At 38.3% G+C, this 288,358-nt stretch overlaps 1 pseudogene across 1 annotated transcript; it reads right to left on the reverse strand.

The window, feature by feature from the left end:
• Positions 1-76,891: 76,891 nt before the first annotated feature.
• On the reverse strand, positions 76,892-77,587 carry LOC308236291 (N-acylneuraminate cytidylyltransferase-like; annotated as a pseudogene). Its single transcript has one exon. The product of its transcript is annotated as an N-acylneuraminate cytidylyltransferase-like (transcript).
• Positions 77,588-288,358: the final 210,771 nt, after the last annotated feature.

Consider the following 288,358-nt stretch of genomic DNA (forward strand, 5'->3'; position numbering starts at 1 on the left):
TAAAATTTAAAAATGCAATTTAAAATAGTAAAAGGACAAAATAATTAAGAATAAATATAGCAAAAGATGTTCAAGAGCTCTGTGAAAGCACAAAACAGAATACAACACTGCTGAGAAAACTCACAGAAGATTCAATATTAAATGAAGAGATGTTCATGTTAAAATGTCAGTTCTCCCCACATTGGTCTACGGATTCAATGCAATGAAAAAAATCTGTTTTACAGAAATAGCTTAGTTGCTTCTAAAGTATATATGAAACCAAACAAGAACAGCCAACACAATCCTAAAAAAGGAAAATGTATTTGGAGGACTTGCACTATATTACTTGAAGATTACTCCAAAGCTACAGTAATCAGAATGTATTATTCCTCTTTAACTCCGTATCCTGAATACTGCAGCATATACAAAAGACCTGAATAACATAACAGTATAATGCTCATGTGCCCACCTCCCAGTTTTAACAATTATCTGTTATGGCAACTATTGTTCTTTCTACACTCTCCAATTAACCTCCATTGATTATTTCTTCTTAATTTATTGTCTTAACACATCTTAAAAGAGAGATTTTCCCTTGATCACATATTTGGTTACTCTGAAATACAGTTCATATAAGATAATCATAATCAATTATTATTTTTTCCCTTTATCAGTTTTTAAATAACAAATTGGTACTCTAGGATGCTGCAGAGATGACCAATTTTTATTTAAGCATTATCAAGGATGCCTTTATTTAAACATATTTAATGTCTTCCAATACATTTCAGATACTATATTTATTTATGCTCAATTGTTCTATATTTGGCAAAGGAGGGCTTATTCAAGTGGATTCCTGAGGCAGGTTGATAGCTTTTTTGCTTATGCCAGGATAATCCTATATGCAGGGGTGGGAAAAAGTAGATTTACAGTTGTTCATATAGGAAAAGACAAGAAGGTTATGATTAACACAATAGCTTTATTAACTGTGTGTTTCGTGTACTCACAACTGTAAACCTATTTTTGCCCACACCCATAGTTCCTGCCCCAGATCTGCAATTAGCAATTTCTTAAAGAATCTCCTTTTCCTTTTAATAGGAAGCTAGAGGCCCAGCACATGAAATTTGTGCACAGGTACAGTCCCTAGGCCTGGCCTATGATCAGAGCCATCTTTCCCAGCTGCCTGCAGCTGGCCCCGCCCCCTGCCACCACCCACCCCCAGTTCCCCGTTCGCCGTTGGGTCATCGGTGCCTGATGGCCGGGGAAAGGGACCAAGAGGTGGTCAGTGTGTCTCATAGTGACTGGTCCAGTAGTTTTTCTGGTCATTCTGCTGCTAAGGTCAATTTGCATATTACCCTTTTATTATATAGGATAGAGGCCTGGTGCATGGCTGGGGGCCAGCTGGCCTGCCCTGAAGGGGGCCCCGGATCAAGGTGGGGGGGTCCCTGCTGGGGGGCGGGGCTGCTGGGGGTTTGCAGGCCAGCCACGCCCCCAATCAGGTGAGGGTCCCCGCTGGGACGGGCCGGCCTGAGCAAGGGGCCGTCAGCAGTTTGCAGGCCGACCACACCCCTGATTGGGTTGGGGGACCCCCTGGGGGGTGGTGCCAGCCTGGGCGAGGGGCCTGGGGTGGTTTGCAGGCCAACCATGCCCCTGGCTTTGTCAGGAAGGATGTCCAGAAGATGTCCGGTCTAATTAGCATATTACCCTTTTATTAGTATATAGATGGTATTAGGGGAGAAAACTCTGAGTACTAGGGGTGCTCAATGCTAGTGGGTTGGCCATAGGCCTCTGCAGGGGAGGAAATGTTTGTATGTTGTCCTTAACAGTTGTTGTTTACTTGCCTTTTCCCCCACTAGACTGTTAGGCCAGACTCTATGGCTTTTCCTCCCTTGTGACTAGTATGATTTTATGATTTGTTGTAAAATTTTGTTGAATGAGGGAACAGGCAAATAATTACCAAATAAGATTTTAAGATTTCCCAAAGAGTTTTACACTTTATGAAAAATGGCAATGGAAATGTGGTGTGTGTGTGTGTGTGTGTGTGTGTGTGTATTACTGGGTGAGTGGTGGTAGAATCTGTTCAAACCATTAAACAGACTCAAATACAGGTAAATTGGGATGTTTTGGATTGGATATGAATTTTTCTATAATTGAAATACTTTCAAACTTTGACATTAATAAATGAACACTTGCCATTTTTATATATTTCTTAGGTAGCATGTCTTGGGTAGAAAAAACATATCTGGGATGCTTAATAGACTAAACGCCAAACAATTCATGCAGTTGAGGTACCCATTATTGTCTTGTGCTTTACAATGGGTTACATTATCCCACAGATGTTCTCAGCTGGTTATGCTGAAAATGCTGGGTTGATTTACTGAGAATTTATTATATCGGTGGTTCCTTCTGCTCCTTGAGAATATCAGCATGCCTCACAATTTGAAGAGGTGTTAGCCCTGGCAGCAGGCTTACCCAGTAGTTTTCTATGGAAAATAAATATTCTTCACCTTACTTAAGCCACTGTACAAACACTGCTTTAAAACAAACCTCACATCTCTTCAACATTCCTAACACATTTCCCCGATCCCCAGAAACTCCTATAAAGAAATTCTGTAGCTGCCACTGTTGGGTGATATTAATTAAATGGGAAAAAAATAAGTTAATGACAACACAATAGGAAAGCAGCATATCTATGTTCCATGGTCAATGCTAAGTACTTTCATGTGAAATAATAACAATAATACTAATACTTGAGCAGACTTAGGCTTACTAGACTCCAGCATTATTTCAAGTACTCTTCACACACACCTCACCCCATAACTATTACTATTTCCATTTACAGATAAAGAAACAGAAGCAAAGAGGTAAAGTAAGTCACCTGGCTCAGGTTCTATATACTCTTAACTACTGTCTTGAACTGCCTCTCAGAATGTTATCTAATCTTATTGGCTACTTAAGATAACTTTTTGATACAGATATTGATATTGATATTTTATGGATAATTAAACTGTGGCTCAGGGAGACTAAATAGCTTGGTAAACTCCATACTACTTGTAAATTAGACCTAAGATTCCTGATTAAAAGCCTGTGCTCTCTTTTTTAGATAGAGGTAAACAGAATAATTAACTTATCAACACGATATCATTTGTCTCCCTAGTTTGCATTTTATGTGTAACAAAATATTAAAATGTTATAAATTAGAGAACTATAAAACACACAGTTGTATATTCAATTTTATTTAACAACTAGCTTCATTAAAGAGATAAATAGAGGCAAGGGCTTGGATTTCGGTGGTTCGTTTTCCTGCAGGTCACTGTAACCACTGTGGGATGATAACGCTTTGCGCACCTTTTTTTTTTTTTTTCTGAAGTAAGCTAGATATGGCACACAAAATGCTACACTTTGTGTGCCATATCTAGCTTTTTGCCAGCAAGTTAGTTTAAAAATTTGATATAGAAGAAAAATGGTAGTAGTGAAATAGTTCATATTTACACAAAGAAAAAACAAAACTTCTCCTGGCATAATGACTTCCCAGGGATAACTATCCTACAATTATCCCAATGGAAATATTCGCCCTTGGAAATGAACTAAAATGGAAAAGTTGAAAGCCATTTGGGGTTGTATGATCACATTAGATGTGATAGAAATCAAATTTGAAGTGTCATATACAGGTATTAACCCTTTGTGGCCTTGGCTCTGCCAAATGCATCCCTAATCTGGAGAGTCAGTCCTTCAAGACAGTCATGACATGCTGACTGTTATATGGCTCACTTATTGATATAGTTTCATATGTGCTGAATTACTTTATGAAGTACAATGTTCAATATATTTATATTTAATATCTGCGGTCTTTGTTGCTTGGCTTTATTGTCTTTCTCTTTTCTTCAAACTTAGTAATAACTAATTAGGAGGGAAAATTATAGAACCAACTTTCTCTCCCAGCTATTTTTCATAGTAAATAAAACAGAGAGATATACTTAAGGACCTATAAAGTAAAACGTGTAATTGAATTGCAATTTAAGAGGATACTATAATAAATACAAACTGTAAAATATGAGATGCTTTTAGAATTCTAACTGGAGTCACCCAATCTCTGAGAACAAAAGGATGAATCAAACCACAGGAAGAGTCTGAAGCATGGAGAGTGAGAGTGTGGAGAATTATAGATGACTGGAGGCCAGCTCCCTGACCTCCTGCTGCCCCCACTGCTGCAGCCACTGGTGGGGGAAGCAAAACTGACACTAGCTGTTTATCATGCTTTAAGACCAGAATGTAAAATGAAAACCATTACTACCTCTCAGGATGCAAGGAATGCAGAAGAAAGGATTAAATCAATTGAAGATGTTATCTCAATGGGAAAAGGAATTCTAATTAAATTGAAGTCTTAAAAAAAAAAGACTGCCTGTTTCAAAAGACTGATAGAGACATATATCTGATGAGTCAACTTGGTCTTTTTAAGGCCCTACCCAGGCCCCTCTTCTATTTATGTTTATGATTAGAGGGATAAATAGCCCATGAATGCTTGCTATCTACCAAATCCAGCCATATGGTCTTAAAAATCATTTTCCGAGTTTACAGATAATTCTTGTATCAAATTAGTTGATTCAAGACTCTGCGAGTTGGGGGGATTAGACTAGAGTCAAATCCACTGCATTCATCAAAACTTTACCAGACTGTGTCCAGCATGTGTTGGGGTTTAAGAGACACCTAGAAATATATGGCAAAATCATCCCCCCCATCAGGGAACTGACAGGGTGTCCTGGCAAGAGGCAAATACAGCAAAGGAGGACAACATCATTAATTGAAAGGCAGTGGTGGAGGGCAGTGATTCTTGAGTCAGACAGGTTTTGGTTGCCTATGACTGACTTTGAACTAGTTATTTAACTAGAACTTGAGTTTTCATTTCTGCAGGGTAGAAATAAGATCATCAACTTTATGTTTGAATTGATAAACATCAATATCCTGGCAGAGAGCCTAGTATGCATGAGGCACTGAATACACTAGAGCTGTGATAATAATGATGATATAATAATGTTCTACGTGAGAGGCAGAAACTAACTAGATTAATAGAAACACCCGTTTGAAGAAGGCACCTTCGAGTTCAGGGATCAGAATCAAGTGGGCCCTTAAGTATCAGCAAAGGTGAGGAAGGCAAAAGTGTGACATGGTTAAAGGTTGCTAAGGGAGCCATCCTCGGGCCCTTAGAGTTGCAGGCAGTTTGTACTTTGGCCTTGGGGACAAGTGATGATACTTAAATTAACACATTTGTCCACATTCTCCAAATGACTGGGCCATGAGCCTCAGTGCTTATGATTACTGTGGAACCTGTGCCAGCTTTGCCTCATCAAGAATGCCAGATGTAATGTAATTTTAATGACTTCCATTGTGTTTGAGGCTTCCTTGCGAAGATCCAGCATCTCCTTGCACATTTAAACTGACCTGAGTATACTAATGAAGATTAACTGTTCATTGATTAAGGAAAGATGAATCACCCTATTACTGATGTGAACTTTCTGTCCTAAAGTAAAAGTGTATTGAGCTTCAAAAATACTGGCTCAGAGATAGTGGGAGCCTCCATTTAATTGTCTTTCCTTTTATGTTATCCTGATAATAATGGCAACAAAATGTTTGTTCCTTTTAAAAAGAAAAAATTGAAGTTTTCTTCGTTCTCTTTATAAAAAGTCCGCACACAGTGAATCTGTATAGTAAACATTATTAACACCCTTTAATTACTGTTTTTTCAAACTGAATGAACTTCCTGTGAATCAAAGTCCAATACTAAATTTTATCCTTTAGGATTGCATTAAGCTGCATGGAAGCAGAGGCCTAAAAATAATTGCTTAACCAGGGGTTCATTCTTCTCATGTAACAGGGAAACGGGGGAAGCCAGGGAGCCAGTGTTTTTCTCCTTCCCATCCCGTTGATCTGAGTGCGTAATATTTGGCCTCATGATTGAAAGGTGGCTGCACTGCTGGGTAGTAACCTACAAGGCCTTCTGTCTGGGCATGTCATTTATCTTTTTAGATGGACATAAAACTCCCTGAGTTTGGGCACTGAATTTTCTGCTTCTCTGTATATGCAGGGCCTAGCTTAGGTGTCCTGCATTTGATAGATACTCAGTACATATTTATCGATAACTATGACAGGAAATTGAACTAATTAAAACATCATTGTGGATTGCAGTAATCCACGAAAGATTTCATGAATTATGAAAGCTATAACCTAAAATAAATTTTAAGAATTCATTTAGCAGCAAAGGTCCTCCTGGCAGAGATGGTTGGAGCAGGGTATGAAGTGCTGCATGAGAAAGGCAATGGCAAAGTGGTGCATCGTGAGGGACTGGCTTGGTTGACCTTGGACATGATGGAGGAGTGAGAAGCTGGTTTTACCTGTTGGTTGAAGACTTTAAATATCTGCTGAATACATAAGGATATCAAATTTGATCTGAGAAAGAGTAAAGAACAATTTCAGATTCTTTCACAGGAAAACATGAAGAATATTGTATTTTAAGATTAGTTAAGCAAAGGAATGCATAATTAATAAAACTTGAGAAAGAAAAACTAGAGTAAAAAGCCCTACTAGGAGATGATTGAAGTCCAGAGGGGAGGTCTAAAGGAAGGCAGCTTTTCTTCAAAGGCCTGAGATTAGTACAGTCCCAACTCCTTTTGAGGGTATAATGGCCGCTTCAAAAGGCATCCTAGTGGCCTCCTAAATTCCCTAAGGAATTCTAAGCATTTTTCTAAGTATTCGAATTCATGTAAGAAAGAATTACTCTTACTAAATATAGAAAAATAAATTGCAAAGTAGGAAAAATAATTTGCTGGAGTACAATAAATTTTCAAACAATTTATTTTTAATGTATTTACTTGCCAGATTTTTTTTTAGTGATAGCATATTTATTTGAATTTTACTTTACAAAGCTGCATTATTTTGTTACATGAAAATTCTTGAAAAGATTTTATATTCTTTTTTTTAATGTTTTATTTTTCCAACTAATCTGTCTCTTGAAGTAAGATAATTGCAGTGTATCTACACTGTGACAGTGATGACTTTAATTAATACAATAATAATTCAGTGGAACCTATCTGCACAGACTCTTCCTAATTCTCTTATAAGGTACTGACAATTCAATAAATATTTATTGATTGGCTTATATTTGCTGAGCATTCTGCTATTCACTGGTTACATAGTGATGAATGAAATAGATATAACCCATGTCTGCATGGAATTAACTATCTATAACAGGTAAATAACAAAAATGCTAATGAGTTATAAGGAAATAAAACAAAATGGTGAGAAGTGTGGGAATGTGATGAAGTGTCAGAGGAGCTGGACCTACTTTGACAGAGTAGTCACATCTAAGAAAGTGATATTGAAATTGTGGCTGCAAAGATAAACAAGAGCCAGCCTTGTAAAGATTTGGATGAAAAAGAACTGGATTGAACATTTAATGATAGGACAGTTTTCAAAGGCATGGACAGAATCAGGAATAGTCAAGAAGGAAAGGTAAAATACCCCAGTTAAACAACAGTAATTAATTGTTACAGCCTTTTGACCTGAAAGGGCAAGAGCCGGAGGACTGACCCTAATCCAGAGAATGTAGCTGTAGATATAAGAGATGATTGACCAAATGGGACTGTGGCTTTGAGAAGAGGAAAGCATCACCTTCAAACTACAGCCTGGCAGGAAACTAGCTGAGAAAGTAAACTCTGCAATCTCTATATCTTCTAAAATATATGGAAATTTCACTTAAAGTGTTTATAAGAAGCAAAATCATTTTTAAAAAGAACAAAGTTGAAAGATGTACCCTATTTTATTTCTACTGTCTATCCTATCTAATAAAAGAGTAATATGCAAATTGACCATCACTCCAAGACACAAGATGGCTGCCCCCATGTGGACACAAGATGGCCACCACAAGATGGCCTGCAGGGGAGGGCAGTTGTGGGCAGTTAGGGTTGACCAGGCCAGCAGAGGAGGGCAGTTGGGGGTGACCAGACCGGCAAAGGAGGGCAGTTGGGGGTGACTAGAGCGGCAGAGGAGGGCAGTTGGGGGTGACCAGACCGGCAAAGGAGGGCAGTTGGGGGTGACTAGAGCGGCAGAGGAGGGCAGTTGGGGCAGACCAGGCCAGCAAGGGAGGGCATTTGGGGGGGACCTAGGCCTGCAGGGGAGGGTCGTTGGGCGGGACTAGGCCTACAGGGGAGGACAGTTAGGGGGACCAGGCCAGCAGGGGAGGGCAGTTGGGGGGAACCAGACCAGCAGGGGAGGGCAGTTGGGGGGGACCAGGCCTGCAGGGAAGGGCAGTTGGGGGGGACCCAGGCCTGCAGGGGAGGGCAGTTGGGGGGGCCAGGCCTGCAGGGGAGGGAAGTTAAGGGTGACCGGGTATCCGTGCCAGGTGAACCGGACTGAGGTAGGGGGGTGGGAATTTAAAAAAGAAAGACATGAAAGTGGGATCGGGAGGACTGCAAGCCATTGACAGACTGCAGCAGCTTTATTAACTGCGCAATACCTTTTATACACAAACACTGACTGGGAGGTCAGTTCAAAAGGAACGTACTCTCCGTTCCTCTTAATCTCTAAGGGAGATAAAGCAGGAAGCCAAATTCTCGGTACAGCAAATATCAGTAAATAGTTACAGACTTCTGGTAAGCCATGAAAGGTCACTCTCATTCTGCTGACAATTGGAAATTGATGTCCAAACAAGTCAGGGGACACTGTGTGGGCAGGGGACTGAATCATATCAGTCCCTTCGGGTGCAAGGACTCTGTCAGCTTACACCCGATCTCCAACAACCGGGCAAGCAGGGGAGGGCAGTTGGGGGCAACCTGGCCTGAGGGGAGGACAGTTAGGGGTGACCAGACTGACAGGGGAGGGCAGTTAGGGGTACCAGGCTGGCAGGGGAGGGCAGTTAGGGGCAATCGGGCCTGCCGGGGAATGGTTAGGCATCAAGCAGGCTGGCAGGGGAGTGGTTAGGGGGTGATCAGGCTGGTAGGCAGAAGCAGTTAGGGGCAATTAGGCAGAGGCAGGTGAGTGGTTGGGAGCCAGGAGTCCTGAATTATGAGAGGGATGTCCAACCCCCCGTTTAGGACTGATTCCAGTGGGATCAGACCTAAACAGGCGGTTGGACAACCCTCAAGGGGTCCCAGAGTGGAGAGGGTGCAGGCTGGGCTGAGGGACAAGCCACCCCCCTCCCCGTGCATGAATTTTGTGCACCGGGCCTCTAGTAAAGCTATATTAGCCCTAGCTGGTTTGGATCAGTGGATAAAGCTTCAGCCTGTGGATCAAAGGGTCCCGGGTTTGATTCTGGTCAAGGGCATGTACCTTGGTTGCAGGCTCCTCCTGGGCCTGGGCCTTGGTAGGGCTCATGCAGGAGGCAATCAATTGATGTGTTTCTCTCGCATCAATAATTCTCTCTGTCTTTCCCTCTCTCTTCCAATCTCCCTAAAATAAATAAATAAATAAATAAATAAATAAATAAATAAATAAATAGTTATATTAAGACAGTGAGTGTTAATAAAGGGGTAGACATATAGATAAATGCAACAAACTAGAAAGTGAAGGGAAAAATTCAGATATGGTCAATTGATTTTTAACAATGGGGCTGACAATATGTGGAAAAAATAATATTTTTCATCAAATGACCATGGAGTGACTATATATAGTTTTTCCAGAATCATATCTATCTATCTATCTATCTATCTATCTATCTATCTATCTATCATCTAGAAAGTGGGATAGAGAGACACAGAGATATACCAATCTCTATCCTTATCCCTCACTAAACATAATAAATTATTTGAGTTGGATCATGGACTTAAACATAAAAACTCAAGAAATAAACTTCTGAAGGCCAATATTAAATAGAAATCTTTGGGTCTTGCTGACAGGTAAATCTCTGTATGTACAAAACACAATAATCATTTTTAAAAAGTTAGACTTAATCAAAATTAAAAACTTCTGCTTATTAAAAGTAATCATGAAGAAAACTAATAGGCCAGCCAAAGACTGGGAAAAATATTTCAAAAACATATGACTGATGAAGAATTTCTCTTTTCAGTATATACAGAACTCCTATAACTCAATAGTAAAAATACAATCAAACCAGTTAAAACACAGGCACAAAATTTGAATAGATCCTGCACAAAAAAAGATATATGAAACCAGTAAAAGCATAAAAAAGTGCTATCGTTAGGCACTGGGAAAGTGCAAATGAAGTCACAGTGAAATGCCCATTATATCTCCACCAGGATGGCTGAAAATTGAAAAGGAGTAACTAGTGTTCTCATATACTTGGTGGGAATTTAAAATGGTACAATGACTCTGGAAAAATTGCTAGCAGCTGAATATAAAACTAAACATATGCCCACACTATGACCCAGAAACTACACTCCTAAGTAGTCACCCTACATAAATAAAAACATGTATCAACAAAAGTGTTGTGCAAAAATGTTTATTACAGCTTTATTTATAATTGAAAAAAATGAAAACAATCTAATACTCATCAACAAGAGGATGGAAAACTGAACTGCGATATATTTATACAATGGAAATACTACTCAGCATTAAAAAGAATGAACAACCAATTCAAACAAGGAAATGGGCAAATCCTTCTTAAAAACGTTATGTTGTGTAAAGGAAAATTTATACAAAGAGCACATATCATGTAATTCATTTATGTAAAATTTTAGAATAGGCAGAACAAGTACATGGTGTTAAAGCAAAGCGGTTGCCTCTGAACGTGTTAGCAGGGGAGACTGACTGGAAAGGATGTGAGGGAATTTTCTGCAGTTATGTTAATTTTCTATATCTTGGTAGTGGTTTGGGTTTTCCAAATGTATAAAATTTCAAAATGTACAAAATGACATACTTAATATTTTTGCAATTCAAAGTATGTAAATTTCACCTAAAAACAAAACTTACATATTAAACTCTAATTAATGACATGCATGCTGAAATGTTTAAGGGCAATGCATACTGTGTCTGCATCTAACTTTGAATTATATCAAGAGTTAAACATTGACAGAAGAATAGATGAATTGGAGAGATATGTAATGCATCAAATAGCAAAAATGTTAATTATAGAATATCAGTGGTCGATATATGGGTGATAGCTGTACAATTATTTCAACTGCTCTGTATGTTTGAAAATTTGTATAATTAATTTTGGAAAAAATTACAGAGGGTATTTGGAAAATCCTAGATGCATTCTTCCCTTCAGCTCCAACGCCACTTCCTACCCTGCTTTACAATGGCATATCAAAGCTAGAATTATGAGAATAGCAACCTCCCAGAATAATCCTATATAATAAAAGGCTAATATGCAAATTGACCGAACGGTGGAAAGATCAGTCGCTATGACGCACACTGACCGGCAGGGGGCAGATGCTCATGCAGGAGCTTCCCCTGGTGGTCAGTACGCTCCCACAGGGGGAGTACCTCTCAGCCAGAAGCCGGGCTCATGGCTAGCGAGCACAGCGGTGGTGGTAGGAGCCTCTCCTGCCTCCACAGCAGCGCTAAGGCTATCTGACTGCTGGCTTAGGCCAGCTCCCCCCAGGCCTAAGCCATCAGTCAGACATCCCCTGAGGGCTCCCAGACTGCAAGAGGTTGCAGGCCAGGCTGAGGGACTCCCCCCCCTCCCCAGCCCCCGCCGAGTGCACAAATTTCATGCACCGGGCCTCTAGTATTTAATAATTGTTTAGTGAAACATGCAGATGACTCTCCCATTCCATGACTAACTTGCCCAGTTACTATATTTAACCTGTGGAATTGGTAATGGTAAAGTGGTCCAATTGTATTTGAGCCAAATAGTAAGCAGACTCTGAATCTGAGCAAAATCTGTCTGTGGTATTTAGAACTAGAGCTAGAGACTGAAACTCCTAAGATTAACCCTATGAACTGCTCCAAATTAACAGCACTGGAGGCAGGGTGACTCATCGGGTATAGAAATATAGTTAATAGATAGTTACTGAGCCCATGTCTCCACTCTTTTTGGTTTTATATGTCGCCCTGCCTATTGGAAGTGATTGTTCTAAGGTTGGACTGTTTAAAGTCTACATTTAGTTTATAATGAATCTAGTAGCACTTGACATAATTGCCTGGAATACCTGAAGTGTTCTTACTAGAAAAAAACACATTTTTAATTAAAAAGTGTTATGAGATACCACATTTGTTTTAACATTCAGACTCAGGTCGGCTCAGAGCTGGTTTCCTAGTCTACCCTTGACACATCTTAGTTGGTGTATCTATTTGCAGTGGCAATAGACCATATCTCAGCTATTGTTTTCTGGGAATTTTTTTTTCTTCTTCTAAAATGTGGGTTTTGAAATGAAGCACATAATTTTACTAAAAATATTATATTTGAGAGGTTATTTCATTAAATGTTTTTATACTCTCACACCATTTCTTTAAAATTAAAGCTATTGTTCTCTTAGGGAATGGGCCAAGGGCAGTCAGAGGGTGGGGGCAGAAACATAGAAACATAGAAAGACAAAACCAACCCAGGCACTATCACCAGTACCGGAACACACAGCATTTTCTGGAACTTTGTAAGGTGCCCTTTCCCTCTATTTTGCAGGTGGTTAAAGTCATAATTAAAGCCTAAAAAAATGTTGTGGCTGGAGATCAAAAGTTTAAAAGACAGTTAATTATTGATAGGCCTGGATTCTGACAAGGGGATCCTTTGGGTCAGAGATGAGTTCAGAAGCACTGAACAAATAAGCAACCCAGCAGATTCGTTTTGCAGTTCTTGATGGAATTGAAGAAATAAAAGGAGATGGAATTTTATTATCTAGATATATTTTATTCGCACAATTATTACTACATTAGATAAAGCACTGCCTCATGACCAAGCATTTAAAAAAATATGACCTCTTCCTCGGGCATAGAGGGGATAAATGGTGATGGAAAAAATAAAAATTAAAAAAAAAAGATGACCACATAAAGAGAGATGGTCATTTGAAGCCAAGCGTGACATTCACATATTAAGAAAAAAAGGTTTTTTTATTCATCTTACCCAGTATTCCTGTTGGCTACTACATTGAGAAAAAGCATTTTTGTTTTTCTCAACCTGTATTCCTCTTGGCCATTGTAGACAAATCTGAATTTCTCCTAAGTAGGTCACAAATAAGTTATGACGCTGCCCGTTTCTATTTTAACAGCAGCACAGGAACAGACAAGCAGGTCTTAAGGGGAGAGACTTCTGGGTACCAGTTAGAGCAACTGTGAGAATCCAGGCTCTAGGCGTCCTTGCTGTGTTCACTGCCCCCCACATGAAAAGTTCTTCGCCCCCAGCTTTGCCTCAGGCCAAAGCCATGAGGCCATAGCCTACAGCTCTTGATGAATCCTTGTAGACCTCTGTGGTCAGAGTTTCTCCAGCAAAATCAGCACAGAACAAATGCTTTCTACTTGATGTCTGCCTCTTGAAAGCTTAGGGCAAAGCTATCTCTTTACAAAAATAGAGAAAGAAATAAATCTGAAATTATGCTTATATGGCCATTCTTTATTTCTTCCTGTTTACATAGGCAGCCCACACTAAATATTGTATTGCCTAGCAGGAACTCAAACACAAGTGCCCGATGTGTCTTAAATAAAATAAGAAGCATGTTCATTTAGAGATTGTGAGCGATAATTCAACATGAAAATCTGGGAGCAAGAAATGATCTTGGAAGCCCGTGGGCAATCCTGGAGAACTGGCACATGGGCGGCCAGCAACCTGGCTCGCCTTCATTACCAGTGGGATGTACATTGCCTTTTTTCTCCTGTCTTTATTCATTTTTCAACAGCCTGCCACATGCAATATGCCAAATCTCAGATAAACAAGCCCTACACACACACACACACACACACACACACACACACACACACACACACACACACACAGGAACTGAAGAACCTTCAGCAGACCCCAGCATAGACAGTGAAAACAGCCATCTGTACTGAAGCTCAGGATTTATTCAGTCACACTGGCCTGGGTTATTTATTTGGTTTTGCAATGTAAAGAGTTCTGTTTTATTGTTGGAACTATTCATGCTGTCAAATAGTTTTCAAAACTCTTCCCCTAATGCATGGGGCACTTACCACTGGTGAGCAAGCACCAGTGGTGGAACACAGAAATGTACGTGCACTCTGGCTGACACATTTAGCACAATATTAAGCCCAGCAGGTGTGAATCAGTGGTTGAGTGTCAACCCATGAACCAAGAGGTTACTGGTTCAATTCCCAGTCAGGGCACATGCCCAGGTTGCGGGCTTGGTCCCCAGTGGGGGGTGTGCAGGAGACAGCCAATCGATGTTTGTCTCTCTTTGATGTCTCTGTCTCTCTATCCCTCTCCCCTTCTCTCTCTAAAATAATATATATATTAATATATATAAGTATATATATATTGTTATATATATTAATATATATAAACATGTACATATACATATGTGTGTGTGTGTGTGTATATATATATATATATATATATATATATATATATATATCAGTATTAAATAACAAATACAAAATACTGTCCCATGTCATATTGCTGACTTCACAGGGAATTCTCTTAATTTAGCATGATTCTTAATTTTGGGGAATATGTATGTCCTTTCTCAAAAAGTAAGCTTTTTATTTTTTGAAGTAGGAAGCACATTTGAATTTTATCAAATGCTTTTGACAGTTTTCATGGTAATCATATTTTTTCCTTTGACCTATTTATATAATGACTTTTATTAATGGGGTTTTAAGATTGAAACACTTTTGAATTCTTGCAATAAATCAATTTGCATAATGTACTGTGGATTTTCATTGTCAACATTTTATTTAGGGTTTTTTTTTACATTAATATTTTTAAAGTTAAATTGGTTTGCAAGTTTTTTATCTTTGTCATATTTTAGCATGAAAAATTTAATTCTTAATGGATTTCTAATAGTCTGTCATGTGGCTATGCCACAATGGATTCTTTTATATAGACATTTATGTTGTTCACCATTTCCAGCATTATAAATAAAGCAACAGTGAATATTCTTGGTAAAAAAATGTGTGTGCATCTAATGGGCATTAAAATCTTTGCCCAGGTCACGGCCAGACTCAGACTGCAATCCTGGTATTTAATGGAGAGGTTAAAAAAAAGTTTACAGGTTGAATGCCTGTGGCACACTGATCATTTTTCAAGGTTTTGAAGATTAAAGTGTATGAGATTCTTTCCAGCAAGTTTGAACAGGGTGTTAGGAAGCATGAATGGCAGGTGGCTGATCTACAAAATGTCATCCAGGTTCAAGCTTCTGAACTTGATGTTATCAACAGACAACTCAGATTTCATGAGAGTCTGAGGATTCTCACACTGCTGTAACCAAGTCATGAAGTGCAGAAAACTATTTTTATTTCAAGTAAGGCTCTTTAGTACTATGTATGCTTTCTATTAAACTACATAATTGTTCTCATTTACTCACATTTGTGAATGTAGCTATTGTCCCCAAATGATCATTAACATTCATGACAAAAAGGATAAAATATAATAATCATTGATATTCTCTGTTGCAAAGCCTCTATCCTATCTACAGCCATAAATAATACTGATAGACGTTAGATCAAAATGGGAAGATTTCATGTTCTATCTCAGAACACTGTACTATATATCACAGTAAGTCTATCACATGCAATCTTAAATTTCATGCACAAAGTACATAAAAAGTCACAAATTTTGCACTGTTCATGACCAGAGTTGAACCTAGTATTTTGTGTGTGAGCTTTGTTTGATGTACACTTACTGTAAATGTTTCCTACATAAACACAGATGGAGATGTAGGTGCATATATGTTTCAACAGCTATCTGTCTCTGTATCTCACTTGGAAAGTTGATCACCTTAGTAGCAGCTGGGCATATTTCACCCTGGCTCTAGCTTAGAGTAATTATGGAAAGTAGTTTTCCCCCAGGTACTTATTTGATCTTAAACATTTTAAACATCCTTTAATTTGTTCCTGTTGGAAACATTTTACCATACAAAAGAATCAAGCAGAAGACTACTTATAGTTTCTCTAAGAAGAGTTAAAAATTTATAAAAGATCTTCTCTCTCCCTCTTTCCCTTCCTTTCTTCCTTCCTTGTGTCATTTATTGGCTAGGATTGGAGAGTAAACTATCTTCTCTCTGTTTCCAAAAGAAATGCAAATTAAAGTTTAAAAGGCATCGCATAAAAGCATATCAAAGTAAAATACTGTATGAGGCACACAATCATAAAAATGAATGTTTCTAACTGTAAAGTCAGGCAAAATACCACACTGTTATGTGCAATCATATGGTTAACTACTGAGGTTTACTCTCTTGGTGATTTTCCTTACTGAGGCATAGCCCATGTCTCAGATTCAGATAAGAAAGGGATTCTGTACCTTTCACTTGTAAGTTGTGCCTGCTTGTAAATTGTATACACTATTGATGATTTTACTTCCTTGTTTCCCCTCAATACCAGCCAGAGGACAACCACTTCTGTTGAGAGAACTGCCAAGTTGTTTTCTTGAAGAATTCTGAGAGGGTTGATCTGATACAAAGCTTACTATAGGCTCAGATAGAGGCTCTTTCGTTTGGGGGAAGGAAGTGAGGAAAGAACAATCAACAACAAGTCTTAGTTCCATATGGTATTCCTGGGTGCCTCTCTGTTTCCCGCACTCTCTATTTCTTTTCCAGTATGAATCTGAAATGTGATGGGCTGTGTCTTGCCTTTCAGGAGTTTCTTACTAGGTAGGTGAGTATTTGGTATCAATAGGTGCCTGGAGCTGAGCAGCCAGAACTTCTTCAGCCATGACTTTGGAGCCCTGGCACAGTGCTGCAAACATTCAGTCTTAGGGCTTAGATTGAAGGGAGGCTAGGAAGTGCTCCATATCTATCAATGAATGCATGGCTTTGCCTCTGTTCAGCTTTGCTTTCCCACGAGTGAGACAATGAGCCTTGCTAATAATGTATGTTTTCTGAAAATATTACTCTGTTGGGCATAAAATGTAATTTCTTTGGGTCATAACACTGCTGCCAGACAGATATATAGTTTGCATGTATCCATGTAATATTTAAACCAAGAAACAGTGAATTAATTGTTTTAGATACGATTTAAATCAAGGGAACTGAAGCTAAAAAAATGGCTATTTGGAAGGCAAAACGGCTTTGTCTTGTTGTTGTTTAATTGGTTTGCTGTTTAATGTCCACTTGAGCATCTACTTTTTAGTTGATGACATTTATTCTCTCAAAAACAAGTACTAGATGTCTACTATGGACTAGGCACTAAGTTAGATGTTTGAGTTATGATGCTATATGTTCAGGGTGTCACCCCAAAAATGTATACAGATTTTAACAGCTAATAGCGCAATTGATGTTTCTTTCTTTTCAGATTTAACCCATTGGAATTAATAATTATTCAAAGTGTGTTTATATTTTTTGGGGACACCCTATACATTGTAAGACAAAGGTAGAAATACAAAGAACATTCTGGGGAGGAACCTGAAAAAAAAAGATTAGGAAATTGGCCTTTCACTGTACTAATAAATATGAAGAGACCTGGAATTATTTGACAAAGAGAGCATGCTAAACATTGACTTTATACGTTTCTCCAAGTGTCCGAAGTGTGTTTATCCAGGGCACTTCATGTTTACAGACAATGGTGTGAGGCTAAGGGAGTCATTTAAATTAAGAATTGGGGTTCACATAACAGATTTCTTTTTTTTTCTTTTTAACAAGAACCTCTTTTTTAAAATCTATTTTATTGTTTTTTTTATAGAGAGCAAGGGAGAGGGATAGAGAGTTAGAAACATCGATGAGAGAAAAAACATCTATCAGCTGCCTCCTGCACACCCCCTCCTGGGGATGTGCCCGCAACCGAGGTACATGCCCTTGTCTGGATTCAAACCTGGGACCCTTCAATCCGCAGGCCAACGCTCTCTCCACTGAGCCAAACTGATTAGGGCCACATAACAGATTTCTTGACTTTAAAGCCAGCACAGAGTTTCTAAGGGAAGATGTGAATTCCCCTCATTCATTGAAGAAGTAAACTTTGGGCTACCTTCTTACTCTGATTTTGATGACTTGGGCTTTATCTGCAGAGAGAGAAACAGAGGTTGGATCACATGGCCTCTCTTGGTCCTTTCCAGCTTCTCTGATTCTCTGATACACATGTAGGAAAACAGCTTTTGCCAGAAAAAAAAGTGACTTGCCATTGCTTGGTTCATTGTGACCTTTCTTTTCTACTTGGTCCAGAGCAAAGTGAAGCTTAGTTAGAAAGGAAGGGGTTGAAGGTGACAGTGAATTTCATAAAGGGCACACAACAGGCTGCGGCAAGTGAGGACTTGAATCATCGCACTGCTCTCTTTTTGAGTTATTAGGCCACATCTCACTCAAAGATTAAGCATTTCATCTCAGGGGTAGTTCCTTTTTATTACAGTGTTGCCCTTTGCAATACCATAATTAAGGTTCTGTCACTGTTTCCCTTATAAACTCTTATTTTCTGGAATTTATAACTTAAGGCTAAAAATTCCCTCTAGGCTGAAACTTAGAAAGTACATTCTGATCTTTTTACCTGTTGGCTTTTTTCCCCCTTGCTTGCTTTTTTTTTCTGAAAAAAAAAAAAAAAAAAAAAAAAAAAAAAAAAAAAAGAAGAAGCCCAGCTGAGCTTAAAGAGGACCTGACATGAAGAATTAGACTGAGGATTTTCCCTCTAGTCTCAACTCAGTTTTGCTTAACAAACTTTTAGCTTATAGAATTTGAGCCTTTAACTCTCAGATATATGCCCTTAGAGGACTGTCCAGAAATAAATGAGGTCTTGGAGGTTCTGAGTGTCTTATCTTTACCATAATGTTTCACCAAGTTCACTCTAAGGAAAGGCTATGGGATTAATAATAACAAGAAGTGTTTTCCTGAAATTACCGAGTTTTTAAAATGAATTCTGAGCCATTTCTGAGTTTCCATACCCATATACTTTTATGGCACTTTCCTAGTGGTCTGGTCCAAAGAACAACTATTAATGATGGTAAACAAATAGACCTGAAAAATATCAACAAATAGCAACAGAGAGTCAATTTAGACCTGTTTCAGTTTTGATGGAAGGAAACACTGAGTTCATAGAATATTACATTTCAAAAGCTAGCAACAGGCTAAGTAGAAATGCTACCTTTGCACTATTGATCTTTGGGTCTGGAAAGCAAAATTGGAATCGCTTGAATTCTACTTGATTTAAAATAAATGATATGATGAATCTCTCAGAAAATCTTATTTTCCTAGGCATACAAGTCTAGGTATAAGAGAAGTGAAGAAAATATACAAAGGTATGCAAACCTGAAAGGAAAAACATTAATTCTTGTCTCTTGCAATCATGCCCAGACTCAAAAAAAAAAACAAACAAAAAAAACACAACAAAACACGCCCCCCCCCCCCCCAAAAAAAAATACCAGTTCTTATACTTTTCTGTTTTTCACCCTATGGAGAGATCCTCAGAATTAAATGTGAATATTCTTGCTTCTGAAGCTTTCAATTCTATTCTTTTAGATAAAACATATTATTAAAAAGTATGTTTGATTTTTTAAAATGCATTTTTAATGCCAGAGGGGAGATGTTTTGTGGTTCTTTTATGTTCTCTTCTTTTCACTCCACATGAATAGGCTTACCAGTTTTACTTTTTATCCTCAGACCAACACAATTTCATGTTAAGTTGGACAAATTTATTCAACTCTAGTGCAAGCACTGATTTAAAAAAATAAATAAGGCAAGGTCAGGCTAGCTTTGCTTTTTTATATTTTCTTTTATAATAAATTCTCTCTCAAATGATGCCTATGTGTATATTTTGACATAATCATGGGTACAAATGTGCAATGCTTGAAATCTAAAATGACACTGGAATATCTTTTCTTGCATTAGCATTATTTTAGCATTCCTACTACAGGGCATGGTTGGGAGGAATGCAGAGGTTTTCAGTTTATATATACACCTCTGATTATTATTCCTGTTCCTGGAGCTACAGATCCAATCTCATATCATGATGGATGCATCTCTCAGAGTTCAAAGGAAGTGTTGGCAAAAAAAAGAAGGGCTTTAAATAAGGCAACCACGAGAGCCCAAGATGTGAAACTCAAAATTGAATGCCATGGTGTTAAATGATGATCTAGTTTCCCTTTTGATTTCTGTTGCAATAACTGAGGTACATTTGGGGTCCTCAAGTGTAGTGTCATGTATACTAGCAGTCCTAGGAACCCAGAACCATGGCTGTACCAATCATATTCCATCTTATCTTGAAGTCTCTTTTAATCGGTGGCCTTCCAGAGCCAAGTCCTGGGAGGTCAGAGGTGTCACCACTTTAGGGAAAATACATAAATCATCATATGCTAAAGAGGTAGAAGAATTAGGCAAAATGTTTTTTAAAAAGGAAGAAAATATTGTTCCCATTTTATTTTAGGTATTGTACGACATTTGAGGCACAGTCAGAAAGTTGCTCATGATTTCAGCATCCTGGATATTTGGGGGTGGGTGTTGGTATCTGGTTTGTAGAACTTTCTCAATGTGTAATTTCATCAGAGTAACCAAAGACACTGTTAATAGCTGAGGATGATTCTGCGCCATGCTTAAGGAAACATAGTGGAAGTGTTTGTAATAGAAATGTTAACTGAAGTGAGTAGACTATTTTGGTGTCATCCCTGGTTAAAAACAAAAAGAAAATAACAAAATAAGGAAGGATAAAAAAAGAGAAAGGAAGGATTCAATCCTTTGAGATACAATACTATGCTTTCAAGATTCCAAGTTTAAAAAGTGAATACTCCTCACTAAGGTAAAATGTGATTATTAACATTAATAATTTAATACATTAGATTATTAAAAATTAGGAGGAAATGAAGATAGTTGTGGCTCAAGATAGGGGGCACTCATGGGGACAAGGGACAATGCATGGAAGAGTAGCCACATGGGAGAGGAAAGAGGGAACAGAAAACTAATTTTCATTTTATTCTTTGATTTGTCTAAAGCTGGGCTTGAACAGAGTTCTGGAAAGTTCTAGCAAATAGTCATTAAGATAAACAGTCCTTCTTTCAAAAATTTTGTTATTTTTATTTTTTAGATAATTATACTAGTTAGTGGACCACTGGTGGATCCAGGGACTGGAGATTAGAGATTGGCCTATCATATGAGCTGTCAGCATCTTTGCACCTATTTTATTAAATGACTAGAGGCCTGGTGCACAAAATTCGTGCACGGGTAGGGTCCTTAGGTCTGGCCAGCAATCAGGGCTGATTTGACCAGTGGGGTGATTGGGGCCCCAACTCTCACTTGCCTTGGCTGGCCTGGTGCCACCTGCTTGCCGGCCCTGCCCCCCACCACTGGTCTGGGCCTGCAGGCTGGGGGCAGCTCCTGCGTTGAGCATCTACCCCCTGGTGGTCAGTGTGTGTCATAGCAACTGGTCATTCCACTGGTCGTTCCACTGTTCAGTCAATTTGCTTATTATGGTTTTATATAGATAGATGGCATTGAATACTAGCTAATGTCTTTCTACCTTCTAAAATACATTGTACCAAAGAATAAAACCTATCACTTCATTTCTATGAAGTATAAGTTAAATTGGACCCCACCAGATTTATCTCTCTCACTGTCAACATGCACAAATTGATAATCATTTTATAATACTAATTGGTATATTTCCTTTTGTCAAAATCATGAGTCAAGTTAAAATCACTTGCAAATGCTACTGTCACCTACAGGCTCCTTTAGGATGGGTCACTAAATTTCTTCAAAATGTGATAGGTATAGTGTTCGGGGAAATCTGGTTAAGGAGAGCTGAAGAGGACTATTTTCCTTGAAAATAAATATTTTTATTTATAGTGTACCTGAGCAATTCTCAGGGGCAAAACACAAAATTCTGGGATAAAAACTACAAAGCTTTTGTATTCTCTCTCTCTTTCTTATATATATATATATATATTCTTTTATATGTAGGCTTTTATATATATATATATATATACACATATAGGCTTATATATATAAAGGATTTTGTAATATATATCCATTTTCTCCCCTTATAGCTTTTGTTGTTATATACTGAGAAAAAAATTAGAATCTACCATCTTTTTTCTCCTACATTCTCCTTGTCTCTAACCTAAGAACTTATTTTCTCTTTCAAAATATTCATTAAAACACAAATGACTTTCTCCCTCTTGATGTTGCCAGAGAAACTTGAGTACTATATAATTAAGCTTCTGTTTTAAAGTATTTCTCTCAACAAACACAGGCTTTCTAGGACTAAGACTGCATAATAGATATTATTAACTGTACGTATAAATAGGAAATGTGCCTTGCAAAGTATTATATTTGCTGAATGAGTTTGCCTCATTTCAAAGTCATCTCTTTACTAATGACTCATGAGTTTCCTTTCAATTATTTAAAAATAATGTAATCATGGGCTCTTCTGTAATAATTTGTCATTCTTATATTCATATCTGAACCTATTAATTAGAGACAACATATGTATTTATAATGTGCCTTTATTATCCAAGTTGATCCCTTTAATCCTATTTGAATAGCCAGATAAAAATTAATCCCTTCAAACATCTTTACACACAAACATTTAAATTCTCGTATTTTTATCTTCTCAGCACCTATAGTTAAAGCTTTCATTATTGAGGTTGATGTAGGAGCAGTAAACAAGCAATCTGGGAAGAATAATATGCAAATTCTTTTTCTTTGCAAAGAAGAGATATGTATTTACAAAAGAGTTCTTCTAGTCCACAGGGTCTAAGTTCACAGAGAATTATTTTAAAGAGTTTAATAACATCCTTAGAATCTAATTAATGATACAATCATTCTCAGGTCATAGTGTAGTTGTAGGAGGCCTTGACGCCTATTATGAAACTGTCTGTCTCATAAAATAAGCGGTTGTCTATTTGAAGACTTTTAGCCCAAGTGAACCAGGGCAGTGCAAGGCCTTGAGGGTCCTTTGGACTAGGTATTTACTGATGTAAAAATAACAGAGGGAAGCCATGTTGAAGGCAGTTTTGGATACTTTTTCTGACACTGTGATCCACACACAGCTAGGTCACTGGAAACAGGAGAGGAAGCAATTGTTTTTCCCTGCTGTGAGCAGTGGATTTGAACATGCCTCACACTGTTCTCATGCTGTTTTCTTTCCCTCTCCTTTTCCCATAACACAAGTGTAAACTGAGCTCATGAAAGTCCTTTGGGCACTAGAAATAACAAAGCCTATACACTGATGAACTGATAATCTTACTTCATTTCTTTCCCTAGAATTATGTAGGGTGTATCAATTATATAATGATAACGTTTTTTAGAAAAGAGGTAACTAAAAGAAAAAGCTTATATATATATATATATATATATATATATATATATATATATATATGTGTGTGTGTGTGTGTGTGTGTGTGTGTGTATATATATATTCACATATATATATGTAAACTTTTGATATAAAGTAGAAAATTTGAGAAATACTTCAAATAGTAAAATAAAAAGAATAAGATTAAAAATTGGTAATTTTAAAAATAACTTCCAAGCTTCATAGGGTTTAATAATTGGTATCATATAACAGCTATAGTATTATCTTTATCAAGTTATTAAATTGTCTTTGAAAGCATATTTTTAATTAACTATATAGCATCCCATCTCAAACAATTCTCCTTCTCACTTTCTGTGAATTGCCTACCCTAACCCCACCATCTTTCTTTTGTCTTTGGCTGAAGATGGTATTTAAGATTATGGCTTTGCCATTTCCAAGAGTTTAGCTTTACTGGGTATCTCCCATGTGTACATGGGGTATACCTGTTGATAAACTTCTGTTTGTTTTTCTCTTGTTAATATGCCTTTTTACTGCAGGAAATTTCAATCTAGAACTAGGAAGGGTAGAGGGAAAATTAATTTTCCTCCCTTACAAAACCTTTACCTGTTAGTAAAAGATCATAGTAGAAAAGTAAAAACTTCACATTTCCCCTTACTTATTTCTCTTTACCAGGAGGAAATGGAGCATTAAGGTAAAATATTCATAATCTCACAGAGTTTATTCTCCAAAAAGAGGCTCAATAGTACTGATGGTCAAAATCTAAAATGAATGATTCAAAAACCTCTGAGAGAAAAGGAAAACACGGGGAGAGTAGTAATAACTCAGGAGGTTCCTAATATTGCTCATATAAAAATTCTTGATCCAAAAATAAATACTGGCTCAAACTAAAAATTCTTGAAGTAGTGAGTTGGCTTCATCTGTCCAAATGAAACTGGGAAGATAATGTAAAACTCAAGGATAACCTCTCAGTAGTGTGAAAGAATACATTCTAATTTGGAGACACGGGGCATTTAACAAATTTGGTGAAGTTAACACAAAGCCAAGATTCATCCACCAAAGATGCAGCCACATTCTTACATTACTGTTATCTTAGTCTTTCTTTACCATTCAATATTGGGTTGGAGTTGGGAGTTACCTGACTTTGCGGAAGCATATCTGAACCTGTTGGAGAGACCTAAGCATTGCCCAGGAGTCTAAGACTTTTAGAGGGATGTCATATGTGTCAAATGGAAGACTGTGACAGAGACTGTAGGTTTCTCACCAATACCCATTTCTTCTTCTTCCAGTTACATACCTAGCCTGTTTCTCAGTCTTCCTTACAGTTCAGTGAGGCCCTGTGACTGTTAGTCAGTGGGATATGAACGGAAATGATATGAGACACTTCTAGGCCTACATCCTGAAAACCTAAACTTTTCTCCTTCATGCCCAGTAATCCCTGAAAGCCTGTTGCTGAAGACAGCAGGACCTCTGACAACCTCAATCCTTGAACTGCTGTTTGGATCAGACTTCTCCCACCTCTCTCTCCAAACTGGAGTTATCTTCAACTTTTATGTGAACAACAAATACATTTCTATTTAGTTGGAGCCAGTATTTATTTTTGGATGTATTTATTATGGCATTAGCCTGCTCTGAATAATATAGCAAAGGTCTTGACAAATGGCAGAAAAGATGACCAACAGCTTTAGGCTTCCTTAGACCTTAATTACTCACAATCTCCGGTGAAGAGTGAGGCCTCTTTTTTAGCAGTCTTAAATATCATGGAGGAAAGCTGTTGCTTTTTTTTTTTTTTACTTTTATGTTCACTCTTGAGATATGGAAGAAGGCATGGCCAGTTTCTCCTTTCCCTTTGAAACCGCATGGGACTTGTACATTGGGAAAAACAAATGTGTTACCAGGAGTGACAAGGAATGCGGATACACTGAAACAGCTTTTGGACAGTATAATCTGGATATACCAAAAGAGATAATTCTCCAGTACACATATAATGAGCTCTTTAATGTAAACATTTTTTAAAGGCTGTATGTGTGTATGGTGGGTCCTACTTCAACATTTTAAGAATAAAAATTATTCTTTTTTCCAAAATTGAATTTGGAAAAGACTGTCTAGTTTTAACATGTATTTCCTTAATTCCAAAGGGGAGAGTTTGAGCAATTTTCATAAATTTTTTTCTTCACTCCTCCCTGTATCTTCATCCTCTGCATTCTTTAATTTTTATAAGTTTTTAATCCATTGTTTTTGTTCATGTTTATTATGTTCATATTTCCTATTAATTTGTAAATTTTTATGAAATAAAATGCAGTAGTTTTTATGTTTGCTACTCTGTAATTTACTAAAAACAAACTTACTCCAAGATTATTTTTTAAAATAGATATTTTGTTCTAGTACTAAGTAGAATAAATCAACCTGAAATTTATTTTAGTATAAAGAATTAGATATAGATTTAGCTTTATGTTTTTTTATAATAGTAAACTGGACATTCCAACATCATTTTATTAACTAATCACTCTTCCCCCACTGTCCTGATTTAAAATATGATATAAATTATAAACTAACTAGAGGCTCGGTGCACAAAATTTGTGCACGAGGGGAGGTCCCCTCAGCCCAGCCTGAACCCTCTTCAATCTGGGACTCCTTGGGAGATGTCCGACTAGTGGTTTAAACTGGCAGTCAGACATCCCTCTCATAATCCTGGACCACTGGCTCCTAATCGCTCACCTGCCTGCCTGTCTGGTCATCCCTAACTGCCCCCCCTGCCGTCCAGGTCACCCCCAACTGCCCCCTCCTTGATGGTCTGGTTGCTCCTAACTACACCTCCCCCCCTGCCGGCCTGGTCACCCCTTACTGCCCCCCCCCCCCCCACGACCAGCCTGGTCGTCCCCAACTGCCCTTCTCTGCTGGCCTGATTGCCCCTAACTGCCCCCCCCTGCTGCTGGCCTGGTTACCCCCAACTGTCCCCCTCTGCTGGCCTAGTTGCACCTAACTGCGCCCCCCCCCACTGGCATGGTCGCCCTCAACTGCCCCCCCTGCTGACTTGGTCACCCCCAATTGCCCCCCTTGCCAGCCTGGTCGCCCCATGCAGCCTGCTTGTTCAGTCGTTTGGTCGTCCCTCACTAACCCCCCTGCCAGCCTGTTTGCCCCATGCAGCCTGCTTGTTCAGTCATTTGGTCATCCCTCACTAACCCCTCTGCTGGCCTGGTTGTAGGCAGCCATCTTGTGAGGGCGTGAGGATCAATTTGCATATTACCTCTTTATTATATAGGATATTGAATAATGTATTTATTTCTATTTCCAAATTCTGTTCTCTTCAGTTGATATGCTATATATTTCTGGCTAAGTATCAGTTTTAATTTCTGTAGCTTTGAGGTATGTTTTATTATTTGTATGAATGCTCCACTTAGATTCTCTTCCCCCATCCCCAGAACTTTCATGACTGCTACCAGGTCCCCCTTTTTCCTCCAATGATCATGTTGTTATTTACACTGAAATTACATTTGATTTCTTGGTTAATATATGGAGCATTTTATTCATGTAGTATTAATCTACTTAAAAACAAGTTTTATCTTTCTGGTTTCCACCTCTTTTAGGTTCTTTAATAGTTTAAATCACTATTTTTTTCAAATAAGGCATACATCTTCTTGTTATATTTGCTTCTAGTTATTTTGGCTTTCTTTGGTAGTTCTTAAAATGTGGTAAGTTCTTTCCTTATACTTTCTAACTTATGTGTGTGTGGGAAAGCTATTGATTTTTGTATATACCACCTTGCTGAATTGTTATCATGCTTTACTTGTTTTTTTAGTTGATTCTCTTGCAGTTTCCATCTATAATAATAAAAGGGTAATTAGACTGGAAGTCTTCCGGATGTCATTCCGAACGTCCTTCCTGATGAAGCCGGGCTGGGGGGAAGCCAGCCCGGGTCCTGGGTGCCTGCGGGTGGTCTGGGGGAAGCCAGCCCAGGTGCTGGGTGCCTGCAGGTGGTCCAGGGGAAGCCAGCCCAGTCCTGGGTGCATGCTGCTGGCCAGAGGAGGGAAGCCTGGGTCCCGGGTGCCAGAGGGAAGCCAGTGCCGGCAGCTGGGGGAAGGAAGGCCTACTCTTGCATGAATTTTCGTGCATCGGGCCTCTAGTGTGTATAATAATACCCTTGGCATAAAGAAATAATTTCCCCTCTTTTTTCCAATATGCATATTTCATACATTTCCTTTGGTTCTGATTGGTTGGTATATAAGCTGCAGAGTTTTAAAAATATTTTGCATAGCACTCCTTCTTATAGAACAGTTTTCTACTCTTCATCAGATTAGAAGATATAAGTGGTTCATAATGAAACCTTATCATTGTAATGTACTTTATGTCATAAGTTAGCATATTTGTTTCATTTTCATTAGCTGGCTCCCAGTCGGTTGCTCCTTTACCTTGATATCCTCTCCACCTGCTCTTCCAGAGATGGCTCATATGAAAGCTTTCCCTGGACTTTGCTTCACCTCACACTTCATGATGTACCAATGTGTGTGTTGCCTACACCATCAGATCTAACTGTTCTTTCTAACTCTGAGACTGCTGGTAGGACCTTTTATTCATTTAGCATCTAGAACCTTTAAGAAACACTACATTCTTTAGAGGACTGTAGAATTTTGTGCATGCTTTCAGGGCTCTTATTCAATTTCCGAAATTCAATGTATTTGGCAGCTATTTTTTATAACTTGAGACCTGGGGTTGTGACTGTGTCCTGGTTTCATAAGGATGGAGATTATTGTTTTCATCTTTTTATTATTTTTTTAATGTGAGTGATAGAAGTGAAGGAAAGCTGAACTAATGCCACAATCTTCATTCCTAATGCAGCTGGTTTGCTTTATACTTTATCTTTTAATAAAGCTCTCTTTCATCTTATCTTATTTGATAAAGTTTATGCTTTCTTATATTTTATTGAGAACACAAAGTAATGCATTCTAAAATAGATGTATTCTTAATTTTTCTTATTTATTTTACTTTTAAAATAATTTTTATAGGTTTCATTTCCTCCATCTCATTAGACCAATGTTTCCTTCCTTTTATGGAATAGATTTTAAAAATATATAATCCTTATCTAGTTTGTATGCTTTGCTTATACTTGAAAGTGGAGAGAATTTGCCAGGTCTTGCCAAACAACAGACTGTGTATAATCTCTTTGATATTTTTTATGGTTAATGTGGGGATGGGGTAGAGTGTTAGAAAACACTGTTCAGGTTTTTGCTGGAGAATAACAGGATGTTCATAGCCCACAGCTGAACGTGTAATCTGGCAGGCATTTATCTAATGCAGTGTGGCTGGTTTGAGGTGAGATTAACTTTGTCATTGAATGGTATGTGCCCTTCCCTTTACTAGATGTTTCTGTAGCTATTTACGTACCAAAATTCTATAGCAATTTATACGTTTTAATTTTCAGAGACAGGCATTTGACTATTGTGAGGGTTGTTGTTTCAGAGAGTAGTTTAGCCCCAGGTAAGCCAAGTCACCATTTAACATCTGCATCATAAAAGATCTTTATGGTTCATTGTACTCCAAACAAAGTAAGGCCACTGAAGTGCAAAATAACTGCCAATATCTTTTTGTGGTTGTTTTTGGTATAAATGGCTAGCCTTAAAAAGGAATCCTGCTGCTTTATAAATTATTTTAATCCTGCATTTATAGAATTATTAAAGGTTTTGAAAGGCTTACAGTACTTTATTAAATTTCATGGGGGAAATTATGGGCTAGCTTGCTGTTATATAATGTGACTATTTAAAGATTTGGATTTTTTCTTTTTGTTTTCTCCTGTGTATCATGAATTTTCCTTAAAAGCTTCTTGAAGAAGTTCTACTTATTCAGAAATGAATTACCTGGCTTATTTCTTGGCTCAGTTTTCGGCCTCTTGACTTTGTAAATACTCCTCTAACTATTTTACTGGTCTATAATTTGGATTACATCTGGGTTGAGCAAAGGAAGCTAGAAGAGAGGAATTTGTAGTCATTGCTTGCACATGTTGATTTACAGTCTAGAATCAGTCTCACTAACAACACTGAAATGTTTAGACCCATTTCTCTTCTACTAAGAAGAAAAGAATCCTCTTATGCTTGCTAGTGATATTTCTATTGCGCAGCAATTATAATACTTTCATCTGGGCTTTGAGATGTTGAAATCATTTACAGCAGTGTCACACAAATATATTCAACACAACTCTCCTTTTAAATGGAAATTTTCAGAACAGTTGAGTTGGTGCCTAATTTGATTCTCTGTCAAATGTCTTAGGGTAATCCATGCCAGGCTTTTACCTCTGTTTTCATAAGTAATCAAAAATTGTTTGAATGTGCAAGTTAGTCTAATTCTATATTAATTCACTGAACTATAATGTCTTTCCAAGAAACTAATGTAAACGATGGCCTCCCAACACCTCCCTATCTCAGGGAATTAGATCAGAATGTGACATTCAACCTCTATCCACACAGACAAAATGAAGAGCAGAACTGAATTAATTAGCCGGATATTTCAATAAAAGCAATCTACAATTGAGGAGAAAGTAGGAGTTTGAGGATAGATTTTTCCCCAAAAAATTGGCTAAATTCAGCAGATAACTAACTGCTCGACTCACCAGATAATTGGCAGCTCCCTTTTGTAGATGTAGGTGTCTAGTCTTAGTCTTTTAAGTACTCAAATTCCTGGAATGAAATTCTGTTAGAACTAGAGTTATTCTTTCCAAAAACTCTATTCTCGCTGAATTTAAACTTTTTCCCCTCTGACAAGTCAATCCTTTTTCCTTTCAGCATTACCTAATTCAGCAGAAAGGGCTAAGTTGATATTTAAAGCCGCTCTCCCTAAAATGCCTCTCATAATAAAATAAATTGTTTTTAGAAAAAAAAAGTAAAAGGGGAGTTCTTTTTCATTTTAAAACCTACCTCTTCTCCTTTCCTAGGTGGGTAATACCAACATCTATGGTCTTCATCATTGGTAAGGTTTCTAGAGGAAAATCATTCTCTTTTCTAAGTAAACCAGAAAAAATAAATTCTTTTTGAGGTTAAAAATGATTATGTGAAAAATTTTTAAACATTCCTACAGTTAGTCACTGAGAATATAAAGAAAATATAATAGTGGTTGATAATAAATGGATGTCCCATATTTTCAAAGTATTTACCATTTATGTGGGGTTCAAACCCTAGTGATATAAAACAAAGAATATGCTCATGAATACCGTATTAGCCAGACTGATTGGAGAAAGAACACCTGGAAAATGGGTGAAATGAATCAGTCTGGTGGAGAAGCAAGAAAGCCTTTGGAATTGGTATTTAACAGGGCAAGTTTGTAGTTTCTCTGACAAAAGACAAGAGCCAATCCTTCATGCCAGAGTGTCAAATAGAAAATTTCCAAAAGGATGAGCACAGCCAGGCTATGTGAACTCATAAAGAACAGCTAGTCTGAAACAGTAGGTTTACCCCTGGGAACTGAAGGAATTGGACGAAGAGGTCAGGAGGAGAGACTGCCCTGGCTCTTTGACTCCCACGGTTTTCTGAGGTGTCCACTGAGCGGCACAGCCTTGCCACTTCCAACATGCTGACATAGAAAGAACAGCAGTTGCTAAAGTAAAATTTACACGGAGCTGATCATAAATGCCTAAATGACAATTCCTTGGGGTTCATGTCTTCTTCCTCTCTTGAGTCAACTTGAAACTAAGACAGTTTATTTTAATTTCTTTATGGTGTAAAGCTCTCCAGAAATGAATATCTTGGGAACCTTTTTAAGCCAATAGCCAACAGAGCAGCAAATCTGTTCAAAGATACATTTCCTATGTGATGCGCGCGTAGCATGAAATACCCTGAGAAAGACCATGAAAATCAGTGTAGCTTTTGAGAGGAAATGATCTGCTAACATTTTTGTAGAGATGGTATTCAAAAGAGAAAAACTTCATTTTCTGTAATAGAAGCTGTAAAACAAGTAAAGAGAAAACATTTCCATTTATTTTAATATACAAATGCAAGCCAAAATGGCATGGAATATCTGAACAGTAGCAAAGTTAATTTTTTTTCTTGACAAAATAAAAGCACACTGCCATATCCATAGAGGACCCAAAGCTTAGTGAGGAGGTGTTTCTAAATCATTGTACCATTAAATGTGGGGCTCCAGAAATGCTGACAGAAATTGGCTGTATTCATTTCTTCCATGTGCAACTAATACGATGACGGTGCTGGAAGGAAACGAAGAGGAATCACATACAAATCCTGCTCTCAGGAGACTTACATACTAGTAGACAAGTGAAGGCAAAAAATAAACAGGAGGTAACTAAGTGCTATAAGAAAGTCCCTAAGACTGAGGTAGTGATTTCTTTCAGCTGGGTAGATACCAGGCAATATAATGAAGTGAAACTTGAATTACACCTTAAAGATGTAGCTTTTAAACAAACAAATGGAACAAGTATCATCTTCTTGACTGAGGGAACAAGCCTGGTCTATTGGCTTCTCTCCTATTCACCATCATAAGTCCAGTACTTGGCACATAGTAGGTGCATAATAAATATTTTTCAGACTGAATAAAGTAAATAGCCTACTTAGCAAGAGCATCAGTAAGGGGAAATATTAAAAACATAAGGTGCGGAAGACAGGTCTCCCATGATATCCCAACATTGATATTTGGATTTCATTTTCCAGGTAACAGAGAGCCATTACATATATATTTTTTAATTATGTCATTTAAGTAAGAGGAGATCAACAACTGTGGCTTTAAAACTGTCTGCTTTACTAGGTGGGAGTATGTGTGTAGATAAAGGGGAAAATTGATAGTAAGGGCAAGATTACTCTCTGAAGAATAAACTATAAAATAATCATACAGAGAATTACATCCAATCAATCACTTTCTTTAGAAGAAGGAGTCTTGGACAGCAAATGTTAAATATTCCTCTTGCACAGGCAAGCATTTTTCTATTACAGACTTGATGTAATATCTTTGAACATTCATCGTATAGACTTTCAACTATAGCCTATATTGTTATTAAACTTGCGTTTATATGTCTGTGTCTGCCTAGGAGACTACACATTTCTTGAGGTCAGGGAATATATCTTGATTGACTTGGTATCTTGTATGTCTTTACATGCTTGATGTTCAAAATTTGTGGAGCAACTAAGACTCCCCATATTCCAATGTTCTGAAGCCCTGTGTACACAGGAGCAGAGATGATAAGTTAGCTTAAGGATTAGTGATGTCATCAAGAAAAGAAGCCAGTTCTATGTTAGTCTCAGTGAACTTTGTTGATTATATCTTCCCATGACTAGTAATTCCATTCTCCCCTTGCTGAGAAAATCAGGTTTCTAAGCTTATACAAGTCAGAGGACCAGACTCGGGAATATAACAAATTTGCAAGGTAAATGACATCTTGTGTGAGAGAATAGTCCTTTGCCAGGGACATCCTGACCTTGTCATATCTGACCTTCAACAGGTTCAAATTAGAAGCAGTGATTACGTTAAACAAGAACAGAATAAAGGTCCAGAAGGAACATTTAGGCTAATGGAAAGAACTTTCCAACAATTGGCATGCACTTTTATCATCTTCTGAGTTTCATTTTTGAGGTGTTAAGAAACTATCTTTGGGTAGGTATGGATTTGAATAACCTACATGACCTGGGGGAAGCATGGTCCATGCTTGCTCTTTAATCTATGACATGGAAATTTTTTTCCACCTAATTTGTTTTTTGTGCCTTATTAAAGAATGAAGGCAAGCTTTACAAATGCATTAATGGCAAAACAGATGACAGCTTCTGTATAGTCCCCATTAGCTATGTCAGTATAAGCTCAGATGCTGAAAAAAGAGGGCATTTTATTAAATATCACCTGAAGACAGCAGAATAGAAAGCAGCAGAAAAGAAAAATGGTCACTGAAAAATTTAGTGCTGAGGAACACACTATATTTTTCACCATTTGCCATATTTACTGAAAAATCAATGGCAGATCTTTCGTAGTGTGACTGCGATGTGACAAACTCTTATTATGGGTTAACATCCTATTATGCCAGTTCGTTTGTGTAAAATTTTCTGCTGGATTGGCAAGTAGCATTACCAGATTGGAAACCAAAGCTAGAGTCTTCTGAGGAAGAGAGGGAATGAGAATAGTGATATTTAATTATTAGTTTTATTTTGTATAAATATTACACTCAACAGAAGATTTAGAATTACTTAAGAAAATGCATACAATTCAACAAGATAGAACTAATATTTAAAATAGATGAAGGAATGTAGTACAGAACAAGAATAGTAGTATTAAGATAATAAATTGGAACTGAGAGTAGTATATGCATGAAATATTGGGAGTTTTTCATTCTTGAGTGAATTGGGCCTTGGATATGGCTCTGAAGTTTTGAACAGCCAGCTTAAAGGAGACTTTATTATTCACAGCATTTAATGAGATTAAAAAACAAACCAGGTCATTGCTCATGAATATTCTATTTTTCCCCCATTCCATGCCTAGAGATTAATTTCTCTTGTGAATTCTGAGAGAGAGAGAGAGAGAGAGCGAGAGAGAGAGAAAGCGAGAGAGAAGAGAGAACTGGAACATGGGAGACAAAATTCTTACAGTACTTTCACAATGAGCTTCCTTGTAATCTTCTACTACGTAGCCTGATATAATTATACCCCAAAGCAACAAAGTAATAAATCTTTGGGGAGCTAATAGAAAGTGCTTGAGGGGTGATGCTTCCTGCTGGAATGGCATAATGAAAGACAGATTTTAAAGTATACTGAGGTCTGGATGGGCTCTGCATCCTCTTGAGACTCTTTCTCTCTCATTTATCTTTTTTCTTTTGCATTTGAGATTGAGATTTTTAAGTACATAGTCTAGGTAACTGGATAGCCTGGCTTCAACTGTTCAAACTGGGACAAGATTAACATGCTTTTATGAAAATCAAGGAACAATAAGAACATGTTTCCTCACAGAAGTGACCCCAGGATGTGCCAACATTTTGCTCAATAAGGACAGTCTCCTAAAGATATGGGGAAACATCTTCTTGGCCATGATGTTCAGAGAGAATCAAATTAATTTGGCAGCATCATGTCAGGGGGTAAATAAAAACTGATTTATGTTCTCATAAAATGTTCAGTGTGAATTAACAGAGACAAATCAAATAGAAATAACTCCAATTTCTGAAATTTGAGCCTAAAAACTGATACCACGAACTTATCTAAGAAATGTACAATTTCAGAAATTAAGTACCATCAGAATGAAAAGATCAAGGAAAGGAAACAATTCAATCCTCCATCACTGTCTGCTTGCTCTTCCTCGGTGAACCTGAAGCACACGCCTCCATTCCTCAGATTCTTCTTCCTTTACAACCCCCGCCCCCACTGCCTCAGAGGCCTACAATGGAATGATTTTACTTGACTTATGTCTTTATAGCGATTAGTATCAATTTTGCTTGGTAAGCAAGTCAATGTTGGTTCGATGAATTAATATTGCTGGGTTTTGTTTTGTTTTTTAGCCCCATTTACATAAGCCAAAATCATTTTGCTAGTTTAAGAATAACAAAAGTTTTTTTCATAAATTGGTTGACTAATGAAATATATGTGCATGATAGATCTAAGGTCTGGGATGAGGAAGGAAGAAATTGGGGGCATACTTGACTTGAGTTTTAAAAAAAAGAGCCTAAAAGTTGACAGAAAAATAACAACTAATAATACACTTTTCCTATTTGTACTCATCATTTTTCATATATTTAAAACAAAACCAAACAACAACTGAAGCCTCTTAGTGATGTTCCGTTACAATACTGGTTCAACATACGCCATCCAGCATTTCATTCCTATTCAGGAAGACAAGAACTTGGGATGCTTAGGCTGGGCCCCGGGTTGTCAGTGCCGGTGTGGTTTCCTGGAGAGAAGCCAGCGCTGCCCAGAGTGGAGCGGAGCGTTAGGCTCAATAGGTGACTTCTGAGTGGGGGCAGAGCTACCTTGGGAATTAGGCGCATTTGCCCTGATTCTCAGCCTGTAAATGGGTATCCTCCCGACAGTTTCAAAGTGGTTCTGGTCATGTTTAACTTCTCTCCCTGTGGGGGGCTAATCTCATAAAGATTTCAGCCACACAAGCAACAGTGTCTGGGGTGTAATGATTGCTTTGAAGTTTGTTTGCTCGCCAGTGCATTTAAAGCATTTAAATGTTCCAGGAATAGGATTAGATGCCCCAGTGAATTCGTTTCATTTACCCCCAGCAGTGGTTTCCCGATGCTAGGAGAGGTTTACATGGTATCAATTTAGAGGCATGCTGCTTTTGAAGATTTTCCCCTTCACCCTCTCAATTTTCTACTTCTCTCAAGGTCTTGCCTAGAAAAATATTAGGGGTCAGGGCTCAGTAGAAAGGGGCATTATTGTTATGCCTTTAGGCATGCTAAAGATAATTTTCTGAATCATCTTCTAAAGTGTTGTTAGCTCAATGAGGGGGAAGAAGAAAATGAGGACAAAATTAAGGCTACTTGAGACTCGTGCAAAGATTAAACATTCACGATGAATCCCTGCACAGTGCCGATCTCTGGCTCCATAATGCCTTTTACAAGCGGAGAATTTTGAACCCGGATTATTGCACCAGCTATGCAGACAGTTGGTTTCAGAGAACATTGTAAGGTGTTGCCCTTAGGAAGTCCAGCAAATGTATATCTCCTTTAAACATAACCCAAACATTGTATTTGAAAATAAATAGTTGACTGGTAGTGACCCTCAGTGCCTAGTACCTTTTTATGCTGAACTGTGGCACACTGATTCGCTATATCAAAATATAGATTTGGCCTCTTTATCTATGTAGGTGGAAGGAAAAAAGTTCTCCTAGGCTACTGAGTCCACTGAAAATGATTTCTGGGATGAAAAAGAATTAATGTGGAGGATATTTAATCTTCTACATGTGAAATATTTCCACAAATGTGGACAAATCTTCATGGTATAAGAATATATTATTATTTTTCAACATCTATACTCACTTATGTAGCTCAAATGATACATGTTAGCTAAATTTTGATTTCATGAAAAATCTTGGGATATTGCCAATAGATAGACATTTGCCAGAGAGATGTAATGATGTTTCCACTCTCATTAGAGGATTGATGAATTTCTTAGACCTTTCAGTTCTTGTTATTTTTTTTCTTAAAAACAAATTAGAAGCAAAACAGGCTCATTTTCGGAAACTTAGAAAAACACACAACAAGGTTATAAAGAAAAACAATAAAAATTACAGATATACTTCCACAATGTTGTTATAATCACTGTTAAAGTATTGAGATATTTCTTTTCTTTTTTCTACATATATTTTCCCATAATTATGATCATGCCTTAAATAAGTGCTTTCTTCACATGGACATTTTCTCATGCCATTAAAATTGTTACTCAGTAATTTTAATGGCAGGAGAATATTTTATATAAACGAACATATAACAGTATTTCAGTGTTTCTTTTTGTGTTAGACATTTAAAATTTTCCCAACCTCTGGAATTACTGAGCCAAAAATTCTGAATATTTTAAGGGTTTTGATATAAATTATCAAATTGTTTTTCAGAAATACTTTATAAAATTATGAGTTTTAATGTTTTAAAATATGCCTATTAACTTAGACATTTTTTTCCATATCCTTTGCTCATCACCCCATTTATTTGCCTATTTTTCTTTGAGGATATTTGTGTTATTCTTAGTGATATTTCTAAAGCTAATTATATTGGGGATATTACCTTTCTCTGTATTTGTTAAAATATCTTCCCCAGGGCTGAGAAGTCTTACTTTTTGCATCTCTATCTCTTATCTTGCTGCTATAACATCTGAATAATTTTGTTTAAATGACCTATTTTAGAATGATGTAGATTATTAAAATAAAAACAATTTTTTGCTCAGAAATTATGAGGAATTGCTTTAGTATTATGAAGAACTGATTACAAAATTACTAAAGGTCTGATAAAATACTTTCTAAAGGCTCTAGGAACATTTCAACTAATTTAGTCTTCACTGGATGATCATGCTTCTTCCATTTTCTCCACATGCCCCTCACCACCCATTACCACCTGCTTTCTGTTTCTCCCTAAAGGAGAAAACTTTTCTTTGTTTGAAGTAGAGTGAGCAATCAATTGATCTTCTCTTCCCACTGTCTGGTTAGATTACCTAGGGACCTGCAGCAGATCTCTTACAGTATGGTTTGCTTACCACACACAAAAGGCTCTGCATGCAGAAAATGCTAATATCTGCTTGATCCTCTTTTAAGGGACTTGCAGCATCCAGTACTTAGTGTTAAGATGCATAATCAGCTAAGCAATGTGGCTTGATACTCCTTATTCTGATCACACTTCATTTAGGTTGCCAATAGTGAATTGGCATAATCTCTTACTGCAGTTATTTTATAGTTATTATATGCTTAAGTTATATTCTAGATACTGACAAGTTATTTTTTTATTTTTTTATTTTTTTCTGGATGACCCAGAAGAAGTAGGTCCTGCTTCTGGCCTTGAGTAAATTTCACTTACCCATACTCAACACCAACTCAGATAAATTTTATCTTCATTTGAAAGCTGGACTTCGTGTTTTGTTAGGCATTTATGGAGAATTCACAATAGAAAGCCTAAAATATATGCTCAGCTACCAGGCAACTGGAAAGCTGTTTCATCCCCTGTGGTTATTAATTTTGAATGATTTAAAGAAATGATTATAATATGCTCATTTATACAATTACAGAAGTACTTTAAGTTTATGTTTTAGGGTAAAGAGGCTTGCTCTGTGGTGTGACCTATGGGAGAGATTATGGACATCTTCAACTGTACATGCTGAGGGAATAAACACCACTTAAGCTAGGCTCTGCTTCCTAAACAAGTATTTAATCTCCTCATTAAAGATATATGAAACTAAAAATCAATGAGCTCCGGTGGTTAGAGCTTTTTAGCGGAACTAATGGATACACCTTGTCTAACATTAGCAACTTCACTTGTGGTTTACAGCTGTACATGAGCAGAAAACATGAACCTAGAAGTAAGGTTTCTGGCCAGAGGAATGACTGGGCTGTGAGTTCTGAATAAGCAGGCCTCATAAATATATAACGGGTGGAATAATGTATTGCCAATTCACATTCTCTCGCATTAAATAGATATAGTGAACTCCTACTATAAAGCTCAAGATTAAAGTCGGCAGAATTCTGCTTGGATACATGCCCTATTGAGCCCCATTAGAAAGACTCTTAACTGTGTAAATTTAAACTTCTGACATACTGAAATCATAAACTATTTAAACTGAAAAAATATTCCACAAGACTTGTTTAGAAATATAAAAGACAGATTTCTTTTCACCAAGTAAAATAATGGATATTTCAGGTAAATAATTTAGCCATTTGGACAAACACCCAGAACCTGAAATGAATCTCAGGTAAACTATTTTATCAATAAAATAAGAGCATCTTAAAGAAAATCTTAGGGCATTCATTACCTACTCATTTTGTTGCTATATTTCAAAGGTTTTTCCTTTTGTGTGTGTGTTCATATGCTCTAAACAATGCAAGAAAATATGATAAAAACGTAAGATTGATCATAAGCTCTATGAGGCCAGGAACTGTGCCTGTCTTTTTCAAAACCTGAAGTGGGGCTGCATACTAGTAGACATGTTATTTAAATTGATGAATGGCGCATGATGAAAGTAACACATGGAGCTTGGCTAGATTGTGAGCTAATACAGCAGTCCACGTTGGGTCATAAGAATTAGCAAGACTGTTGCACATAATCACAATCCTGAAGCATTGATAAACCATTGTATGGACATACCTCGTTCATGCTTCGTATCTCTCACTTAGTAAGGAATGAAACAGCTACATGCAAAACTCTAAAAGTTGCAATCAGACCAAAGGGACTTGCTTCTAATTTTAAGCAGCCAGCCAGGTGGCCAATAAGAATTACAAAACAAATTCCTCTTGGGAGATGGAGAAGAGTATTCCACACAGCATTTTGGTCCAGATGACGTTTCCTTTCTCTAAACTCTAAGGAAACTTCTAACACTACAGGTGAAGAAAGCAATAACAGAAGATTTTGAGATGTACAAAAGGAAGAATGCAAGCTTTCCACAGCTCCAATGCTGCGCACACTATAGAAACACATACATAGAAGAAGGGAAAAGAAAGAAGAGGTGCGTCCCAATCACAGGAAGACATGTGACCCTTGGCCATACCAGTGAAGGCTTACACCAAAACTTAGTGCAGAGTTCACTCAAGTGTTCCATGCAGTTACCCATCTGTATTGTATCCACAATCACTTCTTGATTTTGCTCCTTCAGATACATATTTAGTAATCTGTCTACAGTTTCTTCAATAGCATAGGTTCAGTTCTTTTAAATAAATCCTTTTGTTGTTTTCACAAAAGCCCGACTTAAAAACAACAACACAAACACACACACACACACACAAACACACACACACCACCCTTTGACCCAGAGGACAGAACTGGTAGGCACAAATGATAGTTTTGCCATTATCCTCCTTTCTCAATGGGATAATACTGGTGAGCATACTGGTAATACAGTCCGCTCATAATGAGCTCACATAAAATTGCATGTAATGATGAAAACCATTCAGAATGATTCATTAAAGAAAAGCTATCCTGAGGATAATCAACTATCTGGGCACAGCTGCCTGAACTTTTTCAAAAAGTCACCATAAATGGCTAACACATGATTGGGTCATTTTTCAATTTTGCTGGGCAAAATTATACTTCTCTAGTAAAAAAGAGTCATAACTAGATGTTGACTATCCATGAGAGGAGTCTTGCATCTCAAATTAAGGAGCAAGAAAACTGTGCTGAGGTCTGGCTCAATAGAAACATCTAGGATTGAGATGGAGCTCTAATTTCTGATGGGCAGCTATTAAATAAATGTTTGTCTCTGAGATGCCAAGTTCCTCCTATTGCTTTTGTTTTGTGGAGTCTAAGGAGAGCAGAAAGCAGAATTTTCTTGTCAAGAACATGGCATCCCTACTAAAAAGATACCTCATCTTCTCCCAAACTTAATGAATCCTGTCTGGAAGATAACCTTTAGAAAAAGGGTGAAACCTGCTTTTTGGCTCCTACACTAATGGTTGTATTTTTTTAATGAGTTTATGTAATTTTATGCTGGTATTTTAAAATCATTATGCTTACTAATGACTGTTCTTTTTTTATGCATTATAACCTATTCAACTCTATGAATTTTATTGATAACTCACCCTAAGGCAATTCAAAGCCAAATACATAAACCAAATATATAAAGTAAATATTATCATTATGAGGGCATGCTTTTTGGTACTAAAAGAAGACACTGTCGAGTATGATAAATGATAGCCATATGGGATGGAAAGGAAAAACAATTGTCCATAATTTTTAAGAAAGGAGTCATGAAAAGGAGTGGGAATAGACACTGCTCACCATGAGGTATTGAAAGGGGGGAAAATAGCCTTTCAAGTTACTCAGAGTCTATAAACAGAGAGTGTCTGTAAAAATGCATAGAGTTGTCTCTCATCTAATTCCATTTTCACAGGAAAGTTCCTCCTTGTCTCTTGAGCCTTGGCATCTACCATATTCTGCACACTGATATCTGCATTCAGGGCTTATTTCAAATGTTATCTTATGAGAAGGCCTTTCCTGATAACCTTCTGTAAAATAGCAAGAATCCTTCCTATTTTGTATGCCTTCACACTGCTTCTTTATTTTTCCTCATAGCACTTAATTGTCAATTACACTAAATTACATATGTGTTTCTGTAGTGTCTGCCACCTCTCACTATAGTAAGTTGTGTGATTTCTTTTCTGTTATCTTTTTGGTGTATGAAACTGCCTGGTGCTTAGCAGGTGCTTAAAGTATTTTGCTGAATGAATGAAATATGGACAGATGGTAATAAAGGGCTATTAAGTAAAATTTCATTGTTTATGAAATAAATATGTATTGTAAATAATGCATTTACAATAAGCCAAGTCCCTGTCAACTCATATGTTTTGTTGATGGCTTAACACACAACCTTCAACAATAATAAGTCATGTCATGCAAAAGAAAGTGTGTAGACTAATAATAATTTGGAATTTTTTTCATTAGTAAAAATTTAGGCACTTTGTTTTCTGAAAAAGAAAGGAAATCACAACATGAATGTTATTAGTTGAATAAAAATTCCGAGTGCAATGTCTAGGCCTCTTTACAAAAATATAATTATTATGAATTTATTTTTATAAGGGGACTATATATATTAGGCATTTTAGAAAATATTAGAAATGCTAAGAAGAAAATATAAATTAAATTTTATTTAATCAGTAGAGATAATTAATATTAACTTGATATATACCTTATATGCCCTGTAGATGAGATTTACAAAGAACTGGTATTATATTTTACAAGGATTTTTAAACTTGCTTCTATTTAATAATATAGCAAAATATCTTCTCATTTGTTAAATGCTACTCTATGTAACATTTGAATATCTTAATAGTATTTCACTTTATTGATGAAAATTATTTATTTATGCAGTTCCTTATTGTGAAACATTTACATTATTTATAAGTTTTCACTGATACAAGCAATTTTTTTTTAAAAAAACAGCTATACAGTAAAACATTATACCCACCCATGATAATCTTCTTAGGATGAATTTCTATAAGTGGAAATTTTAGGACACAGGAGTATACATTTTTCATTCACTTTCTGCTTACCTCCAAATTATTCTCCAGAAAGATCATAGCAAATTATTCTCCCTACAGAGTATAAGTATATTAATTTTATACAATGAGGAGAAAATGTTAATATTTTGACAGTAACAGCAAAATTTATATATATATATATATATATATATATATATATATATATATTTGTTTATTTTGGAAAATTACTTTAATACATGCTTATGGTAGAAAGTAAGCTTCTTGAGTGCTTAGAAGTCAGTAGTTTCTTTGTAAAAAGCGAGGGGAAATTTTTCTTTTTACATGTAGAATTGGATAAGATGACAAGAGTCCTGGACTAGTTAAATGGCCAGTAAAACCTCCTTGAAAAGTCAGGAGTTTCAATGGTACGTGAATATAACTATTTAAAAACACACCAAAAATCCTATATAATAAAAGGTTAATATGCAAATCAACCAAACAGTGGAACAGCTGGTTGCTATGACATGCACTAACCACCAGGGGGCAGACGCTCAACACAGGAGCTGCCCCCTGGTGGTCAGTGTGTGAAGCTGGGCTCACGGCTGACAAGCGCAGCTGTGGTGACGGGAGCTTTTCCCGCCACCACCTCCACAGCAACGCTAAGGATGTCTGACTAATGGCTCCTGGACTGTGAGAGGGCACAGGCCAGGCTGAGGAACACCCTCTCCCCCCCTGCCCGAGTGCACGAATTTTGTGCACTGGGCCTCTAGTATTACTATATTACTATAAAGTTGTTTGCTTTGCTATTATAGGAACCCATCTTATGTAAAGTTAATGTGACTCATGAGAAGCTTGTGTGTATGGACCTTTTAGTAGAAATTGAAGGGAGATTGAGTATTATTTTGAGGTCACTGTGGGGTAGCATTTGAATTGATAAACTGGGAGATAGGAGCTCAAGGTGAGAGGGAGTCATGAAAGTCAAGCCCTCAAAAATGTGCTGAAATCTTGGCAAAGGAGCTTGTTTTCATGTATCATTGGGACAGTGGAGACATGGTGATCATTGAATCCAGTTCAGGCATTTCCTAGAGGCATGGAGATTCCACCTGACATCTGGCTTATATATTAGTAAACTCTAGGTATTATTTTCAAAGATCTTTTACCATAAATATTAAAGCTGTCACAGGAGACAACATTCAAAGCCAGTTCTGTCATTGTTGCCATTAGATTAAAAGTAGTGAGAACAATAGAGCCTCTTTATGTTTTTTAAACTTTCAATATTAGTTTTTATTGGTTTCAGATGTACTAATACAATATAGTGGTTGGACAATAATATGCTTTACAAAACATCCCCCCCCCCCAATATTTCCAGTACCCATTTACCCACTTAGCACCATACCTAGTTATTGCAATGTTACTGACTGAATTTCCTTTGCTGTACTTTGCACCCCCATGTCTATTTTGTAACTACCAATTTGTACTTCTTAATCTTTTACCTCTTACACACAGTCCCCTAACCTCCTTTCCCCTCTGGCACTACCTATCTTCTCTCTGTGTCTATGAGCCTGCTTCAATTTTATTTGTTTGTTCATTTTGTTCTTCAGGTTCCACATAAAAGTGAAAGCATATGGTATTTATCTTTCCCTGACTGACTTATTTCACTGAGCATAATACTCTCTAGTCCATCCATGCTGTTGCAAATGGTAAGATTTTATTAATGTTTCCTAGTGGTTATCATGATGAGATAGATAAAAACATATAGTAGTTATGAAGACAGATTAGCATGAGAAAGCTTAAATATGGATAGGGCTGCCAGATTTAACAAATAAAAATATTCCTTTTCTTTTTTTAACAAAAAAAAAATGGTTTATGTTTCTCTGGAGTTTGCATTTAACCGGTGTCCTGTATTTTACCTGGCAAACATAAGTTTAAATTTATTATAAGAATGAAGTCACCATCTAGGAGATGCATGAAATGATAACAGCGTGAATTCTATTTTAAAAATACAGAACATCGTAAATCAAAGTGGTGCATTCAAAGAGTAAGAGATGACATTTCTATGAGACTTGGGTTCAGTGTAACAGTTGTCTTTACTGACTAGTTACTTTATGAACCAAGCAAACTAGGATTTAAGACACTCTTTATTGGCCTGTGGCTAGTTCAGTACAGATATCCAAGACCCCAAGGCCAAGGGACAATGCTACTTTAAATGTAGACCTATACAACTTTGGTTGTATTGATTTCTTGAAATGTAAAATGCTGAATACTCATTGTTTCATTGCATCTGCCTGAAAGAGCCGATGCTCTATCCACTGAGCCAAACTGGTTAGGGCTGGTTTTGAAGTTAAAGAGGATTGGGCTTGGAACCCTAGTTTGCCTGGTTCATCTACTAAAGACCCAATAAATAATTTGACACTTAGCTTTATACCTAAGAAAAATGTATGTCTGTATTCCAAATGACATGTATAATAATGTTTATAGAACAATATGAATGTTTGTTGCAATATTGTAAAGTTTAGTAATGGACAACAACTAGAAACAGTTAAAATGTCATGCAGTAATAATAAATATAGATCAACAAAAATAAACAAATTAGAGCTATGTGTGACAACATGCATGAAACTCACAAAAACAATGTTGAGTGAAAGAATCCAGCCACAAAAAGAAGATATTGTATATAATTCCATTTATATAAAGCTAAAAAATAGGCATAAATGGTAGGGATGTATAATAGCATAATAAAACTGAATATTTTGAACTCTTATTTAGCAACTGAATTTTATAAAGGCACTCCCAACTTAGACTATTATTCAATACTGTTAGCAATATATAAGCCTGTGTTTTGTCGAACAAAATGTATTTCATGGTTTCATAAAGTAAGCTGTTAATTTTAGTAGATATGCTTAGAGACTTAAAATTATAAACACTGTTCCCTCTTTCTGATAATGTTAGTCAAACAGATGAAAGGCTACTAAAATCAACAAACACACTGGGTTCAAACTCTAGGTTTGTAAATGCTTCTATGAGTACATGTATGTGTAAGGGTTTTTTCTGTTTGTTTTTCCTCTCCTCCAGTCCTTGTGGCAGAAAAATGTCACCCACAGATTTGCTCAGGACTTTGGCATACCCACCACAGCTGAGATAGTGGTAGAGCCCTACCCAAGCACTTGGGCTGAGTGTGGAGGGTGGGAGGAGCCCAAACCAAATCCAGGCTATTGCCAGGAAAAGAGGCAATAGGTGACAGAGTCAAAGAAGCATGCTGACCACATGTTTATGAATCAGTCTTATTTTTTCTTTAATGTACTTTCTTCAGAGTGACAAAGGCCATAGGTCTCTTCTAGATTAGAATACTTTCTTTTGAATTATCCTATCTGATAAAAGAGTAATATTCAAATTAACCATTACTCTGCTATACCCACAAGCCATGCCCACCAGCCAATCAGGAGCAAGTATGCAAATTAACCCAACCAAGATGGCTGCAGTCACAGAGGGAGCAGAAGGCTTGTGTTACCCTGGCAATGGAGGAAACCAAGCTTTCTGCAAACCCTGGCAGGCCCAGGCCTCCACTCAAGGCTACAAAGTTTCAATTATAGAAGATAAATAAATCCCAACAAAAATAGCTGTGGCCATGGAGCAAGCAGGAGGCTACAAAGTTTCAATTATAGAAGATAAATAAATCCCAGATACCAGGGCCTCCACTTGGGTCACTGGGGGGCGTGGCCGGCCTGTAAACCACCACAGGCCCCTCGCCCAGGCCACCCACGCCCCAAGGGAACCCCCACCCTGATCCAGGACACCCTTTAGGGCAAACCAGCTGGCACCCACCCATGCAGTAGGCTTCTATCCTATCTAATAAAAGAGTAATATGCAGATTGACCATCACTCCAACACACAAGATGGCTGTTCCCATGTGGTCAAAGATCCTGCCCCCATGTGGACACAAGATGGCCACCACAAGATGGCCAGCAGGTGAGGGCAGTTGGGAGGGACCAGGCCTACAAGGGAGGGCAGTTGGGGGCAATCAAACCTGTAGGAGAGGGCAGTTAGGGGTGACTAGGCCAGCAGAGGAGGGAAGTTGGGGGTGACCAGGCCTGCAGCAAACAGGCTGGCAGGGGAGTGGTTAAGGGGTGATCAGGCTGGCAGGCAGAAGCAGTTAGGGGTAATCAGGAAGGCAGGCAGGTGAGCAGTTGGGAGCCAGCAGTCCTGGATTGTGAGAAAGATGTCCGACTGCCTGTTTAGGCCCGATCCTACCGGGATCGGGCCTAAACAGGCAGTCGGACATCCCTCGAAGGGTCCCATATTGGAGAGGATGCAGGCTGGGCTGAGGGACACCCCCCCACCCCCATGCACGAATTTCATGCACTGGGCCTCTAGTTTACATGTAAGTATATTCATGAACTAACAACACCATCTCCTTGTCTACTACCTCTTTGTGTAAACAAGCCCTGAGGCTGAGGTATTGTCATTAATCCCACTTGTACTGAAGTCCAACTGATACGCTTTGACCCAGGAGGACATAATAGATCAGTGGCTATACAGACTAGAGACCCTGACTTTGACCCACTGAGTCAGCTCTCCCTGCAGAAGGAATACTTAAATCCTGAATCCTTATTTCCATTTAGCTCCATGTGAATGGACATTAGATTATACATTTGGTCCCAGACTGGCCGGATGAGACAACACTGTTATCAGTGATTTCTAAAAACCATGTTTCTTCAATTCTTAGCCTGGCTGTATTGTGTTTGAGAGATATGAATGACAATGCAAAGGTCAAAAGGGCATTCCAGTTCCAGTGCATCAGACAATATGGACACAAACAAAGCTCCTTTTACTGGCTTCCATTGACGCATGAAGAAACCCATTATTGAGCCATTTGTATGTTTTCTTTAAAATGGCAGCCTTTGGCAGAGATGTCTTGGTAATGATATGTTACAATGCCTGCCAAGAGCTCATGCAGGAAAGGACTGTGGAAGTGCTGTCTCTCTCCTGTGATGGAGAAAGGTTAAACCCATGTCACTCTTGCTGACATGGTGTGAGGACTCATCTCTGCACTTCGTAATCAACCAGAAAAGAGTCAGAAATGGAATGGGCACATTGGACAGCTTGTTCAGGGTTCCTGACTGCACTAACTATAAATTAGTTCCGTCCTACACATGCACAAGCAGAAATCCCAGTTTAGACTTTCTTGCCTAAAGTACTGTAATAATAGTCCTAAGGCCTGTCATTACTTCTGAAATTACAGTCAAATGGCTCTGATTTGGCATCTACCAGAAGATAAAGTCTCTTTTGCAGGGCATTTCGGCTAGATCATTCTGCTCTGTTAGGATGCTGATGAAGACCACCTTAGAAAGACAGAAAAGAGGACAGAGAAGGGAAAACAAAACTGACTGGCAATGTTTTCAGAGCTGTTAAGCTGTTGAGCAATTAACAGTTATTGACTCAATACAAGAATAACTATGGGCATGTTTTAACTTAGGGTCACATGTATATGATGACTTTTTCTTTAATTTTAACTTGATTGTTCTTTTAAGAATGATATATAGTCATGGATAACTGAAGATGCTTGAGTTATCCTGTAAGAATTTTATTCTTGAGATAGGTCCACAACTTTAGACAGATGAGTTAAATTCTTTTCTATTTAAACTATGCTCTCAGGTTTTGTTTCCCTTTGTTACTTTTTAATTACAAAATATTCATACTACGATATCTATATGTTTTTATTATGCTTCAGGTTTTATTTTTTTCTACTTTGTAAAAGAAACAGCCAGCATTTTTCCTTTCTTACATTTCTGTTCTCAATTTTATTGCACATATTGTCTCTCTAAAGAAATCATTAAGAGTTTTCTGGAGGAGTATGGCTTTATATGGCTGTCCATTCTTGCAATTTATTCCTAAACCATTTTATTCCTAAAAATATTTAATGTTTTATTTTATTCTTTCATGTTTTGGGGGAACATTATTAATAGAGCAAAATACAGGATTTATTTTCTACTTTGCTTTCCTCTTAATTTATTTGTTTGTGTCCAAAACTAATTGGTTTCATATTGTGTAACCCTAGAAATCTGTTTCTGCATAACTTTCCTTGCTAACATACTTTAATCCTCCACCATAGTTTGAAATAAAATATTTTAGTCTCCATCATTATTATATCTGTATCACATAATGTTGAACCCTTATTTCAAAGCTTGGTTTAACATCCATAAATAAAACTAAACCTTAGAGTTTCTCAGGAAAGTAAAGTGTTAAGGGTGAGGTGTAGAAAAGGAGTAATTTAGTTCTTGGCCATTGTTGCTGAGTCCTACTGGTATACCCTAATGTAGGTATTTTTAAATGATTAATGTAGCCTCTTGAAAGAATCATAATTAAACCACAAGAAAAATCCTCGAGAGAGAGAGAGAGAGAGAGAGAAAGAGAGAGAGAGAGAGAGAGAGAGAGAGAGAGAGAGGTATGAATATATTCAACCCACTATTTGTCTTTTTCTTGTCACTTTTTGGTTCCTACTTGGTTTTATGGTACTAGATGGTGGCCAGCTTTTTCCCATCTGTGAAACAATAAAAACAAAACACACGCACACACACACACACACACACAAAAAAAAAAAACACCCAAAAAAAAACCTTTACAAAGCTTTAAGCTATTTCAGAAACTCGTGCTCTAGTACATTCAGTCTGGGAGGTACTTCAAGGAAGCTATGAGTATTTTGCTTTTTGCCCTCTGTCTTTCGGGGCAGTGTAATAAAATGGCTATAATAATAGGGAAAGGAAATGGGAAAGAAATCATGTGACCAAATGACTTATGGAGAAACATGTTTCCCTAGTGTTCCTATTCATTTATCTCTACTGTATAATGCATTTTTCTTGTTTTACTGGGTAATTAAACCTTCAACACTCCCAAGTTTGTGAGGAATCTGAATCCCATTATGGGGAGATGCCTGAGTTTGATTCCCTTGTATTATTATCAGGAGTTGGCCCCGTTCAAAGGGAATGCTTTTGATAATGTTTGGAGAGGTCTCTAAGGAGAGTCCCTACTCTGGGCAAGTTAAGCACTGTCACATGTCTTGGCAAGGTTTGCTGAACTTTTAGGTTAATTCCTACAGCTCTTTCTCCCCCTCCCACCTAAATTTTGTTTTAAACTTATTGCCTTGTCTGCTTCTTAACAGAGCAGGATCGTTTTTCAGAGGTAGAGCTATTCTTTTCTTTCAAGTTATGTGTTTATGAACAGGAAAAAAGAAGAATCCACATCAAAGCCCTTTTGGGAGAGACCACAGGTTTTCTGCATGTGTCTCCTCTAGTATAACAGTAGTCTGATACCAGTGCTCTAAGATGAATTACTCCAAAGTTACACTTTCCATTCTGACCCTTTCGGTTTAAAGCCAACATTGTGTCATGTGTCTTTAATCTGAAATGCACAGCAAGGATCATAATTTACATTTACTTGTTTTCTGATCTAGAGAAGAGGGAGCTACAAACTTCTGTTTTGAATGTTGGCTCTTTCTTTGGATACTTAGATCATGTATTTTTGTTCAACTTTATTTTGATCATAAATAAGTCAAATAAAGTAGTTTTAAAATTTAATTTTTTTTCTGGAAAAATTACCTAAATACTCAACTATATGCCTCACCTGCCTAAGAGTTTACTCTATTTGAAAACTGTAACACTAGGCAATTTCAAAATGTGACAGTTTTGGACAAGAACTTTGTCATATCTAGATGCATCAAGAAATGGATGTAATTTGAAAGACAGGATACTATTTTTGCTTCTTTAAAGAAAAATCAGGAGAAATTATATTCTAAAAACTCAGCAACTAAATGAAATAATGAAGAAAATAATGAAGAAAAATATTCAAATCTTGAAGTAAACTTTTTTCTTAAAATCTATTTACTAAGCTACCTGAGTTTTCAAAAATATACCGAGCTTGAAAAAAGCCAAGTATTTTAGCTAAAAGAAATAATGAAGCATTGTCATATGATGGAATTTTAAGCTATATGGGATTTTATTTGTGTTTAATGATTTTATAGGTAATAAAATGCTGAATGAAAAGTAACATTTACTTTTCTGATATATTTTAGTAAAAATTCCTTGTGCAGTATTTTAAGGTTCAATATATTTCTCTTTGGAAAAGAACAATTAAGACAACCTTAAATTATTAAGGAAACATAGATTACCTTAACAATAGGGTTTGTGATTGAATAGAAAAGATCAATTAACTCTAGGAGACCTGAATTGAGGTGGTAGGTGGCATTTCCATGAATTGTGATCATAGGTCAGACACTGGACTTCTATGGATCCCAGTGTTCTTCACTACAATATGTCCCTTTAGGTTCTATATGTTCCAACATGTTCTATAATTCTACCAGTAAGTTTTTTCTGAATAGATACTTTCACCCAAACCCACATTGACTTGGTTCATACTATCATTGTAATCCTGATTCCAAGTTCTTCCCCTTAAATCTGGGGTCCAAGTTACATATTTTGACACAAAAAAATAATTTCCCACCCTCCCCGCCAAAAAAAAAAAAAAAAGGGAATTTTTTTTCAAGAGCACTAAAAGCTCAGAAAGCAGATGTGGTTTGTATAAGTATTCCTTATGAATTTGCTGCAAATTATAATTATAGAGACAGCCAAAACCAAAGGCACGCTTTAAAACAGAGTAATAGGGACAGAGATTCAAGTGATGTGGAAGGAAAAGGCTTTTTAAATAAATATTTAAATGTCTTAATTATTTCAGCTTGGTGGAATAGAAATATAAATTAGGAAGAGTTCCCCTTATCCTTTACCTTAACAGGTACCTTTTCTGCCTAGCTTCTGGAGCCTTTGGTAGGGCACAAGGCTCACCCAGGGGCACAATGCATCATGGGTAGCAAGGTTCTGATTCCAAATGAGCTGGGATTGAATCTTGGCTGTGCTGTTTGCTGAAAATTTAACTTTGGAAAATTTAAACTTTCTGAGCTTCTTTCTCCTCCTTCAGTTATAAATGGGGATAATAATACCTACCTCATAGGACCATTGCTGGAACTGGAGATAATCTTCACCTGACACAAATGATGTGCTCAAGCCAGAGGGATGTTAATGATATCAGCGGAGTAGCTGAGTATGTGTTACCCTTTTGAGGGTAACAGAAAGTTCTGGAGGTTGTTGATTAGGAGAGGGTAAGCAGGGCAGTTGGAAACAGGAGGCACTATCTTTGTTGGGTATGGATGAGGAGCATACTTGTGCAGGAAGCTTTGGGGAAAGCTTGAATCATGAAAGGTAAGAGATGCATGAAGTCCAAATAACAGAGTAATTGTAATGACTCCACTGTCTTATTGATGGTGGCTGCAGGAGGCTGCCTGCTTTGTTCAAGTAGGGAATTGCTTTATGTTCTTCAGATCTAGATGGTATTGTAAGACAAAAATATACCTTTTAACATAGTAACTTTTATATTTCTAATATTATAAATATCCTATACATTTTCAGTGGCTGTTTAGGATTTTCTCCCAAGATCCTTTCCATCTCTTCAATGAGCATTACCCTAAACAACCTTTAGAAAATAAATTGCCCCCCTTCATAGGCTCAGCTAAGTGGTTTGCATGAGATTGATGTCACACTTAGCTTCTAGGGATGACCTTGAACAGCTTAACCATCAGCACATTCAATGACATCTTTTTAACAGGGAATAGGTTTGGAGTGGGCACTTGAAAACTTGTAAGTCTAGTGGGAGTTGCAAGACTTTGGCTTGGTATGTTGGGGTGTGGACTCTGTGTCCTCCTCTGGACTTGAAGAAAGAAGCATACATAGAGCCTTTAGGATTGCCAAGGCAGAAAATGCCAATAAAAGGATCAACAGCACACAAGTAGAGCACAGCAAAGAAAATGTAAAACAGATACTTACTTTTGAGTTAACCAGTTAACCATGCACACTGAAACATTTCACTACTGTTCACAATATTATTTTGTTGTGTACATACAAAAGCCCTCCATTTATAAGATGGGAACGTGCCTAGAGTCTTATCTGACTTTTGAGTTATCTGATCCTCCAAATGTATTTATTTTTTTGTATAAGCTAGTTTCAGTTGGGTTTTCTGAAACCATAAAGATACTAATGGTACACCTGTAAATAATAGAAAAATTAGATATGAGCAAAGAGAAGAAGATACATTCTATTTGTAATCCTAACACCCATACACCATCATATATCTATGTAGTATATTATATGTATAGTCATCTAATTATGTGTGTATATATATATATATATATATAAGTATATATTGAAATATTTAAAAATACATTTCTTGTAATGCTTTTGCTAAAATTATAGGCATGATTTTTGTATATAATTGTTGTATTATAATCACATTTTTAATAGTTTCATAATAATCTGTTGCATGGATATACCATAAGTTAACCAATTTCCTACACTGGAAAATTAAATTATAACTATATTTTCACTATTATAAGCAACTAGTGGCCTGGTGCACAAAATTCGTGCATGGGGGGTGTCCCTCAGCTCGGCCTGCACTGCACCCTCTCCAATCTGGGACTCCTCGGGGGATGTCCTACTGCCGGTTTAGGTCCCCAATCCGGGACTGCTGGCTCCTAACTGCTCACCCGCCTGCCTGCCTGCATGATCTCCCCTAACCACTCTGCCTGCTGGCCTGATCACCCCCAACTGCCTCCCCTCTGCTGGACTGCTTACCCCAACTGCCCCCCACCAGGCCTTATCACCCCCAACTCCCCTCCTCTCCTGGCCTGATCGCCCTTAACCACCTCTGCCTTGGCCCCACCACCATGGCTTTGTCCGGAAGGACATCCAGAAGGTCTTCTGGTCTAATTAGCATATTACCCTTTTATTAGTATAGATGTTGTAATGAACAATCTTATACATAAGGCCTGACACATATTCTTAAATATTTTCAATAGGAATAATTCTGAAAAGTGGGTTTGATGACTTATGTGTTTCATGTTTTTAAGTTATTGATACATTTATATACTTTACAGAACATGTATAACAATTTACACTCCTACTGAAAGCAACTGGAAATTCATGTACTCACAAAACATCCTTGTTACTGTTAGAACTTTGTCAATATGATGAATACAAAATGCTAGCTATAATGTACAGCCCATGTATAGATGTGTAGACATGAGGTAAAATTTTTGCTGGTACTAGTGAGCATAAAGGATTTTTCTCATAAAGCTGAAAGGATTTTGAACTATGAGCATGTTTATGTGAGTTACAGGATTAACTAAATTGGCACTCCATTTTAATTGAACAAATGGTTTTATTTTTACTGATTTATTGCTTATCTATGCTATTTTTAAATAGAATACTAAACTCATTGAGAAAGTGTAATTGAGATGAAAAAAATTCTTACTCTATACAGTTGGAGGTGATGGTTTGTTTATAAGTGAATGTGATATGGTTTACCTTGTGGAAATATAAGGTGTGTGGCTACTTTTATGAGCACATGGTTCTGTATAGCAGGCGACATAGTGGGTGTCACTGGAGCGATTTTCCACTATTGTTATTACTATTCAACTAAAGGTGTTTTTAAAGGTGATTTTCAAAAAGCTGACCCAGTTACCTTTCTACAGCCAGAGTAGATATGTTGTTAAAGATTTTTAGCAAGGGAATGGAAAGAAATATGGAGGAGGATAGGGAACATAAGGAAAGGCAGACTCAGAGTAGTATTGAATAATTTGATCCAGCAGTGCCCCTAAGTCACTCTGTTGGGTCAGAGAAAGTGTACAGGTCCTTGCTTTCCAGCCACCAAACTTACCTGCCTTGAAGGCTGAGTGATTGGGGTCACCACAATGTAACACTTCAAAATACTCATCTGGTTTGGTTGAAATATCCCCTTAGCAACTCACTGCTTCTCTCAGGTCAGGGTTAAGGTACATGTGACAGCACTGTTACTGACCAGAGAATTATCAGACCCCAAAGATGTAATTGCCAGCAATATGAGGGGGCTGCAGAAGATAGAGATGATTCTTTTTTAAAAAATCCCATTTCAGAAATGGATATACCTTTCTCACCTTGACAGGGAAAGTAGATCTTCTTGAAATGCTTCAACTAGCTTCTTTGTCTGGGTGACTGTGAACACTTGAAGACAAAGACCTTCCTGATCCTTACAGCTATTTCCGTTAACTCCTTGAAAACCAAATAATGTGTGCGCTCAGCTGCTGAACTGTTTTAATGAGGTGCCACTGATTTTAATGGGGCAAAAAGATGGATGATTTACACCAGATGTCCATAAGGGCCATTCGGGGATTGCTTTGCTGGACACATAGTACATCATGTTGCTCATTGAATTCTTAAGGGGTTAACTTGACCTTTCCCTTTAACACAGCACTAAAAATAATGTAATTTCCATTCTCTGTGTCTCTTTTATTTATATAGAAAAGCTTCATGACAAATCCACCAGGCCTTAGAGAGCAAGTTTCTCATTTATGTCTTTGCTATCCATAAACCCTAGTGGGTGATTTTGAACCTGAGAATAGACACTGGTGGATGCTTCACTCATGAGCAAGAACCAGGGTTTTATTATCAACACTTCTAGCACTGAATCATTTCAGGATGAAAGGTATTATTTTCTGAAGATTGTTGTTCAGTGTTGTATACCTCACTTCTAAGAAAGTTTATTTCAGCTCAGATAATTAATACTCTTGCCCCTTGGAGTAGAAAAACAAAATTAAAAATTAAAGAGAAAAAGTTTAAATCTTCTCTTAAACATAACACCTCAGGCATTATATTACAATATTATTTATTATTTTCCAGATTTTGGTGAAATACATGGCCCATTTATTAAAAGTTATCAAATAATAAAATATATAGAATTTATAAAATGAAAATGTCTGATATTTATTAAATGTTCTTAATTGAGAACATTTTATGGTTAAAAGCAGAGGACCAAAGTTCTGAGTGTTAACATTTTGCCTCTTAATGAGGCCCAACACCTGGATCTGACATTCTACTGAGGTCCTTATGCATGGATTTCAACTCATAGAAATGAATGAACTTATTTATTTGAGGGTTATCATGGCCTTTGTAGCATGTGAAACTTCATCTTTTGCTGTATATATCCTTTGAAAATCAGATATTATAATCAATTGAAAAAGAAATCCAGAAACTCAAAAGCCTAAAATTATCAACCAACAAGGGGGCACATTGTTGTATATAATCTAAAGGGTAACCATATCATAATTCATAATTTATTTCTTGTTTCTCCTGCTGCATTTTTAGAGTTCACTTAACACTTTGGACTCTAGAAGATAGCATAGCAACAGCCACATAGTAAAAAAAAAAATCCCCATGTTTTTTCTTGTATGTTGAAATTTTTAGGTCTATGTATTCTTTTGTGATGCCTTCATATTTTCCTAGATCACAGATTTTTGCTTGAAGAATAAAGAATTGTGATTTCTCTCTTTAGTCTTAATGTGATATTTACTTTCAATGTGAATTTTCCAGTTAATAAGGCACACTGAAATATTTCACTCTTGCTCATCATATTATTTCACTGTTTAGGTACAAAAACCTTTCATTACATGTTATATAGCAATTTTCATCTCACCAATTACTTGTTTTCACTCAGATGAAAAGGATGTGAGCTAAGCCACCAATTACCTTTACAGGCCTTAATCTAGTTTTCCTATCTTTGGTATCTCTTATATCTTATGTGTCTGACCTTTACAATGTTGTGATAATGCAAGCTAGGTTTGCAAAATTTTGCTTTATAGGCCTACATGTTTTTAAATTACATCTTTATTGTTGAAAGTATTACATATGTTCCCTCCCCCTCCCCCCATTAACCCTTCTAGCCTGCCTCTTCCCTTCCATCTGCCCTAGCCTCCACCAACCTATTGTCTGTGTCCATGTCTTATGCATATATACATACAAGACATACAAGTTCTTTGGTTGATCTCTTCCCTCCCACCCACCCACCTCCCACTTACTTCTGATATTCAATAGTCTGTTCTCTCTCTCTCTCTCTCTCTCTCTCTCTATATATATATATATATATATATATATATATATATATATGTATCTTTGTAAAATTTAGTATTATTATAAGTGTGTGGTGAGAATAAACACAAAAATGACCCCAAATGTCCACCTGTCCCTGAATATGCACTCATTAGATCCTATGAATGAAGACCAGCCTTGGTAAGCTTTGAATTCTATTGATCAATAGAATACAATAGATCTAGCAGAGTACCTAAGCCTCTTGAGGTCTTCTGCTCTTTCTCTTATCCCTCTGCCTTCACCAATAAAATACACCTGGATTAACCTGTTGGATGATGAGATACATATGGCCCAGTCACTGACATTATCCCATCATATGTATTAGTGAGCCTAGCCAAGACCAGAAGAACCACCTAGCTGAGTCCAACCTAATTTTTAACCCACAATATCATGATCCAAACAGATGATTATTTTTTAAAGCTTATTTATGGTGTGTTTTGCTCTACAGCTATAGCTTCAGATTCAAATAGATTTAGATGTAAATAGATTTTGACAGATTCAAAGGAAAAGACTAGATATGATTGTAGTCAACAATGAACTATCTATATGGTATGTGAAATTTTGGGCCCACCTGAGTTTGTTGTCTTTTGCTCTATAATCCTCTTTTTGGGGGGCTTACAATTTATTTGCCAAGTTCTCTCTTTTAAATGACTATGTACCATTTTCTCTTCTCCAGAGTCAGCTATTAGTGTCCAGAAAGGGTTGCTAAGGGCAGGGAAGAATTTCCTTCTAAGACCTCCGTCATGTTCTTCAATTTGAGTAGTAATTCCCTATATTTTATAATTAAAATAAATGCTTTTTTGGTTTTGCTGTGTTTTTATTTCCTCCATAGATGGCTGTATGTCCTTTCATAAAATTACAAGAACTAAAGTAAACTTATATTCTGGAAACATATTGAGACCATTTGGACTTTTTTTTTTTAATATCAAGGAAGAAACTTACTAGTTTCACAATCTTTTTTTAGGTAATTCTATTTTGATGGCTTATCTAGTCAGAGTTACTGGAGCAAACAACAGAAAAAAACAATTCAGTTAACTAAATAAAAAGTGAATTATAGCACTCCTCACACCTTGAATGTTTTTTCTACAAGATTTTAAATTTCTAGGTAAGGGCACCCCTGATTGTGTGAGAAAAGGAATATGTAACTGCTTTGTACTTTTATACAAGGCTTTTGTTCCTGTCTATTTTGAAATGTGCTGCAAATAAGAAGGGTTTTAAAATTATAAGCAACCAAGAAACCAATGTCTTTTCCCACTGCGTTTGCTATCTAACAGTCCCATGTACCATTCCCCCCCAAATATTTTTACATTAAAGATTAAAGTTTCAGTAACAATGACATCATTTCTGTGCAATAAAAATGTATTTACTTTCTTCCTAAAAGGAAAGTAAATAAAATCTTATAATTGACTGTATCCAGCTTCAAGTCAAAGTTTAAGAGCATTGGTCATTATCTCAGAATTTTTCACCATCTGATCTTAATCTTCTGCACCTTATGAACTGAAATATGTTTAACAACCAACATACCTTACATTTAATTATGAAGGAAAAAGAAAAGAAGGAAATATTTAGTTGAAATAACTATATATGTGAATAACAAGCAAATAAGTTTGTGTAGATGCTACAGACCTTATTTCTAGAGTTATTAGTGAGGCCCTAAGCAGTATGTAGGGCTTTCTTCCATGCTTCATGTTTCTTTTGCTTTCAGCCAATACCTGGTATTCTTATCCAGTGGGGTGTCCCAAATCTTTGTTCTTGAGAAACAAGGGCCCTTGGCGATACTGTCTCTATGCAATGCTGTCTAAGAGAGCTTTTTGTGATAAGGGAACTGTTCCACATGTGCAATCTAAAATAATGCAAGTAAACCCTGGCTGGGTAGCTCAGTTGGTTAGAGCACCTTCTTGATACATCAAGGTTTTGGGTTTGACCCCCAGTCAGGCCACATATAAGAATCAACCAATTGATGAATGTATAACTAAGTGGAACAGCAAATGGATATTTCTTGCTCCCTCCTTTCCCCTCTCTCTCTAAAATCAATCAATAAAATAAAATAAAATAAAATAAAAAGTAATGTAAGTAAAAGTTGTTCTCTCCTGTCATATTCTGCATCTATTCCTATACATAATCTCAAATATCAAACATCTCCAACTAAACTTTTCAGTATTGTAGCTACTAGCCACATGTGGCTATTTAACACTTGAAATGAGGCTAATGAGACACTGAAGGCTAATGAGAAACTGAATATTTAATTATATTTAATATTAATTAAATGCCAAATAGACATTTATTAGACAATACAGCTATATAGATTTAGTAGTCTTTCATTTATTTATTTTAAATATGTTTTTTATTGATTTTTTTAAAGAGAGAGAGGAAGGGAAAAGGAGAGAGAACCATCCATGAGAGAGAAACATTGATTAGCTGCCTCCTGCATGCCCACTACTGGGGATCGAGCTACAACCCAGGCCAGGCATGTGCTCTGATGGGAAATCAAACCAGTGACCTCTCTGTACATGGGACGACGCTCAACCAATTGAGTGAGTCACGCCGATCAGGACCTTTCATTTACTTTTATTCCCAGACATGGAAATACCTGGAGGTACCCCAAGGGATCACCTGGATTCTTTTTATATTTTCTATTGGTTTTGTTTTGTTTTTTTTTTAGTTTTCTAGATCCTCTGCGAGGATATAATTTGATACTACTGCAGCCACTGGGCACTCATGGCCATGTCACTGACTGCACCCCCTTTTAAAATAAACATTTTATTTTAGAACTAGAGGCCCAGTGCATGAAATTCGTGCAGGGGGGGGGGCCGTTGTCCCTCAGCCCAACTTGAACCCTCTCCAATCTGGGACCCCCATAGGGATCGGGCCTAAACCGGCAGTCGGACATCCCTCTCACAATCAGGGACTGTTGGCTCCCAACTGCTTGCTTGCCTGCCAGCCTGATCACCCCCTAACCACTCCCTTGCCAGCCTGATCAACGCCTAACTGCTCCGCTGCTGACTTAGTCATCCCTAAGTACCCTCCCCTGCCAGCCTGATTGCCCCTAATGGCCTCTGCCTTGGTCCCCACTACCGTGGCTTTGTCCAGAAGGACGTCCAGATGGATGTTCAAAAGATGTCTGGTCTAATTAGCATATTACCCTTTTATTAGTACAGATAACATATATGCTCCTAAAATGTTATATTATTTTACACGCTTTAAATTATACAGTACATTCAACCTCTTTTACCCTTTTTTTTCTTTTTCTTTTTCTAAATATATCTTATTGATTTTTTTCATGGAGATGGAAAGGAATAGAGAGTTAGAAACATCGATGAGAGAGAAACATCAATCAGCTGCCTCCTGCACACCCCCGAATGGGGATGTGCCTGCAACCAAGGTACATGCCTTTGACTGGAATCGAACCTGGGACCCTTCAGTCCACAGGCCGATGCTCTATCCACTGAGCCAAACTGGTTAGGGCACCCCCCCCCACTTCTTTTTTTTTCTTTTTAGATTATCCACATTTGTAGATATGGCATTAATTCATTTTCCATTGATTTTTTGAGAGAGTGGAAGGGAGAGGGATAGAGAGAGAGAGAAACATCAATGTAAGAAACATCCCTTCAATTGCCTTCCTTAGGAGCCCTGATCATGGATCCAACTTGAAACCCAGGTATATGCCAGGTATGTTCCCTGACCTGGAATCGAACCTGCAACCTTTCCGTGCACAGGACCACGTTCACGCTCAACCAACCTATCCACTTCAGCCTGGCTGTTATACAATTTCTGGAATTTTATTTCAATTAATTCTTGCAAAGTCTGTGGTTTAGGTAATATTCACATTTTGCTGATGAGAAAAAAAACAACCAACCTCTTTGTTTTGAGACATTATTCTTCCTTCATTGCTGCGTTTTCCTGCCAGCCCTAGAAAGGCTCTCAACAGCGGTTTCACTGGTATCTAGAGTCAGAAGCAGTCTCCTCACCACTACCCTCTCCAAAGCCTCCTCTGCACTGGTACTGAGGCTGTCCTGGAGGGCACAGAGGCTAGATAACAGAGACAACGACAGGATTTGGACCTCTGGAGCCACCGTATCCACCTTTCCTCTCCATGCTGGGGAAGGTGGGGCCAGCAACCTCCAGCAGCACCGAGCTTCCAGATAGGCCAAGGTTTGCAGAGCTAGCTTTTTGAACACCGTAAGTGCTTCAGTCTCTCCCTCTCAAGAGCTGCTGTCGCCCCTGAGGTTATAGGGCTGCCCTGGAAGTCCTCTGCGCGCCTCCCGTCCATGGCAAACATGGCGGTGGACTCAGCGATGGTACTGCTATTTTAGATACTTTTAAACACCCCAGCGCTGAGGTAAGACTTCACTTCTTGATTCTGACTCTGCTTCTCCACTGTGGGACATGTACAAAAAATCCTTAGGCATGCTTCGACTTTCCCTCCTGCTGGTGGCCTTAAACTCTGCACCTACACCCCCCCTCCCCCCAGCTGGGTGTGGGCACCACGTCTGCGGGAGAGCATCGGTGGCCAGGACATTTCTCTGCCTTATCTTAGGCTCCTGCGTCTTTGGTTGAGTTGGCTGTTCTGCTTGCTTTGCTCCCCTGCCCCGTTACCCCCGTCCCGTTACCCCCATCAACGTTGGGCCTTGAAAATATCTTGGTTCTCAGGTTTAGCTCAGGTGGTGTTTGGGAGGGTCTCAGACTGCCTGTGTTTGACAGCAGTTCCAGAGACCGAGCAGGTCACCATGGCTTCGTGATTCCTAAATCCCTCCTCCCAGGTCCTTTTTCTAACCGGAGTTAGGTTGCCCAGATGTGACACTCATTCGGTTTAGGATTCACCCACTAGGACATGACATATTTGCATGGAAGGCTTTTGCGTGGAGGATACCTGCGAGGAGGGGAATCAGCGGTGAAAGGAACCAATGGCGGATTTGGAACCTCCAGACAGGGAACCTCACTCACTCCCGGCATGTCTCCCCACTGCACACCCTGCATGTCTCCCTCAGCGGCTGCCTGGACGTGCAGGAGGCTTGGCTTCCTTCATTGCCCAGTGACAAAGGAAGCCAAGCCTCCCACCCGCTCTGCCGGCTCCATGGCTCGGGCCTACCGGCCATATTTGTGGCTATGGGCGTGGCCATCTTTTGTCCTAGAGTGATGGTTAATTTGCATATTATCCTTTTATTAGATAGGATAGTTTTATTTTGGGGGGAATCAAATATTATGCCCTAGTAGTGTCTAAATTCAGGGTGTTTTTTTTTTTGTTTTTTGTTTTTTTTGTTTTTTTTTTTTTTTTTGTGTGTGTGTGTGTGTGTGTATTTGGATGTTCTAGCACCACTTCTTGTAAAGACTATAATTTTTCATTGAACTGTCTTTGTTTCTTTGTCAAAGATAGTTGACTATAGTTTTGTGGGCCTACCTCTGGGCTCTTTATTCTGACTCATTGATCTATGTGTCTGTTTTTTAATCAATACCACACTCCCTTGATTATGTAGATTTATAGTAAATCTTGAAGTCCTGGAATGTCAGTTCTCCAATTTTGCTTTTCAGTATTATGTTGTCTATTCTTGGAATTTTGCTTTCCATATAAACTTTAGAGTCAGCTTGTTGATATATATAAAACAGCTCATTGGAATTTTGATTGGCATTGCATTAAATCTATAGATCAGGTTGGGAAGATGAATATCTTCACAATTTAGAGTTTTTCAGTGTTAGCAAAGAATATCTCTCCATTTACTAAGGTATTTTTTATTTATTTCTTCAGTTTTTTTTGTATTCTTTATTCATATATATATATATACACACACACACACACACACACACACACATATATATTTTTTTCAATTTAGACTTATAACTGAGTACTTCAATTTTTGGTGCTATTGTAAATGACATTTTAAAAATTTTGAAGTTTAATTGTTTATTGCTGATTTATAGAAAAGTAACTTTTGCAAGTTGTACAAGTCCACTGTAATTGTTATCCTTGCTCTTTCAAATAAGGTGTTTCTTTCTGCTGGCCCCCAATTTATTTCAAGTTTTCTCTTTGTCTTTGGTTTTCAGTAATTAGATATTATATGACTAGGGGTGTTGGTGTGTGTATTTGGTATATTTCCTGCTTTGTGTTCTCTGAACTTCCTGGAACTGGTTTGTGCCTGTCATTAATTTTGGAAAGTTCTCAGCCACTATTACTTCAAAATATTTCTTATGATCCATTCTCTCTCTTTTTTCCCCTTGTATTCCAATCATGCATATGTTATATCTTTTGATGTTGTCCCACAATTCTTGGATGTCTGTTCCTCCTGCTCCATTCTTTTTATCTTCAATTTAGTCTGGGAAATTTCTATTGATCTATCTTCATGTTCTTTGATTATTTCCTCAGCTATGTTAAGTCTACTGATGAACCTCTTGAAGACTTTCTTTATTTCTATTACACTGTTGTTGTTTTCTAAAGTTTCCTTTTGATTATTTCTTAGAGTCTCCATATCTCTTACATTACTCATCTATTTTTTAACATTCTCTACATTTTCCATTAGAGCACTTAATGTATTTATTATAGTCATTTTAAATTCTCTGTCTAATAATTCCAAAATCAGTGTCTTATTAGAGTCCAATTCTGGTACTTGCTTTTTCTCTTTAGACTGTCTTCTTTTGCCTTTTGACATACCTGTTATATTTTTGTTGTTGTTGAAAGCTAGACATATTGAATCTGGTAGTATGAACTGAAGTAAACAGGCTTTGAGGGTAGGATTTAAGTTAATCTGACTAGGACTTGGGTTGTGTTAATGTTTGCTATAGGAGCCAGAGGCTTCAGATTTCTTTTGTGTCCTTGTTTGTATCTTCTCTCTTATTTTAGGGTGTACTCCTCAGAGAGAGTGTCTTGCAGCTTTTCACGCTGTTATTTCATTGCTATTGGTGTGAATTGTGAGGAAGAGAGAACATTCTATATTCTTCCACTTAACTCTCAATCTTTTAGTGACACGTGTCCCAAGGCTGTGACTTTCACAAGTGTTTTTCTAGTGGTGTAGCTTTTATATCCTGTCCCTCACTCTCTTCTCTGGCTGTAGTATGCCCAATCTATTTCCTTAAAGACCTAGCCACTGTTGATGATGGTTTTTTTCTCCCTCTTAGGTGAAACTGGACATCTGGAGGGAGCGAGAGTGGGAGGAACCCCTTCTTCTATCTAAAAGGAGGTTCCAGCAAAGTATTTTCTTCTGGAAATTAGGTCTTTGTTACGGAGATGGCTAATGGAAAAGGTCCTGAAAATATTTCACAATGATTACCCTTCTCTCCTTTCCAGAGCCAAGAGGGAATCTTTCTCAGATCTTTACTCTGAGAACCTGGTAGTGTTCCTGAAGGTAAAGCCTACAAAAGTGTGAGAGTGCTCCTCAAACTATGGTCCCCAGAAATTTCTCATTTTCACACCATCCTCAAACAGCACCAGCAAAATTACCATTTACGTGTTCCTACCAGTTATGGCACAGACAGCTTCATCCCCAGGGGAGCAGATCTTGACTGGGATTGTCTGATGTGGCTTTTTGCCCCAAGACCTCAATTCTTTAATGTATCTGATATTCATTTGTTCAATTTTTTCTCATTGGAAGGACAGAATGAAAAGTCCAAGCTTTTTTCATGTTGGAACTGAATCCACTAGTTTCTCACTTAACACTTGGATCCATTAAAATAATTTCTCCCCAGCCAGCATGGCTTAGTGATTGAGCATTGACCTATGAACTAGGAGGTCATGGTTTTATTTCCAGAACCTGCGTTGCTGGCTCAATCCCCAGTATGGGGTGTGTAGGAGGCAGCTGATCAATGATTCTCATCATTGATGTTTCTATCTTTCTCCCTCTCCCTTCCTCTCTAAAATCAATAAAAATATATTTAAAAAAGAAATAATTTATAACAGTTCTTGAACTATTGTATCATTTTCTTAATTTTCATAGTTCTTCTTTTCAGTAGGCTTCTCTAACAAGAGACTGAGCTCTGCTTTTTTTATAAGATTCCTCTGAAAGAGCAAGAGTGCCTTGATTCTATGCAGCCAAACAGAAACTTGTCTACCAAATGTTTGATGGCAAAATTTGAAGCATGCTTTTTCCAACTGAGTATGTACCATTAAATTAATGTACTCAGAATTCTACATATCTTATAGATTCAAAGTGATCCTTTAAATACATTATGTCACACTTCAATGTAAATAATCATAATTTGCTTGTCTTTTTTTTAGGACACAGACAAAAAACCTTAATATGGTAAATGAGTTATTCCATGGTTAAGTCCTGCCTCTGGCCACAGCCTAATTGTATGCCACTGTTCCCCTCATTCAGTGTCTTTATGACAGTGGTTTCCTAAAGTTCCTCAAACGTTCTTTCCTACTGCATTACCTTCATACATGCAGTTACCTACAGCTGTATTATCATCCTCTCCCTTGGGAACTTCAGTTCATACTTAAAATTTCAGTTTGCCAGTTTTTCAGAAAAGTCTTCTCTGGTCCTTAGAATAAACTGTCTCCTTAAATATATATTTTCACATAGCCTTGTATATTTTGGGGAAGTATTACAACAATTATAAATTATTTAAATCATCATGTAATTCTTTCTTTATTATCTGTATCTCCTGTTGAATTTTAACTCCAGCAGGTCAGGGACTGCCTACTTGTTCACTGTTATATTCTTTGCACCAACAAAGTCCTGGAAAACATTTTTTTTGTATGCATGGATTATGAATAAATGAAGATTCAACCTTCATTTTCATATTGCAGCAAACCAAATCCTTGATTTGGGTTTAGGGACCACAGAAACATAAGGCAGAAATGACACAAGCAGAGGTTCTCAAGGAGAAAATCAGGAGCAGAAATTTAATTTGAGTAATGATAAGAAATTTCTCCCTTAGGGAAGTTCAGAAATATTTGTAAGAAGAGTAGATTTCTTGCAGTTATACAGATGTGGGATGACATAATTTCTTTGGATACCAAAGGGGAGGATGATCTCGAAATGCTCAAGGATTCAGGAGTACTCAGATTACAGCCACAGTTATAATATGATTATTGTTATTATCAACTAGCTAATCTTTTCTATTCAAGTTTCTCAGAGATTGGAATGAAACATGAGAAAATGCTCCAAAACCATTGATGACAGAATGATTTTCTGGGTGAGATTTGTGGTGATCTTGAGTCTCCTGAAGTGATCATAGGACTTCAAGTTTAAAGATGGCAATCAATGACTGCTTCCGATGAGTGTAACACTCTACTTAATTGTGGGGTGAGCTTATAGCTACATAACTGTATTATTAATAATGTTAAAGGCCCAGTGCATGGAATTCGTGCATGGGGGGTGGGGGTCCCTCAGCCCAGCCTACACCCTCTTGCAATCCAGGACCTCTCGGGGGATGTCTGACTGCCGGTTTAGGCCGGATCCCACAGGGATCCGGCCTAAACCAGCAGTTGGACATCCTTCTTGCAATCTGGGACTGCTGGCTCCTAACTGCTCCCCTGCCTGCCTGATTGCCCCGAACCACTCTGCCTGCCTGCTTGATCACCCCTAACCACTAGCTTGCCTGCCTGATCACCCCTAACTGCTCACCTGCCTGCCTGATCACCCCTAACTGCTCACCTGCCTTCCTGATCACCCCTCATTGCCTCTGCCTCAGCTTCTGCACCTGGGACCCAGGCTTCCCTCTCTCTGGCTGGCCGCAGACACTCGGGACCCCAGGCGGCCACAGGCACCAGGGACCTGGGTGGAGCTGCCTGGGCCCCGGCTTTGTCAGGAAGGACATCCGGAGTGATGTCTAGAAGAGGTCCGGTCTACCCGGTCTAAGTAGCATATTACCCTTTTATTAGTATAGATTATTATTAATACCATAAAGGGTTTATTATGCAAGTGTTTAAATCCAACAAACTGATCAAATAATTACATTGTACTAGGTATGTTCTCATGTATAATAATATTTAATTTCTAACAGAACTCCATTGGGTAGGCAACATCATTTTTTTTTGTTTTTTATTTTCTTTACAAATAACAAAACAGGTTCAGGATGAATAACTAATTTAGCCATGATCATATAGTTGATTTAGTGCCACACAGAAGATATGAACCTTAGTTTTCTAATTCCCTTGAGGTTATAAGCCTCATTTTGTGAACAGCTTTATAGTCATTATCTCTATCTGTGGCATTTTTGGAATGGACTTTCACATCTAATCACTTTAAACATTGATAACATTAACCTGTATATTTATTGGGCAGGTACACAGATTAATGCTATATTTTTGCGCCAAATTTTATAATTATTTTCCCAACCTTAATCCAAAGAAAGAATACCCTGCCCTCAAAAACAAAATTCTAAAAAAAGAAAAAAAGTGCACTTAAACAAGGAAAACATGGAAATGTGTAGAATATCAAGGTTTTTAAAGCAGCTGTTATGTGTGGAAAGTGAGCACACTTTATGGCAGTTTTTAGTATCTGTTCCAGCTGTGTAATATAATCTGAAAATTATACAGAGTAGTATTCATTTAAATGTGTAAACTTTATTGATAAGAAGACAGCTTCAAAAGAAATAGCAGAACCCATTTTGTCAATTTTGTTTGGAGGAATTTCTTGGTAAATAAGAACAGAATAGAGCATGATAACTTATATGACACTTTAAATTGCATTTCAGGGCATCCAGCCAATTTTTCAACTTGCATAGCATGAATAAGAAAGCAATTTTGTCTAATTAGAACACAAAATCATCTTGGTAAATGTGTTATGTGTTGATATTTATATATATGATGTACATGTGCATTATTATACACACTTGTTACACAGGCACACCCACAGTTGGTTTTTCTTATGAGTGACTCTTTAGAAGCGACTCTGGGCAAAACATAGCTGGAACATTTATTTTTGGGATTGTTTGGCATGTTGCAGGGCATCCGTTATCTCTGGCTTCTGCCTACTAAATGGCAATTATGGTGGCAACCAAAAATGAGCTCATAAATTTCCAAAATGCTTCTTCAGAAAATGCATTACTCCTGTTGAGAACAGCTTCTCTGAGAAGTGGCATAGAACTCAAACTAGGTCAGTTGGCATCCTTCCCCAGGGAATTTCAAACTGGTGCTGTCCAGTCTATGAGAATGACTGTGGAAACTGTCAGTGGGCATCTCCTTGGCTACATGGAAATGGTTGGTCTGCAATAAGAGAGAGTAAAACTGACATACAGAGCGGAGAGGCAGCAGACAGAGCTAGACTGTGCTGATGTCTGTCTGCCCGCCCCTAGATTCAGGGACATTCCTCCTTTTGCTATAGCTAGTTCTGGTTGGGTTTCTGTTGTTTGCTGTTAAGAATTCTAACATGACATAGGTCGTTTTTGAACATTATTATTTTATATTAGGTATAATCAGTAATCATCATCCCTTTAGTGTGATGAAAGGAACTGAATAAAGGAGATAGTCAATAAAGGCAAAGAATAAGAATGCCAGCAGAGAGTTATTTAAGGTTCTGATGGATTATATTATGAAAATAAATTTCCAGGAATACTTACTGGGTGAAATTGAAACTTTGTATATGTATTTTTAAAATGAAAAGAAATTAGATTATATAAAGAAAGTGTGTGCTGATTTTAAATATTCCTTTTTTGAAATGGTATGCTAGGGCACTGCTACTCACATAATCTTTACTAGGTGTCATTATGTGCTCTCTGGCAAGGCAAATGTTTTCATTGGAAATGGTTACCTTATTAATATAGTAGATGCTTTCAGGAAACCAGTATCCATCAAAATTTTGTCTTTGGTCCAGCTTTGGTATGGATGTTCTTTGGAAAGTCTACAGGAGAGATTTACATTACAATAAATGTTTAGTTACATAGAGATAAATTATAAAATATGTGCTAGGATATATAATGAAGCAGCAATTCAAAACAATGCAGTGTTAAAGATTGGTAAATACCACTAATTATGCCTAGTGTTGTTTTTGCAATAGAGTATGAAGCACATGCTCTCTGGCTGATAATCAACTGTAGTTAGAGATGAAGGACATAGATATTGTGTTTTAAGGAGAAACTCATTTAAGGGGAACTTTAATGAATAAATTCATGTCATATTCTCAGTTTATATTTTAAAAATATCTGATATTCAGACACATGCAAATATTGATTTGTGGAGACTGCAGAGTAAAAAATAAAGGCTAACATATGTTTACTTTTCAGCTAATTTCCATTTATCCTTGTTCCTCTTATTGAAATTGTTCTTTATTGTTATGAGAAACACCAGTCTCCCAGCTCTTCCCAGTTCTCCTGACTCATGACAATTCTCCTGAATTCATTATTCATTTGCTGGTCCACTTACCTGCACACCTATGTCAAAGCTTTTAAAATGGACACACCTGGGAGCAAAAGAAAAGTCACATAAATAATAGGTATTGGCTTGGGGACTCAAAATCAAGTATGCTAAAGCCTTTGTAACAGCTGCTATTACTACCATTTCCTTCCTTAATCCTACAATGTAGTATGGGCTCTCCAAAAATAGGAGCTTAATGATCATTTTTATCTTTTTTTATAGATCAGAACAAACACAAGACATATAGTAGGAAACAATATCTATATATTAATATAATATGTATTACATTAATGTAACACTAAATATTTTTAGTGCCAGGGAATGATATTGTCGTAAATGCACACTTCATTAAAATTTTTTATGCTAATTAATTAACTTCTAATTACACACACATTGATTTTTATCTACCTGGAAATTATTATTACTGTGAAATGAAAGCATTGGATGATAGGATAAAAAGTCTTTATTTAGATATTGATTATGAGAGATGAAAAGAATAACAATGATAATCCTAGTAGAAGTTGACAACCAAGCTTTTACAAGAGCCAATTAAAATGGAAGGAAAACAAAAATACCATAGGATCTATACACTCACAAACGAGAAAAAGGTTAGATGTTATCAAATTCTATGATTGGAAAACCAAACAAAAATAGTTTGAAATTATTTGCTTTGATGGAAATACTATGCTCTTTATCATTCACCAGTGTGTTTATTTCTCTATTTGATACAGTGAAACCAAGTAATCTTCTTTTTATTGTGTGTTGTACAGACATTCAGGTCTTGAAACACATTTGGAATTTTTGAATATAAGCTGTAAGTTATGGTCTAATTCTTAAACAAAGAATATTAAGTCCCATTATGTATTTAATTGTTTTGTTAATTAACTTTTGTAATTTTATTGCTGTTATTAAGAATAATATACAATTATTTATAATATGTTGTTATAACTCTAGTATTTGCTACTAATAGAAGGAAATGATATGGATCAATAAAACTTCTATATAATTTGCATCTAATATTTAGAATGTAATAAGTTAAGAAAAAAATCATAACAGTTAAATATATTTAGTGACACAGTCATTTCAGTTATTTTAGAAATCCTACTGTTTAAGTCAGTAAAATTAAACTAGAAAAACGTTTATAGGAATAAATGTTACGGAAAATTAAAGTGCCTGAATAGAATGTCAAAACGACCAACCCAACTGTTTTTCCATCTTTAAATTTAATGTGATCTTTTAAATGGATCACTATATCCAATGCAAGAGTTTTTAACTAGTTTCTTTTCACTTAAGCTACTGTTTAACATTTAACATTATATATGGAAACATAATCAGAATACTAGAAACAACATCTTTGGTGAAGCTCCTAATTTTGTAAAAATATTTCATATAATCCTATATAATAAAAGCCTAATATGCAAGTCGACCAAACTGCAGAACGACCAATGGAACGACCAGTCACTATGATGTGCACTGACCACCAGGGGGCAGACGCTCAATGAAGGAGCTGTCCCCAGCTGCAGGCCCCAGGCTAGCCAAGGTGGTGCCAGTGGGGGCCCCCCAATTGCCCCACCAGTCACCCCACAGATCGTCCCTGATCGCCAGCCTGGCCTAGGGACCCTACCCATGCACAAATTTTGTGCACTGGGCCTCTAGTCTATATATATAAAAGCCTAAGCGACCAGTATGACTGAATGACTGGAACGACCAGAATGACGGGTTGACCAGTCGCTATGATGTGCACTGACCACCAGGGGGCAGACGCTCAATGCAAGAGCTGCCCCAGCGCACTCCCACAGCCAACCTTCCATGGCCGGCCAGCCTCCCATGGTCCCTCCCCCCTAGCCCGGTGCTGGGGAAGGGGGTGTGGCCTGAGGTCCCCTGTCAAGCCCCGCTGGGTGGGGGGCACAGCCTGCGGTCCCTTGTCAAGCCCTGCCGGGTGGGGGATGCAGCCTGAGGTGGGGGGCACAGCCTGCGGTCCCTTGTCAAGCCCTGCCAGGTGGGGGACACAGCCTGAGGTCCCCTGTCAAGCCCTGCTGGGTGGGGGGCGCAGCCTGAGGTCCCCCAGCCTGGCACTGGGGTGGGGGGAGCAGCCTGAGGTCCCCTAGCCCAGCACCAGGATGGGAAGTGCACCTTGAGGTCCCCTGTCAAGCCCCGCAGGGGCGGGGGGAGGGCGTAGCCTCAGGTCCCTGCTGATTGCTCGTTAAGGCTCCTTATTGGAACTTGGCCTCAGCTGTGGGTGCAGCCATCTTTGTGATGGAGTGATGTCAATTAGCATATTCCCTCTTTATTAGATAGGATTAGAGGGTTTGGATGGTTATCTAGCTGATGCCAGAACACTGCAGGGAAAAATATGATTAAAGTTTAGGATTGAAAAATTCAGATTACTGGTCAATATTAGCCACATACTTCAGATAGATTTTCAACTCCATATTTCATGTTATTGAAATATATTCAACACTAGAGGCCTGAATGTGTGCATGGGTGGGATCCCTAGGCCTGGCCAGCAATCAGGACCAATCGGGGCCAAGCCGATTGGAGCCTGCCAGCCAGGGGGAGAGACAGGGTGAGAGACCAGCGGGGGAGAGAGACCATAGGAGGTTGGCCAGCTGTCTGGGGGGAGGGACCGTGGGAGGCTGGCCGGCCATGGAAGGTTGGCTGTGGGAGTGCACTGGGGCAGCTCTTGCATTGGGGACCTCAGGCTTGACAGGGGACCTCAGGCTGCGCCCCCCACCTGGCTGGGCTTGACAGGAGACCTCAGGCCGTGACCCCCACCCAGCGGGGCTTGACGAGGTACCTCAAAGTACACCCCCAGTGCTGGGTAGGGAGAACTCAGGCCACGCCCCCACCCAGTGGGCCTTGACGGAGGACCTGAGGCTGCGCTCCCCTGCTGGTGGGGCTTAATGGGGGACCTGAGGCTGCACCCCCCTCCTGGTGCTGGGCCAGGGGACCTAAGGCTGTGCCGCCCCCCCACCTGGCGGGGCTTGACAGGGGATCTCAGGCTGTGTCCCCCACCTGGTGGGGCTTGATGGAGGACCTCAAGCCATGCCCCCCCATCTTGGCACTTGGTTAGGGGAACTGAGGCTATATCCCCTGCCCAGCGGGGCTTGACAAGGGTGGGACTGGCCAGGTCTGGATCTAGCCCAAGCGGGGGGGGTGCAGCCGGGTCTGGGTCTCACGCGATTTTGAGGTGCATGTGGGTGGACGGGGACTTGACTCTGGGTCCCATGGTGAGCCCCAGACTCTGACAGGAGGAAGGTTTTCATATACATTTTACTATTTTTCTTTCATCTCTGACACTTCTATTATAGAGAAAGGGCAAATAGCAATATTAAATTATTTCCTCTAATTAATCCCCTTTTAATGTGCACGAATTTTGTGCACCAGGTCACTAGTTTGTTTATATAAGTTAAGAATGTTTCTTTTTTTGTTTCTGTTAATCCTTATCTGAGGATATTTTTTTCCCATTGATCTTTTTAGAGAGAGTGGAAAGGAGGGAGTGGGAGAAAGAGAGAGAAACATTGATGTGAGACAGACACATCGATTAATTGTCTTCTGCAGTCTCCCCGACCTGGGCTAGAGATTGAACCTGCAACCCAGGTATTTGCCCTTGACCTGGAATAGAGCTGCAATCCTTTGGTTCAGGGGATAAAGCTCTAACCACTGAGAAACACTGGCCAAGGCAAGAACATATCTTAATATGTTCATTTGTGTTTTTATCTTTTACCAAAAAGAAAGCTTCTTACAAATATTATTAGAAAACATATCCATCCCTTTCAAATATTCTTATATGATTCATTTTCCTCTTGGAAAATCATGAGATAGAATTACATTTCAATAGTATTTCTTTTGAAAAATTGGTCATAGCTATGGGAAAAACGTCTCAAAAAGATTTCAAAAGTCTTAATCTTTCCATCACCAAAATGATTTACATTTACACCTAATCTAGATTAGCCATTGGCTTCTTCTATGCCTCTATCACACCCCTCTTGTTTTACATATTCACAGTCATTATCTGCTTTCTGTATGTATGTATGTGCATGTGTTATGTGTTTTTATGTACTTACTGGCTTATAGGCTCTCATGTCTATTAGTCTAAGTGACATGAGGACATGGCTCTCTTTTTATCTTGCTCACTGCTGTGTTCCCAGTGTCTTGTATAGAGACTAGAATGTAAGACAGGGATTTTTGTCTGCTTTGCTCACTACTATATCCTCAGCACATAGAATCTATAATAATAAAAGTGTAATATGCTAATTAGATAGGACAACCTTCCTGATGAAGCTGGTGCCGTGAGGGAAGCCCGGATCCCGGGTGCCAGAGGGAAGCCCGTGCCGGCAGCCGGGGGAAGGAAGGCCTACTCTTGGACAAATTTCTTGCATCGGGCCTCTAGTAGTAAAAAAGAAAGAAAGAAAGAAAAAGAAAGAGAGAAAGAAAGAGAGAAAGAAAGAAAGAAAGAAAGAAAGAAAGAAAGAAAGAAAGAAAGAAAGAAAGAGAAAGAAAGAAAGGAGGGAGGGAGGGAGGGAGGGAGGGGAGGGAAGAAGGCAGGAAGGAAGGAAGGAAGGAAGGAAGGAAGGAAGGAAGGAAGGAAGGAAGGAAAATATAGTAGGCACTTGGTAAATATTTATTGAATGAATAAATTAAATTACTTTTGTGTTTTTCAAGATTTTGTTTCTGGACACCATTTTAAAGTGCAGATTGCATCTGGATTTTGGTTGTTTAGACAGTAGCAATAGGCCAGTTTTGCAAAGCTTTCTTGCCCATCTCTGGGCTTTTGCAAAGTATTGCATTCTGAATTCATAAATTATCATTTTTTGGATGCTTTAAATTGTGCTCTGTAGAGGTAGAAGATTATACAGAAGAAAACTTCTTTCCAGAAGAAAGTTGCCTATATTTTTTTTTTGGGGGGGGGGAAGGGAAGGTTGTCTATGGCCCTTAATGCACTAACTGAATTTAAGAAAACTAACTATATCCAATATACTCTGCTTACTAATAAGAGCCCTTATCTACCTAGTATTGTCCAACACCCTTGAGAGAATCTGAGGGAGGAGGTGGAGGAAAATAAGTCATGGATCTTTCCAGACCTAGAGTTTCTATGTAGTTACCTGGTATTGTCTCTATTTCCAGAAAAGTTATAAGCTGATATGATGAGCATAATTATGATAATTCGCCATTTAACAATTAAGTTTTCTGTAAGGAAAAACTCCTATTATTTGGTGATGATAGAAGATTTTCTCAGAATACACTAAGGAATAGTCATATTTTCTATTAATGCTAGGGAATAGATGATAACCTCACCACCATGAAGTTAAAATTAATCAGTTCTTTGAAATATGCCCATAGATGCTCTCCCTCTTCCTCCCCCTTCCAATCCCCCTAGGGGTGTCATCTTGACCTTCCTCACTCTAAGCTCCAAGGGCCCTTCCTTTGCCTCTATAACTTGTTTCCTAAGCCCATTTCTTCTATGAACTACTTCTTCTACCTCTGTGATTTTCTAAGTAAATGTAAAAAGAAAAAATGCCCATTATCAACAATTATTTGTGACAGTAATAACATGGCTTAAAATAGCAATTTGGGGAAACAAATACACTTCTGCCCTCTTTCCCCCTGCTATCTATATACTTCAATTCTTCAAAATATCCCCCATGCTATTTGCAACTTTAATGATTATTTTTTTATTAGCTCCAATGTGTCTAGAAGGGAGTAGGTGAATGGCTGGAAATGGGACAAAAGAAAATAAATGAGAATGGAGGAAAAAACAAATGTCTTTTCTAAAAAAAATGGCAGAATGAGTTTTTCCCCCCAATAAATTATGGGCTATTTGCCTACTTAACCCCAACCTTCCCCCAGCTCCCAATATGAACCTTTTAGGAAAATGAAAGAAAAATGCATGCTAAATATACTCCAAGTCAAATCATGTTGATGTTTTCCTTTCTTCATTTCTGTAACTGATTTTGGCACCTTAATACAAGGACCATAGCATGCAAATCTTTATACAATTAACCTAGTTAGGATTCCCACAATAAGTAACTCCCATATCCATCACTTTTAAAGCATCATTGCAAAGACTGGAGTGCAGCAATGTGCCCTTATATTTCTTATTTTCCAGATCAATTTGTTTTTCTTAATTTTAATTTATAATCAGCACAACTGAAGCTTCCTAATCATATCAGACATGCCAATCCTTTCAGAAGCAAATCTGATTTAACATCAAGGAGCCTGGCTCATGTTCATGGAGGAGTTTTATTCCCACTGCTCTCCAGAAGTTTTTGGCTGGGACTTAACACATTTATTCAGCTAAGATTCAAACTTGTTTCCTGATACGTGGTGGGCAAAAATCTCTCTCGTTTCAGCCAAGCAATCTCTTTGGTCAGCATAGCAGGGGGAGTGCCCAGGCAGGTGACACTGTAGTGTCTTGTTTGCAGTTTTGGTGTAGAGGAAGAGAGATAAAAATACACACAGAAGGGAATCGCTCTTGAAAAATTCTGGAATAAAATAAAAGCTGTTGCTTTGAAGGTGGAGGTGTGTTCACCTTACACTTTTAAAGGGATGTATGAGAGATAGAATATAGGCTTATCATCCTATTTTGTTTTGCATCTCAGAATAGTTTAACCTAACAGACAAATACCACTGATTCTATCTTAAGGGATACACAATTTTCCAAGAAGGCACTTTGTGGGTATTTTTGGCCTGCAGAACAGATAGCGCTGAGCTTTCCTTGCTAGCTGCAAGCTGGAGCTTGTGTCAGGCTTCACTAGGCACACAAGGCTCTGATTTTGTATCATTAAAGACTCATTATCTCTTTTAACTTCTGTTGAAAGCATTCATCCATAGCTCTAGCTACTACTGAAACAATAGAGGCTCCTAGCTCAGTAATAATGCCTTTTTTTTCTTTTGCCAGCTTAAAGAGCCTTTAAAGGATGGATTGGCTTTCACAATTCGAAACAAAAAGCTACTGCTCTGGAAAAATATAAAAGGTTATTGCAATAAGTAACTTCAATTTTAAAGAGTAGAGGAATATCATCTGATGTGAGTTTCTCAGAGCTGGGAGCCTGTGTATACCTGAATACTAAATTCCTATTGGGGAAATATTGCATTTTCCAAAGGAGAATGGCATGCCTTATGTATGCTTAGCCTCAAAGAGAGAAGTACTTTAATAAGAATGAAACAGGCTTGGTGTATTGATCTTGCCAATTTGTTTGGTATTAATATATATTTGGCAGGGAGCTAAACTCTCCATTGAATTCAACAGTGGATTATATGAACATTTCTACATTTACTGGCTTTGTTTACACTTTCATTATACCTCTACTGCATTATCTGATGCCTTCATATAGTTTTCAATCTTATAGCCACTTTAATCTCCTCCTGCACTCAGCATATCTGAGTGAGTTTGTTGGCATAAGGGAATTTTGAAGGTTATATTACAGTACATGAATCAACAGAAAATGAAACGCACTGGAGACATGATCAGCCAGTTTTAATTCATTGCAGAAAGTTATAGATACCAAAATGCATTTAATGTAATCTGATCTCTTTATTCAGTCCTGAATTTATGAGCAATTCACCAGGAGTCAAATGACAACTTTGTTTTAAAAATAGTAGTCTATATTGAATGCCATTTTAATATATCTCTGACATATTTACATTTAAAGAGTAGAGAAAAGTGGAATCTTTGAACATAAATTTCTCGGTTCATAGAAAAGAAAAGCCCGGGAAGGATGATACTTTTGTTCACTGAAACATTATCTGTCATTGTAACAGGTCAGGTTGGTGATAACAGTTAAATAAATCCCGCTCATCAGTACCGCTGGTAAACAGATTAGAAACCCCCTAGATTACTGAACATTTCATTTGAAGGAGGAGGCAAATAACGCCATTGCGCTCAGTGCTATAAAAAACATTCTGTGTCAGCAAGCCTGCTCTTTGCCAGAATGATCAAATGTTTTTGGTTCAGGCTGGTCAACAAGAAGATATGGACAGTGGCTTCCCAGACAATTTCCCTAACAGCAACACAAATAGATGTTAAACATCAATCAATTATTGTTTGTTTATAATACGTGATCCTTCACTCGGGATTCCAAGTTGTTTTGGTAAGGTTGACCCCATCAAAATCACTGGTCTTACCTGGGAAGAGATAAGATAACCCCTTCTCATTCATATTTGAGAAATCTTTTCTCACACACCATAGCATTGGAATTTAGGTTGGAGGGCAAATGTGGAAATACTAGTTGCTATTTTTATTTTAACATACAAAATTTATCCATTTCAAAGCAAACAAAATTTTCTTTTTGTGTCTTTGAGAATTTCTTTTTTTTCTGTGAAATATATTTTTTTAATTAATAGAAGAGCATGTCTTAATAAATAGAATATCAGCATCATCAAAAGCACACAAACACATAGTTTTACAGGGTACAATACAAAGTCAATTTTGATCATGTTCTTACTTGCATTTACTAAAAATGTGAGAAAGACTGTAAATCAATCTCTAAATAATTATCTTGCATCAAGAGAAAAGTACAGCACAATTATTTCACAGAAGGTTTTGGAGAGACAACTTGAGATGACTTTGCTTTTAAAGATATGAAGATATATCACAAATCAAGTCACATGTCTATAACATTAAAACATGGAATGGTACTTAATCAAAAATAAAAGTAATATAGCTGAAGAAGGCTGTATACTCTCTCCCCCCCCCCCCATTATACTAACTTCTATTTTTGGCAGAATGAACAACCTTTTCCATTAGTAGGAAAATGTGCTCTGCAAACTCTCAGAAGACACCACGGCCATCTATGCCCACAGTGTGCTCAGCGCGCATTTCATAGTAGGCCATTTTTCCACCCTGTAAGTAACCCATCTCTATCAAATGTCTCTTAGCAAAATAAAATGAGCCATTTTCATATAACTCTCCATCTCAATCTCATCGACGAGGTTGTTTAGCTGGATTCAAATTCAGAGGTTCAGCCACTTCACGAACTCCTTTCTGAATTTCACTCCATCGAAATTGATGGCGCCTCACAACAGTGAAAACAGAATCATATCCTTCTTCTGGAATCATTTCTGCAACTTTTTGAAGGTCAGTAGGATGTAAACATGGAGAAGTAGCTTGAATATTTCCTACAATGTCAACCTCATTGTGATAACTAAGAAATTCTACGATGGCATCTAAAGTAGTTGGGCTGTCTTTTGAAACTTCAGAACTTCTTCAATGAACTTGTGCACCAAATTGTTTGGCCACATTCTCAATTTCATCATGATTAGTTGAAACCCACACACTCTGGAAGGCCCCCAAGTCCAGGGCCACACGCAGGACCCAGCTAATGAGCGGGACCCCCACCAGATGCTTAATGTTCTTCAAAGGGATGCCCTTGCTGTCGCCCAGGCATGAATTAAGGCCGACCAGGGACAGCCGCCCCCACGGGTTGGAGACAGAGGTGGATGCCCCCTTCTCCACCACCAAGTCCATCTTCCTCCCATGCCTCCCCCCCAGCTTCTCCACATCTGGGAGCTCATCTCTTGAGAATTTCTTATTGTTTATGTAAAAAAGCTATGTAATTTTATTAAGCACAAGGAAATAACAATATGATAAGCATCTTAGCTTATTAAATGTGGGGATTATTATCATTATTATAAAACCATACTATACAAAGAACAATTACATTTACTAATTATGTTTATATTAGTTTTAAATATAATTGTATAAAATATATTTTATTAAGTATGTGAAATAAAATTGTAGGTTTCATAACCAATTTTTTTTGTAATAACTAGTGGCCTGGTACACGGATTCGTGCACATTAAAAGGAAATTAATTAGAAGAAATATTTTAATATCACTAATCGCCCTTTCTCTATAACAGAAGTGTCAGTCAAATTCATGATCAAAAATGACAGATCAAAACACACACGTGCAATTGGTCCCAGTGAGAGCTTGATATATATCATGTATGTGGGAGTCAATGTTTATTTTTAAATTGCCAGTGCGAGTCATATGTACTGGCCGGTTGGTCGGTCGGATGGTTAGACATATGGTCAGTCACTTAGCCTTTAATATGTATATATATATAGATAGCCTTCTGGTGGAGGTCATTCTGAGTGATTAGCTTAATTGATAATTTTGTAACTAGAATTGAATTCTGCATTACTTTAGAATTAGAACATTCATGGTAAACATTTTACTAACAACAATAAAATGACTATTCTCATTTAACAGATGTAAATTTCCATTCCAAAAATATTCCGAACCAAAAATTGACTACTTCTAAATAGTACTTTTATTATTTAGTTCATTTTACACTGGCAAAATAATGATATAGTACTGTATTTCCTTTAAATTTATTTTAAAAGTAGATCGTAATACCCTGTCTGGTGTTTCTAAGTGGTTCGAGCATTGGCTCACATGCCTAAGGGTCTTGGATTTGATTCCTGGTCAAGGGTACATACCTGGTCAGGACAGGGCTCAACCAATCAATGTGTTTCTCTCACATTGATGTTCCTCTCTCTCTCTCTTCCCCCCTCCCACCCTTCCACTCTCTCTTTAAAAAAAAAAAAGTTATTGGAAAAATATATTCTCAGGTGAGGATTAACAGCAAATAAATAAAAAAATAAAAGTAGATCATAAGGATGGTAGAAGAGAAAAAAAGTGTTGACATATTGGAAAAGAAAGAATTAATTTGCAGAAGCAATGGCCAGATATCCTAAATATTTTAGTTTAGAGATCAGTAGCAAAAACAATTTGTTAGAATCATACAACAACAGTCTGTCCAAATAAACCTATATCCCCAGAGAGAAAGCTCAATCCAATCTGGTTTAAACAAAGTGAAGGGTGATTTTTCCAGAGTCCAGCAAACATCATTATTAGAAACTACTTCTTAATGTACAGTCTGAGTATTCCCTTGCTCCATTTCATCTAATTGCTAAATTTCTTTTGTGTTCCTTTCAAAAATTGACTAGCCATACCCTCCCTCAGTTTCCACCCTTTCAAGTTACATTTAGTTCTTTATGTTTTCATTACAGTTCAATTCCTCTAATCAAAGTTATTTACATTTCTCATTTTTACCCTTTTTGGGGGGAGGGGATAAATCTGTGACACAATAGTGTTTTAATTATGCTCTTTTAAGTGGTGTAATGAAAGAGGCTTTTCTAGATTATAAACACTGAATTTGTAATACTGTAGCCCAACTTGTGATGCCTATGAAAATCATATCCCAGGGGCTTTACAATATTAAACATCTATTGTATTTCTTCCTTTTGAATATCCATATACTTTGAAATTTTTAGGATAAATCTCAAGTGATCTTTATTTTCTATACCTGTACAACTTTTCATGGTTATGCCAAGTTTGCCAAATAGAATGAGAATTATACATTGTAACTATGAGCAATCTTTTACAATTTTAATAACTACTTCAACTATATTTAAATTGCAAAAGTGAGCACAACAAAAATATAATATCTTTAACAGAAAATGGAAGCATTAACACCATCTTGGGTACACAGTCTTTAAGTAAAAATAACAAATGATTTAAATTGTCATTATTCTGTGTTAACCTTGGGATAAAATGCCCAAAGTTGTATTAGGCGTCAGAGTTGATTTTCTTTTACTTTTAGGCAAGAAGAATGGTGGTGCTGCTGGAATAAATGGCATAATTGAAAGCAGGTAAGGTTCACGGTGAGGAACCATGAGAATGGAGTCTTACACAACAGTTTGGAGGAGGATATGCCTTTAACTTAGGAGCGAGAGCTGAGAACATTAAAATCAGTATTTGTGGAGGATGAGAGTGCGTGTGGTCCACTTACACTCTCCCAAACCCCAAATCAACAATCTCTCATTCTTTTGCATCTTTCCCCATTCTGTTCTCCATCTCAGCACTTCTCCACACCTACCTTTAAGAGTTAGCTTTTAAGAGTTTGAGATTTTATCCATTCTAGGAAAGTTAACATTTTAACAAGATTTTGCAAGTAAAAAGACTTCAAGATTTCAGGTGTGTAGAAGACACTTTTATTTTTATTATTATTTTGTAATCATTATTATTGGAAGTGTTACATAGATTCCCCCTTTTTTCCCATTAACCTCTTCCAGCCCACTCCCGTGCCCCCCAATAGAAGATACTTTTAAACAAGATGCTGTTTGCATAAATAAGTCTAAGGTTCTTGAGTGTGGAGTCCATATACTTATTTCCTTCAAATTTCAATTGCATTATAAATGTTGCAAATCATTTAGATATAATAGTAAAAATTCTATATAATAAAAGGGTAATATGCAAATCCACCGAACAGTGGAACGACCAGTAGCTATGACATGCACTGACCACCAAGGGGCAGACCCTGGTGGTCAGTGCTCTCCCACAAGGGGAGTGCCACTCAGCCACAAGCCGGGCTGATGGCTGGCGAGTGCAGTGGTGGTGGCAGGAGCCTCTCCCACCTCCACGGCAGCACTAAGAATGTCCAGGCTGCTAAAGAAGTAGGCGGGGCTGAGGGCACCCCCCCCCCAGTCACAAATGTCATGCACCAGGCCTCTAGTATTTTATAATTATCAGAAATGTGATAGAACTGATCAAGTATATAAAACCAGTTATGCAAATTGGCTAGCATAAGTAAGAATTCTTTATTTGATGCTAACATTGAAACTTTTTCATTTTGGTAGAAAATACTAGCAAAAAAAATATGAGGGTCAACTTTTTTTGAAATATCAATCATTGTCTTGTCCTGATAACCTGTGCTGGCTCCACCAATTTCTGTTCAGTTACATCTCTGCAGTATGCTGTCTAGGACACCTCTTCAATTTGCTGCATAGGCAGTCATGTCTTCTTGAAAACCATGGGTCTGCTTACCAGAAATAATCTTAAGAACAGTTATGCTCTTGATAGTAACAAATGAAGCAATGGTTAATTGATGACATTCATAAAAGAATAAACATAGCAATATTACAAATATTAATACAATCCGTGGTCTTCATACCAAACTTTGAAATTTGTTTTTACCCACTGGTCAGTAATTGAATACGATTAAACATTGTTCCATTATATGTGCATTAATTTGAATATTTATAACTCTTTTGCATTTAGAAATTTGCTAACTATATTGCCAATGCTATCGCAGAGTGCAAAAATAAAAGAAAGCACTGATAGAGAAGTCAAAACAGAAAATAAAAACTCTGAGTGTAGTTGAACCCAAAGGTTAGGGGCAATGGTGTGGAAAGGAAAGCTGGGATACAAAATGACGCCTATTAATTCATATAACAACTGCATTTACCCATTTGAGGTAATGCAAATGCATGATAAAAGTAAAATGACCAAATCCAATTATATGCATCAATTCTATCTTCTTGAGCAATTATCATTCTTTCGTAAACTGTAATTTTGGCCACTTGTGTGTACCAACCCTTAATTGTCAGTAATTCTCTAGTTTTCTAGCATTTTGTAATGAGATATTTTAGCATACAACACTGCTGCTGCCAGCTATTTACATTGTAGAACTGAATTGCCAAATAGACATATAAAAAAACATGGGAGGCAGCCACTTGCAGCATTCTTAAATATTTTGCTTATTTACTCGATATTTAAAGACAGCAAATTATTGACAGAATCAGTGGTGTTCTTGAGGGTCCCAGGGCCATGGCTACGATTTTTCTTTCCATGTCATAATCTCATTAAGAATTGTAGAAATCTTTTTCCTGTTTTAAATGATACCATGTAGGCAAGAAAAATCACAACTGCTGCTGTTGGTTATTTAGGTGTTACTAAATTTTTCTATTTTTCTTGGAAATATAATTTTCAATAAACTCCAGAAATAGAAACTGGTCATCATATACAAACCAATTTTTCAAAAAATGTCTGTGTATTCCTGCAGGACTGGAGACTTGAATGTTTTCCATATAACCAAGTCAGTGGGTTGGTGGTATTGTCTAGGAATTAATGTTAGGTGGAGTTTAGGATGGTCATTGTTAGGAACACTCCCTAGATTGCTTCACTCTTTTTTTTTTTTTTTAAAAGGAAGCCAGTGGGAATCTTAAATGCATGTTACTAAGTGAAAGAAGCCAATTTGAAAAGGCTTCATACTGTATGATTCCAACTATATGGCAGCCTTGAAAAGGTAAAACTATAGAGATAATAAAAAGATCAGTGGTTGGTTATCAGACGTGGGGGTGTGGGGAGAGATGAACCAGGCAGAGCACAGAGGATTTTTAGGGCAATGAAAATCCTCTGGATGGTATAATGATAGATATGTATCATTGTATATATTTGTTTGTGCCCATAGAATGTACAACATCAAGACAGAATACTAAGGTAAACTATGAATTTAAGGTAATTATGATGTGCCAATGTAAGCTTACCTTTGGTAAAACATGTCCCATTCTGGTGAGTGGATGCTGATAATGGGAGAGATTAAGCAAGGGCACCAGCAAAGGGAACATGAGAAATACCAGTATCTCTGGTTTAATGTTGTTGTAAACTTAAAACTACTCTAAAAAAGATAGTCATTTTGTAAAAGGAAGCTATTGCACTGGTTCATCTCAAATGTGCCTCAGAGTTTCTAGTGGTGGCTTTTAGTGACATTTTAAATTGGTTGGTTAGGAGAGGGGATGCTGATGGCTGGTAGAAAAGGGTTGGCCAGGGACTCAGAGATTTGGATTCTCTGGAGCCTTTGTTCATCACTAGTTATTCAATGCATGAACACAGCCTGAAGGGTCTGAGTTCCTCATCAATCCAATGAAAACATTGACTTATATTTGTACTAGAGTCCTAGTGCATGAAATTTGTGAACGGGTAGGGTCCCTAGGCCTGGCTGGCGATCAGGGCCTCCCCTACTCCTCCTTCCCTCACTCCCTCAGCACCCGCTGCCACCACAGCTGGTTACCCGCTATGTTCCACGCTCCCCCCTGGTGGTCAGCACATGTCCTAGCAAGCGAGCAAACTCCCAGTCTCCTAGTTGAACTCCCAAGGGGACACTTTGCATATTAGCCTTTTACATAAGCTTAATATGCTAAGTGTCTGACCATTCAACTGTTCGACCAGTTGCTACAACGTGCACTGACCACCAGGAGGCAGATACTCAGACTGGTAGGTTAGCTTGCTTCTGGGGTCTGGCCCATTGGGACTGCTGGGCGAGATGGGCTGCACATGCCCTGGAGCCCTCCCGTGGTCCCTCCCCAGCCCCATTAGTGCACTGGTGGGGTCCCTCAGCATGGCCCTGTGCCTTCTTGCAATCTGGGACCCCTTGGGGGATGTCGGAGAGCCGGTTTCAGCCCAATCCCTGCAGGCCAGGCCAAGGGACCCCACCGGTGCACAAATCTGTGCCCTGGGCCTCTAGTATATAGATAATACCTTCATATCTCAATATTTCTTTTAACAGCCAGTTGTATATTTTCCCAAGTATTTCCTTGCTCATGATTATTCAAAGCTATTTCTATATATTTATTGTTCTTTGATTAATATCCTTGTATTTATTGCCTTTTTAAATGACTTTCAAAAATAGAGTTAGTATGAGTATTTTGAAATAAATAATTTATTATTATTTTTATTATTTGACCCAATTTTTTCCTATTATTTTTGGACTGCTCAATTAAGATTTTTAAAAAATTCTCCTCTTTCCAAATCTCCCTGTATAGATGCCTTACTTTTTTTTTTTTTTTTTTTTATATATATTTTATTGATATTTTACAGAGAGGAAGGGAGAGGGACAGAGAGTTAGAAACATCGATGAGAGAGAAACATCGATCAGCTGCCTCCTGCACAACCCCCACTGGGGATTTGCCCGCAACCAAGGTACATGCCCTTGACCGGAATCGAACCTGGGACCCTTCAGTCCGCAGGCCGATGCTCTATCCACTGAGCCAAACCGGTTTCGGCTAGATGCCTTACTTTTGAATTTAATCTTGTTTACCATTTCTTGTAATGTTTCCTTTGGTCTGTGAACATCCCAAGAATATCTTTCAGAAATCTTCTGCACACCCTATTCTTTTCAGGGTTTCTTCATTGATTATTCATCAAAGCCTAGATTCTCTATTTGAATTTGGAATCTCTTCCAACTTATACTGTAATTTTTGTTTATTTTTCAGTTTCAACTAACATTCTATCAAGTCCATTTATATTTGGATATCCATCATCTTATGTTGAAAACTGTATGTAGTACCTTCTCATGCCAAGATGTTCCTGAGTTCTCTTCTCTGAGAGAATGATGTCATTATCCACAAAGTCTCAACTGCTGGAAAAATTGGCGACATCCTCAGTCTCTCCTTTCTTATTCTTCATCTGATAGGTCACCATCCTTATTGACAGAGTATCACCTTATGTATCCTTATTCCATAAACCATCACTCTGGATATCTACACTAATAAAAGAGAAACATGCAAATTGACCATCACTCTGCTACACTCACCAGCCAATCAGGAGCGAGTATGCAAATTAACCCAACAAAGATGGTGGCAGCCATGGAGCTGGAGTGAGCAGGAGGCTTGGGTTGCCCCCAGTGGTGGAGGAAGCCAAGCTTCCCGCCTGCCCTGGCCGGCCCTGGCATCCACTCAAGGCTACAAAGTTTCAATTATAGAAGATAAATAAATCCCAGATACCTGCTTCCAGCCAGCCCTGGCCTCCGCTCAAGGAGGTGCTGAAAAAAAAAAAAAAAAGAAAAAAAGGAGGGGCTGGGAGCTTGGGTTGCCAGAGGGTGTGGCCAGCCTGCAAACAGCCATCAGCCCCTCACCCAGGCTGGCCAGGCACCCCAGTGGGGACACCCACCCTGAAGGGGCTGTGGCCAGACTGCAAACAGCCATCAGCCCCTCACCCAGGCTGGCCAGGCACCCCAGCGGGGACCCCCATCCTGAAGGGGGTGTGGCCAGCCTGAAAACAGCCCTCAGCCCCTCACCCAGGCTGGCCACACCCCCATGGCCCGATCCCTGTAAATGGGCAGTCGAACATCCCTCGAGGGGTTCCTGATTGGAGAGGGTGCAGGCTGTGCTGAGGGACACCCCCTCCCCGCCCATGAATTTCATGCACCGGGCCTCTAGTATATTTTATAATGCAACCTATGTGAGGGGAGTTCCAAAAAATTGAGGATGCTTGCAAGAAGAGAGATTGGCATCTCTTTACTCAGTTGGTCACTTGGCTGAGCCTCTGACTTGTTAGTTTTTCTCTACCTGGGCAGGACAAAAGTAACTAGAAAGAGATGACAGACCAGGGGAATAAAGGCAAAGCATCCTCACTCACACACAAAGGTGAGTGGGGTGGGTCCAAGAATTCACAAAGATGCCTTGAGGTATTTTAATGGGGGCAGGAGCTAGAAGATTTGGAAGAGATTGAGCTGGAGCTGCTCGATGGCTTGAGAAAGGAATGAATACACAAATGTGCGCAAATCAATGTTCAAAGCAGTGTGCAAAGGTAGATGTGAGGAACTCAAAAAGGAGAATTAGGCAAAAATAATATCTGCATTCCTGTGGTACAGATGCTATTTAAGTACAAAAACATGTATTTTTATCACTAAAATTGAAAGTCATAACAAGATGCATGTTTGTACTTCATCCTCTACCCCTTTCCATCTTGGCTCTCTTTTATCCCACCAAAGACACAGGATTGCTATTGCATTTTAAAATGCCTTTTGTGTTTTGTGGTCATAGTCTATTCACTGGCTAGTTCCATGTGTTAACTACCATTTAGTTACTGTGAAGACAATTATGCAAGGCCACTGTTTTTCTCCCGGGTCATCATTTTCCCTCTTCACGTTTCATAATGCAATATTCTCAAATCATCTGACATAGTTGCTTTAACAGGTTTTAAAGCCGCAAACACAATTTTTTTTCATGGTTTTAGACCCATGCCCATGTGATGCTCTTTCAGAAAATTGAATATATGCTACTTTTCTCCTTTAAAAAATAGTACTTTTCATTGCTTTCTGCTGTAGAGCTGCAAACCAATACTGCCATCCACTGTTCCTTTGGATAATCTTTTCCCCAGCAGTTCTTGCCAAGATGTTTTGAAGAAAAACCTGACAACAAAATGAAGTTCTTTGAAAAGATGGGGAGTTTGTTACTTCCAAGCAAGTGCTGCACTGAAGATCATAAAGGAATCAAACATCATGACTTATCTTCTTTTCCCAAATGCCTTGGTGGAGAAAATGCTCTCTCAAAATGTGAGCAAGTAAATGAGCAATCTATAGAGTCCACTTCTTCCCGGACATCACAGGACGGGAAAAATGACCTTGTTCTTCTTTGATCACTGTTTAACTTTGCTTCCTGTAGCTCCCCAGATTCAGGGCTATTTCTCATCCCAGTCAAAGTCTAATGTTTCAGGAAGAAAGCCAGTGTTCTCCTCCAAGCCAGCAAGCAGGGCATCTCTGTTAGTTTTATACTGCGGTCAGAGAAGCCCTCTAACTCTGAGAGGGCACTCCTAATGTCTAACACTTTTGATTTTGTTTCTTTTTTTCTGCTCTCACATATCTCATCTTTTTTATGTTACCTCTTTTTGTCTTATTTTTCCTATCTTCAGTTCGATTTCCAATGAATAAATCTGTAACTAAGATCAGGAGGAATTCCTTACTTTTCTCTCACATGAAATAGAACCGACCCTTTAGGTAATATAGGCAAAATCAAGAGGCCAGAATTTAGGGCAGGTAATGGCAGGTTGGAAGGCCTTGAGGTGACCTGGTCCAATTCCCTGGCTCTACAAGTGAAGAACGTGGAACCCAGAGAGGACCAGTAAAACACCTGGAGCCAGGGAGTCAATAAATGCTGGAGCCAGGGGCAAAACCCAGGTCTCTCCACCCTGGTCAAAGCCTTATTCCTGCAAATGCTCCTCTAGAAGCACAGTCCTCCTCTCTGCCAAAGGGTTACAGGACATCATAAATCGCTTAAAAAAATAGCATATATCTCTCTGAAGGCGTCTTTGTTTCTCCATGCCTCTCATACTCTTCTCTTGACGCCCACCTCCCGGAAAGGTAGCAGGATGTCTAGGTTGAGAAAGAGCTCACAACAGTAACAGCCTTCTTCCATTTCACCCAGGAGAGGAGAAGGTATGTGAGTGTGATGGCCTGGAAAGGGAAACGGAGGGGAGGACTGTCTGTCCTTCAGTCCTGTTTTATTAGGAGGACAATTGAATGTTATTTTACTTACGGAGATTTATAGCTTCTACATTAGGAGATCTCAGTTCCTTCATCCAGGCACCACTTATGTCTGAACTGCTCTTTGAATTTATGCAGGTCATATTTCCTTATTATCTCTTAAAATAGCCCTAAAGCAGCCACATGGTAATATTAGAAAGCTGGGAGTTGCTTCAATGTTCAATGCTATTCATTCAGCAACCACAACCTGCCTGAGAAAACACACAATCTCTGATTCCTGTTTTCATCAGATTTTAATCCAATGGGGTGCTGGCACTTTTTACTTTATGGATTGACATTGTGTGGGTGTGCATTTGAGCTGTACAAAGTTTTACTGTAGAAGAAGATGGTGCTGGAATGCTTTAAGGAAAATCATTCCTTTCTCTAATAACAGGGTTTTGTTCTATAAAATGATTATCAAAGATAAAATTGATTTAGAGAAGTTATTAGGGATGGGTGTTTATATAATACATTGTGAGAGAAGGCCCACAGTGGGCACAGAGGGAACTGATTAGTTTGGTTATAAGGTGAAAGGTAGTAAGAAAATGACTTTTTCCCCCAAATCATATCATGTACCAGGCATTGTTTGGAATTTTAAATATATTATTTTATTCCTTGCAAAGTTCTGGAAGTAATTGTGATCATACCCACTTTTCATGTGAATAGACCCAGACTGGGACAAAAGGGGTTTCCTTAAGATCACTTAGCAGATAAGGGCCAAGTGAGTTCAGGTGTATCCGAATAGAAAGCTTTAGGCACACACTGGCAACAGGAAGTTGATTGACTTGTGTGGAGTAGAAATCTCATAAGGATTATTGGGGCAGGGTCCTAGAAAGATAGGGACTCTAGGCCCGAAAATATGGCGGCTGGCAGGATGGAGGTGAGGGAGAGGAAGTGAGTGAGTGAGGGTATGAATGGAGAGTGTGTGGATGTGCGTGGTGTGTGTGTGAGTGAGTGAGGGAAAGTTAAATCTCGCAGGAGCAGCAGGGGCTGGCAGACCAGGCTCTCCTTGACAAGGAGAGACTACCACTGCTGCGGGCACTCCCCGGACTGCGGGACTCCAGCACAGAGCCCATGCCATCTTGAAGGGGAGAACGGCCTTTTTTAGGAACCCATCAACACCACCAACCAGACAGGCCTTGGAACTGCCCCATGACCCAGAAGCCACTCCAGCCAAAATCCTGCTGCCCCACCCGCAGACCCGCGGACCCTGGGATCTCCACCTCCAAAGGTGCACCGCTCGGCAGCAGTAAGTGCAACCTCCCCCGCCCCTCCCCAACTGCAGAACTCTGGATTCGCAAGTGTCCAGCCCCGCAGGCAGCCAGGGCACTCCACTCCTTAGGCAGTTGCTTGGGAGCCGCTGAGAGCCCCCAAGGGTGTGACTCTGCACAGACAAGGGCGCGCAGCCCCGCAGTAGAAATTCTGAATTCCCTCTTCCTGGATAACTGCCCACATTCACCCCAGCGGCTCAGCCGCGGTGCCAGGACCCCTCAGAGTGCATCAGAACTCTGCGCCCTGCAAACGCACCTCCACAGAGGTGAAGTTCCAATAGGCAGGCACCCTGAGCCCATCTACCCACAGGGCACTAGTGGGAGCCACTGTGAGCTCTCCCTGGGTGTGATCTTGAACAAGTGGGGGTGCACTACCCCTCAGCAGTAGAAGTTTTGAATTCACTCATCCTGGATACCAGCTCACAGGCGCCTCAATAGCGCATCTACACTGCCAGGGCCCTTCAGAGTCCTTCAGTGTGCCTCGCTGGCAAACGTAGCGCGGGTGCTCCTGTGAGCCGCCACTGGGAGTAAGTGCCTATCCACCACAGGTGCAACAGCAAAAGCTGGGTCTGCCCACCCCAATACTGCAGAACTCTGAGCACCACAGTCACGCCTTTCCAGAGAGCAGGCCCCCTGAGCCCCATCACCCCAACAGACGGTTCCTGGGTGCCACTGTGAGTCCCTGCTGGGCACACGTGATTTCAATTAAGGGTGCAAGACAGCAAAAATTGGTACACTCCCCTCCACAGCAGCTGACTTCTAGACACTGCAGTTGTGCCTCTCAAGCTCACAGGCCTACATCAAGGGAACCCAAATAGCTCAAGTAGGGAGCTACACTAGATTACCAAGCCCAGGAGACCTGAGAGATTACACCAGTAGCACCATTCCCAAAAGAACCTGGGTAGCAAAGCAATTGGATCTACAATTAAAACATTACGGGAAAGCATGGGAAGACAAAAAAGCAATCCCCAAAGGAAAGAAAAAGAGGAACCACCAGAAAGGGAGTTAAATGAATTCGAGGCTAGCAGCTTATCAGAGATAGAATTCAGAGTAATGGTTATAAGGATGTTTAAATGGATGGATGACAAATACACACAACTCAATGACAAATACACACAACTCAATGAGAACTATAAGGAACTGAATGAGAATGTCACCAACATGAAAAGAAACCAAGAGGAGATGAAGAACAACATAGCTGCAATAAAGAACACAATGGAAGGCTTAAACAGTAGACTAGAAGAGGCTGAGGACCACATCAGCGAGTTAGAAGACAAGGTAGGAAAAAACAGACAAACACAGCAGCAACTGGACAGAAGACTTAAAAAGCAAGAGGAGAGACTAAGGGAGCTTTGGGACAACACAAAACAAAACAATCCTATCTAATAAAAGAGTAATATGCAAATTAACCATCACTCCGCTACACCCACAAGCCACGCCCGCCAGCCAATCAGGAGCGAATATGCAAATAAACCCAACAAAGATGGCTATGGCCACAGAGAGCAGGAGGGAGGCTTGGGTTTCCTTGGCAATGGAGCAAGCCAAGCTTTCCGCCTGCCCTTGCCGGCCTAAGCCTCCACTCAAGGCTACAAAGTTTCAGTGATAGAAGATACATAAAACCAAAGAGAAATTGCCCATGGAGCTATAAAGAGCAGGAGGCTAGGGTTGCCCCCGGTGATGGAGGAAGCCAAGCTTTCCACACACCCTTGCAGGCCCAGGCTGCCGCTTAAGGCTACAAAGTTTCAATTATAGAAGATAAATCCAAAAAAAAAAAAAAAAAAAAAATGGCTGCCACCACGGAGCAAGCAGAAGGCTTGGCTCTGCTCCAGGCTACAAAGTTTCAATTGTAGAAGATAAATAAACCCCAGATACCAGGGCCTCCACTTGGGTTGCCAGGGAGCGTGGCCAGCCTGCAAACCACCACAGGCCCCTTGCCCAGGCCGCCCCACACCCCAAGGGAACCCCCACCCTGATCCAGGACACCCTTCACGGCAAACCAGCTGGCCCCCACCCGTGCACCAGGCCTCTATCCTATCTAATAAGAGACTAATATGCAGATTGACCATCACTCCAACACACAAGATGGCTGCCCCCATGTGGTCAAAGATCCTGCCCCCATGTGGACACAAGATGGCCACCACAAGATGGCCAGCAGGGGAGGGCAGTGGGGAGGGACCAGGCCTGCAAGGGAGGGCAGTTGGGAGGGACCAGGCCTGCAAGGGAGGGCAGTTGTGGGTGACCAGGCCAGCAGTGGAGGACAGTTGGGAGGGACCAGGCCTGCAAGGGAGGGCAGTTGTGGGCGATCAGGCCAGCAGGGAAGGGCAGTGGGGAGGGACCAGGCCTGCAAGGGAGGGCAGTTGGGAGGGACCAGGCCTGCAAGGGAGGGCAGTTGGGGGTGATCAAGCCTGCAGGGGAGGGCAGTTAGGGGTGACCAAGCCGGCAGAAGAGGGAAGTTGGGGGCGACCAGGCCTGCAGGGAAAGGCAGTTGGGAGGGACCCAGGCCTGCAGGGGAGAGCAGTTGGGGGGGACCAGGCCTGCAGGGGAGGGCAGTTAAGGGTGACCAGGCCTGCAGGGGAGGGCAGTTAGGGGTGACCAGTCCTGCAGGGAAGGGCAGTTAGGGTCAAACAGGCTGGCAGGGGAACAGTTAGGCATCAATCAGGCTGGCAGGGGAGTGGTAAGGGGGTGATCAGGCTGGCAGGCAGAAGTGGTTAGGGGCAATCGAGAAGGCAGGCAGGCGAGCAGTTGGGAGCCAGCAGTCCTGGATTGTGAGAGGGATGTCCTACTGACTGTTTAGGCCCAATCTCACCAGGATCGGGCTTAAACGGGCAGTTGGACATCCCTCGAGGGGTCCCAGATTGGAGAGGGTGCAGGCTGGGCTGAGGGACACCCCCTCATGCACGAATTTCGTGCACTGGGCCTCTAGTATTCAAATAATAGGGATACCAGAAGGAGAGGAAGAGAAGGAAGGAATAGAAAACCTGTTTGAAGAAATAATGACAGAATGCTTCCCTGATATTGGCAAGAAAAAATCTATGCAAGTCCAAGAAGTACATAGAGTCCCAAACAAGTTGAACCCCAAAAGACCGACATCAAGACACATCATAATTAGATTGGCGAACACCAATGACAAAGTAAGAATCTTAAAGGCTGCCAGAGAGAGACAGAAAGTTACTTACAAGGGATCTCCTATTAGAATATCAACTGATTTCTGAACAGAAACACACCAGGCCAGAAGGGAATGGAATGAAATATAAAAAGTGATGCAAAGCAAGGGACTGAATCCAAGAATACTATTCCCAGCAAGGCTATCATTCAAAATTGAAGGTGGAATCAGGAGCTTCACAGATAAAAAAGGGCTAAGAGAGTTTATCACTACCAAGCCAGCATGTAAGAAATGCTAAAGGGACTGCTGTAAAAAGAAGAAAGAGAAAGGCAAGAAGAAACCAAAACACTAAGGAAAAATATGACAACAAACATGTACTTGTCAATAACATTAAATGTTAATGGATTAAATGCACCAATCAAAAGACATAGGGTAGCTGAATGGATAAGAAAACATGACCCATATATTTGCTGTCTACAAGAGACCCACCTCAGAGCAAAGGATTCACACAGACTGAGAGCAAAGGGATGGAAAAACATTTTTCAGGCAAATGGAAATGAGAAAAACGCTGGGGTTGCGATACTTACATCTGATAAAATAGACCTCAAAGTAAAGGCCATAATAAGAGATAAGGAAGGCCACTACATAATACTAAAAGGAGCAATTCAACAAGAGGATATAACTCTCGTAAACATATATGCACCCAATGCAGGAGCACCCAAATACATAAAAAAATCTCCTGGAAGATATCAAAGGAGAGATCGACAATAATAGCATCATAGTAGGAGACTTTAATACACCACTGACATCACTGGATAAATCCTCTAGACAAAAAATCAGCAAAGAAACAGCAATTCTAAATGACACACTAGATCAGATGGACCTAATTGACATCTTCAGAGCATTTCACCCCAAAGCCACAGAATATATGTTCTTCTCAAGTGCACATGGGACATTTTCAAAAATAGACCACATATTGGGTCACAAGCAAAGTCTCCCCAAATTCAAAAAGATTGAAATCATATCAAGCATTTTCTCAGACCACAATGGCATAATATTAGAAATAAACTACAATAAAAACATTAAAAAAAATTCAAAAAAAAAACATTCCAAAAAACATTCCAAAAAATTCAAACACTTGGAAGCTAAATAGCTTGCTACTAAACAATGATTGGATTATCAATGAGGTCAAAGAAGAAATTAAAAACATCCTGGAGACTAATGACAATAAAAACACAACATTGCAAATCCTATGGAACACAATGAAAGCAGTCCTGAGAGGGAAGTTTATAGCTCTACAGGCCTACCTCAAAAAACAAGAAAAAATGCTAATAAATCATCTAACTCAACAACTCAAAGAATTAGAAAGAGAGCAACAAGAAAAGCCCACAGTGAGCAGAAGGAAGGAAATAATAAAGATCAGAACAGAAATGAATGACATAGAGACCAAAAAAACAATACAAAAGATCAGGGGTCCTCAAACTTTTTAAACAGGGGGCCAGTTCACTGTCCCTCAGACCGTTGGAGGGCCAGACTATAGTTTTAAAAAAAAACTATGAACAAATTCCTATGCACACTGCACATATCTTATTTTGAAGTAAAAAAAACAAAATGGGAACAAATACATATTTAAAATGAAGAACAAGTAAAGTTAAATCAACAAAGTTACCAGTATTTCAATGGGAACTATGGGCCTGCTTTTGGCTAATGAGATGGTCAATGTCTGGTTCCATATTTGTCACTGCTAGTCGTAACAAGTGATGCAAGTGTACATCAGTTAGTCTAGATCTGGTTGGAGATTTCAGATGTTTCATTGTGGAAGAAGTCTGTTCACAGACATAAGTGCTGCCAAAGATGGTTGCCATTTTGAGTGCATGTTTCCTGAGATTAGGATATGTCTCAGAGGGGAGAGATGCATAGAAATTAGGAAGGCTGCTTGACTTGAATGTGTCTTTCAGAAAGTCACAATTCTGCAGTTCAGCCAGTTCCATTTGGTAAATTGTATTCACATTTTCAATGTCAATAGGAAATGGGTTACGGAAAAGCTGTATGTCCTGTTCATGGAGATGAAGCTCTTTAAATCTAAATTGGAACTCCTTTTGCAACTTTTCCAGTGAATCCACACATGTTTTGTTTGGGAATGCAACCAATGGTTTTTCCGCTAACAGATTTTGAGTTGTGGGGAGATAGCAGAAATTTTCCTCCTTCACTTGTTTGATGAGGAGGCCTAATTTTACTTCAAATGCTTTCACATGTGATTGCATATCACAGATGAACTTCCCCTTTCCTTGAAATTGCACATTGAAACTGTTGAGTAGCTCTCTTACATCTGTCAGAAAGGCTAGGTGACATTTCCATTCTGCATCATTGAGCTCTGGTACTTCTTTGTTTTTTGAAAGCAGAAAAGCTGTAATCTGTGGAAGTAAGTCATAGAAATGTTTCAAAACTCTCCCTCGACTCAGCCAATGGACTTCTGTGTGGTACAGAACATCTTCATAGGCAACATTTAGCTCAGACAGAAATTCCTGAAATTGTCTGTGTTTTAGTGCATTAGCTCTAATGAAGTTAACACAAGATACCACAATTTTCATAACAGAGTCCCACTTCAGTGATTTACTACACAGCGCTTGTTGGTGGATGAGGCAGTGTATGGCTATTGGATGAGAATGGTTATGTTTGTCCATCTCTTGGTTAATGCGAGCAATTACTCCTTTCTTAGACCCCACCATGCTAGGAGCACCATCAGTTGTCACACTGGCTAGTTTAGCCCAGTCCAGCTCCAAACCATTCACAGTTTGGCAAACCTTTTCATAGATATCCTCTCCTGTAGTTGTTCCTTTGAAGCTTTGCAGTGCAGCAAGCTGTTCTGTGACTTCGAAATAGTCATTCGTCCCACGAATAAAAATTAGAAGTTGTGCAGAATCATGAACATCATTACTTTCGTCCAGTGCCAAGGAAAAATAGGAAAGTTTTTTTGCAGAGTTTTGCAAATGCTGATGCAAATTGTCTCCCATTTCTTCAATCCTTCGTGTAATTGTAGGTCCTGAAAGACTCACCGTACTAAATAAATCGGCCTTCTCTGGACACATCTCTTTGGCAACAGAAAGAAGGCATTCTTTAACAAATTCTCCCTCCACAAATGGTCTGCCAGAGCACGCTATTAGCTTGGCAACTTGAAAACTTGCTCGCAGTGATGAAATATTTAGCTGCTTCTGCTTCACAAAAGTATTTTGTTGAGTTGTCAATGTATTTTTCAGTTTTAATATTTTATCTTTTCTCACTTCTCTGACCAAACAATCATATTTATTTTTATGTTGAGTTTGATAGTGTCAATGCAAATTGTATTCTTTGAACACAGACACTCTAGTCTGGCATATCAAACACACAGCTCTTTCCTTGTACTGCATGAAAAAGTAACCATAAGTCCACTGTTCTTTGAATATCCTACACTCCGAGTCAATTTTTCTCTTTCTTGATATCATCGTTTCCTAAGGATTCCAAATTGCTATTAGTAAAACACATACATATATATATATATATATATATATATATATATAGTTACAAAAACAATATACCAGCAATAACTTTGCCCACACAGAGACATATAGATTGCACTGCCCATCCATGCAGTCTGATCAGTGCCCATCAATGCAGTCTGATCAGTGTCCATCAATGCAGCCTTGCCAGTACACATCATTTCAGCCTCACCAGTGCCCATATTGGTGGAACTCCGCTTTTACCTCAGGCTCACACTGGTGCGGTGCGGGAACCGGCACGATTACAGAGCCGGTTTCTCCACCACCTTTCCAGTTCACACTACCCTGTGTGAACTGCACTGTGATCTGTGAACTCGCACAGGAATCTGATCGCATGGGTGAGAAGACCCATGCGATCAGATTCCACTGCAGGAAAAAAGAAGGCACGTATGCCTTTTTTCTTCTGAATCTAATGCGAGTTCAGCCATACAAGCATATGGCTGAACTCGCACTGCTCAGAGATCGCAACAGTGTGAACCGGGGCTTACACAGCACACAACATACAACATCATACACAACTGAATAGCAATCAAAATATAAATGCACTTACTGTCAATTAAATTGGGTTTCCTACTCCTCGGCTGTTTTCAGAGCCAGATTAAGTTCCCATGGGGCCCTAGGCAGATTACCAGTTTGGGGCCCCCATGTGATAACACTGAGCACTGACCATTTGCATTAACACTGACCGCTGACCATTTGTGATAACACTGACCGCTGACAATTTGCATTAATACTGAGCGCTGACCATTTGCATTAACACTGAGCACTTACAATTATCATTACCACTGAGCACTGACTATTTGCATTACCTCTGAGCGCTGACCATTTGCATTACCTCTGAGCACTGACAATTTGCATTAGCACTGAGCGCTGACTATTTGCATTATCACTGTGATGCAACCCCCCTAAAAACCACCCCCAACCAACTAACCAACTTAAAAAAAAAGGCTCTCCTAACTTAAAAAAAGGCTCTCCTAACTTAAAAAAGGCGCCCCCTATCTGCAACAAAAAGGCCTCCTAACTTCAGAAAAAAAGGCCCCCCTTAACCGCAAAAAAAAAAGGCCCTACTAACTGCAAAATAAAAAAAAAATAGACCTCCTAACTTAAAAAAAAAAAAATAAATCCTAACTTGTTCTTACGTCAGTCCTCAGGCAGCAGCAGGCTCTGCACAAGCAAGCTCGTGACTCGTCCGATCACACCCGAGACTGAGAGGAGGTGTGGAGAGACAGAGAGAAGGAGGGGAGTCAGAGAGTGCGGTGCACATTCCACACATGCGCACTGTGGGCCTGGGACGATTCGGCTGCTAAGCAGGACAGGCAGCGGCGGCAAAAACACCCGGCGGGCCAGATAAATGTCTTCGGCGGGCTGCATGTGGCCCGCAGGCCATAGTTTGAGGACCCCTGCAAAAGATCAACAAAACCAAGATCTGGTTCTTCGAAAGGATAAACAAGATTGATGAACCTCTAGCCAGGCTCACCAAGAAGCAAAGAGAGAGGACCCAAATAAACAAATACAGAAATGAAAGAAGTGAAATAACAACAGACCCCACAGAAATACAAAGGATTATTAAAAAATACTATGAACAACTCTATTCTAAAAAAATTGACAACCTGGAGGAAATGGACAGATTCCTAGAAAAATACAACCTTCCAAAACTTAGGATGATTCTAAAAATCTCAATAGCCCTATAACTATGGAAGAAATTGAAGCAGTCATCAAAAAGCTTCCAGCAAACAAAAGCCCGGGGCCAGATGGCTTCACAGAGGAGTTTTACCAAACATTCTAGGAAGAACTAAAACCTATCATCCTCAGACTATTCCAGAAAATTCAAGAGGAAGGAACACTTCCAAGCTCCTTCTATGAAGCCAGCATCACCCTAATACCAAAACCAGATAAAGATAACACAATGAAAGAGAATCAGAGGCCAATATCCCTCATAAACATAGATGCCAAAATATCCTCAACCAAATTCTAGCAAATCAAATCCAACAGTACATCAGAAAGATCATACACCATGACCAAGTAGGATTTATCCCGGGGATGCAAGGATGGTACAATATTTGCAAATCAATAAATGTGATACATCACATAAACAAATTGAGAGATAAAAATCACATAGTCATATCAATTGATGCAGAAAAAGCATTTGACAAAATCCAACACCCTTTCTTGATAAAAACTCTCAACAAGGTGGGAATAGAAGGATCATAACTCAACATAATAAAAGCTATATATGATAAACCCACAGCTAACATCATACTCAATGGGAAAAAACTAAAACCATTTCCCCTAAGAACAGGAACAAGATAGGGATGCCCACTCTCACCACTCCTGTTTGACATAGTACTGGAAGTATTAGCCATTGCAATTAGACAAGAAGAAGAAATAAAAGGCATCCAAATTGGAAAAGAAGAAGTAAAGCTGTCCTTATTTGCACATGACATGATATTGTACATAAAAAACCTGAAAGACTCCATCAAAAAACTAACACTTAATAAATGAATTCAGCAATGTAGCAGGATACAAAATTAACGCCAAGAAATCTATGGCATTTCTATACACCAATAATGATCTTACAGAAAGAGAGACTAAAAAAGCAATCCCATTTACCATCGCACCAAAAAACTAAGATACCTAGGAATAAACTTAACTAAGGAGGTAAAAGACCTATACATGGAAAATTACACAACACTGAAAAAAGAGATAGAGGAAGACATAAACAGATGGAAGAACATACCATGTTCATGGATTGGTAGAATCAACATAATCAAAATGTCCATACTACCCAAAGCAATCTATAGATTCAATGCACTTCCCATTAAAATACCAACAGCATATTTCACAGACCTAGAAAGAACTCTCCAAAAATTTATCTGGAATAAAAAAAGACCCCGAATAGCCACAGAAATCCTGAGAAAGAAGAACAAAGCAGGTGGGATCTCAATACCAGATATCAAGCTGTATTACAAAGCCACTGTTCTTAAAACAGCCTGGTACTGGCACAAGAACAGACATATAGATCAATGGAATAGAATAGAGAACCCAGAAATCGACCCAAACCACTATGCCCAATTAATATTTGACAAAGGAGGCATGAACATACAATGGAGTCAAGACAGACTCTTCAACAAATGGTATTGGGAAAATTGGACAGATACATGCAAAAAGAATGAAACTAGATCACCAACTTTCACCAGACACAAAAATAAACTCAAAATGGATCAAGGACTTAAACATACGATGGGAAACCATAAAAATACTAGAGGAATCCACAAGCAGCAAAATCTCAGACATATGCCGAAGGAATTTCTTCACTGATACTGCTCCTAGGGCAATGGAAACTAAAGAGAAAACAAACAAATGGGACTACATCAAAATAAAAAGCTTTTGCACAGCAAAGGAATCCATCAATAAAAGAACAAGAAAACCCACTGCATGGGAGAACATATTTGCCAATGATATCAACGATAAGGGTTTAATCTCCAACATTTACAGAGAACTCATACAACTTAACAAAACGAAGATAAACAACCCAATTAAAAAATGGGCAACTGATCTAAATAGACACTTTTTGAAAGAAGACAGAAGGAAGGCCAAGAGACATATGAAAACCTGCTCAAAGTCACTAATCATCAGAGAGATGCAAATCAAAACAACAATGCAGTACCATCTCACACCTGTCAGAATGGCTATCATCAACAAATCAACAAACGACAAGTGTTGGCGAGGATGCGGAGAAAAAGGAACTCTTTTGCCCTGCTGGTGGGAATGCAGACTGGTGCAGTCACTGTGGAGAACAGTATGGAGTTTCCTCAAAAACTAAAAATGGAACTCCCATTTGACCCAGTGATCCCACTTCTAGGAATATATCTCAAGAAACTAGAAACAGGAATCAGAAAGGATATATGCACCCCTATGTTCATAGCAGCACAATTCACCATAGCTAAGATTTGGAAACAGCCTAAATGACCATCAGCAGATGAGTGGATTAAAAAACTGTGGTACATCTACACAGTGGAATACTATGCCGTGGTAAAAAAGAAGGAGTTCTTACCATTTGCAACAACATGGATGAGATGGAGAGCATTATGCTAAGTGAAATAAGCCAGGCAGAGAAAGATAAAATCACATGATCTCACTCATTTGTGGAATATAATGAACGGCATAGACTGATGAACAAGAACAAATCCAGAGACTGAGAAACGTTGATCAGAACCTCAAACCTCAGGGAAGGAGGGGGTTGGTGGGAGTAAGGGGGAGAGATCAACCAAGGGACTTGTGTGCATGCATATGAGCCTAATCAATGGACACAGAGAACAGGGGGGTGGGGCATGAGTGGGGGGTGGGGGGTAATGGTGGGATAAGGACACATATGTAAAAAAATAATAATAAAGGTAATTAAAAATAAAAATAAAAAAAATAGAAAAGAAATTGTGAGGTAACCAGAACCCCAAGAATGCCTGAAAACGTCTTTCTTGCCATGCTAGCAGTCATCAGCTGTATGGTAATATTACCTGGGGCAAATGGGGAAGTATTTTGGACTTATGTTCCTGACCCTTCATGGGTAAGAGCTCTCACGTGGGCTGATGCCCTGCCTAATGTAGTCACCAATAATACCAAACACCTTGGTCATCCAGGAGGACCATGGGTGGGGCAAGGAAGTATAATTACACAGGGGTCGCCACCCAGCTTCCCTTTTGTATGACACAAAATCAAACCACTGCTCCTTTGTGTGTAAAATTAAAGAGAGGTTTCTGGCTTGTGTGGACACCAAAGGAAGGGAGTATCACTACTTGCTTCTGGGAGAGGTGCAGAAAATGTAACTAAGACCTTGTCTATACATAAAGAAATTGACAGTTTGAAATGGAATTGCCATGGCCTAGAGCAAAGAATATCCTTACATGCTATTATTCTACAATGTCATTATAATCTTTCCCAGATTTGTATTACCCCCGTTACCTATAATAGTACCTTGCACCCTTGGGAATCAATAAAAAATCATCTTTTTGGTGCTTGGAGACAAAGGTAACACATCTCTTGATATTTTAGAATCACAACAGCACAGTGTACAATTATCCCAAACAAACTTACAAACTAATTCTTTGAATGTCTGGCAGCAATTTAAAAAGGACATGAAAGGGTTTAATCCCTTCCTCTGTGTAGAGGGCCCCCTGGGAAGGCACCTGAGCATTCTATATTGGCCCCTCTTGCCCTTTTGGCCAAGAGGGACCCTCTTCTCACAATCCAATTGCCCACAGCTGTTGCCTGAACTTTCTATTCATGCTGAGGTTAAAGCCTCGTGGTGGCTGGTACCATGGATCTGTCTCTCGCCCAGTGGGGTGAGCTGGGACCTCCCTGGAGAAGAAACCTGGGTTCCCCAAGATATGAGATCAGTGCCAGGACCCCGCCAGCAGGCGAGGGGATCCCAAGGCAGGTGCTGGGCGTGGAGGCCACGGGGGCATAGGCTACCAAGGAGACAGAACTAAACCTCACATCACCCTGCTTGGCCCCGAAGGATGGCTGGTTAGCCAGAGACGGGTAAGATTCCTCAGGGAAGGAACAACCTAAGACAGGCACAGTCGCAGAGGGGCCATCAGGAGAGAACTTGGGGGTCAACAGAGGTGGGGCACAGACCCTCACCCCCCCAACTTTGCAGGGGCCTGAACCCTCACCCCTTCTGAGGGAGGTCTCCTGCCCCCATGGCTGCTTCGCTTCCCATGTCCAGCTCAAATCGGGACCCAGGTAACAGACAGAGACTTGGCCGACAGCAGCTGCCCTCTCACTGCAACAAGACTTGTTTGAGTTGTCTTGTACCCATGGTGTGGGGAAGTGGGGTTTTTGATATCTAAATCCAGGCTAGCACCAGGAATGCTCAGGGCCTACTCAAGAAGGCAAATAATCCTTTCCACTAATATTTACAGGGTAAAATAAGATTGTTGTTAGAGTATTAAATTTGACAGTAAAATAGTAGTCAAGTTCTCAGACTAATTTAAATAGGCTAAGTGAAATAAGCGAATATTATAGAAAAATTAATGGTACTGGACAAAAAGCTGTTCCTAAAATGTTAACTAAAATTTTTATTGGTAGTTCATCTCATGGTAAAATTGCGTAACATGTAATGAACCTAAAGCAGTCATATTTTAGTGCAAAAAAATAAAATTTAAAAGCTATCAAGACTACATTATAAAATTTCCAAAAGCCTCCTAATATTTAAATCAAAAAAGGGGGGATAGTAGAAGAATATCATGTAAGGAAAAATATCCTGTAAGTAAATTACATCTAGAAACTTTTTACTTTAGAAAATTAACTTTCATTTGTAATGCTAACAGCAAGACACCCATGAAAAATACACATGGTGTCAAAACAAGCCAAAGGAAAATCGTTTGGACAAAAAATGAAAAAGGATCCCAAGTCAAATTTATAGAAAAGATTCCTTTATTAACTTTTGGTCGAGAATATGTTTGTATATTTTTAGAAAACAACTCCAAGACCATGTGAATTCCTGCAACAGAGAGGAATTGACAGGACTGCTCCAGCCATGAAGACAGAAGAGAAACAGTCCAGAGATAGAAGACGCTGAAGACGCCTTGCCATACTAGCAGTCAGCAGCTGTGAGTCGCTGCAGGTTGCCCAGGACCAAACCAGAGAGGGTCGGACCTGCATTACCACCATTTGTCCACCATCCAGAACTGAAATATCATTGCTGACATGTACACATAAGGAACTGTTTGACATTGAAATTGGGACTCAAAAGAACTGTTGGCCCAGAAAGAAACTCACTACAGACTGATTCATTTGCCTCTCAGCATAACCATTATTGCTTGTCTCATTTTTGGTTCTTATAAGTGTATTTCTAGTATCACATGATCTCACTCATCTAGGGGAAATGATGAGCAACATAAACTGATGAACAAAAACAGACCCAGAGACAGGGAAGCATCGATCAGACTGTCAAACCTCAGAGGGAAGGTAGGGGAGGGTGGGGGTAAAGGGGAGCGATCAACCAAAAGACTTGTGTGCATGTATATAAGCCTAACCAGTGGTCACGGACAACAGGGGTTGGGGGCATGCATGGGGAGGGGTTTGGGATGGGAATGGGGGGATAAGCACAAATATGTGATACCTTAATCAATAAAGAAATAAAAAAAAAGAAAGATAGGGACTCTAAGTGCCAGGATAAAGTTATTTAATTTTATTCTGCAGACAATGCTGGATCATTGGTACTTTTAAATATAGGGAGAGTGTTCAAAATTATATTTTAGAAAAAGAAATCTGGTAGTCATGTGCAAAGTGGATATTGAAAATAAGACCAATTTGCTATTCCAAGAGCTCATGAATAATATTAATGGGAAGAAGAGAAATAACATTTTGTGTTATACTTTAAGGTCATAGGGTGACCTTAAAGTATAACACAAAATGAACTGACAATGTCAATAATTTATTCATTCATTTCATTACTACTTATCCTGTGCTAAGTATTGGCATCGTATACTTCATTCAGGAACTTACATGTTTTTAATTTTTTTCTTTATTAATTAAGGTATTACATATGTGTCTTTATCCCCCCATCGCTCCCCCACCCCCATTCATGCCCTCACCCCCTGGTGTTTGTGTCCATTGGTTAGGCTTATATGCATGCATACAAGTCCTTTGGTTGATCTCTCCTCCTTACCCCCACCCTCCCTTACCTTCCCTCTGAGGTTTGATGGTCTGATCGATGCTTCTCTGTCTCTGGATCTGTTTTTGTTCATCAGTTTATGTTGTTCATTATATCTCACAAATGAGTGAGATCATGTGATAATTATCTTTTTCTGACTGGCTTATTTCGCTTAGCATAATGCTCTCCAGTTCCATCCATGCTGTTGCAAATGGTAGGAATTCCTTCTTTTTTACTGCAGCGTAGTATTCCATTGTGTAAATGTACCATAGTTTTCTAATCCACTCATCTGCTGATGGACACTTAGGCTGTTTCCAAATCTAGCTATGGTAAATTGTGCTGCTATGAACATAGGGGTGCATATATCTTTTCTGATTCGTGTTTCTAGTTTCTTGGGATATATTCCTAGAAGTGTGATCACTGGGTCAAATGGGAGTTCCATTTTTAGTTTTTGAGGAAACTCCATACTGCTCTCCACAGTGGCTGCACCAGTCTGCGTTCCCATCAGCAGTGCACGAGGGTTCCTTTTTCTCCGCATCCTTGCCAGCACTTGTTGTTTGTTGATTTGTTCATGATAACCATTCTGACAGGTGTGAGATGGTACCGCATTGTCATTTTGATTTGCATCTCTCAAATGATTAGTGGCTTTGAGTATGTTTTCATATGGGAAACTTATAGTTTTAATTGAACATATTATTTGGAAATAATTATAAATTAATATATAATTATAAGAAATAATGCAGAAAGGCTCTGGTTGGATAGCTCAGTTGGTTAGAGCATAGTCCCAACATGCCAAGGTTGTAGGTTTAATACCTGGTCAGGGCACATGCATGAATGAGCCAATGAATGCATAAAAGTTTGGAACAACAAACTGATCTCTCTCCTACTCTCTCCCCTCCTCTCTCTAAAATAAATAAATATAAATTTAAAAGTATGATGCAGAGATAGCTTGTGTACCCTTTACCCAGTTTCCCAATAGGGGATGTCTTGCAAAATTCTAGTGTAATATCATTGCCAGGATCTTGACATTGATACAACCCACTGATCTTATTCAGATACCTCGGATTTATTTGTACTCTATGGGTTTACAAAATATTAGTTATTCAATAGGCCTAGTACACTGTTACTATGCTCAGTTAATCAATGTCTATTATAAATCCTCACCAGTTCCCCAGCTCACCACAAGGAGAGTCTCAGAGTCTTGTTAAATGCACCTAGACCTGTCCTTCCTTTACTCAGGTTCCAAACTAACAGTCCTGAAACAGTGATTAAATGGTATTTCTTGTGGTTGAAATCTGCCTATGCTTTCCTTCATCTGGCTTTCATCTATCCTGAAAGTTATCCGGAATTTGTTAAGTATTTTTCTTCTATCATTGAATTAGACAGAGTCCGTTAATATACTGGAAAGGTCTTCATTCTTAGAAAGCTGGTTATTCTACGGCTGTCAGGATTCATATTCTTCTCTAACCTGCTTGAATCTGTCTGCATGAAAACCTCCACGTGGAATGTACCAGACCCACAGATGTTATTTCTGACTCAACATGAGCAGTGTGACTTGGGGTGATGTTTTTAACCTCTCTGGGCCTTAATAGTGCCTTTCACTTCAAAATGTCGTGATGCTGTGTGAAGATGATCTGCATTTTCCGCCTTTGTCATCCTTATTTTGTACCTGCTTTTATTCCTCTCAGGCCCCCAGGGATCTCATATTGCCTGCTGCTATCCCCCAAACCCTTCTCTTAGGAGAGGATCTGCGGACTTATTGTACACTGTGTACATGGCTTGTGCTGCTAACAAGGAGGAGCACATGTGGGATCGCACTTGGAGAAATCCAGGGTTGGCTGTCTGTGGGAAGCAGCATAAATGTTAGGAGCAGTGGACTTTGAAGGCAGACACTCTAGAACTGAACCCAGGCTCTGCAACTTACTGGTTATGTGATATTGGGAAATTATCATTTCTGAGCCTCAGTTTCTTCAATTGTATATGTGAATAGTAACAGTACCTTCTTCACAGCATTGGTTTCTTTATTTTTTAAACTTTTTTTTTCTTAAAAGGTATTACATATGTGTCCTTATCCCCCCATTGCCCACCCCCCACTCATGCCCTCACCCCCCAGGTGTCTGTGTCCATTGGTTAGGCTCATATGCATGCATACAAGTCCTTTGGTTGATCTCCCCCCCTTACCCCCATCCTCCCCTACCTTCCCTCTGAGGTTTGACTGTCTGATCGATGCTTCTCTGTCTCTGGATCTGTTTTTGTTCATGAGTTTATGTTGTTCATTATATTCCACAAATGAGTGATATTGTGTGATATTTATCTTTCTCTGACTGGCTTATTTCACTTAGCATAATGCTCTCCAGTTCCATCCATGCTGTTGCAAATGGTAAGAATTCCTTCTATTTTTTTTTTTTTAACCACAGCACAGCATTGGTTTCTAATATAAGTTAAGTATATTGCATAGTACTTGACACAGTATAAGCATTTAACTATTAGTGTTATAATTTAAAAAGTCATAGATATGAGTGGCGTATGGCATTCACGGAGTGCCTATAGTTCTCCTGATGGCTAGATTATTTTTAAAAACTGTCTTTTTATATTTCTTAAATCTCTCCTCCCCTACATAGTTGTTGTATGATTAGATATCTTAACATTTTAAAAATGTATTAATTTTGTATCTAAAGAGTAACCGAATTTTATGAGGGCTTTCTTGTATCTATGTCATGCTCCCAAGATATCTCTGTGTGTTTTGGAAAAGGGAAGAGGACCAGTGCATTGTACTAAGTGTAGTCCTGTGCTAAAACTTTAGACTTGTTAACTCAAATAATTATATATTCTTATTTATTTATTTTTGTTAATCCTCACCTGATGATTTTTTTCTATTGATTTTTGAAGAGAGTAGAAGGGAGGGAGGGAGAAAGAGAGAGACATAGATGTGAGAGGGACACATTGATTGGTTGACTCCTACACATGAGAACCTTCAATCCATGTACATGCCCTTGACTGGGAATGGGACTCATGACCCTTCAAGGATAGGGCCAACACTCCAACCACTGAGAACACTGGCCAGGGCAACTCAAATAATCTCTAAAATAATCTTTTGGAGGAGGTATCAGATTCTTCATTATTTACAAGAGGGATACTAAGACTCAGAAAGGTTAAATAATTTGTCCAAGGTCACAAGTCTAATCCCTGCCAGGTCAAAAGTAGAACACAGTGATCTTTACACTCTAATATATTTTCTCCTCTGTGTATCCTGTGTGTTCTTAGAGAAGCTATAATAAAGCGAAATGATGGGTTAATACATACCTTAATGCAATACAAAAATTCAAGAATTTGGTGACCATTTTATGGGAAAATAATTGTGTGTTTTTTTCTGTTAATCTTCACCCAAGGATATTTTTCCCATTAATTAATTAATTTATTTATTGTTTAGAGAGAGTGGGAGGGAGAGGGAGAGGGAGAGACAAAGAGAGTGAGAAATGTTGGTGTGAGAGAGACACATCGATTGGTTGCCTCCTGCCGCTGGGTATTGTAGTCGAACCCACAGCCTGCTTCAGTCCAGGGGCCCACACTCTAACCACTGAGCCAAACCAGCTAGGGCAGAAAATAGTTTTTAAAAGCCCATTTGAAGTGAGACTTCCAAGCCTATATTTTCATTGCCAAATTCCAGAGAAATCTCAATTAAAGACATTAAAATAAAAATTTAAAAACATTTTTACTTTTCAATTTTTTAAAGGGTGAGTTAAAATAATCTTAATAACTCAATGAAAGTGTTTCTTTCTCTAATGTCTTTGTGTTTCATGCTTTGCAACTTGTACCTATGTAACAGTCACAAAATACTTTAATATTTTAAGAGAGAAAATAAAAACAGTAGAACCAATGATTTGGTGTTATTTAAAAATGCCAAAATGTTTTTAACAAAATGTTGATTGTCACCATGTCTATTCCCCTTCCTTTTCTTCAGCCTTCTAGAATTCTCTACTAGCAATCATGCTAAGGTTAAGAAGTATACTGAACACACACAGCAAATGCTACCCTAAACCAAAAACTGAACTAATAGCTAGGCAAAATGCCCTCTGAATAAATGCTTGTAAGGTCAGTTCTAGGAGGGAAAAAGTCATTTGAAGAAAGGAAGGGTAGAGCAAGAAGTCCCTGGATTTATACCTCAAAAGGCCCTACCCCCATTTTCAATCACAGACAAATATAATTTATTTGCTTCTTGTCCAAGTCCTTACTAATTCTGGAAGTTTTCAGCTACTTTTTTTCTGATTATTGATGATTGGTCCTTATGGTCTGATATGTAATATATTTCCACTTGATTACTTAATCTTGATTTTTCCTATATGGCCTCTGCTTTTTTTTTTTATAAGTGACAGAAAATAAAATCTAATTCAATTGTGTAAAAGGAGGAGTTTATTGAATCATGCAATCCAAGAGAAAGTTGATCAACAGTTAAACTTGGATCTACAAAAAAAAAAAAATAAGTAAACTTGGGATCTAGTTGAGGATCTATTGGCTTCAACTGTAATATTTGTGTTATTCACTAAATCTTGAATGTCCAACTTACAGCCTTCATAATCTGCCTAAGAATTTTAGAATAATAAGTATACATTTTGTTTATTTATTTAGCAATTCTAACTTAGTATTCTCAGAAATTCTAATCAACTGCCAGATAGCACCATCATGTCATTGACTTGGTTTCTTGCCACATGATTTAAAACTCAAAATTTTTGCCACAGAGGTTGTATGTAATATGTTCAAAATCATAATATAAAATTATAAAAGAACATAAAAAATTAGGAACCTAAGCTCCACATGCACTTGAATTACGTTGAGCCATAACTGGTGTGTTTTAAAAATAATAAAAACTTTATTTAGTCCTACATCTTGACTTTTGATTACATTACTAATTCTGAAAAAATGTCTGTGTACTCATTCAATGATTACTTAAGAATGATGAATACACCAGACCCTACAGATTGTTAATACTTAGAACAGCTGAATTGTTAACATATATTCAGATATAAGATGGTCTTCCCATAAAATTATCATTTAACTCTACAGATGCTTTTGCTGGCATTGTATAAGTGGGTGACTAAGATAGGTTGAAATATTTGAGATATTGGCTTCATTAAATTCATGTTTACTATTCAATTTTAAAATTCATTTTTAAATTTTAAAAACAAAAATATTTTTGCTATCACTGTCTAGTCCATATCAACATTTTATTTTCATATGGGCTGATGTGATCTGCCAAATTTTCAAATAAAATTGTATATTTTAAAAATCTTTTCAACCAATCAAAAACATTATTGTATAGACTTTCATATGAAAGTAAGATGGAATAGTTGTTGCCATACCAAAGCTCCCACTGAGAACAACTAGAAAAGATAGATTAATAAAAAGATCATATGTTTAATACCATCAGAGAGCTGTTGAAGCAATGAGGAATAGGAAGGCTAAGGGTATGAAGAGGGGAGGACCATGGATTAGTAATCTGACATTTTACAGTGTCTTTTACTGTGGCTATATTTGAAAATTCTGGGTATGAGCAAGAACCCGAGTTCCTGGGCTTTGTCCAGGCAGAGAGTAGTCTGCTGCCAAACTTTGAAGTCAACAGAACATTTGGCAATCTTATAAGACTGCATTAACAAAATTGGAAGCTCAAGAGACCTCAAATTCATGGTCAGTTTTCTCCTTAAGACATTTGCTGAATTCTGAAATTTGGGGTGTGGGAAGATAATAGCTAAGTGGAAAATAGAAAAGTAGAACCGAGTTTCCTAAAATTTTATAGTAAGAAGACAAAGACCTTAAGTCCTGACAGGGAAAGAGACTTTGGTAACACATCAGGGTCTCATTGAAAGCCCTGGTGAACTGTGCCATATAAAGAAGAAGTGAACTAAAATTAGACTGAATTCAGCTTACTCCGTAATTGCATTATGTTGATAAGCCTCTGTGTTGCCTAGCTGAGGAAAGGTTAAATAACTCTGGAAGATGAGCTAACTCATAGACTCTACAATGTCTATATGCAAATTGATGGCACTAAATCTGGTTATTAGGCCTACCAAAAGACAAGACCATGATATTGGATCTCAAGAGAATAATCAGAATACAAAAATATAAAAAACAGACCCAAAGGTAATCCACCTATTCATGTTAGCAGACATGAACTTTAAAGTTGGCAAAGATGAATAGTTTTAAGACTAGATAAAAGATGAAGAAATATAAATGAAAAGATGGAGAATTTTACCAAATAATTTAAAATCTATAAAATGAAATAAATGGACATTCTAAATCTGAAATCACATATCTGAAATTAACTGATAACTATATTAATCTACATATTCAAAAAGGATCCCAAGTCAAATTTATAGAAAAGATGCCTTTATTAACTTTTGGTCGAGAATATGTTTGTATATTTTCAGAAAACAACTTCAAGACCATGTGGATTCCTGCAACAGAGAGGAATTGCTCCAGCCATGAAGACAGAAGAGAAATAGTCCAAGATGGAAGATGCTGATGACGCCTTGCCATACTAGCAGTCAGCAGCTGTGAGTCGCTGCAGGTTGCCCAGGACCAAACCAGGGCGGGTCAGACCTGCATTACCACCATTTGTCCACCATCCAGAACTGAAATATCATTGCTGACATGTACACATAAGGAACTATTTGACATTGAAATTGGGACTCAAAAGACCTGTTGGCCCAGAAAGAAACTCACTACAGACTGATTCATTTGCCTCTCAGCATAACCATTATTGCTTGTCTCATTTTTGGTTCTTATAAGTGTATTTCTAGTATCACATGATCTCGCTCATCTAGGGGAAATGATGAGCAACATAAACTGATGAACAAAAACAGACCTGGAGACAAGGAAGCATCGATCAGACTGTCAAACCTTAGAGGGAAGGTAGGGGAGGGTGGTGGTAAGGGGGAGAGATAAACCAAAGGACTTGTGTGCATGTATATAAGCCTAACCAGTGGTCACGGACAACAGCGGGGTGGGGTCATGCGTGGGGAGGGGTTTGGGATGGGAATGGGGGGATGAGGACAAATATGTGATATTTTAATCAATAAATTTAAAAAACAAACAAACAAAAAAACAACAACAAAAGACAGAATTTGAAAATATCAAAATTGAGTATAGAAAGAAAAAAATAACTGAGAATACAGAAAAGATTAAATATGCAGAACAATTTCTAAAGCCTCATCATGCATATAATTGGAATTCCTTATATTTGAAAAAGAATGGGTTAGAAGATGTATTAGAAGGTGAATAATTTTCTAAAACTGATGAAAGATAAAGACTCACCAATTTAAGAAGCTCAATGAACTAAAAACAAAAAGATACAAAAAAAACAAGACTTAGGAATTTTACAGTTACACTGTTAAAAACCAAAAACAATGAGAACAATCTTGAAAGTATCTAGAGTAAAAAGACACTGCATGTAAATAACAAGTTTACAGTTGACTTCTCAATACAAACTATGGAAGCTGATAGAAAATGAAAAGTGCTGAGAGAAAAGTGTCAAATTATCAATCAATAGTAAAAATAAAATGAATAGAATATACTATTCATCAGTAAGTGAAAATAGTAAAAATTAAGTAAAAAAAACACACCATCCTGTTCATTAATAAAAATGTTTTCTCAGGAAAACAGTAGCTGAGATATTTTGTCAACAGCAGGCCTTCACTAAAACAAATACGAAGGGGTTTTCTTTAACCAGGAAAAAATGTCCCAGAGGTAAACATAAAAATGCAAAAGGGGGAGATAAATGAAATTAAAGAATTCCTAAATTCAGCATTATTGGACAAGAGATAAAAATAATAATTTGTAGTAGTCTGTTCTAGGTGAAGAATGTATATTGCAATCTTTAATATCACAAAAAGGATAAGAAAGAGTGCATAACTAAGAAATTAACAGGGTGAATATTTTTTTTTATTAATCAAAAGGATGACAAGAGAAGAGAAAAACAAACAAACATAGAACAAGTGGGTCAAATAAAAAACAAAAGCAGGATGGTAGGTGTAATTAAATGCATCAGTGATTAGATTTCATAAAAAGAACCACTATAAATCTCTAAGAAAAGGAAGATGCCCCAGTGGAGAAATGGGCAAAATATTTGACTAGGTGCTTAATAAAAATGTATTACTAAATGACCAATAGACCTAAGAAGCAAGGGATTTTGTTAGTCATCATGAAAATATAAAGCACATTGAGATCCATTACAAATACTTCAGAATGGCTAAAATTAAAAACCAACAAACAAAACAGGTGACATTAAGGATTGTTGACAATGTGGAGAAATACCAGTTCTTAGTGCTGGTGGGAAGGAAAATTAAAATTGGCAAAGGCAACTTGAAAACCTGTTTGACTATTTCTTGTGAAACTAAACCTACTGAATTACATTACATAGTAAATATGTGCACAATAACTCAGTTATTTCCCTCCTATGTTGATACTCAGTACAAATGTATATAAGTTCACCCAAAGTCATGCCTAATATTCAAAACAGTGTGATTCATAATAACCTACATACTAGAGAATGGATAAAGGTGTGTTATGTGTGCTTGAGTTGGCTCTGATTCCTGACAACTCATGAAAGAGTACATATTGTATGACTTTATTTATGTAAAGTTTAGAAATTAAACGATGCTATAAGGAGTGAGGATACTGGTTATACTTGACAGGAGTAATGGATATGGACTTAAAGGTGCACAAGAGGGGCTTTTGGGTTCCTGGTAATATTTGGTAGCCTGATCTGGATGCTGGCTCCACAGGTGTGCCACTTTGTGACCACTCCTTTGGACTGTGCATTGGACATACTTGCATGCTTCAGTATGTATGTTATCTTTCAATAAAGAGTTTACTTATAAGTTATTAAGTACGTGCTAAATGCATATGACTGAGCTTTGTGAGTATCTCTTATAAATTGCTTTTCTATTACTCTGCTAGTAAATGCCTATTTTGACATGCCCTGAAATATTATAGAGTGGCAAAATAATAACGATGATGATACATTGTTTATTATATGTCATTTACCATACCATGAAAATTTACATATGTTTTTCCAAACCTCACAATAATTCTGATTTTGATAATATTACACAAAAAATAATTTATTTCTTCAAAGAATTATTGGAAATAAAAAGCCAAATAAAACAAACATTTCATAATAATAAACTGAACCACCAAAACTCATGTGATTATTCAAAAAATTGAAATCTGCTTGGCATCTAACACTTTGTGAATTGCATCTGTTTGCATGGCAGTTCAAAGAGTCAATTAGTATTTATTGAAAATTTACTATATGCCTAGCATTGCTAAATACCCTGGAAGTTACAAACAAACCATATATTGTGGTTCCATTCCTTGAGAACCAAATAAGTGATTCAGAGCTACAAGAGTTAAACTTGCAAAGCAATGGAAAGGACAACACAAAGAAATGTAGTTGAAACTACTAAATTATGTCAGGCATTCCATGATAGTCTAAAAATGAAAGATAGATGTAGAATGGACTGATGGGAAGACATATTGGAGGAAGTAGGCCGGAATGGACTTCAGGAAGGTGATTGACTAGCAAAGTTTCTTGGAGATCTAATTAACCCATGTATTGGACAGATGAAGATTACCTTTTTATAATAGTATGAATTGATATCATAAATGGTTCTGATGCCATTATGATGTATCATGTGTGAATAATTAATGCTTAGACTAATGGAGCTATACATAGAACTGCAGGGGTGTTACAAATTAGAATTTATGTGCTTTGACATAGCAGTGGGTAGATGCTGGTGTAGTGGTTGTCCCCTTCACTATTCACTATGCCTCACTTTTACCAGGGCTAGTGTGTGTGTGCGTGCGTGTGTGTGTGTGTGTGTGTGTGTGTGTGTATGCATATGTTTGATAATTAGGGCCACAAAATCCAGCTATGAACTGAATTAATAAAAATCTTTCTCAAAATAATTTGTACAAAGTTTTACAATGTCTGGCCGGAGAAAAATTGAAGGAAAGGGGTAAAATGATTTGCAATAGAGTTTTACAATTGGTCCGATCTTCTGAACATTGTTTTGAACTTATTTTCAGTTAAAATTTTAGTTGAGTATATAATTTGGTTAAATTATCTTGAAATGCTAAGTGTAATTAGAAAATTTACTGGGTAAGCCCACTTTTCATTTCATATGGATTTTTCTTTTTGCCTCTGACATTATCAAGGCTAGTATATTAATTTGGTAGCCTTCTTTGGGGAGAGGATCAGGGACATAATTTAACTCATAACAACTAATTACTCTATAACTAGTATTTATCGAGTTATGGTGTTTTATATCTTAGTTTCATTGCCACACCACTGGCATAGCAAAACACAGTGTTAAAGCTATGCCTTGCTCATGGTATAGCACAGTGGTCGGCAAACTGTGGCTCGCTGTTTACCGCTCTGTTGACTAATGAGTTTGCTGACCACTGGGATAGGGGCTTAATCACAAGGAAGAACAACAGCCTGTAATTATTGGAATCGAGAATCTAGGTCAGTGGTCGGCAAACTCATTAGTCAACAGAGCCGCAGTTTGCTGACCACTGGATAGCATATTGCCACTTGTATGTGAATGAAGTCATTTAGAATAATAAGTTCATAGGGCAGAGTATTTTGAAGGTGATTTTTACCTTTGTTAAAACTTTTCTCTGCAGAGACCAGAGGCCCAATTCACACTTTGGTGTTGTTACATTCACTGAGAATTGGAGGAGATTTTAAAGGTTCATTAAGTCCCAAATGATGACCCAGGAAGAGACTCATGCTAATCTATGACAAGGGTTTTACCATTCTGTACCAAAGTGAGAAAAAGAAGACCCATGCCATCTCTTGATTTAGCTAGCTAAATTTTTATATGATTAAGTTAGAAACTATCCTTTAAAAAATAAAATGGCATTTGTTTTTTTTTCAGGTTGCCTTTAATCTGAATATTATATCATCTTTGGTTTTTATTTAAAATATAGTTTATTTCATGAAATGATGCTGATCATTGGTTTTGGTTTGAAGTTCATTACTGGGCTATATATATATATATATATATATATATATATACATATATATATATATATATACATATACATATATATATATATTCCATGAAGTTTAATTTATATCTGGGAATCATTGATCTAATCAAATGATGCATCAGATTCTTGAATTCCCTCAAAAATATGCCCACCATACTATGGTTAAACATCTTTAAAAAGAAGAAATGCCACCACTTTCTATTCTCATACAACTTTCCTAGAAAACTAAACAGATTCAGTGGAGATTTTCTTGAAAATTTCTCTTGTTGGCTTTTACTTCTGAAATCACATTAAAGCAATGTAATCTATGCTAAATGCAGCCCTTCAAATATATATTAAAAAAAGGTATTGTTTTCATCCCAAGTTTTCTCTTGACTAAACAACCCCATTTTCTTTTTTCCTCAGAGAAAGTGATCACAGATCTGTTTTAGTTTGTCAATGATACTGAAACTCTTGGCATCTAGGACTGAATTTAACATCAACCAGATATGCATACCTATTTGAAAGGGACCATCACTTCCCAGTCCTAGATCCTATGTTTTAGTACTATGTTTACTATTTCATTAGCTGTTTTGTGAGTTGCAGCTCAATGTTTTTCTGCCTTTGGTTTACTGTTCTCACCCAGAAAACTAGAAAGCATCACAGTAAAAAAAATGGCAACTAAAAATTCACTTGTGGGCAAATCACATGTGGCAAAGTATAGAATTTTCCTTAAAAAAAATTAAAACAAACATGTTCCTCAGTGTTCAGTATCTCTTGGATAGCCACCTCCTTGTTAAATATCAGTTCTTGATAAAGAAAACAAAATTGATTGGTAATTAAATAAAACTCTCCCAAGAGTTTATTCCTTTTAGCAAAGTTCAGAGCCCTAAACTAAAGCAGGGGCCAACACACTACAGCCCAGGGGCCAAATCCACCTGTTTCTGCAAATAAAGCTTTATGTGAACACAGCCATCATTTTGTATCCTCTGAGGCTGCCTTTGCATTGCAATGGCACGGTTGAGTAGTTGCTACAGAAGCTTTAGTACCCATAAAGCCTAAATTATTGATTATCTGGTCCTTTTAAGAAAAAAATTGGTTCATTGTTAAGCTGCAGGAGCATTCCTACTATGGCATTTTTGCAATAAGAAACAGATCAAAGGAGCGAAGAGAATAATAATAGTAAAAGGTGAGAGAAGCATTCATGTTCACCTAGAATTAGAGCTAGTTCTCAATCTACCCGGAAAGAAGTCCATTCGGATCGGGAGAAGAAATGAACAGCTCTGACCTAATTGTTATAGATGTGACATTTGCTTGGGAAGAGATTAGTTCCAGGTAGTAAAGCTGACAGATTAGATGCCGCAGTGCTGGGCTGCTCTAGAGAAGACCAGACTGTGCTGGAGTAGGACTTGGAACTGTTATGTCATGAATCAGATAAAAGTTCCTTTTGTCATAATGCTCAGGTCTCCTTCAACTTGAAAAGAAGGTGAGCCAAACAGTTCTATGATTCCCTATGTAATGTTCACCACAAGGGATATTTTTAAGAGCTGACTAAACAGATCCCCAAAAAGTCAAATGCACCTTCATACACATACTGTACTGCTGTGGGGGATAGAGAACTAGCATCTCAGTGAAATCAGTTTCTGTCTTATCAAATGCTTAGCAACAGGAGGCTGATCCAGCAATTATAATTTACTAGAGGCTCAGTCCACAAAATTCGTGCACTTGGGGAGTAGGGGGGTGTCCCTCAGCCCAGCCTGCACCCTCTCCAATCTGGGACCTAAACTGGCAGTCAGACATCCCTCTCACAGTCCGGGACTGCTGGCTTCTAACCACTTGCCTGCCCGCCTGCCTGACTGCCCCTAACCACTTCTGCCTGCCAGCCTGATCACCCCCTAACCACTCCCCTGCTAGCCTGATTGTCACCTAACTGCTCCCCTGCCAGCTCTATCACCCCCAACTGCCCTTCCCTGCAGGCCTGATCGCCTCCAACTATGACCTATGCAAAATTCTGTTTAACACTCACCTTTTTCCCTCCAGCTTTGGTGCTACCCTCCCTCCCCTCACTAGGGATTTAATACTCTTGTGCTGATTAGGCTGGTTCAGGGCATCTGCAGTTCTGCTGATTAGGTATGATCTCCTTCATGGTCCTGATGTCTCCCTTTCATCAGAATGTGTTGTCCTGTATGCCATTCTCTCGGGGCCTCTGGATGCCGTCATGGATCCTGCCTAAGAGACCCCAGTAAATGCCCATCTCTGGCACCAGTGTTAGGAGAAAACTAAGAATGTCAGTCCCTACAGAATACAGGATGCCTCCATCAGGATGATGCCCCTTAATTCGACAGGTTACTGATCTACAGTGCCTTGCGGAGTCGCATGAGTGCCTGAGGCAAAGGAAAATGATGTGCTCCTATCCACATGTATCAAAATATCTTTCCACAATTTTAATCAAGTGCAAAAGTTAATAAAAACTCTGTAGTTATTTTTTTTAAAGACGATATCTAGAAACCTGCATTGCCCAACCTCTTTGCACACCATTATTAACCCATGACACCTGCCTGGAGAGGAGCGTGGTCACCATGGGGGTCAGGAACCCCACTGACTGGAAGTAGCTGTTTCCTTTGCTCCATAATACAAGATCTTGAAACAAACAAACAAAACAACTACTACCTGTCTTTATTTTAAATTTTGATATTTTGTTCACCACGATTTTGTGCATTCGTTTTTGTTTTTAAATATTATATGAAAATTATTTATTTTTGTTTACTGAGCTTTTTGTCTCTTTGAATCTTGCCCCTGAGAGGCGCATCTCAGTTGCCTCCTCCCAATTCTGACCTTGTTAGTCTGTTATTCAGATTTTGTCTGAGGTATTAAACTACTGTTTAAGAAGCAAAAAACTTCTGATATATATTACTAACCCAGTGTTTTTCAAATGTCCTGGGAACACCAGAGTTCTAGAGATATTATTAGTATTTGAACAAAACAAAACAGCCCTAACCGGTTTGGCTCAGTGGATAGAGCATCGGCCTGCGGACTGAAGGGTCCTGGGTTCGATTCCGGTCAAGGGCATGTACCTTGGTTGCGGGCACATCCCCAGTGGGGGGTGTGCAGGAGGCAGCTGATCGATGTTTCTCTCTCATCGATGTTTCTAACTCTCTATCCCTCTCTCTTCCTCTCTGTAAAAAAAATCAATAAAATATATTTAAAAAAACAAACAAACAAAAAAACAAAACAAAACAAAACAAAATAAAACAAAAAAACAGACAAACAAAAGGCATTTTATTGTTCAAGAATTTTGGGAGATCCCAACTATGTCTGTCTCTGTCTCTTTCTCTGGAAACTCACAGTCACATTAGCATATTAAGGTTCAGAGAAGTCCCAAAGCAAAGATAATGTTGACCATGTTTTACCACACTTATTTGACTTTTTGTTTCACAAAGCTTCTATTGTCATCTTAGTAGACACATATAATTTAACTATCGCTGCATAACAAATAGCCCCAAAACTTAGTGGTTTAAAATGACAATAAACATTTATTATTCTCACAGTTTCTGTGGGTCAGGATTTTGGAAGGAGTAGCTGGGTGATTCTAGCATGGGGTCTCTCTCAGGAGGTTTAGTCATGATGTCCACCAGAACCGCAGCCTCTGAAAGCTGGACTGGGGCTACTGACCAGCTTCCAAGGTGGCTGCCAAGGTGGTTGGCAAGTTTGGTGTTAACTACAGGCAGAGGCCTCAATGCAGGAAGGTTCACACATAGATCTTTCCACAGGATGCCCTAGACCTCGTCATATTCTGGTTGATGTCCCCCAGAGCAAGAGAGAGAGCCATGCACAAGCTATGCTTTTTATGACTTGGCCTCAGAAGTCTAATACCATCATGTTCATGTCTTCACAACGTTATTCATTAAAAGCAAGTCATGAAGTCCAGCCTGCACAGAAGAAGGTAGGTGTTACCTTTTGAGGGGAAGTGAATTAAGGAACTTGTGAACCTATTTTCAATGATCACAGAACATCATGTGAGAAATTTTGTCACAATCTTTCCTTCTGTTTTCTACCAAGATATTTGTACTCACTGAGGGCAGAAATCCACTTAAAACTGGACCCAAAGCTGGCTAGCTAGCTACTCTATTAAACAACAATAAACCTGGATGATTGTAAGAGACATCTGTTGTCTTTGCCTACCTTCCTCTCCGATTATGGAAATCCACTTTTCTTTTGGCTAACTTTCCCACGTGGGCTTGGTGGGAATGCCAGTCATGGTGCCACCAGCACCATTATTATCTCAGAAGTGGGCTCAGGACCAGGTGGCCAATCAGAGACCTCCAGTCCCCTGTTCTAATGATTGCATTAGTGATAGGCACATGGCTCAAGACAGAACCATAATATTGGATTTTTTTTTTGCTAGGAGACTAGCAGATACAGTGTTGCAAGGAAGAAACCATTGTAATCTAAAAGAGAAGAGAGGAGAGGGGAGGGAAGGGGAGGGGAGGAGAGGGGAGGGGAGGAGGTGAGAGGAGAGAAGAAGGAGAGGAGAGGAGAGAAGAAGGAGACAGCAATGACATGGGAGAGCAAGAGTCCTGATGATTCATTTGAATCCCTGGATCCAGTTCAGCATGAAGCCATTTCAGTTATGTGGACCATTCTCCTATTTTTAAATCTGGTGTGAATTGTATTTTTTTAAACTGAGGCATCCTAACAATTCAAGTATCATGACCCAGCATAGATAATAGGTGATTTTTCAATAGTGCCTTTTAAGCAGTAAGCAAAGCTAAGAAAAACATTACAACAAATTTGAGGAACAAACGGGTCTATTGGAGATCAAATTATTTTTTAAATGCTCCATTTTCTCTTCCTACATTATTCGTGGTTATGTTTATTCATTTTTTTCTACATTGGGTTATTTTTTGAATTTTTTTCTGGTCACTCTTAGCTATTAATAAACATTCAATTGTTTAGCCAATAGAAAGTATCTTCCAGCCTAATATTAAATACCTAAATTCTCATGCAAATTTAGAATTTTTAGCCCTGGCCAGGTACCTCAGCTGGTCAGAGCGTCATCCCCATCCACCAAGGTTGAGGGTTCCATCCCTTGTCAGGACACATACAAGAGTCAACTGATGAGTGCATGAATAAGGTGGACAACAAATCTCTCTCTCTCTCTCTCTCTCTCTCTCTCTCTCTCTCTCTCTCTCTCTCTCTCTCCCCCCTCTCTCTCTCCCCCTTCCTCTCTCTTTAAAATCAGCGAATTAATAAAAACATTTTTAAAATGTTAGAATTTTTACCTCCCGTCTTACCCAGCTCAGGCTAGACACAGTTCAGCTTTTAACTCTGTGCCACTCTAGTCAAAATTAGATAGTAGGAAAGGTCCCATTTGATTGTTCTTCACAACTCCAACTAGTTTTTAGAATAGGTTTTGGGCAGGGAGCTTTTCCCACCGGTACATCTCCCCCAGTGCATCTTTTTATTACAATAATCATCTGCTTATTACAAGTAGTGATGTGTATTGAGTCAGGAAAGTGTATTTTAAACATTTTTTTGTGGAAATGGAAAATAAACCAGACAGAATTTTTGTCTTTGATTTGTTTGTTGTAAGGTGGATGTGGTAGAGCTATCACAAATGGATTCCCAGTGACATGTTTGAGAGACATACATACAACCCCCTGTAGCTCACCTTAAAACATATTCTTGAGTTGAAAGAAAGGCGGACAGAGTCAGAAAGTCTGAGAAGATCTAAAAGACTTCTTAAATGAATAGAGTAAGTTCTCACTTAATGCTATTAATAGGTTCTGTGACTTTAAGGGAAATGACATATTTTTACAGTAGGTTAATTAGTATAAACAAGAATTAAGTTCCTATGGCATCTCATCAACATTATAACAAAACGACATCATTCAAGGACCCGCTGTATAATCCAACTCAAAATAGTCATTGTTAGCCTACTTTGTACAAGGAATATAGTATTGAATTTTGTGATGTTTGTAATACAGAGATCCTTCCCTTAAGGAGTTTACAATTTTATAGAAGTTATAAGATATGTGATAAAGTAAATATAATGAAAGGACATTATAATTCTCACATTAATTTACACATTTTGAACATAGCTCACCTCTTAACAAATATTGACTAGAGCAGATGACTAACACTTGATTTTAGACTCTGACCTTGTAGTTATTTGGTTCTTTTAAAACAGAAATGGAACAACCTGTTAGAGCAGATACTTCCAAACTCTGAACTGAATAAAATGGTTTTATCTAAGGTTCTTGAAAGCTACTTAGTAAAAATTGTTCTTTTATTGATTTTTAAAATGCTTTAATCAATAGTACTGATTAGGTCGCCAACCTTTCGGGCCTCACAGGTCACCAGTGGTCCGCGGACCACTGGTTGGTGACTGCTGGAAACCATTCATACCTAATTTTAAGTGCTCCCCTTATAACTTTTTCCTATTTATTATTTACTTCTTCCAAAATTCACATCTAATGTATTCATTTTTATCTGTGCTGGCAATTTTGGTTTCCCCCATGCAAGTTATTCAACAAGATAACTTTAGTGCAGCTAATGGTCAGTGTTATAACTCCACAAATGTTACCCTGAGAGACAGGTACCATTCTGTGATTGTATGGTTGTTTTATATATAAATATCTAATTCCAGTGTCTATAACTTGAAGTATTGGTCAGATAGCAGGTAGGATTGAGTCAGCAAATTCCCAAATCTGTACTGTATAAACTGTTCTTTAAAAAAACAAGATAATTTAACTTTTTTTTCCTTAGGATCTGGCTTTATGATGTAAGTACCAAGTTAAGGGTTCAGGAATTTCATGGGAATAATGTTCAAAATCTTCAATGTGGCAACGATATTGCAAAAAAGAACATAGTTTTTTTTGTGATAGCAAAAACAGGTCAGTGGTAAAGACACTCAAGAATCAGTCTAGATCAGTGGTCGGCAAGCTGCGGCTCGCGAGCCACATGCGGCTCTTTGGCCCCTTGAGTGTGGCTCTTCCACAAAATACCACGGCTTGGGCAAGTCTATTTTGAAGAAGTGGCATTAGAAGAAGTTTAAGTTTAAAAAATTTGGCTCTCAAAAGAAATTTCAATTGTTGTACTGTTGATATTTGGCTCTGTTGACTAATGAGTTTGCCGACCATTGGTCTAGATGAGAAAAGTCCCTCTCTTGTCTCAGAACCTTCAGTTAGGTAGAGTGCAGGGAACCTTACGGAAATGCCCAGGAGACCTGGAGCAGCATACAGTAGGAGGGTAAGGGGTAGGTCTAGGGATGGCAAAAACAAGGTTGGGGTTAGATTGTGCCAGTGTTCAAAGAAATGTGTGGGTGTTTGGTCTTTGTCCTGTGGCGGAAAGATGCCTTTAAAGAATTCTGAGCATGATCAAATTTGTTGCTGACCTCAATGTGGGAGAAAGATTTGAAAAGTGAAAAAGTTAGAGGCATAAAAGCTAATTAAGAGGTAGTTATAATGATCTCAGTCATGTATGGAATGTTGCCCTGACTGTTGGCATTAAAAATTAGTCTAAAATTTAAAATGCATATCAGAAAGTTTCACTGGTAATTGTTAGGTCAAGTGTATTTAGGGCATCAGAGAAATTTGTTACTAGCCGTGTGTTAATGGCCAATGATAATTCAGACTTGAGTCAAAGATTCTGATGCTAAATCTAAAGAATTTTGCTTCCAGCCAACCTTTCCCTGTGTCCTACCTTTGTCCTCCAAATTCCATCATCAGAGAAGTCTAGGCAAGGAGAAATCTGGGAGTTAGGACCTTTTAGAATTTAAAACATTATAGCTTTAGGTATTTCACCTAAAAGCTGGTAAATTTCATAGCAAGAGTTTCACCTAAGGAATACTTAGGGTTTCAAGTATTTCTTAGGGGTAAGAAAAATCTGAAAACCTGGATGATGAGACTTTGGTATTGATAGATGGACACAATGTTTAAGTGGAAAGAGTAGGGTCTCTGTGTGTGTGTGTGTGTGTGTGTGTGTGTGTGTGTGTAGTATTAGCTTTTACTTGGCAAAATACTGATCTTTGATGAGGGAAACCAAAAGGCCTACTGGGGCTTACAGTCCTTTCTACTTTAGTTATTTAGCGAATAAAGATCTACTTTTATTCAGTTTTATGCAATGATGACCCAAAGGAGTATTAAGAGAAACATGATTTAGAGAACAATAGAACAACGTTTTGGAACAGACGATGGATACAGCTTTGATATTGCAAAGATTATGGATCTAGATAAGGCACTTAAATAATAATGAAGGCTTTAGGTTCTCATGTTGAATGATTCAGTTAAGCACTATAAAATCCCAGGATATTCTGGCTCTTACCATTTGAAGTTAGTAGAAATAAAATTAGAAAGATCAGGCTTTACATTTATACTTAAAATCATTGATAGACTATCTTCCAAGAATAAAGAGATTTAGATTCAAATGTTTAGAAAGAGTAGGGTGTGTGTGTGTGTAGTATTAGCTTTTACTTGGCAAAATACTGATCTTTGATGAGGGAAACCAAAATTGTTTCAAATTATATGTCACAGACCTCAATTGCTCTGCAGAACTATTTTCCAGTTTGGTGAGTTGTTTTATTCCTTGACTCCTATTTATACTTTTCCAACTTAGCCCGGGAAAATGAAATGGATCCTAGTCAGCCAGAATTTTCTCCTGAAGTCTTAGGAACTCAGTGGCTTGTTAACAGTGCAAACCGGTCCAGTCTTTCTATTGGAAAATTTCTAAATAGGCTTCATCTCAACTCTGTTCTATTGAGGGGACCCACAGCATTTTCAGGGAGCATGGATTTTATGACTGCAGCTTGGATGCAGCTGTGTCTTTTCCAATCTAGGGCCAAGAGACAAAATGCAACATGAGATTTTTAAACATTCCAAGGCCCATCTGCCATGTAACCCACTTATCTTTGTGGCTGCAAGTTCTTTATTGATCCAAAATGGTAAAGAAAAAAAAAAGGCAACAAAGGGGGAAAATGTAGGGGGAGAGAAAAGCCATAAATCCATTCTTTTGTTGTTCTTCCAGCAGCATCTGTGAGCAATTGTCACAATTACTAGTCAAACTGGATTTGACTTGTTGCCAACATGAATTTTCCAAAAATCCAATGTAAACAAACTCTGCAAGTACTTCCTCATTTGCCAAGCCAGTAATTATTTACTTTGTTTGGGCCTAGCATTAATGTCAGTTCAGCTTTACAGCCTGTAATGTGTTTGTTAATGAAACCATGAGGTCTAAAGCTACATATTAACCTTGCCACCCTTCAATTTTGAGCTCAATAAAGTTGCACCATGGTTTTGTAAACTAGTGTTGGAGGATAGGCAAATGATTAATTATATTTTTCCCTTTTCCTTTATCCAAGCAAATTGTTAATCTTTAAACCTGCCTCTCATTTTAAAGTTAACAAAGCAAAATCCAGCCGCCGGGAGATATGATATCATTTAGACAAGTGGCTGTGGCTGTTTTGATGCCATATGTAGAGGTTGTCAGCTATGGTGCTTGCATTCGTGTTTAGTAACCTTGCAGGCACTGTGTGCTTCTTGAAAGGAAGGGAAATTCCTCAGGGAATCAGGGAATATCTATTTGGTAGGGAAGTGATGGAATGCATGGTTGGGACCCAGAATTCATTTTGTGGAGACTAAATGAAAGTCAGGTGGTTTGAGGATGTCTGAGCAATTCAGCTGGTAAAAGACGAAAATTCCTGATCTGCATGAAGAAGCAAAGAGGCTGGGGAAAGGAGAAATAGGAGCCCAAGAATATAATATTTTTCTCACAGACAAAACAGCATCTGCTTCTGTCTCCAGTTTATTGAACATGGATTGTGCACTGATGGTGACCTAGAAAATGACAGAGGACAGCCACAAGCCCAGTTCTCATAGAACTTATAGTCCAGTGGGCCATGAGGAGGCAGATAATAAACAAGGAAACAAATAGGCAACGTAGTTTCCGATCTTGATGAATATTACCAGGTCTATGAAACAAAGGGAGGTCACTTTGATGGGTGATCACTTTGAAGGCCTCTCTGGGAGGGGGACATTAAAGCTTAAACAATGTGATGAAGCCCTGATTAGAATGTAAGGAGACAAGCTTTTCAGGAAGAGGGAAGGACAGCAAGTGTCAAAGCTGTTTGAGGTGTACCCACGAAGGGAGGAAAGGCCATAGAGGTGTGCCCAGTGAAGCGGGTCTGTATTGAGGGGAATGGGAAGAGATGACTTGTGTATTGTTCCCCAAAGTGACTTAGGGTGGGAAAGAAAGAAGTGATAGGGTTTTAGGAAGGAGTACACCTTCTAAGAAGAGGAATTCTCCTGGAGATTAATTTGGCAGTCTCAGTTTGTTTTAGGGAAGGACAAACATGAAAGGGAAAACATTGGGCTAATACTAGAGAAACTACCCCTAGAAAAAACATTACTTTCTTTTTTTTGTTTTGTTAATCCTCACCCGAGAATATTTTTTCCATTGATTTTTAGAGAGAATGGAAAAGAGGGAAGGATAGAGGGAGAGAGAAGAGACAATGAGAGAGGGAGACAAACATTGATGTGAAAGAGACACATCAATTGGTTGCCTCCCTTATGCTGGAGATCAAGCCTGCAACCCAGGTATGTACCCTTGACTGGGAATTGAACCTGCAACCCTTTGGTGCCTGGGGCCCATGCTCTATCCACTGAGCCATACCAGCTAGGGCAAACATTGCTTTTTATAAGCTCCTTCATGACCACCTTCTTCTCTGAATATTTGAAGGCTTGAAAAAGCCTCAGGTACTGTCTAGAAATTTGACTTACAGATGAAATTTAGTCCTTTACTGTGGAGCTATGACTGTTTGATTTACCTGACATGGAAAATGACTCCAGATAGAGGTGTCTATTTTATCTAATGTAAAGCTATAATGTTTCAGGAAGTGTGATGATTATTTTTTTTTCTTTATCTCCAGAGAAGGTGTGAATAAATCCCCCCAAAGGGATAATTTTGTTTAGCATCAGAAACTGATGGTTGTGTTTGATTATGTAGTTCTCAGCTCAGAATAGGCATTTTATGCAAAAATCAATATGAATTATGGAAAGAATCTAGCATTTTAGTTACACAGTGTACGAATTTTATATTTAGCTACAGTGAGGAAGGAGACTACAGAAGGCAATTTCAAGAATCTTTTAGAAATGCTTTTTCTGGGGAAACACTTTACACTTAACAGAATAAATTGATGGAAAACGCACAAATTGGACATTCTCAGTCTAAATGGTGGGAAAGAATGTAAATAATCTTATTAATAATGCCAATTCCTTATGATAAAACATATTTTAACTTTCTTCTGTGCCAAATGTCCTTACAGCCATAGCTTGTGGATTTTGTTTAACACATTTATTTGGAGGTAATCTTAGCTTATGAGCTGACACTTTCAACTTATCATACCAAAAATATTTTTAGAACAACAACCCTCCAACCCTAGTGTACATAAATCAGAAACAGAACCTAAATTGGTGGATAATTGGATTGAGCTCTGAGCTTAAAGATGAAGGGGACAAAAGAACATCCCAAAGCTGTGCTCGATAGTCTTAGCCTTATCTGTGGGTGTTTTACACCAGGCGAGGAGGCAGTATTTGTTTACAGTGACGTGTGCTGTTTGTAGTGCCGTTTTATTTGAGCTGGTATTTTGTATCCAAGCGAAACCATCCATGGACGAGGGCTCGTTTTGCTCTCCCCTTGGGTTCAAATGTGATACTAAAGCAACATCACCGCTCCAGGTGGCCAGGTTGGCAAGGTGAGGAGGTGGTTTGAGATACAGGCACACGGGCAGCCAGGATGATAACAGGCGACGATGACATGTCACTGGAGCTTTGTGACAGCTGTAGCCTTCACAGGGACAGAATCAGTGCTGCCAGCATCCTTGGTAGATATAATGTACGGAACTCAATAAACTTAAACTCACTGGCTTTGAGACTAATTGCAAACTGACTACCTCACAGTTTATGTTTCTCAAGTAAATCTTGAAAAATCCCCAGTGATGTCTGAGTTTTTAAAAAGCATCATCTTTTGTTCTAATGATTCCTGGAAGATATGCAGAAAGTCTCCTACACACTGTTTTCGGCTGGAATCTTAAAGAGCCACTCACTGCTTTCTCGTTAATGACCCTACGAACCACACATGTTTTCATGCATATAATTGAGTCATGCTAGACAGATGGGCACTGAGTAATGCTCAAGGCATTGTCCACTTTTTTCTTGTTCATAGTCTTTCTTATCTTTTTGTCCTCCTTCTCCTCACTTGTAGCCATTGTTTCTGGAAAGTTCTCTTCTGAGTCAGTGATGACAATCAAGTTGAAACTAACTTCAGCAGACATTGTGAAGCTAAATGCTCAACAAATTGGTGTTTTAAAATTTTTAATTTATACTGATGGTAGCAAAACCTTTTTTGATTTATTTTTACAAATGTATTTTAAAATTTTCTGTCCATTTTTGCCAAGTTAGAAATGTGGAAAAGAGAGAAAAGTTCAAAAATGTGGAAAAGGGAAACCATGGTGAAAGATAAAATCTATTCAACAAAGATGCTTATTTGTTTTCAAAATGTACTTGTGGAAACCAATGATGGTACCCATACATAAAGTAGATTGAGAGTCGTCCCCGAATTATAACCGAATGTATGAAAGACAAAGGCTTGGTTTAATCAGTGCTGCAAATTTAAGAAACTCCTGGAGGCAACAAATATTTCAGGCTTGTTAGACCCCATTCTCTCTCTCTCACACCTATGGCTTTTACTAAGATACCCACATGTGGTTGAATTCATGTTTATTTTAATATCGAAGTGATGGGGCACTATATCTTCCTTGCCACACATACCAGTTGTATATTCATCCATCTATTCACTTGCTAAATTATTGATTCACTTTTAATAAGTGCCTACTATGAGAAAAGTACTGCGGATATAAAGAAAAATAAGACCCAGGCTCTGTCCTCAGGAACCTTAGGCACGTTTGCCTGTACTCACATACGTATGTGACGCCCCCCACAAACACACACTTGCACACATGTGTATATTGCTGATGTGTTTTATCTGCCAAATTATGGCCATGCTGAGTAATCTATCTGATGGCTGGAGTGTGAAGAAAAACTTATCAGCCTTAGGCTAGGAAGTAACTGAGATTTCTCTGACGGGGTACAAAACAGTCATGAGGATTTGAGAAAGACTTTCCTTTTCCCTTTAGAATAAATAGTATTGAACCTATTGAGTTTTCAAAAAGTATTAGATTTATGTATCTTCAACTATTCATGTCTCTAACTATACATTCATTATAGCTGTTAAATAGGTTGTAATGCCTCACTCTGAATGCAGACATGGCAGATATAATCCTTCCAAATTCTGCTTCTCTAAAACCTTAGAAATCCTGAAGGAATAAAGTATCTAAAATCCTACAAATATGCACATTGGTATTTGTGATTTTTCATCGTCATCTTATGTATATCTTCTGAATTGCCATTTTGAATGAAAAACCTAGCTGTTCTCAGTACTGGTGACCCAATATCATGGCTGAAAATTTATTTTGCTCTTTTGGGTGATACATTCATTTATGCTAAAATGTTTGATATGTGCATCTGTTTATACCTTGGATTTTTCCAAGTATTATTGAAGATGCTGGTCTAAATACTCATATCTATGCCTGTTTATATAGATACAAAGGCGTGTGTGTGTGTGTGTGTGTGTGTGTGTGTGTGTGTTTGAGAGTTCATTAGATTTTAAAAGCTTAAGCATCATCTCATATCTGTAAGATGAATAACTCTGTAATCACACTTCTTTTTTTAAAAAGAAATATTTAAAAACTGATTTTTAGAGAGAAAAGAAGGGAGAGAAACATTGATCGGCTGCCTTCTGCACACCCCCTACCAGTGATCGAGCTCACAACCCAGGAATTGAACCGGAAACCATGTGATGCTTAGGATATTGCCCAGTCCACTGAGCAACACTGGCTAGGGCTGTAACCATGTTTCTTATGCTGCATTATAACTCTTCTTTTGCCATTGACCTGACAGTGAGCCCACTGGGGGCAAAGATTGTCTGGTATTTAGCTCTATAGCTCCAGGACCCAACTCTGTGCTGAAACATAGGAAAGCATTAAATAAATTAGATATAAAACAGAGACATGGTAGGGTCAGTCAGGTATGTGGCAACAAAGTGTGATTCCCAAGTTAAAACATTTTTGAAATGCAAGCTCTTAGTTTGAATTACAGTCTGTGTGCCAGATGTCTTATATGTATTATCTCATTTAATCCTCTGAATAACATGAGAGATAAGTGGAGGCAATTACAGCACAACAAAGGAGATGTTGAGGTTACTGCATACAAACTCAATGCGAGCAAGGATGCTTTCTGTTTCTTCCTCTGTTGCTGGTTTGTATCTCTCTCTAGTCACCAGAAAGATGTCTGGCCCCAGAGGTGAATTTACCAAAAAGACTGTGCTTGGGGCTTTTGGGGAATGTAAATGTTTAAGAGAAGTTCTGTACCCTGGAGGCCTGGAAAGAGCTTTCGGAAAGTATTTGGCATTTAGAAGAGCATTTGTAAACTTGGTGACAAAAGGTGCTTCAGAACATTTGGGACTGAGGCCAGACTGCAAAGGGCTGAGAATGAATACAAGCTGTAGAAGTCAGCAGAACGCAGGGCACATTCTTCCAAGAAGTTTGATGGGAAGAACGAGAGAGGGGAATAATCTGAGGCAAGTCAGGGCTGAAAGATTTTCTTCCTATCGGTTTTCTCAGTGAGGAAACTGAATCCATCATTGTGAAAACTCGGGCAAATAAATGGCGGAGAATAGTAAAAATCCATGGGTGGAAGCCAGTTACAGGAAGAGCAAAAAGAGGTAAGAACAAGATCACTGATGTACAATTCTATCTAATTATATTTTTAAATTTAAATGAATCTTTTTATATGCTTATTTACACCCGATGCATATCCAGTGGAAGGCTTTGATTATATTGCTAATATTACTCTCATTAAGCTAATTATTTACTATGATTTCACTTAGCCAAGATAGTTAATATACTTTTAAATAATATTTTATTAAAAATAACAGTTGTTGATAGAAGTAATACCTGTCTCTTATGGAAAATATGGAAAATGCAAATGAGCCAAATAATTTTGTATTTTAATCTAAATCTATTCATTACCTTCCCATCAGTAAGAGTTATGATGATCATAATCACTACTAATTCAGTCTCTCACTACCACTTATCTATATTTTGAAAAGTTCTATTTCTTTTTCTAAAACAAAAATGGGGTCATATAACAAAAACTATTCTAAAATCTGCTTTTTAAAAATAATATTTTAGCAACTTTTCATGTCATTCCACATAATGCTATCTCAACATTTTGCTAGCTGAAGAAAATTAAATTATATGCATTTATTATAATGTATTGAGTAATCTCTTATTGCTAGGTATTCTAGTGCTTTTCGATTTTGATATGTAAACTCTCCCTAGGATACTAGGAGTGAATTGCTCGTGACAATATGCATCATTTTATAGCTTTTGTGCAGTTTTTCCTGCTTGTCCTTCATAGAGGTTGTATCAGTTTACACTATCACCGAGAAAATATGAGAGTGGGTGTTGCCCACATCCTGGATAATTCTAGGGATTAGCATTAAAAAATCCTTTCCAATATTAAATTTTATTTCATACATACTTCATTATGGTCCTACTTTGCACTTTCACTATAAGGTTGAAATTATTCCTACTGGCTCTTTCCCTGTCATTTCTTGCTTATTTACTTGTATAGTTATTTAATATATTTTGCATTATGGTTGAATTTCTCAGTGTACTGCAAGCACTTTTTAAATGTTATATGTTGAAGTAGGAACCATTTATAGGCATTTATAGTTGGTAAATATTTCTTCTTTTTGTCATTTGTTGTTTATATGATTTAGATCATGCATATGTTTCAAAAATTTGATGTATTAAGCCTTTTGCTTTATGGTGTCTACCTTTTCTGTGAGGCTATGTATAAATATTCACCTATTATGTGTATGATGTGTCACTTTTTATATTTGAATATTTAAACCATTTGGGATTAATTTCATTGTATGGTTTCAGATATGCAATTAGAATTTAAGATTATTTTTATTATGGCCAGTTATCTGAATACCACTTATTGATTAATCAATTCTCTTCCTCACTGATTTGAGGTGCCATTCTTACCACATTCTAAGTTTTTATTAATACTGCATTTTAGGTCTAAATATTATAATTTTTTCCATTGCTATGTTTGGCATTTCCTGTAATAATATTACATTATTTATTTTATTATAAATAGATAATTTCATTTGGATGATTCCTTCATCTGTTACAATTGTAAAAGAAGTTGGCTCTTTTAACATGGTAATCACAGTTATTTTGGTATCTATATTCATACAATGAAATATTATTCAGCGATTAAAAAGAATAAATTATTTGGCACTACTACATCGAGGATGACCCTCTACAACATACTCAGTGACAAGAGTCAGACTCATGACCTTATAATGTATGATTACAGTTATATGAAATGTCTAGATAAGGCAAATTTATAGACACAGAAAGTAGATTAGTGGCTACATGGAGGCTGAGGGGAGGGTTGAAAAGAGAATTAATTGAACAAGAACATGAGGAATAAATGAACTTGAGGAATCTTACTGGGGTAATGAAATGTTTTAAACTGACTTAGGTTCATGGCTTCACCATTCTGTAAGATTAACTAAAATCATTGGATTGTGCACTTGAAATGAGTAAATATGTAAAATATACTTTAGTAAAATTGTTATTAAAAAGAATTATTCTGGCTATTTAATAAAATATTATAACTGTCTTTTGTTTGGAATTGGACTATACTTATAAATTTCAGAATTGACATATGATGATATTGTTTTGTTGTTTAAACTATTATATTTATTTCCCAGGAAATATTTATAACTTTATTTCTATAAATCCACATTTTTTTATTCATTCTTTGGGCCATTAGGTTTTTTGGTTGTTTGTTTTATTTTTAGGTGGTTGCCGTTTTTGGTGATTTTCCTCATATTAAATGGAATAACTATTTACTGATAGTTTAACAGAGGACTGCTTGACTGTTATCTATTTATTTTATAAACAGTCCCATTAATGAAATCACTTATTACTTCAAACATTCTGCACCAAGAGGTGTGATTACATTAGCAATCTGACTGACCTCTGGCCCAGAGTTTTTAGAATGACAGGTTATAGACTGATCCACGAGTTCAATAATTTCCCTGTGAGTTTTTCCCAAAAGTTGTTAGACAGAGGTCACTGGATCCTGGTGATTTATCAACATCTAGTTTGTCAATTTGGTTTAATTTAGAATATCTACTACCAATATCAGACTTAAACTTATGACCCACTAACTTGAAAACAGAGTTTTAGAGCGGGGAATTTTATAACAGCATGCTCAGTAAATTAACTATCTAATGTATAACAATGATTAGAATTTCATCAAATTCAAGCATATGTCAAGAGATCATAATCAGAACACTGGCCATCAGGTAAATTAACAAACCATTTGGCTGGGAATAGAATGATTAGCACAGGGATAATCTACTCTGTCGCTGATGATTATTGGGCCTGAGACAGTTATCTGATGTCTGCATGTTTCAGTAAATACTGAGAAAACCTTTGCCTCTGAGGAAAAATAAAGATTTTAGTTGCTTACATTCGGTTGCTGACATATTTTCCACTTAAATAAACTATCACTTTGTAATGTACACTTTCATTATCAGATAATGATATGTAAGAAGAAGTTAGAAAGGTTAAGAAGTAGTAAATTTACAAAAAGTTTTTAAAAAAGAGAGAAAATATATTATTTTGGAATCCATTTAGGAATGTTAAGCAGTATGAGGATAGAAGTGACTTAGGACAAATTAGTAAAACTCTGGGGACTGTAACTCGATCAGGGGAAGTTATGTAAAACAGGGTCAAAATTGTGATCTTAACCTCAGCATTTCTGGCACATCTAGTATAGTTAACCTAAAGATTTTTGTTCTATAAATTAAGTAGGAAAAGTTTATCGTATTTTTACATTTTGAGCCCAGTGAGTCATTTTATTATCTTGTTAGTATACACAGTTCTGTCAAGATTTTTGTTTCAGGCAGCAAAAGGTGACCATGGAGTATGTGAGCAGCAACAGTATTTATTTAAAGGATATTGAAGCATGATAGTTCTGCTTGTTCAGCATTGTAGTAACTTCCACTAACTTTTTATCACTAGATGTCATCACATAAGGAGGTATTTCAGAAATCTGCTGGTTCCATCTAAACAATTCCCATTGTGTGTTAATTATAAAATGTTTCCCTTGACAATTAGGATTAGCCCCCTAGCCAGTATCACATCCTTTCTTTTCACCATCTGCCTTTTGGTACTACACTGTAATTGCTAGGTTCCACTCTTAGCTTATCATTGTTATCAGTGATCCATGATGGAAGCATACATCTCAGGGGTACTAAACTTCTAAATTGGTAGAATAAAGAGTTAGGAGGATGCATAAAAGGTTATTAATGAATCATTATGTGGACAAGCCAGAGCCAGCACTCTTATGTTCATTCATTGCTTGATTTCCAGATGCTTGGGATATGGTTATCAAAGAAGCAACATCATGTATTGGTTCTGGTTTGGAGCAAACATTTGCATTCTTTGTGAACACCTTCTGCATGATGAGGTGGATAGTCAAGTTAGGATGTTTGTGGAATTTAGCCCATTGTGCATCTTATTTTGCTGCAGTTTGTTCCTTGACAAGGAGCAGTATTGTATAGTATTTCCTGATGGAGTGTACGGTATTCAGAAACTCCACAGATTTTAGAGTTAGAAATAGCATGACAGGCAGAGGAAAAAACTTAAATCCGACTGTGTTTCATCTGTGTCAGATTGGCTTCAATGGGAAGCAGGTTCAGAGATGGGTTTGTACTTCGGGTGTTTACTGAGGAGTACTCTTGGGAATATCCCTTGTGGGAGAATGAAGGCACGAGGAGTTACACTGTGAGGGGGCCATAGCCAAGTCCTTAGCTTATCCCTGCTTGGCCTTCTGGAGGTGTGATTGGCCTCCAGCTTTGTCCACAAGTGGGGTATAAACTCTGAGGCTTTTATATAGCTCCCTCAAATGTAAAATCAATTAAATTCCAGGAGGATTTTTTTTGGACTTGACAGCTAATTCTAAAGTATATATGGAAATATAAAGGGCTAAGAGTAGCTAAGATGTTGAAGAAGGAAGACAAGGTAGGGGAGCCTGCTATTCTAGATATCAAGATTTAAAATAATTGGCAAGGAATAGAAAAAGAGAGGGCAGATAAAGGGATTAATGTATGGATGGACACTTGATATATGACAGATGTGACATGGCAGATCAGTGGAGAAATAAGGGCTTTCCATATATGGAACATTGGGAATTGGGCATCCATATAAGAAATAAAATTGGACTCTTCACATGTCATGTACAAAAATACATTCCCAATGGCTTAGAGAACGAAATATGGTTAGTAGAATTACACAACCTTTGCAAGGTGGTGTAAGAAAACAAATTGCACCCTTCAGATTCGTTAAAAATTTAAAAGTCTGACAATACCAATGTTGGTGAGCATTTGAACAATAGGAAATCTCAAGCTATGTCAGAATGTAAATTTGATTCATTCAATTTGAAATACAGTTTGGTAACATATATTAAAGTTGACTGTAAGCATGCACTATAATTCAACAATTCCACTCTTAGTAGCAATATTTGTAATAGTCAAACAGCTGGAGGCAACCCAACAGTAGGAAAGCTAAATAAATTATATTAAGTTCATACAATGAAATACTATACAGCAATGAAAATAAACAAACTAGAACTACATGCAACATCCTTGATTGGTTTTAAAAATATAATATTAAGCAAAGTAGCAAATGCAAAAGAAAACATACAGTATGATTCTTTTCAAAAGTCAGGGTTATGACCACTTCTAGAGGAATAAAGGGGTTTTGATTCTGAAGGGACACATGGAGGAGAGAGGTTGTTTCTATGGAGTTCATAATGTTCTATCTCAGCCTGAGTGGAGTTTATGGGTGCTGGAAGCCAATTCCAGCATGTCAGCAGGGCTGAATCATCTGGGATGGCTAAAAAGCATCTCCCCCAAACCTGAATAGGACATTTCCCCATACCTGAATAGGATGATTGTCTACTGCCAGACAGCTCAGGGCTTCTTAATCTGCATGCTGTTGCCTCCTGTTAGCCAAACACCTGAACAGCTGTAGGCTATTCCCCAATCTGACAATGCTTCTGTAAACCCTGCCCTTTGAAGTGTATTATCTCCACCTTGCCTTAAGACAAATTGTGTTAATAAATAGCATGGGGTCCTGAGTCAAGGGGTAGGCTTTAGCTCCTTTAGCAGAAGCTCCTCTGACCCCCAATGCCTTCCAAAATATCTTTCGTCTTTGGACTCCTTCTTGAATCTATGCATCAGCTCCTTTCTCCAGATTGCTGAACCCTTTGTAATGATGGGACAAGAACACCGGCATATGGGTGTTTGCTTTACAATTAGTTATTAACTTGTACAAATACTTTTGCACTTTTTCTCTATGTAGCTTATATTTCACACAAAAGGTTTGCACAGCAAAGCAGAAAAAAATGTGTGGGCACCTATCTCATGATCTACATGTACACTTGCACATTTTTCTGAGCTTTGATATGGAAGATGAAATGTATAGCATTGGCCCTTGACTATATAGAATCTCTCTGAGAAGTTGGCATCATGGGTAGTTACTCAGTCTGAGTAGGCAAAGCAGACACACACTGGCAATGGACTTGATGGTGCCATGACTATATTTATATCCCCAGTACCTAGCTCAGTGATTAGCTTGTAGAAACTGTTCAATGTGTGTTTTCTGAATAGATGGTTAAATGAATGAGTGAATGAATTAACAGTGCCTGTCACAGAAGCCTGCTAAATCATTGATGAGACCCATCACAGATTAATCTCTTATTACAAAACTATATATTTATATATTTTTTATACATTTCCCTAGTTAGACGTGGTATAAAGAATGCCGAGAAACCAAGTCTGCTAAACTCAAAATTACCTAACCTTACCTGAAAATTTGGGAATGTTTCTCCCCCTTTCATATATCTCTTCAGATCGATTTCTGTGAAATAGACCATATCAACCCACTCACTTCCCACCTTTTGTCAGGAACAGAAGCCAAATGGTGGTCCATGGTAAGCAAATATGTAATTAAGCTTTCGTTTGGTTCAGTGAAAATATGCCTTCTTTATAAAGACGGCCCCAGGCGAGGTTTAGAGTAGGCAGGTTTAGATATGGTGGATTTATCAGCAAATTTAGCCTAATTTAAGAGGCATGCCTTCAAACCTATTAAAGACGTTGCTTATGTGATGTTCTGTGATGTCAACGAATTTAGGCAATTCATGCAGGACTTCAGCCTTGAAAGCGGATTTATACGAGAGAAAAGAAGTGCTGAGAATTTTTTTTTTTTTTTTTTTTTTTTTTGGTCTGACATCCTCCCTTTGACCACATAATAATCCACAACTCACACAAGCAATTCCATATGGAGATGAGGAGTGTCTAGCCAAAACAAGTTGCTTAGCTTATTAGCCTTGGGCTACTCCATTTGAAAAGGAGGGGTGGGATGGCAATGCTTGCCTTTTCTTTCTCCCCACTCCCAGAGTTTCAGATGGAAAACAAATGGCCAGTGAGGCGGAGCTGCAGCCCAGAAGCTCTGTGCTCAGCTGTTTTCTCTGCACATTTGAAAAGCCTCACAAGTGCAACAGCATAGATTTCTTTGCACTTGACTGGCTGCGGAGAAGGGCACATTGCACCATTCTCATTGTTGTCTACTTTCGCATTCGATCCTTCTTGGGCAAGACTATCAAGTTGCTTTGGTGTGAATCTTGGCAGGAAAAACCTCTTCTCTCCAAGAATTTGAAATACTGTGAATGGCAAAATAAATTGGCTCCAATTGTAAGCTCCTTGTACAGGAGAATGGAAGACAGCAGAAGGAGAATTAGAATACATTTTATTTTTGAGATCTCCTGGAGACTAATTTTTTTTTTTTTTTTTTTTTTTTTTTGCTAAGTGTAGAGAGTATAAAATTGCATTCAAATTGTAATGCAATTTGAGATTTTTATTTTCTTTCCTAATCAGGTCAATTAGAAAACAAAGTTGACCCTTTTGTCTCTAGTTAAAGTATTAATTGCCACATCATGCAATTATTTTGCCTGCCCATTTTGGCATCACTCAGATTCACAAAATAAAGGACAAGTCACTTTAGAGTAAGTCACTTGAGAATTTTTTTGAAAAGTCCCAAGTCACTTTTTCCACCATCTCTTACTCATTGTGCACATATGTTCAATTTTTCTGTCTTTCTGGTTCTCTCTCTCTTTCTCTCTCACCCTTCTTCCCTCCTTTTTTTCTTTTAAAAAACCATATGCACTCACATTCAAATAGACTTTAAGGAGTTTTTTAAACTAATTCTGAAAAAAAATTAGCTGTGTATAATATAAAACTCCTTCATAAACATGATCATAAAAGAGTAAATTTAAAAAATTAGATTACCACAAATTTCCAGATTCCCTGCCCCTCCCCCCCCTTTTAAAGTTATTGATTGTCTTTTGAGGGAGACTCTTTAGTAAATAATTCTTGTTTCTGCAGCTTGTTAACTAGGCTAACTCGGCATGACACCCAGTGGAAGACCCTGCTGGAAGAGCATGAACAGGTAAACTACACATTCACTAGGCCTGCCGTGTAATTTTATGTCCCATCAGACCAACTCAACAAAACCCGAGACTCAGAGAAACTTCCAGCCAGGGCAGCTGTGGCAGCCACTCACAACAGGCCTCCTTTGAGTGGTTGCAAAGCATTTGCATGGTGTACAATTTGCCAATAATTACTGATGGGCCTAACTTGCATTTTTGTAAATGTTTGGGATTATTAAGTTACCAGATTATTTCTTTGAGTTTGTGTACAATGTCATTTTGTGGCGAAAAGAGATCTTTTAGACTTCACAGCAAGGGACTCACCTTCTAATGGAAGCCTTCTTAGGAGTTTCCAATAGAAATCCTTTAGACCTTACAGTGTACAGAAAAATTCCAACACCGTTAATGACTGAGAATTTCTAGTTTCTGATGTTGGAGTTTTTTTTGTTGTTTGTTTGTTTTGTAACTCACAGATTATTTACAAAGAACAGGATCAGATAATTTTTTGTTCTTTAATTTAAATTTAATTCTTTAATTTTTGCAAGACCCTATATTAGGTGCTTTGGGTAATTTTAAGATGTGTCCCAACTTCTTCTAAGAGCCTAAAAGAAAAGATAAAACCCATAAAAATAACTCAAGCACATTTATAACATAACTAGAGCCCAGTGCACGAATTTGTGCATGGGTGGGGTCTGGCCGGCCCATTCCGATGGGAACCCATTGGGCCGGGCCAATGTGGGGAGGGGCCGCAGGTGGTTGGCCAGCTGGCCCTGCCCCTGATCAGGGTATTGGGGGCCTATCGGGGGCTAGGCCAGCCGGGGGGTGGGGGGACCCGATTGGGGCCTGGATCAGGCTGGTTGGCTGCCACAGTGCACGTTATAGCCACAAGTTGTTCTGCCATCCCGTCACTGGGCTTTTATATATATAGATTGCTCCCAGTCCTCTCTAGCCAACAATGACTGAATCTCCTACCTACTACCTACTCCAGACATTTCTAGGAAAACCAGGAGTACTTCTCATGTGTTCATAAACCGGGTTGTGAGCTTCAGTTACTATAAGGCATCTACCCTGCCTTTCTTTCTCCTCATTAGCCTGCCTTTATCATCTTCTTTTTATGAAGCTCCTTAAGAAAGTATCACCATCATTCATTCCTCAGATACTTATTGAGTGTCTCCTCTAAGCCAGGTATTCACTTTCTTCTGGGAATAAGTGATGAATACAATAGGAAAGGCCCCTAATCCTTAGCACTTGTGTGTGTGTGTGTGTGTGTGTGTGTGTGTGTGTGTGTGTGAGAGAGAGAGAGAGAGAGAGAGAGAGAGAGAGAGAGAGAGAGAGAGAGAGAGAAGGTGATCAGAAAAGGCAAATAAGATGATTTTAGATAGTGACAAGTGTTTCAAATATGGGTAGATGAGACTGAGGCTGGTGGATGGTGTTTGTAAAGGTGATATCTCTGAAGAGGGGTGTTTGACTCGGTGAGAAGTTGCTACCAATGTCAGTGTCTATTAAGAGAATACTGAATGCCTTGCCAAGAGTACTGTAGGTACCTACCTCCATCACTGCTAATCCTCATATTGCCAGAGTAGTTATGAATTATAGACACACTTCCAAATAGGCCACACTTTGTTATCCAGACCCCAAATGCTTGTTCCCAATCTCATGATGTCTTTCATCCACTGAACTCCTTCAGCTCTAGGTCTCTCCACTGACCTTATCTCCCTTGTTCTCCCAAGTTTCTAATCAGGCTTTGTGGGGACTGACACCAATACAATCTGGGGCCCACTTCAAGAAAAAGAATACCAGCCCTAACTGGCTTGGCTCAGTGGATAGAGCATCTGCCTGTGGACTGAAGGATCCCGGGTTCGATTCCAGTCAAGGGCATGTACCTTGGTTGTGGGCACATCCCCAGTAGGGAGTGTGCAGGAGGCAGCTGATCGATGTTTCTCTCTCATCGATGTTTCTAACTCTCTATCCCTCGCCCTTCCTCTCTGTAAAAAATCAATAAAATATATTTTAAAAAAGAAAAGAAAAACACCAGAATACAAAATTGGGTATAGGGAATTGGGAAGGGCCCAAGGTTACACGTCTTTCTAGCTGAAAGGGTAGCCCCCATGCAGAGCAACATGTGTGTGCAGACACCCAGGGGAGATCTCTGCCCTTTATCTGTACACATGCCACAATATGAATCTCAGTTTGAGGCCCCATCCTAAACAAGTAGAAATATATTTTCACCATATGATAGATAAGGGCAAAGTCCTGAGCTGGGAGTTTAGAAGAGGGAAAGATTGAGTCCCAGGGGAGGCAATCAGTGGACACCTTATACAAAAGTATATCTGAGATACATCTTGAAGGGTGAATGAGATATGCATACTCATAAAAGATGGGAAGACTTTACTGAGTGCCTATCTGTGTATTTTCTCTCCATTTCCAACATTACTCTTAAGAATATTGCACAGTGGGAAGTTTATTTTATATATGTGAAAGGCTCAAAATTACACAAATATTATATTGCATAATTAACTTACCTTGTTTATTAATCCTCATGTGAGGATATTTTACCATTGATTTTTAGAGATAGTGGAAGGGAGGGAAGAGGGGGGAGAGAGAGAAAAGAGAGAGAGAAAGAGAGAGAGAGAGAGAGAGAGAGAGAGAGAGAGAGAGAGAGAGAGAGAGAGAGATGTGTCTGGTTGTCTTCTGCAAGCATCCCAACTGGGGGCTGGGGTTCGAACCTGCAACCCAGGCACATGCCCTTGACCAGAAATTGAACTTTCTGTGTGGGGGCCCACACTCTAACCACTGAGCTCACCGGTCAGAACTCACTTAACTTATTTAAACTATGTTTCCCACTCAGGCTACCTGAGTTCAGTGCTCTTTCCATTATGCCAAACTGACTCTCGTTTGAATAAATGCATGAGGATTGCAATCCCAGAACAAGCACAGGGAATAAACAATGGAGAGGGTGGCTGAATCACAGGGAGTCGTAGTAGAAACAGAGTTAGAAAAACAGCCCAGGATCAGGTTATTGAGGGTTTAAATGTCATTAAGTGAGCAGCATTTTGTTTTATGTTAATACATATACATAAGACCATATCACAACTAGCGACCAGGTTTCGTCGGCAGAACCTCTTGCTATGTGTGAATATAGTAGAGGCAAATTACAGTCAGAACACAGTCTGCATTGACTTTCCATCAGGGCTGTATGATATCAGGAGTGTTGACTATTACCTTCACCATTTTATCGATGTTTGAAATACCACAATGCAAGTTTTACCCTTTGCCCCACTGTTGAACTCTAACCTCTGAAGGAGGCAAACAATGAACATACATGAGATTGCTGGTTTCTTCCTGGGGGCAGCTTTAAAGAAGCAGGACCCAGAAAGATAGAGGGTGAGGAAAACCTAACATCACAGAGAGAGAAAGATTCACAATTTTTTTTATTGCATCTTTACTTCCAATCATCTGGATCAGTCACAGGCCAGCTCTCCTCATAGAAAGACAATCCCGAGCCAAAACTGCAGAAACACTGGGGCTGAGTTTTGAGTAGGCAAGGCTACGCTATTCTATGGATGCCAACTCCCAAGCTGCTTTTCTCTTAGGGAAAACTCCAGTGTGGGGAAACATGTGCAGAAAACAGAGGAGGGAGAAGTCTGGTAAGTGGAGGATGACAGCAGGAGCCCTCCCAGCAGCAGACCCTGCAGTTTCATTGTTGGTGGGCTGTCAGCATCTTCCTGGTTTCTTCCTGGTGGCTCTGGCTGGGCGTGTCCAGGAAGCCTCACAGGCTTTGATTCCAATTGCATTTTGTTATTCTCCTTGAAAGGTTTCTCATCTGGGATCCCATGATAGGACCGGTTGAGGCATGTGTTTCTATTTTTAAGATCACAATAGATGTTGAAAAAATGTGAAAGTAAATGCGAAGGCCAGGTCCTGTGGCAGAGAGAACCCTTGGCCTACTTGGTACCTTTAAATGGTGCCCCTTGGCAGCTAAACCTCAATTTTGCTGTCCACCAAGGGTGAACAGCATTCCACAGAGTTGTACGGTTTGTTTTAAGACAAGGAAAATTGATTGGTCTTTGTAGAGTCCCCGAGATTGTCAGGGAGGGTCCATCAAGGTGTGCATAATTGTACTTCAGTTACAAACTTGAGCTTCTGGAGGCAGGGGCCACATTTTTGTATCAATTACTGAATCAGTATAGCATCTTGATGTATGTTTGTGGAATGAATGAATGAATGAATGAATGATGAGATGCATCCATGGTTGAAATGAATCTTGTCATGAAGCTCTTCTGCAAATAGTTTTTATCTTGGTGATGCAAATGCAAGAGTTTTGATTATTCATGAAGTAAAGGAATGTAACAGTGAAAGAAGGAAATTCCTAATTGAAGCTTAATTCTGGGTTTTGCTTATAAGTGAAAAAGAAATTCACTCACTCCATCAAGTTCTGGTGCTTATTGTTAGACATCAGAAATCACACTGGCCATGCTAGCTGATGGTAAAACTAGACAAACTAACAAGAATGAACACAGTTTATAGATGTTCAAGGACTTAGAAATTTTATCATCCACAAACTAAGTCTCAAAGGGTTATTCAGGATGATCGGCTAAACAAAAAGCAAACACATTGACAAAAACAAAGCACAAAAAAAGCTAAGATATAAATGTAGGTTACTAGAAAGTATAAGAAACAAGAAGAGTGGAACCTAGTATTATTGTGAAGTACTTGCTAATGAAGGTGGTATAATTGTATATCTGGAGAATCAAAGAAGTTCCTAAGAGTGTTCAATATAAGATTGATAACTATGGTCCTGGCCAGTTAGCTCAGTTGGTTGGAGTGTTGTGACAATTCCCCAAGGTTGCTGGTTTGATCCCAGAGCACATACAAGAAATAACCAATGAATGCATGGATTAGGGGGAACAACAAAACAATGTTTCTCTGTTTCTCTCTAAAAAAAAAAATGATATATGTCAATATCCAAAAAAAACAATGATTTTCTTATATATCAGCAATAATCATGTAGAAAACAAAGTGAAGAAATTCCCTTTCGACAATCATAACGACAAATACATAGCAATACACTTAATATGGCTTCAGAGCTTATATGAAGAAAACTGTAATTCAACTGAAAAACATGAACAAAAACTTGAGAAAAAGGAGAGAAATACCATTTTCTTGTATAAAAAAATCCACATTATTAACATGCAAAAGCTCTTAACTAATTAATTCAACAACATTTTTTAAAAAATTCCAATGGCAAAGCCCTGGCCAGTGTGGCTCAGCTGGTTGAGCACAATCCTGTGCACCAAAAGGTCCTCCATTTAATTCCCGGTCAGGGCACAGGCCCAGCTTGCAGGTTTGGTCCCCAGTCAGGGTGAAGGAGGTAACCAGTCAATGTTTTCTCACATTGATGTTTCTCTTTCACATTTCTCTCCCTCTCTCTCTCTGTCTCTCTCTCATCTCTCCCTTTCCCTTCCTCTCTCTCTAAAATAAATTAAAAAACATATTTTAAAAATTGCAATGGCATAATGTTTTAGAATTTGTCTAAATTGTTCTGATATTCAAATGAGAAAATAAGACTCTATAGAAAAAATTTTCAGAAGAACAATAGAAGAACTTACCTTATCATATATTAAGATAGACTAAAAAACTATGTTTTTTAAAAATATATTTTTATTTATTTCAGAGAGGATGGGAGAAGGAGAGATAGAAACATCAATGATGAGAGAGAATCATTCTTTGGCTGCATCCTGCACATCCCACACTGAGGATTGAGCCCACAACTCAGGCATATGCCCTGACCAGGAATGGAGCCGTGACCTCCTCGTAGGTCAAGGCTGAACTTGAACCACGGAACCATACTGGCCAAACAAACAAACAAACAAACAGTTATTTTTGCTAGAGAGATAGACATGCTGGTCAAAGCCTTGTGGTATTAGAGATTATTTGGTATAATGGGATTAATTGTGCCCCCCCCCCCCCCAATTCAAATGTTGAAATCCTCACCACACCCATACCAGTAGCTCAGATTGTGACCTTATTTAGAAATTGGGTCATTGCAAGTGGAATTAGTTCAGTAAGGATGAGGTCATGCTGGAGCAGGGTAAGCCCCTAATCCAATATGACAGGTCTCCTTATAGGAAAGGGAGATTTGGACACAGATGCACACACAGGGAAAATGGCAAATGAACCTGAAGTCAGAGATTGAGGTGATGCTTCTACAAGCCAAGAAAACCACCAGAAACGATGGAAGAGGCATGGAACAGACTTTCTCATAGCTTTCTGAAGGAACCAAACTGTCAGCACCTTGACCGCAGATTTCTGGCCTCTATTTCTGTTGTTTAAGGCACCCAGTTTATGGCACTTTTACTATGGCAGACCTATGAAACTAATAGAATTGGAAAAGAATGGACTATCAATAAATGATATTGAGAAATTAATTGGATATCTGTCTCATTCCTTAACTGAATTCAATTACAGCTGTTATTAGTGTTTAATGTTAAAAAAGGATTAGAAGAAAATATTAGTAAGTATACTTTATAATCCTAGAATGAATAATTTTTTAGCATTATACAGTCTATATATATAAAAGCCCAGCAACCTGAATGGCGGAATGACCAGAAATACTGGAATGACCAGTGGCTATGATGCACACTGCAGCACCCAACCAGCCTGATCTGGGCCTCGATTGGCCCCCCACCCCAGCCGGCCCTGCCCCCAATTGGCACCCAACACTCTGATCAGGGATGGGGCTGGCTGGCCAACTGCCCACAGCCCCTCTCCCCCCACCAGCTTGGCCCAATGGGCTCCCATCGGGGCAGGCTGGCCGGACCCCACTGATGCACAAATTTGTGCACCAGGCCTCTAGTCTCTAATTACTGTAAAAGACTATTAGCTATTATGTTTTTACCTTTAAAACTAGTAAACATTTAAAATATTAATAATATAAAGCATTGGCTAACATTCTAGCAATGGTACTTTAATACTGCAGATTTTTTTTATCTAACAGAATATAAATTCTGTATATAATGTATAAGTAATATAAATATGATATATTTTGTAATTATATATATCCTTTAGTTCAGTAAACAAACATATTCCTACATTCTTTAGCTCAGTAAAACTGTAAAGAATTTATTCCAAAGACATATATATGTGTAGATATATATGTATTCATGTATTATTTATAAGACAGAAGAATTAGAAATAAACTAAAAGTCATCAGTTGACATTAGTTAAATAAATGATTCTTTATTCACAAAATGGAACTGCCTTCATCCATTAAACATGTTATACATCTATTTAACAATATGGAAAGAGCTCCATGACAAATTATGGAGTGAAAAAAGCAGATTAAAAAGGGTATATTCTGATCTCATATGAGCACCCTCTTATATACACTCACATCAAGAAGTCTAGTCATCTGACTTCTAGAAAAATATTGAGCAAAATTACAATATTAAATACAATTGTAATAGTGATGAGATTTAGGGTGACTTTTAATTAATTTTTATACTTTTCTATATTGTTTGAAATTTCAACAAGAGTGTTCATTAATAATTAGTTAAAGCTCTTTTTCATTATGAACTTAGTTGAGAATAAATACATATTTAAAATATGTATTCTGTGTTTTCCCCAGTAATTTTATTCTAGAAATATATATTAAATAACTAGAGATGCATACATGGATTTATATGCAAAGATATTTGTTTATAATTTAAAAAATTAGGAAATATCAGAATATGTAACAGCATGGACTTTATTACCTAAATTATGTTTCATCCAAGTGACAAAATACAAAATACAGTAGAGCCATAAAATAGTGTGTATGAGGTAGGAAATACTGTATGATTGCAATTTGTGGAAACACATATGTGCACATACTAGAAAAATAGGAAGACATATATAACAAAATGTATTTTTATTTCTGAAGGATAGAATCACATTACTGATATTGCTTTCTAATTCTTTATAAGTATCACATAAGAGAATAAAAATATATAATATAGACAGACTTTTGTTGTTTTTCCCAGATCTATGTGTGCATATTCAAACAAACACACAATCTGCACATATTATGGCAAAACCCAAGTTTGAGATAAAAAAAATGTTTCCCTCCCTTCCCAAGACTGTGTTCCTCTTCACACACGTTGCTCATCTAGAGGCAGTCCTTTCTGGCGCTCCTTTACCCAGAGCTCCACGAGACTGTCCTGTACTCAATGGGAATCAAAGAACTACCATCAGGGGACAGACCGCCCTTTCCCAGAAAAGAGGCTCTTATTTTCACCCTTCCATACCCCTCCCCCTTCTCTTATTTTGATACTTTTGGAGATTAGAGATTTTAATTGTATGGCTTGTGAAATGCCGTTTTTCTTCCAACAGCTGTGTTTATGGTATATAATCTATTAGCTGCCTATATGCCAACATTTAAAAGCATTCTGATGGATAATACTCAGCAAGGGATTAATCTTTTCCAGCATCACCCTCTTGACCTGCAAATGTACATTAGTGGGGGGTATAATGCCTGCTCTGACATTTGTTTGCAATGTATCCAAATACATTCTGGAATGCACATTCAGGTTTCCTGGCATTGAGACAGACAGGCGAGTCAGCACTAAGACATATAGTTCCCATATGCCAGGGTTAAGGGAATAGGACTTGTGGAGCCTTTCCATGGAGCTCTGCACTGTGTACTTTCATGTCGTCCCTCTCCCAAGTCTGACTCTGCTGCACATCAACCATACTACCTACAGTACAATGAGGTCAGACAATAAATAAGATGTACAGAGGCCAGGTTTGGGTCTTCTCTCATGTGTTTTCTGCACATCATTTGGTCAGGATCACCCTAAAATGTAGGCCAGCAGAGGATTGCTTTTTCTGCCCTCCAGGTTCTCTCATGATATTTTAAATTTCAGTTTCAAATCCTGGCTTTGCCATCTGCTATTCTTTTTTTTTTAAATTTATTGATTAAGGTATTACATATGTGTCCTTATTCCCCCATTACCCCCCACCTCCCATTCATGCCCCCAACCCCCTGTTGTCTGTGTCCATTGATTAGGCTTATAGGCATGCATATAAGTCCTTTGGTTGATCTCTCCCCCATACCCCACCCTCCCCTACCTTCCCTGAGGTTTGACGTTCTGATTGATGTTTGTCTGTCCCTGGATCTATTTTTGTTCATCAGTTTATGTTGTTCATTATATTCCATAAATGAGTGAGATCATGTGATATTTATCTTTCTCTGCCTGGCTTATTTCACTTAGCATAATGCTCTCCATCTCCATCAATGTTGTTGCAAATGGTAAGAACTCCTTCTTTTTTACTGCAGTATAGTATTCCATTGTGTAGCTGTACCACAGTTTTTTAATCCACTCATCTGCTGATGGGCACTTAAGCTGTTTCCAAATCTTAGCTATGGTAAATTGTGCTGCTATGACCATAGGGGTGCATATATCCTTTCTGATTGGTGTTTCTAGTTTCTTGGGATATATTCCAAGAAGTGGGATCACTGGGTCAAATGGGAGTTCCATTTTTAGTTTTTTGAGGAAACTCCATACTGTTCTCCACAGTGGCTGCACCAGTCTGCATTCCCACCAGCAGTGCACAAGGGTTCCTTTTTCTCCCCATCCTAGCCAGCACTTGTCATTTGTTGACTTAGTTGATAATAGCCATTCTGACAGGTGTGAGATGGTACCCTGTTGTTGTTTTGATTTGCATCTCTCTGATGATTAGTGTCTTTGAGCAGGTTTTCATATGTCTCTTGGCCTTCCTTCTTCTTTTGAAAAGTGTCTATTTAGATCAGTTGCCCATTTTTTTATTGGGTTGTTTATCTTCTTTTTGTTAACTGCATGAGTTCCCTGTAAATGTTGGAGATTAAACCCTTATCATTGATATCATTGGCAAATATGTTCTCCCATGCAGTAGGCTTTCTTGTTGTTTTATTGATGGTTTCCTTTGCTGTGCAAAAGCTTTTTATTTTGATGTAGTCCCATTTGTTTATTTTCTCTTTAGTTTCCATTACCCTAGGAGCAGTATCAGTGAAGAAATTCCTTCGGCATATGTCAGAGATTTTTCTGCCTATGGATTCCTCTAGTATTTTTATGGTTTCCCATCGTATGTTTAAGTCCTTGATCCATTTTGAGTTTATTTTTGTGTATGGTGAAAGTTGGTGGTCTAGTTTCATTTTTTTGCATGTATCTGTCCAATTTTCCCAACACCATTTATTGAAGAGACTGTCTTGAGTCCATTGTATGTTCATGCCTCCTTTGTAAAATATTAATTGAGCATAGTGATTTGGGTCGATTTCTGGGTTCTCTATTCTATTCCATTGATCTATATGTCTGTTCTTGTGCCAATACCAGGCAGTTTTGAGAACAGTGGCTTTGTAATACAGCTTGCCATCTGCTATTCTTGAGTAGATCACTTAGTATTGTGAAACTCTGCAGTGGATATAATATTATTTATCTTCCAGGGATTGGGGCAAAATAAAATAAATCATGTCAGTGAATCAGTGTAGACCTGGAGCATAAGAATTATTCTATACATGTTTTTGGAAACATAATAACATTTATGTTTTAATACTGTTTTGAGTCATAAAGGAGTATTTTGTTGGTGTTTATGATTTTTTTTTATAAAAAAACTATTTGTTTATAATTTCTTTCTATAAAATTATTCTTGGGAGAAGCAGTATGATAAGATGGAAATAAATGACCATTAATTCAGATTAATCGATAACTACTTGAAATTAATAAGACTCACCAGGGAAGGATCACAAAATAAATCAATGAGGGTATCAAAGAAGCAATTCTTTCACTAGTCAATGGCCATGATTCTCTGCCATCAGTTATCTTTCACTCATGTTCTACTAAATATAAGCAATTCATTTTCTTGGACGAAATTATACTATTTTATTTACAGATATCCACTCTTGTGGCTCTTAAGCAGTTTTTATCTTTTATTTTATTCAACAATGCAAAAGAAGAATACAATATGAAGAATAGTAAAAATTTTGGTCAAAATGTAATAGTTTTTCCTAGTCTTAGTTTTGGAGTTTGAGCTTAATCTACCTAATTATGAGACAGAAAGGGGGAGTGGAACAAGAATTATCTAGATCTTGGGTCAAGTCTTTCTCTGCCACCTTATTAGATGAATTCACAGCATGACACTTAATTTTCCCTGCCTCAATTTCCCTGTTTGTTAAATGGGGATAATGATATATATATAGTTCAGAGATTATAATAAGGATTAGATAAGATATGAGAAAAAAGCATCTATTATAGAATTGATATGTTGGCAGACAAAATCAGTAATCATTGTAATTATTTTATTATTTTGCCAGCTTCTGTCACATCATTTATATTCTCGACCAAAATTATTTGAGAGAAAGAAGGGACCAACATGGACTAGTCAGAGTATGAGGTCCACTCTGTAGTAGTCATGATTTCACTGGATAGACTAAAAGGAGATTTTAACCCTAAATAATTATAAATGTTATATATTATTTTTCTGCTTAGAGGTCATTTCAAGTTCTGATTCATTTCTGAGAGAACTAATATTTCAACTGTGAACATTGAACACCATCAATGCCAAAGAGCTCTAGGAACACACGTACCTCTGGTAAGAAACTGGTTTGCAATGAGGGAGAACACACCAGGAACTTCTAAGAATGATGGTATTAGAAAGAATTTCTGGTATTGGAGCTTGTTGTAGGGGGTTTACATTGGATTGGATATTCTATGATTCGGTACCTTAATAAATCTTACATAGGAGAGAATGTGGGAGGAATAAAGCAAGGCTGAAGGAGCAGTTACTCCTATCAGCCAGGACAGGGATATCCTTGGTCTTCTTTTGTGCTTTGGCCTTTGGTGAGAAGTCTTCTTATTGTCTTGATCCATCGTGGTCACAGAGTAGCCTTCTCTGATGTTGGCATTCTGTGAAATTGCTTATGTTCAACAGGGTTACACACGGCCTGGCTGTGAGTGTCAGGCCAGCTCCTGGCAACACCAAGACCTAACCCAGGGCACCAGGCCAAGTCCCAGTTGCCAGGGGCTATTTTCCTCACTCAGTTTCTCATTCTCAGAGAAAAACACTTACAGGTCAAAGAGGCATCCCTAACCAGTTCTTTCACATTTCACTCATGACAAAATTATAGCAACACCAGGGTTTCCCAAATTTCATTCAGTGCCATATTATATGATTGTTTACTTAGTATTTCAACCAATTTTATCTTAAATTAAATGAATATATTTTATAAAGAAATGTTATATCATTACTTTAAATGAACATTAATATTACTTTCTCAAAATAAGAAGTAAATATAAAATAAAATTTACAAGACAATATAATAAATTCTAGATGGATTATTTTGCCTGCTGAAGGTTCTGAGGTGGAACTCTGATCTCTCTTTATGTCAAAGGGAATGCTGAATATGTAGAGATTGAAAAACTATAACCAAACCGATTTTCCACTTGGTATAATTTGAAGGATTGAAAAATAAGCAAAAATGAAATAAATTTATTACTATGATAACCAGCATTATTTAATACCAAATTTGTATGCTATCTTAAAAAGTCACACTCATTATCTATTTTAACATGATTATACACCTCTCAAATTTTGAGAAATACTAACCTGTATATTCTGGATGTATAATTAGCTCTGTTAGTTTAAAATATCCGGATAGAATTTTTGCTTTTGGTGATTTATTAAAGCTGCCTTATCTAAAACAGGATGCCTATGTGACTTGAAATTATAAGAAAGAGAGATGCTCTAATTTGTTTTTTAATTGTTTAGCTCAAGTTGTTTTGCCCATTGAAGGAAGGGCCTTGTATACTGCATGGTGATTTACATAAAACCTAGTTTCTAATATAAATCATCTTGTATTGCTCTTTCTTTGTTTACAATTGTCCATGCTTCTTTAATTTCTATAGCAGCAAGATCAAATGGTGCAAAAGAAATAAAACTATGCCAAGAAAAAGGCACTTGAGCTGGGCTGGAGTAAGTCAGTCGCTTGAGCGTTGTCCTGTGCACTGAAAGGTTGCCAGTTCGAATCCCGGTCAGCACACATACCTGGGTTGCAGGTGTGATCCCCAGTTGGGCAGCGTACAGAGGGCAACCAATCAATGTTTCTCTCTCACATCCATGTTTTTCTCTCTGCCTTCTTCTCTCTAAGTATGTCCTTGGGTGAAGGTAAAAAATAAGGAAAAACATTTGGGCCTCCCTCTTTCAATAACTATTGGTGTGATGTTGAGCACACACTTGCCTTCACTTTTCTTATTATTAAAATGAATAGGAAAGTCCCAACCCCTCTTTGTGTAAAAGTTGCAAGAAAGAAATCAATAGGCTGAATAATAACAATATTATTTACGAATAAGACTCAAAAGTCATCTACTAGAGGCAGCTTTTGTTGTACTCTTAGGTTTATTGCCTTAGCACTTTCTTTCAGTGAAAGACTCTGTAGCAGTTAATCTTAAGCACGTAACTTTTCATGTACATCTAAACTTTAGTTGTAGATTAAACACTAAGTTGTTTTCCTTTCTTTGAACTTTGAAGGCCTTTTTCCAGATGGTGTCATGTGGCACACTGTTTGTGTTGTAGTTTTTGATGATTTTGAAAGCTCATTCCATCAGAGATGCCTCACTACCCCACCAGGGACCCAGCACAGCCAGCCTTCCCATATGTTTCTCCATCTCTGCACACTAAGTTCCTTCGCTGTCTTGCCTGCATAACAAATATAAATGTGGCTCTGGACCTGCATTCGTCCCAGATGAGCAGACTTCAAAGCAAGTGTGAGGTCTCCAGGAGAAGGCTTTTCCTTTGTCCATCTGTGTGCCCATTGCCGGCTACGTGTCTGGTTTTCTTAGCGGTGGAGTAATTAAAGGAGGTGGCAAAGGTAGGGAGAAAGGGGAGAGCTCAAAGAGGTTTATGATTTTCTAGAACTGGAAGTAAGTGGAGGAAGCAAGATAAAATTAAATTTTCCATCTGGAACAACAAATTAGGTTGAGAATGACAAATTCAGTGCAAGTAGCAGGTTAGCTGTGGGCACGGCATCAACGCATATAATGTAACTTTGCATGTCATTATTTAGCATGCTAATATATCACTATTATATGCTCATTACTGGCAGCAGCATCGCACTGAACAAGAGATCATTATTTACTTGAGGGCCATGTCAGTGACTGATGAGGATTGTATAATGCAGCAGCTACCCTAGGTTTTTCATGGGGGAAATGAAATAAGACTTGTTCCTTTATGCTTGCGTAGAAGTTAAACTTGAGCTATGATGGAGTGAGGCAGAAAGGTCCTCCAGTTCTTTAATATCATTCCCAGTCTGAGTATGTAAAATTCACCTGTATTACTTTTTCTTGTTTTTCTTTTTCTTTTCTTTTAAAGTCTTTTTCTTCCTTCCTTCCTTTTTTCTTCCTTCCTTCCTACCTTTCTTTCTTTCTTCCTTCCTTCCTTCCTTCCTTCCTTCCTTCCTTCCTTCCTTCCTTCCTTCCTTCCTTTCTTTCTTTCTTTCTTTCTTTCTTTCTTTTTTCTTTCTTTCTTTCTTTCTTTCTTTCTTTCTTTCTTTCTTTTCTTTCTTTCTTTCTTTCTCATCTCCTTATAGCCTCTTCCTCTTGAGCTAAGGAGTATTTCTCTGTATATGCTATATATATATATAAATTTTTTTTCTGTCCTGAACAACCTGCAAGTATTCATGAGATATCTTGTAGGCTCTCACTGCTCCCCAGTTATGAGATTCTAGTCATGGCCGTTGAACATAAACTGTGTTCCTTCACAGAATCTCACGTAATGAAATCAAGGGATGGGTGGCTTGCTTTAAGGTAATGGAGACTCTTGGTGGGAGGGATGATAAAGGGCAAAAAGAAAGAGCCAAAAGAAGAAGGAATACATTAGACTGTGACCTTATAAGCAGGGCACAGTAGCTTTTTCATTGTGCCATTTTGTGGAGGTGCCTGTCATATAGAAAGTGCTCACTAAATAATGCTCATGGACAGAAAGCCATTCCTGCTCCACGTTTTGTTCACTAACATTTTGTAGGACAAATATATAGATAAATAAATTCAGTGAATAAATGAATGCAGTTTCTTCACTTTTATTGTCTACCCTTGTTTAAATTTCAACATCTTTTTCATTACATTAGGTAAATGTGAGAAGTGTTGAGGAAAATTTGGTATTAATTACTTCAGAGCAGTCTTTTTCTAATTGCTAGACCTTAACTAATGGGGATATGAGGTAATCTATCACATTACTTTGGGAATGAAGTGATAAAAGATTGTATTTGAGTATTTATCAGTTTAATTGTTGCCACAGACTTGGGGAATCTCATGATCCTCTTTTTCACTCTTCATCTTCTTGACCATATTTAGTTATGAGAAAAATAGACTTGACTAGAAAGACATTTTCTAGGACAATATTTCTTTTTATAGTTTTCATATTATCTCCTGTCAAAAGTCTACAAGACACAGATTTGTTATGACGACTGAATGTCCAATAGAATTGGATATAGCGTAGCCAGGACTATTTGGGGCAATAAGCTCAAAACCAAAGTCCAGAAAGTCCTTTGTCAATATAATATGCAATAATTCCTGTTAGGTAATTTAATGTTGGAATTAGGTTTAGGAAACTCAAGTAGAAAAATTCAGCATGGCACATAAAGTTGACCTGCATTTGGAATATTAACTGATTTATCATTTTTTCTTTTGTTGGTCATTTTACTTTAATATGTTTGTAATTTAATATTGGTGTATAACCATTTCTATATTGTTCATTTTTCTGGTCTCATTAGCAAGATCATCCCGATAGTAAAAAAATTTTAGTATTTATTAATATAAATGTTTATTGATATTACTACTATTAAATTTTAATGGAAATACTTTATGATTTTATTTGAAAAAGCAATAGATGCCAAAAGCAAATGATTAATGGCTTATAAACAGGTTAAGAAATACATTGTTCATTTTTAAAAATGTAAATCTTATATTACTCTCCATGCACTTACTGACAAAACTTTCTGCTAAAATTGTAATACTGGAATCAAAATATTTTGTTGCTGTTGTTATACTTAGGAATTTAGGGAACATTGAGCCATATTTGAAAAAAAAAACACTTTTATTTACTGAACAATTAAATTTAAATACAAAACCTTTTCTCATGGAGTGACAAGGGGGAAATATGTATTTTTCTTTAGCTACCTTGCCAGACACTATTGGGGCATGTTAATGTCACAATACCTGGGCCCACGGGGGATAAAACCTGCCTGTGGAAAGCTTGCCCTGCTAAGGAGGTAGATTAGAGGTAAACATCTGTTCTCTACTACTGTTATGGAATCCTTGCCAACAGTCTGTATTTGATAGATAATCTAAACAGAATTTATTTTATTCTTCTGATGGATAATAGGAAGAATAAGTCTAAAGTACCCATTAGAGAAATTTAGCTTCATTTGTGATTTGGTTTTTTTTACATAAAAAGTTCAGTGAATATAACCTATCACCTCTACTTCTCCTAACCAATTTGATTTTGGCTAAACCCTAATCACATTTGGCAGGGGCACTTTTTATCCCTTTATTTCTCAACCTATTGGAAATTTAGAGAGAACACAGTCAATAAATATGTCTTTATTTAGACTTAATACATTCATATAGTATTTTGTAAATGTAAGTTAATGTCCAGAAATGTGTTGTATTTTATTGCTAAATATGGAAGAAATTCACCTTTGTCACAAGTAAATTAACTTGTTCTCAGGAAGTTTAACTTTTACTCCAGATTATAAAATAATAATCATAGTGGATTCTATCTGGAAGGGCTTGATTTTAATATTTCAACAACAGATATTAAAAAGCAATTATCTATCAGCTGTAAAGCACTAAGTAAATATTACTTGGTATATATATATATATATATATATATACACACACACACACACACACACACACACACACACACACACTAGAGGCCCAGTGCACGAAATTCATGCACTCGGGGGGTGGGGGGGCGTCCCTCAGCTCAGATTGTAAGAGGGTGCAGGCCAGGCTGAGGGACCCCACCAGTGCATGATCAGGGCCGGGGAGGAACACTGGAGCTTGGCCAGCTGGGGAGGGACAGCGAGAGGGCTCCAGGGCATGTCTGGCCCATCTCGCTCAATCCCAATTGGCCAAACCCCAGCAGGAAGCTAATCTACCAGTTGGAGTGTCTTCCCCCTGGTGGTTAGTGCACATCATAGTGAGCAGTTGAGCAGCCTTAGCATATCATTAGCACAATATGCTTTGATTGGTTGAATGGCCAACCGAACACTTAACATATTAGGCTTTTATTATATATTCTTCTCTCTATATAATATGTATAGGTTAACACCAATTATCTAAAAGAGATGGACCAAATCTTCCTGAGATTTCTGAATTGTTTTCTTTAGTACATTGATTTTGGGCAGAGGAAATTTTCTTTAAAACTCACTAACGATGCATATCATCAGTATCTAATCAGAAAAATAGATACCACACTAGATATTTCACCAGAAATATTTAATATGGCATACAGTTGCACAGATTTTGGAAGGCAGCAAAAAGAAAAGGGGATCGCCAATGTAACCCAGAGATAATGGTTGCAGGAAGTACCTACTGACCCCAGGAGGGACACTGTGGAGGAAGGGGCACTATACATTAGAATTTTTGCTCTAAAGAGGAAATGCTGCCCAACTTAAGAGCTTGTAGAAGGGGCCCACAGAACTGGGGCTCAGCCACAGTGGAAAGGTTACCACCTAGACAGAGCTGGTACCTGTGAGGGTGTGCTGTCTAGCAAATAAAACCAAGACATTATTAACATTCCTTTCCTCATCCTCCTACCTCAGACCTCCTCCAGGATCCCTTATTAGCAAAACTTGACAAATAAGAAATCTAATTTGCAGAGTCCCAGTCATAGCATCCCAGGAGAGAGTTGGGGTTGACAAGAGCAGAATAAGTGAATCGAGGGCAAGTATCTAAAGAGCCAGACCTGTAGATCTATGTAGCAATGCAAATAACCACTGTTCATGAATGTCTTTTGTAAGTTTATTTTTTAATATTATGCTTTCTTAGATTCACACATAACTTTATATCTTAGGGCCATGCCCTGAATTCTAAATCCCTGTCCTTGCCTTTGGTTCCCCTGCAACACACTCTTCCCTTCCAAGACATACATTCTTACTCACGCGTAGCTCTTAGTTTGGCCATGTAAATAAATGTGCAGCATTGCCCAGAACTCATTCTCAGTATGATTGAAATGGACTTGCAGCACTGGTAGCTGAAGCACTTGCTAATAAATGCTAAATATAGGCTTTCCAACAAAACCTGGTCCTCTAGGATCCTCAGTCACACAGCCAAGGAGGTGGCATCCAACCAAGGAGCAGGCAGAGCTCTCACCTGGGTGTCTCATGGTGTTCAGTTGGGAGGCAAGCTCATCTTTCATCACTTCCTCCTTCCTTTGGCGCCAAGTAACCTGAAAATTGCTTCATTTGTTATTAAATGAATTTCTTACTACTTTTCTCCTATATGCGTGCATGATATATTATACATACTCAGTCCATTTTATGTATTTAGTGATCTAAAATAAATTTACCTTCTTGAATAGTTAATGACTCCTCAAGATAATGAAATAAAATAATGAAGTTCTGATTTTATAAATTTCTGTTCTTTAGATAGTGAAGATTTGCAGATATCAGGGCAAAATGGTAAGTTAAAAATTGAAAAGACTCAAAGAAAATGGCAAATGCTATAAGTAAACAGAAAAGGTAGTTGGCTAGGATTAAAAAAGAAGGTATTTAAAAATAACTCTTAAGCAGAGATCCCAATTCTGCCACTTACTGGCCATATGCTTATGGTAAACATTGTTTTTTAAAAACATATTTTTATTGATTTCATAGAGGAAGGGAAAGGGAGAGAGGTAGAAACATCAATGATAAGATAGAATCATTGATCCGCTGCCTCCTGCATACAACCTACTGGGGATCAAGCCACGCAACCTGGGCATGTGCCCTCAACTGGAATCGAACCCGGGACCCTTCTGTCTACAGGCCAACACTCTATCCACTGAGCCAAACCAGCTAGGGCTGGTATACATTCCTTATGTAAATGAGCCTCTGTTTTCTCATGAGGAATTCTGTTAATATCTATTAGATAGGATTATTGTGAAGATTAAATGTCATACACAATATACAAAGAACTTAGTCTAGCACCTGGCATACAATAAATGCTTGAAAAATACTAGAGAGGAAAAAAAAATTCTAGGCCCAATGTAAACATTAAAGTTTTGTTTTGTTTTTTTATTAAATGTGATGAAAGGCCTTTTACTTCCTCCTTTTAGTCTATGTAACACATATAAGAACTAAAATTCAGTTTTCCTTTCACCTATAACCTCACAAAATGGTCGCTATCATTCTGTGCACCCTCAGCATTTATTAAGCCATCCTTTAAAACTCAGCTCAAAAGTCTCCTTCTAAGGTGACTCAGCTTTGTAACCCAGATGCCTCTCCTCATATGTAGACGTCTGTATCATGGGACCACTTCTTCCATGTCCCTTCCCCACTATACCATAAGATACTTGAAGGCAGGACTAGCCTTGTTGACTTTAGTACCTACCACAGCGTGGGTACTCAGTGAAGCGTATATTAATAAATAGATGGGCACAATTTAAATGGCTGAATGTGGAGCGAAGTCTGAGAAGGGCTTGGGAAATGGGAATAATAAGAAACATTAGAATTGAAAACAAAATTATTACTTGGCTAGATAAAAAGAGCCATAAAGATAAGATGGGTTTAAGTGGAGAGAGATTAGAACATTCATGAAGATAAGTTAACGGAATCTCTGTTTTTACTTATAAACACATTTTTCTGGTTATAATAACATTCAGTGCTCAAGTAGAGGTCAAAGAGATTATAGAATTTCCCTAATAGTTTATGAAGGAAATGGAATGTTATTCAAGTTTGATCACACTTTGCTGATTAAATTCTCTTAAAGGAATAAACAAAAGCATAAATGAATCACTATGTTGTACACCTAAAACTAATACATGTTGTATGTCAATTATACCTTAAAAGAAAAAAAAGCATAAACATATTTTTAAAAATACACATTTATACTATACTAGAGGCCTGGTGTATGGATTCATGCACCAGTGGGGTCCCTCAGCCTGGCTTGCGCCCTCTTGCAATCTGGGATCCCACAGGGGATATCAGACTACCGGCAATCCGACATTCCCTGAGGGATGTAGTAGTGCGCAAAGTGGCAGGCAGCTAGGGAGGAGCCGGAACCCAGGCTGAGCACTGCAACACTCCCGCTCATCCTGGCCCACTGCGCCTGCCACCACCGCCACTTGGTAGCACTGCCACGGAGGCAGGAGAGGCTCCCGCCCCAGCAGCTGCACTCGCCAGCCATGAACCTGGCGTCTGGCGCCCATCTGTCAGCAGAGCAGCGCTCCCACTGTGGGAGTGCACTGACTACCAGGGGACAGCTCCTGCATTAAGTGTCTGCCCCCTGGTGGTCAGTGCATGTCATAGCAACTGGTCAACTGGTTGTTCGGTCACTTAGGCTTTTATATATATAGATACAATTTAAGAAGTAGAGTATCTGAAGAATGAGTGTGATAAGTATAATGACAGAATTATCAAAGCATAAAAAGTAGTAATTTGTACAGAAGAAAAAAGCAGTTTGCAAAAACTATGTAATAAATCTTTTTAAAAATATATACTTTTACTAGAGGCCCGGTGCATGAAAATTCATGCACTGGAGGGGGGTCCCTCAGCCCGGCCTGCCCCCCTCACAGTCCAGCAGCCCTCAGGGGCAGAAAGTGACCTGGCAATCAGGGGAAGGTGACGCCCCATCACACCTCTGCTGCTGCCGCTGCCGGCAGCGCAAGCCTTGGCCGGTCCTGGTTACCTGAGCTTCAGGCGGCCCTGGGCGGCTGGGCAGCTGCTATCTCAGGCTTATCTGTGCCCTGGGCCAGCCCTGGGCAGCTGGGCAGCTGCCATCTGAGGCTTGCCTGCACCTCGGACCAGCCCTGGGAGGATGGGGGGGCTGAGGGGACTAGGGGACTCTGGAGGCAGGCAGGGCTGAGGGAACTGGGCGCTGCCATCTTGTGGCTGTGGGTGCCGCCATCTTTGAGGGCGTGGCAGTCAATTAGCATATTTCCTCCTTATTGGCTGTGGGCGCTACCATCTTTTGCAACAGTGTGAGGGTCAATTAGCATATTCCCTCTTTATTAGATAGGATTGTTTTCAGAGAGAGAGATAGAAACATCAATGATGAGCTGCCTCCTGCACAACCCCCACTGGGGATCAAGCCCACAACCTGGGCATGTGCCCTTGACCAGAATCGAACCTGGGACCCTTCAGTCCACAGGCCGACGCTTTAGTCACTGAGCCAAACCAGCTATGGCATAATAAATCTCTTATAAAATTCCAAGTTTCTTGGCTAAGTGTACAAGGTTCCTTACAATGTGCCTCTCCCAATCCCAACCCTACCCATTTGTGCAACCCCATTTCTTTCCACTGTTTTCCTTACCTCACTGAAGGTGTCATCCTTGTTTACTAGTCTTACATAATGTCTCTCTCCATCTGCCATCCCTCAGACTTTGCTCAATGCCAGCCCTTCCTGAGTCTTCCCTGGCTTCTCTGGGTAGTTTCAGTGTCTGCTCTGGCACTTAACCATGTCAACTAATTTATCCTTCTGTCTCTGCCACACAAAACAGCGTGTCCTGGAAAGTAGAAATAATGTTATGGTGTGCTTATATTTTTACCACCTAACACCATGCCTGTTATAGAGTATGTGTTCAATGAATATATTAATGCTAAGTGAGATTTCAGGAACTTTTGGAATAAAAAATAGTCTAATTGAGAAAATGCAATTTTTTTGTGATTTGCATGTACTAGTACATGTGTTGCATTCATTGTGGGAGAGGTCATCTGGGGGGAAAAAGATATAAGAGGAAGAAAATAGGCCCCAGTAAATAGCTGCAGCCTCAAATCAGAGGGCAGGCCTGAGCCACAATATAAATCTTCCTCAGTGATAGCCCAAGAAGATATACAACAGAGCGTTCACTAATCAACATTTTCTAGGGGTATGAAAGATCCATTTTGAGTTCAGGCCTACAAGTTCAATACCTTTTCCCTCAATAACCATAGCAAGCAGGAGTTATTTAACTTCATGAATTATAAAATGACAAGAAACATTTCTGTATTGGTTGTGGATTCAATGCCACAACAGGTTCAAAAGTTCAGAAGCAGCTAATACCCAAATTTATCATAGTAAAGGTTACTACATGAACAGCATTTTTAAATAATACATACTTTAAATTATTGAAGGTAAGCATCAACAGGTAAGAACATGGTCTTTTTAAAGTATCCTCTTGTTTCCTAAAATGCTTCAGCACTTTTCAAATATCCTCAGAGCAATAAATAATACAACTATATACACTTTAATATTAGCAGCTAGCTGTTTGGTATGTTTTATTGTAAATAGATGTTTTAGGTCTTATTTCCTTCAAATAGAATCATTATAGTGGAACACTTATTGAATGTTTATTCTGTGCCTGGTACTACAAAAACATTTTATAACTAATAACTCATTTAAAAATCTTATAAAGCGATTTCTACTATCAACCCCATTGTACAGATGAGAAAAATTATAGATGAGAGACCATCAGAAACCATCTATTCCTATTTTTTTTCCCCAAAGGTTTGCTTATTCTGTTTCCTTTACCTGTAAGGTGTGCTTATTTTGTTTCCTTTACTTGTAAGGTCTCTTCTCAGTCTATTACTCTGTTCTATTCTGTCTTCAAGACCAATTTAAATATCTTTCATGCACTTTCCTATAATCTTCCTTAAGTTTTCCAGCACTGATCTGGCAGTTATTCACAACTCATCCACCCATCCATCCATACTTCCATTCATCCATCCATTCCTCCTTCCTTCCTTCCTTTATTAGATTCTGTTATGTAAATGACCATGAAAGTTCCCCATAGATCTCATATTGATTTATATGCTACCTTAAGTTTTTGCTTCACATAGTAGACTTGTCTCCCTAATGAGATGATAAGCTGCTTCAGGGTAAGCATGTTGTCTAAAGGTTATTTGTAAATGAACTCAGAGCCTTTATGGGTTAGCAGATGGTAAGGAACTAAGCTCTAAAAAATACTTTGGATCAGGAAGTCCAAAAGAAACTAGAGTAGGAAAAGGGAGTGGTCAGAGAACTTGGGGAACTAGGAGAATGTTCAGTTCTTTTTTAAAAAATATATTTTATTGATTTTTTACAGAGAGGAAGGGAGAGGGATAGAGAGTTAGAAACATCGATCAGCTGCCTCCTGCACACTCCCTACTGAGTATGTGCCCACAACCAAGGTACATGCCCTTGACCAGAATCAAACCTGGGACTCTTGAGTCCTCAGGCCGACGCTCTATTCACTGAGCCAACCAGATAGGGCAGAATGTTCAGTCCTTCAGAGAGTTTATAAAGATGACAAACCAACAATCAAACACAATTATGTTTAAGTAGAGTTAGTTGGGGACCAAGGCGCTTATTCAAGATGTGCAATGCTTCTACTGTCTTAAGAGAGACCACTGGTGCCTGGAAAGTGGTATTACTCATGGGGATAAAAGCCGAGGGTTTAGGAGGTTGATGAGGAAATGAAAGTAGTTTTAGATCTCTTATTCAAGTATTTGGCAGCAGAAAATAGAAGGGAAGTAAGATGCTAATTATAAAAGGTTAAAGGACAAGGTTTTTTTAATGTATGAGAACCTATATATGTTAGAAAATAAAAAGCTACAGGGAAAGGGGTTGAAGAATTTCCATGGGTAGTAAAAACTTCACCCCTCCTCCTTCTATGGGAAAGGAGAAAAAACAATTCAGTTCATTCCTCTCCAGTGGTCGGCAAACTCATTAGTCAACAGAGCCAAATATCAACAGTACAACAATTGAAATTTCTTTTGAGAGCCAAATTTTTTAAACTTAAACTTCTTCTAACGCCACTTCTTCAAAATAGACTCGCCCAGGCCTTGGTATTTTGTGGAAGAGCCACACTCAAGGGGCCAAAGAGCCGCACGTGGCTCGGGAGCCGCAGTTTGCCAACCACGGCTCTAACCTGTAGGCAAATGCCAGGTGACCCTCTGGGCTATTTAAATCAGCTCATCTTCATTCCTAGCGGCCAGAAAGAGCAGTTCCTTGCTCTGCTGATGAACAAGGCTCTCTGAGAGATATTGACCAAATATAGTTGCTTTTTTCTTTCATCACCATTCAATTTGCTTAAATAAAAAGTCCAATGAAAAATGACTTCTTTGACTGTATCTCTGCTGCATCCATCCTCTCCTGTTATTTTTGGATATCCCTCCGGAGTGATTTGGTTATATGCATGTAACTCCCCATTCACCAAGTCTAATATGCAAGTCTTAAATTTTTAAAATTGCCTGGGCATTCTATGGACAGTACAGATACAGTGCAGGTTGTCCCTGTGTGAGTTGAAATCTGATACTCTGAATCCAAAGGAATTACCCACCATATCCATCTCTATTGCATTTTGTGTCTCCTTTTCTTCCCTGTCGTTCACCAGACAGTAATGTTCTCAGATCAAATATTCTCTATAAATTGAGAGAACATTTAGCTGATTTATGGGGCTTTTAGCTATTATATACTTACCTATTCAATAAAAGTAAGTACTTACATCACATGACACATATGCTACCTTCACAATATAAGATCTTTCCTTCAAGGGATTCAGGCATCAAATTGTAATGAGATTTCTTGTAGCTAATACATCACTTAAGGGCAAACTGACATTTTGATCTATTTCTTTTTTTTTTCTTTTTATCAATGGAATTCAGGACACAGCATTCTTTGTAAGAGCCTTAAAATTATTAAGACTTTTCTTTTCTTTTTCTTTTTTGATGTAAACCTCTTCCATAAAGAAACCAGGAGCAAGAATATTGGTTTTGCTCTTAAGGGCAAAAAAGGGGCCTTTGTCTTTAATTCAATATTGCCAATTTCCAGAACCCAAACAGAGTGCATGCTGCCTTAGCATCATGCCATGGGAAAACTTTGAGGGAAAATACACCTTACATGATCTTATTTAGGTGTCTCAATCAACACATTATTACAGAATGAACAAATATTTACTTTAGAAAGTACTTTGGCCTATAAAGAAGTATAAGGCATAACCTAACAAAGTCAATTCCTTGAAAGTCACTCTAAGTTAGGCTTACTCAGCATTGGTGCTGTTAACATCGAATGCCAGATTATTCTTTGTTGTGGGTGGCCATCCTGTGAATTGTGGATTTATTAGCAAAATTCCTGGCCTCTACCCAATAGAGGCCAGCAGTGCCCCTCTCCAAGTTGTGACAACTAAAATATGTCTTCAGATATTGCTAATAGTCCCTTCGGGTGCAATTACCCCCAGTTGAGAAGCACTCCTCTATTGGACTTACCTATGGACTTCAGCTCCATTGTGAATATGATTATAGCAAGATTCCATGGTATGTTTGAATCTAAGGGCAGAAATTTACTCTACAACAAAGCATCTTATGACCCTGGGAATATAGGAAGTGATGTTTTCCCCATTCCTATGCTATGGTGCTGTGAATGTTAATCTATATATATAAAAGCCTAAGCAACTGTTTGACCGTTCAACTGTTTGACCGGTAGCTATGACACACACTGACCACCAGGGAGCAGATGCTCAATGCACAGGCATGGAAACATGGAACAGACTGGTGAATCTCAGAGGAAAGGAGGAGAGTGTGGGGAGACATGAACCAAAGATCTTATATGCATACTAGCTGCCCAGTGCACTGGTGGGATCCCTCGGCCTGGCCTGCGGGGATCGGGCTGAAACCAGCTCTCTGACATCCCCCAAGGGGTCCCGGATTGCGAGAGGGCACAGGCCAGGAAGAGGGACCTCACCAGTGCATGAATCCGTTCCCTGGGCCTCTAGTAAATTAATAAAAGTGGTAAATAGCACTTTTAAAAGAGGTGTTTTAGAAAACACAATATCTATATTGGGTTTAGGAAGGTTAAAAAATTAAAGCAGATATGAATAAGAATTGTGGGGTAAGCAAAACTGGTTGCTGGCACTCATTCCACAATACTCTTCTTTTGGAGTGACATAAATCTAGTACTGGCTAGTAATTTCCTTATTTCAGACTTAAGTAATATTCACTAACTACCATTTCATTGCAACTCAAACTGATATTATCTAAACTGAACTTATTATACCATACTTACATATTAAATGTTTGTGTTCCCCCCAGATTCATAGGACATAGAGAGAAGATAGTCATCTATGAACCAGGATGTGGGCTCTCACCAGACACCAAATCTTCCAACATCTTGACATTGGACTTCTTTATCTCCAGAATTGTGAGAAATAAATTTCTGTTCTTTATAAACCACGTAGTCCGAGGTATGCTGTTATAGCAGCTTATATGGATTAAGACATATCCCATTGCAAAAATAATTCTGCTCCTAATTTGCCAACTTCTATTATGGAGCCATCATTCTTTAAAGATATTATCTAAACTGTCCACAATCTTCCCATATACCAGAAGTTTCCAAGTCCTATTGGTCCCTTCTTGTCAGTGCCACTTCAATTGGACACAACCTCTCTACCTCTTTATTCCCAAAACCAACATTTTTGTGGTCATGTGGCTGAATTATTGTGACATTTCTGAGAGCTCCTACCCTTAGTCTCTCTCTACCATAGATTAGACTCTCTTGTGTGCTTTTCTCAAAATGCTACTTCTGACATGTGACTTTTAATACCATATAACACCCTCTTCAGTAACCTATATTATGTACCTTTTATTGAAACAAATACAAATTTTCTAGCATGATATTCTGTGCTGCCCCTTGGTTTACTTCATTTTTCCATCTCAATATGGTTTCTTTTGAGAATCATTTTTTAATTTTTAATTACAGTTGACATACAATATTATATTAATTTCAGGTGTACACCCAGTGATTAGACATTAAATAACTTACTAAGTGATCATCCAGATAAATCTTGTACCCATCTGACATCATATATAGTTATTAGAATATTATTAGCTATATTCATTATGCTGTACTTTGCGTCCCCATGACTATTCTGTTATTACCAATTTGTACTTCTTAATCCTTTCATATTTTTCACCTAACTCCCAACCCGTCCCCCATATGGCAACCATCAAAACATTTTCTGTGTCTATGAGTTTTTCTGTTCTGCTTGTTCATTTATTTTCTTTTTATAAATTCAATTGTTGATACATATGTATTCATTATCATTTTATTGTTCATTTATTTTTTCTTTTCTTCTTACAGAAGACCTTTTAACATTTCATGTAATACTAGTTTGGTGGTAGGAAGCTCTTTATATGTCCTTTGATTCTAAATGATAGCTTTTCAGGGTAGAATAATCTTGGTTGTAGATCCTTGCTTTTCATCACTTGGAATATTTCTTGCCACTCCCTTCTGACTTGTAAAGTTTCTTTTGAGAAATCATCTGACAGTCTTATGAGGACTTCCTTGTAAATAACTAACTGCTTTGCTCTTGCTGATTTTAAGATTCTTTCTTTGTCTTTAACTTTTTACATTGGTGTGGGCCTCTTTGGGTTCATCTTGTTTGGGACTTTCTGTGTTTTTTGGACTTGTATTTCTATTTCCTTCTCCAGGTTAGAAAAGTTTTCTGTCTTTAAAATCTTTTAAATAGATTTTCAGTTTCTTGCTCTTTCTCTTTGCCTTCTGGCACCCCATGATCCAAATATTGGTACACTTGAAGTTGTCCCCGGGGCTCCTCACACTATCCTCACTTTTTTAAAATTCTTTTTTTCTTTTTTGCTGTTCTGATTGGGTGTTTTTGGTGTGTGTGTGTGTGTGTGTGTGTGTGTGTGTGTGTGTGTGTGTGTGTTTTGCTTCCGTTATAGTCCAAATTGCTGTTTGATTCTTAGCTTCATCAACTCTACTGTTGTTTCCCTATAAATTATTCTTATCTTCAGTTAGTGTATCCTTCATTTCTTACTGGTTATTTTTTTATGGTTTCCATGTTATTTTTTTATGATGTTGAAGTGCTTTCTACATTTAGGACATCTTTTTTTGTCTCCTCATTTTGGCAGTCTACCTGTGTTTGTTTCTATGTATTATGTAGAGCTGCTATACCTCCTGTGCTTGGAAGAGTGGCTTAATGTAATAGATGTCCTATAAGGTCCAGTGGCACAGCCTCCCCATTCACCTAAGCTGGGCACTCCAGATGAGCACCCCAAGTGGGCTGTGTTCACCCTCCTGTTGTAGTTGAGATTGATTGCTGTTAGCACATCAGTGGAAGAGATTTACCTTAAGGCCCATTGGCTGCAAGGACTAGCTGTGACCAGCATAGAGGATCAGCTTGTGCAAGAGCCCACCTCACAGAGCATGACTTACTTCAGCAGGTCTCTAGTGCCCACTGAGTCCACCCTTTGAGGTGTCGCTTGTGGAGGTGGTTGGGTGTGCTTAAACATGGTCTGAGGATGTCCATTGGATGTGCTGGCTCTAGGCTTTTCAGGAGGGATAGGCCAAGGTCAGCCACCACTTCTGTTCTGCCCAAGGCCACCCAGCATGAGTGACAAAGTGATCTGCATATTGTTGCTACTTGTGCTGGGCTTAGAGATACCCAGGAGAGGCCAATATGTGAACCAGAGCAGGCTGGTGCTAGTGCTAGGCCTGGGGGCCACTTAACAAGAGGTATGGGACATGCTGAGAAAAGATGCTACTTGTCCTATAGCCACCATATAACATATTCAACATTAAATCTATATTATAAAATTATATGCAATTTAGAAATTATAATGCAATAAAGGAATAGAAAACTTTGAATTTTGAGAAATATCACAGTAAATAGAACTCAGAATGCATTTTCCCATTGAAAACTTAAACTTAGATTCCAAATTAACTAAATTAGAAACCAAATTAATCTGTCAGTAATATTACTACATCATACCAGGGCTAGTATTCAGCAATATGAACGGATATAGCTATACTAATAGCAAAAAAGGCATATAAAACTGGATTTTGAGAAATATCACTATGTGTTGGAATAAAAACCCACAGTGGTCCTTGTGTAGAATTACTTTGTTAAAAGCACACAAGTGAAAAACATGACAATAAAATTTTTAGAAACATAAATATAATTTAAAAAATTTTTAATTGATTTTTAGAGAGAGAGGAAGGGAGAGGGAGAGAAAGTAAAAAACATTGATATGAGAGTGAAACATAGATTAGCCGCCTTCTGCACCTCTCAAACTGGGGATTGAGTGGCATCCTGGGCATGTGCCCTGACTAGGAATCAAACTGGCAACCTTCTGATGCATAGGATGACACTGAACCAACTGAGTCACACCAGCCAAGGCCTGCATATAATTTTTGACTGATAATCTTCTGGAGAGAGAAAAAGGTGAAATGTTTTTATTTTACTGAGAGAAATGGAAATAAGATATAATAAACTTCTGGACCGGAACTGTCCAGTATAGCTCTCTGTAATGCAATTGATTTGTATTTGTGCTCTTCAATGTGTCAATCACTAAACATATGTTGCTACTGAATCCTTGAAATATGAAATATGGGTTATGTGAATAAGGAAGTAAGTTTTTAAGTTTATATTAATTTTATCTAATTTAAATTTGAATATAAATCCCTACACGTGGCTAGTGGCTACTATGTTGGATAATGTGGGTCCAGATAATGCCAGTTGTTAAACATTAGACAGGTAGTCCTCAGTGAAGTAGGGGAATGTGGGCAATTTCACAGGGCCCTTTGCTTACCATCTTCTTTATCGAGTTGGGCCTTCTCAATCATAACTTCATGTCTCTTTATTTACCTAAAGAGGAATTCATAAGTTACCTAGTAGAGTGAATTCTGAAATTTGAAAACCTGAAATAGCAAAATATAGGCTTCATTTCTTAAGCTTAAGTGGTAGATTGGCTATCAACAGGAAGGAAATCTTACCTTTTGCGACAGCATGGATGGACCTGGAGAGTATTATGTTAAGTGAAATAAGCCAGTCAGAGAAAGACAAGTACATAGTCAATCAGAGAAAGACAAGTACCATATAATTTCACTCATATGTGGAATCTAATGAACAAAATAAACTAACAAACACAATAGAAACAGAATTATAGATACAGAGAACAGACTGACAGCTGTCACAGGGAAGGAGGGTTGGAGGGCTGGGTGATAAAGATAAAGGGATTAAACCAAAAACAAACAAACAAAAAAACAAAACATAACTCAGAGACACAGAGAACAATATGGTGACTACCAGAGGGGAAAGGAGGTGGGGGGAGTTAGATGACAGTAAAGGGGGAGGAGATAAATGGTGATGGAGGAGATGTGACTTGGGGTGGTGAACACATAATACAATATACAGATGATGTATTACAGAATTGTACACCTGAAGCCTATATAATTTTATTAACCCATGTCACCCCAATACATTCCATAGAAAAGAAGTGGTTCTATTTTAAAAGGCTATGAAACAGTTATCATTTGACTAGATGAAGAACTTAAGAAAGGTTAATATTATCCAAAATGTATCTCTTAAGAATACCACAGATGGTAATATAAGATCAATGTTAGGGTGTCTAATGTAAAATCAGTTTGTGCTTTAAAAGTTCATTTGTAAATAGGGAAATAAAATTTCTAAACAGGAAATAGATCTCAGAATGCATTTTCCCATTGAAAACTTAAACTTAGATTCCAAATTAACTAAATTTAGAAATTGAATTGATCTGTCAGTAATATTGCTACATAACACCAGGGCAAGTATTCAGCAATATGAGTGGATATAGCTATACTAGTAGCTAAAATAATGAAATATTTTATATACTTGCTAAATAGCCACTGCTTTGCCATCTTACCTCACAGACACTTCCCCTTAAAACGGTCAGATCTTCCACACTCAGGCACTAAAGGGTTGAAGCCTGGACCAGCAAGGGCCCCTGGACCCTCCTCATTTGGCACTTATTAGAACTGGTCAGTGCCTATACCATGTTGACTACAAAATGCAGGGTGTCCCAAAAATGTTAAATATACGCTTTAACAGCCGATAGCTCAATTTTGAAAATGAAATGTATTTTAATAAACACTGCCTTTATAATTATTCAAGTGTGTGTACACATTTTTGGAGACACCCTATAGTTTCCCTACCATCCCCATCATGCTCTTCCTATGGTACAATTATGTGATATTGAGATTTATGAAAAGTCATGCTTTTACAACTGGGCAGTGAGGGAATGGGACTGCCTAGAAATTGTTTCTATCCCAGATTCCAAGTCTCATGCAGAGGCATATCTAAGTGCCATGTTGTGTGTTCAAATACAAGTGTATGCCCTCTGCAGCCCTTTGTCATGTAGCTCTCACCCAACAAGAAGTCTCTTTGCTTAACTTCTGTGGGTGAAGTGGCCTCCATCCCAGCTTTGTGCCTGCTAAGTAGGGCTCACCTCTGGAAAATAATCTAATCACCTAAATTATAGTGGATTATGAAGGGCAATTTAAAAATGGAAAAGTGTATTTTCTAGAGACCATTTTTTCTAAAAAGCATTTTTTGGTAGGATTTACGAGTTTGAATGAGTTATGTCACATATGAAAATGCTTTTTAAATGTTTAATCCTGAAACACTGGGGGAAGGGTAATCACTGAGAAGATACATTTGAAGCTTTTTTTTCTTATTTTTTAAAGGGGTGAGGAACGTCCGGCCCATGGGCCATGTAAGGCCAGTGAAATCATTTGGTCTTGCCCTGCATTAATTAAATGTTTGACTAAATAGAGCAGACTAATTTTTAAGTTGATACTTTTGTATGGCCTGTGAATGATGTTATAAATATTCAAATGGTCCTTGGCAGAAAAGGGGTTCTCCATCAGTGTTAAATTTTCCTAACTTTCTTGAGTTCCACCAAATTCTAAAATTCTTAGTAACATATGAAGAAGACTATTTCAGTATTATTGTTAGATAAACCTATGGTGGGTGATTTTAAAGTCATGAAATCTTTCTGCTTCACTTCTGACAGTTATAAATTAGGAAATACAGTCTCTGATAGTTAATTATCAAGAGTATTCATAGGAAAAATTAGGTCATGTTACTAAGTGTTTGGAGATCTTAAACTTTGCTCTTTTGATCCCTTGAAAACTATAAAAAAATTGTATTTTACAATGTCAGTTCAACATTGTATATATTTATTATACTTATATATATTTACTTACCAAGAACTTTTTCTCTAGACTTTCACCATCATAGAAGGTATTACAGAATTAATATATCTTATATACTAAACTAGTGGCCTGGTGCATGAAATTCATGCATATTAAAAGGGAATTAATTAGAGGAAATATTTTAATATTGCTATTTGCCCTTTCTCTATAATAGAAGTGTCAGAGATGAAAGAAAATTAATAAAATGTATATGAAAATCTCCCTCCTGTCAGAGTCTGGGGCGCGCCATGGGACCTAGAGTCAAGTCCCCGCCCACCACTGTACGTGCTTCGAAAATGCAGAAGACTCAGACCCGGCCGGCCGCACCCCCATTGGGTGAGACCCAGACCTGGCCTGCTCCATCTCCACCAAGCCCCTCCAGGTGGGGGGCGCAGTCTCAGGTCCCCCAGTCTGGCACCTGTTGGGGGTGCAGTCTCAGGTCCCCCGTTAAGCCCCACTAGGTGGGGGGGTGCAGTCTTAGGTCCCCTGGCCCGGCACTGGGGTTGGGGGGGCACAACCTGAGGTCCCCTGTCAAGCCCTGCTGGGCAGGGATCGTGGCCTGAGGTCCCCTGGCTTGGAGCTGGGGCGGGAGGTGCAGCCTGAGGTCCCCTTCAAGCCCATCCAGGTGGGGGGCATGGCCCGAGGTCCCCTGGCCCAGTGCTGGGGCGGGGGGCACGGCCTGAGATCCCTGTCAAGCCCCACTGAGTGGAGGTTGTTGCCTGAGGTCCTCGTCAAGCGCGGCCTGGCGGGGGGCATGGCCTGAGGTCCCCCATCAAGCCCTCCTGTGTGAGAGGCATGACCTGAGGTCCCCTGTCAAGCCCCGCAGGGCGGGGGTCACAGCCTGAGGTCTCCCGGCCCAGTGCCGGGGCAGGGGCATGGCCTGAGGTCCCTCACTCCGGCCAGGTGCCCTGCAGCTTCAGGTCCCTGCTGTTCAGTCATGACATTACTGCATCCCGGCTAATTTGCATGTTCCTCTATTATATAGATAGATAGCAGTTGTCTCAAAAAGTGGACTGTGCTTCACATTTTCCATTTTAGTTAGAGCGTTCATTTATTTTACATAATTCCATGTAGATTCTGGGACTCTGGCACAAATGAATTAATAATGCCACTATCAACAACCCAATCCACTGCTGGATGGGATTTTCTGCTGGAATACTATGGGATTTTTTTTTTTCTTGGCTCAAAAAGATGATTTTTTTTTAAATTCAAAAAGAAAGCCAGACTCCCAAGTAAGCAGGGAGGATACTAGATACAATATTTATCTTTTTTCTTTTCTTTCCTTTTTCTTTCAAGTAATTACTTTGCTTTATGCCCATGCCAGCTGGACCAGAACCAAGCTTCTCACAGAGGGTCAGTCAAAACTAATCCATCTCTCCTATTGGAAAGGGTTATAGACTGCCCCAACCACTAGTCTTTCAGAAGGCAAACACATTTGGAAAAACCTCTTTTGAAAGACCACCATCATTTTGGAAGAATTGGCACTTTTCAAAGACTCTTTCCATTTAATACCAGTTGTCTAAAAGAGTAGGGCCCATTTCCATGCCCTGTTGTCAACAATCTATAACGAGAGAGAAAAGATTATTCCTTTGCTTGCACATTTGTGGACAAAAATCAGCAGAGAGCAAATATATGGCAAAGCAGAACTCCTCAGCACATCAAATTCCTGACAAACAATATGTTGGCTATCTTCTATCATAAACGAAAACAATTTAGGATTAATCAGCATCAACAAAATTGTCTTATTCCCTGGGAATTCTTTGGATCACTTTTTTCATCTTTAAGATTTGGAAGACTAGCTAAAATTGAAGTAGCACCCATACAAAATATGAACTAAAGGTTTCATAGAAGCTGAATGTGGAGGTTCCAAGTGGGAAAAAAACATGTAGTTAAAGGCTCTGGATTTTAGGTCCAAAGTAATCACTAACTGGAAGTAGGTTAATCATTTCACTTCCTTAAGCCTACTTTTCCATATCTGCTAAATGAGAACAAGAACATCCCTTACTCATCTGCCATATAAAGGCTATTATGAAATTTGGAGAAAATTATGTAGCTACCAAATGGACTACACATACTCCTGGGAAGTTGTTAGCCATATTGACAAGTCCTTGAAACCACAGGATAAAAACATTGCATCTCCCTAGATGAGCACCAATTTATTGTAAGATTTTATATGATAGTTGAAATTGTTTTGCTTTTGGCTTTATTATTAAAAGGAACACATCTATATTATGGATTTTATATGAACTTTTAAGATAAAATTAAGATTTTAAAGACTTTCTTTACTGTTGGGAAATCACTTTGGCCTATATGCCCTGATCTCCATGGTTAACCATTTATTCTTGTCTGCTGCTTATAATTCTTTTTTTTAAAATATATTTTTATTGATTTTAGAGAAGAAGGGGGAGGGAGAGAGAGATAGAAACATCAAGGATGAGAGAGAATCATTGATTGGCTGCCTCCTGCACGCCCCCTACTGGGGATTGAGCCAGCAACCTGGGCTTGGCCCAAATTGAATCCGGGACCCTTCAGTCCACAGGCCAACACACTATCCAGCTGGGGGATGCTTGTACCTCTTTACTGGAAAATTTTGCTAAGTTCTCTTTTAAAAAAGCATTTTAGAATGTAAAAAAATATTCTACTAATGCATGCTTTTAGTTGAGGTCTCATTAGTAATTTTGTCAAAAAAGGGAGCATTCTAAAAATGATTTTTATCTAATTTTTACTCTCCTATTAAGAACTGCCAGTTGGTTCTTATGTTTAGAATGTTGACTTTATAATTATTTTCTACATCTTTTTATGTGCTTTTGTTTTTATTAGGGCCATTGCCCAGTAAACAGATAGATATGAGAGCCTGTACTGAGAAATCCCCCAAAATGAAAGGGCTGACAAATAAATGCCAGCCAAAGGGAGCCCACATTTCCCTCGGGTGAGTTCTCTGTATCTCCCCTCCTGGCTATGACAAGCATCTGAACCTATATCCCAGCTAAATGCAGCCTTGGTTTGCTAATAGATGCAGAATATGTCTAATTAAACATCATGAAGATTGCAGCCAAATGTACAGAAATTCTGTGGACTGTGGTTTGTGTTGGGAAGCTAGTACTATTTGCATTGGAGCTTCCAATATATTATAAAACAAACTGTAGAGTTACTGACCATGTGAGAGACAAGAAATATTCTGGGTTGCTAAAATTTAGCAGCATTACTTCATTTTAATGCAAGCTCAGAATCACACCCTGTGGTCTCCCTCTAGCCAGTGTAGAAAACTTTACGGAGCACTTCTATACATTAATTTCACTTTGGTTTCATTTTATTTTTTTTTCTAGTCCAATTTTTCCTTCTCCTTGATTTTTGTATTTACCATTTGCTATATTTTACCTTGGTGTGTGTGTGTGTGTGTGTGTGTGTGTGTGTGTGTGTGTTTGTGTGTGTGTGTGTGTGGCCTTGAATTAGTAAACATTTTCTTTTTTACTATTTTGCATGTATAGGCTATACCAGTGGTCGGCAAACTGCGGCTCGCGAGCCACGTGCGGCTCTTTGGCCCCTTGAGTGTGGCTTTTCCACAAAATACCATGGCCTGGGCGAGTCTATTTTGAAGAAGTGGCGTTAGAAGAAGTTTAAGTTTAAAAAATTTGGCTCTCAAAAGAAATTTCAATTGTTGTACTGTCGATATTTGGTTCTGTTGACTAATGAGTTTGCCGACCACTGGGCTATACTATGATCAGAGGAGATGAAGAACAATGGCATTGTGAAATTTTTCACAGCAACGTTCTCTACATCATGACTTTACTCAAAATATTTCAAAGTTCTAGTGATTTTAACCTTTTCCCCCCACGTCTACATCACACATGCACACATGAATTGGAGTAATTTTGCAGAAACCTTAAAGCAATAATGTTCTGTTTGCTAAATATGACTATAAAACAGTTCCTGTACAAAGAATTTTTACAGTACATAGATTAGTTTCTATGATCCTTGTGTAATCCTTGATAATCCGTGGTGCCTGGTGTTTCTCGGTGACCCCTCACTTGCTGATGGCCTCACCCCTCAGCCCATCCTACCTGTGTCCTGCCTCCCCACATCTAGTCCATCCATTTGAAATCTTTAGTCAAGGAAAATGGTTCTGATACCAGTGACTTGGGAGAGGGAGAGAGCCTGTCGGGGGAGTGAGAGGAGAAGAATATCAGTTTAGGGGGTAAGGGAGGTGGGAGAAAATGAGGTGAAGGGTGCTGGCTAAATTTATCTTCTTGTTTGTTTATTTGTTTAATGCATATTTTTAATTATTATTATTAAATATATAATTTTGAAATCCAATCCTTTTTGTTACCAAGGGGCACAGGAAGGGGTGGATGTGGGGGCCTGAGGCATCCAGCCCCAGGAACCTGTGGGGATGGGTCAGTGCCCTCTAAGAATATTTTTGACTTTGTTCAACAAAGAATAAATGATATCAAATGCACATGCCCTTGCGTGCGCGCACACACACACACACACACACACAATTTCTTTAACTGAAGATGTTTTAGCCTCAGTTTTAAAATAGCAATATCTTCAGAGGTGTTAAAGTGGTGAAAATAGTTATATAGGCATCGTTCTAAGTAAATCAAAGACTTTCAAAAGGTTGCAGGTGAGAGGGAGGATGAGCAGGGGCAACTGTAAGTGGAACCCAGTCAGGTTCCAACTGCAGCTAGTTAGGTCATCAGTGGCGTCGTAGCCCGTAAAGAGCATTTACTTTTCTCCTCTAACCCTCCCAGCTTCCCGGTGGAGAGGCTGGTACTGAGGAACGTAGGGCCCAAAGGCAAAGGCTGGATCCACAGGGCTGCCACCAAGATGGGAGTGGTCCCCCTCTTCTGCCAGGTAAAGGGGTGGGGCCCATCCTCATGCAGGAGCAGGGGTGGCCTGGCGAGGGCTCTTAGGCACTCTCTGCATTTTAGAGATGAGAAAGCCATGCCTTGCATTCACTTTCAGGCCTCTTAGTTACAGTCACAATTCTCCCTGGTGTCACCAGGAAAGCAAAGAAATGCCATTTGAAGATTATTAACAATAATAGTTACTCTTTCCTGAGCTCTTAGTACCTGTCAGCTGTACGGGTGGTACTGGCTTAGCTGCATCCACTGTCGCTTCGTCTTTACAGCAGACTTTAAGATGGTGCTTACTCATTTTACCGCTGATGATTCTTGAATAAAAGGAGGATCCATGATTTGCATAAGACCACACAACCACCAGGTGTTAGAACCAAAACTGAGATCAGGTCTGCCTGTTCTAGTGTCAGGTATAATATTCTGTAGTTACAACAATTAATTCTTCATTGTTCATCAGTTCTGGGCCAGGTATCACTCTAATCATTTATTCCCTCAGTTATTTTCCTGGTTGCAAATGACTTTCCTCACATTCTCAGCCCCAGTTTAAGAAAAGGTAATCCACAGTAAAAAGAGAAGGAAAAATGGACAGAGAACATAAATGAATTTAAATGAAGAAATCAGGCTGGAATCCAATCGGCTGGGATTCCTGCTCGTTTGCGGGTAACTCACCTTTGCAAAGGGACCGAACGTTTCATCCCCTCCAGCTGCTCGTGGCCCTTCTGGCTGCGCTGCTTCTCATAGGGGCTCTCTTCAATCCAGAGCAGCGGTTTCCACTTGGTGTGCCGCAAGAATTTATAGAACATGCAATTCCTGATCAGCGGCACTGACTGACCTCTCTTCCCGACTGTCAATGAAAAACAGTGACAACAGCAAATGCAACAATAGCTGTCTGGTGTGAATGAATCAAAATCATCCTTTTTTTTTCTTTTTCGGTGTGCTGCAGAATTTGAGTAATAAGCTTATGTGTGCCATGAGATGAACAAGGTTGAAAGCCGCAGATCTAGAAGTATCACTAGCTGAATAGCTGTAATCATGTTATTAAAACCAGTACCTATAGCCAGGCTGGCATGGCTCAGTGGTTGAGCGTCACCTGTGAACCAGGAGGTTGAGGTTTGATTCCCAGTCAGGGCACATGCCCTGGTTGTGGGCTCAATCCCCAGTGAGAGATGTGATTCTGTCTCTTCATTGATGTTTCTGTGTCTCTCTCCCCCTCCCTTCCTCTCTGAGATCAATAAAAATATATTTTTAAAAAAGCAGTGCATACAGTTTAAAAAACGAAATCCCAGGCATGTGTCTCCTGTGATTGCCAGCTCACCCAGCTCAATGTTGTGCTGAGAGGAACTATATAGTGGCTAGAAAAAAAATGTTGCTTTCTGCTACTGCTACCTCAGCCCATCCTTTGTATGCTCAGTATAAGGAATCTTTATGTCTGCAGGAGATTCAACTCCAAGGATTGGTTTGCGGGGTTCCCACTGATTGAATTCTACTTTTTGGTTTTAGTATAGTGTTCTTCATCTTTCTGTCTTCTTTGCCAGCAATAGCTAATTAACCTAACATATCTTGATTTAGCCCATCAGGCAAAGCCAGAGATCCAAGCTGGAGAATCTCAGACATGTGAATTTCATTAAATGTTGAAGAGGCCGCATTGAATCAGGAATAAAGAGCTGAAGTTAGAAAATTTTAACAGCTTCAGATGTTTACTGTGGCCAACTAGAATGAAAGGGTTGGTTGTTTTGTGTTTTGTTTTGTTTTGTTTTTTCCTGCATCAAATTTCTCTATAACAGAAAATTTCTCTGTAACAGAAAAGTTCCAGTGAGTAGAAGAGGTATTGGACTGTAATGATGCAATTTCTTCTTGTGTTGTTTTGCAAGTGTTCACATTTGTATGTCTTTCTTCATCAGTAAGTTTGAAGATGAGAGAAAGGTAGGGGCTGTTTATTTACTATCAGTCCTTAGTACCTTGAGAGAGCTTAATATACTCTTTTTTAAATGGAGGTACAATTGACATATAACATTATATAGTTTCACGTGTACAGCATAATGGCTCAATATTTGTACATATTGAAAAATAATCACCACAATAAGTCTAGTTAATGTCACCATGTGTAGTTACAAGTTTTTCTTGTGATCTACTCCCTATGCAATATATATATATTCATATATATTACAGTATTAAATAACTATAGTCAACATACTGTATATTAATTACAACCCCTGATTTTATAGCTGGAAGTGTGTACATTTAACTCCATTCATCTTCCTCCACCTCTATCAACCATTAGTCTTTTTCTGTATCCATGAGCTCAGTTTGTTGTTTTTAGATTTCCCATATACATGATATCATAAACTATTTGTGTTTCTCTGTGTGACTTATTTTATTTAGCCTAATGCCATGTTGCAAATGGCAAGATCTCCCTTTTTTCAGTGGTTGAATACTATGGCATTGTGCCTATACAAGCACATTTTCTTTACCCATTATCCATTGCTGGACACAGAGTTGTTTCCATGTCTTGGCTATCCTATATAATAAAGAGGGAATATGCAAATTGACTGTCACTCCACCACAAAGATGGTGGCACCCACAGAGGAGGCAGGGGTTTCCGTAACACAAGATGGCTGCACCCACAGCGGAGGCGGGTTTTCATAACACAAGGTGGCTGCACCCACAGCTGAGGCCAAGTTCCAATAACGAGTCTTAACGAGCAATCAGCAGGGACCTGAGGCTGCGCCCCCCCTCCGCCCCCATGGGGCTTGACGGGGGGCCTCAGGCCATGGCCCCCCACCCCAGCGCCAGGCCAGGGGACCTCAGGCCATGCCCTCGCCCTGGCACCGGGCCAGGGGACCTGAGGCTGCGCCCCCTGCCTGGCGGGGCTTGACAAGAGTGGGACTGGCTGGGTCTGGATATAGCCCAATGTGGGGGAGCTGGCCGGGTCTGAATCTCATGTGATTTTGAGGCACACGGGTGGGCAGAGACTTGACTCTGGGTCCTGTGGTGTACCCCAGACTCTAACATGAGGATTTTCATATACATCTTACTAATTTTCTTTTATCTCTGACACTTCTATTATAGAGAAAGGGCAAATAGCAATATTAAAATATTTCCTCTAATTAATCCCCTTTTAATATGCACAAATTTCGTGCACTGGGCCACTAGTTGTAACTAATGCTGCAGTGAATGTGGGGGTGCATATATCCTTTCAAGTTAGTGTTTTTATTTTATTTTTTATAAACACACGAAAGTAAAATAACTGGATAATGTGGTAATTCTATTTTGAATATTTGAGGAGCCTCCGTACTATTTTTCACAGTCAGTGGCTGTACCAATTTACATTCTGGCCAACAGTGTACAAGGATTCCCTTTTCTCCACATGCTCAGAACATTTTTTTCCCCCTTTGATAGTGACTATTCCAACATTGTGGTTTTGATTTGCATATCTTATGATTAGTCATGTTGAGTACCTCTCTAAGTCCCTGTTGGTCATCTGTATGACTTCTTAGAAAAAATGTCTATTTAGACTATCTGCCCATTTTAAAAAGCAATTGTTTGTTTATTTGTGTGTGTTTTTGAGTTGTATGAGTTATTTATTATTATTTTGGATATAGACCCTTCTCAGATATATAATTTGCAAATATTTTCTCCAGTTCCATAGGTTTCCTTATTTTGTTGGTTTCCTTTGCATGCAGAGCTTCTTAATGTGAAGTAGTCCCACTAGTCAGGTTTTGCTTTTGTTACTTTTGCTTTTGGTTTGAAATCCAAATATTCATTGCCAAGACCAATGTTGAGGAGCTGACCATCTATGTTTTCTTCTAGGAGTTCATGGTTTCAGAAGTTACATTCCAGTCTTTAACCCATTTTGAGTTAATTTTTATGTATGGTGTGACATAGTGGTCAGTTTCTTTCTTTCTTTCTTTCTTTCTTTCTTTCTTTCTTTCTTTCTTTCTTTCTTTCTTTCTTTCTTTCTTTCTTTTGTATGTGGATGTTCAGTTTCTCAATACCATTTATTGAAGAGACTTTATCCACTGTATATTTTTGGCTCTTTTTCATAACTTAATTGACCATATATGTATGGGTTTATTTCTGAATATATTCTTAGTAGCTAAAATTTGTTTAATATTTAACTTAAATTATCTTAATTTCTAACTTCTTAAGTATTGATAGGTGCTCTTACAGCACATTGTAACTGTGATTCTTATGAAATGCTGTATCTGCTTTATAAATAAGTATAGAGCATGTCTGGGCTTCCAGGAGGGGAAAATTTTTTTGTTTTTTAATCTCCACCCTAGAATATGCTATTTTTAATTAATTTTTACAAAGAAGGGAAGAGAGAGGGGGAGGAGGAGGAGTGGGAATAAGAGTGGGAGGGGAAAACACATCGATGTGAGAGAGAAACATCGATCAGTTGCCTCCCATATGTGCCCTGACCAGGGGTTGAACCTGCAACGTGGATATGTGCCCTAACTAGGAGTTGAACTTGTGACCATTGGGTGCAGGAGATGATACTCCAACCACCTGAGCCACACTGACCAGGACTGGGCTTCTGAAATTTATATCTGAAGACCATGTTTGCTTTCCTAATTTTGTAGGATATTTATTAATAGGACAGTTCTAGAATCAGAAGCCAACTCATGCTTTTTATGGCATGGGCAGGAAGCCCTGCAAGCCGAAATAACAATAACAATATTGGTTGAGATAATACTCAGCAATCAGACAGAATTATGTGTGGGTCCTAGAGTGTGCATACCTTTCCTCCTCCTACAGAGTCCAGCTTGCTACCTGGTTTTGTCTGGCTCTCTCATTTCCTTCCTTAGACTTGATCTTGTCACTGTGTCTGCTCTGGCTCTGCTATGGTCTGAATGTTTATGTCTCCTTCAAATTCATAGTTTGAGATCCTAATGACCAATGTGATAGTATTGGGCAGTATAATACTTAGGTCATGGAAGTGGACTTTGGTAAGCAATAACAGGCTTCTGGACCTATGCTTGCAATGTTCCCCTGTGTCTGCTCTCAGTTGGAACACAGGCACTCCGTTAGACACTTAACTAAGCTGGAAATTCAAATATGTTATTTAATAATATAATTGGTCATTTGATTGTTGTCTTTTCTATTACACTTAACACAAGTTTGTAAATTGTAAGACTCAAAAGGAGTCAACATAAGATTCTAGCATCTCTATTACCTAAAATGCAGCTTCTATGAGCACAGAGACTATGGATACTCTACAAGGTGTGTATAGCAACATGAATTAACTGATACTTATAAATGCTTTTTAATGCTTGAGATAATATGTGATCAGATGGTGAATAGTAAATTTCAAAACTAATAACTAGAGAGGAAAATACAGAATTGCATTTACAAATTGAAAAAAAAGATATCAAAGGAAAACAGAATAAAATTTATCCCAGATAAGGAAAGCAAAAAAGTTAGGGTGCAAAAATAAGCCACAAAAGCATATAGAATATTATATGGAATAATTACACACAGACATGGCCAGAAGCTATCCAGATGCCCTAAGTGGACAATGCAACAAGTGGAAATTACGAGGAAATAATATGAGGCATTATAGGCTTTCACTTATGTTTGGGGCTTCAGATCTGCAAGCTTCTATAGATCTGTTCTAGTTCTTCTATGGGATTTTAGTTACACATTTTCTTAACTGTGTCCCCTTCTAAAAATGTTTGTAGGGGGTTGTATTTGTATCACATTTGTCTCTGTATTGCCAGCACAGAGCACAATGTCTAGAGCACCAAAATAAAGATTTAAAAATAAAGCTAAGTAAATGAAAGAATATGTGGAAGAAAAAATAAGTGAATTAATAAACACTCTTAAGAAACCGGGAAACTCAGAACGGAGGTTGGTAGCTTATTGATAGCAGTCTCCTAATTGCTCTTGAAATTTTCTTTGTACATGTGTCTGTTGGTTGTCCATAGCATGCCATGAATTACTTACATTAATTCGGACTTGCTTCCTCATTGGCTAGCATAAAATATTTGTCCTCATCACAGATGATTATAAAGGTATTGGATCTAGGTCTTAGAAAAATATTTTTTAAAGTTCTTCAAAAATTAATTTCCTTCTCTAAAAGTCTGCACAGGAGCATCATAACAAATTGAAAATAGTATCTCAACAGAACTAAATATACTAGTACATTATAATTTTAGTTACTATATAAAATTTATATGTATGGGAAAATGAAAGACAAGGCAATACACTAACCTAGAAACAGCGGTAGCTCTGAGATGGTGGAATTGTAATTTTTATGCTCTCTACAGTAAGCACACATTCTTCATGATCAATTTGCACTTTAAAAGTTATTCTTAAAATTAAATATCATTAAGTTATAAACTATGTGATACCTGCTGACTACATGAAGACTGGCTTATAAAGTAAAGGAGTGATCCAAATGATATTATAGTTTAGTCTGCACAAATAAGAGACTTCCTCGTGGAAGTGAGTTCATGCCTTAATGGGGAGGCAGGTGAGACCTCCAAATGCAGACACATTTATTTGGTCTGCACAACATGGACCAATTCAAGCTAGATTTGTTTGTTTGTTTGAATCTGGTCTGATATTTTAAGCTTGTAAGATGCCATACACATAATAAAAATCACTTTTCTGGTTTCTCTTGAAAGTTGAGTATGTGGCAATACCTAATGTATTATTTGTGCATGGCAACAACAGTCTGGAGCTCTTAAGCACCATGAGTTGGTTACTGGTTCTGCATTTTTGTTTTTTCCCCTTATCTAGCTCACTACATCTGTTTGTTTTGCCTACCTGGGCCGCAAGAGGTCTCTGATGTTGTTGGCACTGTTCTAGTTCTTTTTCTTCAAATGATGAAACAGAATTTTGTAGAAAATAGAGATTGGTTTTGCTTTGCTTTTCTTATATGCTCTTTTGTGAATTTTATGTGTAGAGTGGGAGGGAGAAAAGAGGGATGTTGATCTACAATATTTATCCAAAAAGAAATTATGAAATGTATTATTATTTCCTTAGGGTTGAGTGTATACAAGAATTTGGAATTCCACATCAGCCTAGAAAAGAAGGCTGCAGAATCAGTAGACTTTGTAAGTAGCTAAAATTTTAGCAAAGAAGTAATTTTTTTTCTGAAACTAGCTCCAAATCTGCATTTTTCTAAGGAAAAAGTGACAAATAGGGATGATTTATGAAATGGCTCTTAGTAGTTAGAGGTTCAGTTTGGCTGAAAAAGGTTACACATAACTATTAAAGACGTATATTTCAGTTATGCCAGATTACAAATGAAAGAGTCCTTCCCAGTGGCAAAGATGGATTAACCAGGGAGTAATCTGAACTTTCCCTGAGCGCTCTCAAGATAAACTCTCTCCTCCAGGGAGTGGGAGTGAAAGAGGAGATGGAGAAGACAAGACAAAATTAATGACCTCTGAAACTCCCACATGTGTATGACTCAATTTTCTCTAATATTTGGAGAAGGAAAAATACAGGTGAGATGAAAACAGCCAACATATAAGTCTCTTCTATCTGGGGTGTTCATCCTCCATGAATCCCCAAAGCTACTGGCATTGCAACATGGGCAGCTAGAGCCACGGCCTGAACTGCAGGAGAATTTAAGACCTCGCCTTGGGTGTTTCTTGTCAAAAGCAAGGTAGCCATGTTCCAACTGGCCTCCATCCTCAAGCACAATGGAGAAAAGGAAAATCTCTTTATTTTTATCATGTTGATATGTTCAGAGGTTTTCCTTTCCATTTCAACTTTTGGTTAACGTGCATTTATTTCTTTTTTCAGCCCCTTTGTATATGTCATGATCAGTAGGTCTCCTCCCATGTGCAAATCTGGCACATCAGACCACAATTTGCACTGTCAGCTCCTATGAGTGAAATCTATTGCGCTTGCCGAGCTGCCCCGCTTTTGCCTTTGTAGCAACTTTTAGACCACAATAACCATCATCAGTTTAAAGCCGGCAGATCCATTACATTTCCTCTGTTCCTACAGCCCCACATTAAGCTAATATTATCTATTTCCCAAGTGAAAAGAGTCCTTCCAGTCCTATCAATTATTAATTCCTTGCTTGCAGCTAATGTTTTCTTTGAATTATTTAATGCATCTTCATTTATCAATAAACATAAAATGTTAAACAAAGAATACTGATGAAGGGCATTATTTAAGCTATAACATTTTATGAGATTATTTCAAGCGCCTTTTCTGATTTATTAACACAATATATTTTATAATTATTTTTCCATTTCTAAAAAAAATTATTCTGGGTATCATCTAGAGGTTTGGAGATTTTGTGAGTGCCCTATTCAACTTCTGTTATGATTGTGACAAGTTTCTTTTAAAATATTCTTAGTTGTGTGCACATGTCTGTGTCCCTCTTTCTGTGTAGACACATACAGACACAGATGTGGATATATAAAAGCACAATAGTATTTTTGTTTACTAATACATGTTTGTTATCTCTGATCTTATTCTTCAAATTTTAAAGGCACCATTAAGTTTAAAATTTTTGTTGTGAATACTATAGCATTATATTCATATGGGTTTAAAAACAATATGTACAAATATAAATTAGGCAGGTAGGCAAAAAAACAATATCATTTTAAAGATACAACTTTATAAAATAGGCAAATTAACAACAAACTTGTCTACTCTTTGTTGTTATTTTTCTTTTTAAATCTTGGCAAGTAACATTCACATATGCACACACTCACACATAAACACACAAATCAATCCTACTTACCTATATTCTTTTTTGTTGCCAAGTTTTATAACCCAAAATAAAATATGGGCTATGGCAAAGTCCAGCTATAATTAAGTACATTTTATCCTGTCACCTTATGAAATAGCAAGAAACTGAGTATTCTGCAAATGGATATTCCAGATATGCCAAACTAAGAAAATTAAATCCTATGCATACTTGGAAAAAAAAAGGAAAGTTAAGGCATTTAACTAATCATCCAATCCGTGTCAGCCACCATTTGCCCTATAACTGACATTTATTTTAAAATAGTGGAATCCTTCAGACATTACGGTATTGGTATCAATGGATCTAGTCAGTTATTTCTCAGAGTTAGAGAGCTCTGAATTCTCTGCTGGATTATTATTCAAGAATAATCTCCATAAGCTTATAATAATGATCTAGATAAAAGACAGATATATTTTAATGAGAGTTACAAAATTATCTTACATTTTAAACAATAAGCTTTGAAATATCCAAGGTTGTTTAATTCATGAGACTCAAAAAGAATTAATTCACTATATACTATCCCAGCCATACAGTTTGAAGCAGGCAAAGACCTTGGAAGTCATGGAATCTAAGCCTTATTCTATGAAAATGAAGAAACTGAGATCTAGGAATGTTACTGACTTGCCATGGTCATAAAGCTAGCAGCACTCACTACTAAAGTTCATAGATAAATGTTAAGTTTGTGCCTATTTGCTTTAGAGGATAGAAAACTATACATTCCAAATGCCATATATGGTTTATGAAGAATGCTTTAATTAAAATTCATCAGTTTTTTAAAAAGTCAATGGCAACAGAGTCACCTCTCAATATAGTAAGGCTGTGATTGTATAAAAAATATTTTGCCAACAAAAGTGTATCAAAATTCAAGTATTATAAACAAATCACTGTGCCCATCATGATCATCTCTAAGTTTTTAAATTGTGTAACATAAGGTTCTATAAATTATTAAGTGACATAAACTCAGGATAAGCCCAAGGCAAATTGTGAACTAAGGGAGAGAGAGTTCTTTTATGCCCTAGTCTCTTCCTTTTAAACAGTGACTGATCTCTAAAGCAATAGATGACAATGGCTTGCACTGTTACCTGGAGTTTAAGACATTTTAAATAACAGCTGTCAGGCATTGTCCTAGGCACTTTAAATATGATGGTAAAATTATTCCAGCAACAACCATTTCAGCCAGATTTATTTTTTAAATTTCTGTTCTATAGATGAGCAAACACACACTCAAAAAAGGTGTAATGATGTTCCTGAAATTATTTTAACTCAGAAAAATCGTAAAGGCCATATTTTTTAAACCAAAAACATTAAACTTTACCATATGAAAGCCATGGAGAGGCATTAAAGAGATTTTTGTAGTTTTGTTTTTTAACAGTTTTATTAAGGTACTAGAGGCCCAATGTACGAAATTCATGCAAGGGGCTTGGCCCCTGCCACCGCGGCTTCGGCTGGAAGGTCATCCGGAAGGACGTCCGGTCTAACTAGCATATTATGCCTTTATTATTATAGATAATTGACATGCAATGAAATCTCATGTTTTAAAGTGTGCAATTTGATAAGTTTTGACATATGTACGTACTCATGCCATGAGTATCCTAATTAAAAAGGCCAACATAATTCATCACTATCCAAATAATCAATGGATGAATTTGGGGAGAATTGGCATTGTAGCAATATTGAATTTTCCCGTCCATGAACAGGTATATTTCTCTTTCTATTTAATAGTTAATTCTCCAACTGTCTGTAATTTCAGCAGTGTTTGGTCATTTTTAGGCTATAGGTCATACACATCTTTTGTCAAATTTATCCCTAAATAATTCATATTTTTTATGCTATTGTAAATAGTGTTTTTTATAAATTTCAATTTCTAATTATTGTTAATATAGAGAAATAAAATTGATTATTGAATATTAATCTTATAATCTATAACTTTGCAAAACTATTATTAGTTTCAGTCACCTTTTTTATAGAATTCAGTGGGTTTTCTACATAGATGATTTTATTATCTACTAGAGGCCTGGTGCACAAAATTTGTGCATTGGGGGGTGTTCCTGCAGCCCAGCCTGCATCCTCTCCAATCCGGGACCCCTCAGGGGATGTTAGACATCCCTCTCACAATCCAGGACCACTGGCTCCTAACTGTTCACCTGCCTGCCTGCCTGATCTCCCCTCACTGCCCACCCTTCTGGCCTGATCACCCCTAACCGCCTCTGCCTGCCGGCCTGATCACCCCTAACTGCCCCCCCTTCCATCCTGGTTGCCCCTCACTGCCCCCCTTGCTGGTCTGGTTGCCCCTAACTTCACCCCCTGCCAGCCTGGTTGTGCCCAACTGTCCCCCGCTGGCCTGGTTGCCCCTCACTGCCCGCCTGCCAGCCAGGTCGCTCACGCAGCCTGCTGTTCGGTCGTCCAGTTGTTTTGGTCATCATGGCCCCTGGCTTTTTACATATATGGATGAATAAAGACATTGGTTTTCTTGCCTTATTATACTAACTAGGAACCTCTAATGCAATGTTGAACACAATGGTAAAAGACATCCTTTCTTGTTCCTGATGTTAGGGGAAACCATGTATCTTCTCACCGTTATGTATGGTGTTGTCCTTAGGTTTTTTTGTTTGTTTGCTTGCTTGTTTTATAAATGCCCTTTATCAGGTTTAGGAAGATACCTTCAATTCGTATTTTGCTTGGACTTGTTGTGGTGTTGTGTTTTTTTTTAATCATAAATGGGTATTGGATTTTATCAAATGCTTTTTTCTATGACTATTAAGGTGATCATACAGTTTTTAATTTTTATTCTGTTAATATGGTGAATTATATTGATTGATTTTTGAGTGTTAAACAACTCTACATTTCTGAAGTAAACCCTATCTGTTATGATGCAGTATTCTCTTTTTAGATTGTTGGATTTAAATTGCTAAAGTTGTGTTTAGGATATGCTAATATTTATGTACACTTTAGATCTCTGTATTTTTAACAGATGTAAGTAAATGAGAAATATTGATAGTTTTCTTATAATATCCCTTTCTGGTTTTGGTATTAGTGCAACGCTGGACTCACAGGGTGAGTGAAGAAGCATTTCTTCTTAAAGTTTCTGAAAACACCTGTGTATAAGTGGTTTGTATCTTTCTTAAATTTGGTAGAATTCATCAGTGAAGCCATCTGGGATGGAGATTTTCTTCAGTGAGGTGCTTTCCTTTTTTAATAGAAAATAGTTTTTATGGGGGTTTTAATGGATATACAACTATTCAGTTTATCTATTCTTCTCTGTGAGCTTTGGTGGTTTGTGTTTTTTAAGTAATCTGTGCATTTCCTCTAAGTTTCTAAGTTGTTAAACTTATTTGCATAGAACTATTCATGATATCCCTTTATATCTCTTTAATATCTGTTCAGTCTATAATGTAATCCCTCTCTCATTCTTTTAAAAACACACACACACACACGCATATATATATATATATATGTATATATATATATATATATATCGATTTCAGATAGAGAGGGAGAGATAGAAATATCAATGCTGACAGAGAATTATTGATCAGCTACCTCCTACATGCCTCTCCCCGCCCCCCCACCACCAAGAGACCGAGTCCAAACCCAGGCATGTTCCATGACTGGGAATGGAAACCCATGACCTCCTTTTCCATAGGTTGACACTCAATCACTGAGCCATAGTGGTCGAGCCCCTCTCTCATTCTTGATACTGATTATTTGTGTCTTCTCTTTCTTTTCTGTTCAGTCAAGGTTTATCAATTTTATTGGTTTTAGAGAAAGAGAATTTGGTTTTATTGATGTTTATTACTTTCTATTAAATTGATTCTTCTCTGATCTTTATTATTATTTTTTCCAGCTTACTTTGGTTTAATTTGCTTCCTTTTTTTCTAGTTTCTTAAGATAGAGGATGAAATCACTGATTTGAGAATTTTTTATTTTTTGAATATAGGGATTTAGTGTGATACATTTTCTCTTGATACTGCTCAAATTATGATAATATTTTGATTTTATTTCATTTAATTCAAAATTCTTGCTAATTTAATACAATTTGTATACTGTTTTATTTGTCCTGACATAAGTTATTAGGAATGGAGATTCAATAAGACCTAGTGACTGACTTTTAGGACCACAGGAAAGGAGGGAAACAAAGTTAGTGAATACAGAGGTGTCTGGATGAAATGATAGTTTTGGTTTTAGCATATGAGTTTTTGGTGTCAGCAAATATACAGAAACATTCAATATCCACTTGGAATTTTAGAATTAGTGTTTGGGGGAAATATCAGCGATTAAAAAATTTTGGAGTGAGTCATCCACAAAGAGATGAAGACAAGATGTTAGATTAGATAGCTAAAAAACATAGTGCAGCCCTAACTGGTTTGGCTCAGTGGATAGAGTGTCTGGCTGTGGACTGAAGAGTCCCAGGTTCGATTCTGATCAAGGGCATGTACCTGGGTTGCAGGCATCATCCCCAGTAGGAGGCAGCTGGTCGATGTTTCTCTTTCATCGATGTTTCTAACTCTCTATCCCTCTCCCTTCCTCTTTGAAATAAATAAATAAATAAATAAATAAATAAATAAATAAATAAATAAAGTACATAGACATATTGACTAACCTGTATATGGAAGTTACTACCTGATAATCATTGTTCCAAGTCCTTTGCATACATAAACTAATTTAAAAATCACAAATCTTATGAAGAAGGTGCTATTTTTCCCATTTTACAAATAGGAGACAAAGACACACAGAGAGATGATAGTTAAATAATCGAACTGTGATTTGAACCTAAAACAATATGACTCTAGAGATTATATTGCATTGCCACTTCTCTGCCAAAATGATCTACTTAGTGGTATCCAAAGCAAGTGTATGGACAATTATAGCAAGGTAATTTTTAAGATGTTAACTTGTGTTTTGTTTTCATAGTTGAGAAGGACCAGAAAAAAAAATCGCTGTCAGACTTTTATTCCCTGTCCCTCATCAGAGGAAGTAGCTCAGTCCTTTGTATTTACTTGTCTCATTTGTGGTTGTGTTCACGGACCTAAAGCAGAAGTCAACTGAACAAAAGAACTTCATTCTTGCTTAATTTGTCTGACAGCCTCAGTTCACTAACTTTCTGAAAGGGTTAAGATGAGGGACAGAGGCAAGCTCTAGCTATACTGGGGAAGTAGAAGAGCTGTGAAAGTAGTAGGAAAGAGTGGGCATATTCCACAGACCAAAAGTTCTGCAGAGGAGAAGGCAGAGCCTCAGAGGGGCATGGGCAGATGGTGTCTATAGAAAGGCAGGACCTCAGGCACTGTCTTCCAGCCTCAGCAAGGACCCCTGCTCAGGTTTGGCACAAATAGCCGAACCACCTGCCGATAAGGGCATGGAGCTTGAACAGTGGGAAAGTCTAAGGTAGCCATGGTGGACTTAAAACCAGAGCTCTTCCCCTGCTCACTAACCTTTGGGCACCACATGCGGATTCTAGATTTGAGGCCCCCCCTAAATGATGGGATGACATTTATCATCAGCTCAGTGGGATGGAGACTTCAGGTGAGATGTAATTTGATTTTAAAAGATAATAAAATTTATATTCCAGACTGAATTTTCAGAGAAAGATAGATTCTTGATACATTCATTCCAGGAATACATTCATTCAATGAATTCCCTAAAAGTATGTTTAGACATCCTATTATGGGCTAAATGTTATACATGATGCTGGAATTACAAATAAATGTATAAAATATTCTTCTTGCCACTGAAGGGGACACAGTTTAATAATTACAATTTCAATTGGTTGGAAAAAAAACAGTAGAGCAGTGTTACGTGTGAAGCATCAAGAGGGGAATGAAATTGAAGCAAATTTTGTAGAAATTATATTGAATTTGAATACTAAAACCAAAGAGACATATTGCCAAGTAGAGTAGGGTAGAGGGGACAAGAGTGCTTCAGAAAGAAGAAACTCCCCTGAGAGAACACAGGTGTACACAAACGGCACTTTTGAAAAGCACCAGTCAGCATGATGTCACAGGGAAATCGCAGGCTGGATGCCTACTCCACCATTTAGAAATTCTGGAATGGAACTCCTCTGGGCTAAGGTTTGTGTTGTTGCTTTTTTATCTTTATAATACTGGTAATTATAGCCTCCTCATGGAGTTATTCTGAGGCTGAAAGAAGATAACAAACATAAGACCCAAACATAGATCTTGGTCCTTTACATATATATTCCTCCCTGTGTTCCTAGAGACCATTCTCAGTACAAAATACTGTGCTCTAACTCTGTTTGACCAGAGGAGAGAGTGAGTTTGCGATGGCATGAAATAAATACAGAAGTGTGTTTGGGGGACAGGTTGGAAAAGGCCTGTGAGCTATTGGCCTAAGGACTTTGGATTTAGTCCTATAAAAAGTGACTTAAGGCTCTTAATCAGGGGTATTACGTGAGTAAATGCCTGTTTTAGAGAGAAGATGATATAATAGAGGCAGAAGGGCAGGTGCTAATTCAGGAGCTACTGCATGAACCCAACAAAAGACGAGAAGGTCCTAAAGTAAGATAGAGGCCCTGGGGTGGGAGAGAAGGACACACTCAAGAGATAATTTGAAGGTAGAAGTGAGAGCATTCACTGATCAAGTGTGGGGACTGTAAGGAGACCACAGACTAATCCCTAGTCCTCGTTGCTGAGAAAGTGTCAGTGTGATTGACTTACATAGGAAACAGAGGGGAAGTATGTTTGAGGAGCCTGAAGAAACTCCATAGAATTATAAACTTATGGGAAATTAGATGCACATATGATTGGAAATTAGAACAGTGGGCCAAAGGAGAAAGTATTTTTCTATCTCCTAATCGCCTGACTCCACAGTATATGAAAAAATCTGAGGCAGGCATAGAAAGGAAGAGGCCTGACATTTATTAGCAAAACTTTACAACTTTTATCTATTTGTAATCACAAGATTTGGTATTAATTATTATGTTTTTCAGTTTTATAGATGGAGAATGATGGGTTATGTCAGTAAGATACAGCCACTAGAGTTTTCTTCCAATATATAGAAACATAATCAGTAGAAGGAAAACTTTTTTGGAAAAGCTAAATTTAATGGTAGTGTAACCTTAGCCTGGGCAGCAGAGACTTGGTTAAATTATAAAAAGACAATATTGGTGATTACAAAAACAAACAAAAATGATGGATAAATTGTAAAAGCAGTCAACAAATTGAAGTATCCTAGACAAACATTATGTGAGAACCTACTCATTTGCGTAGTATGACCAAAGATAACTTAAAATAAAAATACAATAAAAGGCCTATATGCAAACATGCTGTTAACCTATTTGTTCACATATTCAAGTTTTTATTTAAAATTTTTGGAGTTCTCTACTATACGGTGGTTGCTCAGTTTAGTGCTGAGGATAGGAAGGGGAATAAGAAACACAACTAAGTGTTAAGATAGTCATGGTTTAATGGGAGAATGGTAAATGGCCATTTGGACTGTGTGGCAAGAAATCCCAAAAGTTATGTACTCAGAATTTCAGCGAGCACAGACATGAGTGAGGGGAAGGAAGTAATGGGGAGGGCTTCCTGGAGAACGTGACTTGAACTCTGAAACACGGAAAAGGAACCTAGTCTGGCGATGGGGAGGGAAAAGTTCTAAGCAGAGAGGTTGACATGAACAAAGCAGTGAGGCAAGAAACAGTGTTGTTCATTTGAGGCAGTGGTTCTCAACCTTTCTAATGCCGCGACCCTTTAATACAGTTCCTCATGTAGTGGTGACCCCCAACCATGAAATTATTTTCATTGCTACTTCATAACTGTAATTTTGCTACTGTTGATGAATCGTAATGTAAATATCTGTGTTTTCCAATGGTCTTAGGCTCTACAGCAGCGGTTCTCAACCTGTGGGTCACGACCCACAGGTTGAGTGACCCACAGGTTGAGAACCACTAGCAGGGTTGCCTAAGACCATCGGAAAACACAGATATTTACATTACGATTCATTAATAGTAGCAAAATTACAGTTATGAAGTAGCAACAAAAATAATTTTATGGTTGGGGGTCACCACAACATGAGGAACTGTATTAAAGGGTCGTGGCATTAGAAAGGTTGAGAACCACTGATTTGAGGGCTTCTGAGTTGCTCTGTTTGACGCGAGCAGTAAGGAAAAAGAGGGCAGCCTAAGAGAGGATAACGAGATCATAGTGGACCTTATTGGCTTCTATAGCCCCAAGAGTTTGCCGGATCACCTGGCTGTTCAGTTATTCCAGCAAAACAGCAGCCTGTACTAGGGCTAAGCCAGCAGGATGGACATTGATCACTTTTTCCTTGACTATTAAAACATTGAATCTGTTGAATTGATGTTTTTGCTTCAAGGTCTTCAGAAATGAGTGCTATTACACATTTAGAGATTGGTTTAAGGTCATTCCAGAAAGGTTCTCAAATCTAAGACCATAAGTCAAGCTTTATCACCCTACTAGTTCAACCCCCTCAAACTCCTCTCAAGAGAGGACAGGCACCATTAGAGATTAGATTCTATTCCCAGAATCCTGCCGTGGCTGACACTGCTGCCCGAGCAGTCTCAGCGATACGCATTTCCTGGAAGAACATTTCACTGTCAGAAGTGCTGACTGACTCAGACAACCCTTAGGCCAACCAGAAAATTTACTGGTGAGCCCTCAATATAATTCTCTCTCATTCCATACTCAAGTAGAGAGCATGTCAGACGTTTCTTTCTTCCCTTAAAATCTTTAAAAAGCCCTTGTTAGGTAACTAAGTTAGAAACAAAATCTATACCATGTTTCTATTCTCAAGTGATATTCTTTATTGAAGCCTACATTATAGTCACATTAATATCACATTAGTTCCTTGTGATTAATATTAGTGCAATGAATGAATTAATAATGATTGGCCACTAAGGTTTTCCCTCCTCCCACCTTGACATGCAGAGGATCCAGGGCATTGATTATCACAAATATATAATGGATTGATTCATCATTTATGGGAAAAGAGCTTCTCTTCCCATAAAGCTTATTCTTTTTCCTCCCTCTTCTGGAGATAGATTATCTTTGGCAGCAACTCAAAATCATCCACAGATTATTCATTGCGGCCAACAGTTATAATTAAGGATGGTAATTTGAGTACCAGCTTTGAGTGAATGAGTACGTCTCTCACAAATGAATTGTCATATAGAAGGTGTACCCAGAAGGGAGGATCTTCCTTTCCCCTGCCTCCCTTTGAATGATGACCATTGGAAGGATGGTTGCCTTCTGAGTAGTGTCATCTGTTACCTTTCAGCCTAATTGTAAGGGAAATATTATCTACTCTATTACCTGCTGGAAACCTCAAAACACATTTAGAAGGTGATATCTTTATACACTTGATCTTTTGACCCTGCATCTTTTATTAGTGCATTTTGAGTTAACTGTCCAAATTATTCCTTGGGTTTCTTCTTGGGCTTTGTAGTCAACATTGCTGTTGGGAAGTTATGTTTTTCTTCTGCTAACTGAAAACCATTTCTTTCCCACAATTTCTTGTGAGGAAAAGCTTAGCCTTCCGGATTGCCTTCACAGTAGGACCTGCCTTTTGATAGGCTGATGTTAGACTTAAACTTTTACCTCCATCCAGCATTAGCTTGCAGCAGCAATATCACACAAACAGTTATGTTTTTAATTGCATTTTTAACAGGATCACTTCACTTCCTTTTATTGAATATGGATAAGAGTTTATCCATATTCAATAAAAGAAGTCTAGCATTAACCTCAAATTCTACACCTAAGCTTGTGCATTAAGATGTCTATTTATTGCAACACTTTACGTTGTGTTGTTGTATTTTAAGTGTCCTCTAGTTTACTAATGAGCACTTGTGGTTTCATAATGAAATGGCTAATATTTCTTCCCTAGAAGTTGTGGGTAAATGGGCTACGTAAGTGGCTGCTTGATACATGCATAAATGTAAAACAGCAAAATTTCAACATGAGCACACACTAGTTCATTTTGATGAGCACCTACTCTGTGCTAGGCTCTGTATGGTTCAGAGCATGGAGGTATACAAAAACAAAATACAATGCCCCTTTTTTCAAGGGAAGATAGACAGGTAAATAAATCATTTCAATACAATAAGGTACACAGAATAATATCTTTATAAATACTGATACTGATATAGAACCAAAATAAGCTCAGTCAAGAATAATTCACACAGAAGGTGATAGCTGAAGAGGATTTAGGCCAGGAAGAGACCCGTGATGGTTATCATTTTCTTCCTACTCTAGAAATAAAGATAAGCTGATAGAAATCCTACCACAACCAAGTACCGTGGGCTCCATCTCTCTTGTTTATCCAGAGTTTTGTGCTTTGTGTAAAGACTTTAGGCCTCAATGATTTATTAAAGTTCTTTCATTTAATATTAGCTCTACCAAGAAAATCCATATGATATACATATTGAGTTTATAACATCATCCATTCATCCATCAAATCCCTTGAGCTATCCATTACTCTTAACTGGAAAAATTAAAATAATTGATAAGAGAAAGCATTGTGAAAGGCAGCCTACTTATGTTGATCATCTCTAAATTAATGATATCTTCATAATGAGAATTGAAATAGACCACCTCTTATTTGGGATTTTTATAATTCAGGGATGATGACTTACCCATTAAAGATGAAAACAAAGCATGTAAATTTGCTTTGAAGAGCAAGCTTATGATCAAGTCGAGAGAGCTTGTTTATAATTACATGGTATGCTACAAGAGAATTGCTACTTATGTCATCTGGCTTTTATAACCCAGAGTTGGATACATGATTCTGTTTTTTGTTTATAAACTTACTTTTAGATTCACCAATATATAATGATATATTGTTTCACATAATGTTTTTAAAGAGCTGATGGAAAAATGTATTCCACAGTACTTGAGACATGCAAAGCATTGTGGTTGTATATGCTATTTCTTAAAAATAAAAATCATTCTATTAATAAGAATATACATAGTTCTTTGGCAGAAATATTAGAAATAAAGAGACTGATATTGGCTATTACTAACACTCTTGTGATAGAGAAAGAATTTTTCATTTCTGATATACAGCCTTATTAAAATTGAAAGAGAGAAAGGAAGGAGAGAAGGAAGAAGGAAATGATTTGAAGGCCAAAGAACTATACAGACTCACTGTTTCTGTTGTTTGGCCTGTGTACTTACAATTTATTTATATTTGAAGGGGAAAATGCAGCTGATATATTTATGCTTTAAAACTTCTAGTTCTACCATATCTCTAAAACTCACCATCCCTAATTTATGCCCTCACTAAAACCTTTTAGTTTAGATTTTCCTTATTTTTCATATGTTCTCCCTCCACTTTCCTTATAACGGTCTCTCCTTCACATTCTCAGAATAGTCCTCCTAAAGCTTAGCTCTAATGATGTAATTCCCTGCCTCTAAAACCTTTATAATCTTCACTAGAAGCACAGTGTACTGGGGGTGGGGGTGGGGGTGGGGGTCCCTCAGCCTGGCCTGTGCCCTCTTGCTCTTTACCACCTGCCTGCTCACTGTTCCTTGGTGCTCCTGCCACCACCACTGTGCTCACCAGCCGTGAGCCCGGCTTCTGGCTGAGTGGTGCTCCCCGTGTGAGCGCACTGACCACCGGGGACAGCTCCTGCATTGAGCGTCTGCCCCCTGGTGGTCAGTGTGCATCAGAGCAACCGGTCATTCTGGTTGTGCCATCGTAATGGTTGCTTAGGCTTTTATTATATAGATTGCTGACCAAATTGAACGTAGGTTCATCAACCAGACCTTCAGAATCCTGGACCTGAATAGACTGACTTTCCTCTGTGCTTTCCAAAGTATAACTGACGATCCTCCTTGACTCCATAATCTGTTTTCCTCTGAACACACCCATAGTCTTATCTCTGAACTTTGTGTTCATGCCTTTTCCTCTGTGTGGAATGCTCTTCCCACTTCCCAATCACTCCTGATGGAAATACTACCCATTTTCAAGCCTGTCCTCAGTGCCATCTGTTTTATGAGACTTTTATTTTTTAATTAAATTTATTTTTTTCCATCACCATTTATCCCCTCTATGAGTTTTACCACCTCCACCCATCTGCCTCCAACCCCGGCAATCACTATTGTCCATGTCCATGAGTTCTTTTTTTTTTTTTGCTCATTCCCTACACCCCCACCCGAGTTTCTCCCCCTGCACCCCTTGCCCCAGCTGTCTGCCTACTTCGTTTGACCTTTCTTGATCACCTTTTTCCCCCTCCCATTTGATCTCTCAGAGTGTGTAATACTTCTCTCTTGGCATTTATTTTCATGCCTATGTTGATTTTGATCTTAAGAAAGGAAATATGCCAAACAAGGAGGAGTTAGAGATAAGGCCCAAATTCTAACTCAACTTCTTCATGGTTCCCTGGAAAAGATGCTTAAGCACACAGTTGCTCTCAATAGTGTGATACATATTGTGGGCAGTCCAGGATCCTGGGGGAGAAATAAGGAAAAAAAGGAAGAAAATCAGACCCTCAGACTAGATGATTTGGGAAACATTTCTTGAAACAAATGGCATGAGTGGGAACTTAAAATTTGTATAGAAATTAGCCAGGCCCAAAGGAGAAGGGAATTTTAAGATAAGTTAGCACAGAGGTAATAGAGATGGCATAATAGGATGAGGAACTGGGTTGTGCCTCACAAAAATTAATATTATGTAATAATGTGTTAAATAGTTAGGAACTTTGTCGGTTGTTCAGCTGTTGATAACTTGAAATCAGCTGTGCTGGGAGTACTTATAACATGAATATCAGCAAAAATTGATAAATCAGGGCTTTTTAATTTGTTTTCAGAAAGCATGGTAGCCAGGACACCAGTGGTTGTGAGAGAACATGGCAGGTTCACAGAATGGAAGGTAGTTAGTGTTCTAGTGTAGTTAGCAATTTGTATACTAAAATTAACCCTTGGACTAGGTCGTAAGGCTCCTGAAAGAAAGAATGATTCTTATTCATCTTGAAGTCCTCTAACTATGCCTCTGACAAAGGTAGGTAGTAGTCAGCTGTATCTCCATTAGAGAAGAATCATTTTAGATAAAAAAAAAAAAGTGCTTAAAATTTTGGTAATTTTTTTTTAATGGCTTAAATTTATTTTTCTCCCTCAATAAAAATAAACATCTCTGGAAATGATAGATTTCAGAAGCAGTTATCTGCTTGAAAGAGGACTAGGAAATTATCTTCAAGTGATATTTATTCGATAGGCTTAGTTGATTTTTTTAAATTTTCTGTTGTCAGTAATACAGATGTCCCCCATTCCTCCCCACCTCTTTCCCTCCTTCCAACCAGCCCCCCACCCCCTCATTCCTTAGCCAAGCTATTGTCTATGTTTATAGACATGGGTTATGTTTATATGCACATACATTCTTCATGTGCCCTCTACACCCTTCCCCTCTGAGATATGTCATTCTGTTCCATGGATCCATACCTCTGGACCTATTTTGTTCATCAGTTTATTTTTTTCATTAGATTCCACATATAAATGAGAGTATATGATACTTGTCTTTCTCTGACTGGCTTATTTCACTTAGCATAATAATCTCCAGGTCCATCCATGCTATCACAAAGGTAAGAGCTCCTTCTTTTTTACAGCCACATAGTATATTCCATTGTGTAAATGTACCACAGCTTTTTTATCCAGTCATCTACTGATGGGCAATTGGGATGTTTCCAGATCTTGACTATCCTGTATAATAAAGAGGTAATATACAAATTGACCATCACTCCAACACACAAGATGGCTGACCCCATGTGGTCAAAGATGGCCGCCCCCATGTGGACACAAGATGGTCGGCAGGGGAGGGCAGTTGTGGGCGATCAGGCCAGCAGAGGAGGCCAATTGGGAGGGACCAGGCCTGCAAGAGAGGGCAATTGGGTGCGATCAGGCCAGCAAGGGAGGGCACTTAGGGGCAACCAGGCTGGCAATGAACATAGGGGTATATACATTCTTTCTGATTGGTGTTTCAGGTTTTCTTAGGATATATTCCCATTAGTGGGATGCCTGGGTCAAATGGCAGTTCCATTTTTAATTTTTTTGAGGAAAGTTGTTTTTACTTACATCTATTTAGAAAACTTTCCTAATGATTTTAAACACATTATGCTCAGGTTTGAGAAATGATCAGCCCAAATTAAGATATGTTTTGCCATTGAGAAAGAAAGTTCTCTTATACTTGGCTCAAGTTCTCTGTTCATTCTATTATTCTCACTTCTCTTCCAAACACTGGCCTAGTTGACTACAGGACCCAATTGCAATGTTTGTTAAAGTGATGAATGTATTATTTTAAAAATAACCATTTATTGAGCATTTTCTCAGTGTTGGGTACTGTTCTAAATTTTTTCATAAATATCTCATTTAGTGTTCACTAAAATGAATTTCCTTTTAGGGATAAAGAAACCCAGTGTAGCAGGGTAGGTAGCTTTTAAAACACTTTGCAACAATAAATAGCCAAATGACTGATATTAATAAATGAATAAAATCTCTTTTATATATATGTGTGTATACACACACACACACACATACATACATACATACATATATATATATATATATATATATATATATATATATATATATACTAGAGGCCCAGTGCACAAAATCACATGGCCCCACCCACCCGCGTGTGCCCCACCTAACCGCCTGCCACCCTGGCTTGACACCCTAACCTCTCCACCCAGAGTGTGCCTGGTCCCGCCCTCAACCCCTCTGGCCTTCTCTGGCTGCTTCAAGCCCCACCCTAGGTCCTGCAAGTCGCCTCGGGCTGGTCCCATCTCCTCTGGGCACCTCCCTGCTACCACCCTGCCTCCAGAGCAATGCGGTGGCTCCGCCCCATCATGGCGCCAGAGGATAACGTGGAAGCCTCCCACCTGCTGCGGAGTTTTGAGCACTACTTCCTGGCAGCACATGCGCTGCGCTCCTTCCCCTGGCAGGCATGCTGAGTGCAAGCGATGGGTGGCGAAGGACTGGTCAGGAGGGTGGGGATGAGAGCCCATATCGCCCCCTCACCAGTCCTTCACCACCCACTGCTCGCACTCAGCATGCCCGCCGCCCACCTGCCAGGGGAAGGTTAGAGGGGTCCTGGAGTGCAAGAGGGCACTCTGCAAAACTGCTGTTGTACAGCATGTGAAATGCAAGTGTGCAGTAAGCCAGATTTGGGGCCTACAGTGCCCTAGCAACAACATAACCTATGGCTGAAGGTGGAATCGTGCGGTCCAGCAACAACATATCCCTGCGTTGAGCCTCTGCCCCCTGGTGATTGGTACACATCATACCTACTGGCTGGTCAGACAGTCGCTTAGCCTTTTATATATATATATAGACTAGGGGCCCAGTGCACGAATTCATGCACCTTAAAGGGAACTGTGGGCTGGGAGGCTGTGGTGTGCACAGGGGCAGGTCTAGGCCCATCCTCCACACCCCACCCAACCCTTCCCACTGAGGCCCCCGATCCCCTCTCTGCCAGTAACCCTGCTCCCACCACCACCGCTTCCACATGCTGATGGCGCCGGCCCCTCTTGCACCCGCTGACGGCACAGAGCGATTGGGGCCAGCGCCAGCAGTGGGTGTGAGTGGGGCCAGCACTGTCAGTGGGTGCAAGCGATGGCTGCTGCCCCAACTGCCCCTCAGGAGCAGTGGGGAGTGGAAAAGCCCTCAGGAGCAATTGGGGCTGGCAGCTGCTGCTTGCACCTACTTATGGCGCTGAGTGATCAGGATGAGTGCTGGTTTCCAGCAGCAGGTGCGAGTGGTGGCTCTGGTGCCCACAGCAGGTGTGAGTGGGGCCCACAGCAGCTGTGAGAGGCAGCTGCTGGCCCCAATCACCCCTCAGAAGCAGGGGGAGGTGGAGAAGCCCTGAGGGGCGATCGGGGCCAGCAGCGGCTGCTTGCACCTACTGATGGTACCAAGCAATTGGGGCCAGTGCCAGCCACCCGCAACGGTTGTGAGTGGCAGCTCTGCTGCCGGCAGCAGGTGCAAGTGTTGGGCGGGACCGCGGCACACGGGAGTCAAGAATTTTCAATAACCATCAGAGGCTCACCCTGATGACAACAACTGGCACCCCGCCTTGGTCTGGCACCCCCACTCATCTGCTCCACCATCCCACAGCAGCCGATGCCTGCCATGTTCTGTGCATGCCCCCCCGGTGGTCAGTGCACATCATAGTGACCAGTTGTTCGGTTGTTTGGTTGTTCCACTGTTTGGTCTATTTATATATTATTAGCCTTTTATTATATAGGATTACAACTCATTAGGTTCCAGCTAATTAAGATTTTATTATATATTTTAACCTCTTGATACCACCCTAATCTAAGGTGTGGAGGTTGTGCCATTCAACCTGACTGGGTTAAGTCAGTGGCCTGGCTGGGTAACTGGCACTCATCTGAATTTACTTGAACTTTCTTCTCTGTATCCTCACTCCCAGAAGTACTCTTTGAATGATATAGTTCTCAACAGCAAGAAAAACTTGCTTGCAGATTCCTCAGGTATTTTCTTTGTTTCAATTTAAAAAAATGTTTTCCCCAATGTCTTGTTATTCACTCAAGTCCTATTTACCCCAATTAAAATAGGTTAACAGATTATGTCAATTATTCTACGAAGTGGCTAGTGTGGATATAAGTATTACTATCTGTTTTGAAATTTCTTTGCCCAATTGTTAAGTCAGGATTATTCTTTCTTGACCACACCCAGAATGTCAATTTGCAGTAGATTGCATTACTGTTCCCAGATATTCTCTATCTTCCTTCTGAAAGCATTGTTCATTCCTGTTCATTGCCATGTGCTTGTCGTGGGAATGAGGGCACTTCCCAACTACCTGACATCAGATGTGGCCATGTGCCTTCCCTGGATAATGACATGTAAGCAGAAGTCCTAAGAGCCACTGCATTGTTTTTCTGGCCCTCTGACAACAAGAAGGCACACCCTGGAGAGAGGCTGCCCTTTTGGCACAGACGTAGGAAGAAGACAACAGCTCTGAGTGGAGCTGTTAGCAGGTGGTCAGCAGTCTCCAGCCAACATTTGACCAAAGCCATCACTAAACTTGTGAGTGTCTGAGATTTGAGGCGTTTGTTACCTAACTTATATACCATGTAACTTGTCAAGAAAATCTACATAAAATTAGTTAAGGAGAGTAGGTTCGTTTTTTTTTCCCTCTGCTCTGTCTTTTTCATATATATCTGGGCACACTGAACCTAAATTAAAGCTTATCTTTCTCCATATAAGCTTATTCTGAAAGGGATTAGGCATGCTTCCCCATCTCCTGATGAATATGATCCAGGGGAACCAGCATTAAACATGGCTTTTGTACTCCTTTCGCAGATTCTTTGCAAGTATGTTCTCCTACAAGTTTTCTAATGATGATAGAAAATAGAGATGGGATAGTTATGGAGGTCTGAAAACATAACTTCCTCATGAGGCCTTTGCTTTTCTCTCTGAGAGACCTTATTACACCACCCCAGGAAGATAGCGGTCCCTCCTTTTGTTTCTCATTTCCAGAAGAGTCCGTTGGTAATATATTGGCTCTAATTTCATGAGCATAGACTTCTTACTTCTACTGACTCTAGATCTAGTTACTGTATCTACTCCCTGAGATATTTGCCCCTTAAGACTATTTTCCTGTTTGGAAATTATAGCTATAAACTAATTAAGGATGCCACCCTCTCTTTTCTTAAAGATAGGCTTAGTTATTACTTCAGAAACAATGTGATTACACAAGATTAGTTAGATTAATCAATGCTTTACAAGGTTAGTGAGCTCTCCCTAAATTAGATAGTGCCTTAGCTACTTCCTCATCTTGACCACTGCCAGGATAATTCAACTGTTTGTGTGCGTGTTTTTTTCCTAAGAAGATCCAGTTCTCATTACTAAATGTCACCACCAACCTCCCCCACCCAGCTTGTAAGTTGGAAGGTTGATATTTTTCCTGCTCTGTCCTAAGAGAATTGGTGTTGTAGTGATTCTGTGGAAAGAATGAATCCCATTCCTCAGACCTGGAGGCTTTTCTGGGGTCATTAGAAGACCCCTTACCTATTTGTCAGCTGACAAACTCTCGGTCACAATCCAAGCTAAGAGGTCCCAAGCAGAGTCAACAATGTAGCTTGTTAATGATACTCCATCTATTGGTCTATAATGGGGCACCACAGAGTGAATTGTGAACCTGTGAGGCCAATTTTGATCACCTTTGAACTTAGAAAGGACCAGGAACTGCTACTATAATAACAAACAAGATGAGATCCAGTTTCAGCTCCAGTCACCACCTCCTTTTCATCCTAAGTATCTGATTCAGGAGTCACTTTTTTTTTTCCTAAAAAGAGTTTCTTATGTATTTCTCTTTGAATATAGGTTGTACTTTACCTACAATTGTGGTCTGCTTCAAGGAGCCACTTGTAAAAAAATTGCTGCAATGTGTTACATATATCAAGATATATTATTTTTGATAGAAGGATTGCTTAATTTTTAAGAAGAGTTTCCTGTTTTATTTGTTTGTTTTTTTAAACATTTATCTTTGATTTTATTTATTCTTTAAACCTGGTAACTTACTTTGGGATATATCAGCAAAGCTGGATTTTGGAATCTTATTTCTTCCCATATGGTACTAATATATCTCTGTCTTTGCCTTCATGCAACACAGCAACAGATGTCTAACATTTCTGGTTTTTAATAGGCCTCTGATCTCAGGAAGGTCCCTTTTTGGAATAGGCAATAGTATGTTTCTAAAGCTACAGCTCATTGACAAGTTTATTTTTTACCAGATTTGTTTTAACTAGTGATTTAGATTTCACCCTTATTTAGAGATTTTCTTTGAACATATGAGCTAACAGCGAATTTTCTGGTGTAAAGACAGACACATACATTGTTAATAACCTTAAAAGGAAAAGACCAGCTTTAACTCTACCTGGAAGTAAAATATTGTGACCTGTGGTCATGAGCCTTTAATTGATACAGCCTATTTTAACTTTTCCCAGATGTCCAACTGGAATAGCTTTTTTTCACAAATATTCTGACAGCTTTAGTTAAGTACTTCTGGTTTAGAATTGGTAAAGGAGATAGTGGATAGTTGAATTTGATTTTTCACTGCGGGGAGTCACAACAAAGATTGTCACTGAAATAGTTCTTATGGCATTTCAGACCTGGTTGAAAGGGTATGAATTATGCAGGGAAACTTCAGTTCACATGTGTGGTCTGAAGGGTTAGTATACAAGGGACAACATCATGTGTATTAGTAAATGCTATAAGGAGTTTTGATGATCATTTTATGTTGCTCTCTTCTTAGACTAGCTTTTTATGATTATGTCATAATAAAACATCAATAAAAATGCCAAATGCACCAAGAACTTTCTGATTAACAAATATAATATTCAAGCCTGAGATGGTTTTATAAATATATTCAAAATGTCCAGCCTACAGAGACCAAATGAACAAACACTTGAACTTCATCATAATGATGTATGAGATATGTTTACCAGCATTGACAATTTCCAAATGAGAATGGATTGGGAAAAATTTTAAGATGAAAAAAAATCTAATAAAATGCTTAATACTAAAGATATTTTAGGGGAAAGACTATCTTTGGGAAAGATGCTTTTTTAGACTGTTCATTCAATGTTCCTTTGTTTTCCAATTTTTTATTAGGCAACAGGAACATTTAAATTTAACTGTGTTGCCCTAACCGGTTTGGCTCAGTGGCTAGAGCATCGGCCTGGGGACTGAGGGGTCCCGGGTTCGATTCCGGTCAAGGGCATGTACCTTGGTTGTGGGCACATCCCCAGTGGGGGGTGTGCAGGAGGCAGCTGATCGATGTCTCTCTCTCATCGATGTTTCTAACTCTCTATCCCTCTCCCTTCCTCTCTGTGAAAAATCAATAAAATATATTTTAAAAAAATAATAAAATAAAATAAATTTAACTGTGTTGTGCTTCATATTTCAATGCCCACTTTAAACATGAAATAGCTACTTCAATAGAATGATGAATTTGGACACTAAATAAAAGTGTGTGTGTACACATGTGATCAATCATATATGTGTGAATGAATGTATATGTATGCGTGTGTATTCTCTACCATTCACCTCAAAACAGGAATATTTTAGGAAAACTAATATTGTAATTTTTTATTATAGAAAATCATGGGAGTGAGCAGTGTACTTGGATTTATTTCAGGAGAAAAACCTGTTTAATAAAGGACCAAGCAGATTTGAACTAAAAGAATAGCCTGATTCAATCTGTTCTAATTTTTAGACCTCCCATCATCAACCAAGATTTTAAAATATCCTATCTAATAAAAGAGTGATATGCAAATTAACCATCAATCTGCTACACCCACAGGCCACACCCACCAGCCAATCAGGAGTGAGTATGCAAATTAACCCAACCAAGATGGCTGAGGCCACGGAGTGAGCAGGAGGCTTGGGTTTCCCTGGCAATGGAGGAAGCCAAGCTTTCCACACACCCTGGCTAGCCCAGGCCTCCACTTAAGGCTACAAAGTTTCAATTATAGAAGATAAATAAATCCCAACAAAAATGGCAGCAGCCACGAAGCTGGAGAGAGCAGGAGGCTTGAGTTGCCCCTGGCGATGGAGTAAGCCAAGCTCCCGCAGCCCTGGCCTCCTTTGGTCTCTACTCAAGGCTACAAAGTTTCAATTATAGAAGATATATAAATCCCAACAAAAATGGCTGTGGCCACGGAGCAAGCAGGAGGCTTGGCTCTGCTCAAGGCTACAAAGTTTCAATTATAGAAGATAAATAAATCCCAGATACTAGGGCCTCCGCTTGGGTTGCCAGGGGGCGTGGCCGGCCTGCAAACCACCACAGGCCCCTCGCCCAGGCCGCCCCACGCCCCAAGGGAACCCCCATCCTGATCTGCGACACCCTTCAGGGCAAACCAGCTGGCCCCCACCTGTGCACCAGGCCTCTATCCTATCTAATAAAGAGTAATATGCAGATTGACCATCACTCCAACACACAAGATGGCTGCCCCCATGTGGTCAAAGATCCTGCCCCCATGTGGACACAAGATGGCCGCCACAAGATGGCCAGCAGGGGAGGGCAGTTGGGAGGGACCAGGCCTGCAGGGGAGGGCAGTTGAGGGGGACCCAGTCCTGCTGGGGAGAGCAGTTGGGGGGGGACCAGGCCTGCAGGGGTGGGCAGTTAGAGGCAAGCAGGCTGGCAGGGGAGCAGTTAGGCATCAATCCGGCTGGCAGGGGAGTGGTTAGGGGGTGATCAGGCTGGCAGGCAGAAGCGGTTAGGGGCAATCAGGAAGGCAGTCAGGCGAGCAGTTGGGAGCCAGCAGTCCTGGATTGTGAGAGGGATGTATGACTGCCCGTTTAGGCCCAATCCTACCAGGATCAGGTCTAAACAGGCAGTCGGACAACCCTCAAAGGGTCCCAGATTGGACAGGGTGCAGGCTGGGCTGAGGAACACACACCCCCATGCACGAATTTTGTGCAATGGGCCTCTAGTGAATTAAATAAGAATATAGGGGAGTAATTATATCACTCTGCTTTACCTTGGTGCAGATGGCAATAAAATAACCTCTCAAAGTTTATATGTTGGTTTGTAAAATTCTATTTGCCTTTATTAACAAGTGCTTAAGGCTAATTTCTCAGCCGAGATCATAATTTTACCCATTTCTCATGCTGTGCTTTCATCAGGGTTGCATTTAGAGAGTAAGAAACCTCATGCTTGGACAGGCTATATGGGAGCTGCTGTTTTGATTGTTTTTGATCAAGTGCCTTAATTAGGTCACCCCCCAAAAAGTGTATTTTAATAATCTTTATCATTACTGAACAAAAGGAATTTAAATTCTACCATAAAGAGCTTTCTTCAGTGTCAAACATCTGTTCCAAAACTTATCATGGCAATATACTCACTGAATGGCATGAACAAATCTGATTAGCATCAACTTCTGGGAATGGTTTCTGGCTGATTGACCTGGGGACCTTATCTTTATATATTGGCATTGTATAGATTAAACAAAATCCAAAAGAATGTCAAGATATTAAGACACATAATTGTAGGTTAATTGGAAGATAAATATACTTTAATCTAATGTTGAACTTGGAAAATATTGAGGGCATTAACATATTAGTGTGGCTGTGGGAAATAATCTTATTATCATAAGGAGGACTATGATAGGATTGTCTTTGTGTAAATGGTTCTTTCCTGAAAATTGTGTACTGAACCATTTAGGGATCTGACATAAGAGGCTGTTTTATTTGTTTCTGTGTGTTTTAACTGGTTCTCTCAGCCACATAGCAATCAGCTATATGAATAAAAGAGATCTCAGGTAAATTAGAATTTCTTAATTTTTAGAGAAACACAAACAGTGGTGCTTGTATAATAGCTCCCTTTCTAATCCAAATGCAAGGAACATAGTGTATATTATAGTTTCCAAGAGCAATATTTTGGCTTTGTTCACACATCTGTTGGATCCCAAATGACAGAATGATTCAGATTTAGGGAAATGGGAAGAGACATGGAGACAAAACAGAAACTGGAAATGTAGGGGAACAGGTTCAGTGTTTCAAATCTCCTGCTGGGTTCTTGATGCTTTAGTTTTAGACTCCTTTCAAAAAGTCACTCTCCAAAACTAATATTCATGCAGGCTATTAGAAAGGCTTAAATGCTGGGTAATGAGAGAAAATTAACATTTTTTTCTCAGCACTTGATATATAGTAGTCACTTTGTGACCTTGTGGAGGGGTAGGGGCCGGGTGTTATTAAACATCTTTTCAGACAGAGAAAGTGAGCTTGAGGGAAGTCAAGTAACTCCCTCAAGGTCACATAATTATAAGTGGGGGAGTGGCATTTGACCTAGGGATTTCCTGTTTTGAAAATTCACGATTCTACTTGTTATATTATAAGCTTATCTGTAAGATATATTTATGTATCTAAGACAGTCACCTTCAAACTACTTTCCTTGTCAGCTCTATCTCATCCTTCACTCTTGTTGTCTTCCTCTGTTGGCACATAGTTACTAAACAGAAAGGCAGTGTTGGTAGAAGTGTTGACCAAGTAAGCCTCGTGGTAATAGCCCCAAGTGAGGAGTCGATTCTTCTGTTTTTATAGATTTTCCTTATGATTATGGCTCTGACATGAGCTAGAGGTGTGAAGTTAGACAAATAAATATAATTTCCTATAAAATGACGGTGGTGGTATGGAGCGGGCAATGGGCTCCCTTGTAATCAGTGAAGAGAGCTGGGGATTGGGAGGATGGATATCTGTATTAATAGCAAGCAACCAACAAACTCCCCAGGTGATTCTGAGGCACCAGTGATTTTGTATAACAAGTAAGACAGATAATTTCCTAGATTATCTCCAGCTCTCAGTGCTAAAATCATAATTTTGGTTTTCATTTTTCTGCAGTAAAGCTATTTGAACCACGATGTTTTATCTTTTAAAGCCCTACATCATTTAAGTTGTCTTTCCCCTACCCCTTTTTTTTCTTAAAATTGTTTATTTTTTCCTTCTCTCTTTCTTGATCAACCTTCATAGATGCTCATATATATTCTTAGTCCATTTAAAAAACAATTTTGGCTTTGCTGTCTCTATTGTATATTCTTTTTAATTACTTTGTGTTATTTTTTTAAGCATTTGTGTTGAGGTATAACATATATACTCTGAAGTGTACACATTTTAAACATACAGCTAAGTTTATTTTTACGGATGAATACATCTGTGAGACCACCATCCAGGTCAAAATATAGAGCATTCCAGACAGTTCAGTTCTCTTGTGCCACTTCCCAGTTAATATCCTCAAAGATAACTTCCATGATTTTTATCACTACCAGTTAGTTTTGTCTACTCTTGAACTTCATGGAATGGAATCATACAGTATATAATCTTTCATGCCTGATGTCTTTCAGAAAATTGGTCTATGAGATTCATCTATATTGTTGTGAGTAGTTATAGTTTGCTCTCTTTTTTATTGCTCTGTATTGTTCCTTCTTTTAATCTCTCCCTCCACAACCATCCCTACACAGTTCTTTTGCTAACTTTTTAATTTAGGTGTTAGCTCATTGAGTCTCTTTTTTTTTCTTTTATGAATAAGTACTAACTTAGCTGTCTTTTATTAATTATAACATAGTATTTTGGAATCATTCAGTTAAAAATGTTTTTTTTATTTTTTTATTTTTTTTTCAAATTTTTATTAAGGTATTATATGTGTACATTTCTTACCATTACCCCCCCCACCCCACTCCCATACATGCCCTCACCCCCCAATATTTTGCATCCGTTGGTTACTCTTATATGCATGTATACAAGTCCTTCGGTTGATCTCTTATTTCCCCCAACTCTCCCTAACCTTACCGCTGTAATTAGACAGTCTGTTTGATGCTTTACTGCCTCTGTAACTATCTTTTTGTTCATCAGTTTATAATGTTTTTCATTATCCCCAAATGAGTGAGATCATGTGGTATTTTTCTTTCATTGACTGGCTTATTTCACTTAGCATAATGTTCTCTAATTCCATCCAGGTGTCTACAAATGGTAGTAATTCCTTCTTTTTTTATGGCAGCATAGTATTCCATTGTGTAGATGTACCATAGTTTTCTGATCCAGTCATCTGCTGACGGGCACCTAGGCTGTTTCCAAATCTTAGCTATTGTAAATTGTGCTGCTATGAACATAGGGGTGCATATATCCTTTCTGATTCGTGTTTCTAGTTTCTTGGGATATATTCCTAGGAGTGGGATTACTGGGTCAAATGGGAGTTCCATTTTCAGTTTTTTGAGGAAACTCCATACTGTTCTCCACAGTGGCTGCACCAGTCTGCATTCCCACCAGCAGTGCATGAGGGTTCCTTTTTCTCCGCATCCTTGCCAACACTTGTCGTTTGTTGATTTGTTGATGATAGCCATTCTGACAGGTGTGAGATGGTATCGCATTGTCGTTTTGATTTGCATCTCTCGGATAATTAGTGACTTTGAGCATGTTTTCATGTGTCTCTTGGCCTTCCTTCTGTCTTCTTTCGAAAAGATTCTATTTAGGTCCGTTGCCCATTTTTTTATTGGATCATTTATCTTCCTTTTATTGAGTTGTATAAGCTGCCTGTAGATGTTGGAAATTAAACCTTTATCAGTGATACCATTTGCAAATATGTTCTCCCATACAGTGGGGTTTCTTGTTGTTTTGTTGATGGTTTCTTTTGCTGTGCAAAAGCTTTTTATTTTGATGTAGTCCCATTTGTTTATTTTCTCTTTGACTTCCATTGCCCTAGGGGCAGTATCACTGAAAAAGTTCTTTTGGCATATGTCTGAGATTTTGCTGCCTGTGGATTCCTCCAGTATTTTTATGGTTTCCCGTCTTATATTTAAGTCCTGTATCCATTTTGAGTTTATTTTCGTGTATGGTGTAAGTTGGTGATCTAGTTTCATTTTTTTGCATGTATCTGTCCAATTTTCCCAACACCATTTATTGAAGAGACTGTCTTGACTCCATTGTATGCTCATGCCTCCTTTGTCAAATATTAATTGTGCATATTGGTTTGGGTCGATATCTGGATTCTCTATTCTATTCCATTGATCTATATGTCTGTTCTTGTGCCAGTACCAGGCTGTTTTGAGGACAGTGGCTTTGTAATACAGCTTGAAATCTGGTATTGAGATCCCTCCTAGTTTATTCTTCTTTCTCAGGATTGCTGTGGCTATTCGGGGTCTTTTTTTATTCTAAAAATGTTTTTTAACTTCCCCTTCCCCTACAACATCTCATGACTTATTTAGAAATGTGCTTCTTAATTTCCAAATGTATGGTGTGGGTTTTATTTGGTTTTGTTTTATTAGTATGATTTTTTTATTAGTTCCAACTTCCTTGCATTATGGTCAAACAAATTTAAGACTTTCTTTATGGCTGTGTTTGTGATCAGTTTTCATAAATGTTTTATATGTGCCTGAAAGGAATATTTACTTGCTACTGGTATAGTAAAACATTTTCTGTATGTGTATTAAATCAAGTTTGTTTATTTGTTTTGTTCAAGTCTTCTTTATTTATATCTGAATTTTTGGCTCTACATTATCCATCAGTTACTGAGAAATGTGTGTTATAATGTTTAACTATGATGGTGGATTTATCAGATTCTCACTGTAGTTCTGTCAATTTTTGCATTGTATGTTTTGCTTTTTGTTATTCAATTCATAATGTTTAAAAATGTTTCTTTTTTTGCTAAAATGAACTTTCATCGTTTTATATTGGTTTTGCCTTATAGGCTTTTTTTTTTCTGATACAGCAAAGCTAGAAAGGGTTTCTTTAGGTCATTATGCGTATTCTGTATTCTTCAACACTTAATTGTTCAAGCATTTTGAACTCTTATATTATCAATTTATCCCTGGTAAATACCATAGAGCTTTTTATTTATTTATATTTTTAGTGCCAGTTTAAAATACTTGTCTTTAAATATCTTAAATGTAAATATATCACATATATTTTATATGACTGAAAATATTTTCATTTATTTTGTGCTTTGTATATGGTCCACTGTTGCATCTTTCCTTTTATCCTCCCTCTTGCCTTCTTTTGAATTGATTACATTTTTAATCAATCAATTTCTTTATTGTCTAATTTTAGTTGATTTACAATTAATTTTATATATTTTAGAATCCATAAGTTAATGTTTACTCATTTTCTGGATAATAAAAGGACCTTAGAACATTTCACCTCTATTTAACATCTCCTAATATGTTACTAATGCTTTAATTATTTCTATGTGTATTTTTTAATATATAATTAACATATCACGTTATTTCAAGTGAACAACATAATGATATGTATTGTGAAATGATCACAATGTCTAGTTAAGACCCATTACCATATATTGTTACACATTTTTGTGCATGTTTATGATAATTTTTAATATCTACTCTCTTAGAAACATTTAAATACGCAATGTAGTATTATTAATTATAGTCATAATACAGTACATTACATCCCCAGAGCTTATTTATTTTATAACTGGAAGTTTGTACTTTTGACCACTTTCATACATTTCTCCAAACCAGCTACTCCTTGTCTGGCAACTTCCAATTTGTTCTCTATATCCATGAGCTTGTGGTTTGTTTCATTTTTTTTTTGTTTTAATATTCCACATATAATTGAGTTTATATTGAGTATTTGTCTTTCTCTGTCTGAATTACTACACTTATCATAATGCCCTCAAGGTCCATTTGTTTTTCCACAAAAGGCAAGATTTCCTTTTTTACTATTTTATTGTGTGTATGTATATACATATACATATACATTCCCATCATATTTATCCATTTTTCTGTCAAAGGACACATAGGTTGTTTCCATATCTCAGCTATTTCAAAACATGCTGCAGTGAACATGGAAATACATACATATTTTCTAGTTACTGTTTTTGTTTTCTTTGAATAAATACCCAAAAGTGAAATTGCTGCATCATATGATAAATCTATTTTTAAGTTCTTGAGGAACCTCTATTGTGTTTTCCACAGTGGCTATACCAATTTATTCCCAAAGCAGTACACAGGGTTTCCTTTTCTACACATCCTTGCCAACACTTGTTATTTCTTGTCTTTTTTATAATAGCTATTCTGACAGGTATGAGGTGATATGTCATTGTGGTTTTGATTTGCATTTACCTCATCATTAAAGATGTTGAACATCTTTCATGTACCTGTTGGTCATCTGTATGTCTGTAAAAAAAAAGTCTATTCAGGTTCTCTGCCCATTTTAAAATCAGAATGTTTGCTTTTCCTTTTAAAATTTTTTTTGCAATTGAGTTGTATGAGTCTTTTACATATCTTTTACATATTTGGATATTAACCATTGTCAGATATATGATTTGCAAATATTATCCGTAGATTGCCTTTTCATGTTGTTGATGGTTTCCTTTGCTGTGCTGAAGCTTTTTAAGTTGATGACTCGTTTATTTTTGCTTTTGTTGCCTTTGCTTTCAGTGTCAAATCCAACAACAACAAAAAAATCACTAGGATCTATATCAAGGAGTTTACTGCTGATCATTTCTTCTAAAAGTTTTATGGTTACAGGTTTAATTTCTTTTTTTTGCATATAGCTGTCCAGTTTTCACAGCCCCATTTATTAATAAGACTGTCATTTTCTACTTGTATATCCTTAGCTCCTTTCTTGTAAATTAATGACCATATATACATGTGATTGTTTCTGGATTCCCATTTCTGTTCCATTGAACTGTGTCTATTTTTATGCCAATTCTACACTATCCTGATTACTATAGCTTTGTAATGTAGTTTAAATTCAGAGAGCATGTTACTTCCAGCTTGGTTCTTCTTTCACAAGATTGTTTTGACTATCCAGTTGTTGTTTTTTTAAGTTTCATACAAATTTTAAGATTATTTGTTTTATTTCTATGAAAAATACCATTGGGCTTTTGATAAGAATTGCATTGAATGTGCATATTGCTTTGGGTAGTATGGACACTTCAATAATATTAATTAATCAAATCCATAAACACAGAAAATCTTTCCATTTATTTTTGTCTTTTTCATTTTTAATCAACGTTTTATAGTTTTCACTCTAGATATATTTTACCTCCTTAGGTTTAACCTAGGTGTGTTAATCTTTTTTTTTTTTGTTAATCCTCATCTAAGGATATTGTTTTCCATTGATTTTTTTCCATTTGAAGGGAGAAAGAGAATGAGGGAGGGAGGGAGGGGGGGCAGAAGGGAGGAGGGAGGGAAGGAAGGAGAAAGGAAAGGGTGGAGGGAGGGAGAGAGGGAGGTTGTTTTGGCTATTCAAGGTCTTTTGTGGTTCATATAAATTTTAGGATAATTTGTTCTAACTCTATCAAAAATGTCACCAGAATTTTGATAGGAGTTGCATTGATTTTAGATTCCTTTTGGTAGTGTGGACATTTTAATGATGTTAATTTGTTCTATTTATGAGCATGGTATATACTTTTATTTATTTGCACCTTTTAAAATTTATTTCTTCAGTATCTTATAGTTCTCTGAGAACATAACAGGTCTTTCACCACCTTGGCTATATTTATTCCTAGGTATTTTATTCTTTTTGATACAATTTTAAATAGGGTCATTTTCTTAATTTCTCTTTCTGACAGTTCATTATTGGTGTATAAAAATGCAGCCAATTTCTGAATATTAAGTTTGTTTCTGCTACTTAACTGAATTCATTTATTAGTTCTAACAGTTTTCTCTAGGGTTCTCTCTACATAGTATCGTGTCACCTGCAAATAATGACAGTTTTACTTTTTACCTTTTCAACTTATATGTCTTTTATTTCTTTTCTTGCCTAATTGTCTGGCTATGACTTCCAATACTATGTTGAATAAAATTTGTAAGAGGGGGCATCCTTGTCTTGTTCCTGATTTTAGAAGCAAAGCTTCCAGCTTTTCATTTTTGCGTATGATGTTAGTTGTAGGTGTGTCATATACTAGTATGGCCTTTATTTTTTTTTATTTTTTTTTATATATTTTATTGATGTTTTACAGAGAGGAAGGGAGAGGGATAGAAAGCTAGAAACATCGATGAGAGAGAAACATCGATCAGCTGCCTCCTGCACACCCCCCACTGGGGATGTGCCCGCAACCAAGGTACATGCCCTTGACCGGAATCGAACCTGGGACCCTTCAGTCCGCAGTCTGACGCTCTATCCACTGAGCCAAACCGGTTTCGGCTAGTATGGCCTTTATTATGTTGATGTACATTCCTTCTGTGCTCACTTTGTTGACATTTTTTTTTTTATCATAAATGGAAGTTGAATTTTTTCAAAGGCTTTTTCAGTATCTATGAGTATGAGCATATTATTTTATCCTTTATTTTGTTAATGTGATGTATCACATTGATTTATGAATTTTTGAACTGTTTTTGTATCCCTGGAATAACTCCTGCTTGTTCATGGTTTATGGTCCTCTTAATGTATTGCTAAATATGGTTTGCCAATATTTCATTGAAGATTTTTACATCTGTGTTAATCAGGGATATTAGTGTATAATTTTCTTTTCTTGTACTGTTCTTATCTGGTTTTCTGTCAAGGTAATGCTTGCTTAGTAAAATGAGTTTGGTATCAGGATAATCTGACCTTGTGAAATGAATACTTTCTTCTATTTTGGGGGGAATAATTTAAGACAAATTGGTATTAATTATTCTTTAAATGTTTAGTAGAATTTGCTCCTTAAGTCATCTGGTCCTGGACTTTTGTTCATTGGATGTTTTTCATTACAGATTCAGTATCCTTACTAATAATCAGTCTGTTCAGATTTTCTATTTCTTCATGATTCTGGTTGTATGTTTCAAGGAATTTATGCATTTTTTCTAGTTTGTCCAAATGTTGAAGTATCATTTTTCATTGTAGTCCAACCAGCCTATTTTATTTTTAATGGTTCCCAATAGTTGAAGTTGTGCCGAGACCTGTCAGTGTCCCAAAGGGGAGGGTCTTGGTCAGCACCTGGATTCTGGCTGATTGGAAGTCAGACCTCAGGCAGCAGGTTTTAAATTATGCAAATATATACAGTCCTGTGGGACTGTAAGCATAAGTCCTGCTAGCCCCAAGAGCCAGTCAATCAATCTTAAGGTGTCCCTGTGTGGCAGTTATAAAAAATCAGGGCCCGGATGGCTGTTTCAATTTCTTTCCAGCAGCTACCAGCCAGCTGAAGTGAGGCAGGAGGAGAGAACAGAGATGGCCTCCACCAACCTCTTTCCCTGTCAGAGACCTAAGTAGGAGCCTAGGTATGTGCCCAACCAGAGCCTTAAGCTCCCGCAGAGCAAATAGGCCTCTTTCACGGGGAGACTGAAGGTGTGTTTCAGTCTGCTGTCTGTGCAATGCCCTGGGTGGAGCCTGTCAAGAACTGTCTATCTGTATGTCAGGTCCCCTGGGACCCAGGTCCTGTCGGCCACCAGAACCCGGTGATCAAGGGCATTCCTCCGCTGCTGTCATAAAAAGTGGGAACCAGCTGTAAAACAAACAAACAAAAAAGCAGGGCATCAGACACGTGCAGAAGCTCCCTTCCCAGAGACACTGGCACGCTGGAGTACAGCCGAGGGAGGGTGCCAGACAACCCCACCCTCTGGGGTCTCTGAAGAGGATACAGTGGGCCCTTAGATGTGTGTTTCATTAGAAGCCTGCCTCTCAGGCCACAGCTATGAGGATAAGCTCCTAGGTCCCTTTTACAGAAATATGGGGTTCTCTGGACATTTTAAGGATGCCCTGGGTTTGTTGCCTCTTGCTGTGCTCTGGGAGTGGTAGCTGGTTAAGAACTCTCTCTCCATTGGTTACAGTCCATGGGACCGAAGAGTGTAAGCCCTTTGGTTCCCAGAACCAGGTCATTGAAAGGTGCCCCTGGTGGCAGCCGCAAACATAGCAGTGCCAGAAAATGTTATGGGCACTTTCCCCTGATGTACTGGTGAGCTGGAGCGAGGCAGGGAGAGTCCAAAGATGGTGTCCACTCGTCTCTGTCTCCCGAGTGCACCTCAGTGGGTTCTAGATGTGGGCCAGACCAGAAGCCTGCCCCTCAGCCTGTAGCTCCGGATAAAAATAAGCTTCTGTCATGGGAAAACTGGGGTGTGTTTCAGTCTGCCGGCTGTGCAGTGCTCTGGAGGTGTAACCAGCCTAGAACTGTAGCTCAGATTGTCCCAGGCCAGTGGTCGGCAAACTCATTAGTCAACAGAGCCAAATATCAACAGTACAACGATTGAAATTTCTTTTGAGAGCCAAATTTTTTAAACTTCTTCTAACTCCACTTCTTCAAAATAGACTCGCCCAGGCCGTGGTATTTTGTGGAAGAGCCACACTCAAGGGGCCAAAGAACCGCATGTGGCTCGCGAGCCGCAGTTTGCCGACCACGGTCCCAGGGGATCCAGGTTCACAAGCCACCGTGGCACGTGAGCAAGGCGATCCAGAGTCATCCCCTGGGTGAGAGCTACACAAATCAGGATGCAGAGAAGGGTGCACGCTCCTTTCCCCGAGGCACCAGCAAGCAGAGGGGATGTGCAAAGATGGTGCCTACTAGCCTCTATCCTGGAGGGCATCCCCGTATGCTCCCAGACACCTGTCAAATCAGGCCAGCGCTTTAAGATAAGCAAATAAGGCTCTTTCGCATAAAGTCTGGGTGCTTTTCAAATGGCTGCCTCTGTGCTGGGCCCTGGGGTGGGTGAGTCAGAGTGCAAGCCCTTTGAGAAGGACTTCTCAGTTTGCTACAGCTTCGTGGGTCACGTGGACATGAGCCTTGTTGGCTTTCAAAGCTAGATGTTTGAGGGGCTCGTCTTTCAGATGCAGGTCTTACCCATAGAAGTAGGGGTGCCGATGTGTGAGGTTCAAACCCTTAGCTCCTCAGGGAGAAGTTCTGGGTTTTGATTTCTTTCCTGACTATGGGTCACTGCTCCAGGGGTGGAGTTTGGGGGGAAATTGTGTCTCACTTTCTGCAACCCACTTTGATATGGGTTCTTCTCATTTGTTTGATATGCAGCAGTCACTCAGCTAGTTTTTATGTTTTTGGTTTTTTTTCCAGAGGAAATAGTCCCATATGTGTATCTGTGGGAGGAGGTGAATTCAGGGTCTTCCTATGTCACCATCTTGCACCAGTATCCAGTTAAATGTTAAAATTCATTCCCACCCCACCCCACCACCCCCACTCCCTATTTTTGCTCACACACACCACCAAGGTAAATAAATAGACATTCTAATGCATAGTAAGACTATAACTTTTTATGCATGCCAAGTAAGATAAAATAAATACCAACTCAATCTAGCATAGAACTGCTTCTTTCACATTATGTACATTTTTACATTGAATACGGCAAAACTCTATATTATAAAATTAATTAAACTAATAGAAGCTACACCAGTGGCAAAATCACAAAATCCCCATCCTTAGAGAGTTTTTCAAAAATAATATAGAGTTTCATATAATCTTACTGAAGACTGAGATGGGAACTTACATGGAAAATTACCCTTGTGGAACTCCCATTATGTTAGTGAGAAGATTTTTCTTCTCATTTGTTTAATTATCACTTAGAGCTTGCCAGCTAAATATTAGTTTATAGATTCAGAAACTGAGATTCAGAGAGCCAGAAAGTTTCTGATCCAGGATTCAAACCATTTGTGTTTCTCTTCGAAACATGCACTTCTTACTGCAGCTTGGTGTTCCTTCCAGGATTGGTGTGCGGGTTGGAAATAACACATGTATATCTGGCACACAGCATCATGAAATGAATGCTAGCAATTATTATTGCTGTTATTCCACACATTCTTCAAATACGTTAGCACAGGTCCTATGCTACTTTTATAGAAGTCATTTTATAGAATGGCTGCTTTCCAATTTCAAATCACACTGTGGCAACTTACTGCTTGCAGACAAAGTAAAAAGAGTCTACCAAATTTGCTGTAATGTTCAAAGAAACTTAACTTTCCAGAGAATCAAAACTCTGACCCATTTTTCTTTTTTGGCAGACATATATGAGGCTTATCAGCTATGGATGGGTCTACTGGTCAGAGTCAATATTATACTTGACCCTTTCAGCGATTCACGTTTATTCAATATTAGAGGCCTGGTGCATGACATTTGTGCACTGGGAGTGGGGTGGGGGGTCTCTCAGCCCAGCCTGCACCCTCTCACAGTTCTGGACCCCTTGTTGGATGTCCACCTGCTGGCTTAGGCCCTCTGCCTGGGGCGGGCCTAAGATGGCAGGCAGATATCCCCCAAGGGGTCCTTAGCGCTGCCTTGGAGGCGGGAGAGGCTCCCGCCACCGCCACTGCACTGGCCAGCCATGAGCCCAGCTTCTGGCTAAGCAGCGCTTCCCCTGTGGGAGCACACTGACCACCAGGGGGCAGCTCCTTGTTGAGCGTCTGCCGCCTGGTGGTCAGTGTGCGTCATAGCGACCGGTCGTTCCGCCGTTTGGTCAATTTGCACGTTAGCCTTTTATTATATAGGATTGGGGAAGTGCCAGGGAGAAGTAGGGTGGAAAGGCTCATTTAGCTCTTTGGGAAAATGAAGAGCTAATGAATCACCATAGTGTAGACTAGTATCTGCTTACAATCCCCTATGGCTTTCTGAATAAACAGCCAAGAGAGAGTTGATCGCACACTTGGGATTTTGAGGCACTTGGAAGGGGCTGGTGAGGTTGGAAAGAGTGACTATTTCAAGGGAACTTTCTCCTTTCTGTTTGCTCGCCTTCTCCATCCTGTGCCTGGCTGTTCTGGCAGCCTATCACTCACCACAAGTATTTTGTTCCTTTTACTTTTAACTGTGTGTGTGGTTTTATACAAGATCATTCTTCTTTTTTACAGAAGACCAGAGACCCTACTTGCATAGTAGACCCAATGAAATAGCTTCATTTTAATTAAATTTACACAGCTTTTATGATACCAGTGGGTAGCCTTCACTACTACCTAGAGAAATTTCAGAGCCATCAGATGTACTTCACATGTAATTAATCTCTGATGCTCGATTTTGTAAGATATGTAATAATGCTGCCTGGGTAGAAAGGACAGCTTCAGAGAAGAGTCATATTAAAGATGAAGAGAGAAGCTTTAGGAAGAATTGGTTTTCAAGAGAGCAACTAAGTGGGAACTTTATTAAAAGGAAAAGAAATAATGGGATTATCTTGCATTAAGTAAAAATGCTTGACATCTCCAATTTTTCAGTTTCTTTTATTTTGCCCCAGACAAATGTTTCAGGGTTTGTTTTTATAATGCATGCCATTTACAATGTTATGTTTGTAGTCTCATAGATTTAATATTTGGGCAAGGGGAAGATTTGTTGTATTCAGGAACTGAAAATAAAAGAGAGAGAGTGAGAAAGAAAGAAAAACCCCGCTGTAAGTATACCCTTCAATAGAATTATATCTCTTTCCCTAAAAAAATATTGAGAAATTATTTTCAATTAAGAGTTTTTATTTTTAATGATCAAATTAACAAACAGCACATTAAAGTGCTGTCTAAACTTCTTATGCTATGCTTTGTAGTTTTCACTATGCATCTCACTCGTGCCTCACACACAGGCAGGGGAAAGAAAAGCAGCAAGCGTTTCACAAGTTATGTAATGAGGAATGTAGAGACCAAGTTATGTCCAAGGTCAACCAAGAGACTAATGAAGACTTTGATGACTTCTGATTTAAAATTGAATGGCTTTTTCATCCTACCATCCTCGTCCTATTGTCATTTCTAGAACTTTAAACAACTATTGTCTATGTGTCCATGGGTTGTGCATATATGCATACAAGTTCTTTGGTTGATCACTTCCCATCTACCTTCCCCCGCCTTCCCTCTGAGATTTTGCAGTCTGTTCTATGCTTCTATATCTCTGAATCTAATTTGTCCATAAATTTATTTTGTTCATTAGATTCCACATCTGAGTGAGACTATGTGATACTTGTCTTTCTCTGACTGGCTTATTTCACTTAGCATAATAGTCCTCAGGTCCCTCCAAGCTGCCTCAAAAGGTAAGATATCCTTCTTTTTTACTGCTGCATAGTATTCCATGGTATAAATGTGCACAGCTTTTGTATCCTCTCATTTACTGATGGGTACTTGGGCTGTTTCCAGATCTTAGCTATTGTAAATTGTGCTGCTATGAACATATGGATGCATATATTCTTTCTGATTGGTGCTTTGGGTTTCTTGGGATTTATTTCTAGAAGTGGGACCACTGGGTCAAATGGCAGTTCCATATTTAATTTTTTGAGGAAACTCCATACTGTTTTCCATAATTACTGTACCAATCTGCATTCCCACCAGCAGTATACTAGGGTTCTCTTTTCTCCACATCCTCGCCAGCACTTGTCATGTGTTGATTGTTGATGGTAGCCATTCTGACAGGTGTGATACCTCATTGTTGTTTTAATTTGCATCTCTGATAATTATTGACTTTGAGAATTTTTGCATATGTCTCTTGGCATTCTATATGTCCACTTTTGAGGAGTGTCTATTTAGGTTCTTTGCCCATTTTTTTATTAGATTGTTTGCCTTCTTTTTGTTAAGTTGTATGAGTTCTTTATATATTTTGGGAATTAACCCCTTGTCAGATATACTATTGATAAATATGTTCTCCCATACAGTGGGTTCCCTTTTTATTTTGTTGATGGTTTCTTTTTGCTGTGCAGAAGCTTTCTATTTTGATGTAGTCCCATTTGTTTATTTTCTCCTTTGTTTCCCTTCCCCTAGGAGATGTATCTGTAAACATATTGCTAAGAGAGATGTCTGAGATTTTGCTGCCTATGGTTTCTTCTAAGATTTTTATGGTTTCACATCATATATTTAAGTCTTTTATCCATTTGGAGTTTATTTTTGTGTATGGTGTATGTTGGTGGCCTAGTTTCATTTTTTTGCGTGTATATGTCCAATTTTCCCAACACCATTTATTGAAGAGACTGTCTTGACTCCATTGTATTTTGTTGCCTCCTTTGTCAAATATTAGTTAAGCGTAATGGCTTGGGTCCATTTCTTGGGTCTCTGTTCTGTTCCATTGATCTATATACCTGTTCTTATTCCAGTACCAGGCTGTTTTTTTTATGGTGGCTTTGTAGTATAACTTGACATCTGGTATTGTGATTCCTCCAACTTTGTTCTTCTTTCTCAAGATTGCTGCAGCTATTCGGGGTCTTTTTTGGTTCCATATAAATTTTTGGAGTATTTGTTGTAGATCTGTGAAATATCCTGTTGGTATTTTAATAGGGATTGCATTGAATCTATAGATTACTTTGGTAGTATGGACATTTTTATGATGTTAATTATACCAATCCATGAACATGGTATATTCTTCCACTTGATTATATCGTCCTCTATTTTTTCCAACATCTTGTAGCTTTCTGAGTACAGGTCTTTTACTTCCTTGGTTGAGTTCATTCCTCAAAATCTTATTTTTTTGTTGTCTTCTCAATTCATTTCTCTCATTCACTCTACCAGTAGACAACTTACCAGTCATTCTTCCTTGAATGTGTTATATATTTCCAAACCCCTGTGCCCTTGTTCATGGACAACCTCTTCCCCTTTCCATGGTCAAATCCACATGTCAAAGCCCTAATAATTCTTTAGAACTCAATTGAAATGAAATTTTCCTGATTTCCCCTCTTCCCGCAAAACATTTCTCTTCACCTTCTGTTTTCCATCATGTTGAACATTTCTTTATTACAGCCTTTTCATACTTGTGTCCTCATTATTCATTTTGTAGCTGGTATTTGGGGAGCAGAGTTAAATGGCCTCTGTGGAAAAGGTCAGGTCCCATAAATTAACCCTCAGTCATTTGATTAGATGTAACTAAAATGAAGACTCACATAGCCTGAACTGTGCCTTAGTAACATTTAGACTTCCTTCCCTATGTTCCAAAAAATATCTCCAAGCCTCCAAAGGAGAGTGGACAAACCTAACTTAATAAAATAATAGTCAGGAGGGAGTAAAGGGATTGGCACTAGTTTGATTACATCCAGCACAGCTTAGCTGAGTGATAGCATACATGTGATTTGGTGGGCCATTCCAAGCTTAGCCAGCTCTATCACCATTTAACAAATATGTGTTTTTATTGATTTCAGAGAGGAAGGGAGAGGGAGAGAGAGAGAGATAGAAACATCAATGATGAGAGAGAACTATTGATCAGCTAACTTGTGCATGCCCTGACCATATGCCCTGACTGGGAATTGGACCATAACCTCCTGGTTCATAGGTTAACTCTCAACCACTTACCCACACTGGTTGGGCTCTATCACCATTTTAAGAACAGGGAGGCATGTGAGTGTGTATGTTCTCTTTGAGAGTAGACCAGCTTCTTTAACCTTTTCCTTCAACTCACAGTCTAAAAAATATAAATATTTATCCCAACATCTAGATATACTTGCACACAGAAAAGGACATGCTATTGGACACTTCTTTATGCATCAGTTCAGATTCTCTCTGCGTTACCTATTTTTAGTTTCAGCCGCTGCTGTGTAGATTCCAATCAAGAAGATTTTAATTTGATTAGCTTCCAATTAAATTCTCTCAGAAGCAAACCAATATATTTTCCTATAATCAGGGAACTGCTCTATGTGATTTAAATTATTTGAAATTTTTGAAGACTTGTTTTATCGTCTGGCATATGGTCAATTTTTTTTAAATATATTTTATTGATATTTTACAGAGAGGAAGGGAGAGGGATAGAGAGCTAGAAACATCGATGAGAGAGAAACATCGATCAGCTGCCTCCTGCACACCTCCCACTGGGGATGTGCCCGCAACCAAGGTACATGCCCTTGACCGGAATCGAACCTGGGACCCTTCAGTCCGCAGACCGACGCTCTATCCACTGAGCCAAACCGGTTTTGGCCATATGGTCAATTTTGATAAAAATTCCACATGCACTTGAAAAGAATGTTTATTCTGCCGTCATTCAGGAGTATGTCCTTTGTATGTCAGTAAGGTCAAATTTGTTATTTCTCTTATTCTATTTTCTATATTCATATGGACTCTTTGCTTGTTACTGCATGTATCAGTTACTGATAGTCTTCTAACATGACTACAGATTTTTCTGTTTCTTTCAACTTTTGTCTGCGTATTTTGAAGTTATGCTATTAGGTGCATAAAATTTTAGAATTTTCTTTAGAGATTGAACTTTTAATCATAACAAAAACTCCTTTTTCTCTTCAGTGATGACTTTTCTTTCCTGAGTTCTCAGCGTTCTACCCTGCACTGCTTAGTAACTGGCATGTGTCCCCAGGAAAAATAAGTATTACACAGACAAGTGGGAATTCCCTTCTATTCAGGATTTTGGTACTTCAAGTTATGAACTCCCCAGAAACTCTTCTGATTACTTTTTTTTCATATTTTATCCAGATTTTCTAGTTATTAGTCACAGTAGAAATACACTGATTTTAAACATCACAACTTTTTGTATTGTTTCTCTTTTAAGAGGCTGTCTCTTATCAGAAAGCTTATAGTTTTGAAGGAAAAAAATATAAGTATGTAGACTCATTTTGTCAAACAAATTTACTGAGTATCCCATTACTGTCCTGGTGCTATACTATACACTAAATATGTAGAGTATAACATTATCTCTGTCCCGAAGGGTTCCCTGCCTAGCTGGGTGACAAGGAAGTACACATATGACATATACAGTGTGTTAAGTGTATTGGATTCTCCAATAAATAGAGGAGAAGGAGATTCATAGAGTCAGGCAATTAGGGAGGGAAGCAAAACAAATCCCGTTGCTATGGCACATTCTGGCTTTCTCCACTTAAATGGCCCATACTGCTGTACAGGATCAAAGGGCACACCTCCCCAGGTGTCACAGAGATAGGTCAAAGTACTTTCAGTTCTTTATTGTCCACTACATATTAGTTACAAAAACACTGTGGGAAAGGAATGAATGTAACCTATAGATGGGCTAGGGCCCTCTTGCCCTTTGAATTTCAGGGTATAATTAGCCCAGACTCCAGACAATTCCACAGCCTGTGATATCGGTTAATTTCTAAAATTTACTATCTCAAGGGTTCTGCCTCCTACAACCTTGCACTGTGGTTAGTTTTACTCTAAATTTTATCAGTTTGGACTCTTTATTTTGCGAGGAATAAAAATCCCAACTCAAGCAATAAGGGGCAATACCAAAATCCTGAATGGAAGGGAAGTTCCCGCTTGTCTGTGTAATACTTTTTTTCTTGGGGACACATGCCAGTTACTAAATATTAAAGGGGCTTTACTGACTTATAACTGAGAAATTAAATTGGAGGGTGAAGGTTAATTCAGTGTGCCAACGTTGTTATCTCTGTGCTCTGTGTTCATATTATAATCTTGTGGTCATAGGACTAAACTAAAGCTCTGTGTGTGTGTGTGTGTGTGTGTGTGTGTGTGTGTTTCCATTTATACTCATGTGAGAGAGTTTTCCTCTCAGAATTCCAGCACAATTTCTAAACTGCATCCTGATTATATCAGCAAAGGTCACATGACCACCACTGAAGCTGTGGCTCTGGCCAGGAAAACAGATGGTACCGTGTAGATGGAATCATCTTTCCTCAAGCATAATTACTGTGACTGAAGGATGGACAAATGAATGAAATCTGAGTGTAAAGAAAGTAGAACAAGAGATTAATACTTTTGGTACATAACTGAAAATGTCCACTACATCCACCCACAAGGAAAAGTCAGTTTCATTGGATGTCTTCCAAAGAATCTACCTTTAAAAAAGCTTAATGAAAACATAGCTGTTACCCTACTAGTGGTCGGCAAATCGCGGCTCGTAAGCCGCGGTTTGCTGCTCTGTTGACTAATGAGTTTGCCGACCACTGCCCTAGACTTTCTAAGCAACATAGAGGCAGGTGTGTAAAATGCCTATCACAGCACAACAGCAAAATTCCATCCATTGTAGCTAGAGTTGTCCCCCCTCCCAGTTTTCTTTCAACTGTCCCTTATGTCACTTTCAGGTGGAAACATTAATAGCCAGCTCATGAGTCATTTAATCTCTTTTCCCTGACTCAGTGGTCATAGAAATAAGTGTTATGCTGAAGCTTCCCTACTGCCAGTACACATGAACAAGAAACACAACGTGGCCAGACTGACGTAGCTCAGTGGTTGAGTCAACCTATGCATCAGGAGGTGATGGTTCGATTCCCAGTCAGGGCACATGCCCGAGTTATGGGCTCGATCCCTAGTAGGGGCATGCAGGAGGCAGCCAATCCATGATTCTCTCTCACCATTGATATTTCCAGCTCTCTCTCCCTCTCCCTTCCTCTCTGAAATCAATAAACATATATTTAAAAAGGAGAAAGAAACACATCATGGTTGGATAAAGCCTCTGGGGAGAAAAATCAATATATATTTTAAAATGCACATGACATAAATTAGAGGTGTTAATAACATGACAGTACTTTCCATTATAAACCCAGGTATTTTGTAACATATAAACAGTCTGTTGTTGGACATGGAATAGCTTTAGATTTCTCCTCCTCTGCCATCAGATAATTAAAGCTTTGAGGAGTCTATGAATAGAAGAGAAAAACCTTTTTTGTCTCATATATTCCACAAAGCCATAATGTGAGACAGTGTAAGTTTTACCTGCTTCCTTGATTTTTCCGCCCTCATTGTCTTGTGATGATGAGAGACAAAGCCATCAGTCCTTTGCGCTTCTAAAAATAATTAAAAACTGCAAGGTGTGTGTGTGTCTTATTCTTAAGTCAGAATGATTTATGCTACTTATTATTTAATGACTGATGCTTTGACATTCTCATTGCACAGCTGCAATTGGAAATATGATCACATTGTGATATATGTGGGAAGCGAGCATTTTTGTTTTTATACTCTGTATTTAATTCATTCAACATCCTTTTCACTCCATTGCTCCCTCTCTCCCCTGGCAAGAATAAACTCATGCACCCAGCTCAGATCAGCTGTCAGTGTCTGTGAGCTTTGAAAGGGTCCTCACTTTGGCAGAATACCCTCCCCTTCACAAGAGACATTCCAAGTGAACACGCTTGAATGCTGGGCTTCCCTCCCCTTACAACCCAAAATTTTCAAAAGTCTTTAAACTCCTTCCTTCTGCTTTCAACTCTCAAGGGAAACTGCACTGATAAGGTTTCTGTTCATCAAAAGAATGGAGTGGCAGTGGCTCTGCTATTCCCAGGACAGCTCCTCGGGAAAAGGGCGGCTTCTCCCCTGAGAAGCTATTAGGAAGAACAGGAGTTCTCCGGCTCCCATCATGAATGTATCATCCACCTCGGTTATTGTGTCTGTGGATTCCTTTTCCTCTTGTCTCTCTCCCCCACCCTCAATCAGTTTTTAAAATCCATTACCTAGGGAGTTTCAAATTGTATCCGACTTATTGATTCCAGGAGATGGCCATGTCCAATGGGTATGCAATACAATATACAACCTGGAGCCCAGAGAAAGGCAACTTCCCTATAAAATGAAGAATACAGAACAATTTGGAATTTCTAGGGGGATGGAGAAAAATTACGTTTTCTGACTTGGGTTGGAAAATGAAATGGTGTATGAAAAAAAGCTATGTAAAGCATAAGGTATCGTGCAGATATAAGATATTGCCTTTATTAACAATAATTGAAAAATCAAATCTTAATTTGTTAGGGGCTGGCTATATCTCGTGCATATAGCCACATAGCTATGCTGGATTTGAGGATGTTTGGGTGCTGGCGTACACCTATAAGCAGAGGATGTTTAAAGGAGGGGAGGGCATTGTGTTAAAACCTATCAGTTCTCACTCTTTGGGAACTTCAGCAAAAGGTTTTGTGGGAGGTAGCAGGACCAGCTCAGAAGCACACGCTGCCAAAACCACCCTGTGATACAGCGCTTCTGTTCAAGAAGAGTGTGCTGGAAAGCTGCATCTGAGTATCTGGTCTAAGATAATGGCTATTCCATGGACAACGATATTGGATAATTTAATTCTGTTTAATTAAACCAAATCTTTATTTTGTGCTAAGCTGTGACCCAATCACTATGTTAGTCTCTCTGGGGATATTAAAAATATGTAAGACATGGCCTATAACCTCAAGGAGTTAAGAAAATAATTGAAGGAGCTTACAATTGAATTGGTTTATAGAGTGGGGAGGTGTGATAAATTGTTATAAGAATCATTCTTCATTTTATTTCCTTTAGCTTGAACAAATAGTCATACTTTGGAAGAAAAAATGAATATGTACAAATAGAGACACAAGCTTTTATATTGCTCCCCAAGCAACAAAGCTCCCCTTTTCTCTGTTGTTCTGCAAAATAAGTAGAGAGGCGTACAGGCTTGGATATATAATGTGTGGCCACTCTTCAGTAACCACTATTGAACTTCAAAATGAGTTTAGTCATTAGCTTTGATAAATGAGGAGCCTGTTATTGATTTTTACACATGTCTATCATGGGATCTATTTAAAAAGAACAGTCAATTCCAGGAAAGATTATGTTAATCTTATTGGTTTGATTTCCTAATGGGAGGAGGCAGAGCAGGGAGTAAAAGGAGAGGTCTAGAAACTGGCAATATCTGTATCATTTTCTTAAACCCATTCAGAAAACAATTTGGGAAAAAATGAAGTATATCTGTCTTTTTAAAAAAATGTATCTTTATTGTCAAAAGTATTATAGATGTCCCATTTTTTTTTCCCATTGACCCCCTTGATTCTCCTTCCTGGCCTTCACCACACTATTGTCTGTGTCCATAGGTAATGCATGTATGCATATAAGTTCTTTGGTTGATCTCTGCCCCTGCCCCCACCCCCACTTTCCCTCTGAGATTTGTCAGTGTGTTCCATGGTTCTATGTCTCTGAAGTGTATCTGTCTTTTAGAAGCAAGCTAAGATTATATTGATAAATTATTCCAGACAATGTTAACCAACAGCTTGAGAAGTTCTTGAAAAAGGGCATTGACAGGAGGCATACAATTACTAATTTACTTGTCTTTTTATGGTTCAGTTAAGAGTATCTTAGGTAGCCCGGCCCATGGCAGCTCTTCAAACTTCGCAGTGTAGCTGTCAGAGTTTTGACTGATGTACAAGAGCGACTTGCTCACGTTTGCCCTTCCTTTCAGTGGCGTGCACACAGGTAAGACAGCTTGTTGGTAATTTTTATTTAATGCTCCCAGGATATGTGGCTGCACTTTTTTTGAAAGTTCTGACAATAAAATCCCACTCCCTGAGATTTCCAAGGTTTCTGCTGCAAGCACTTCTCCACTTAAACAAGATCTTCCTCTTCCTCTGGGATTAGACAACTCTTTAGGGTCTTTTCTGATGCGTTCTGATCTCAGAGACAGCTGTTTAGTATGTTGGAGACCATTTTGTTTTGTTTTGTTTTGTTTTGTTGTTGTTGTTGTTGACTCCACTGAGAAGGCATCTAAAAGAAAAATAAAACACAAGGAATTAGCCTTGCAAGGCACAGCAGGGCCCCAGGGGAGCCTGCATGGTTCTGAATTGGCAAATACTAAGTCTACCCAGTTTGACAGCTTTCAACCTTCTCCCATTCCTTTCTCCATCCCTCACCCCAGTCCAGTCCACTCATTAAATGAAGCTGCTCATTCTGTAATTGCCTTTGATGTCAGTTCTAGACTTTTACTTCATTTTTCTAAAAACTGAGTATTTTAGTCTTAAAAGCTTTCCCAAACAGGTTGAGTCCTGCACTGTGTAGTGTTTGATCAGAAGCTTTTGGGTTATATAGGAATTACAAACCAGTTTTCACACCCTTAAAATACTTGGGCAGATGTTTGAAGACAATAAATTGTAATATGGCCTTGAAACACTTTAATATGGTAAAGGCAGCCATCTAATATACAGTAAAATTTCCATAAAACAAACTAATTTGGGCTAGGGGGTGTCTGATAAAGCTAAAAGTCTGTTATATAATAGTAGTAAAGTAGGTTTTTCCAAATGCGTATGTTAAAAAATTGACAAATTAGTTAGTTTACCTATTTTTACTTATGTAGATGTGTTTGTGTGATTAAAATTATGTATGAAAGTTAAATTTCACAGAAAAGTTTTCTATATGTATTACTGTGATTTTAAATTTATACTGAATAGGTCTAGTAAATGCATGCATTCACCAGTCACCACAAGTAAACAAATGACATCTGGGTGTGGCTTAGTGCACCTTGGAACATTAGCCATGCATTATAAGTGCTGCAGAAAGTCATGCCACATGACAACAGAACCAATTACCACAATAGATGTGGTGTGATCACGTCCTAATCATTCCCTGAATATTAAGAGTGATGACTCTTGAAATTAAATAAGTAGACTATGGTTATAGATATGTAATATTTATTTATGTCCGCAAAATTACTACAGTGTTTTTTTTCCAACATATGGCCTATTTGCTAAAAATTGTTAAAAATAACAGTGGATTACTAACAAAAATTACCTGTTAATTATATGCAAATATTGATTAAAAACATTTTAAAATTAACAGGGAGTTAATTTTCACATATGACATACAGACCAGAAATTTAGTCCATTAAATCCGAAGTCTGTTAAATCAAGGTCCTCAAAATTGAGGTTTTACTGTACCTCACCTTTGCTCCATCCACATGAGATTATATCAGTCAGGTATTCCGAGACCCGTCATAGTGTTTCAGGGTCATGAATGCAGCTATTGCTACTGGTTCCCAATGTGAAACCCAAACCTTGATTTGTATTCTCACATAGAAAGTCTAAGGTGCTTTGACAAAAGGCTTGATTGGTAAACCCTGTGAAGGTATACTCTATTATTAGAAACTAGAGGCCCAGTGCACAAAATTCCCCTCAGCCCAGCCTGCACCATCTCCAATCTGGGACCCCTTGGGGGACATCCCCCTCACAATCCTGGACCGCTGGTTCATAATTGCTTACCTGCCTGCCTGCCTCATTGCCCCTAACTGCCTCCTGCTGCCAGCCAAATCACCCCCAATTGCCCCCTCCCTGCCAGCCTGGTCGCTCCTAACTGCCCCCCCCTGCTGGCCTGGTCACCCCAAACTGCCCCCCTCTGCCTGCCTGGTCACCCCTAACTGCCCCCCCTTGCCATCTTGGTTGGCCCCAACTGCCCCCACATTGGCCTAGTCACCCCTCACTGCCCCTCCTGCCAGCCTAATTGCCCCCCTGCCGGCCTGGTCACCCCCTACTGCCCCCCCCCTGCTGGCCTGCTCTCCCCACGCAGCCTGCTGTTCAGTCATCTCTTACTAACCCCCCTGCTGGCCTGGTTGTAGGCAGCCATCTTGTGAGGGCGTGAGGGTCAATTTGCATATTACCTCTTTATTATATAGGATAATTATTTCCCCTTCATGTGGTATATTCCTACTGTATTCATATAACTTCTTGTATTTGTGTAATTCCAACATTTTGGAATTCTACTTTAACAACATGCTAATCATTTCCTAAAAGAAAGGATATTTTATCATAGCGTAAAAGTGTAAGAAGAATATAAACTCAGAAAAAAATCCAGTTCTTTAAATTGAACAAGTTTAGCTTTATTAAAAAAAAAAAAAAAAAAAAAAAGAACACTCGCCCAGCCAGCATGGCTCAGGGTATGAGCATTGACCTATGAACCAGGAGATCATGGTTCTATTCCCAGTCAGGGTATATGCCGGGGACGTGGGCTCAATCCCCAGTTTGAAGCATGCAGGAGGTGGCCGATCAATGATTCTCTCTCATCATCAATATTTCTATCTTTCCCTCTCCCTTCCACTCTGAAATCAATAAACACACACACACACACACACACACACACACACATACACACACACACACACACACACACACAAATGCTCATTGCTTTATCCATAAAGATAAGCTTGATTATTCTGCAGGAAAACAAGAATATTAAAACCTCAGGGTCCATAAAACAACAAAATGCATTTCTGCTCAAATCACATGCACATTGGAGCATTTTTGAGGGGTTAATACATCCTTTGACAATATAAGAAGAATGGAAAAAGTGAGAGAGCAGGGCAACCTATAAACTGCAACTTAACATTTCTGTGTGGAAGGAACACATATACTCATATTTTATTGTCCAAAGCAAACCAGATTGCTCACCCTGGCTCAGCAGGCTGGCAGTGTATAACAGCCATGCATGGAGTGGCCTTGGACATTAGTAGATACTATATAGGGTGGGGCAAAAGTAGGTTTGCAGTTGTGAATACACAAAACACAGTTTATTCTTGTATTATTTAATAATTATTATAGTATTTTCCATACGAACAACTGTAGATTTACTTTTTCCTCACTCTATATAGTCCCCACTTTTCATCTTAAGAAAGAGGAAGCCCCAGTGATTTTCATCTCTATATTCTAAGTGACTGTCACTCCATCTGACACAGAACTAGTTAGTAATTTAATCAGGATTTAAACCCACGCTTTGTTGCTCATGTTTGTCCCCACCCAAGACCCATTCCAGTAGTACCCTGATATTATTAAATGTGCACAAAGATAGAGACCAGATTTCTAAAATAGCCAGAGACCATCTTTAGTTTTATTTTAGAACAGTCTCCCAACCTAACTAAGAAAGGTGTTTATCCTGATTTTGGACTTAAGAAAATTGTGGTTTAGAGGGAAAGTAGCTTACTTAAGATCCTATAATAAGGGAAAGAGCAAGAACTCACATTGAGACTCCAGCCTGAATCCCTGAATCCCATTGGATTTGTGGAAGTGGTGTAGGTCAGCAGCCCGGATGACAGCAGGCCTACGAATGAGAAGTGCCTCTTTGACATCTATTGTCCAGCATCTATTTCAGGTTCAATTATCTTCAAACTTTTGTCTTGTGAACTTCTTTTCATCAAGTTATAATTCAATTTAAATGGGAAACCCAAGTCTTGCTTTCTACAAATCTGATGAATCAGTCCTTTAAAATTATTTGCATGCATCTTCAAATTCGTGTTTTGGGTTTCTTTGGATAAATACTCAGAAATGAATGAAATTGCTGGTTCATATGGCAGTTGCATTTTTATTTTTTTGAGGAACTTCCATAATGTTTTCCTTAGTGGCTACACCGATCTGCATTCCCAGAGTGCAGGAGAATTCCCTTGTCTCCACATCCTCCCTTGCTTGTTGATTTACTGATGATAGCCATTCTGAGAGGTGTGAGGTGATATCTCATTGTGTTGTGTGTGTTTTTTTTAATATTTTTATTGATTTCAGAGAGGAAGGGATAGGGAAAGAGAGATAGAAACATCAATGATGAGAGAGAATCAGTGATCAACTACCACCTGCACTCCCCCTACTGGGGCTCAAACCCACAACCGGGCATGTGTCTTGATCTCCTGGTTCATAAGTCAACACTTAATGCTCAACCATTGAGCCATGCCAACCAGGCTATCTCATGGTTTTAATTAACATTTTCCCGATGATTAGTCATGTTGAGCATCCTTTTGCTCTGATATCTCTCCTATGATTCCTGGCAAGCAGAGAACACCTGCTGCACTGGGGATATATTACAGCTCATATCAAATGTGGAGACTTGATGTGCACTTCCCTTATAATATGAGCTTGTGACTTCAACATAGGCCAAGGCAACACAAAATTAGGGACTCCATACACAAGAAATGCCCCAAAAATATGATTTGGGGATTTACTTATTAGACTTAGGCTTTTAAATATTATCTCTTAATTATATTTTCATATTTTTGTACTTTTTAAATCATACGATCTTTCTGTTTCTGTTGCTGTCTTATTTTAATACTAGAGGCCTGATGCATGGATTTGTGCACCAGTGGGGTACCTTAGCCTGGCCTGTGGGGATCAGGCCAAAACGGGCTCTCTGACATCCCCTGAAGGGTCCCGGATTGCAAGAGGGCAGTTCTCGGGTAACACACCCCACAATCGAGCTCCCTTTTCTCTGGTTCTGGGTGTGTCACCCGAGAACTGCAGCTGTCAAGTCACTGCAGCTTGGCAGCTAATGAATGCATTGAGCATCTGCCCCCTGGTGGTCATTGTGCACCATAACTACTGGTCAGATGGTTGAATGGTCAGACAGTCCTAAGGCTTTTATATATAGAGATTTACTTACTATGTTTTATTGATGAATATTCAAACTTATATCAGTTTTACAGTGAGGCACCAGGAAGATATAAAATGATACTGTTTGTAGACAATAGTGTTTTGAAGAATATCCTTCCTCCTTTCTAAATTTCCATTGATATTCAGCTATAGCTACATGCTGCCAAGAGGTATCACTTTTGCGGGCCTATCAAATTCTCCCTGAGGTTCTGTCTCTGGGTAAAAAGAGGATTTTGAGTCTTCAGAGAGAACATTTGTCTGACCTCTCCCCCCAAAAATATACAAAGACCAGAAAGCTACATTAGGAACAAGACTATATATATTTACATTTTAGTTATAGTTACAGAAAAGTTAAACATTGTCTTAGAAAATTATTTTACCCTGATAGGAATGTAATTGCTTTAGATCTTGAAGGATTATTCTTTACCCCATGGTTTCTGCAAAGCCCAGATGTCTTCAAGATGATATTATGTGTGAAAACTGTATATTTAGTGATATGCAACCTCTCAGACATTCTCTGAAAGTAAACAAGTTTAATACTTTTAAGTTCAAATGTGAATGTAAACATTTATATAATAAGATTTTCACAATGGCCTAGAAATTAAAACAGATATTTTAGTTATATCAATGATCTCTTTATATTTAATTTTAATATGCCAACTACATTAACATATAATTAGGTAATGGAATAAACTGTCAATTTACATTATTGAAACATATCAAAGTTGATTTCAATTTTGAGAAGATTGTAAAGTTTTGTCAATATTTACGAAAATAAATAATTCACCTTAAAATGAGTTAAAATCAGTTAGAAATCATATTTTTCTTGTTTGTAAAGTGGTGTGACAATATCTCTCAAACTGATATGAAAATTAGGTACATAAGTAGTTAAAACAATGGTAATTTTGCTGACATAGGTTTAAGAACTTTTTTTTCCCCAGCAGATCCTTACATATTTGGGGGCCTATTTATGGAATCTCTATTCTGTTTTATTGGTTTATTTATACTTATATTGCTAATATAATATAATTAGTGTAAATTTAGAAGAAGTATCTGATGGTATAAATCCTTTAGATGTGTTCTTCTTTAGATAGTTTTGGTTATTCTTGTTCCTTTAATCTCAGAGGAAAGGCATGGGTGGGTGGATGGGTGAGAAGAGATCAACCAAAGAACTTGTATGCTTATATGCATAATCCATGGACACAGACAATTGGGTGGTGGAGGCCTGGGGTAGGGTTGGGAGCAGGCTATAAGGGGTCAATGGGAGAAAAAAGGAGACATATAGTAATACTTTCAACAATAAAGATTTTAAAATGAATATAAATATGTTTTTTTAAATCATAAATATTTTACAATCTGTTTGTCAAGAACCACAAAATGGAATTTTCTGGGATTTTGACTGAGACTGTATTTAAGGAAAACTGATATCCAATCTGTAAACATGTTATATTTCCCTCTTATTTTATCCTTCTTTAATTTCTCTTAGTAATGTTTCATAGTTTTGTTAGATTTATTGTTAGTATTTGATTTTATTTCATGCTCTTGTTTTAAGTTTCATTTTCCAAATGTTTGTTGCTAGTATATAAAAAACTATTCACTTATATTGATTAATCTTCTACCCAGGGATCTTAATAACTTCACTATTAATTCTGTTGGATTTTGTGAGTTCTTCTGATGATTTTAGGAACATATCATGTTTTCTGTGAATAATTGCAGTTTTATTTGTAGCTTTATTTTATTTTTCAGCTTTATTGAAATACAGTTGACATACAACACTGTAAGTTTAAAGTTTACAATGTGATGATTTGATACCTTTATATTTTAAAAAAATGATTACCACAATAGGATTAATTAACACTTCGCTGAGCCTCACATAATTACCATTTTTTGGAGTGAAAATATTTAAGATCTGTACTCTTAGAGATATTCAAGTACATAGTACAATATTGTTGCAGTACATCTGCAGAACTGGTTTATCTTATAACAAGAATTTGGTGCCATTCATATAACTTTATTTTTTTTCCTTTTGATCTTAAATGTGTTTATTTTTAAGCTTAAATTTTTTTCAGTTATATTTGACTTAACAGTATTATATCAATTTCAGGTGTGTAACACAGTGATTAGACATTTACAAAGTGATCACCCTAATAAGTATAGTACCCATCTGACATCATAAATAGTTATTACAATACTATTGACTATATTCCCTATGCTGTATTTTACATCCCCATCACTGTTTCTCTAACTGGCAATTTGTACTTCTTAATCCCTTCACCTTTTTCACCCCTCTCCCCATACCCCCTCCTCCCATCTGGTAAGCATCAGTTTGTTCTCTGGCTCTATGATTTTGTTTCTGATTTCTTTTTTAATTATTTTATTTCTTAGATTACACATATAGTGAAGTCATATAGTATTTGTCTTTTTCAGTCTGATTTACTTCACTTAGCATAACCTTTGTGTCTAACTTTGTTGTCACAAATGGCAAGATTTCCTTCTTTTATATGGCTAATATTTCACCATATATGCAATTTTTCTTTATCCATTCCTCTATTGACACTTGGGTTGCTTCCATATCTTGGCTATTATAAATAATGCTTCAATGAACAAAAGTCTACCCTATATCTTTTTGAATTAGTGCTGTGGATTTCTTTGGATAAATACCCAGATGTGGTATTGCTGGGTCATATGGTAGTGCTATTTTTAATGTTTTGAGGCAACTCTGTAATAGCAGTACAAACTTACAATCCCTAAATAGTGCATGAGAGTTCCCTTTTCTCTGCATCATCACCAACACTTGTTTGTTGATTTATTGATGATAGACATTCTGAGAAGTTTGAGGTGATATCTTATTGTGGTTTTAATTTGCACTTCCCTGTGAATAGTGATATTGGGGATGTTTTCCTATGTCTGTTGGCCATCCATATGTTTTCTTTGGAGAAATGTCCATTTAGGTCCTCTGCTCAGTTTTTAATTGGATTGTTTGTTTTTTGGTGATAAGTTAAATGAGTTCCTTATACATTTTGGATATAAACCCCTTAATAAATGTACCATTGGTGAATATCTTTCCAAGTCAATAAATTGTCTGTTTTGTTGGTTTCCTTTGCTGTGCAAAGTTTTTTAGTTTGATGTGGTCCCACTTGTTTATTTCTTTTTTTTCCCTTGCCATAGAAGATATATCAATAATAATAATAATAATAATAATAATAATAATGCTAACAGCTATGTCAAAGAGTTTTCTGCCTACACTTCTAGGAATTTTCAGGTTTTACATTTAAGTATTTAATCCTTTGTAAGTGTATTCTTATATATGGTGTAAAGTCGTCTAGTTTCTTTTCTTCTTCTTTTTCTTTTGTAGGTATCTGTCCAGTTTTCCCAACACTATTTATTAAATGGACTATCTTTACCACATTATATAGTTTTGCCTCCTTTTTCTTAGATTAATTGATCATAAAGGTATGGGTTCATTTTTGGGCTATTCTATCCCATTGATTTATGTGTCTATTTTTATGCCACTACCATGCTCTTTCGATAACTATAGCTTTGTAACATGGTTTGATATTAGGTAATGTAATACCTTCAATTTTATCAATATTGCTTTGCTAGTCAAGGTCTTTAATGATTCAATTTTAGGATTATTTAATTTAGTTTTGTGGAAAATGCCATTAGAATTTTGATAGGAATTGCATTGAATCTGTAGATTGCTTTAGGTAATATGGTCATTTTAATTCCTCCTATTCATGAACACAGTATACCCTTCCATTTATTTGTACCTTCTCCAATTTCTTTCTTCAGTGTCATAGTTTTTTGAGTATAGGTCCTTTGCCTCCTTGGTTAAATTTATTTCTAGGTATTTTTGATGCAATTATAAGTGAAATTGCATTTTACTTTTTCTTTCTGATAGTTCATTATTGCGACCAATTTTTTAATACTAATTTCGTATCCTGCTAATTTACTAACTTATTAGTTCTAATAGTTTTTTTTAAATGTTTCTCTCTATTGTATCATGTCTTCTACTACAAGTAATGACAGTTTTACCTTGTCCTTTACAATTTGGATGCCTTTAATTTCTTTTCTTGTCTGGTTTCTGTGGCTAGAACTTCTAATACTAATTTGAACACAAGTGGTGACCATCCTTGTCTGATCTTAAAGAAAAAGCTTTCAGCTTTCCTCCATTGAATATGATGTTATCTGTGGGTTTGCAATATATGGCCTTTATTATGTTGAGGTCTGTTCACTCTATTTAGAGTTTATTTAGAGTTTTTAATATAAATGGATGTTGAATTCTGCCAATGTTTTTCCTGCATTTATTGATATCATATAATGTTTATCCTTTATTTTGTTTATAGTGTGTGTCATGTTAATTGATTTGTGAATTGAACCAACCTGCATCTCTGGAATAAATACAACTTGATCATGGTGTCTGATCTTTTTAATGTATTGCTGAATTTGGTTTGCAAATATTTTGGAGGGATTTTTACATTTGTGTTCATCAGGGATATTGCCTTAGATTTTCATTTTTGGAGTGTCTTTGTCTAGTTTTGAACTCAGGGTAATAACTGGTGTCATAAAGTGAGTTTGGGAGCTTTCCCTACTCTTAAATATTTTGAAGTAGTTTTGAGAAGGAGAGATACAAATTCCTCTTTGCAGTTTGATAAAATTCTTCTGTGAAGTCATCTGGCCCAGGCCATTGGTTTTTGGGAGTCTTTTGATTACTGATTTGATTTTATTAGCAATTATCGGTCTGTTTAGATTTTTCTGTTTCCTTCTGATTCAGTCTTGGAAGATTGTTATGTTTCTAGAAATTTATCCATTTTTGCCATGTTGTGCAATTTATAGGCATATAATTATTCATAGTATTTTCATATATGAATTTTTTTCCGTGGTGTCATTTTGTTATTTCTCTTTCATTCTGATTTTATTTATTTGAGGCAACCAATCGATGTCTCTTTCCTCCCTTCCACTCACTCTAAAATCAATGGAAGAAATATCCTTGGGTGAGGATTAAAACACACACACACACACACACACACACACACACACACACACACACAACAAAACAAAAGTCCAAAGGGTAAAGACAAAGAGAATCTTAAAAGTAGAAATAGAAAAGCAGTTAATTATGTACAAGAGAGCTCCCATAGTCTGTCAGCTGATTTCTCATCAGAAACATTTCAGTCCAGAAAAGACTGGCACAAAACATTCACCAAGAGATATAAAACAAGGACCTACAATCAAAATTGCTCTACCCAGCCAGGCTATTATTTAGAATCAAAGGAAAAAAATAGTTTCTCAGACAAGAAAAAGCTAAAGGAGTTCATCACCACTAAATCAGTATTACAAGAAATGTTAAAGTGACTTATTTAAGTAGAAAAGAAAATATCAAAATATATGCATAAGAAAATATAATAAAAAATTCTCACTGATAAAGGCAATCAATCAGTAAAAGCAGTGGATCAACCAACTACAAAGGTAAAAATGCAAAATTAGGAAGGTTATGTGTGATTACAACAATAAATTAGGGATACCCACAAATACATGCACACATGAAGTAAAAAACAATGACAAATTAAATATGGTGGGTAGAGTGAAAATTGTAGTGATTTTAGAATGTTTTCAAATTTAAGTCTACTGGTAGGTTATTTTAAATGTGATTGCTTTCTTAATTTATCTTTCTGATAGTTTATTGACTCTGTATCATACAACTTTACTGAATTCATGGATTAGTCCTAAAAAAATTTTGGTGAAATCTTTAGGGTTTTTTCTACATCATGTCATTTGCAGGTAGTAAGAGTTTTACTTTTTTCCAAATTGAGTGCCTCTGTTGTCGCAAATGGTAAGATTTCATTCTTTTTTAGGGCTGAGTAATATTCTATTGTATATATGTCGCACTTCTTTATCTAATCACCTACTGATTTGACACTTAGGTTGCTTCTATTATAAACAATGCTGCAATGAACTTCAGGATGTGCATATCTTTTCAAATTAGTATTTTGGATTCCTTCAGATAAAAATCCACAAGTGGTATTGCTGGGTCATATGGTATTGCTATTTTTAATATTGTGAGGAACCTCCATACTATCTGTACCAGTTTACAATCCCATCAATAGTGTATGAGGGTTCCCTTTTCTCCACATCCTCACCACATCTTTTTTTCCTCTTCATGATAGTTATTCTGAGAGGTGTGAGTGGATATCTTATTGTGGTTTTGATTTGATCATTAGTGATGTTCAGCATCCTTGCATATGTCTATTGATCATTGGAATGTCCTCTTCAGAGAAATGTTTATTTATGAAGTCTGTCCATTTTTTAAGTTGCAATGTTTTTCTTTGTGGTATTGTATGAGGTCCTTATATATTAACCCCTTATTAGATGTATCATTGGCAAATATCTCCTTCCATTCAGTAGGTTGATGGTTTCTTCAGCTGTGTGGAAAATTTTTAGTGTGATATAGTCCCATTTGTTTATTTCTTCTTCTGTTTCCCTTGCTGGAGACATATCCAAATGAATATTACTAAGAGTAACATCAGATAGTTACTTCCTACGTTTCCTTTTAGGAGTTTTATGGTTTCAGGTCTTACATTTGAGTCTTTAAATGATTTTGAGTTTATTTTTATATAAGGAAGAGGTTTAGGTTTTTTTTTTTTTTTTTGCAAGTATCTATCCAGTTTTCCCAACATCATTTATTAATAGAGCATCTTTACCCCATTGTATATTATTGCCTCCTTTGTCATAGATTAATTGGCCATATAGGAATGAGTTTATTTCTGGGCTATCTATTCTGTTCCATTGATCTATGTGACTGTTTTTATGCCAGTGCCATGCTGTTTTGTTTATTATAGCCTTATAGTATAGTTTGATATCAGGCATCGTGATACCTCCAATGTTTTTCTTCTTTCTCAAAATTTGTTTTAGCTATTTGGAGCCTTTTGGGGTTCCAGATACATTTTAGGATTATTTGTTCTATTTCTGTGAAAAATGCTATTGGTATTTTGATAAACATTTCATTGAATCAGTAGATTACTTTGAGTACTATGAACAATTTAATATTATTCTAATCCATGAGCACAAAATATCTTCCCATTTTATTGTATATTCTTTAATTTCTTTCTTTAATGTCTGTTTTCTGAGTACAGGTCTTTTACCTCCTTGGTTATATTTATTTCTAGGTTGTTCTTTTTTGATGCAATTGTAAATGAGATTGTTTTCTTAATTTATCTTTCTTATAGTTTGTTGTGCATAAAAATACAACCAATTTCTGAATATTAATTTTGTATTCTACCACTTTACTGAATTCATTTATCAGTTCTAATAGTTTTTTTGGTGGATTATTTAGGGTTCTTTATAGACAGTATGCCATCTGCTGGTGTTTGATCTTTTTAATTCATTGTTAAAATTAGTTGGCTAATATTTTGTTAAAGATTTTTGCATCTATGTGCAAGATATTGGACTGGTAATTTTCTATTCTTGTATCATCTTTGTCTGATTTTGGTATTTGAATTTGGGAATGCTGCCTTATAAATTGTTTGGTAGTGTTTTCTCCCTTTCTGACTTTTGGAAGAATTTGAAGAGGATTAGTAATTATTCTTCATTAAATGTTTGGTGGAATTCATTAGTTAATCCACCTGGTCCTGGGCTTTTGTTCATTGATATATATTTTTTTAAGATTTTATCAGAATTATTTTATTTTCAATAACAGTTTACAGTTTACATTCAATATTATTCTGGATTCATTTTAAATATATGGCACAGTAGTTGGTCAATCACATACCTTACAAAAGTGGTCCCCGGATGTTTCAAGTAACCACCTAGCCCCATACATGTTTATTATAATACTAGAAGCTCAGTGCATGAAATTTGTGCATGAATAGGGTCCCTAGCAGCTGCTGGCCAGGGCCTCCCTTCACACCCACCTTGGTCTGGTGCCACCCACTCACCTGCTCCACCATCCCACCATGGTCCCACTCTCATCAGGGCCCATTGGGGCCAGCAGTGCCTCCACTGCCACCCACGGCCAGCGCCATGTCGCCAATGCCCACCATGTTCCGTGCCATCCCCTGGTGGTCAGCGCACGTCTAACTCCCAGTTGGTCAAATTTCTGCCCTTAGGGACAATTTGCATATTAGCCTTTTATTATATAGGATTATTTACTATATTCCAAATGCTTTACCTTGTATTTTTATGACTATTCTGTAACTACCACTTTATACTTCTTAACCCCTTCACCTTTTTCGCCCAACCCCTCTCCACTCTCAACTCTGTCTATTCTTTGTATCTATGAGTATGTTCGTATTTTGCTTATTTTGTTCTTTATATTCCACATATAAGAGAAAGCATATGGTATATGTCTTGCTCTGACTTATTTCACTTAGCGTAATACCTTCCAGGTCTATTCATGCTATTGCAAATGTAAGATTTCATTCTTTGTTTATAGTTCAGTAGTGTTCCATTGTGTAAATGTCCCACAGCTTTTCTTAATCCACTCATCTACTGATGGGCATTTGGATTGCTACAATGAACATGGGGGTCAATATATTCTTTTGAATTAGTGTTTTAGGTTTTATTGGATATATTCCAAGAAGTGGAATTGCTGGGTCATAAGAAAATTCCATCTTTAATATTTTGTGGTACCGCTATACTATTTTCTCTAGTGGTTGCATCAGTCTACATTTCTACGAACTGTGCATGAGGGTTCCCTTTTCTCCAACACTTGTTTGATGATAGCAATTCTGACATGTGGTGTGAGATGGTTTTGATTTGCATTTATCTAATTAGTGATGTTGAGAAACTTTTTATTTGTCTATGTCTTCTTTGTAGAAGTGTCTACTCATGTTTTCTGCCCACTTTTTAATCGGGTTAGTTGTTTTTATGATGTCAAGTTGTCTGAGTTCTTTATAAATTTTGGATATTAACCCCCTTATCAGATGTGTCGTTGTCAAATATCTTTTCCATTCAGTACACTGTTTTTTTGTTTTGTTGGTTTCCCTTACTGTGCAAAACCTTTTAAGTTTGATGTAGTCTCATTAGTTTATTTTTTCTTTTGTTTCCCTTGCCCAAAGAGATATGTCAGAAAAAAATATTGCTAAGAGAAATGTTTGAGATTTTTGTTCAGATTTATTTATGATTCAGAATTGGTAGAGTTTGTTTCCAGAATTATTTTTTCCATTTCTTCTAGGTTGTTCAATTAGTTGGCATATAATTTTCACAGTAGTTTCTTATAATCCTTTGTATTTCCATGGTATTTCTTGTAATGCCTCATCTTTCATTTCCCATTTTATGTATTTGAGTCCTTGCTCTTTTTTTCTTAGTGAGTCTAGCTAAAGGTTTTTTGATGTTATCATTTCAAAGAACCAGTTTTTACTTTCATCTACCTTTTCAGCCTATAGTTTGTTTTTTTCCACCTGACCTTTATTTCCTTTCTTTTGGGGCTCATTTGCTCTTTTTTATTTCCTACTTCCTTGAAGTATAGAAATAGGTTTGAGATTTTTTTTCTCTCTTTTTTGATTTTTTGTTAATCCTCACCCAAGCATATTTTTCCATTGATTTTTAGAGAGAATGGAAGGGAGAGAAACAGTGATTGGTTACCTACTGCATGCGCCCTGGGGCCTTGAATGGAACCCACAATTTAGGTATGTAATCTTGACTGGAATTGAACCCAGGACGCTTTGGTACATGGGCTAATCCCATCTACCCACCGAGCCAAACCGGCTAGGGCTCTCTTCTTTTTGATGTAGGTATTTATTGCTGAGAATTTCTGTCTTAGAACAGCATTTGCTGAGTCACATAAGTTTCAGTATCTTGTATTCCATTTGTCTCCAGGTACTTGATTTCTTTAGATATTTTTTTTCTTTGACCCACTGATTGTTAAGCAGCTTGTGGCTTAATCTCCATATATTTGTTTTATAAAGACTTGTTTTTTTGGCCTAATATATAACCTATCCTAGAGAATGTTTCATGTGCACTGGAGAAGAATGTGTTTTGTATGTATCTATTTAGAACTTATATTCACATGTTAATTTTTTACTATCTGGCTAAAAAATTCAATGAGCTTTTCTCAATTATTGAGCCTGCTTTTCCAGAGCATTTGCTGTCTGTACTCTGAAAGTGTTAACACTTCAATTTAAATTATTTTAATTAAAGCTCTATCATTTGAATTCATTTTCTTTTTACCTTAACTTCAACTACTAAATAGGCTCTTCAGTGATCTCCCACTATTTTTCTTCACCATTCCATCATATTGCTTGGAAAAACAAAAGAAGAAGAAGAAAAATGCTTCCTACAGCCTAGAGAGGAAAACCTGAACTCCTAACTCGGCTTTATTAACCCACTTTTCTCTAGTCCTCACCTCCTCTTTATTACTTTAAACCAGGAATTATTAATCTTTTTTTTCTGAATGTAACTGCAATTCCCTACCTTATACTTTTGCTAATTTTTTTTTCCAGAAATAGCAGAGGGTAGGATGAGATTTAACTACTTCCTTTTTTGTTTCTGCTGGCCAGTTAGCCACCTCAGATATATGTAAAAGCCAAGTGAAAACAGGAAAACTATATTAAAAATGTAAGTTCAATACAAGTCTCTATCTTTGAAGCTCCTGAATCATATGTTGTTGCTTAATCTGTCTCACATGGAAATATTGGAAAACCACTCTTGAAACCTGCCCATCCTATTAAGTCTGAACTCAAATTCTAAATCATTTATTCTGTTTTCTTTTATTCTTAAATTGAAAGAATTCTTCTTGGCACTTCCATAGCATTTTTAAAACTCCTATAATTATTTTCTGTGTAGTATTATATGGGTTTGTGTACCTACCTTACCCCTCTTTAGTCATAAACAAGATGAGAGGATTTATAATATTTACTTCTGTATACTCCAGCACAAGCACTCAAATTATATGAACTATTTGTGTCTGCTTATTTATAATAGTCTAAATAGAGCCCAATTATCCCCCTTTAAATCAGGTCCATTTTATGTTGTTTTTACTCTGACATAAGTCACTAATCATTTGTGTCTTTATTGGACAACAGGCATTGTGCCTGTGATTTGGCCTATTCTCTACTGACAAAGTTTTATTTTGCTTTAAAAGTATTCTCTATTTTCTCCCATATACATGCTGTCTATGTGGAGAAATATAAGCCCATACTTACATATTCATAGGCACACACTTGAATAAACATACATATCCCTCTATACACCTGTTATAATGGCTAGCACTTCTTCAGATGATAAATTTCTTGTATGCTTAACTTTTTACATCCTGTCAGTACCTTACTTGATGCTAGACACCTAGTCAGTGCTTAATAAATATTCAATGCCTGAATTATTGTGTTTTTTGAAAACTCAAAATGTGGAACCTTTTTTATAGTCTTGTATATTTACATATGAATTATAGCAATTTTTAATATCCTTATGTGGAAACTGAATATGAGACTGCTTTTCACTTCTCAATTAAATGTGATCTCCAAGTCACATATAAAGCAGGAAAAAATATTTAATCAGTTTGGGTGGGGCACAATTTTCCCCCTTGAAATCAAACTGAGGAATCTGTAGAATGCCATGCACAGTTTTGAATTTGGAGTTATCCTAAAGCTGGCAAACATCTATATCTTCCACATCTGGGGCAGCATCTGTTCCATGTTGTTAGCAGAAGAAAACAAGGATATTGGGGTAAACACCATTCTACAAATCTAACAAAAGTATTTATTGTCGATCAAGTGGCCAAGAAGCAGGGTGGAGCTCATACTAAGGTGCGTGATAATTGCATTTCTCAACTCCCTTTAGAAAATGTCATACTCCAGGCCTGGGATAACAAGCTTTTGCATGACAGCATAGGGGCCTATACATAAGAAACTCATTAAGCTACCTGTAGCTGGGCCTTACCCCAGCCTTGCACTGGCTTGGGGAGCTTAATGAGGTGATAATGAGGAGAAAATGGTTTAGCTCCTTTTTGGCCTGGTTTGCGATGGGTAGGGAAATCCCAGTTTTCAGTGAAACAGCCACCATAGAGCCTAATTCATCATTCAGGGTGGGTCTATACTAGAAGAATAATTTGCTTCTAGGCCCTGAAGTTATTTGGCTCTCCTGTCTATGGAAACAAAGCAAGCTATTCATTCACATTTGAAGGGACTGTCCGACTGACACCAATAAAGGGTGTTAAACTAGCTAATCATTAGCATTTGAAGGGAATGGCCAAATAACACCAACAAAGGGTGTTAAACCAACCCACATTATAGGTAGAGGGGGGTGGGAACACTATGCAATTCTAAGTGGATTAATGCCAGCATTATTTTCTCACTATAAACCCAGCCTCCCTAAGATTTCATATCCATTCAAGGCTGGACCAAACTTCTTGGCCAATTACTCCCCTACTTTTTCCCTGTAAAGAAATGAAAGCAGTGAGCTGGGATTAAGAATATAACCTCTAGCATAGTATCGGCAAGACAGAGATCAGATCATCCAAATATTGAGTATCCAGGCCACAATGCCAAATTCAGTAAAAAGATATCCTGTGGCAGTCCTCAAGAGGGGTCCAAAAAGAATAGACCAGCGATCAGTTTCATCTGACTTAAGGTTTTCTCAGGCTAAATGCTGCTGATGATAACCGACAAAGTAAAGAAAAATTTAAAAAAAGCAGAAATCCTTTTTCTTAAAACAGGAATCCTTTGGAAAGGATTTCATCCTCTCATTGAAAACAGGCAGGAAAGTCAGGAAGAACATACAGCTGAGGTTCTAGTGTGGGTGTTACTACTAACTATTCTACTAGGCAGAAAATGACAAGATGACACAGATATTACATTAACTCAGGAATTTTACTTACATTATTTTATTTTTAAAATACTCTTACTTGTGGGGTGCACAAAAGGCTCATTTTGTTGATATGAAAATGTCAGGTAAGAGAGTCTAACTTATCCTGCCTATCATAACTAGTAAGTGCCATAGCCAAAATTCACACCTAAATAATATGGTTTTCTATAATTTACACACAATGGGGACATCAACAATCATAGATCTCAGCTGATAGGGGATGGTGATAATTTAGAGATAAGTTTCAAGTAGAGGATTTCAAGTAAATCATGGCCTATTTGATAAATAAATTTATCTCCATTCCTCACTGAATCAATAACAACAATTGCAAGCTCATAAGGACAAAGATAATGGGAGCGATAAAAGTCAGCAGTTGAAAAAATATACATTTTGTAACAAAGCAAAAATAAAAGTTGAACTCATTATCTTCAAGAGATTGGGGAAGAAGCAAATTAATGCTGCAGAATGGTGTTAGGAGGGTGGGAGTTGAGTGGGCAACAGCAAGCTCTGAGACAGGATGCTGGATGTGCTGGATGGGGCTGAAACAAGAGGACTACTATTTCAATGTGTGTTCAGCTCTCTGAACCTCTCCCCTAGGACACCAGGCTAATGAGATGTTTCCTCCCACACCCTTCACCCTTGCACCAGTTTGTGATCTATGGTCAGATTGATTCACAACTTCTGCCATAACCTTAAACTCAATTGGCCCCAAAACATCATTTCCCCCTTAAAACTGATCTCCCCTGTGAGCTTCCTTATTTTGATGAATTTTACCATAATTTGTCTGTTAGGCTATTTTATTAATTTATAGTATTGATTTTCTGATATTAATACTTATTTATCTTTACATTTTTATATTTTAAGAAATATACACTTAAATTATGAAGTATTTATCAAAATTTATTCTTCTTAGCATTTGTGTATGTATTGCTAAAATAATTGCTTTCCAATATTTCTAATTCTGAGTTTCTAAAGATAGTAAGAGTCTAGAGGCAGGTCTAAGATAGCAGTGTAGATGGACACTGAGCTCTCTCCTTCACAAGAATACATTTAATAGACACTTATATTTAGAGGAAATCTTCTTGAGAGACAACTCTGAGCCCACTGAGTAGCTTCTTTACAATAAGCAAGAAAGAGGGACTGCAAGAGAAGGTCGGTGGACCATGAAAAGTGGCAGAGCTAGTAGGGCATTGAGATTTAGGCATGCAGAGTGGCTCTACCCAGCCTCTGCTCTGACTGTGTACAATTAAAGCAAGAGCACATGAACACATGATGGGCCTCCCCTACAGGGTGAGACAGGCATGGCTAAGTGTGCAAGCAGCTGTAATGCCCAGAGAGGGAGCAGGACTAGCAAAGTGTGGTAGTACACACAGGCAGACCTGCCCCACCCAGATAAGAAAGGCAAGGAGGCATATAATTACCACGCTGCTCCACCCAGACCCATTCATTCAGACCAGGAGACATACCAGGTACCACACATGCCCACTTTGACTATAACCCACCTGCCAAAACTACGCAACACCCACTCTACACAAAGACCACTCTTTTAAGACTTGCATTTGCCCACATGACCCATGCAGACCCTCCACACAATGGACTAACGGACTGCAACTAGCCTGATACCTAATTGGACCTGGTTCCAACATGGAAAGGAAACCCTGAACACTGGCTTTGCTTCCAGCTTTGCTGAAACCCCAGCTACACTTCTTCTATGACTGGACTAAGAGAAATGTGATTTTGGAAACCCATGGATGTAATAAAAATCCATGCAAATAAAAATCACTCATTCTCCTGTGTGAGCCTCAGAAAGTTTTTTCTCAAGATATCATAAGAACAAACTTGAGAATACAATAAAGAACACTTCAACAAAGAGTTAGAAAATGTGATGAAACAGCAGATTTGTTAATAAAGGAGAATAGATTAGTGACATGGAAGACAATAATGAAAATCACTCAGTCAGAACAGCAAAATGAAGATCTCTGGGATAACATCAAGCATTGTAGGAATTCTAGAAGGAGAAACAAGATAAAAGGGCAGGAAGAATATTTGAAGAAATAACCCAAGAACTTTCCCAATCTGGGGAAGGAAGCAGACATCCAGGTCCAGGAGGCACAGAGAATTTCAAACAAGATGAACTCAAAGAGTTCATGAAGAAGACATACCACATGAAGAAGACATACCATAATTAAAATGACAAAAGTTAAGAGTAAAGAGATAATCTTTAAAGGCATCAAGAATGAAAAAAAATCAAGCGATATGCAAGAGGAACCTCATAAGTCTATCTGCTGATTTCTCAGAAGCAAATTTACAGGCTAGAAGGGAGTGGCAGGAGATATGTAAAGTGCTGAAAGAGAAAGGAATCTATAACCTAGAATTCTTTATCTGGCAAGGTTATCATTCAGAATTGAAAAAGAGTTTCTCAGACAAGCAAAAAATAAAGGAGTTCACCACCACTAAACTTGCCTTACAAGAAATGTTGCCCTAACCAGTTTGGCTCAGTGGATAGAGCATCAGCCTGCAGACTGTAGGGTCCCAGGTTCAATTCTGGGGATGTACCTTGGTTGCGGGCACATCCCCAGTGGGGAGTGTGCAGGAGGCAGCTGAATCGATGTTTCTCTCACATCGATATTTCTAACTCTCTATCCTTTTCCCTTCCTCTCTGTAAAAAATCAATAAAATATATTAAAAAATGTTAAAGGGTCTTCATTCAGAAAACAAAAGGTCATACCAAGAAATAAGAAAATACAGGAAAGAAAAGGAAAATCTCACTGGTAGAGATAAATATACAATAATCACAGTGAATCAACCACTTAAAAAGCTAATTTGAAAGTTAAAGGACAATAGGAACACTAACTATAACTATAATAAAATATCAGAGAATACACAAAAGAAAAAGATATAATACATGACATCAAAAACAAAGAGTGGAGGGGGCAGTAAAAATATAGTACTTTTAGATCACAATTGAATTTTAATGTCCATCAGCTTAAAAATATACTATTATAGATAAACAGATGATAGATAGGTAGGTAGATGATAGATAGATAGATAGATAGATAGATAGATAGATAGATAGATAATCCTTTTGGTAACCATAAAGCAAAAACATAGAAAATTACACAAATAATGAAGAGAAAGAAATCCAATTAAAACACCAAGAAAATCAACAAATCAAAAAGAAGGAGATCAAGAGAAGAAAAAGGGGGCAGAATAACAACAGAAACAACCAAAAAGCAACAAAATGGCAATAAGCACATACCTATCCATAACTGCTCTAAATCTAAATGGACTAAATGCCCAATCAAAAGGTAGAATGGCAGAATGGATAAAAAAATAATCATAACCCATCTATATACTGCTTACAAGAGACTCATTTTAGATTGAAAGACACTCACAGACCAAAAATAAAGGGATGGAAAAAGATATTCCATGCAAATAGAAATGAAAAGAAAGCTGGAGTAGCAATACTCATATCAGACAAAATAGACTTCAAAACAAAGAGACAAAGAAGGACATTATATAATTTAAAGAATTCAATCCAAGAAGAGGATATAACAATTATAAATATTCACCCAACATAGGAGCACCCAAGTATATAAAGCAAATGTTAATGGACATAAAAGTAGAAATTAACAGTCATAATATAATATTTGGGACCTTTAATACTCAACTTACCTCAATGGATAGATCACCCTGGCAGAAACATGGCATTTAAGGAAATATTGGTCTTAAATGCCATGTTACAGCAGTTTGTCTTAATAGACATTTATAGAGCATTTCATCCCCAAACTGCAGATTACACATTTTTCTCAAGTGCATATGGAACATTTTCCAAGGTAGATCACAGGCCACAAAACAAGCCTCAATTAATTCTAGAAGATTGAAATCATATTAGCTATATTTTCTAACCACAATGGCATGAAATTAGAAATAAACAACAGAAAACTGGGAAAAACACAATTATGTAGACATTAAACAATATGCTCCTAAACAACCAATGGATCAAAGAGAAAATCAAAAACTACCTTGAGACAAATGAAAATGCAAACACAACCTTACAAAATTTATGGGAGGAAGCAAAAGCATTTATGAGAGCAAAGTTTATAGCTATACAGGCCTACCTCAAAAACCAAATAAATAATCTAAATTTATACCTAAAGAAACTAGAAAAAGTGGGAGGAAAAATAAATGAAATAGAAAACAATAGAAAAGAGTAATGAAACTAAGACCTGTTTCTTTGAAAGTGTAAGTAAAATTAACTAGTCTCCAATAAGACTCATTGAGCAACAAGAGAACACACATAAAGTGAGAAATGAAGGAGGAAAGATTACAACTGACACCAGAGAAATGCAAAGGATCATTAAAGAATATGATGAACAGTTACATGCCAACAAATTTGACAATCTAGAAGAAATGAATAAATTTCTAGAAACACGCAACCTTCCAATACTAAACAGAAAGAAACAGAGAATCTGAACAGACCAATAACTAGCAAGGGAATTTAAGCAGTAGTAATAATAATAATAAAAACTCCCAACAAACAAAAGCCCAAGACCTGATGGCTTCACAGGTGAATTCTACCAAACACTTAAAGAATTGGCACCTATCTTTTCAAACTACTCCAAAAAATTGAAGAGGTAGAAATGCTTTCAAACTCATTTTATGAAGTCAGCATTACCCTGATACCAAAACCAGATAAAGACATTACAAAAAAAGATAATTACAGGCCAATATCCCTGATGAATGTTGATGCCAAAATTCCCAACAAAATACTAGCAAACCAAATTCCACAGTACATTAAAATAATTATATACCATGATCAAGTGGGATTTATACCAGGGATGCAAGGGTGGTTCAACATCTACAAAATAATTAATGGGATTTATCACATTAAAAAAATCAAGCATAAAAATCACATGATTATCTTAATAGGTGCAGAAAAAAAATTTGACAAAGTTCAAAATCCATTTATGGTAAAAACTCTCGACAAAGTGGGTATAAAAGGAACTTATCTCAACTTGATAAAGGCTATATATGACAAGTTCTCAGCTAACATCATACTCAATGGTGAAAAGCTAAAAGCATTTTTTCTAAGATCAGGAACAATATATTCTATACTAGAGGCCCGGTGCATGGATTTGTGCACATTGAAAGGTAATTAATTAGAAGGTGGCCAGCGTGGCAGGACTGGGCGAGACAGGCTGGACACGCCCTGAAGCCATCCTCCCTGGGGTGGCACTGGGGCTCGAAAGGTGTCTGTGGAGTGAGCAGGGGTCCCTCAGGCAGGTAGCGTCCCTGTGGGGATCAGGCTGAAACCGGCAGTCAGACATCCCCCAAGGGGTCCCAGAGTGGGAGAGGGCATTCTGCAAAGTTGCTGTCCCTCAGCAGCTCCTGCATTGAGCATCTTACCCCTGGTGGTCATTGTATGTTATAGCTACTGGCTGTCAGCCAGTCACTTAGGCTTTTTTATATATATACTAGAGGCCCGTTGCACGAAGAGATTTGTGCAATAGGCCTTCCTTTCCTTGGCTTCTAGCATTGGTTTTCCTCCAGCACCTGGGACCCAGGCCTTTGCTCTGGCCGGAGTCTGCCACCTTCATCTTCACTGCAGACTCCAGCTGGAGTCTGCCATCTTCGCTGCAGACTCTGGCTGGAGTCTGCCGTCTTCGCTGCTTCACTGCAGACTCCAGCCAGAGTCTGCCATCTTTGTCTTTGCTGCAGACTCTGGAGTCTGCAGTCTTTGTCTTTGCTGTGGCCAGAGTGCCGCTCCTATAGATCCCTTCACCCCCTGCCCTCCCTCTCATAGCAGGTGTCCTGCCCTGCCTGGCCACTCCACACCTGGAACAGTTGGGCATCCGCCATCTTTCTCCTTCTAATTTGCATATTCCCTCCTGATTGGCTGGTGGGCATAGTGGAGTGATGGTTAATTTGCATGTTTCTCTTTTATTAGTATAGATAGATGGATAGTATTAGAGGATCTAGCCATAGCAGTCAGACTAGGAAAATAAATGAAAGGCATCCAAACTGGAAAGGAAGAAAACTGTCACCATTTGAAGATGATATTATACTATATGTCAAAAACCTTATTTATTTTATTTTTCCATCACCGTTTATCCCTCCTATACCTTCTTCTACTTCCACACTTTCCCCCACACACAATCACCACACTGTTGTCCATGTCCATGAGTTCTTTCTCTTTTTTTTCTCAATCCCTCCACCACTCCCAACCGCCCCCCCCCACCCCAACCAGAGCTGTCTGCCTGCTATAATAGCATTAATTAAAAAATTTAGTAAAGTATCAGGATACAAATTTCATAAACAGAAATCTGTCATGTTACTATACACAAATAACAATCAGAAGGAGAAATTAAAATATGCCAATTTGCAATTGCATCAAAAAAATGGTTAGGAATAACTTTGACCAAGGAGGTAAAAGAACTGTATTCTGAAAACTATAAAATATTAAAGGACAAAATTGAAGAGGACACCAATAAAGGGAAGGATAAAATGTGCTCATAGATTGGAAGGATTAATATCATTAAAATGACTATACTATGCAAAAAAATATACAGATTCAATGCAATTCCTATCAAAATTCCAATGACATTTTTCTCAGAACAGAACAAATAATCCTAAAATTTGGATAAAACCACAAAGGGTCACTAATAGCCAAAGCTCTCTTGAGAAAGAAGAACAAGGTTGGAGGTATCATGATCCCTGATTTCAAACTCTGCTACAAAGCTATAATAATCAAAACAATATGTACTGGCACAAAAGCAGACAAACAGCTCAATGGAACAGAATAGACAGCCCAGAAGTAAACCCTCCCTTATATTGTCAACTAATCTATGACAAAGGAAATAAAAATAGACAATCGAGTAACAACTGTCTCTTTAACAAATGGTGCTAGAAAAACTGAACCGATACATAAAAAAATAAAATAAAAATGTAACTGGATCATTCTCTTACACCATTTACAAAAATAAACTCAAAATGTGCTAAAGAATTAAATGTATGGCCTGAAATCATAAAACTCCTAGAAGAAAACATGGGTAGTAAACTATTTGACATCAGTCTGAATAATATCTTTTTGGATACATTTCCTCAAGCAAATGAAACAAAAACAATAATGAGCAAATGGGACTTCATCAAACTGAAAAGTTTTTGCACAGTGAAGGAACCCACCAATGAAACAAAAAGATAACCTATCTAAATGGGAGAATATATTCATAAATGTATATCTAGTAAGGTATTGATAGCCAAAATATATAAGTAACTTCTACAACTAACAAAAACAAATTGGTAGATGACATGAAAGACATTTCTCCAAAGATAACATAAAGATGGCCAACAGACATATGAAAAGATGCTCAACATTACTAATCATCAGGAAAATGTAAATCAAAACCACAATGAGATAGCATCTCACACCAGTCAGATTAGCTGTTATCAAAGAGTCAAAGTTTAATGTGCTGGTTAGAATATGGAGAAAAGAGAACCCTTGAATATTGTTTCGGTAATGTAAATGGGTGCAGCCACTAAGGAAAACAGAATACCACTTTCTTTAAAAAGTTAAAATATAACTACCATATAATCCAGTAATTTCATTGCTGGGTATTTATTCAAAGACAATAAAACACTAACTAAAAAAAAGATATATGTACCCCATGTTCATTGCAGCATTATTTATAATAGTCAAGATATGTAAGTAACCTAGGGATCCATTGATAGATTAATGGATAAAGAAGATGCATATATACATATGAAATATTATGCAGCAACAAAAATAATAAAATATTTTAATTTGTGACAGCATAAATGAACCTAGAGGGCATTATGATAAGTGAAATAAGTAAGAGAGAAAGACAAATACCATATGGTTCAACTTACATGTGAAATCTAAAAAAATCCCACAAACAAACACAGACTCATGGAAACAGAGACCAAAGGATGGTTACAAGAAGGGAGACGGTGGGAGGATGGGTGAAAAAAGGTGAAGAAGAATATAGTCAATAATATTGTGATAAATGTTGTATGGTGACAAATCATTACTAGAACTAGTGGGTGATCACATAAGGTAAAAAATGTCAAATCACTATATTGTATACCTGAAACAAATATAACTAATATAATATTGTCTATTAAATATACTTAAATAATATATATGTATTTAAATAATATAAAAAGAGACATAGCTGAAGTTGTGGGCATGCTGTGCAAATATTGTGCTAGGCAATGCAGTGTTCCTTTTTTAGTATCAAAACAATGAGTGAGGAAGCATCTGCCTGGGTGATTTTACTGTGAATCCTGGGAGTCCTACAGATAAGATGGGAAAAAAAATCAAATCATGAGAAATTTCCTTCTTTTTCAACATCTCTCATAGGAGCATTATATGCTGGCAAGAAGGCAATTCTATTTTCTTGGTATTCAGTTGCCCATTTTCTTAAAACAATGTTTTCATGCTGTTTTATTAATTTTAAAAGAACTACCAAAAATTAAGAAAAAAGTAATGTAAATAATGTAGTATCTAAAAGTTTTAAAGTTTTTACTTACACATTTTATTCTTATTTATTTGGAGGTTTTTTTTCTTGTATTTCATTGTATAAGACTCTGCAATATAATTCTATGTGAATTAACAATTGTCACAGTACCATTGAATGAAAAGTTTCTCATTTTCCTGTGATCTGTAACACATACATGATTGTCATCATCTAGTTAATAATTCATATATCTATTTATGGTTTTTCTTTTCTGTCCCATTTATCTGTCTGTTGCTGTGCTAGTTCCATACTGTCCTAATCACCACAGCTTTATAATGCAGTTTGATATCTGCGTAGAATAAGCTATCATCAGTCTATTCTTATTCAGAAGTAGCTTGATTTTCTTAGTTTTATTTTTTTGACCTATACACTTTTAGAATCAATTTGTCAATTTCTTTTAAATATTTCTATTGTAGTTTTGATTTAAAAAAAAAAGAAAGAAGTGCCCTAGCTGGTTTGGCTCAGTGGAAAGAGCATCAGCCTGCGGACTGAAGGGTCCCGGGTTTGAGTCGGGTCAAGGGCATGTACCTTGGTTGCGGGCACATCCCCAGTGGGGGCTGTGCAGGAAGCAGCTGGTCGATGTTTCTCTCTCAACGATGTTTCTGACTCTCTATCTATCTCCCTTCCTCTCTGTAAAAAATCAATAAAATATATTAAATTCCAGCTACTTTAAAAAAAAAAAAAAGAAAGAAGTTACATTGAAACTTTTTGTTGACTCTTCGGTTTTAAAATCCATGAATATGGATATTTTGTTAAGATTTTCTTTGACCTCTGTATATATTTTTAATAAAGGTCTTGTATATTTTTGTTTGATTTTTTTAGGTATCATATTTTTATTATTATACATTATAACATTGTTTTCTTCTATTTTTCTGCTGTCCTGTACAAATATATGGGTTTTTGTATAATGATATCATACCTAGCCTAATATCCTTTTCTAATATAGCTAATCTTTCATTTATTTTTCTGTATATTCTTTTCGGTTGTCTGAATTGAGAAACCTTTTATCAACTGTTTATCAACAATTTTGTTTCTTCCTTTCCAAATCTTAAATAGCATTTTTTCTTCTTTTATTTTGTGGGTTAGGAATCTAAGGCAATGCTATCAACAATTGGTGTTAGTGACAATCATCCTGATGTTAAAAGTTAAGATTCCAATGTTTCACCATTTAGCATGATGTTTGTCTACTTTACTAAAATATTTTGTGCTTGTCTCTTTTATAATATGTTAATTCATATTGATTGTATCAAATTCTTTTTCTTCATCCACTTAGAAAATTGTTTTTTCTTTTGATCTGCCTTATCTGGTAAGTTATAATTATATATTTACTAGTGGCCCAGTGCACAAAATTTGAGCACATTAAAAGGGAATTAATTAGAGGGGGCGGGACGCAAGCCTCATGTCTCCGGGCCAGCGCAGGGGGCAGGGATGCGAGCCTCATGTCCTAGGCCCATTGCCGGGGGTGAGGACGCGAGCCTTATGTCCCTGGCCTGTTGCTGGGGCCAGGGACACAAGCCTCATGTCCTGGGCCCGTTGCCGGGGGCGGGGACACAAGCCTCATATCTCTGGGCCAGCGCAGAGGGCAGGGATGCAGCCTGCTGATCGGTTGTTACATGACGGCATCCCGACCAATTTGCATATTAACCTATTATTAGATAGATTGGTATTAAATCACCCTTGAATTTCTATAATAAATATCATTAGGCATTTTTTTTCCTGGCATTGTTGTTTTTGAGGAATTTTTTATATAAATTCATGAATAAATTGGGCTTTGATTTTCCTACCCTCTACACCTTTTTCTGATTTTGATTTCAGAAGTATACTTACACCATTCTCTAGTATGACTTGTAGTGCCCCTATTTCCCTGTCCTCTGAAGGTTTAAATGATATTGACAAGGTGTTTTCCTTGACTGGTTAATAGAATTTTTTTGTAAAACAATCAGATCCTGCTTCTCAAATACTTTAATGAAAATAGAATATACAGTTTTTCAGTGTCTTCAAGTTATTCATACTAAATTATATTTCTCTAGAAATGTGACTGTTTTTCTAATTTTCAAATTTATAATCATTAAGAAATTCACAATTCTTAGCTGCATTTAATTCTAGCCTGTATACAAATATTAGCCAGTTTTTTGCTAATACTGTTTGTATATCATCTCCCTTTTTCTTTCTTTTATTAAAAATCAATTTTTCTTGGGATTCTCTTTAAAGAACCACTTCTTTGCATTTTTGTTTTATTTTTCATTACTTTTGAAATTTCATTATTGTTTCTGGTCTTCCATTGTTTTATGTCTTGCCACTATATTTAAGTTTATTGTTCTTTCCCTAATTTCATAAATTAGATGTTAGGTTGTTATTTTCAGCAATTCTTTTTTAATATAATAATTTAGGACTATAAATGTCCTTCACATTGTCACTTTTGCTGCATTCTATAAACTTCGTTTAGTATTTAAATACATTATTTTGTTTCTTTTCCAAATACTATTGTTTTCTTTATACCATGCGTTATTTTGAACTTTTTTTTTTTTTTTTTTTAGTTTCTCTAGTGCATGATTTTAAAATATATGTTTTTGTTATTTATATTTTACTAAACTGAAGCATGGGGCTAAAGCATAGTTTTCTTATGCCTTTAGCCCAAGGGCAGCATTTACTTTCCTATCTTACCTAATAATAGAGAAACATGTAAATTGGCCGTACCTCTGCTACGTCCACAGCCAATCAGAGTGAGTATGCAAATTAACCCAACAAAGATGGTGGTATATTTGCATACATATCTGGGTCCTGGGAACCTCCTCGGCACCCAGGTCACTCCCAGCCGGCCATCGGGCGGAGGCTTTAGGCTTGGGAAGGGGCTGAGCCTGTGATCAGAGGTATGAGGGGGAAACCCCTTCCCAAGCCTAAAGCCTGGGGCGGAGGCTTTAGGCTTGGGAAGGGGCCAGACCTGTGATCGGAGGTGCAGGGGGGAACCCCTTCCCAAGTCTAAAGCCTGGTGCGGAGGCTTTAGGCTTGGGAAGGGGCCAGGCCTGCAATCGGAGGTGCCAGGGGGAAACCCCTTCCCAAGCCTAAAGCCTGGGGCAGAAGCTTTAGGCTTGGGAAGGGGCCAGGCCTGTGATCGGAGGTGCCGGGGGTCCCCCTTCCCAAGTCTAAAGCCTGGGGTGGAGGCTTTAGGCTTGGGCAGGGGCCGAGCCTGGGATCGGAGGAAAGGGGAAAAAAAATCAATGGAAACATATCCTCAGGTGAGGATAAAAAGAAAAATAAAGAAAGAAATGTCATATCCTATGAAAGACACATCTTAAAAATGCTTAAAGAAAATTGTCATTTTTTCATGGTGAAGGGACTGGAGTCCATGTTGATGAAAATACCTTGGCGGCTGTAGTGACTGGCAGTGGCTGCAGCAGCAGGGTGATGGGGCTGGCACCTTCCCCCGATCAGCCCAGTTGCCTCCCGTAAAGGGAGGCCAGACTGCGGCTTAGGTCCGCTCCCAACGGGGAGTGGGCCTAAGCCATCAGTAGGACATCCCCTGAGGGCTCCCAGTATGTGAGAGGGGACAGGCTGGGCTGAGGGACCCCTCTCCAGTGCATGAATTTCATGCACTGGGCCCCTAGTTTGCTTATATCCTGAAACTTATTCTCGAGTCAGCTCACTGTTTCTTTTCTTCATGTATGTATTTAGTTGTTCTAGGAAAAATTCCCTTTCTTTCATGTGACGTCAGGAATACATAAAAGCATATGTGTGCTAGTTTTTCCAGGATTTAGTTGTTTTCCTGTAGTGAGGTCCTTCATAGTAGCTGCTTAATCTTTAGTAAGCTCTAAGAAATGTCTTCAAATACATCTTGGAAATTGATTCACAAAGTCAAATGAAAATGCAGGGTATTCAAAAGTTTGAAATGCTGTCCAATATTTTCACCTATTCAGGCTACTTAACTCTTTCTGATTCCCCAACTGTATGCTAAGGGAAGAGGGGATAATACACAGTGCTAATCTGAGAAGGTGTGCTTTAGCCAAATTTCCTTAATTTCAGGCCAGCACCATCTCTGGTGTAGGTGATTATGTGTGTTGATTTAAAAGATCTTCCTTTCTAGCTCTTAGTGAAAGATATGTAAATAGAATAGATGGTATTGTCAAATGTTCTTGGCTGTATAAAGAGGTGACTGGAATAGAAGAGCTCTAAGGTGTTTTTCACTTCTAAGAAAATATTCCTGTGCCTATAAACTAAAATAGTATTTCCCACGAATTACCTGCCAGTGAATAATTAACAGTTAAGTATCAATCGCATTTTTTCTCTGTTAATGGAGTAGCAATTTCTAAAGTATATTTTATTTGTTCATCCTTTAGTCCTTCCAACAATCGAATGCTGCCCCCAAGCCACTAGTAATTGTTGCTGTATCTCCCTGTCACTTATGGATTGAGAGTTAGTACAGTCTTTGTTAGTAAATGCAGATGGATAATCCAGCCCTAAAATCAAAGTTCAAACATGTACCCGTGGAACTGGACTCTAGGGACAGAGCAATAGCTCGTCTTGCAGCCTATAACCAGACAGTTCAGAAAGAACAGGTTTATTGAATTGAAGCAATTTTGACCCTGTGATATTTATGAAGTCAGAAACCAGGAAGAGGAAATAAAGTTTGTAAGGTTAAGAAAATAGAAGGAGTGGCCTTGTGAGTAATGGTCACGGTCTGTGGAAACAAGTTCTAAAGGAGTATTTATGAAAAATACAGGTGGTATGCATATACACACACAAATATATATAAATTTAACTTTTAAGAATATACCATTAGTTTTTTGTAGAAATCCTAAGAAACTAGATTGTCTTTATATTCAGAAAAACTTAACTGAAGTAATGAAATACAAGAGAGTTCTTAAGGGTCTTTCCAGGGTCTTAAATACAGTCAAAGATTTACACATAAAACTTTCTATAATACAACTTGAAAGTGTTCATTTCTGAGATCAGATTAATAGAAAATCTGTACGTGTAACCACTATTGGCTTTAACTGTTTTATAGTAATGTAATATAAAAATAATAAATATTACTATGCAGAATAGGGATAATTGTGTAGGCAATAATTTCATTTTATACAAGTTAGTAAAATGATTCAAGATGGATGGATTTGTATGAATCACACTACTGTAAAGTACAAAACTTTGTATTTTCAACTTGAAAGGTTGACAGATGAAATATATGTAGAGGTGTGACTAAGCACCTCTTATTAGATTAGATAACTCAATTTATTAGATTAGATAACTCTCAATATATCAAAAACAATCTGTGCCATTAACATTTTGGAAGTACATGAAGTGTCTCTTTTTTTTTTCAGGTTTGAAATTTCTGTTCATTCTCTAGTTTCCAATTATAATTGAGAAATCTTATGTCTAAAAGAGAAAAAAATGTCTGGGTCATTTATTTTATGGCATTAATGGGTAAAACAGGCCTCTAAGAAGCAGCTCATTAAAAAATGGAGCAGAATGTTCACCTATCACTCAGAAGTTCCTTCTTGTGTATCAGTCTTCTTATGGGAAGTGAATATAGAGTAACAGCAGTATTGTTTGTCAGTGTCCTCCTGTGATTGCAATGCATCCGTGCACATATTGTTTCAGACAAAAAATTAGTATTTTGCATTAGCAGAGGATAATTAGGCAATAAGATACAAAAGCGAGTGTGGTTATCATGAGATAAACACACACATGGGGTGTTATGAGGCACAGCCAAGTGTCTGTAATCCCTCTAGGGTATGATTATCTCGTGATAACCACACACCCTGGAGTTGCCTTATTGCTATTATAAAATATCTTTATTATAGGAAGATGTGCATTTTTGTGCAGAAAGGAGACGGAGCTGGCAATTTAGAATGCCGAACAGCAGTTTCAGCTGAGGTATGTGGTTTACATAGATTAATCTATCCCATTGGAATGTTTCCCTAGCCAAAAAAATGTTCCCTAAATCCAAGCAGTCATAATCTGTAGTGATGTGCAGCTATTTGGAGCATTTGAAAAATTCCCTGCCTGGTTCTTCGGCTGTTGGTTTGATGGCTGCATGGGGTGAATGCTGAGATACACAATGATGAGAGGATCTATGTACACAGTGTTCTGGGAAGCCAAATGGTGATTTCGGCAAAGGTCGAAATTCTGTGCCATAATTTTATCTTGTTTCTTGAACAGATAAATATTTTAAATTCTTTATGGGAACATAATCTAACAATAGAGAGATTTGTAAGGGAGAGAAAGATTTGTAAGAGAGAGAAGTTAGTAAGGTGAAATGTAGAGATTAAAATAAAGCTCAAAATGTTCAGGAAAGAGTTAATGAATGTCCCACATATGAGATCACACACTTGAGGCCAACAGGCTAAAGAAACTGAGGGTTTTAAAACTAAATAAATGAAGGCCAAGGGGAAGTATGATGTACATTTATAAATATCTGATTTATAGTCATAAGGAGTGGATTTATTCTCCATGGCTGCAGAGATGGAATCAATTTAAGTGAAAATCATGGGGAAAGGATTTTATTTTACCATAAGAATCACTTTTAAAATATGAGTGGTTACAAAAATATGATGGTCTTTTCTGGAAAAAAATGAAGCAAAGACTAAGTGATATATTAAAGATTGAGTGATATATTAAAGGGGAATTCCTCAATTAGAGAAGGTTCCCCATATCTCAAAAATTGATTTTACAATAAAAGTAAAAATTATGGACACATATAAAATCTCGCATTAAATATGTAAGAACTGAAAAGAGATTGTGAATCCAAAATATTTCTCATGTATCCTTTAATAGGAATAGAAATAAGTTTCTCTTGTATGCATCATGAGTTTTTAGGTATACAAAGCACATTAAAATAAGACTCAATTGTATTGAGACATCCTTGATGGCTTAATGTAAAGGATTGGCTATAAGAATCCTATTTGATTTAAAAATTATAATTCTCTTTTCTGTGAATCTGATTAATTATTAACCTAATATTCTAAAATTAATGAAATCAGAGGATGGGTGATAAACATTTTATTTAGGAAGTAAAATTAGCAATGGACCAACCTATAGACTATGTGTAAAGTAAAAGTCAATATTTATATTCATGTTTACGCAGCCAAGTCTTTGGCGGGGGTGGGAGGGAATCCAGAGAATTTAGTCAACCTTTGGTACTTACATGGTAGTGACATCTTGTTGTTTAATATGGGATATGAAATAGATGTAGATGATTTGATTGAATTAAAAATATATAATATATGCCATCACTTTTTTTTCAATGAAACAAAGCCAACAATTGGCTTAGATGTAAAAATGAACTATGTCCAAAGATTTCTTAGCCAGCCATGGTGATGTTTTATTGGTTTCTGCATATCACTAACTGATGTGCTTTCATGTAAAAGCAATAACTCACAGTGTAATATATTTTGCATTGTTTTGGTATGGGTTCCATAAGTTAGAATACATTTCTGATGTATAACTCCAAATCTTTACAATAAAACTTGCCATGGGGAAAATTTAAAAGGGTACCATTTGTTTTCTAAATATGCAACAGCATCTTTCACATTAATTGACAATTGTTTCAATGGAATGCTATCATTTCTAGTCTAAATCCCCATCTTTTAATTTAGCCCTAGGCCATACCTTTTAAATAAATTTCTATCTATGAAATATCAGATGCTCCAACAGGGCCAGACTTGTGTACCTCCCTAGTTAAGCTGTGTGAAAAATTTCACACCTACACTCAAACTGCCAAAATATGCTTCTTCACTCTTTTCAGTACCAAGGGGAAAACATATACTTTTTCCCTTTGGGCAGTTTTGACAGTTTTAATACAAGTGAAAAGCAGGTTTTGCCAGCAAAAAAGATAGGGAAAAAGGAAGAAATCTTGAAATTATAATGTGAGAACTGCAGTCTTAGCAGGCTGTAGATGGGAGAGGAAACAAAATATCATAAGCTAATACTTCCTCTTATCCAAGGCTGACCACATGATCAGCAGTGTTCAATTGCTTGCTGGGGAAGATCATGGCAAGTGAAAGAGGCTAAACACTTTAAGGGGGAAGCCAACACTAAATAAAAATAATAAAAAATGGCAATAAAACTCGAGCCTCCTGCAGCATTTTCCCTCAGAGTTAAATCATAAGTAAAACCAATTACTTTGAACTATCTATCCCACATTGCCAAGCTTACTTATACCCCTTTGCCCCACACCCTCTGTATTGTTAAGATTTAGAAGTTTTCTTTGGCTTTAAGGGAGAGAGATAAAAATATAATAGTCAACTAATACATCCCCGAGACATCTCATGGCACTATGGCACTATAGAAAATCACTCTTGAAATTTTTGAGGACTCCTGCACCTTTATGTGAGAGAAAGAAGCTTCTTTGTTGAAAGGTTTTTAAATAGAAAAATTGTCATTTATGACGACCACTTTCCTCAATCATTGCTATACCCAAAACACTCAAAACGTTTGGAATAAAATAACGGGTCTAGAAAACACATATAGATGTAGCTCAGGGAATTCAGCCCAGCAGAGAATTCTTCTGGACCCATGAATTCCTATAGCATTTTTACACTCTTTAGTCATGCTTTAAAGCAATTGAACACCCAACATTAACATCAAGTCAATGGAAAATCAAATGTGCTGACCCGTTCTGCATCCACCCAAACTCATCTGGTAGGATACTGTATTTTCAGAACACATGGAATGAATTTTAAACTTGACTCTTATGTGGAAGTCTGTACAACATGCAGTTCAAAGCATTTACATAAAGATGCATCTTTTGTCACTTTGAAGATAGAGTTACTGTGTACTGAGAGACAGAAATTGTTGGGCCTTTTATATGAAAAGGGAAGTGGCTTTTGTAATAATCTTAGAAGAGGGACAATTCTAAGTGCCATATTTGTAATTTAGAGAAAAGCTGCTGATGATTGTATTTGAGGATTTGCCCTTTGGATTATTTGGTATGTTCAATAAATAATGAAAATAGTCACTGGAGTAAATGCTATTTAACTTTTCTGTACCTAATCACTGTAGACTTGTGAATTTGTAGAACTAACACCTAGGCATGAGATAAGCTGAAGCAATACCACATGTCAACATTTCAGGGTATGGGGGGACAAGGATGGCAGAGGGAGAAATGTGTACTATTTTTATAGGGGGGGAAAAAGTAAACTTTTCCAGTGGCCTCACACTAAATTTCAGAGCTGAGGATCCATGTTCTCTCCTGAGAACTCCTTCTAATCAGCCATCTTTCAACACAGTGGTTCTGGAAATTGGGGGCTGGGCTTACAGTGACTTGTCACTGCCAATGGTGCCTTCCATTGAGTTATCTCCTGCTACTGTCTTCTACTGGCCTCCAGTCTCCATGCCCGCTAATGCTGGTTCTGACCCAACACCACTATCCTGATGCCACCTACACTGCCCCAGCACCATTCAGGTAGGTGTTACCCTTAAAACTGCCTCCCAGTACTGCCTCTTCTAGAAACCCTGAATGATTGCACCCAGCTAATTCGGCACTGCTTTTCTTCCCCCATCAGGTCTTACAGACTTTGGGAGAAAACCGTTTCTTGTTGGAAAATGTTTTCTTTCTTTTTCCTGAAGATTCAGATGTATGTACATAGGGCCTGAGAGGGAACAGATGTGCCAGTCACCAATCCCATGTTTTCCTCAGCATTGTTCTTTTCCTTTACGGAGAGAGGAAATGCTATAAGATAAAGTTTTGCCCGTGGCTTCCTCTCAGGACAATTTCTCTTTAAGATCTTCTCTACTCATCCCAACTCCCAGATAAGGACACATATGCCCAGTATAACAAATATAGTTTTGCCAAATTGTGGCAGACACTGCTAATGTTCTTCCAGTGTCCATTTGTTCCTTCTTCATTTCAGTAATAGAACCTCCCCACCAATATTCATCATCCCTGAGTCACAACAGGGAGTGGCAAGTCAGCTAGACACTATATTCTCCCACCTCTCTGCCCATGAGGTGTGACTAAGTTCTTGCAATGGGTGTGACAGGAAGTGGCCTCTTAAGGTTTTGTCCTTAAAAACTATCCCACAATCATTTCCCTCTCTATCCTCGCCGCTTCCTTCCGGCTGGGGAATGCCAACAGCCAAGGCAGCCGCCTGGGGCCAGGAGGGAAGCCACCTGGAGTACAGCAGAGACGCTCCAGCAGCATGGTCACCACAGTCCTGTGGAGAGAGAAAGCACAGCCTCTCGCTTTGACTCAAACTTGCACATGAGAGGGAACGAGGCTTCTACCTTGTTTGCTCCACTTTCTTGTGGAGTTATCTTTATTACAGTGTTTTGACCTGCATTCTAATCAATAAAATAGGCCTGACACAAGAGGAATCATTTGATATGTATTTTGTCACATATCACAAAGTGTAGTAAATTAATAAACCCAAGCAACTATCTTCTCTGTTTTGTCAACGATATTTGGGAGGAAATAATTCCACAACTACATGTACAAATGGTAACAAAAGATGGCTGCATATCTTTAACTTGGGACTAATATAGCTTGCAAAGAAATTGAACCAGTATCTCAAGATGAAAAATGAGGTCGTATGTGAAAATAGATTGTATATGTAAGAACTCTGTGGACCATTAAGTATTAGTTACATTACAATTAGAATAATTATCATAATAACAACTACTATTATTTTACTGATATAATCATTATTATTTTCGTTTTAGCCAGCTCAGAGACCTGAGTTGAACATATTTCTGCTGGTATTTGAAATATACTTTAGTCATCAGACACTGGTATGTTTTAATTGCTGTATCAATTCATTCAATATATATTTGTGGACCACATAACAGAGTATGTATCATAGAGGCCAAAGTAACAGTGACCCTACCTAAACTGACTCAAGTTGCATATATGTTTGAATTTAGATCTTCACACAAGACACTAAAATACATATGTCACTAAAGAGCAAATTTCCAAACTGTACATTTATTGATCTGGATTTATGAAAAACCCTGTGTATATAGAAAAATATACATGACAAATCAGGAAATAGCTTAGGAGAGGGTTAGTGGAATGGTGTTTGTTTTGTTCTTTAAGGAAACAAAATGAATGCCTGGTTTAGAGAGCAATTGAATGGGAGGAGAAGGGTATCTATGGGGTTGCATAAGGTAGGAAACTCACATTTCTTTGCTAGTTAAAATGTGTGGGAAGCATTTTTAATGTTGCATACCTCTTTGTTTGTGTGGATATATAACAGTCTTGTTTTTCGTGAAGATAACTGGTTAAGCCTGTGAAATGCTCATTGATCTAAGTGGATGGGTCTGAGGGGAGGGCCTGTCAGCTGGGACAGCTTATCAGAAGAGGGTTGTTTTTCCCACCCCCCTCCTTTCTATTTATTCCTAAACCAGGGAAAATTCCCCTGGGAGCAGGGAGGCCTCAGAGGGAACATTGCAGAGACTCAAGAGATGAGAAACGGTTTGTAAATGAGCATTTAAAACATGAAAACACTCTTGTTTTTAAAGCCAATTGAGTATAAAGTACCAGTGGGAGATGGGAGTTGACAGCTGGGACTCTTCATCCGTCTGGCCGAGGGATTCTGAGTCAATCTCTGATGGATGAAAAGTAGGATTGGGAGAGCTCGGGCCTGTCAGAATCTGCTCAGAATTCCTGGGCTTGCCATTTCAAACCAAATGCAAACCTTCCAGAGTGAGATTAGAGTGTTTACAGAAAAATAAAAGAGGCTTGAAAATGCTTATTAAGAGGCATCTTAGAAATCTTTATAAAGCATCATCTGTGATGATTTACATGCAAATGAATCTGAATGTGCCTGGCATACATTATTTAGGGTTTTCAAATTTGATCAAATCCATGCTGATCATGAAAAAGAAATACACCCACATAGAGCCACTAGAGAGTTTGAAGCAAGGACGGCTTGTCCATCCCAGGTTTAAAGCAGACTGGGAATAAGGGATGACCCCTGAGTGCTGTTCATTCAGCCACTTAAGGACAACGTTTGCTCCCAGAGCTACATTCTGAGTCCTGGGATAGCTGCAAAGGCTTCTGGGAGCATGCGATGTCCTGGGAGCTCCAGGTTTGTATTGGAGAGCCTTGAACAGGGGTTTACCCCCACGCCCAGGAGAATGCAGAGACTACAGTCTTATTCCAGTGTTTCTTGGGGGTCTGCACTTTTTCCACCAGGAGTTTCTAATTCCTAGGTTTCCCAGATGGCCTCTGGTCTGAAGTGGCCTTTCTCAGTGACAGGAACGGAACTGGGACCCTGGGCCTTTGCTAATCATAGTCTGAATTACTAAAAAAGCTTCCCAAGTTCAGGAAGTTGCCACAGCGTGTAGGATGTAGATAAATGTAAATAGAGACAAAAAACCTGCCACCAGGTCCTCAAGCTGCCACGGGCAGGAAAGGTCATGACAAGGTTATATACCAAGCTAAAATAGGTGTCTCATGGCACTGCTGCATTCTTTCTTACCTAATTGCTAAATAATGACCAGTCAGCACAAAGTGGGTCCTGGAAATTGCAGGAAAGAAAGTGTAAGGGAGTGTGTATGGCTCCATCAAATAGAATCTTCAGCTTTGCACATGACCTAGTGTAGCACCCAGAGTATCACTCTGGCCAGGGATTTCTGATTTTCTCTCTCAGTCTCCTCTAAAATCAGCAACTCAAGCACAGGGACAAATTGGCACTGAATTAAAATATGAAGTAAGCAAAAGTTTGCTTTAGATGTCTATTCCCTCCTCTTCCCACCTGCCCCTTCCACGCCTTCAACTATGTCTGCTCTTTTCAGCACGGCTCCTCCAGGCCAAGGCGTAGACCTTATACTTAAAAATAAGAGTTGGCTAAGGGTTTTGTCCTCAAAAACTATTGCTCTGTTTAAAAATAAATAAGCACCTATTACATAATTTGGTTATTTTCTATAAATCAAAAGATGTATAGCCCTTTCGTTTATCAATCACTTTTTTCATTGTGTAAGCCTGACTCTCAATACAAAGCAGAATATTCCCCAGATTGTTTAAACAGAGAATTTCATGAAAGATCCCTGACAGAGATGTGGGCAGGGTCAAGGAGACAAAGAATGGCAGGCACTCAGAGATCAGCAACAGAAGAAACCACTGACACCCTCAGTCTGACGAAGCAAGGGGGAAAGCAGTATGATGGGAGCTCAGAGAGAGCTCGTGGCACAGAGGAAGGCAGCTACATCTGGAGATCTGGTACCCAGGCAGGGACGCAGCAGGGAAGAAATACCCCAAACATGTGCTCCTGCTGCTGTTTCCCATTGGTTGAACCTGGACAGAAGCCAGAAGGCAAGGGATCCCAGTTACTGCTACAGTCTGTAGGGTCAGCCAACTGGGGCACCAGCAGGGCAAAGGATACAGAATAGGTTGGTGAGTGGCGGTAGAGGGTGGAAGAAAAATCAGTACATTAATGTAATCCTTATCTTTTCCTGTAGCATGATGAGGCTGTTGCTTTCTAACATCCTACCTTCTATATCAGTGGTTCTCAACCTTTCTAATGCCGCGACCCTTTAATACAGTTCCTCATGTTGTGGTGACCCCCAACCATAAAATTATTTTCGTTGCTACTTCATAACTGTAATTTTGCTACTGTTATGAATCATAATGTAAATATCTGTGTTTTCCGATTATCTTAGGCTCTACAGCAGCTGATCATCGGAAAACACAGATATTTACATTATGATTCATAACAGTAGCAAAATTACAGTTATAAAGTAGCAACAAAAATAATTTTATGGTTGGGGGTCACCACAACATGAGGAACTGTATTAAAGGGTCGCGGCATTAAAAAGGTTGAGAACCACTGTTCTATATTGTATGTAAGTCACTCCAAGCTCTGGTTGTAGGACTTCAGACAAGTTCAGTTTCAAAATCTCTTACCCATCACTATCACAATAACATTCTAATTGTTCTTTTCTCTCCTGTTCATCTTGTTCTCTATAATATAATTAGTCTTCTTAAAATAGGTACACAATTCAGTCATTTTAATTCCAACACTCAGCTCAAATGCCAGTTTTTATCATGCTTTCATTAATTACCCCAGACAGAGATGAGACCTGTTTTTTAGTTTTCAAATACTTGTCTGAGCCACTCGTGTGGTATTTATCCCATGCCTCCCAGTACCACACAAAATTACATACATGCTTTTTCCTTTATTACCATCAAATCTTAAAAGCTGAAATGGTTTCTTGCACATGTCTATATCCCTCAGTAGGTCACTGGGTTTACTTGCTTTCTGTGTAGTAATCACATCTCTTTAAAAAAATATATTTTTATTGATTTCAGCTAGGAAGGGAGAGGGAGAGAGAGACAGAAACATCAATGATGAGAGAGAATAATTGATAAGCTGCCTCCTGCACGCCCCCCACTGGAGATCGAGTCCACAACCCAGGCCTGTGCCCTTGACCGGAATCAAACCCAGGACCCTTCACAGGCCTATGCTCTATACAGTGAACCAAACTGGCTAGGGCTAGTAATTACCATCTTAAACATACACTAGGGGAATCAACTCATGGATGAATATCTCCTCCATCTCTCCCTTCTTTGACTGCCTCATTTGGTCTGTAATTATCACTTTTAATGTCACTTCCTCCAGGAAACCTTCCTTGACCTCTATGTCCCTTCAAGGATATGTTGGGTAACTCTCCTTGGTGCCCTGTGCTTTGGCTGTCATGGCACTTAACACAGTCATACAATTTGTCAGTGATTCAAGTTAAATTTTTTAAAATATATTTTTATTGATTTCAGAGAGGAAGGGAGAAGGAGAGATAGAAACATCAATGAGGAGAGAGAATTATTGATTGGCTGCCTCCTGCACACCCCCTACTGAGGATCAAGCCCACAACCCAGGCATATGCCCTGACTACAAATTGAACCATGATCTTCTGGTTCATAGATCGACATTCAACCACTGAACCACACTGGCCTGGCTCAAGTAAAAGTCTATGTGCTTCCAGAGATCATATTTCTGACTCACCATACTTCTTCTCAAAAAGAATGTAGAAGAGGAAGTTTCCATTTAGACATAAGTACTTCATGAAAACCGTGGTAATTGAGATAATTTCTTGAAGTATAATAGGTTTTGACAGGTAGATATGGCTAGGGTGGACATTGCACACAGAATAAAATGTATAAAGCCATGGGCCTAATATAAAGCAGCCTACATGTGAAGCATTGTGGGAAATGAGCATTATTGCTTATGGTTGGCACCATAGTGTGGAAACTTCTGTGTATAAACCTGTTGCTGCAACCAGAGGATACCCTAGAACAGTGGTCAGCAAACTGCGGCTCACGAGCCACATGCGGCTCGCGACCTGCAGCTTGCCGCTCTGTTGACTAATGAGTTTGCCGACCACTGACCTAGACTCTCAATTCCAATAATTACAGGCTGTTGTTGTTCCTTGTGATTAAGCCCCTATCCCAGTGGTTAGCAAACTCATTAGTCAACAGAGCGGCAAACCGCGGCTCGCGAGCCGTGGTTTGCCGACCACTGCCCTAGAACACAGAACAGAGTGGAGAAGGTGGAGAATAAGTCTAGACTCATAAAAGAATGTGCCTGGCAAATGAATGAAGATGTCTTTTGGATGCAAAAGGACTACTTTATTATTGTTGTGGCTTTCTAAACAGAGCCTTCAGAAAAGTGCTTTAACCCACATACGTGAGTTTGATAGTGAAGATTTTAAGTAGCCTGAGAGGAAAGAGAGTTGTTTCTACTCTAAAATCGGACCACTGGCTATATCTTTTATGTGTGTAGGTCCAGAGTTAGGTGGTAATGAACATGGATCACCATTGCTGTCACTCAGGCAGAGGTAGGCCGATGAAAAAGTTCTCACATGAAAAACAAGGGACTTCAGAGAGGAGGTTTTGGCCTATGATGTTATAATATTGTTTAGCATTCCAGAATTGTTAGCTTAATCTACTTGGTGCTCTATTGCCATTTCTCACATACATATAGATTGATGTTAATTGTGATTAACAAATTATTTTAAAATAATTAAAAATGTCTCAGCCACACCCTCCCCATAATACTATATATGCCTCATTCTCTCACCCTACTGGGGCTCCAATTTATAATATACACTAGAGGCCCGGTGCACGAAATTCATGCTCGGGAGTGTGTGTGTCCCTCAGCCCAGCCTGCATCCTCTCCAATCTGGGACATCCCTCTCACAATCCTGGACTGCTGGCTCCCAACTGCTTGCCTGCTAGCCTGCCTGATTGCCCCTAACTGTTTCTGCCTGCCAGCCTGATCACCCCCTAACTACTCCCCTGCCAGCCTGATTAATGCCCAACTGCTCCCCTGCCAGCCTTATTGCCCCTAACTGCCCTTCCCTGCAGGCCTGGTCCCCCCTAACTGCCCTCCCCTGCAGGCCTGGTCCCCCCCAACTGCTCTCCCCTGCAGGCCCGGTTGCGCCCAACTTTCCCCCTCTGTCAGCCTGGTCACCCCTAACTGCCCTCCCCTGCAGGCTTGATCGCCCCCAACTGCCCTCCCCTGCAGGCCTGGTCCCTCCCAACTGCCCTCCGCTGCTGGCCTGATTGCCCACAACTGACCTCCCCTGCTGGCCATCTTGTAGTGGCCATCTTGTGTCCACATGGGGGCATCCATCTTTGACTACATGGGGGCAGCCATCTTGTGTGTTGGAGTGATGGTCAATTATCATATTACTCTTTTATTAGATAGGATAGAGGCCTGGTGCACGAGTGGGGTCCGGCTGGTTTGCCCTGAAGGGTGTCCTGGATCAAGGTGAGGGTTCCCTCGGGGTGTGGGCGGCCTGGGTGAGGGGCCTGTGGTTGTTTGCAGGCCGGTCATGCCCCCCGGTGACCCAAGCAGAGGCCCTAGTATCTGGGATTTATTTATCTTCTATAATTGAAACTTTGTAGCCTTGAGTGAAGGCCAGAGTGGGCGGGAAGCTTGGCTTCCTCTATTGCCAGGGGAAACCCAAGCCTCATGCTCTCTCCAGCTCCATGGCTGATACCATTTTTGTTGGGATTTATTTATCTTCTATAAATGAAACTTTGTAGCCTTGAGCAGAGGCCAGGGCCAGCCAGGGTGGGCGGGAAGCTTGGCTTCCTCCATCATTGGGGGCAACCCAAGGCTCCTGCTTGCTCCAGCTCCATGGCCACTGCCATATTTGTTGGATTAATTTGCATACTCGCTCCTGATTGGCTGGTGGACGTGGCTTGTGGGCATAGCAGAGATACGGTCAATTTGCATGTTTCTGTTTTATTAGATAGGATTTTTTAATGTATCCTATGTCTCTCTTATGGTATTTTATTTCTCCCACTCTTGTTTCTCTTTGTGCTTTGGGTTAGATATTTTCTATTTCTCTGTATACCAAGTCACTAATCTCAACTTCCACTGTGTTTTATCTGCTATTAGACCAATCTATTAAGTACTTACTTTCAGTTACAGTTTCAATTCCAGAACTTCCATTTGATTCTATTTCATAGTTCTAATTTGCATGTAAAATTCTTCATCTCCCTTTATTTTATCCATCTTATACAGTACTAGAGGCCTGGTGCACAACATTTGTGCACTGGTGGGGGAGTTCCCCTCAGCATGGCCTGTGCCCTCTTGCAGTCTGTGACCCTTCGGGGGACGTCTGCCTGCTATGGAGGCGGGAGAGGCTCCTGCCACCGCCGCTGCGCTCACCAGCCATGAGCCTGGTTTCTGGCTGAGTGGTGCTCCCCCTGTGGGAGCGCACTGATCACCAGGGGGCAGCTTCTGCATTGAGCATCTGCCCCCTGGTGGTCAGTGCGTGTCATAGTGACCAGGAATTCTGCTGTTTGGTCAATTTGCATATTAGGGTTTTATTATATAGGATTTTTAACATATTGTTAATTGTTTTATTTTAATTTTTGCTAATAAAATATTTGGATCACCTGCTTATCTTGACTTTTTTTTTTAACTTGTTTATTGGGATGGAAGGAGTTATATGGTCTTCTCTTTTGGCATCACTAATTACTTTTTACTGAATGGTAGGTACTGTCTATATGTAAGAACATCATAGGCACTCCAGCTGACATTATTTTCCTTTAGAGAAGGTCACTCTTTCCTCTACTCTGCAGACAGAGCAGAGGCTTATCACCTAAATCCAATCATGTATTGGGCTGAGCAAACACAGAGCAGTGCAGTAAAGCTCAGACTCTGTCAAGTTCACCCTTGTTCTTAGTTACAGATCTGCAAGGTTTTCATTTTAAGAACTGGTATGTTCACCAGGATCCCATTCCTCCCTTTTTACTCAACACTCTTTTTGTGGTAGGTGAGGCTGTAAAAAATTCCTCTTTTTTTTTATAGGTGTTCTGTTTAGTTTCATATGCTTCTGTTCCTTGTAGCTTCAGAACTCAACTCAGAAAATATCGTAAGGGGAAAATCAGCTGTGTACCCACTTCTTTACCCTTCCTTCTCATTGTGATTTTAAGCCCTCAAGTTTCCAGTTTTGTCTCATAACGACTACAACTAGTTTCCACGACACATCAGTGATTCACTATCCATGGAAAACCTGGATCCTCAAGTTTTCATTCTATGCCTACAACAAAGCACAATGACTACAGAAGATAAGTGTGTTGTTTCAGTTTCCCCTTTCTGTCCTAGCTGTTTTCCCCCTCTTGTCCATGTTGCTCCAGAAGCTCTCTGATGCCTTTATCAGATTTTTGTGTGTGTGTGCTTTGTGTGACTTTTCTAGTGGTTCTCGATGGGGATGTTGGTATGCTATAAGCACCTCGATTCTACGCTGTAGTTGTCTTAAATATAACTTTAAAAAATCCTACCAGAGTATATATCTTTTTTTCATTGACTCTAGAGAGAGGAGGGGATGGGGTGAGGGAGGGGGAGGAGAGAGACAGAGAGACAGAGACATTGATGTGAGAGAGAAATAAAGATCAGTGCCTCCCATATGTGCCCTGATTTGGGATTCATCCTGCAACCTGGATATGTGCCCTGACCGGGAATCAAACCCAAGACCCTTCAATGCACAGATGACACTCTAACCACTGTGCAACACCACCATAGCCTAAATATAATTTTTAAAGGAAAGAAGCATATATAAAGGAATTGAAGTAGTGTGCTAAAAATTTTGGTGTGTTATTGAGAACTAGGACACCTGGGGTATATATCTGGCTCTGCAATTAATCAACTGCATAGCATTGGGCAATTTATTTGGCCTTCCTAATCCTAATCTTTGTATCTTAAAAATAAAAATGTTATGCTAAATAAGCTCTGAAAGTTTGAATAATTTTACTAGGTTATAAGTAGAATTTGATGTACTGTCATAGAACATCCCACAGAATCCATCATCATTATCATCATCATCAAAAATAAGTAATTATATCAGATTGTGAAGAAGGGACTATTTTATGACATGACCACTGCTAGACCCCCATGCTAGATCCAGCTAGAACTGGGTCAGAACAGAGATTGCTTCTCCTAAATCCCCTTGGAGTCTCTCCAAACCTTCCTCTATGCCCTAGATGTGCTGGTTCTTAGAATAGGTCCTTGCTCTTCCCTGGGCAAGTATATAAGCCATTTTATCCTTATCTTGGGCGGGTCATACCCCAGTACCTCTATCTATCCTTCCCCGTCCTATATAACTCCTTAGGGCCTGCCACATGACACGGAGAACAACCATGTCATCTTGCTCCTGCCCAAGATGTGCCTCATGTGTAAGTTCCCTTAATAAACTCTTGATGTAATGATGGAGTTGTCAGCCTCTTTCTCCATTCTCCACCCCAGGAAAATTTCTTTTTTTTTTTTTTTTAAATATATTTTATTGATATTTTACAGAGAGGAAGGGAGAGGGATAGAGAGCTAGAAACATCAATGATAGAGAAACATCGATCAGCTGCCTCCTGCACACCCCCCACTGGGGATGTGCCCGCAACCAAGGTACGTGCCCTTGACCGGAATCAAACCCGGGACCCTTCAGTCCACAGGCCAACGCTCTATCCACTGAGCCAAACCGGTTTCGGCAATTTCTTAACATATATATGCTTAGAAAATGATTGGTCTTTAGGATACTATTTTCATTATAGATTAATCAACATAAATCACAATGCTAACATGTTTCTATAAGGATATTCATATTGACCATTATAACTAAGATGGCCATATGTTTACCTGGGACATTCCAGTTTTTATTTTTTGCCCCCAAATAATTATTAAGTCTCCTCAATCACTCTAAAAAGTTTTCTGCTTTGGCTGAAAAATTATATATGTTCACTCTAGTTATAATGCCAAAAGAAAGAAAAAAATCTAGGTAGGCCAGATACATAATCATTCTTGTGAGATTGCATTAAGATTAGAATTTTTAATATGCCAAAAAGCCAAAATGACTATTGATAAAAGTACATTAATTTCTATTCAGATATAATATTGAAAGGATCTAGAATATTTAGGCATTATTTGAATCCTTAGAATAACTACATGACAGTTTTCCAATGTGTTCATGTTTCTCACAGAAGAGTGAGAATTAGTTAGACAAGGTGTTATTCACAACAGGCCAATACAAGGATCATCTAGTGAGAATCAGGGCTTTTAACAGACAGACAACTGAAGACAAAATGTCAATGAGAGTGTAATCAGTGATGGAGACTGTTTGTAAAGGGACACATACCTGTTATACTAATGATCTCTCTGGACCTAATGTCCCTAGTATTTACAGACTTCATAGCTTAGCTGTGAGGTTCCAATGTCTTTAATGGAAATATTATTTTATCACTAGGTTTTATATATAAAGACAATTATTTTACTAATTGCCTATATAACAAACAATATGTGTATAAGAGACATATTTTTAAAATACTTTGGAAATTAAAAAATATCTTTATTAATAGGGTTCTGGTTCAAGATAGTGACATAGGAAGACCCTGAACTCACTTCCTCCCATGAACACCAACCTACAGCTACATATGGCATACTTTCCTCTGAAAAATTTCTAATAACTAGTTGAATGACTCCTACACATCAGGAAAGTGAGAAAAAACCCACATAGAAATAGCAGGGGATGCTGAGGTACAGTCTTGCTGTAACCCACACCCTTGGCACAGTCTCTCTCAACCAGCAGAGAGGGAACTAAAACCCGGAGCTTCTCCTTGAGGAGGAAAGGCACCACAACTGTTAAGACCTGCACTTCAGCGATGAGCTCCCAAACATCTAGCCCTGAAAACCAGTGGGGCTCGTGTCCATGAGACCCACAAGGTTATAGCAAACTGAACACAGATTTTAAAGGGCTTGAACATGTGGACTCACCTTACCCAACGACCTGCACAGGGGCAACCAAATGAGCAGTGCCCAGTATTTGTGTAAAAGAGGCATATTTGTTCATCTTAAAGCACTGTCCTGGGGAGTATGCATACCTAGGGCCTTCTGGGGTACTCTTTGGGGACAGAGGCTGAAAGGCACCATCTTTGTGCTCTCCTGCTTAGCTCCAGATTGCTGGTACCTCCCAGAAAGAAGCACATATCCTCCTTTGGCACCTGAGTTTTTGTGAATGCCACCCAGCTCATCTGGCTCTGGTGGCCAACAGGGCTTATGCTTGCTGTACCACAGGACTGTATATATTTTCATATCTAAAAAGCTACTGCCTGTAGGTCTGGCTTTCAATCAGCTTGATTCTGACTGAGATCCCCATCTTTAGGACACTGATAGTCTTGGCACACCCTCAACTAGTAGAGCCATCAAAAATAAAATACACTGGCTGGACAATCACAAAGGTTTAAGAGTTACCCAGTAAGTAGGGAATAAATCTCATCATTCAACCCTGCCCTCCTTCATGACTGGGAGAGGTAGATGTCATGTCAAACTCATAAAACCAACATAGAGAGTCAGAGGAGATGAAGAAACAAATGAGTATGTTCCAAACAAAAGAATAAAATAAAATCTCATTAAAAAATCCTTAATGAAATGGAGATAAGTGATTTCCCAAGTAAAGAGTTCAAAATAATAGTCAAAATGGATGCTTATTAAACTCAGTAGAATGGATGAACACAGTGATAAACAAAGAGATTAAAAATATATGAAAGTACCAAATAGAAGTCAAAGAGCTGAAGAATACAATAACTGAATTAAATATGCATTAGAGGGGTTCAAGAGTAGACTAGATGAGGCAGAAATAATTAGTAAACATGATGACAGGATAGTGGAAATCAGAGCAGGAAAAAGAAAAAAAAATGAAAATAGTGTAAGGGATTTATGGGACAAAATCAAGCAGACCAACATTTATATTACAGAGGTCCTAGAAAGAGGAGAGAGAGAGAGAGGAATAATGGCTGAAAACTTTCTAAAGCTAGGGAAGAAAATAGACATCCAGATCTAGGAAGCCTAGAGAGTTCTAAAAAAACTCCCCAAAGAGACCCACAGCAAGAACCATTATATTTGAAAAAGTCAAAGGTTAAAGACAAGAAGATAATCTTAAAAAGCAGCAAGAGAAAACAACTTGTTATATAAAAGGGAATCACCATAAAATGATAGGCAGATATTTCAACAGAAACTTGCAAACCAGAAGAGATTGTCAGAATATATTTTATGTACTAAAAGAGAAAAAGTCCAACCAAGACTTTTCTAACCATCAAAGTTGTCATTCAGAATTGAAGAAGAGATGAGTTTTCCTGACAAGAACTAAAGAGTTCATCAGCACTAAGCTGGCCTTCCAAGACATACTAAAGGGACTTCTTTAACATGAAAAGTAAGGCTACTGATGAGCAACAAAAATACCTATGAAATTATAAACATAACTGGTGAAGGTAAACATATAGTAAAGGTATTGGATTAATCAATGATAAAGCTAATATAAAGTTTAAAAGACAAAAGTAGTACCAATAACTATAGAATAATTAGTTAAGGTATACTCAAGATAAAAATATGTAAAATATAACATTAAAAACAAAACATTGAGGGAGAGTAAAAATGTAGAGCTTTAGAATACATTCAAACTTAAGTTGTTATCAACTTATAAACTGTTATAAGTTGATATAACTAATGTTTATGGTAACCAAAGCAAAAATCTATAATAAGTATCTATAATAATAAAAGTGTAATATGCTAATTAGACTGGATATCCTTCCGGACATCCTTCTGGACGGACCTTCTGGATGAAGCTGGGGCTGCGAGGGAAGCCCAGGTCCCAGGTGCCTGCTGGAGGCTGGAGGGAAGCCCGGTTCCTGGGTGCCAGAGGGAATCCGGTGCCGGCAACCTGGGGAAAAAAGGCCTACTCTTGCAAGAATTGTGTGCATCGGGCCTCTAGTATAAGAAATAACGAGAAAAGAATCTACGAATACTATTAAAGAAATCCATTAAACTAAAAGAGAGAAAAACTGAGTAACATACAAACAGAAAAACAACAACCAGAAAACAATGAACAAAATGGCAATAAGTACAAAGATAATAATTACTTTAAATGTAAATGAAGTAAATTCCTTAATCAAAAGACATAATGTAGCATGACTGGAAAAGAAAAACTGCCTAAAAATGCTCATTTCAGATATAAGGACACACAGAGAATGAAGGTGAAGGTTTGGGAAAAAAATATTACATACACAATAAAACCAAAGAAAACTGGAGTAACTATACTTATATCAGACAAAATAGACTTTTAAAACATAGACTGCAATAAGAGACAAAGAAGATAATTGCATAATCATAAAGGGGTCAATCCAACAAGAGGATTTAACATTGTAAATATTTATGTATATAATATGGGAGCACCTAATTATATAAAGCAAATATTGATGAGCCTAAAGAGAGAAATAGCATACAAGTATAATAGGAGACTATAATACTCAACTTTTATCAATGGATAGATCATGTGAACAAAAAATCAATATGGGAACATTTGCCTTAATATTACCTTATATTCAAATGAATCTAACAGATATATACAGAACATTCCATTCAAAAGCAACAGATTACATATTTTCCTTGAGTGCAAATGAAAATTCTTCAGGACAGATTATATATTAGGTCACAAAACAAGTCTTAGTAAATTTAAGAAAATTTAAACTATATCAAACATATTTTTATAAACACAATTGTATGAAATTTGTAATTTTAATAAGAAAAGTGGAAAATTCAGGAATATTTAGAGGTTAAACAACATGTTACTGAGCAACCAATGGTTCAAAAAAATTCAAAAAGGAAATACAGATGTCTTAGAACAAATTAAAAATGGAAGTAGAACATACCAAAGTTTGTGGGATGTGGCAAAAGCAGTTCTAAAAAGGAAGTTCACAGAAATAAATGCTTACATCAAGAAATAAATTAGGTTATTAGATATTTTTTTCAATACCTAAGGGACTAGAAAAAGAAGACAGAAAGAATCCCAAAGTTAGTACACATAAGGAAATAAAAATCAGAGTTGTAATAAATAATAGGCTAAATGACAATAAAAGGAAGAGCTGGCATTTTTAAAAGATACAAAAAATTGGAAAAATTTAGTTAGACTCACCAAGAAATAAAGAAAACTCCAATAAATAAAACCTATAATAATAAAAGCATAATATGCTAATTAGACCAGACGTTCTTCTGGATGAAGCTGGGGCTGCGAGGGAAACCCAGGTCCTGGGTGCCAGAGGGAAGCCAGTGCTGGCAGCCGGGGGGAAGGAAGGCCTACTCTTGCACGACTTTCATGCATCGGGTCTCTAGTCAGAAAATAACACAGAAATAGAAACAATTACTAACAATTAGAAAAAATGGAAAAATTACTAGAAACATAATCTACCAAGATTGAATCATGAAGGAATAAAAATTCTGAACAGAAAAATTACTAGTATGGAGACTGAATCAAAAATTAAAACCTCCCAAAAAAACAGACGTCCAGGACCATATGGCTTCCTGATGAATTGATATCAATTCTTCTCAAATATTTCAAAAAATAAAAGATGTAACAATTCCAAAGTCATTTATAAGGCAAGAATTACCTGGGTAGCAAAATAAAACAAGAACACCACAAGAAAATAAAATTATAGGCCAATATCCCTGATGAACATAAATGCAAAAATTCTCAATGCAATATTAGCAAACTAAATTAAATAATACATTAAAAAGGTCATATACCATGAACAACTGGGATTTACTCCAGGGATGCAAGGATGGTTCAGCATCAACAAATCAGTCACTGTGGCATACCACATTAACAAAATAAAGGATACAAATCATTATTGCAGTAGGTGCAGAAAAAGCATTGGACAGAATTTTACATCCATTAATGATAAATACTCTCAATAAAGAGAGTACAGAGGAAACTTACCCCAACATAATGAAAGCTATATATAACAAACACTTAGCTAACATCATACTCAATGGTTAAAAGCTGAAACATTTTCATCTAAGTTTAGAAACAAAAAAGTATACCCACCCTTGCCACTTTTATTCAATACTAGAGGCCTGGTGCACAAAATTCATGCACGGGGTGAGGGATGTCCCTCAGCCTGGAGTGCACCCTCATCTGGAACCCCTCAGATAGGGCCCCTAGGCCTAGCTGGCGATGAGGGCCTATCGGGGCTTTCCTTCCCCCAGCTGCCGGCAGCTGGCCCAGCCCCTGCCACTGCCACTGCTTGCCATCTGTACAGCACTGTTCCCCTCTCCCCCACCACTGGTCGCCTCCCTCTGTAGGTGACAGGCTTGGGGTGCGAGCGCTTGGCTGGCCTAGGCCTTCCTCTGTGGGACAATCGCTGACCGACGCTGCACACCCTCCACAGCCTCACTGGCCGGTGGCCTGGGCCTCCCTCTGTGGGACAGTCAATTGCAGGGCTCTGTGATCTATGGCTCTGCAGAGGGAGGCCCTGCCCACCCACCACAGCACTGCCGGCTGGATAACCTGAGCCTCCCTCTTTGGGGCAATCACAGAGCCTCCCCCCCATCTATCACTCTGCCAGCTGGTGGCCTGGGCCTCCCTCTTTGGGGTGATCAATCGTGGAGCCCCCCCCATTGATCACCCCACAGAGGGAGCCTGGGTCTCCTTCTGCGGGGTGATCACAGGGCAATGGCAGGGGCCCTCTGACCAATTGCATCACACCTGCCTGGCGCCAGTGTGTGTCATAGCTTGGTCGATCTTCTGGACGGTCATTCTGCTGTTCAGTCATTCAGTCAATTTGCATATTATGCTTTTATTATTATAAATAGAACTAGAGGCCTGGTGCAAAAAATTCATGCACGGGGGGGGGGGGTGTCCCTCAGCTCAGCCTGCACGCTCTCCAATCTGGGACCCCTCGAGGGATGTCCGACTGCCCGGGATCGGGCCTAAACGGACAGTAGGACATCCCTCTCACAATCCAGGACTGCTGACTCCCAACTGCTTGCCTGCCTGCCTTCCTGATCGCCCCCTAACCACTCCCCTGCCAGCCTGATTGATGCCTAACTGCTCCCTGGCCAGCCTGTTTTCCCCTAACTGCCCTCCCCTGCAGGCCTGGTCACCCCTAACTGCCCTCCCCTGCAGGCCTGGGTCCCCCCCCACCCCCAACTGCTCTCCCCTGCAGGCCTGGGTCCCTCCCAACTGCCTTTCCCTGCAGGCCGGTTGCCCCCAACTTCCCTACTCTGCCGGCTTGGTCACCCCCAACTGCCCTCCCCTGCAGGCTTGATTGCCCCCAACTGCCCTCCCTTGCAGGCCTGGTCCCTCCCAACTGCTCTCCCCTGCTGGCCTGATCATCCACAACTGCCCTCCCTTGCAGGCCTGGTCCCTCCCAACTGCCCTCCCCTGCTGGCCTGATCGCCCACAACTGCCCCCCCTTGCAGGCCTGGTCCCTCCCAACTGCCCTCCCTTGCTGGCCATCTTGTGGTGGCCATCTTGTGTCCACATGGGGGCAGGATCTTTGACCACTTGGGGGCAGCCATCTTGTGTGTTGGAGTGATGGTCAATTTGCATATTACTCTTTTATTAGATAGGATAGAGGCCTGGTGCATGGGTGGGGTCCAGCTGGTTTGCCCTGAAGGGTGTCCCGGATCAGGGTGGGGGTTCCCTTAGGGTGTGGGGCAGCATGGGCAAGGGGCCTGTGGTGGTTTGCAGACTGGCCATGCCCCCTGGCGACCCAAGCGAAGGCCCTGGTATCTGGAGTTTATTTATCTTCTACAATTAAAACTTTGTAGCCTGGAGCAGAGCCAAGCCTTCTGCTTGCTTCGTGGCGGCAGCCATTTCTGTTTGGATTTATGTATCTTCTATCATTGAAACTTTGTAGCCTTGAGTGTAGGCCTAGGCCGGCAAGGGCAGGCGGAAAGCTTGGCTTCCTCCATTGCTGGGGAAACCCAAGCCTCCCTACTGCTCTCTGTGGCCATAGCCATCTTGGTTGGGTTTATTTGCATATTCGCTCCTGATTGGCTGGTGGGCGTGGCTTGTGGGCATGGCTTGTGAGTATAGCGGAGTGATGGTTAATTTGCATATTACTCTTTTATTAGATAGGATTGGAAGTCCCAGCCAATTCTAGGCAGGGAAATGAAATAAAAACATTCAAATTGGAAAGGAAGAAGTAAAACAGGGAGTATTTGCAGATGACATGATATTATATATTCAAAATCCTAAAGACTCCACCCCCAAAATTTTAGAAATATAGTTTTAGAATACAAATATTAATACACAAAAACCTGTTATGTTTCTATATACTAAAACAAACTTATCAGAAAGAGAAGTTAAGAAAACAATACCATTTAAAATTGCATTGAAAATAATAAAATACCTGGGAATAAACTAACCCAAGATGTGAAAGACCTGTTCACTGAAAACTATTAGACATTGATGAAAGAAAAAAACAACCACATATAATTGGAAATATATTCTATGCTTATCGATTGGAAGAATTAATATTGTTTAAGTGTCAATAGTATCCAAAAGGAATGTATAGTTTCACTGCAATCCCTATCAAAATACCAAGAGAATTTTTCACAGAAATAGAACAAACAGTCTTAAAATTTTTATAGAATCACAAAAGACCAAGATAGTCAAAGGCACTTGATAATAAAGAAAGCTGGAAGCATTACATCTCTAATTAAAATTATATTATAAAGCCACTAGTGGCCCGGTGCACAAAATTCGTGCACGGGGGGGGGGGGGTGGTGTCCCTCAGTCTGGCCTTCACTGTCTCCAATCTGAGATCCCTCTCACAATCCAGAACCACTGGCTCCTATGCGCTCACCTGCCTACCTGCCTGATGCCCCTAACTGCTCCCCTGCTGGCCTGATGGCCCTAACTGCTCTCCCCTTCTGGCCTGATCCCCCTAACTGCTCTCCCTTGCCTACCTGATCCCCCTATCTGCTCTCCCCTCCTTGACTGATCCCCCTAACTGCCTATCTGCTCTTCCCTCCTGGCCTGATCCCCTTAACTGCCTACCTGCTCTCCCCTCCTGGCCTAAAACCCCTAACTACCTATGTACACTCCCTTCCTCTCTGTGCCTTCAGTCCCTGGTGCAGGAGTGCTGAGAGTTCTCCGCCGAGGCCCCATCCCTGTTCTGATGACCCCCCTCTTGGCCGGGCAGCGCCACGGGCCTGTGCATGCTTCCGGTATGGGGGCCAGCCCTGGCGGCAGCCTCATGTCCCAGTGGCGCAAGTCCCCGCCCCTATCCCTGCCCAGCAGCTCCTGCCTGCGTGTGCCTCCATCGGGAGTGGCCTCCGCCTCTGAGGCAGTGTGACATTAGCACTGAGCAGGCCTGCATGCACCTGTGCTGGGGGCGGAAGTCCCCGCCCCCGTCCCCACCCACCAGCTCCTGCCTGTTGACCAGACATGACTGGGACACCGTTAAGACCAATTAGCATATTACCTCTTTATATATATAGATAGCAATCAAAACAGTAGGGTATTACCATAAAAACACACAGATTTATGGAACAGGATAGAGAAGTCAGAAATAAACCCATGCATATATTGTAAATTAATTTATAACATAGGAGTCAAGTATATACAAAAGGAAAGAACAGCCCTTTTAATAAATTTTGCTGGGAAAAATGAACTGGCATATCTAAATGAATGAAACTGGATCACTATTTTACAGCATACACAAAAATTAACTCCAAATGGATAAAGACTAGAATGTAAGATTCGAAACCATAAATCTCTTGGAAGAAAATATAGGCAATTAGGTCCTTGACATTGGTCTTGAGGACAAGTAGTTAGATTTGATACCAAAACAAAGGCAGCAAAAGCAAAAATAAACAAATGGGACCATATTGAACTAGTACAGCACAGCAAAGGAACCCAGCAACAAATTGAAATATCACTTAGTGAATGGAAAAAATATTTGAAAATATATCTGAGAAGGAATTCATATTCAAAATATAAAAAGTAACTCATACTACTCAATAGCAAAATAAACAATTTGATAAAAATTGAGAAGAGGATTTGTATAGACATTTTCCAAAAGAAGACACACAGATGGACAACAAGCAAATGAAAATATGCTCAACATCACTAATCGTCATGGAAATACAAATCAAAACCACATTGTTAGAATAGCCTGTACCTACCTGTTAGAATGGCTATTATCAAAAGACAAAAAAATAACAAGTGTTGACAAGGATGTGCAAATATGGAACCCTTGAGTACTATTTTGGGAATGAAAACTTGTACAGCCACTATGGAAAACAGTATGTCATTTTCTAAAAAAGTTAAAATATAACTATCAGCAACTTCACTCCTGGTATTTATCCAGAGAAATGGAAATACTAACTAAAACAGATATATGCACACCCATGTTCACTGCTGCATTATATACAATAACTAAGATATGAAAACAACCTAAGAGTCCACTGATAGATAAATGATAAAGAAATTATACATAGACACACATATGCATGTGCCCAGACAGACACAATAAAATATTATTTAGCCAGCAGTAAGGGGTGAGGGTTGGGGAAAATGGCTGACAGAAGTAAAAAATACAAACTCCTGGTTATAAATAAAGAAGTCATTGGAATATAATGTACATCATGGTGACTATTGTTAATAATAACATTGACTTTTGAAAGTTGCTAAGAGAGTAAGTACAACTTAAAAATTCTCATCACAAGAAAAAATGTAAATGTATGGTGGCATATAACTAGACTTATTGTGTTAATAATTTTGCAATATATAAAAATATCAAATCATTATGTTGTACATATAAATTAATATATAATTAAAATTTTAAAAATATAACTTTCATATTTCTGCCATTTATGAACTTTCTCTTTGTTGATTATAGAGTGTGTATAAATGTCTTGTTTTAAGATTTTACTGGAACAATGAAAAATAGTTCCAAAACTTTATTAGAGATTGAACAAATATAATATATTTGACTATTTTTTCTCTTTTTATGTGAATCTCATTTTGGTGATTGTGCCCAAGTGGCTTCAACAAATTAGTGCTTATGTATTTTATCTACTGATACAAGAAGGGCCTAAGAAAAATGATGTACTGGATATGTCTACAACCCATTCATTCGTCAACTCATTCATTTACTCAAGAAACAAATATTGAAACACTATTTTTATGCTGGTTATATTGCTTTTTTCATTTTAAATTATTACATCATAAAAATTTCCAAGCTAATGCCTGGTATTTAAATCCATAGTATTTTCTGACTAATAACAATTCCATCAAGTCTATGTATCACAGTTTTCTTAATCGTTCTATTGTTGACGATTTTTGTTACTTCTGAAGTTTTTAGAGCTGCAATAAACTTCTGCACATAAATCATTTTGCATATTTAGGATTATTTCTTAGAACTTTGTATCAGAATTAGAATTGCTGGGTCAAGGAGAATTAACATTTTTAAGGCCCTTCATATACTACCAACTTGCTTTACAAACTAGCCGTATCAATGCTCATTACCAGTGGCAAGACATCACTTTAGCTTTATAAATAAAAATTGCTACTTTCATTATGGACAACAGAGCACAAATAAAAATGGAAAATAGCAATAAAATCAGAATCTAGAGCATTAGGAACCAACTTTTACTTTTGAAGATTTCAAAAACACATTTTTTCCAAGATGAAAATTAATCTTTCCTTTTAGTCTTTCATATGGCAAATTTGTTTCCTTTTAAATATATTTTGATGACTGGTCAAAATGATGAAGTGTGTAAATGCCGTTCTTTCCCCCATGACCACATCAAAATTACAACCAAATTATATAACAACCATCATTAGGAACCACCTGAAAACAAGCTGAACAGAAGTCCTCTGAATAAGGATGTAAAGAAGAAGCTATGTTGAAACATGCAGGAAAGGTTCAATGTAGAATTAGCAGCTCATACATTCATGGTGTGATGATTAAGAATCAAAATGGATATCTCAACTGCAGAGGTGCCCTCTGAGGAAGCAAGGGCTCCTAGACCCTCACTAGACTCCCCAACCCAGGAATCCAGTGCCTGGAAAAGGATTCCCCTTAATATCTGGCTATGAAAACCAGCTGGGATTGTGGCCAAGTGAAACAGCAGGCTGTATTAAAGGGCCCACAAACAGACTCAATCACTCACAAACTCACTCCGAGCTCTAGTGCAGAGGTAACAACTCAAAAAACAACAGAAACATACAGGGAATAACTGAATTAACTAACTTCAGGGTGAGGGCTAGACGGACAGCTCTCTCTAGGGAGAGAAATGCTGGCAGGAAAGACAGTTTCTTCTTCTCTCTCTCTCTCTCTCTCTCTTTTTTTTAAATCCTCACCCGATGATATGTTTTTCATTGATTACTGAGAGAGAGAGAGAGAGAGAGAGAGAGAGAGAGAGAGAGAGAGCACTTCTCAATGTGAGAGAAACATTAATTGGTTGCCTCCCATACACGCACGCCATCCAGTGATGGAACTAGCATCCTGGGTATGTGCCCTGACGAGAAATCGAACCCATGACCATTTGGTGCACAGGGCAATGATCAAACCAACTGAGCCTCACAGACCAAGGAGAAATAACCATTTCTTTATTGAGCCCTCCTCTTACCCATCTGCCAAGTGGGCACTAAATCTTAGTTCTTCATTAACCTTATAACACTGTTAGCCCTACCCTGATGATTCCCTGAGACAATACCCAACCTCTTCCAGTGGCCTCTACACAAGTAGTTTGCCTTGGGTCATGCTGCAGACTTTCCTAAAATTTTTCAAAGGTCCACAAACCCCAAACAAGCCGCAGCTAGCCTTGGTGTGCCCTGTATCTCTTGCTAAGCTTCCCCAAGCCTGGCAGAAGTGGAAACCAGTCTTAACTTGCATTACAACTCCCATTAGGAAGCCCCAACTATTGCATAAGCAGCAGCCAATCTTAGCTTAGAGCAGTGGTCGGCAAACTCATTAGTCAACAGAGCCAAATATCAACAGTACAACGATTGAAATTTCTTCTGAGAGCCAAATTTTTTAAACTTAAACTTCTTCTAATGCCACTTCTTCAAAATAGACTCGCCCAGGCCGTGGTATTTTGTGGAAGAGCCACACTCCAGGGGCCAAAGAGCTGCCTGTGGCTCGCGAGCTGCAGTTTGCCTACCACTGGCTTAGAACATAGCTTCCACTAGGTAGCCACAAAACCGGCACAGGTGGCAGCTTGTCTCAGCTTACATCATAGCGCCCACTCAGGGTCCCAAACCCAACAGTGATGGCACCCAGCCTCTGATTGCCAAATAGCCTATCTCCAGCACCTCCAAGCGCAGCAAAAGTGGCAACCAACCATAGGTCATTTTGTATCTCCTACAGGATGGTCCCAGGCTAGACACAAGTTGTGGCTGACCTTGAACTGCACTGGAGCCCTTCTTAAAAGTCTCCAGAACCATTAACACCTGGTGGTGAGCTTCAGACCACACCAGAGAACCACCCAACCAGCTCCACAAACAAGGGCAGACTCTGCTGACACTAGAGCACTTTTAAAATGACAGTCACTCTGTGGGATCAGCCCTTACTCAGCAGCTCACCAGCTGTAGTCATAGCAGGCCTTTGCAGCCAGTCAATTTGAGGATCAGTCCTACTTTCTTATGTGCCAACAGCAATCGTGGCTCAACTACAACAGGCAGACACACATAACCTACATAAGGGACACTCCTAGTGCATTTAGCTCAGGTGACCAGGAAGACTTACAAGTACACCCCACTGGTACCTACTACATAAGACCACCTGCCAACACCAGGAGACATAGCAGCTCTATCTAACACATAGAAACAGACTTTAAGCCAAAATGCAGAGACAAAGAAACATGTCCCAGATGAAAGAACAGGACAAAATTCCCGAAAAAGAACTAAACAAAATGGAGACAAGCAATCTACCAGATCCAGAGTTCAAAACACTGGTCATAGGGTGGTCAATAAACTTAGAGGAAGAGTAGGTTAATTCAGAGAGAATGTCAACAGAAAGATAGAAAACATAAAAATGAAGAAACAAAACATTAAAAAGAACCAATCATAAATGAAAAATACAAAAAGTGAAATTAAGCATGAGAGGGAATCAACAACAGATTATATAAAGCAGAGGATCAAATCAGCAATATGAAAGACTGGGTCATGAAAAATACCCAACGGAAGAGCAAAAAGAAAAATCCCCCAAAAAGGACAGCTTTAAGGGACCTCTGGGACAACATTAAGCATGCCAACATTTGCATCATAGGGTTAATAGAAGGAGAAAAGAGAGTAAGGGATTGAAAACAAATAATAACAGAAACTTTAACATGATGAAGAAAATAGACAAACAAATATAGAAAGCACAGAGAGTTCCAAATGAGATGAATCCAAAGAGGCCCACACCAAGACACATCATAATTAAAAGGCTAAAGTGTAAAGACAAAGAGAAAATCTTTAAGTAGCAAGAGAAAAACAGTTACATATTAGAACTCCCATAAAACTATTAGCTGATTTCTCAGAAGAAATTTTGAAGTCCAGAAAAGATTGGCACAAAATATTCAAAGTGATTAAAGAGAAATACCTACAATCAAGATTGCTCTTCCCAGTGAGGGTTCTATCTAGAATGGAAGTATAGATAAAAAGCTTCCCAGAAATAAAAAATAAAAAATGTTTAAGGAGTTCAGCACCACTAAATTAGTATTACAAGAAATGTTAAAGGGACTTTTTAAAGAAAATATTGAAAATATGATGAAGACCATGCATACATGATAAAAACCACAGCTAACATAATACTAATTGGTGAAAAGCTAAAATATTCTTTAGGATCAGTAACAAGACAAGTATGTCCACTTTACCACTTTTATTCAATTTAATATTGGAAGTCTTTGCCACTGTAATCAAACAAGAAAAATAAATAAAATGTACTCAAATTGAAAAGAAGTAAAATTATAATTATTTGTAGATAAGATGATACTATATATAGAAAAACCTAAAGAACCCATGGAAAAAACACACAATTAAAACTAATAAATAAATTTAGTAAAGTAGCAGAATAAAAAATTAACATTCAGAAGTATGTTGTATTTGATTATCAGAGAGAAAAAAAAAAAAAAAAAACAGCCACTCTTACAATTGCATCAAAAACATAAAATATCTAGCATAGCTGGTATGGCTCACTGGTTGAGCATCAACCTATGAACCAGGAGGTCTTGGTTCCATTCCAGGTCAGAGCACATGCACATTGCAGCTCAATCCCCAGTAGGGGACATGCAGGAGGCAGCTGATTGATGATTCTCCACACTGATGTTTCTATATCTCTCTCCCTCTCCCTTCCTCTCTTAAATCAATAAAAACATATTAGTAAAGTAAAATATCTAGGAATAAATTTAAGGAGGTAAAAGACCAGTACTCAAAAACCATAAGACATTGAGGGAAGAAATTGAAGAAGATACAAATTAATGGAAAGATATACTGTGCTTATGGATATGAAAAATTAACAGCATTAAATGTTCATACTACCAAAAGCAATATATTAATTCAATGCAAGTCCTATAAAATATAATGGGATTTTTCAGAGAAATAGAACAAGCAATCCTAAAAGTTACATGAAACCACAAAAGAAACACACTGTCAGAGGTGTTGTACTACCTGATATCAAACTATACTACAAGGGCTATATAGTAATCAAAACAGCATGGTACTGGTTTGAAAACAGACATATGGATCAGTGGAACAGAATAAAGAACCCAGAAAAAAACATGCCTATAAGGTCAATTAATCTATGACAAAGGAGGCAAGAATATATAATGGGCTCAAGACAGACTTTTCAATAAATAGTGCTGGGAAAACTGGACAGGCACATGCAGAAAAGTGAAACTAGATCACTTTTTTACACCATATACAAAAATAAACTCAAAATGGATTAGAGACTTAAATTAAGACCAGAAACAATTAGACTACTAGAAAAAAAAACATAGGCAGTAATCTCTTTGACATTGCTCTTAGTAATATTTTTTAGATATGTCTCCTTAGGCAAGGGATACACACACTCTAAACCATTGGGACTACATCAAACTAAAAAGTTTCTGCACAGCTAATGATACCATCAACAAAATTAAAAGATGGTCTACTAAATGGGAGAATGTATTCACCAATTATATATCTGGTAAGGGATTAATATTCAAAATATTCAAAATATATAAGGAACTCATACAATTTAACAGCAACAAGCACAAACAATCCAATTAAAATTTTGTCAGAAGACCTAAATAGACATTTCCCCAAAGAGGACATACAGATGGTCAATAGACATAGGAAAAGATGCTCACTGTCACTAATCAGCAGGGAAATGCAAATCAAAATTACAAGTAGATATTACCCACAACTGTCAGAATGGCTATCATCAATAAATCAACAAACAACAAGAGTTGACGAGGATGTGGAGAAAAGGGAACCCTCCTGCACTCTTGGTGGGATTGTAAATTGGTGCAGCCACTATAGAATACAGTTTGGAGGTTTCTCAAAATATTAAAAATAGAAATACCAAATGATCCAGCAATTCCACTTCTGAGTCTTCACCCTAAGAAATTCAAAACACTTAAAAAGGATATATGCATCCCTATGAGCATTGCAGCATTATTTGTTATAGCCAAGATCACACACACACACACACACACACACACACACACACACACACACACATACACACAGCATATTATCCACCATAAAAAAAGAGAATGAAATCCTGACAGTTTTGACAACATGGTTTGACCTAAATGAAATAAGTCAGGTAGAGAAAGGCAAATACCATATCATTTCACTTATATGTGGAATCTAAAATACAAAATAAATTAACAAACAAAACAGAAACAAACTCATAGATACAGAGAACAAATTGGTATTTGCTTGATGGGAGGAGGGTTAGAGGGGTTAGAGACTGGGTGGAATAGGTGAAGAAATTAAGAAATATAGATTGCCAGTTACAAAAATAGTCAAAGGGATATAAAATACAGCAGGGGATATAGTCAATAATATTGTAATAAATATGTATAGTGTCAGATGGGTACTAGATTTGTCAAGGTAATCACTTTGTAAGTTATGTAAATGTCCAATAATTATATTTTACACCTGAAACTAATATAATATTGTTTGTCTACTATAATTAAAAATATAGAAAATGTGTTTTATCTTTG

The sequence above is a fragment of the Plecotus auritus genome (genome assembly GCF_963455305.1).
Source record: "Plecotus auritus genome assembly, chromosome: 1".
Taxonomy (NCBI): Eukaryota; Metazoa; Chordata; class Mammalia; order Chiroptera; family Vespertilionidae; genus Plecotus; species Plecotus auritus.